Here is a 285,271-nt window from a genome sequence, read left to right on the forward strand (position 1 = left end):
TTGAAACATTTTTTTTTCAATTCATTGTATATCATTTCCCAATAATTTCTAATCTTTTTGCATTCCCACCACATATAATGTATTGTACCATCTTTTTCTTTACATTTCCAACAAGTTTTTGATCCCTTTTTATACATTTTGACCACTTTCTCTGGTGTTATATACAATCTATACATCATTTTCATATAATTCTCTTTCAGTAAGATACAATCTGTAAATTTTAGATTCACCTTCCACATTTTTTCCCAATCTTCAAATTGTATATTATGACCTAAATCCTGAGCCTACTTTGTTTGTGCTGACTTTACCATTTCATCTAACGCTTCCCTATAAAGTAGGAGATTGTACATTTTTGAAAGTAATTTCGTGTCACTCTCGACTATCTCTTTTTGAAAGTTTGAAACTGTATAACTAAAACCTTTCCTATTGTCTTCCTTAAACTGTTCATTTAATTGTCTATGATGTAACCAGCTTTGTAAAAAGGTCTTCAATTCCTCATATCCTTTCAGCCTTAATCCTTTTTCCGCCTCTATTAATAATTCTCTATACGTCGACAAATTTCCTCCCTTACTAAGTGGTTTTAATGCTAATGCTTCCACCGGCGAGAGCCACCGTGGAGTTCTTGGTTCTAGAAAGTCTAAAAATTTATTCTAAACTTTTATAAGTTTTTTTCTTATTATATGATTATGAAAACCTTTATGTTTTTTTATCTTTCCCGTACCATAAATATGAATGCCAACCAAAACTATTATCATGTCCTTCTAAGTCCAGTATTTCATCTCTTTCTAATTTAATCCAATCCCGAATCCATGTGATTTAGTATAATTTCAAGCCTGGAAGGGAAAAGCCTCCTCTATCTTTTGTATCTATAAGTATTTTATATTTTATTCTAGGCTTTTTCCCATTCCAGACAAACATAGAAGTATCTTTTTGCCAGTTTCTGAAGCAGACAAGATTGCTTATTATTGGTATTGACTGGAATAAAAATAACATCTTTGGTAGTGCATTCATTTTTATTGCTGCTATCCTTCCCATCAAGGAGAGATTCATTCTATTCCAAATTTCCAAATCTTTCTTAATCTCATTCCAAACTTTCTAATGGTTGTCTTATATAAATTTAAGTTTTTATTGGTAAGCCAGATTCCTAAATATTGCTATATGGAATTGGTCAGAGGCTGGATTCAGGTAAATAAACTGCAGCTGAAGCTTCGTGACAAGTTGGTATGGGGGCTCCCTTTGGAACTGGTGTGGGGAACATTTGGTCCTCCAGCTGTTGCTCCCATCAGCCTTAGCTACCGGTAGCATGGCCAACGGCTAGGTCGCTGTGATAAAGGGGAAATCTCCATTAGAGGTCACATCCACCCAATACACTTAACTGCACATTTAGAGCAAACACTCCCATCAAGTATCATGGGACCTGTAGCGCCACCCTCGCAAAGCTACAGGCCCTCAGCAACCTGGACAAACTACAGTTCCCAGGATTCTTTGCTGGGTGAGATGGTGGAAGCCAAGAGCTTCAGAGGTTTATAGCGTGGATGTACGATCCAAGTCTGCGAGGTGAAATGGGCGGGTCGGAACCCTCCGCTCGTAGCCTTATTTTCTGGGAGGGGAGGGGAGAAAGACACGTCATTCGGATTCTCTAGGAAAGGAGAGAAGACCGGCTGCCGGAAGTGACGCTGAGATTTGTTGACCGCGGCTGGTGCTGCTGCTGCTTGCGGCGGGGTGGAGAGAGCGATCGAGAGAGAGAGAATTGGGAGAGAAAGAGAGGGGACCCGGGTGGGAACTAGGGACTCCCTCCGCAGCCTTTCTTTCTCTTGATCTCTATCCCGCCCCCCCCCCGCCCCTTCTCTCTTATCCCTACCGGAAACGGAACCAACTCCAACCCGGACACTCGTCCAGGGAGCCGGGGAGCCAGGTGAGTGCGCGTGTGACTGATGGGGAAGGTGAAGTGATACCCTGGGAGCAATTCGTGCATTGCTGGGAGGGGCGGAGGCTGGGATCCACCCTGCTGCAACGTGGCGGGGGTGGAGATTATGGGCAGCACACCCCCACCCCACCCCACCCCAATTGCCTAGGAGCCACTCGCTGCAAAGGCGGAGTCGGTGGGCCCAATGGGTGGGTTGGCGAAACCTCGAAATCCCGCCACTGAAAGGATATCAAGCCCGCCCCTTGAGACCCACCTGTTGAGAGGAGGGGTGACAGCTGATCCATTTGGGATCTGCCCATGGCAAGGGTACCAATATGTGCACATTCTTCAGAAAGCCAGTAATCCATATCTCACCACAACCTTGAAATTTCATCACTAGAAAATCTCAGCCTTGAGGCCCACTTGTTGAGAGGATGGGTTGACAATTGACGTATTGTCAAAAATCCACCTGTGCTTTGCCTTTGGCATATGTGCCAAGGCAGATATCTGTGCAGGTTCCTTTGCTAGGAATGGGGGAGACTCACAGGGAAAGTGGCGCACAGCACCTTTCAGACAGCTTTACTTCAGGATCCTCTTGGGGTGAGTGAGTGGTCATAGGGCAGTAGTAGGGACCTACAGCCCTCCAGATCCTATCAACCCCAAATGGCATGGCCAATGATCAGGGATGATGGGATTCGAAATCCAGATGCATCTGGAAACCAAAGGGCTTTCCACCTCTGGTGCAGGATATAGTAATGCTGCTCCTAAATTACAGGTAGCATGTAACAGCAGTATATAAGATGAATAAATAAATACTCCTTAAAACGAAAGGAAGCCTCAGGAATCCACTTGCCCCATAGGAAGATGTGGTGTCTACCCACTATAATCTGGTGCTGTGGGCTCTGTGTCAGCTGAGATGCCTCAAAATATAATGCATAGAAAGGACTCTCCTGGTTAATCCATTTCCCCAATACTCCCTCCTGCAGATAAATATACTTACTGATCAGTTGCAGAAAATACTGTTTTAGTTTTAAAAAGTTGTATTGGAAGGCACTATGTGTATGCAGAATGGCAGGATTGTTGAGGGTGGAGAACGAAAACACAGAGGATGGTGTGGAGTGCCTAATGGCTGCTGAATGGTTATAAAAAGTCCCAATGCCCCAAAAGCCCACTGTGAATTGAGGAAGACCAAAAAAAAGTACCGTAGATGTTAGTGGAGGATCAAACAGTTACCTTTGCCCAGAGCAACTCTTTGGGACTTAAATTGCTGTTTTTGAAATGTATTTCTTATTGTATTTCTATTCCTGCCTTTTCTACACAGAGTTCTCCTTTTCTCCTCACAACAATCCCGTGAGGTTGGTTGGGCTAAGAGATTTGTGATAGACCCCAAGTCACCCAGTGAACTTCATGGCAGTGTGTGGGGACTCAAACCTGACATTCTAATTACTACCCTCTGTGTACGCTTGATCTGCAGAAATTAGCACCATGAGGCTCTTCACAGCCTGGAGATAAACCTTATGCCACCTGCTAATTTGCTGCAGATGAATAGCTGATGAACGTCAGTTACAGAGGATGCTTGTAAAGTTGGCAGCTCTACGTGTTGTTAAACAGAGTGTTCAACAATGCTTGTGTATGAAACTGATGTAGCATCCCATTTAAATCAATTACAATGGTACATGCCGATCTCAAGTTATGTGGGATAAAGGCTTGAAGAATACTAGTGCATCAGGTTTAAATCTGATGTTGCAGGGTCAGTCTCATCCTCTTCCTCTGGTATCTGATATCTACATCATTTGGAAAGAACACACATAGATTTGAGTGGAAAATTGATTTCTAGCACACATGCACTAAGTATCATATTCTGAAATAACTGCAGACTTTCATGCAAAGGGAAGGTGAAGAGGCAGGTTGCCTTTGATTTGTTCCAAGATTTTTGTTTGTGGAGATCCATGGGAACATCAGCAGGAAGGTTAAAGCACTTTCCTCTTCAAAACTGTAGGCTCTGCTGGAATCTAATGGTCTAGTTTAGTCCACACTGGATGTTGGTCTGTGTTGCTGTCTTCTTTCACCTCACCTCCCTTCTTGACTGCAACTGCAGCATTGGCTGCAGCGATGACTTATGATCATGCAATTCTGTCGCCCTGGCTAGGAAGGTTATGCAGTTTATAAAAGAGTGCTAGATTGTCAGAAGGCTATAAAAGGGATTTACTCAGGTGCAGAGTTTACTTGAGGTTGGCACAGCCTTTCTTGAGAAGCGGGAGTAGCACTAGACTTCAAATCTTTGGGCAAGTAGTAGAGCTGCAACCTTTAATCAGTTACAAGGCCATAAGAAGAGAAGTGCTGGATCAGGCCACTGATTCACCTGGTCCAGCATCCTGTTCTTACAGTGGTCAATCAGATGCTCCAATGAGAAGCTCACAATCAGGACCTGAGCACAAGAGCTCTCTGCTCACCTGCAATTGCCAGCAAGTGGTATATTTCCTCTAACAGTGGAGGTCAAACATAGTTATTATGGATAATAGCCACCACTCAGTTAAAAACATTTTTCCTTAACTAAAAATGCACACACAGTTAATTAAGCAGTGCATTTTTAGGAAGGTTACTTCTTTTTAAAATTAGTATTTAGTGCATGCCATCTGCCATTTTTTTATATCTTGGAAGAGAATCCAGTGTGCTATGGGGTGCAGTTCAGTGTTTTGCTTCTTGCAGTTTGGGATTAGATTACCTAAAAGAAATTGCCTCACCCCCATATCCTTGCTGGTCAACTATGTTGCTCAGGCGGGACATTGCTGAGAGTACTGCATGCCCCAGAGGTGTGCTATGTATGCAGTAAAGGCTAAGCTTTTAATGTTACAGCTCCAGCCATCTGGAATGAGTTCCCACCTGAAATTAGAAAAGTGCTTAATGTCTTGATATTTAGGTGCTGGGTGAAAATGGTCTGTTTTTTTAAAAAGTTTTTATTAAAGATTTTCTTGGGTTACAAAAGTACTGCATTGTCTCTATTTTCAGGTTGCAAAGTATTTTCTATGGATAAGTTACATTTCATGTGAGCCATTAATGTTGTATACAATATAAGGTTGGGAGAGAAGAGAGGTGGGGAGAGAGATTGAGGGGAGGGGTGGTAGTAAACTTGCATTCTTTTACTTAGTGTGTGTGTGAGAGAGAGATTTTTGTGTCAGCGTCACTTGGGTAGGTTCTCTTTCTTTTCATTTACTGTATTAGTTTTCATTGGCAGTGAGAAAGTTTTTTTGGGGGGGGGGAGCCCAGGGCATGTTTGGTTACCTTCAGTTGACTGCAGAGATTTGTTTGTCCTCTTTTATTTGTCCCTTTGTCAGTTTCAGTCTGTTGGTTAGCTTTTCTAGGAAGGCTGTTTTCCATACAATTTGGTACCAGTGGTCCATGTTCACTCGTGACAGGTCTCTCCAGTGTCTGGCTACGATGCTTCTTGCTGCTGAGAGTAGGTGGGTTATAAGCTCTTTATAATGTGTGTGCTATTGTCTTGGAAAATATTCAATAGGACCAGTTCTGGGGTGGCTTCTGTTTAGTTATTTTGCATATTTTTTTGTAGGACAAGAAGGGTTGGATTTTGGGGCAATACCACATGTGGAGGTATGTGCCTGTAGAGGTTTAGCCTCTCCAGCATTTTGGTGAGGTTACTGGTTCTGGCTGAAAATGGTTTTGTTTAAAAAGGCTTTTCGTGAAAGGGAGCCCATTTGTTTTGGAAATGGTTGTATTGGTTTTAGTTTGCTGAGTTTGTAATGTTGTGCATATTTTTCCTTTTTCCTTTTATTAACACTGCTTTTTAATGCACTCTTTCTTCTCTCTCTCTCTCTCTCTCTCTCTCTCTCTCTCTCTCTCTCTCTCTCTCTCTCTCGGCTACTAAGGTAGTCACACATTATTGAAAAAGACAGATGTGGGGACACATTTGCATAAAATGTGCATAAGCTGATCTATACATGTATATGCAAATTTAGAAATAATGACTATAATTTGAATAGAAAGAAAGGTACAGCTCACCACGTGAGCAGCCTGCTTGCTTACTCTACTGCCCAGCTGTTTGCTGCTGATGCTCCTCTGCTTCCTGGGATTCTTCCCCTTTAAGCCAAAATTGGACTTCAGGCAGCTCTTTAAAATAGGAGCCTTCCAATAGAGGCCTCTTCTCTGTAAAGCAGGATACACTGTCTCCTTCCTGCTCTTCATCAAACTACCTCTCAGGTTGTGAGATTAAAATTGAGTTGAGGGGGAACAATGTATGATAGCCTATGTTCCTTGGGGAGCAGTGGAATAACAATGTAATAAAATAAAGTTGTGTGTGTGTAATTTTCACATTGCTTGAATGGACTGGAGGCTCCTTCCCCAACCTGCTGCATTCCAGACTTTGCTGGACTACAGTTCCCGTTAGCCAAAGTCGAGGAGTAGGGGAGTTGTAGTTAAGGTCATCTGGAGCGCACCATGTTGTCTACCCCTCCTTTGTGTCCCTTAAAATACCCCATAAAGTCCCCTTTGCCCCCCGTTTCATTAGACCTTTAGCAAAGGTTGAGTTTTGGTATCCAAGACCACCACACACCCATCCCTGTTTGGTCTGCCTTCAGGCCACTGAAACTGAATCTTTCTTTGGCTTGAGGGTGGGAAAATATTGCAAGGGCTTCTGTGCTTTCTGGTGGAAAATATCCCACTCCACTCTCTGATTTATCTTCTTCTCTCCACCCCGCCGTCATCGGCCTGCAGCATTCCCGCAAAGTCCAGTGGGGAGTATCCCTAAAACAAAGGAACAGGAACTCCAGGTGGGGACGAAGAAGCACTTTTTTGCCCCACATTTGCCCCTTCTCCCTCATTCCCCTGGTCCTCCCCTGTCCACTGCCACAAGATGGCATCCGACAGCCCAGACCCTCTGATGACCCTCTGCACAGATTATTGTCTTTACAACTTGGAGGGGACTCTTTGCTACTTGCTGGACAACGAGACACTCCGCCTCCACCCAGACATCTTCTTGCCGAGTGAGATTTGTGACAGACTTGTCAATGAGTAAGTTTCTTTATTTATTGTATTTGGGAGCACCTATCTTCGATATCCCTGCCTGGTGACTTCAGTCCTCGGCAGAGTGACGCTTCTATAAGAACCTGCCTTACACAGAGTCAGACCCTTGCTCCATCCAGCTCTGCATTATATGACTGGCAATGGCTCTCTGGAGTTTCAGGCAGGAGTCTTTTTCACTTGAGATGCTGGAGGTTGAACCTGGATTCTTGTGCATGCAAACCATATGCTTTGCTGCTGAATTTCTTAGTAGTGCTGCTCATTACTGAGGTTCATGGTAAAGTCTTGAGCACAGTGGCACATGCTTCAGAAAACAGACTTTAGTCACAGCTGTGCTGCACATTACTTCCCTCAAAGAATCCTGGGAACTGTAGTTTGTTAAACGTAGTGGGAATATAGCTCTTTGAGTTTAACGCCCACAAAGCTACAATTTCCCACACCTTTAACAAATTACAATTCCCATGATTATTGGTTGAAGCTATGTGCCTTAAATGTATGGTCTGGATGTGACCATTGTATTTAAATTTCTTAAGTGCCCTAATGTATAAGGCTTAAGGATGAGTAGCAATGTATCCTTTTTTGTATTTAATCTTCATGACTTAACCTGTGAGGTAGTCTAGGTCAGGCATCCCCAAACTGCGGCCCTCCAGATGTTTTGGCCTACAACTCCCATGATCCCTAGCTAACAGGACCAGTGGTCAGGGAAGATGGGAATTGTAGTCCAAAACATCTGGAGGGCCAAAGTTTGGGGATGCCTGGTCTAGGTAGAAAAATTCTATTAGTCCAGGAAGGAGCCATGAAGGGACCTTACAGGCTGAGTAAGGATTTTGATCCTTATTTCTGGTGGCTAAACCCAAGACCCTCTGTCTGCTGATGTTTGATTAATGAAGAATGTTCAAAACCTTTCCCCACCTTGATCTCTGTCTCTAAACGTAGGTATGTGGAGCTGGTAAACGCCGACACTATCTTTGAGCACAATGAGAACTTCTTCACACTCTTCTCAAATCCACGGAGTACCAGGCTGGCAAGAATCCATTTGCGGGAGGACATTGTGCAAGATCAAGACCTGGAAGCCATCCGAAAACAGGTAGGAACAAAAAAAAGCCAATTTGTAGCATTGAACCATTGGTCCCTCAAACTCAGCATTGTCTACACTCACTGGCCGTGAATATTGCTGGTTCAGGTAGGGGTCTCTCCCAGCCCCACCTGGAGAAGCCATGGGGGATTGGACCTAGGACATCCTGCATGCAAAGCAGATGCTCTGCTGCTGAGCTGTAGGTCCTTTCCCTAAAAAATAAAATTAGATTCTAGTCCTCATGATTCTGAATAAAGAGCTGAATTAAATAGGACTAGAAGTCTTTTCCCAGCCCTACCTAGAGATGCAGTGGTGGATTGAACCTAGGACCTTCTGCATGCAAAATAGTTGTTTTATGACTGAGCAACAGACCTTCCCTCTGTTTGGTGTCTTCCACAAAAGGCACCACTCTCCAGGGCACAGGATCGTTCACAAACCTAATATTTCATAGGGACATGAGAAACTGCCTGAAACCAAGTCAGGCAAACTTTTCTAACTTTTCACTCTACCTTTATGTCCCGTAGGACCTGGTCGAATTATTCCTGACAAACTGCGAGAAACTGACAGCCAAGAGCCTCCAAACCCTGGGCAGCTTCAGCCCCACCCTTGTCTCCCTCAGCCTCTTCGGCTGCACCAACATTTTCTATGAGGAGGAGAATCCAGGGGGCTGCGAGGACGACTTAAACCCAACCCGCCAGGTCTTGGTCAAGGACTTCACATTTGAGGGTTTCAGCCGCCTGCGGTTCCTCAACTTGGGCCAGATGACCAAAGGGGTGAATGTGGAGAGCCTGCTCCGACCTCTGGCTTCACTGACTGCACTGGACCTCTCTGGGATCCAGCTCAATGATATCCTTTTCCTCACCCAATGGAAGGATAGCTTGGCTTCCCTGGTGCTTTACAACATGGACCTCTGCGAGGAGCATGTTCAGGCCATCGCCCAACTGCGCAAGCTCAGGTCAGCTGGTGGTGCTGTTGACCCACTTGGTTTTGCAACCACTTTGCCCCGCCTTTATTAGCCTGGCTGGTATAGCACCCCCATCAGTCCCCAAATTGCATGTTTTTTTTTATCACAACTGCCACCAACCCCCAGCCTGCATGGAGTCTGGAGAGCACTGAGTTCACAAAGGCTGGGTTGACCTGATAGTTAGATTCTCCATACAGGATAGAGCCAACTAGTGGAACTCACCGCCGCAAGATAATGTCTTTCTAATTGATTGAATTTCTACCCCAATGATGTGACTGTTTTTGCAGGCATTTAGCCCGGGCTCCTCCACCCTGCTGTCCTCCAGGTGCTTTGGACTGCAAAGAGCCCCCAGGCAGCATGTGCTTAAATGCTTTCCTTGTTGTAAACCAGAGCTTAAGGTCATCCCTAGAATAGAGCCATTGAAACCAACAGCACTTATTTGACTATTACCCTATAAAACCCATAAAAACCCAATATTTACTCACAGTAAGAACCTTATAAAAATAACTGTAGCAGAACTGCAGAAGGAATGAGCTAAAATAGATATATTTAGGTGCCAGGTGAAAACCTTCCTCTTCAACCAGGCCTTTGGCTGATTAACATCTGATACCCTTTCAAATGTGTTATGGGAGGGGGGGGGTATTGGTTTGTTTTTGTTCTTATTTTTATTACGTAGTTTGTGTTTTTATATTGTATTTTTATGTTGTGAACTGACTAATTAACTAAATATCATTTCCCAATATATGTGGCAATGGAAGGGGTTGGGCACACTCTGCAATATGCGTAGCTGCCAAGAAGCAGCCATTGCAAATGCAGTGTGAGGGATAGCAGGCCAGCTCATGCAAACTGTTTAATGGAGGGGGTAGGCGTTGCGGGGGGGGGGATGTTGGTCAGGTGTGGGTGAATGGCAAAGAGGTAGAGGGATTGGTGAGCAGGAGCCACAGCCCCTATTAATAAATATTATTATCACAAGAACATAAGAAGAGTCCTGCTGGATCAAGCCCCTGGTCCGTCTAGTTCAGCATCCAACTGCATGTCTCTGGGAAGTGCACAAGCAGGACCTGAGCACAACAGCAACTGCTCCCACTTGTGATTCCCAGCAACTGGTATTCAGAAGCATTTCTGCTTCCCAGCCATGGGAGCGGAGGATAACCACTGTGGCTGGTAGCCATTGATAGCCTTGTCTCCCTCCATGAATTAGTCTAACCCTCTTTGAAAGCTAGCCAAGTTACTGGGCATCATTTCCTCCTGTGGGAGAGAGTTCCATAGCTGAACCATGCATCGCCCTGAACCTTCAACATTCATCATCATGCCTTCCAGTATTCAGTTTCATTAGATCCCCCCCAAGTTCAAGGGAGAGGGAGAACGACTCCTTTCTAGCCTCTTTCTCCTTGCCATGCATAGTTTTACATGTATTTTAATGTTTCTGTTGTAAGCCGCCCAGAGTGGCTGGGGAAACCCGGCTAGATGGGCGGGGTATAAATAATAAATTATTATATTATTATTACTTCTATCTTGCCGTCATGCTTCTGTTCTTCCTTGTTCCCAGGCACTTGGACATCTCCAGGGACCGCCTCTCCAGTTATTACAAATTCAAATTGACCCAGCGGGTCCTGAACCTCTTTGTGGAGAACCTGGTCAACCTCACCTCTCTGGACATCTCCGGCCACATCATGTTGGAGAGTTGCTCCTCTTCTAGTGAGGACGAGAAAGTGGGCCAGACAAGGTGAGTCAGACGGGAGCCATCTTGGTGGCTTCAAACAGGGGTAGGGGAACCTGGGAACCTCCCAGATCTTACTGGACTCCCAACAGCCTCCAGCAGCTAGTTTGGCCAGTAGGTCAGGGATGATGGGACTTGTAGTCCAGCAATGGTTGGAAGGCCACAGGTTTGCCATCCCTGATTTAAGAAGGAGCATTCCATACTGCGTGCAAGAAATGGAGGAATGCCACTGTTTAGAAGACGCATTCCTCATGAGGGAACCTCAGAAGTGGGGAACCAGTGGGTGTTCACATATTACTGTACTCCAACTCCCATCAGCCCCAGCCAGCATGGGCAATGCTCCAGGGTTTATGGGAGTTGGATTCCTACCATGTTTGGAGGGTAACAGGGTGCCCATCCCTGCTGAAGACAGCTAAAGGGACACTTGGTCTGACTCTGGTTGATGTGCACAGAAGACTGGAATGAGCCACAACTCAACCCACATGTTCCTTTTTTTGAGTGCTAAAGGTCCCAGGCTCAACCCTGAGCCTCTCCCAGTTAAAAGGTTCTCGAGGGAGCTGAGCGGCCTGCTTCTCTTGGGTGAGGTTTTCATGTCTTTCCTATGTTCCCCCCAGCATCAGCCCTGAAATGAGCAGCATCACCCCTTTCAGGAACCTGAAGCAGCCTCTCCAGTTTCTGGGCCTCTTTGAGACCGCCCTTTGCCATCTCTCACACATCCCAGCCTACAAGGTAAAGCAAGAATAGATGGCAAAAAGTATTCATAATAACTGTATCTGCTACTGAGGCATCTTTTTAGCTGAGAAAAAAAAATATTTTAATCGTTTGGCGGAATAACACAACTTATAGATGCATATAAGGTCTGCTTGAGGAATAAGATCTTCATGGATTCTGAAATGGATCTGATTTGTGCCGATGTGTGCAGAAAACATAGCTCTCAATCAGATTTCACACCCACACTCACACATAGGCTACACTGGGAGATCATTATATTATTCACGTAGCGCCATCCATAATTTGGTAACATAAACAAATTACTGACCCCACAATCTAATTGCTCCCAGCAGCGATTTCAGTGATCTTAAGTAGAAAATACCTGAAAGCTTCTCACCCTTTATATACTCATTTGAACACTGCGCTCTGCAGGTGAGGGCCTCCTGCAGATACTGTCTTCTCAGGAGATCCATTAGCCACAATTTATGAATTGGGCTTTCAGTATAGCAGCACCTGCACTATGGAATTCTGTCCCATTAAAATGTTAGACAGGTGCATTTTTTATTGCCTTTTCAGTGCCCGCTGAAGACCTTCCTATTTCAACCAGCACTTTTAAGTTGAGATCTTTTTGTCAGTCTGTATCTGCACTGAAGTTGTTTTTAAAAGATATTTTAAAGATGTTAAAGCTGCTTTATTGCTTGTTGTTTGCAGCTCTGGACTCCTTTGGGATCCAAAATATATAACATGTGCGGCTGGTTGGGGATTTGAAGCCAAGTCTTCCCCATCCCAAAAGTCAATGCTCTACCCACTGCCCCACACTTCACACCTCCTGTACCACCTCTGAACTGTTCCCATTCTCCATGCCAGGTTACTGGGGTCAAGAGTGAAGAGCGAGTGCTCAACGCCATTGAGGCATATACCGAGCATCGTCCTGAGATCACGTCACGAGCCATCAACCACCTTTTTGACATCACTCGTACTGAGCACTGCAACCAACACCTGAGAGCCCTCAAGGTGAGCGAGTTGTAGTCTTTTATTCTGAACCATGGGGACTAGGAGACTAAGAGGAGATACAATAGCCATCTTCAGATAGCTAAAGGGTGTTAAATGGAATATGGAGCAAGCTGGTTTTCTCCTGCTCTGGAGGGTAGGATCCAAAGCAATGGATTCAAGTTACAAGAAAGGAGATTCCAACTAAACAAAAGGAGCAACTTTCTGACAGTGAGAGCTGTTTAATAGTGGAATGGACTCCTTCAGAAAGTGTGGGAACTCCCCTTCCTTGGAGGTTTTTACGCAGAGTTTGGGTGGCCGTCTGTCATGGATGCTTTATTTGAGATTCCTGCGTTGCAATTGCAATTGCAATTCTGTGATTCTTTTATTCTCTTTTTTGGGAAAGGGCCATAGCTCGGTAGTACAGCATCTGCTTTGATGCAGAAGGCCCCAGGTTCAATCCCCAGTGGAATATCCAAGTAGTGGTGAGGGTGGGGGTGGGAATGCTCTCTCCAAGAGCCTGGAGAGCTGCTGTCATTCAGCACACTGGGACTAATGGTGTGATCTCGTATAAGGCAGCTTCCTATGTTTTAAGAGAAGGGCAATACCTCAGTGATAGAGCATCCGCCTTGCACACAGAAGGTCCAAAGTTAAATCCCCAGCAGCAGCACCGGGTAGGCTTTGGAAATAAATCTCCCTGTAAAAATCCTGTAGAGCTGCTGCTGGTCAGTGAAGACAGCACTGAAGTTGATTGGTATAAGACAGCTTCCAATGTTCTTATTTAATTCAGCCCTCTATTCAGACCCAGGAGGACTAGAACCTTACTTTATTTAGAAGGAAAGGTAGATCATCTGCTTTGCATGCAGATGGTCCTGGGTTCAGTCCTCCGACTGAAAGCAGCAGCAACAGCGGATACTTATTATATTCACTGGATTGGTCTCCATTCTGAATATGGGATGAACAGCCGAATGGCGGCAATTTCTGTTGCTGTTTTCTGAGATCCCCACTGGCAGCAGCAGCAGGTAATCTTCAAAGCTTATACAAAGAGTAATTACACCTCAGTGGAAAACAGCCCCAAGTTGAACACTGGACCACTTATTCTGGAACAGAGCTATAATGGAGAAAATTGTGCAGAATTTGAGATTCTGGCATTCATTGACAACATAGACAACGGAACCATAGTTTTCAAGACAGCTCTAGTCACAAGCTGGGTAAATCTGGAACTAGACTTGATAATATTCTTTACATATACTTGGTTATCTTAAACCAAGTTCAGTTATGCTTATTCTACATGCTTATGTTACAGTTTTGTTTTTCATCTGTTGTTACAGCTGTTTTATATGAGTTTTTAAATGAAATATAAAAATCCTTATTTTTTAGGACCCCAGGGCGTTGCATAAAAGATAACTTTTTCTCTGATCCGCCGGGGCTCTTACATTCTCATGGAGGAGAATCATAGACTTCTAGAATTGTATTTATTTCATAAAATGTATACCCTGCTTGTTTGTTTGTTTTTTAAAAAAATACCCTCTAAAAGTGGTTTGCAAAAAAGCTAAAAATAAAATCAATAAAAAATTGATTTTATTCAATAAAAAATTGAATTACAATGGCATTTTCCTGCTCCGTTTCCACAGCTAGTTATAACAGCTCTGAAGTGCCACAAATACGATAAGAATATCCAGGTGACAGGAAGCGCCACTCTGTTCTACCTCACCCATGCAGAATACCGCTCGGAGCAGAACATAAAGTTGCGGCGCCAGGTTGTCCAGGTGGTGTTGAGTGGCATGGAGTCTTACCAGGAAGTCACTGTAAGTGGTCACTGCCAAATTTATAATTTCACTGACATAATTGTGGGTCCTGGGTGGCCAGGTCTGCTGGGGTCCCCGAGAGTCAAGGGGTAGAGTCAGGGAGGGGGGTAGTGTGTCTTGCATCAGGGGTAGAGCCTGTTGGGGTGGAGTCTAGCAAGGGGAAGCATCTGATTGGCTGCTTCTGGTTGCTCAGAGGCGGAGCCTGATGGATGCCGAGGCAAAGCTGAGAGCAAAAGTTCTCAACTTCCTTGTGAAAAACGCACCAGGATCAAAATGGGCAACAAATTAACTTGCATTTCTGCTGACTTAAAATCCCCATGCCCAGTCTTCCGAACAATTCAGAGTTCTGCGCTTAACAAAACTGCCTACCACCATGTCAGAATACAGTGGTGCCTCGCTAGACAAATTTAATTCGTCCCGCGAGTCGCTTTGTCTAGCGAAAAATTCGTTTTGCAAAGCAGCTCCCATAGGAACGCATTGAAGTGCGGTTTCCCATAGGGTGCCTCGTAAGACATGGAAAGTACCATGGTTTGGTAGGCAGAGCATCTGCACTGCAAACAGAAGGTCCCATGTTCAATCAGAATCACCATGTAGGAATGTGGGAATGTTCTCTGCCTGAAACCTGGAGAGCCACTGCCAGTCAGTATAGACAGTGCTGAGCTCAGTGGGGTAACAGTCTGACTTGGTTAAAGGCAGCTTCCTTCTGGGAATTGGGGAGACGGAGTTGCCCAAAGTTCACCTAAAGCAGGACAGCCCTTTCTGGCTGCCTGGCCACCACCACGTCCTCCCTTCTTCCCTCCCCCAGGTGCAGCGCAACTGCTGCCTGACTCTGTGCAACTTCAGCATCCCTGAGGAGGTGGAGTTCCAGTACCGGCGGGTCAATGAGCTGCTCCTGAATATCCTAAACCAAACGCGGCAGGACGAGTCGATCCAGCGCATCGCGGTGCACCTTTGCAATGCCCTGGTGTGCCAGGTGGACAACGACCACAAGGAGGCTGTGGGCAAGATGGGGTTTGTCATGGTAGGTTTTCATGAACGTCTGCTCAATGCGTCTGCTCAATGCTAACGGATGCTGAGGCGAAATTTCTTTCCAGGGCCCTTTCTAGATTCTTTTCCCACTTAACCCATCTAGATTCCCTTATAGGCAACCTTTGGGGGCTGGCATGCCAGGGAAGCCAAAAGTGGTCAGGACCAGAGGCTGGAAGTGGGTGGGGCCAGGGGATAAAAGAGGGCATGCCAAGTGAATGATGGGCAGGGTCAACAGAGACATGGCCTGGTGAGGGAGATACAGCCTTGGCCAGGTTCTGGGGGCCACATTGGGTTGGGGGAGAGAAGAAACTGATGGACAGCATTTGGCCCCCGTGCCTGCTTTATCCAGTGACCACCCCTTGGCCTCAATTATCCTAAACATTTACATAGCTTCTTTTTCCCACCAACAGACCATGCTGAAACTGATTCAGAAGAAGCTGGTGGATAAAACGGTATGACTCAGATCTGGTTTTCTGTCCTGTCCCCCTCCCCCTTCCCCCGCAAACCCCACAAGGGCGCCAGAGCCAGGAACAGATCAAATCAAATAGTTTTAATCAATCTACAAAAGGCCAGTAAAGTGAGGTAAATACCCCAGTCTAAAACCATGGAGAACAGTTGCTAGTTAGGGTAGACCAGGCACGTCCAACAGGTAGATCGTGATCTACCGGTAGATCACTGGACATCTGTGGTAGATCACTGGCTCCCCCCAAAGAAGCTCAACAAGTTTGGCTCCCCTAGAAAAAGCCCAACATTTTTGCCCTGCACCCCAAAAAGCATGGCTTTCCCCCCTCCCTGGAAAAAGCTCACTAACTTTGACCTGAACCCCCCAAAAGGGGGTAGATCACTGCCAGCTTTTAACTCTGTGAGTAGATCGCAGTCTATTGGGAGTTGGCCACCCCTGATGTAGACCGTACTAATACTGATGGACCTTAATGGTCTGAATCAGAAGAAGGCACCTTTCTATGTTCATGTGACTTACAGATCACCCTGAGGATCTCCCAGGTAGCTCCAGATTTTACCTTCTTCCCCAAAGAACACATCTTTAAAACATATTACATTTTCATTCCTGCCCCCTTCTTCCAAGAAAATGTTTTGACTTCTCTCCAGCTTTCACCATCACAGCGCCCCTGCAAAGTAGGATAAGGGGGGTGGGGACTGTCCCAAGACTACCCAGTGACCTTCAGGGGGCAGCATCGGGATTTGAACCCTGGTGGTGCTGATCACACACACACACACGCTGCTGCTGCTGCTGCTTTTGAGGGGGATGCCTCACTTTTTCCATTATTCCAAAGTGCTGCCTCCAAAACCATGCTGTCCGTTGTCCCTGCCCACCACACTCCTATTGGTGGTGAGGACAGAAAGAAGGATTTCCAGCCAAACAGAAACCAGAGGCAGAAGCCCCTTAGAGACCCCAATAGATTGAAGCTTTTTTTCCTTTTCCATTACTCCGGCAGTGTGATCAGGTGATGGAGTTCTCCTGGAGCGCCTTGTGGAACATCACAGATGAGACCCCAAACAATTGTGAAATGTTCCTCAACTACAGTGGCATGAAACTCTTATTGGAGTGCTTGAAGGTATGCAGAATTTCAAGCGCTATTAGTTATATGAACTACAGAAACAGAATAATCACATTTGAATGCCTGTCACTGGGAATCCCAAGTGTGGGGGAGTTGCTGGTGTGCTCAGGTCATGTTTATAGGCTTCCCATTGGGGCATGAGTACAACAAAAGGCTTGGTTGCCCATATTCTCCCGAGGTGAGGGGAAGTGACATCGGCCGAGCCTGGCAGGACAACCTACTTCATCCGTTAATTAACCCCTTCATGCATTATTACCCTACAATCTTTCATTTCCCTCCATTGTCTCTGCATGCCAGTTGCTGGGAATCAGAGCAGGGGCAGGGGGATGAGTGCTGTTGCACTCAACAACCTGCTTGTAGTATTCCATCTGATTGCCCACTGGGGGAACAGAATACTGGACTAGATTGGCTTGTGGTCTGATCCTGCAGGACCCTTACATTCAACCTCCACTGTCAAAGGCAGTAGCTGGGAGTCATGAGTAGGATGAGTGCTGTTGTGCTCAGGTCCTGCTTTTGAGCTTCCCAAAGGTGTGATGTGCCTAAACCTCTCCCACCCAAACTGAAACCTTCTCTCATGCATTCAGTAAATATATGGGGGTGGGATCACTGGAGCACTCCCGTGAATGGTAAGCTTTGAAGCAAAGTACCAGACGTGTGCACTGTGTCTGTGTGTGCGTGGATATCTGTTGCCAAGAACGTTTTCTACCTCGGGTGGTGAAGTGTCTCACGTTGGCCCCAAGTGAGAAGTATCTGTGGGCAGAGGTGGGCAACCTGCGGGGCCCTCCAAACGTTCCTGGACTCCAGCTCCCACCAGCCTCCAACAAGCATGGCCAAGAGCCAGGGATGGTGGGAGTTGGAGTCTAATCATATCTGGAAGGCAACAAGTCTCTCATCCCTGATCTAAAAAGCAGCTTGCAAGCAATGCAGAAGTGCTTCTTTCTGCTTCAGATTCCCCACTGCTGATCTAAGAAGAGGCATTTCCTTCTTAAGAGATGCAACAATGCCTCTGCTGAAGCTTCCCCTTATGAGAAAGTGAAACGCCTCTTCTTAGATCGGGGTGGGGAGCCTGTGGCCTTCCATATACTACTAGACTCAAACTCCCATCAGCCCCAGCCAGCAGGCATGATGGGAGCTGTAGTTCAGGAACATCTAGGGGGGGTCATAGGGTGACTTGCTGTAGGCTGGGAGGTTGGCATGATGGTCGTTTTTAATCCCTCTCCCTCTTCTGTTATAATCTTTGTTCCTCACACCTGCCTTCCTTGCAGGAATTTCCCGACAAGCAAGAACTGCATCGCAACATGCTGGGCCTCCTGGGAAACGTGGCAGAGGTGGAAGAGCTCCGCCCACAACTGATGACCTCCCAGTTCATCAGTGTATTCAGGTGGGTGCACCTTTTAGGGCTAAGCACCACCATCCTCTTCTGCTCTGATAAAAGAGAATATATGCAGGGAATGGCTGCTGGAATGGACCAAAGTCACTTAGTCCAGCCCCCTGTTCTCACAGTGGCCAGCTAGATGTCCCAACAGGAAACCCACAAGCAGAACCCGAGTGAAACAACAGCACCTCTGATTCCCAGCCACTAGCATTCAGAGGCATCCTGCCTCCAGCAATGAGTGAATACATAGAACACAAGAGGAGCCCTGCTGAATCAGACTATTGGTCATTTAGTCCAGTACCTGGTCCTCACAGTGGTCAAACAGATGCACCAATTGGTAGCTCACAAGCAGGGCCCTCACTGTGAAGGTACTCTCCCCACCAACTGGTATAGCAATGAAAAGCCATCAGATCAGGTGTGTGATTGGCCTCCCTTGCTGGGAATGTTTAGGTCTACCCAACGAGGTGAGGCCCTTTCCCATGTCCCAACCACAGACAACTCAGATGTTGGTGGATCGCAGAGGAGAAAATCCTTTGGGAGAGGGTGGCTTTTTAGGGTCCCAGGGCTTTACAGGTTGATGCAGTTCGGCTTATACGTCTATTTTATACATGGCAGCAACCTTTTGGACAGTGAAGCTGATGGCATTGAAGTATCCTACAATGCCTGTGGAGTCCTCTCCCACATCATGTTTGACGGCCCGGAAGCCTGGATGATCAGTGAGCCGCGCAGGGAGGAGGTAGTTAACCGGATGTGGGCAGCTATCCAGCGGTGGGATGTCAATTCCAGGAGGAACATCAACTACAGGTAGGCAGGGACTGGGCTGGGGAATCTCAGGCCCATGGACCAAATGTGACCCTCTGGCCTCTCAGTTCTGGCCCTCAGGACTCTCCCCTGGACACCACCCTCAGGGGTACTGCTCCTCCCCCCCTTGAATGCTTTTGCCAGGTTGGGTTGTATCCTTAAACTGCGATTCCCTTCTCCTATCCCCATTGGCCTGGAAAACCCTGTATTTTTTATTAGTTTTATAATCTTTTCCTTTACCATTTTTAAATGGTTATTATTGTCATTGTTGTTGTTTGACCTCCACAAAATACCTGCAGACGTTGGGTTTCTCATTCTTTCTCCTGATCACTTTTTTACCCTGCTTTCTTTGTCATCTTTCCAGGTCATTTGAGCCAATCCTCAGGCTCATCCCTCAAGGAATCTCTCCAGTGAGCCAGCACTGGGCTACATGGGCCCTTTACAACCTTGTGTCTGTCTACCGTAAGTCTCTTCTGAGAAGCCTCTGCTGCAGCAGCTGAGGTTTAGGCTAGGTAGTTAAGAATGTGCCTCTAAGGAAATATCTGCACCAGATGTTAGAATCATAGAATTGTTAAGAGTTGGTACCACGAGGGTCATCTAGTCCAACCCCCTGCAATGCAGGAATCTTTTTGTCGAAAGTGGGGCTTCAACCTATGACCCTGAGATTAAGAGTCTCGCACTGTATTGACTGAACTACTCCCCAGGCTTCACTCCCATCATCCCTTGCCATTGCTAGGGGCGTTGCTGGGAGTTGTTTCAGCAAGCAGTAGTTAAAATTAGCCACAGTTTAGGGTGTGAGAATGCATCACTGATGTATTTTCTTTGAAGCATTGCTAGCAGCCCCATAGGCATAATTTCAGTATTTCTGTTCCCATGTTTTCCTAGACTCTTCCTGTGTTTGATGCTATATACTGACTTTTTGTATGTGATTGCAAATTGTGCAGACCACCTAGAGAGTTTGTTATATTAAGTGGTATATGAACTATTAAAATGAATAAAATGACTGAATGAAGAATTGCGAGACTGTAAATTCCCATTCCTGCTCTAAGAAGCAGTGTTCCTTCCTGAATGGGAGGGAAGGAGGGCCAGAATGCATTCTATTTAGAAGAGGCATTCCATCTCAAGAGAGGTGGTTTATCTTAGAGCGGGGGCAGCAGGGATTTTTTACCTCCCAGGTGTTGCTGGACCCCCAACTCCCATCATCTCAAGGGAAGATGGGAGTTGTGGTCCGGAAACAGCTGGAGGGTCACAGGTTCCCCAACTCTGATGTGGCATCTTATTTTAATCTCTGTTTATTTAATCTCTTATTTTAATCTTGTTTACTTCTTGCTCTTCAATTCCCTTCCCCTGCAAACATTCAGTTAAAAATAATGTGATAAAAATGGGAGGACAGGGAACCTCCAATGAAAAATAATGCTTTGAACTTACAGGAAAACTGCTATAGATGTATCCTAACATTTTTTAGGATCATCAAGTAGGATGATATTTCTCTTCCTTCTACCTTGTTTTTATATCTCTTCCTGGGTAGAGGTCCCTCTGCCATCAATGAAGTCAAACCCAGCGTCTGGAAGTGTAGACAGCCCCTCTTTTAAGATCACTTTTCCTTTTATAATTCAGTGGAGTTGGGAGTAAACCCATCTTTTCCCCTTCCCATTCACAGCAGACAAATACTGCCCTCTACTGATCAAAGAAGGTGGCCTCCTTCTTCTGAGCAACATGATCAAAATGGCTTCAGCCCGGCCAGAAACGAAAGAAATGGGAAGGTAAGTCCTCTCCTCTGGAGTAATAGGCCCCATCTGCACTATACATTTATATTGGTATCATACCACTTTTAAACAGTTGCTGCCTCTGAAGAATACTATGCTACTAGCTTGTTAAAGGTGCTGGGAGTTCTTAGGAGATCTTCTGTTCCCTTCAGAAGAGCTACAATTCACAGAGATCCTTGGGAAGAGAGATCCGGTACTGAACCACCCTGGAACCTGTAGCTCCTTGAAGGGATAGAGGGATCTCCTAACCACTCTGGGCACCCTGAACAAGCCTTAGCTCCCATTATTCTTTGGGGGAAGGCACGGTTGTTTAAGCTGGTGTGATACTGCTTTAAGCTATAATGCAGATGCAGCCACGGAGCAGTGTGTCAGTAGTGACTGACGACCACCTCCTTCCCTACAGACCCTCCCAGGTGTTAAGATCAGCAGAGGGGGCCCTCTTGGTAGTTCTACCTCCTTCAGATATTTGGGGCTGGCCTAGGAGAGGGCCTTCTCTGTGCCAGCCCCCTAAGTTGTGGAGCTCCCTCCCTGCAGAGATGTGTCTGATACTTCCACTATACAGCTTCCGGCAGCGGATGCTGAAGGTGCCTCTCTTTACCCTGGCCTTTGACACCTGAGATGTGTGTTTTGGAGGCCCACTCTATTCCTGTGACTGTCATCTGTTTTTAATTATGAACTTTAAATTGTTGCAACCAGTCCTCAGACCCACTGGTGAAGAGCAGGTAATAAATTTAATAGTAATGGCGTAAGAAGAGCCCTGGGCCCATCTGGTCCAGCATCGTGTTCTCACAGCAGCTAACTCCAGGTGAAACTCGGAAAATTAGAATATCATCGAAAAGTGCATTTATTTCAGTAATGCAACTTATTATTTTTTATTTTTATTTTTATTTTTACAAATGCTTTCTTTTGGAAATTCCACAGTAATAAAACAAATAGCTACAATAATACAAAAGTAAACAAAAAATAAACATCGCTAGTACATTTCATTAATTACATTCCATTTATAATTGACCCACCTAACGACAAATAATTACAGTTACAACAAATAAAAGGCTTGACATACCTTGCTTTGCATGTCATGCATCTATCTCATATATTGGTGTCACCTTTTAAGTTGCATTACTGAATTAAATGCACTTTTCGACGATATTCTAATTTTCCGAGTTTCACCTGTAAATGCTGCAGTGGGAAATCCACAAGCAACATCTGAGCACAAAAGCACTGTCCCCTCCTGCCATTTCCAGCAACTGGTTTTCAGAGGTATTATTGCCTCCCACTGTGGAGGCAGAGCATAGCTATTGTGGCTAGTAGCCATTGATCGCCTTCTCCTCCTCCATGAATGTGTCCAATCCTCTTTTTATTTTTTTTATTTTTTAATTTATTTTTAATTTTAAAATTTAACTTTATTAATTTAAATTAAAATACATTCACAAACAAAAAACAAACAAATAAAGATGATAATATACAAAATCATATGTAAAAAATAATACCATACAGCTTCAACTACAAATAATAATAATCATAATATAGTGTAGATGATAATAATCATAATAATCATAAACATAAAGAAAGAAAATACAAACAATCAACAAACAAAAAAAACATACGTTCAGTTATTCATTCCTACCCAAAATCACAAGATCAGCATACGTTTCAGCTATATTCCTAATTCCTTTTTTACCATACATCTTAATTTTAATCTTTCCCCTATATCTCCTCCTCCCATGTTAGACTTCCACTTATCTCCATCTCAGGTTCTTTAATTACTATTCTCTAATACTGCTACCCCTCAATTCTATATAATTATATAAATATATCCTATAATCCTCAAATAATATCTAGACTCAAATAATATCTAAACTCAGAAAAAAGAAGAAAATTCACCATCGTTCAGCTTTATCCGTTTAAATTAACTCAAATTGGCTCAATACGAGGTATTAGAAGTAAACCCAAGATTTTACCGTGGGGCACTGTCCCTTCATGTACTCTCCAAACTTTTCCTTATTCTGATGAAATTTTTTATTAGTATACCCTCTAATTGAATTGGTCAGGTTATCCAAATCTAAATAGCTAAATAGCTTCTCCTGCCATTCCAAAATATTGGGTATTTCTTTCTTTTTCCAATAGGATGCAATCAGGGTTCTTGCAGCTGTTACGGCATACAAGAACAGTGTCGCATCCTGTTTTTTTTATTGTATTATCCATTATCCCCAATAGAAAGGATTCAGGGGTTTTATTTATATTATATTTGAGTATTTTTTTAATTTCTTCAAATACTTGGTTCCAAAAACTCTTTATTTCCCACAGTACCACCACGCATGCATATATGTCCCCATTTCCCCCTGACATTTCCAACATAGATTATCCTTGGTCTTATACATTTTATGAATTTTCACCGGGGTTATATGCCTCCTATAAAACATCTTAATCATATTCTCCCTAATTCCCTCCGAGGCTGCAAATTTCCAGGTTTGTTTCCATAATTGTTCCCATTGGTCCATTTGTATATTTTTCCCCATGTCAATAGCCCATTTTGTCATCGTCTCTTTCACTATCTCATCCTTGGTCTCCCATTCAAGCAGCACGTTATACATTTTAGATATTAATTTTGGGTTGTATTAATTTTTTTTCCAATAAAGAAGATTCCTCCAGAAATCCTAATCTTTGTTTATGTTCATTAAATTTGCTATGGATTTGATGGTATTGGATCCATCCAGTTAATTGGTATTTTAATTTATCATATTCTTTTAATTTCATTGTCCCCTCCTTTTCCTCTAATAAATCTTTATAGCTCCCCCAATTTTTTTCTGAATTTACTTTCTTAACTGTAATTATTTCTATGGGTGATGCCCATCTGGGAGTTTTGAGTTCCAGCAATCTTCTGTATTTGTTCCAAATCTTTAAAAGAGATTGTTTGATAACATGATTGTTGAATTCTTCGTGTGCTTTCACCTTACCGTCTACCAGATAGGTGTGCCATCCAAATTTATTTTCAAAACCTTCCAGATCTAATAATTCACTATTCTCTAACATCATCCATTCTTTTAGTCACACAAATCCTGCTGCATCATGGTATAGTTTGAGGTCTGGCAAAACCAGGCCCCCCCTTTCTTTAACATCAATTAGTAATTTATATTTTATCCTAGCAGGTTTGTGATTCCAAATAAATTTCATAAGATCTTTTTTCCATTGTTTGAAAACATTATTCCCCGTTCCCAATATTGGTATCATTTGAAAGAGGAATATAATTTCATTTCATTCCAATCCTCTTTTTAAAGCCATCCTAAGTTGGTGGCCATCACTGCTTCTTGTGGCAGCGAGTTCCACAGTTTATGTGCTGTGTGAATAAGTCCCTTTTATCTGTCTTGATACTCCCAACACTTTCCTTCAGGGGATGTCCACAGGTTCTGTTGTTACAAGAGTGGGAGGAAAGGTTTTATAATAGTAATATCTCAGGCTGCGTTCCTTGCCATTTCCTAAATCACGAACCTCTGTTTCCTTTCCAGGAAAGTCATAGAACACGGCAATAACTTTATGGACAAGAACATGGACACGTCTAGATAGAGGCACCCCTGGCTTTCCATCACCTGCCAGCATTGCATTCAACATCTCTCCCATTCATTGTACATAGGTTGGACTTTCTCACCAGCTTAGCAGTTGGAACGAGCTTTTATGAATTTGTGTGTGTGTCCGTCTTTTTAAAAAGATCCCCAGCAAACAAAAGTGCTTTCGAGTAGCACCAGCTGTGGGGGCCATTTTGCACAGCAGCAATCCCCTTCCTTTAAATAATGAATTTCTTCCTTAATCCCTTCTACCACTACAACTTTCTCTTTTTTTGGTCTTGTTTTGTTTCAAACGGTTCAGATTGGAGTTTGTGTGTATGTTTATGATTTCTGTATATATATAAAAAAAGAAAAATGAAGCAATGACCACATCCTGTGTCTGTTTGGCATTTTCTGGAGAATATGAAAAGCTTCAAATGAATGTAAACCCAATCATCTAGCTGTGTGATGGCTATAATAAAAATTTCCCTCTTTGTTTTAGGGGTGTTTTAGCTTAGGGAAAAGTCAAGTAAGAAGCAACATGATAGAAGTTTCTAAAATTATGCATGGTATGGAGAAAGCAGAGAGAGAAATGTTTTTCTCCCTCTGGATGCTAGAACCCATGGATATCCAATGCAGCTGAATGTTGGAAAGTTCAGGACAGATAAAAAGAATCACAGAATCATCATCCTTCATGCAGTGCAGAGTCAAAATGGTTTACATTTCTTATCCAGTAAGAGCTGTTGTGACAGTGGAATGGACTTCCTCTGGAGGTGGTGGGCTCTCTTTCCTTCAAGGTTTTAAAGCCAAGGTTGGATGGCCATCTGTAATGGATGCTTTAGTAGAGATTCCTGCATTGCAGGGGTTGGACTAGATGGTCCTTGGGGTCCCTTCCAACTCCACGATTCTTTGATTCTGTGAGGAAAGACATCCCTGTTTAAAGTGGTATCATGGTGCTTTAAATGTACGGGTTTAAATGTACGGGGTGTATGTAGCCTAAATCCCACTCAGATTGGACCTACAGGTGAAACTCGGAAAATTAGAATATCGTCGAAAAGTGCATTTATTTCAGTAATGCAACTTAAAAGGTGAAACCAATATATGAGATAGATGCATGACATGCAAAGGTATGTCAAGCCTTTATTTGTTGTAATTGTAATTATTTGTCGTTAGGCGGGTCAATTATAAATGGAATGTAATTAATGAAAACGTAATAGCGATGTTTATTTTTTGTTTACTTTTGTATTATTGTAACTATTTGTTTTATAACTGTGGAATTTCCAAAAGAAAGCATTTGTAAAAATTAAAAGAAAAAGAAAAAAATAATAAGTTGCATTACTGAAATAAATGCACTTTTTGACGATATTCTAATTTTCCGAGTTTCACCTGTATTAAATGATTGGCACCATGTCCATTAATTTGACCTAAGAACAAAAGCAGAGCCCTGTTGGCCTTGGTCCATCTAGTCCAGCCTCCTGTCCCCACAGTGGCCAACCAGATGCCTCTGGGAAACCCACAACCACCCCTCCATCTCAGCAAGCAAGAGGCCTCAAGAAGGAAGTGCAACTTAGGAGAGTGACCTGGGGACAGGCCTGGGAGTTAAGAGGCTTGGACAACTGCATTTGGTACATGCCTGGGGTTCTCCACTGCTTGCCCAGGGCCCAGCTGCTCATATGAAGAACTTTGGCCAGATTCAGCAACAGATTCATACAGTGGAACCTTCTTGGTCGCTCTGTGCCACCTGCCCCTGTTGAGCTGGTTGCTACACTTCCATCCAGAGTTGCAGCAGCCAGGAACAAGCAATCTCCAGACCACATGAACTCTGCACTCTCACCTCTGGGACTTCCCTCTGAAGAAAGGTGGTGGAAAGAGAAAAGTTTCTCTCCCTCTCTCCTAACACTGCAACTTGTGGGCATCCACTGAAGCTGAACATTCAGGACAGATCAAAGGAAGAACTTATTCATGCAGCACAAACTGTGGGACTCCCTCTCACAGGAGGCAGTGGTGACCAACTTGGATAGATAGAAGAGAGGATTAGACAACTCCATGGAGGAGAGGGCTATCAAGGGTACCAGACATGATGGTTGTGTTCTGCCTCCACGGTTATAGGCAGCAATGTTCCTGAAGACCAGCTGCTGCAAGCCATGGGAGGGGCAGGTGCCTTTGTTCTTGGGTGCTTCTTGCAGGTTTCCCACAGGCATCTGGTTGGCTGTGGCAAGAAGAGGATGCTGGTCTAGACTGGCCATTGGCCTGATCCGCCAGGTTCTTATGTTCACTGCCTCAGCACACAATACCTATGCAGGATGAATGGATGCGAACGAGACGGCGTCCTTCCTAATGCTGTTTCACAAAGGCCTTTTCCCTCGCCGCATTTTACTTAAGGTATCTGTATACGAACAAATTAAACGGGAACTTGCAGATCGAGCAGGTGTGCTCGTAAGTGAACTGGAATTGCCTCCACCACTCTCGTGGGCGTAGCCAGGGTTTTTGTTTGTGGGGAGGCTATTGTTAGGGGGGAACAGAAGCTTAGATTTGTATTGATTGGGGGGCAGCTGCCCCCATGCTCCCCTTTGGCTATGCCTATGACCACTTATCCAGTGTCCATACCACAAAACTGTAGCAAATGGGTTGCACCAAGCTCACAATAAAAATGATGAAATTCATCATGAAAGCAATTCAGAGCCTGAATGCTGGAAGGTTCAAAGCAGACAACAGAAAATACTTCTTCACTCAGTGCATCAGTGGCTACCATTAAAAACGTGTTGAGATCACCATTTGGTCCCCTCCTCCGTGACTGAAACTCTGAGGAACAAAAGTCTCCTCCTAACGCAGGAGTGTGGAGAGTCATTTCCACCCTGAAAGCTAGGTGTCACTTGGGGCAACTCAAAGCCGGAAGAGGGGAGGGGGAGCAGAGCAGACTTCATGGCCATGGAGGAAGTCACTGGCAGAGCACGAAAGGCAGGGAAAAGCCAATTTTCTGAGTTTCTGGTCAGAAACTCCCAGATTCAGAAACGGCTCCTTGCAAAGAGTGCAGGGGAGGGAAGCCTAGGTACGTCTCTGATTGCACGCTGGACACTTTACAAAACAAAATAACAAAAAACTGAAAGGTGCTCTGGCTCACCTGGAGATTCAAGACCGCCCCCCCCATCACCAGGCAAAGCTGGAGATTGCAGGCCAACCCTGGAAGTCTGGCAGCCTTAGTGTGCCCTGAAAGAGATGGAGGGCTGGGGAGCAAGCAGGTGTCCAGCAGGGCTGGTTGGGTGCACCTCTGTCATATATTAATGATGGCGTCAGAAGCTTTCTGCATTTGATGAAGGGGCTCCTGTCCACGATATTATTATTATTATTATTATATATTATATATAATATACATCACCAGTAGTAATGTATGTAAGTGAGAGCTGGACCATAAAGAAGGCTGATCCCCGAATAATGGATACTTTTGAATTATGGTGCTGGAGGAGACTCTTGAGAGTCCCATAGACTGCAAGAAGATCAAACCTATCCATTCTTGAGGAAATCAGCCCTGAGTGCTCACTGGAAGGACAGATCCTGAGGCTCCAATACTTTGGCGACCTCATGAGAAGACTCCCTGGAAAAGACCCTGATGTTGGGAAAGATGGAGGGCACTAGGAGAAGGGGACGACAGAGGACGAGATGGTTGGACACGGACAGTGTTCTCAAAGCTACCAACATGAGTCTGACCTGGCGTGCTCTGGTCCATGGGGTCATGAAGAGTCGGGCACGACTGAACAACAGCAGCAGCAATACAGTATAATATTTTATTATTATATTATATGCATCGCAGGGGGTTGGACTAGATGATCCCTGGGGTCCTTTCCAATTCCACAGTTCTATAGTTCTAACGATAACCTCAATACTTCAGTGCTACTGTTACTGTTACTGTATTTAAACCATTATTCAAAAACGACTGATACCACAGTCACAACGCTCCTCAGCGGCCTTTCACGGCCCCATCGGACTCCGCCCCGCCCCTCCATTCCAGACTTCGGATCCAATTCGCTACATTCCGCTTCTGACTCTAGCCAATCGCCACGCTACTTCCAGGAGACACGCCCCGCCCCCTTCTCGCCAGGGAAGTCTCTTTCCGCCCCTTTCCGCAACTTTGTGGCCGCCTCGGTTGCGGAGCTCCGTTGCTCCCGGCAGGTAGCGAGAATGGTGTGGAGAGGGGCGCGGGGCAGCGGTTGCATGGTACGGGCAGTGTACGTGGGGCTCAACTGCGGTGTCCTGCTGGGGCTCTTCCTCTACCCTACAGGTGAGGCAGTCTCTCCCTCTCCCCCCTCTCCAAAAAAGTGAGGCGGTAGGATCAGGACCCCTAGGGTTCAAATCTGCACTCAGGCTACAGAGGAGGCATTCTGGCACCCCAAAAAGTCTTGGTTTGGTTTAAAAAGGGGGGATATTAAGTTTTGTATTTTTTTTCTATAAACCTTAATTAAATTTTTATTTTTTAAATAAAATAAAACCATGGGTAATTGGGGGAGGTTTGTAGGTTCAGTGGTGTATAGGATCTCCAGAGCTGGGAATCTCCTTTGCCTGAAACCCTGGAGAGCAGCTGCTGCCTGTCAGTGTAGAGTAGACAATACTAAGCTAGACTATACCAGTGGGTCTGACTCTGTATGAAGGTACCTTTCTGTGTAGCATCCTGAGTCGCCTTAGCCTAGCCCAGGGTGGTCCAGCTGGGCAGGAGCATCAAATTTTGTCCTGCCCCCCCTCCCCCAGCACACAACAAGGCAATGTGGGGCTTGTGGGTTCTGTGTCGAAACACTTTTGTGGACCACTTGATATTAAAATTTGGCCCACCCTAGTCTACACCCTTCTCAACCCAACCTACTCCACAGAAATGCGGGTGAGAACCATCTGCCCCAAGAGGAAGGCATAGAGGGCGCTATAAAAGGGCACTATAAAAATAACAAATTTAAAGACGTAAGAACCTAAAAGAGGGTACAATTTCTTTTTCTCCTTACATGCCCAGGCTGCAGTTGGTTTTTTTAATTCCAAAATAAATATACACAAGGGGACATAATGCAGAAAGCTGGAGTTCTGCTAATTGCAAGATAGTCTGTGGGTTGGGTTGTGACATGGCAGTGGGGTTAAGGGTGGGGGGGAGCACTTCGTACGTGGTCAAAGGTAATACAGGTTTTCTTCTTCTTCCTCTATTTTTTTTCCCTTTACCAAAAGAAGAAAAAGGGGGATATGAAATGCACAAATGGATAGATTTTACAGCAATGATGAAAACATGGGACTGTTCCCCCCCCCAATAAAATAAGTATTTGCCTGGCACTCAAAGGACAATCATATTGGAGATGGGGAGCCCCCACAGCAAGGCTCTGTTTGTCTCTCTTTCTGCAGCTGCTACCTGTCTTACCTTGGATGGTGGAGGCTGATCAGTGGTCCAGGAGGTGCAGGGCTGGCCAACCAGGACACTTCCTTGCATCTCTGGGAGCTTAGTGCACAGTCCCAGGAGATGCTGGGTTGTTAATGGCAAGAGCCCCCAAAACAAAATCATGTACAGTACATTTCCTCCATGATAATTTCCCTTCTTTTTCAGACCTGCAAAGGCAGGAAGAGCAGGGAGACCTCCTCCAGCCCTTCTTGTTCCTCACACTGGTTCTCTGCTCCATCCTGCTGTACTTTGTTGTCTCTCTCATGGATCCAGGATATGTTGAGCATGACGAAGAGGAGAAGGTATGTCATGGGAATGGCGTTCTACTGAGTCACTCCATTAGCCCACCTGTCTCACTCAGTATTGTCTATACAGTGGTACCTCTGGTTATGAACTTAATTCGTTCCGGAGGTCCATTCTTAAATTGAAACCGTTCTTATCCTGAGGCGCACTTTCGCTAATGGGGCCTCCCACTGCACGCGCGCCTCTGGCACACGATTTCCGTTCACATCCTGGGGCAAAGTTCGCAACCAGGAGCAGCTACTTCTGGGTTAGGGGAGCTTTTGACCTAAAGCAGGGCCGTCTTAAGCATACCCGGCACCCTGGTGTGAAGATCCCTCCGCCCCCCCCATTTCCCAGAGTTGGAAACCCCCCCCAGTCCTTCCAGCTTCCTTTGGGCTCTTACCTCTCCAGTCCCAGTCCTCTCCAGTCCTGGCCTTGCACAGAGTGCACCGGTCGAGAGGCAGCAGCGGCGGGAGCTGCTTGGGGCTCGGCGGGGATGTCTTTGTGGCCTTGCGCTGCTGGCCGAGCTGCTGGGTGAGGCGCTAGCGGCACCCGGCAGCTCGGCGGTGCCCGTGGCCTCGCTGCTGGCGCAGGGCATCTCACTCATGGGGCTCTACTGCGGCACCAACAGCAGCGCAGGCATCGGACCAAGCAGTAGCAGCGGCAAGCGGCAAGCGCTGGAAGGTGGGCGATGCAGAGCGGAAAAGGGAGGCCACCATGCAGCTCCCCCACTTGCTGGGGCGCCCCTCTGTGCCCCCTCAGCGCTCAGGCGCCCTGGCACCCCGCGCCACTAGAATCAATGGGCGAGCTGGCCCTGACCTGAAGCGTTCATAACCAGAAGTGTTTGTAACCAGAGGTACCACTGTGCTGACTGACAGCAGCTCTCTGCAGGGTTTCAGTCAGAGTTCTTCTCCCCCTCCTCCGCCCCCAGCCCAGCCTAGAGAGCTGTTGGGGATGGAACCTAGAACCCTTTGGGGGCAAGGTCTACCAGGAAGCTACAGCCCTGTGCCCTAAGAATGAAGTAAGATTCTAGCCCTCATCGTCCAGAATAAAGAGTGGAATTAAATAGGAATGCAGGAAACTGCCATAAACAGTGTCACCTAACTCATCATTGTGTACACTGACTGGCAGCCATGGCTCTCCAGGGGTTTGGGGAGGGGGTCCTCTCCCACCCTAGCAAGAAATGCCATTGGATACATTTAAAGCACATGTCTTCTCCTCAAGAATCCTGGTTACAGTCATTTGTTAAAGGTGCTAGGAATCATAACTTTCTGTAGGGTAAACCAGAATCCTTAGGGGGAGGCCATGGGTTTAAAATGTGGAGTGTGTGTGACATTAAATGCTTTAGACCCTCCTCCATCCCAATCCCTAAATGCTTATATTCTTTTTCCCCCTTTTCCTTCATCTGGACTCTCTTTTGTTTCTGGTAGGAACCTGTAAACGATGAGAAGGAAGCAATGAGCTCCCAGCAAGCTCTAAACCTCCGGCTCCGGCGCTGTGGCTACTGCCTGCTGAAGGTAGATATTCATTGAAAAAGAGTCTGGGGCCCCAGCAAAGGCCACTCTGGGGGGTGTATCCCTGTTCCAGTCAGTCCCAGATCTCTCTTTTTAAGGCTGTCCCCAACTGCTGCTGAAAGGAACCTCTGAAGACTTCCCACCATTTATAATTGCATATTGCATCCATCTCAGTCTGCTAGGGCCTTATTGGAGAAATTTTTCTCTTTTTTTGTTAACTATTTATTGATTTTCCAAAAAGAACATCAAAAAGTAAACATAACAACAACAATATATAAAGGGGGGGAAAGCGGGAAAAACCATAACAACAACAACAACAACAACAACAACAACAACAACAACAACAACAACAACATAATTTTTGCTTGACTTCCCTCCCCTCCCCCTCTTGGTTTCATTGTTTAATGCTTGTTCGCGAATGTCCTTAAAACTTTTTAATCTTAATAATCCTATTTTTAAACCTTGTTCATCTTAATACAAGTGAGTTTTAAAAGTTATGCCAACGTAAAAGTCTATACACGAAGCTTAAAAGATAAGCATCAAACCTTCACCCCTTTTTTCATATTCAAAGTCCTCTTTCTGTCTTGATTTCTGCATTGACTAAATTAACCCATATAGTTCAATAGTTTAATTTGCCAGTCTTCTTCATCTTCTTTTCCGGAGGCTTCTTCCTTCTGTAGGGGCTGGCTGGTCTTGGCCTGGCGTCCACTCTAATGTACAGGGGCAAAGTCTTTTGTTCAATAAGTCCAACAAATCCTGTACAACTCAATGTCATAACTTCAGTTTTTTTTAAAAAAACAACAACAACAATCATTTTCCAGGTTCAGGTAGGTAGCCGTGTTGGTGTGACACAGTCAAAATATATTAAAAAATTAAAAAATTGTCCAGTAGCACCTTAGAGACCAACTAAGCTTTCATGTGCATGGGTATCTGAAGAAGTGTGCATGCACACAAAAGCTTGTACCCAGAACAAACTTAGTTGGTCTCTAAGGTGCTACTGGACAATCATTTTCCACATTGCTTTCAGATCTTTATATGTCTTATCCCAGGCCTTTTTAATAATTTTACATTGCCACCACATATAATAACCTTTTAGGCTTTTTACTCTCCATTTCTGTTTTTTCTCTATCACAGTCAGAGCCTCCCAAATCCTTTTACCTAAAATATCATTTTTGTCTGTCAAAGACTCCCATATCATTTCACATGAATTACCATTTTTGTTTTGCACCACTCTTGCTTTCCCTTGTATTTTCTTCAAACCTCATCTCTCTATCATTCCTACCTCAGTGGTTTGTGCCTTCACCTTCAGTTGTCTCAAAGCCTCTGAAGTTAAATTGATATTTTCCTGAATTTTAACAGCTGCCTTATTGACATATTCCTTTAGCTGATCAAACAATTCTCTTTTCAAATCTAAAAGCCAATCATACAAACTCTTCCATTGTGGCCTGGCTGGTTTGTTTTGACATTAAAAAATTTCCTTCTTCCATTTCTGATTTAAACAGAGAGGGCTGATCTCTCCATGTTTCCCGGCTTCCTCTATAGAATTATATTTCATAACAAAATATCCTTTCCCACAACCAGGAGTGTTATTTTTAACCTTATCAGTACTTTGTCAAGGACACTCCACTGAGCTCGATAGAAAAAAACAGTACTTCCAACCTACTCCCTCTCCCACATTTCTAACAATTAGATTTTTGAAATTATATATTCAGATCTTTACAACCATGAACATCAGAAAAAATTTAATTTCCAGAGCAGTAGATTAATATCGTTACTTTTCTTTTGAGTACTATTTAGTCCAATATTAACAATAAATAGTCCTCTTCTTTTCATCTTAATTTTTGACCAGCTGATGCCTTTTAGTGAAATAATGCACAATTATAATTCCCTTGGGTTAGATGTCTTCAACAGTTAAATAAATGGGTGTATCCCAGTTCCAGTCAGTCCCAGATCTCTATTTTAAGGCTGCCCCCAGCTGCTGCTGAAAGGAATGTCTGAAGACCTCCCACCATTAATAATTGCATATTGCATCCGTCTGCTAAGGCCTTATTTGGAGGAAATTTCCTGATCCTACCGTATGTCAGACCCTTGGCCCAGCTAAGCTCAGTACTGTTGACACACCAGCAGCAGCTCTTCAAGGTTTCAAGCCAAGAGGTCTTTCCCAGGTCCTTACCTGGAGATGATGATTTATTAAATTAAATATATCGGGGCAGTTCACAACATAGAAATGCAGTATAAAAACACAAAATACATTATAAAAACACGAACAACTCCCCCCCCCAAACCAATACCCCCTCAACACATTCAAAATGGATATTAGATGTTAATCAGCCAAAGGCCTGGTTAAAGAGAAACATTTCCACCTGGTGTCCAATAATGTGTAATGAAGGTACCAGACGAGCTTTCCTGGGGAGAGCATTCTGCAAGCAAGGAACCTCCACTAAAAAAGGCCTGTTCGTGTGTTGCCATCCTCTGGACCTCTTGTGGGGGAGGCACACATAGAAGGGCCTCAGAGGATGATCTCAGGATCTGGGTAGAATCGTATGAAGAGAGGTGGTCCTTGACATATTGTGGCCCTGAGACATTTAAGTCAAAACCAGCACATTGAATTGGGCTGGGAAACTAATTGGCAACCAGTGCAGTTGAGCCATGATTGGGTGTAATATGCTCACACTGTCTTGCCCTGGTGAGCAACCTGGCCACCAAATTCTGCACCAGCTGAAGTTTGTGAACCATCTTCAGAGGCAGCCCTATGTATAACACTGGGGATTGAACCTGGGAACTTCTGCATGCTAGGTAGATGCTCTGCCGCTGAGCTGTGTCTCTTTCCCTAAATATGAACCAATATCCCAGTCCCAATGGTTCTGAAATAAAGGGTGATTTATATAGGGATATAGAGAGCTGCCTTCTCTTGAAGACTGACCATAGCTCAGTCTTGTGTTCACTGTCCATGGTTCTCCACAGTTTCAGGCAGGGGACTTCCTTAGCGTTACCTGGAGATGCCATTGGGCATTGAACCAGGGGTCTTCTACATGCAAAGCATATGGTCCAGCACTGAGCTGTGACCCCCTCTCCCCTAAATATAATCCAAGTCCTCATTGTTCAGATGAATGGGATGCATTAAAATGGGACCTAGGAAGCAATGCCTTATGCAGAGTTAGATCCTTGGACCCATCTAGCTCAGTCTTGTCAACACTGGCCAGCAGCAGCTGCCTCCTTGGTTTCAGGTGGGGTGTCTCTTTCCCAGACCCACGTAGAGATGAAAATGTAAGGAAGCACCAAAAACACATCCTGTTCTTTGCTATCTCACAGCAGCCAATGAGGGCCAGGCACTGCCAGGCATGCCAGCACTGCGTCCGGCGCTATGACCATCACTGCCCCTGGATTGACAACTGCATTGGGGAGAGGAATCACCCATTCTTCATCACCTATTTGGCTGTCCAGCTTGTGGTTCTCCTGTGGGCCCTGCCAGTGGCTTGGTAAGCAAAGCTTATGGCGGGACACCCCCAGACATTAATTTTTTTTTAGTGTGTGTGTTTGTGTGTGTGAAAAGGAAGGTGTTCAGCCCCCTTCCCCAACCATAGAATCATAGAACCGTAAAGTTGGAAGGGATCCTGAGGGTCATCTAGTTCAGCCCCCTGCAGTGCAGGAATCTCAACTAAAGCGTCTCTGGCAGATGGCCATCCAACCTATGCATAAAAAGCTCCAATGAGGGAGAGTCCACCATCTCCAGAGGGAGTCCGTTCGACTGTCAAACAGCTTTTGCCATCAGAAAGCTCTTCCTGATGTTTAGTCGTAATTTCCTTTCTCGTAACCAGGGATGAAAGAATAGCCATTCATTCATTCATCCATTCATGGGAACCTCACACAACTTTAACTGTCCCAGGCCACTCCCCTTTCCTCAAATCACACCCCATTGCTACCCTGTTCCACCCACTTATAGGACTGAGAATTCTCCCTTGATTGTCTTGAATGTCAGAGGTGTATGTATACGAAACTCTTGAGCAGTACATGGCTTAATCAATGGAACCTACACTATGGAGGTAAATCTTTTGTCCTGCCCCCTTTGGGCCCCTGGCCATCTCAAACCCAAGGGTGCATCCCCTGGAAGGATGCCTGCAAGGAAATGTGGGCCTCCAGCTGGAAAAAAAGGTTTTCTGCCCCTGATGAAAGGAGCGCAGCTAGGTCATCTGTGTGGAACACGTTGAACACAAAACAGAATTTAAGTACAGTGGTGCCTCGCTAGACGAAATTAATTCATTCCACGGGTCTTTTCTTATAGTGAAAAATCCGTCTTGCGAATCCCATAGGAATGCCTTGAATTTTTTTTGAAATTTTTTTTGCCCATAGGAACGCATTAATTGAATTTCAATGCATTCCTATGGGAAACCGCGATTCGCTAGACAAATTTTTCATAAAACGCATTCGTCAAGCGAGGCAACCTCCGCTCGCAAAATCCTTTCGTTAAGCGGAAATTTCGTTAAGCAGGGCATTCGTGAAGCGAGGCACCACTGAACTGCTATTATTGATTGATTTAATAAAATTCATACACTACAGGGAGAATAAAACCATAAAATAACTCTTTAAAACATTCACCAAGAAACAAACGAACAGCAATTAAGACTTGCCTATAACTTTCTAGATACCTGGGTGGCCTCGTTGAAACAAAAATGTTTTAGGCCGGCACCAAAAAGAGGACAGTGAGAGCATCTGCCTGGTGTCACTAGACAGAGAGTTTCAAAGTGTGTTGACAGTGCCAGTTCTTCAGATTGAAGCGGTTGAGTGGGCATATATGAGGCAAGACACTCTCACAATCTTGTAGTAACTCTTTTTATTTTATTTATTTTTTTGCTTTTCTGTTTTATCATATCATCAACACATACTGTGTTACAGTCAGACACATGATAATAGGAAAGAAAGAAAAATAACATAAATATACAACGTGTATATATATGAGTAATAATGATAACATAACTTATTCCTCCAATTTATTTGATTCTTATAAACCTTAGCTTTTACTCCCCTTCCAGTTTCCCTGGCTTCCTATCTGCTATCTTTTCAACTGCATTTTCTTACCCTAGGAAGTTGTTTTCAATACCTTACATTATCCCTCGTTATAACACGCTGAGTATTTTTTTTTGTCAGCCTGTTCCAATTATTTTCTTGTTATAATATTTTTCCATATAATCTATATATAATGACCTGTCTTATTTTCAATTCTTATCATCTTTATTTCTTAATCTATTTGTCATGCTGGCAAGTTCTATATATTTTATGTTTTATCCAAGGTTTCTTCCCCCACCAAATAAGCTTAGACAAATCTTTTTGCTGATTTTTCAGACGTCATGTATCGTTAAGTATTGGGATTGGTTGGAATAGAAATAACATTTTGGGGAGAATATTCATTTTTATCGCCAAGATTCTCCCCACTAATGATAATTGCATTCTGCCCCATATATCTAAGTCCTTTTTAAATTTCTTTCCAAGTCCTCACATAATTATCTTTATAGATGTTATAATTGGTTACCAATAGCCACACTCCTAAGTACTTAACTGTTTTCTCAATTTTCCAGCTGGTAATTTCCCCTAATTTCTTTTTGGCTTGATTATCCATGTTCTTAACTAACATTTTAGTTTTGTCTTTATTTATTTGAAACCCGCCAATTTTCCAAATTCAGTTATCTCCTTTAATAACTGTTAAGGCACTTTCTAAAGGTTGTTCCAAAGTTAATACAATATCACCCGCGAAAGCTTTAGTTTTATAATTTTGTTAATCTTGTAATAACTGTGATGTTGCTCTTTTTTCTTTTCCCCTCCAAAAAAAAAAAAGGTCTGGGCTTAATTTTGAGCATCCCTCATGGGCATGGCTTCACTATAACCTGCTCCTCATCCTCTCCTTCCTCGTGGTTGCCATTTTCACTGTGGTGATGATTCTGCTCCTGGGCTGCCACCTCTACCTTGTCTCCCACAACACCACTACCTGGGAGTTCATGTCCCGTCACCGCATCTCCTACCTGAGGGAGTGTGAAGTGGAAAACCCCTTCGACCGAGGAATCTTCCTCAACCTCTGGCAGTTCTTCTGCGCCTGCCACCTCATCGCCTGGGAAACCCTGTACGCCGATGTGGGAGGCCACACCGTGTGACCATGGGTTCGGTGACAGAGAGCTGTTAGCCAGGTGGAAGCAGATGTTTGTGTATTCTGCCAGCAGCTATGGAACTGAGGGGAGAGGCTCACTTTTGCCAGTGGCTTTCCTACATATTTCAGCAACTGGAGGAAAGGCCTTTCCCCATAAGCCAAGACGGAGTGAGCTGTTCTGAGGTGTGTCCTTTGAGAAAGTGAGGCCTGCAGACTCTGCTTTCAGACCTTGCTGCTCAAACTGCTTTTTGGGGAGAGAGATGGGCAGGGGAGCTAGGAAGCCAGGGCCACTTGGGAGAGTTGGCTGCTGCCCAACCAGCATCAGTCCCCCCCCCGCCCCCCACGAACCTTCCTTAAACCCCGGCAAGGAGTGGCTCTGCCTGTCCTTGGCTTTGGTTGCCTGCCTTCTGCCTCAATGGACCCCAGCCACCACGGATGGACCAAGAGGAGGAGGCCATATATTGAAGACCTAAAGTCTTGTTGGGGTGGTGCTTGGGGTTTTGTTTGGGGTAGGGCAGGGTGTGCCTTCTGTCAAGGCTGGGCTCACTCTTTTTTTAAAACAAAGAGCTATGTTCCAATTATTCCTCCAGCATTTCACAGTGTGCCTTCAAGAAGTAGATCTCAGGGACTAAAGCTTTGTTTCATAATTCTTGAGGTCCTCTTGGGAGCCTCTCCTCAGGAGAGGAGTTTAAACCTGTTTCTGCTTCTTCAATAGGAGGAACAATTTCTACATGCTCCATTTCTACATTCTGTTTCTGTAACCTAATAAAATTTAACATTATTAAAAGCTTAAACCTTGGTTCTTGCTTCTGGTCTCCCCACCTCCAGTGCAACTTTCCCTAAAAAACCATCAGCCTAATATATCTACCTCAGTTTCTAGACAGGTTTTGTTTTTAAAAGAGCAAGCCTAAATTCATCTTTCACCTGAAGATTAATTTGAGAGTTCTTAAACTGTGGTTTTCTATTTTATGGTGGACCTGTTTGGGCCTGAACCTAGTGCATGTCATGGTGGGTTGAATTTTTCTCAACTTTTCTCAAGGGAAAAAAGAAAGCTGCCTAATTATCGAGTCCAGTCCATTTGTCCCTCTAGCTCAGTATTGTCTACACTGACTGGCAGCAGCTCTCCAAGGTTTCAGGCAGGGGACATTCCCAGTCCTACTGGAAGATGTCCTGCCATGGAACATAGAATCATAGAATTGTAGGGTTGAAAGGGACCCCGAGGGTCATCTAATCCAACCCCCTGCAATGCAGGAATCTCAACTAGACTATACATGACATATGACCATCCAGCCTTTGCTTTAAAAAAAAGAAGAAGATTCCAGTCCTTATGGTCATGAATAAAGAGTGGATTTAAATTCCAGAAAGAAGCTCCATACCAGGCACCCCAAACTGCGGCCCTCCAGATGTTTTGGCCTACAACTCCCATGATCCCTACCGTAGCTAACAGGACCAGTGGTCAGGGATGATGGGAATTGTAGTCCAAAACATCTGGAGGGCCAAAGTTTGGGGATGCCTGCTCCATACCCTGGTTCCACATTCAAAAGTTACATCATCATCACAACATTCCTCAAAAGGAACAAATCTATTCTGACCCAGTGAGAATGAATCTGAGCTCTAGCCGGGTGTCTGAAGACAAAGTTAAATCTTTGAACCTCTGCCCCTTTGAGGTAAGAGGGTGGAGATGATCCAGAAGAGTTAGGACCTTGACAAAGTGGCCAAAATCAATTACCCCTCTCAATGTGGGTACAAAGGGTGTTTTCACAGGCCTGGCAAATATGGGATCCCAATTGATCTCTCAGGAAACAGAGAGGGAATAAAAAAACATAGGCTGGTAGCCAAAGCTGCTGCTGCTCAGTGTAGAGTAGACGCAGGGAAGTCAATGGAGAGGATTAAGGCCCCAACTGCACTACAGTGTTACCTCGGGTTACAAACACTTCGGGTTACAGACATTGCTAACCCAGAAGTAGTACCTCAGGTTAAGAACTTTGCCCCAGGATGAGAACAGAAATTGCGTGCTGGTGGCGTGGCGGCAGCGGGAAGCTCCATTAGCTAAAGTGGTACCTCAGGTTAAGAACGGTTTCAGGTTAAGAATGGATCTCCGGAACGAATTAAGTTCGTAACCAGAGGTACCACTGTATACATTTCAGGCAGTATCATACTATTGTAAACCGTTGTGCCTACCCCAAAAGCATCCTGGGAGTTTCTGAAGTTTGTTCTTGGAGCTGAAAATAGTTAGGAGACCCCTATTCCCTACGCAGGGCTACCGTTTCCTGGGAAGAGGGATTGATTTGTTAATCCATGTGGGGAATTGCAGCTCTGAACACCACTCGCAAACTACAGTTCCCAGGATGCTTTGGGGGATGCTTTTTTTCCTCCTGTCTTGGTTGCAATCATATCAACACTCACCAGCTGGGTTTGCTATTAGCGGGAGTAAAGAATAAGAACCACCAACATAGCCATCATCTTATCATTTATGTGGCCTGTTTAATGTGTTCAGTGTGCGCCATAGTTATATATTTTTGTCATGTCCACTCCACACAGACTTAAGCACATGAACCTTTGCCAATCTGGTGCATTTCAGCCCCCGCCAACATGGGGGAAAATAAATACTGGATTTCCCAGGAAAGCCACAACTAAATCCAGCAGTACTGGTTCAGCAGTCCTGGGCCAGTGACTCATTCACCCTCAGACTAACCTATCTCAGAATCCTAGAACCACACAGGCTGAGTAGAGCCTACAGAAAGGTTTTTTTTTCCATAGACAAGCAGTGTTGTATAGTGGTTTGGGCAATAGCTGTATGTTCTGGATAATTCCCAAGCTCCTTTGCTCTGCTTTAGCTCCTACAAATGCCCTGTATGGGTGTGAAATATGTCTAAACCACCTTCATTCACGCTCAGAGAAACAGTGTGGTGTAACAGTTCTAGTGTCAGATTATGACTGAAGGAGATCAGGGTTCAACTCCCCATTCAGTCACGAAGCTCACTGGGTGACCTTGGGGCCAGTCACTGCCTCTCAGCCTGACCTACCTCACAGGGCTGTTGTGAAGATGGAAGGTGTGAAGAGAAGGCACAGGTACCAGTGTTGGGTAGGCGTGGGCACCTGTGGAGTTAGCCACTTTGAAATATGCACTTCTTGCAAATCACGCTACTGAGCATATGTGAGGAGAAAACATCTGAAGGCACCAGAACCTTTCACTAAACAGGGGAAAACACATGCAGGGAACCCCCCCCCTCACCCCTATCATCTACTGGACATACCCTGAACATTGCAGTCGGCAGCAGTGTCTGGGCGGAAATTGTTTGAATGTCTGGGGAAATCCGAACTCAACAACTTTTCTGCCTGGATTTTCATTGTTTGAAATATGGCAACACTAATTTCTCCCTAGAACCATGAGGGCTAAGAACCAGCTCCTCTTTAAAAATAAAATAAAATGGAAAAGTCAGCCTTCCCAAATGCCATACATAGCTAATCTTGAAATACCAAAACAATGAAGGGCTTTCACCTTGACCCATTGTCAGGCATTCCCTTCAGCAGTTCAGGAAGGCCATTATAGGAAGATACCATATGAGGAGAGGCAATGCCCATGTGGCTCTGGGCAGAAGGAAACAACGGAGCATGCCCTTCTTCATTGCCAGTATTACATATACCAGGTATCCCCAACCTGCGGCCCTCCAGATGTTTTGGCCCATGATCCCTAGCTAACAGGACAAGTGGTCAAGGATGATGGGAATTGTAGTCCAAAACATCTGGAGGGCTGAAGGTTGGGGATGCCTGACATAGACAATCAAGCTAGATTTATCCAGCCCATCCTATATATGTTTCTTTAGGCGTTCAGAACAACACGCCTCCCTATTACTACAGGACGAAAGCCCAGAAGTCACATATCTAGTCACCAAATTTTGCGCTGCCATGGTAGATATTCATCGAAGGATGGTCTATGCCAGGCACGCCCAACAGGTAGAACGTGATCTACCGGTAGATCACTGGACATCTGTGGTAGATCACTGGTAGATCACTAGCTCCCCCCAAAGAAGCTCAACTATTTTGGCTCCCCTAAAGCTCAACACTTTTGCCCTGCACCCTCCAAAATGTGGCTTTCCTCCTTCCTAAAAAGCTCAACAACTTTGACCTGAACCCCCCCAAAAACCAGGGCTTTCCTTCCTGAAAAAAAGCTCAACAACCTAGACCTGGACCCCAAAAGGGGGGGGGTAGATCACTGCCAGTTTTTAACTCTGTGAGTAGATCACAGTCTCTTGGGAGTTGGCCACCCCTGGTCTATGCTGCAAATCAGTCCTAAATAGAAGGCCCATATTGTTAGATTCACACTTCTGAAGCCCCACCCCATACAGCTGTTGTTTTTAACTGATCTCCTTAAAAAATTATTCATCCATTACCTATGCTTAATCAAGTATTCTAAGTAGATGTTTTAATCTACGTTTGGTTCTTGTTCCCAATTAATTTAATAATCATCCGCTTAGAGATACTGTTATGCTATTTATTTAGATGTTTTGCTTATGCTGGTTCTGTGACCGTAATAAAGTAAATTCATTCATAAATTAATTCATGAAAAGTCAGCATCAGAATGGCAAGAGAGATTCCTCATTCTGGGCCAAGTTGAAAACACGCTGGGTTGTCTCCCCAGTGTTCATCCTACTCAGAGCAGACACATTGAAATTAATAAACATGATAAGCTTAGGTTCAGTCATCTCAATGAGTTCTACTCTGAGTAGAACTTAGCTGGTTACCCTGTAATGTTTACTTTGCATAGTCTGTCTGATATCCTCCCCTCATTACGATGCTGTCAGGCAAGGAATGTCCAGAGTAAGGAATTAAATCTTTATTGTAAAAAGTATGCTTGCCAGTTAGGGAAGGGTATATGTCCTATACGGTACCTCTTAGCTACTCCTTGTTGTGCATCCAATGAGCCAGTTGCCACAACAGAGAGGCCCTGCCCTTGACCTTGGTTTATAATCTCTCATATAGAGCTGAGTGCAAGCAGGCGAAATCTCTGCCCATGCATAACCTCTTTTTGCTTCAATCCTCTTTTGCTCCTAGGAGACCCTGGAGCAGGAAGGGGCAGGAAGAGGAGGTGTGGAAGTCCTTGACTCTTCACCAGCCTTACCTCTCTGATTCCTCCTGCACCTGTTCTTCACTCTCCTGGCACCCCTCCCCCCTGCAAAAAAAGTATGAAAGGGCCAGTAAAATGTTTTAAACCATTTTTTTCCAAAGTGGGTGGTGGCACCCCCTGGGAGATGGGATTCCCTATTGGGGGGCGCTGGATGTGTGCATGACTGTCAATACTTCAAAGCACTGATATCACTGGGTCAAGTTCATCTATTATGCTAAATTAATTACATTGGCTCCCAGTGCGTTTCCAAGCACAATGCGAAGTGTTGGTGTTGACCTTTAAAGTCCTAAACGGCCTCGGCCCAGTGCCAGTGTACCTTGTTATGGACAAAATCTAGGTGTGAGGCTACTCAGCTACCTAGCTCGTCAGGCATGGGTGGGAAATATGTCTATGTCTGAACTGTAGTTAAGTGCGGAGAAAGGATTTGCTGTTCAGAACTGTGTCACAAATCTATCTCCGAATGGGGGAATGTTATGGAAATCACCGGGGGGGGGCACATCTTTATTATAAATATTATGCATAAATGTATCCTTTTGACTTGACAGCTCAGGGAAGTTACCTATTTTTAAAATCATATAAAATCAACTCCAGTTTTCCCCATTCCAACACTATTTTGCCCTTGAAAAGGGACTCCAGGTAGTGCCCAGTGGCACTTTGCTGAGCTGATTGTTGGCCAAGCCTAATCCCATAATCAGACCCACCCAGGTGACAGCCGATGCAAAGCCAGGACCTTATTGTTCTTTTCCTGTTAATACTCAATAAGTTCCTCCCGGTACTTATCATACATTTACTTTTGCCCTGAACCATTACCCTTATGTTAATCTTGTTTACCAGTACTGTATGTTAATATTGTATGTACCTCCCCTTTTCTGACGTTTAGCTATGTAACAGTGATGTAGGAATGACGCTTTTGAAATGCATTATGGGATTCAGGTGGAAAGTTTTAAAAGTTCTTGTAACCCTGTTCTCAGTGTTCAGTCTTGGCTTGAACCTGCTGCGCAGTAATAAAATTTGCTGTTTTGCTCCGGATGGTGGCTGGACTGCTTCCTTTATGTCTGCAGTGAACCGCAGGCACTTGCCTGATGAGCTAGGTGGCTGAGTAGCCTCACACCTATATTTTTTCCGTAACAACCTGAAGGAGCATCTCCACCCTCATCGTTCTGCCCAGACACTCAGGTCCAGCACTGAGGGCCTTCCTCACTGTGAGAAGTGAGGTTGCAGGGAACCAGGCAGAGGGCCTTTGCGATAGTGGCACCTGCCATGTGGAATGCTCTCCCATCAGATGTCAAGGATGTCAACTATCTGACATTTAGAAGACATCTGAAGGCAGCCCTTCTTAGGAGTTTTTAATGTTTGATATTTTATTGTGTTTTTAATATTCTGTTGGAAGCTGTGTTTTTAATATTTTAATATTCTGTTGGGAGCTGCCCAGTGTCTGGGGAGCCCCGTCCAGATGGGTGAGTTATAAGTAATATTACTATGTTGTTGTTGTTATTAAACAAAAAGTTTTAACTGGATTCTAAATAAATGTGCAATTAACTGTTACTTGTTTGAAGTTTATTAAACTATTATGTTCCTTGGTGGGTTGTGCAAAATTATATTCTGTAGGCTTGGAGGCACTGGGAAACCAAGGGGGATGCTGAGCCAGCAAAACCTGAAAGACAATTGATCAGTGATTTCTCCAAATTGAAAGTCCTTTAGGGTGAAGGATGGTAGCTCAGTGGTAAAGCACCTGTTCTGCACGCCAAAGGTCCCAGGTTCAAGCATCAGCTTGCAAGGGAGGTTAAAAATGTTGTGACGTGGGGTTTGTGATTTCAGCTCTCTTGACATAACATGCTGGAGACAGTTCTCTAGTAACAGCTCTTTATTAAAGTGAACAAGACTGAAGACTGAGGAGAGGAAAGCTACATTTATAGGGACAGGGGACTAGCTAGGAAGGGATACATTTTGGAGGGAACAATATCAAGCAATCACAGTGCTGCCTTTTGGAGGAAACCAATAAGACAGAGGATCCAAATACAGCAGCTTAAATGAACCAATAGTAGCTGTACCCTCTGGAACCAAAAGGCAGTTACTTTATCCTAATGCAAATACAGACAATAATAATACAGATATAAAATCCTTTGACTCAATACACAACACCCCTCCCCCCCTAGTGAGCACAGCAGATGTAATCCCTCAGGTACTGTGGGGTCCTACAACTTCTACCTGATCTCCTGACAACAGGTGTTGCAGGTTCTGGATTGGGTGTTACCTGTGGTGGAGGGGCTGCTCTAGGGGTTTCGTCAGGAACAGATGGAGTCCCAGACATCTCAGGGTCCCCGACCTGTACCTCGTCATCCTGAGGACTAGCAGACCCTGGTTCATTTGCTGAAGCCCCTGGTGACTGCACCTCTGGGCCATCTTCACTCTGGTCTCGCAGCTGTGCGTCATTAGCCAGGGATGAATTATCTGACTCCTCCCTGCTGAGCGCCCGGCGCCTCAGCTGATCTATATGTCTCTTCCAAACTTGCCCATTTTCCAAGGTCACATAATAGGACACAGGTCCACTAGCCCGGGTGATCACACCGGCCACCCACCGCGGACCTCGTGAATAGTTCCTCACCCAGACCAGATCTTCAGGGGCGAGATACCTTGTTGTGTCAGTCTCAGCCTGGGGGGTTGCTCTTGAATTACGGTTTGGCATTTTATCTGGGTGGACATAATCCAGCACCGTTACCAGTCTTCTACCTAAGAGCAGCTCGGCTGGCAACTTGCCCGTCGCAGTACACGGCGTCGCATGCTGCAAAAATAACATTCGCGCAATGCGAGCCGACCAGTTACCCTCCATTAAGCGCGCAATGGATTCTTTGGCTGTTCTTACCATGCGCTCAGCCTGCCCATTGGAGGATGGGTGAAAGGGCGCGGATGTGACCCCTCTTATAAAGTTATCAGCCAAGAATGCCCTGAATTCTTGGGATACAAAAGCTGCCCCATTATCTGATACAATGGTCTCAGGTAACCCGTGGGTAGCAAACAGCTGCCTCAACACCTTGATTACGGCAGCTGATGCCATGCTAGGGACCATCGCCACTTCTAACCATTTGGAATATGCATCAACGATAACCAAAAAGACCTTCCCTTGGAATGGCCCCGCAAAATCTATGTGCAGCCGGCTCCAGGGAGTCCTGGACTGCTCCCACCAGTGGACTGGTGCTCTGGCCACTTCTGGCCGCACCTCTTGGCATGCCTTGCATGTTCGTACCCATTGTTCTATGTTCTGGTCCATTCCAGGCCACCACACATAACATCGGGCTAGCGACTTCATCCTGACCATTCCCGGGTGTCCCATGTGAAGCGTCTCAAGAACCCTGTTTCTCAGTGGTGCTGGGATGATCACCCTATCTCCCCATAGGAGACAACCCTTATGCATGGACAATTCGTGCTGCCTTGTCGCATAAGGCCTGAATTTTTCTTCATGCGGACCACCTGGCCACCCCCTCCCCACCCAAGTGAGCACACGGGAGAGAACAGCATCTTTCCTAGTTTTCTCAGCTATATCCGTAGCTGTTACAGGAGCCCCCGGAAGTGTTTCTAGCATCATAATGTGCTCCGCCGGAGCAGGATCCTCATTGCTCCCGCCAGGAAGGGGCAATCGACTCAGCGCATCAGCATGGCACAACTGTTTCCCCGGCACATGGGTCAAGGTGTACTGGAACCCATTCAGGAATATTGACCAACGCAACATTCTGGGGGAGAGAATTTGTGGCGTTTGTTTGTTTGGGTTGAACAACCCTAACAGTGGTTTGTGGTCCGTTTCAATGGAGAAATGGCGACCGTACAAATAATCATAGAACCTTTTGATTCCGGACACAATAGCCAGTGCCTCTTTATCAATTTGAGCATAGTTGCGCTCTGTGGGCGACAACGTACGGGAATAGAAAGAGATGGGCTTTTCCGACCCATCCGGTTCCCTATGACTCAGCACAGCCCCCAGACCGTATTGAGAGGCATCACATGCCAGGACCAGCGGCTTTGACTCATCATAATGAGCAAGGACGCTCCTGCTACTCAGCATTCCTCGCAAGGAGTCAAAAGCCTTCTGCTGCTCCCGCCCCCATCGCCACACATTCTTTTTCTGCAATAGTCTATGTAATGGTTCAGCTACCGAAGCTTTCTGGGGTAAGAACGAATGATAAAAGTTAATAAGTCCCAGGAATGACTGCAACTCCGTCTTGTTCTGTGGTCGTGGTGCCTCGATGATGGCCTTAATCTTAGCATCTGTGGGGTGGATGCCTGATGCATCAATTTTAAACCCCAAGAAATCCACAGTTGGCACCCCAAAACTGCATTTTTCTTTTTTCAGTTGCAACCCCACCTCCTTGAACTTGAGCAACACTGCACGGACACGCGCAACCAGTTCCTGTGGGTCTTTTCCAGCAATCAAAACGTCATCAAAAAATGGCAAGACCCCCGGCAGACCTCTTAACAGGCGTTCCATGAGCCCTTGAAAAATCCCTGGGGCCACACAAACTCCGAACTGTAATCTGTTAACTCTGAACGCCCCTTTATGTGTGACAATAGTCTGTGCTTCCGCTGATTGTGGGGTTACTGGCAGCTGTTGGTAAGCTTGTGCCAGGTCAATTTTGGCGAACACCTTGCCCCCAGCCAGTTTAGCCAACAGATGTGATACAACTGGAATGGGGTATGAGTTTCCCCTGAGTGCCTTATTGATAGTACATTTGTAATCTGCACATATCCTGACTTCCCCATTTGCTTTAAGGGGCGTGACGATTGGAGTCTCCCACTTAGCAGAGTCCACGGGTGAGAGAACTCCCTGCTTGACCAATTTATCCAGCTCTGCCTCGATCTTGGGTTGCAGTGCAAATGGCACTCGCCTTGGTTTGAGTCGGATTGGGGCCACACCGGGGTCCAACTCGAAGTCAACTGGGGGCCCTTTATAACAACCCAGTTTTCCATTAAAGAGACCAGCAAATTCCTTGCATAATGCCTCGCTCATCTCAGGGCAGGTTTGGATTGAATTAAGCCCTGAGATACTCAGTCCCAGGGCGGGGAACCAGTCAGTGCCCAGGAGACTGGGGCGACTGCCCTTCGCAATCACCAGTTTGAGTACAGCCTGTTTGTCCCGGAACTGTACTCTCACGGCACACATTCCCATAACATGGATGCGGCCTGCTGAGTACGACTGCAAGGTTGCCGGGAAGGGCTCCAGAGGGGGCAACTTACCCCTGGGGAAGAATGTCTTCGCGGTCTGGTCCGACACGATGGTGAATGCAGATCCGGAGTCCACCTCCATGTCGCACTGCTGACCCTCAATCTTCACCTTGACGTGTGCCTTGCCTTGCGCTGGAAACTGCACGGCCCTCCCGTTGATCTCCGTTACGTAGTGGCAGTCCTTTAGAAAACGAGTTGCTGTGGGCGGTCTGCGATGCTCCAGTCTAGGTGCTCCTGTTGCTCCCGACGCCGCCGATCTACAGACCCTGGCGATGTGACCCGTCTTTCCGCACGTCCGGCACATAGCATCCCTGAAACGACAACTCTTCCGCTCATGGTTTCCGCCACAACCTGGGCAACTGCCTCGGCGATCTCTGTGCACTGTGCAGGCCTGACGCACCGACTCGACCCCACGGACTGGGCTCTGGCTCGGAGTAGCCTCTAGCTCGTCCATGGCATGCGCAACTTCTATCTGTGGCTTAGTGGCCTTGCGACTGGCATCAAGCTCCTCTCTTTCATAATTCTCCGTGGCGGTGGCCTCTTTCAAGGCTGAAGCAAGGGTAACCTCTTCTTTAGCCACGATGCGTCTTCTGGCTTTCTTGCTGCTCAGACCACCAATAAACCGATCCAGGAGAGTCTCTTCCAGATTTTGGAAGCCGCAGTGCTGAGCGAGCTTCCGGAGTTCAGCCAGAAATGTGGATACAGACTCCCCAGCATGCTGCTGCCTCTTATGGAACTCCATCCGCCGGGCCATCTTGGTCTCAGTAGGCGCCAAGTGGCTTGTTAGGCAGGCAAGAATATCTTTGAGAGATGTCTCACTCAGCTTCGCTGGAGCAAGTAATGCCTTGGCCAGCTTGAAGGTCTCGGGCCCACAGTAGCTCAGGAATGTGGCCCTTCTTTTGCTGGCATCGGTGATCCCTTGAGCCACTGCAAAGAACTCGAAGCGTTCGACGTAGTCTTCCCATGTGTGGGGCTCTGATGGCTGGAAGGGCTCCAATACCCTTGGACTCTCCATTGTCCTAGCGGGCAGGGTCGTCTTCTCAGCTGGCCAGTGAGTCTTGTTCTAAGCTGCAATCCGGACTCTGAGGCAGGGCTGTGTTTAACCGCTCCTCAGCATTCCGGATCCCATCCTCGTCGCCAGTTGTTGTGACGTGGGGTTTGTGATTTCAGCTCTCTTGACATAACATGCTGGAGACAGTTCTCTAGTAACAGCTCTTTATTAAAGTGAACAAGACTGAAGACTGAGGAGAGGAAAGCTACATTTATAGGGACAGGGGACTAGCTAGGAAGGGATACATTTTGGAGGGAACAATATCAAGCAATCACAGTGCTGCCTTTTGGAGGAAACCAATAAGACAGAGGATCCAAATACAGCAGCTTAAATGAACCAATAGTAGCTGTACCCTCTGGAACCAAAAGGCAGTTACTTTATCCTAATGCAAATACAGACAATAATAATACAGATATAAAATCCTTTGACTCAATACACAACAAAAAATAATAAAAATGTTTCTTCAACTATGTTTGAAGCAAGAGGTAGAACAAGCAAGTAGTAGGTCCCTTGCATGAAAAAGAGGGGAAAACAACAGACAGAAGGTGGAACTGCTCAACATCTATTTTGCCTCTATTGTCACTGTAGTGAAGTTGGGGAAATTTTTTATGTATGTTTACATACACTCCCTTTTACTTTCCCAAGCACTTTTGACACGCTGGGCCTTTAATCACCTAGGGCTGATAGCCTCCTGAGCCCATTACACATCCCTTCACAGGCAGCAGATCAGATAAAGATTTTCTTCCTGGTTTGACACAGGAGGCAATTAAACTGACAGGAGAAGGACACTCATCTTAAGGGGCAAAAAGGCACATTCCCAGGATTTTGGGAGCTTTGCTCATCCCAGAATGCATTGCGTTAAGAAGCAAGGTTTTTAAACATACATAATTTTTCCCCCAACTTCACTACAGTCACCCAAAAGGAAAGCAGTGCCCAACCTGCTGATAACAGAATAAAGGATGCCAGGAGGAAGTTGCAGCCCAATATAAGAAACGAGGTGGTCAGGGAACACCTAGCTAATTTAAATGAATTCAAATCTCCAGAGCCTGGTGTCATGGTCCTGCCTGGACCTGTACAGCACCAGTGGATGTTTTCAAGATCGATTGGTGCTGCACCAATGACACGTAGTATCCCAGGCTGCAGCTCCCCTAGACTGCCAGCTGGATACTTGCTATTTCCCTTCTCAGATGACACAGACCAGGATATGATTTAAAAACAACAAGTTTAGTTTATTTATTGGTACATATGCGTGCGGTTACTGGATTGATAATATTGTACATGAACTTAAAACGTTGCCTATACCGGCCTATACCTTCTAAGTTATACAACACAACTAGTTTTATATCACACTGCTATCCTGTCTGTATGTTCCTACCCCCCAATACTCCACCTAGCTCTCTGACTCTCACTACCCAACCAACTCTGACTTCACTAGCTCAACTCCAACTCCAACTGCAACTGAACTCCAACTCTCCCAACTGCCACTCGGGAGGGGGTTTTTATCCCTTGACTGAGCCCGCTCCTGTGGGTTCTAACTGTTCCAAGCTTAACCCCATACACGATGGGTCCTGACTCAGGGCGATTCACCACACCTGGTGAGCTGCGTCCAAGGAAACTAAAGGAGCTTGCAAATGTAATCTTAGCCTGTTTATAATATTTGAAAATTCTTGAAGAGCAGGTGAGGTCCTTGAAGACTGGAGGTGGGCAAATGTTGTTTCCATCTTCAAAAAGGGGAAAGTAGAAGACCCAGGTAACTACTGACCAGTCAGCTTGATGTAAATACCAGGAACGTCCCAAAACAGATAAACAGTCTGTGAGCACTTAGAAACTGATGTTTTTATTACTAAGACCCAGGATGGGTTTCTCAAAAGCAAGTCATGCCAGACAAATAATTTCTTTTTTTTTTATAGAGTCGCAAGCTTGGTGAATAACGGGAATGCTGTGGATGTAGTGTGTATTGATTTCAGTAAGGCTTTTGACACATTCCCCATGATATTCTTGTGAAAAAGCTGGCAAAATGTGGTCTAGGGTGAGGTAATGGTTGGGTGGACTTGTAGCTGATTGATCAACCAAACCCTAATGGCTCCTCAACATCCTGGGAAAAAGTCACAAGTGGGGTACCAAATGGTTCTGTGCTGGGGCCCATAGCTGTCAACCCTCCCTTTTTTTGCGGGAAACTCCCTTATTCCAAGCCACACCTTTCAGCCTTCCTTTTTTTTTTGCTGGAGATTCCCTTATTCCTGCGCCGTTTCCTGCTGCTATCCCAGATGGTTAGATATACCAGACTGTCCCCGGGTCAGGTGAGGCTGCTGCTGATCCCTTATTTTCAAATCTGAAAGTTGACAGCTATGCCTGGGCCCACTGTAGTTCAACATCTTAACTAATGACTTGGATAAAGGAATTGAGGGGATGTTCATCCAATCTGCAGATGACATCAAACTGGGATGGGTAGCCAATGTCACTGAGGACAGAATTGAGTTAAGATGACCTTACCAGATTGGAGACCTGGGCCAAAACTAACAAAATGAATTTCAGCAAGGACAAATGTAGGGTTGTACACTTAGACAGCAAGAACCAGCTACACAAATATAACATGGGGGACACCTGGATTGCCAGCAGTACATGTGAAAAGGATCTCATAGACCACAAGCTTAAGATGAGTCAACAGTGTGATGCAGCAACAATTTTTTAAATGCTATTCTAGGTTGCATCAACATAATGGTACCTCGGGTTAAGAACTTAATTTGTTCTGGAGGTCCGTTCTTAACCTGAAATTGTTCTTAACCTGAGGTACCACTTTAGCTAATGGGGCCTCCCGCTGCTGCTGCGACGCTGCTGCTGCACGATTTCTATTCTCATCCTGAAGCAAAGCTAACCCAAGGTACTATTTCTGGGTTAGCGGAGTCTGAAACCTGAAGCGTCTGTAACCCGAGGTACCACTGTATAGTTTCTTGATCAAGGGAAGTAATAGTCCTGCTGTAATCTCCTTTGGTCAGACCTTAGCTGGAGTAACCTGTCCAGTTCTGGACATCACAATTTAAGGATATTGTCAAGCTAGAATGTGTGCAGAGGAAGATGACCAAGATGATCAAGGGTCTGGAAACAGCCTTATGAGGAATGGTTGAGAGTTGGATATGTTTAGCCTGGAAGAGAGACTGATATAGCAATCTTCCGGTATTTAAAGGGCTATCACATGTAGCAAGCTTGTTCAGCGCCGTCTTAAGCGCCCCTGTCGCCATGGTGCGCCGGATCTCTCCGGCGCCCTATGGCGCCCCTGTCGCCCTTCCGCCCAGTTTCCCAGCGCGGTGGGCGGGTGGGCGCGGCGCTGCTGCGCAGCGGGCGGGCAAGCACAGCGCGATCTCTCCGGCGCCCTCCCGCCCCGTTTCCCAGCGCGGTGGGCAGGTGGGCGCCGCGCACAGCTGCGCAGCAGACCGGTCGGCCAGCGGGTGGGCGCAGCTCGCGGCGCCCTCCTGACAGGCCAGCGCCATGGTGCCCTGCGCCACCGGGGGTCTACGACGAGCCAGCCCTGAGCTTGTTTTCTCCTGCTCTGGAGGGACCCAAACCAATGGCTTCAAGTTACAAGGACAATTCTGACTAAACACCAGGAAGTACTTTCTGATGGAAAGAGCTGTTTGACTGTGGAACAGACTCCCTCAGGTGGACGACTCTCCTTGCTTCCTTGCAGGTTTTTAAGCAGAGGGGTGGATGGCCACCTGCCCTGGGTACTTTAGTTGAGATTCCTGATTTGCAGGGAGGTGGACTAGATGCCCATCAGGGTCCCTTCCAATCCTACCATTCTATCATGCTATGTGGTCCCATGCTTCTGCGATGTTGCATCATTCAAAGCAATTTTAGAGCATCCCTTTTTTGTAAAACCATGAGAACTGGCCAGGAAGCAGCATTGTGTCAAGTAGCAAAGGCATTCACACTGGGTTGTATCCAATGAGTCCTACTCAAAGTAGACCTACTGAAAATAAAAAACCTAACATGCCCATTTATTTCAGTGGATCTGTGTATAAAACTTCAAGTTGAATATACAATTATTTTGATGACATACTTGGGGACTGCCAAGTTGTTTGTGAGGCTATGTAGCTCAGTGGCTGAATCAATTATCATAGGCTGAAAGTACCTTCTTCAGTCTCCCATTAGTTATCTCAGCTGACTGGAAAGTCCTCTTAACAGTCCAAACAGGCAATACTAAAGTAGTCAGGCTTGCTATATATACAGAACTCTATATTCATAAAATGCTTGTGGTTTGTTTTTCTGTGCAAAAACAACAGAGCAGTTCAGCATTTCAATGTGCACAAGCAGCAGCCAGCTCTCCAGTCCTCCTGCTTATGCAGCCCTTCCCCTAGTGAAAATGTTACCTTTTACCCTAGGCTATTTTCTACACATGCTCTTCTACTCTCTATCCAGGCAAACAAGAAGCATTAGCAGATTCTGCACATTCTGGCTGTGTAGCTTTATAATGCATTTGTTATCTGCCCTCTCAGGCTTCAAAAAGCAGTTGTGAGGAGCCTATGGCCCTCCAAACTCCCAGAAGGAAAGATGTGGGGCTTGTCATGGACACAATGACATGTGATTAATGATAGCCAAGACATCAATCTTGATTGTTGCACCATTTGAAGAGAGATCAAGGGATTAAGTTCAAATGCTCTGAAGAAAGCTGTTATGGAGAGAAGTTATCAGATGCAGGGAGAATCTTGCAGCGAGGAACCACCATCAGAGAGCCAGCATAAACCGGTACTCTTAATCTGGGGAACCTGCACATGCAGCTGCTGGGTGACCTTGGGCTAGTCACACTTCTGTGAAGTCTCTCAGCCTCACTCACCTCAAAGAGTGTTTGTTGTGGGGGAGGAAGTGAAAGAATGTTAGCCGCTTTGAGACTCCTCAGGTAGTGATAAAGCGGGATATCAAATCCAAACTCTTTCTTCTAACAGCCTTGAAGGTTAGCCTTCAGGACAGCTAAACCTCCCTTCTTTTAATTACTTTTGAGATCCGATGAATTACGACTGGGGTGATTGCAAATTCATTTTATCCAGAATGTGAACTGAAGGCCGGCATAAGAAGGCATTAACTAACAGGCTGGGGGGGGGGGGAGAGAAGCATGTCTTATTTGTGGTTAAGAAAGATTATAAATGGTTAAGAATGTGGGAGGCAGATGATGGAGAAAACCTCCACATAGGTGCCTGGAGTGAAACAAACAATTGAGTTATGCTGCTGGTGTAGAATGAAACCACTGACACATTAAGAAACATATTGAGATGGCAGAGAAAGGATCCTGTGTGCAAGTTGAACTCAGCAGAAAAAGCTACCAAGACTCTGGCAATTCTTCTATAAGAATGGAAGTAGAAATGGAAGGAAATTAAGCTGGGAAATGGGATTGGAAGATATTTAACTGGGTACAAATTAATGAACATACAATAAATTAATTAAATATGGATTATTCTATTAATGGGTGTTGGAATTTCTTTGGAGATAAAATTCATCATACAGTACCAGCGGAAGGACTGTTCTTGACATATAGCAACATCAACATTTTAACTTTTTGTGTGGAAAGAAAACGAACTTGAGATGTCACGAGGTTGAGGTTTGGGGAAACGCTGCCTAGTAGATTGAGGAACAGCTGCATATCATCCTGGAGTGAACACTTTTAATAATCTTTATATACATAATTGACAGACGGAGAATTGAAAGTCCTTTCTGTTTACTGTTTTCTATTTTTCTTTCTTCTTCTACCCACTTTACTCTTTGTCCTCTACTGTGGGTTAATGAGCGTACGCACAGGAAGATAATGGATGGAAGGTTAAAGACAGAGAGGGGCAGGAACGGAAGATCAGATGATCTTTCAGAAAGCCTCTTCTGAAGCATCATGTTTTCAAAAGTCTGCACGAGGGGCTTGTTTCAAAAAAGGAAAACTGCTATGTTGCTAATCACATAACTTACTTTTTAAGAGTTTTCTTCCCATCAATGTAATATTGATTAGTCCTAATGGTACTAACTCCCATACTGAGAAAGCAAACTAAAGTGGTGGGGTCGGACATGTTTTTATTTCATTTTTCCAGTGAAGACTATCAGCCCCCTTGTGTACACATTAAGTTTTATTGTAACAAAGCAACTTGTACACTTTTTAACATTCAGAACTGAGCAACTTTCTTTTTCCAGTAAAACAAAATTCTTTTGAAAAAACAAAACAAAGAACAAAATTACAATAGAGAATGTAAATTCCAAATAAAGTTCTACAGGTTCTGCTGATTCTCCATCAAGTGGCAGGGCTCAACTGTGATTAAAAAAAATCTCCTAAGTGTCATATTTTAAACTGCAAGGATGTTTATTGGGATTAAACATGCCAAAGGAGACGTATTGTTTTGTTCAAATCCCCCTTTAACCCACCCCAACATCTGAACCCCACCCTTGCTTACATTGTCTATAGAAGTAGACAGATACATGTTGGTAAATGCTGTCCATATTCACATAGAGACACAGTGTAATCTCTGAGCCCAATATACAGAGAAAGGAGGAAAAAGCTAGATTCTATGCACTACTACACTGGGGCCTAGCACTCTTCAGCTTCCAGCAGAGTGAAGGGAGGAGAAGGCTCTTCCCCACAGAACAGTGTGTTGATTTTATTAAAGTTTTTGTTTTGTTTTGTTTAAAAAGAGGAAGTGGGCAGGGTAACAAAATGAGTAAAGATTTAATTTCCACCAAATGCTGCTTGATATTTTCTGCAAAATTATTTGTGAACCATGGTGAAGAAGAGAGGAAAAAAAGACCTCAGGAGAACAAGGCGACTGAGCACGAAAGGGATGGGGGGGAATAGACAGCAACTTGCTCCCAGGGACTGGAGATGGGGGAAATTGGGAGGAAAGAGGGTGGTTGGAATCTGTCAGTGTTCAGTCATCTTCTCCTTCATCCTCCTGTTGAAAGAAATGAAACATTTAAACACACTGCTAAGTAATCATCACAAGAATCCAAATTTCATACCATCCATTCCCTCCCCACTTTTACTTTTCAGGAGAGGCTCTACCACACTCTTTTCTGCTCTACTTAAGACACCACAAAGCAAAGCTGTTATCCCTGACAATGCTTGCTAAGGGGCCTGTCCCAATAAACATAGCTGGACATAGCTTCTGCTCCTGTACTGTTCAAAACACTGATCTTCCACATGATCCTTCAAATTACACAGCTACTTAACCCAAGTCACTCAAGACTACGGCATGCAGAGAAGATGCCATGGCAAAGATGACTGGTTTTACTCTTCCTAAGCCTATTTACAAGCCATTGCTAAATGGCAAGTGTCATTCCAACCTCTCCTTCTTCTCCCTCGTCATCATCTTCATCTTCTTCGCCCTCATCTTCGTCACCTTCCTCATCAATGTCCTCCAAGCCTTCTTCCTCATCATCGTCATCTTCCTCTCCCTCACCTTCTTCATCATCCATATCAGGAACCTTATTTGAAGAACAATAAAACTTTAGCATGTTTATCTTAAATTACTCAACTTCCCCCACTCCTAGAAGCATGATGCAAACTCATTTAAAGACTCTTACCAAGTAGTACTGTAATGGGTTCGGCCAGATGTCATCTTTAATGACCTCGCCTAGTTCATCGGCACCAGCATCAGAATGGTCAGTGAACCAGGTGAAGAAGCTCTCCGGTTCTTCATGCTGCCTCTTTCTGCTGGCCTTGTTTTGTGACTGACTTGAGCGCTTTGTGAGATCCTTACACACAAAAAAGCCAACAGAAACATCAAAACTTCATTCTGAAAGTGAGTCTTTCCATTGAAAAGATATTCAGTTTAATTTAGGAGTTTGCTAATCCATCATCTTTATTCAGAAACTGTAAAGCACTGGGCCACTTACTGAACAAGATTATGGAGCAGCAGCATCAAACTGCTTTTGATATTCCTCACCAAATTCAGAGAAAACATCATTTAGGAGCACAAGATTAAGGGCCCTCAGATGGTACAGATGAACTGTCCATTCTGAAGTAGTTCTACTTGCACAGCACTTTAACAGTCAAGGCTTCCTCATAAAGAACCCTGAGAACTGTAGTTTGTTAAGGATCTCCCATCTCTCAGTACCCTTAAGGGTTCTTTACATGGTGTAGATATGAGGCAACACTCTCACATGGCAGAGAATTCCAGATTGTTGAATGAAACACAGCTTTTCATTAGGAATATCCCATGGCCACAACTGTACTTTTTCAGCAGGCCACATACCAGCAACACAAAATTAGAGGTTTCTACAAACACACCTCCCTTTCCATTCAGGCAAGCAAGTGGAATCATCCTAGCTCAGGGAAACATCCCAGGCAAGAGGGGCCCACATGTTCCTGATACCTGCCATACTAAAGAAGGTGGTGAACGAGGCCATTCCAGTTTCTTTGTTATTTCTGGTTCTCTCCATTAAAACACTGGCTGGGTGTGGAGGGGAGAGAGGAAAGATGCGAACAGATTTGCATCTAATATGAATCTTCAGACAATTTTAGGCCACAGAAGACATAACAACTGAGTTACTAAAATCCGACTTCTAAGCCTCCTCTATTATTTTTATGGGGTTGCTCAGAGCCAACCTGATTACATTCAGGTTCAGATACTCAGTCATGACACTGAATGGGTGACCTTAGGTCAGTCACTCTCACAGCCTAACCTTCTTCACAAGATTGTTGTGAGGACACAAGGGAGGAACTATGTATGTCACTGTGCTCCCAGGAGGAAGAGCAGGATAAAGATTGAATAAATTGATAAATAAACTAAAACAATTAGTTTTTAATATCTTTATATGTTTGTCCCTTTTCCATCTCCCAGCAGTACCATACTGTTTTGCAAACCACCTCCCTTCACACTATACAAAAGGGTTGTGCCCAACTAAGTTGTACTCACAGTAGACAAATGGAATGCACCTAAATGAATAGTGTTCATTCATTTCAATGGTTCTACTTAAAGTATAACTACGGTAATACTGGATATAACCCATAGGTTGGCATCCACATGTATTATTTGCTTCCAAAAGTTCTCACAGCAATCTCAGGAGCTCATGAATTCCATCCCCTGAAACACCGGATCACCTAAAATCCATCAGATGCAACCATGCTTTCTTTCACCCATGCAAGGAGGAAAGCGAGTCTGGGATCAACTATCCCACAAAACCAACAGGGATTCAAAGAAATCTGCAGCTACATACCTTTCCAGATTTCCATTTGATTTCACTTGATTTTGATGATGGGTCCCCAGTCTCATTCAGATGAAACTCTTTGGAGAGCATCTTGTTTTCAAAATATGGATTCTCATCAAAATACTGCAGTCAAGAGAACGTAAGAACGTCAGTACCACTACATGGCATAGATATTTCAAAGAACGGCCTCAGGGAGCACCAGGCTGTTCTTCCAGCCATCCACAAACGTGGTAACGAAGGTGCAGCACACCTTTACTTACAAAATCTATTCTGTAACCTGATTTGATGTCTTCAAACTCCGTCACCTCCACCCTGGTCAAATAATGCAGCGCTTCTTCATCTTCTTCTCCCAACAGTGCAGATACTATCAGAGAATTACAAAGTTTCCATCACATGTGTGTTTTACGTATTCATCAGCAGAAGCACCACCACCCTACAGAATTTCATTTCCTAACCTGCTCTGAAACATATATTGCTGTCGGGTTCTCCAACTTCATCCACATACTGTACAGGAAATCAACTAATATAAACTCAGTTCTAATAAATTATTTCTGACTTGTTTTTATAGAATGCTGAGGCCTGAAGCTAAAGTGAAGTGGGCTGCATCCGACAACAAACCCCTCCCTGCCACAGTCTCCTCCCCACCAGGAACTTTTTCAGAAATTCCACTGATGGAAGCTGTGCTTTCACCTCAACAACACTGCTCAATATAGCCAAATAATACAAAAGAAAGCCAATGTTTAGGAATTTGAATAACAGGTTTTGCATTAAAGAAAGAGTTCTTCTGCATTGTTTTTCATAGGCTGTCATCTTGTTGTTACTGTTATTATCTTTTGTTATATCTGCCTTTTTCCCAGTCCAGGTGGCTTACAAAGATAAAACAGAACAAGCTAAAAACATAGAAAAGATAATTAATAAAATCTAAGTAAACATCAATCAGTATCGCAAGTCACTTTGAGAAATTAGTACAAATTAATTTATAAAATAAATATTTAGAATGTATAGCACTTTAACATACCTTGTGGGTGGTTGACAAATGTTGTTACCCAAAAGTTCGGGATTTTGGCGATCAATTCTGACCTCTTCTGGAAGAATGGTTGGCGGAGTTTATTGTACTTTTGTTCTACTTTCAAAATTTCCTCACTGGCTTGTTCATTCAGTCTATAGCAAAGACAAGATCCAAACAAAATGGGAGATCCAAAGTGTAGGGCTAAGTATCAAAACAGCATGACATATAGAACACTAAATAGCAGGATTAGTTTATTTCAATCTCGAACAACCTGAAAATTTAATCTGAAACCAATGGGACCAGGTCTTTGACACACTGTTAAATAAGGGTGATGTTTTTTGCCCAAATAAGCAACAATCTATCTATCCTTCCAGATCAGAGCCCAATACAGAACCTCATGTTACAAGGAGGACGTCCTTTGAATAGCTTTGGGTAATGAGCTCCACTAACCCAAAAGTAGATACCACCCCTAGTTGCAAACTTTGCCCTGGGATGTGATTGAAGTTGTGCGCAGCAGCAGCAGCGGGAGGCCCCATTAGCGAATGTGTACCTCATGTTAAGAATGGTTTCGGATTAAGAACAGACCTCCAGAACAAATTAAGTTTGTAACCAGAGGTACCACTGTATCTGAATGATGATGAATTCAGTCCTAATTGTATAGCAGTAAACATTCTCAAGTGGCATTGATTGAATCAAATCACCTATTACCATATTGCACAGCATCTCCTATATAGATCTCAATTTTAACATTGGTTCTAAATTCTCTGCTTCAGCCTCTCAACCTTGGGTCCATAGATGTGGTTGGACTACAACCCCCATCATTCCTAGCCATCTCGACCTGTGAGCAAGGATGATAGGAGTTGTAGTTCATTAACATCTGGGGACCCAAGGCTGAGAAAGGCCACTCAGAAAACTCAGTTTGCCCCACATGTGATTGCTGACAGTAGGTATGCATGCAAGGAATGAAAAATGAAACAAATTAACCTCCATTCATTTTCCAACCCCTATGAACCAGGTGCATTGTTTCACACTTAAGAAATACCATGAATACTCTTTGTAAAATCCAGAAAGGAGGAGAATGTGTGCAATTTGCAGGTTGCATCTCTCGGTACTGGGGGTGAGCGGGGGGCTTGATTTCCTTCCCCTTCCACACCCATGGCTGGCATTTTATTAAGCAGCACTGACTCACATCACTTAGGAAAATCTCTGTCCAAAATATACAAACTTCTTACTGCTACCAGCAGTTTCGTTTTCAACTTTTGTATTTAATAGATGAAATCAAATAAGCACAGCTCATGTTTTCAAGTTCTGAAGTACATTCCAGCTGCCCTATATTACAACTCTTTATAAGCAAATTATTAAATAGAAGACAAAAAGCTTTTATCAGCTACAGTACATTGTTTGGTAAACCTACATTATTATATTACATACGGGTTAAGGTGCTTGTTAATGTATTCTGAATAAACATATAACACCATCTGAGTTACCTGTCTATTTCATTCTGTACTTCATCAATATGTTCAATTGCTTCCTGTTGCTCTTTGTCTGGAAAAAAAGTGCCTCAAGTCAGATTCTAATTAGCAACACAATAAACACATGTAATGCTTGTTCTCAATACTGTGGATGGAATTTTGATCTGTATTGTTTCTTGATCTGCTTTGCTTTTGACTGTGTATTCATTTGCGCACACTTTCTCCCCCATACACTGAACATGCATTTTAACAAGAAAACATTCCATTTACGTTCTTACGCTCCAAATTTATGCACATTGAAATAGACAAACTTATTCCTAAGTATAAATTCACACACTACTGTCCTGGAAGAATTTGATCCAAAATCTGAGCCCCACAGGGTCTGTGGGTGAAAAGAACTGCTCCCAAGTATTCACAAGATTGTTTTTAATCTATACTTCTAATCTTGCAACTATTCTCACCTAGTGTGACCCATGAGACGGACTTTGCTTCTACATCTCTCATCTGGCCCATCATAATGCCAGTATACTTTAAGAATGTTCATGGCACTTTATATAGATCCACAAGTTGTTGAACTATACAACCCATCAGTTTTATTTAACTGAAAAAAAGCTATGTAATAAAGAGCACACCTGAGAACACATTAATTTCCTGGATTACCATTTTTAAGGCAATAAAAACCCCTGTTGAGCAAGTGAACACGCCACACGATGTTTCCTTAGAAGAAACAATGCTTATTTCTAGTGTGCTTTCAGATAGCTGAAAGAGTGGGAAGTAGTCTATTTAAAAACCCAGAAGGCGGGATTCCACGGACCTCTTAGTCTAGCCTGCATTATTTGGAGACAAATGGGCTTTCCAAAACCTGGGATGAGGGGAATCCCCTCCTCCCTTTGGCATAAGGAAGCCTGCTATTCCAGGCCCCATTCCTTTGGAACATGGCACAATGAATTCTGCACATGCTCTATGTGCAGCGTGGCTTGCTGGCGTGCAACTGCAGGCAACGAAAGCAGGATCACCTTAAAACTCATTCCAGCAAGAAAATCTTTTTTTTAAAAAAGGCGGCTACAGACGGCGGTAGAAGCAACACGTGCGGCAGAGTAACGGACGCTGGGCACTCTTTTGAAGGTTGGTCCCTGCCAGACAATTGTGGGTTTCCTTTTTCCAACAGCATCGTTTAAAAGGGGAGTGCCCCGTTTCTCTCCAATACAATGAAAACATGAATTCATTTTTTAAAGAAATCTGGCGTTGGGCATCTGTAGGTGCGTATTTACATATACAGTATAAACGATTCGGGGGCGGAGATCAAGCCACGGCTTTCGGGGTTTGATCTGAGCCGCCGAAGCCACCATGGCACAGCTGCACGTGGTGGGAAGTTGCGACCCCTCAAACTGCAGGAGGGAAGCCGCCGCTTTGTAGTAAAAAGGACACCCACAAAACGCGCCCCAATCCTCCTCCGCCTATGAAGTACAAAACCTATTTCCGAGCTGCTGCAAGGCATAAGCCATGCGTTGCAGGGAAGGCAATCATGGCGGCAAGCAAAAGCGGGGGGCGGGAAAGAAAGAAAGAAAGCACAGTTGGAGCGCGGCCGGGGAAGATATATTCTCTGTGTGCGAGGAAGCGACATAAAAGGGATTGGAAGCGAAGAACGAGGCCTTCTGATGTTGTTGCCGCCGCCAGAGAGGCGAGAAGAAGAAGAAAGCAGCCAAGGGCGCAAGGAGAGCGAGCGGGCGAGAGCGCGCCGCGCGGGAGACAAAAGGGGCGCTTTAACATGGCCTCCCTCCCTCGCTTGGACGCAGCCGCCGCCGCGGCCTGCACATCCGGCCCACACGAGCGAGCCCCCCCCCACGCTTCGAAGGCGCGCTTCCCTTCGCGCCTCCGGTGGCGGCTGCTGCTGCTGGAGAAGATGGCGGCTGCGGAGGGGGTAAAGGAGAAGAGATTCGGCGTGTGCATCTCTTCCCTCCCACCTCCGGGTCCCGCCCGCCATTCCCGCGCGCCACACAAGCCCCCCTTTCACCCCCGTCTCCGGCACACGCACCTGAGATCTCGTCGGCCCCGTCGTGGTTGGAGTTGAGCTCCTTCTTGCTGACTTTGGCCGGCGGCGCCGACATGTTGGGAGCGAGAAGAGGCGGGGAAATAGAGGGGAGAGATAGGTAGGCAAGGACTGAGCAGAGCAGCCGCGCAGCCTCGCCTCAGACCGGGCTTAGCTGGAGCTGCCGCTGCTCCTCCTTCTCCTAGGTCTTCCTATGCGTGGGAGAAGACGGGGTGGCGGCAGAGCCTGGGCTCCCCTCACGCTATCTCCACACAGCGAGAGCCTCCGCCTCCTCCTCTGCCGCCGCCTCCTCCTGGTTCTGGCGAGGGGAAAGCTGGTTGGGCGCAGGCGCGCATTGGTTTTTATCTCCTTTCCCGCGGCCACCACCAGAGGGATAGTAGAATCGAATTACGCATGCGCACTGGGGACTTTTTCTTCCTCCCGCCCCCTCGCCTACTCCTGTGCGCGTGTGTGAGTGGCCGCGCAAGCGCAGACTCGTCCCTGCGCCTAGAGAACGCGGGTGAGCCAAAGGCACATGCGCAGAAGCTCCAATGTTGCTTTCCCCCAACGGGTGCGAGAAAACCGAGCTTACTGCGCAGGCGCCTTTACTCTTCTCCCCACCTCCATCATGAATGTAAGGCTGTAGCTCCCTGCCCACTGTACCCAGAGAATTCTCTTGCGCAAGCGCATACGTTCTCTGTGCATGGGAAGTACAGTACAGAGGATAATACTGTAACTGCCCGCGGAGGGGCTACAGATAGCGGGAGAGGGATGACAAAGCGCAGGCGCAGAAATATCCTCTATAGGCACAGGTTTTAAAAGATGGGCAACAACTTAAACGCAGGGGCGGATGTGTCGGCTTTAAACCCGCCTCCTCTTCGGATGCTGCTTGGTCGCCATGGATGTGCGTCTATAAGTTAATATTTGCATGTGTATAAATAGGAGTGGGCGCAGCCTTGAATGGAAATACGCTGGGGAAGTGAAAATAGAACGGTGGTCCCTGCGCATGCACAGACATATCACATAAAGATTTTATTTTTCCAAGCACTGACTGGCGCCCAAAAGAGAGCCATGCGCTCTCCAATGAATTCCCCTGTTGTTGTTTAGTCGCGTCCGACCCTTCGTGACCCCATGGACCACAGCACGCCAGGCACTCCTGTCCTCCCGCAGTTTTGTCAAACTCATGTTCGTAGCTTCGAGAACACTGTCCAACCATCTCGTCCTCTGTCGTCCCCTTCTCCTAGTGCCCTCCATCTTTCCCAACATCAAGGTCTTTTCCAAGGATTCTTCTCTTCTCATGAGGTGGCCAAAGTATTGGAGCCTCAGCTTCACGATCTGTCCTTCCAGTGAGCACTCAGGGCTGATTTCCTTCAGAATGGATAGGTTTGATCTTCTTGCAGTCCATGGGACTCTTAAGAGTCTCCTCCAGCACCATAATTCAAAAGCATCAATTCTTCGGCGATCGGCCTTCTTTATGGTCCAGCTCTCACTTCCATACATCACTGCTGGGAAAACCATAGCTTTAACTATACGGACCTTTGTAGGCAAGGTGATGTCTCTGCTTTTTAAGATGCTGTCTAGGTTTGTCATTGCTTTTCTCCCAAGAAGCAGGCGTCTCTTAATTTCGTGACTGCTGTCACCATCTGCAGTGATCAAGGAGCCCAAGAAAGTAAAATCTCTCACTGCCTCCATTTCTTCCCCTTCTATTTGCCAGGAGGTGATGGGACCAGTGGCCATGATCTTGGTTTTTTTGATGTTGGGCTTCAGACCATATTTTGCGCTCTCCTCTTTCACCCTCATTAAAAGGTTCTTTAATTCCTCCTCACTTTCTGCCATCAAGGTTGTGTCATCTGCATATCTGAGGTTGTTGATATTTCTGAGGGGCCAAAGTATTGGACCTGAGGGGCTCATCTTCCAGCGTCATAACTTTTATATGCATGTTGTCTTTGTCCATAGAGTTTTCTTGGCAGGGATACTGGAGTGGCTTGCCAATTCCTTCTCCAGGTGGATCACGTTTGGTCAAAACATAACTTCTCTAAGTTATTTAAGCCCCTTCGCCACGACAAGGCAGTGATCCATGAAGGGGATGAATTCCCCTATCAGTGCAATAATACTGTACTGTATAGACTATATTGCAACTACTTTTTTGTTTGCCGTCCCCACCTTATACTGAAATCCTGCCTTTTCTCCCAGAAGCTCAACTTTATTTATTTAAAAGCGTTTTAATAGGGTTGCCATATTTCCAAAAGTGAAAATGCCTGAAGTTGTTTAGTTTGTTTTTTTAGAGGAACCAAAGTTGTTGAGCTACTTTTATTAAAAGCTAAAAGAATTTTTTTAGTTTTGGAGCTTTTTAAAAGCGTTTTCGGCATGATTTAACCCTCATTGCCAATATTCCAGGGCATTTGCCCAATTTCTGAAAAATAATCCAAGACATATGGCAGCTCTTGTTTAAAGCATATTTCACTAGACAAACACTATTCAGACATACATAATGTGAGGAATGTGATTTAATGGGGGGGTTAGCTTATCATTGAATTTAATTATTATTTGAGTGCTTCCAATAGTTTTAAACTTTTTGCTGATTATCTTACTGTTTTATTCTTTTTCTAAACTGCTTTGAGGTTTTAGTAACCATCGAGCAGCATATAAATCTTTTGAACTAAATAAATATACTGCTTAACATTTCAAAAATCTCTTAAGTGGCATACTGTCTGAAACAAAACAATACATCCTGAAAATGAAAACACTGCCTAAAACCAATAAATCAATAAATATACAACTTGTTTCAATAAATCTCTAAAGTTGTGTACTGTAAACAAGCTGTCATTAAAATAAAAAGACACTAAAACCTAATATACAGTAATACTTTTTTAAAAATCTAAAAGTACATAAAACAAATTCAGAGATTTCAAGCATGCAGAAACAGGCAGGGAAAGACTGAGGACCGCTTGCGCTAAATGTTTTACAAATTGGCATTTTCCAGCCTGTGGGTCACAACCTGCAAGTGGGTCCTGTACAACTGGTCTTAGGCTTTACAATTTATGCTTTTGATTCCTCATGTAATAGTAAAACTTGCAGTTAAAGTGCACGAAACTGATGGCAGCCAAATCCATGTGACAATAAATCAATTAATCACTATGCCAAGATGATTTAGACTTGAGAAACACTATTATAATTGTTATGAGAATTATAAGGTCTAAGATATAAAATAAATGTTCATAAATGTCCAGGCAAACACATACATAAATATAGAAACCACATGTCTGAAACAGTACAGGAAAACGGTCCTAAAGCCATTTTTAGTCTTTCAGTGACCTCAAATATTCCCCTGCAGTTTGGATGGAAGGAAATAGGAAAAGCCTCCCCATTGTCTCTGTGCTCACAAATCCTGCCTTGAGGGCACATTTGTGTATGAATAGGGTGAGCCTGTGACCTGGACTCAGGAATTAAGTATTTATCATCACAAAAGAATGGCCAGGCTGTCCAGGTAAATCCTTCTGATTGGCAAGCCCTAGGCTCTGTGGTTTAACCAACAGCCCCACCCGCGTCCCTTATGTTCTTATGGTATGTTACATCTAAATCTGATATCTAAAATCACTTTCTCAAACATCATCAAAATGTGTGGTGTAGTGCTTCAAGTGTTGGACTGGGACCTTGGGAGACCAGGGTTCAAATTTCTACTCAGCCATGAAGTTCACTGGATCATTTACTATCTCTCTGCCTCACCTGTCTCACAGAGTTGTTGTGAGGATGAGGAAATGAGAAGTTTGCATGCTACCATGAGCTCCTTGGAGGACAGGTGGGATATTAAATGGTAAACAAATAATAAAAAATAAATATTATATAAATCCAACCCCCCAAGCAAACAAATGAAAGAGTGTCAGATAAACCAATCCTCAACACAGACCCCCTTCTTGGTGTAGCAAAAGTCTGCATAAATAGAAAAATATTCACTAACCCCAAACGGGCACAGAAGAATAGCTGTTTGAACCCCAAGTGTTGCAGAATGTGCACAGCCAACTGAATGTTATTTTTTTCATTTCATTTTATTTAACAACATGTAAATACTGATTAATTGTAGTAAAGCCTCTAGGTGGTGTATTAAAAATATAAAAATGATCAATTAAAACAGCTAAAAACAATAAAAAACAAGGTTAGTTAAAATTAACATTGAAAAAGATTGTGGTAAAAATATACTCTCAGCTATGCTGCAAACTACCCTGTGATCTTTCTGTATATAAATTTTAATAATAATACTAATAATAATAATAATATTTTGTGCACCTGTTGAAGACCTTATAGTCCTACTCATGGTTGACCCATTGAAATGGATGGACATGGGTAACCTAGGTGCAATGATTCCAGTGAGTCTACCTGGAGTAGAACTTACATTCAAAATATTTTATTGTTGATGTTCCTATTGTTAACTCTCATTGGCATGTTTTATGAAGAAAGTGGGGCACAAATTAAATAAATAAAGACAACAGGTTGCAGTCTATGTTAGACCTACTCAGAGTAGACCAACTGAATTTAATGGACATGACTAAAGTAGGTCCATTAATTTAAGCAGGTTTACTCTAAGTGGAAAAAAAACACATAAAACTAGCAACCCAACAGTGAAGGTGAAAAACATTTATTTTGTATATTAATGGCAAGCTTTTACAATTGTCTTTCATGGTCATTTTTGTAAGTAATTCAGGTGTTGTAATAGTGATGATGTCTTCTCATCACTACAGAGGAAGCTCACCAATCATTTACCTCAGGTACTTGGGCCTAAAATGTCTCCCTCAGTGCTAACTACTGCAATGCGCTCTAAGTGGAGCTACCTTTGAAGGTGACCCGGAAACTACATCTAATCCAGAATGCGGCAGCTAGACTGGTGACTGGGAGTGGCCGCCGGGACCATATAACACTGGTCCTAAAGGATCTAAACTGGATCTCAGTATGTTTCTCAGCACAATTCAAAGTGTTGGTGCTGACCTTTAAACCCTAAATGGCCTCGGTCCAGTATATAAATGGCGTCTCTACCTCCATCGTTCTGAGATCCAGCACCGACCAGGCAGAGGGCCTTCTTGGTAGTGGCACCCGCCCTGTGGAACACCCTCCCACCAGATGTCAAAGAGAAAAACAACTACTGCACCTGGCTTTTAGAGAACATCTGAAGGCAGCCCTGTTTAGGGAAGCTTTTAATGTTTAATAGATTATTGTATTTTAATACTTCTGTTGGAAGCCGCCCAGAGTGGCTGGGGAAACCCAGCCAGATGGGCAGGGTATAAATAATAAATTTTTATAACTGTGACAGGGAACTTTTGGATAAACAGGGTTAAAATTTACTTAAAAGTAGGATTAAGACGGTGTTTTCAGCATCACTTAAACATAAAGTAATTAATGAAATACTAATATCAGTGTTGGCAAGCCAAGTAGCTGAGGTAGAATGTGAAGTGGCAGAGGTTCACAAAATGGCCACCAATTTGAAAGACAAGTTGGAAACTACTAACAGGAAAGAAAATAAGGGAGGAAGAGAGATGTTCAGGGTTTGCACAAGGAAATCACACAGTTTTCCCAGGTGTAATAAGGAAAACAATCTTAAAAAATAAATATTTTTTAAATGACTAGTCACATTGTTCCCCCTGCATGCATGATGGCTGATAGCTGGCAGTCTGAAAACGGATAGGTGTAATGTCTTGCTGGACTTTAGCAGGGAAAATTGAGGGCAACTGAATTGAAAGCTCTACAATGGCTGTTTTTAATCTAGCCGAGACCAACAGAACAACTAATAGAGCTTGTTACACAAATTTTAAGGTGCACACATAGCAGACACATGCTCCACAGAAAACCAATCCTTCACCCTTCAAAAAAAATTTCCCTTAAAATAAAATCAATTTTGCGTTCCCAGGGTAATTCTGAAGCCCATCTTGACTCTCTTCATGTGACCAAAGATTTTCTCTGCTGTAGAAGGACATATATTGGAAAAACCTTTCCCAACAGTTATTTTCATTTGCAAACTCCTCCAAATACATGAATAGGGGAGGTCTGTAACAATAGATTCAAGAACTGAGGTATTACCATTTCCAAATAATGGCCCAGACTGTCCAGAATAAGGCAATCAGCAAGCACTATCAGGTGTATTGACAAACAGGAGACAGGTCACACTGTCAGGCTTGGGAATTCTTCTCCCCACCCCACCCCACCCCGTGGCAGCAAGAATGAACAGTGCCCCGTGCCCCAATGAACAGTGTGGACTACAATGGTGATCTTGATATTACAGTATATTTTAAAAATGCATTTTATGAACTACAGTTCATACAGTTGCATTGTACAGGTATCTGAAGAAGACACGAAAGCTCATACCAATGAGAAACTTAGTTGGTCTCTAAGGTGCTACTGGACACATTTTTTTTTTTTTTTGTTTCGACTACATCAGACCAACACAGCTACCTACCGGTACCTGTAATTGTACAGGTTATAACACTTAATTTCATATGAATAAAGCTATTTATGAGTCTTTTGCATCACATATTTACACCTATCATTATTTCATGTTATAACAAGTTTCTAGAGACTAGATGATGAGTCTTTGTAAATTGTGTTCCTAAAGGATTTTTGTTCTTGCCCAATGCCAATGTGTTTGCAGTATTAAGTTTCTGAATGAAAAATAATTTCAAGTTAGAGCTGAATAATTATTTCACTATGAATATACTTCTTCTTAATTGTATTTCAGTTCAACAATGACTTTGATAAAATACATCTTTTATGATGTGCAAATGACTTGAGATACCTATGAGGTCCATCAATTACCATAGAGCATATATTCAACACACACAAAAACCAGCGACAATTTGTTGTTGACAAAGAACAGCTGGACATATAAAGGGCCCCATTACCTTCAGTAGCTGAGGGCCACATCAAACCTAAATCCGGCCCTGCGCACCGCCTCACCTCCTCCTACCAAGAGTCCCAGGGCAGGTGAGTTTCTGACAGTGGGCAACTCCAGAGTTGTCTGGCTCCTTGCCCCAGCTTGGGTGGTATCACTTTGGGGGCATCTGGTCAGCTATGGATGTCAGGGGTCCTCAAGGAGGAAGACCTTTTTGACTTCCCAAGGAGGGAAGGGCTATTTGGCAGGGCTGGAGCAGCTGTTTGGCTGGCGAGGGGGGCAAGAGGGGCATCTTGCAGTCAGGACTGGCAGGACTGAACGAGATGAATCTGAGGTCTGACTTGCTGCAATGCAGCCTCCTCTGGTCCCCTGTCCAGTCCCCTTGGCCCTCGGGGAGAAGCTTGCATTCTTTTGCAGGCTGCAATTTTAAGAGAAGCAAATAAGCTAAAATATGTTTGAAGATTGCTTGTTCGCAAGCAGCCTTTAAATCCTCCTTGGACGAAGCAAAACAAAAGTCACTATTTATGGGTGAATTTTGGCAGTATTTAATTATTATCACCACCATAATTTCACAAAGCTATTGCAAAAGAACAAGAGTGCAGGCATTCTGGGTGACATTCCTAGCGAGGTCAATGGATCTTTGTAGAAGACGACATTAAAGTGCAACATGTATTCTAAAGAGGCACAAAGAGCGAAAACAAATGATACAATTATAATATTCTAATACCGTATTGTCCTGAATATAAGACACATCCGCAAATAAGCTGCACCTTTTAAATTGAAGGCTTGTTTGCGGGTGCAGCCCGCCTCCTGGTACTACTGCCCTGGAAGGTGGGGTGTGGGGCGCTTGACACTGGTGCTTGGTTCTGAGCACACGGCGCACCCACCTCCTGGCACTACCGTCTCCTGGCACTACCTCCCCAAGCCGGAGCTGGCTGCCCCACGTCCCCCATTCAGGGCGGTAGTGTCGGGAGGTGGGTGCACAGTGCTCGGTTCTGAATATAAGCCACACTTTAACTTTTCACAGCTGGAATTTGGAAAAAGTGAGGTTTATATTCGGGCCAGTACAGTATAATGGTACCTCGGTTTGCGACCACAATCTGTTCCGTGCAGCCGGTTGCTCCCCAAATCAGTCGGTCGCTGAAGGCATGCCTCTGCACGTGCGTGAAGTGCCGATAAAGTGCTTCTGCGCACGTGCATGCTGCGCACATCCGAGCACCGCAGAACCCGGATGTAAACAATTCTGGGTCCGCGGTGGTCAGAAATCGAAGCAGTTGCAAACGGAGGTGGTCGCAAACCGAGGTTTGACTGTAATACCTCTGGTGGGGGACACGCCATGCTCCTTCTGGAATCGTTTGTCGCTTTTGGTCCCCACCATGCACTCCGCTCTCACCTGTGGCTCCTAGGAGCTTTCAGCATGTGACAGTGGCCACACCTGGAAACCACTTCAGCTGGCTGGCTAAGCCAGGTGAGAGCAGCTGATGGGTCTCTAACCCTCAGTGAGTTAGAGACTTTCCCTGCATGCAAATAGAGGCTCAGGTGGACTGAGCGGATGAGACCAATAGCAGATCCACTGGTCAAGATGACAGTATCTGCATGTGCTGTTGAGATATATAGAGAACTAGCTGGCCCTGCCACGCATTGCAGTGGCTTTTTGTGTTAAATGGACCTTTTCCTGTTAAATGGACCTTCAAAGTCTCCCTTCAGAGTCCCCTCACCTTCAGAGTCTCCCTTCATTTTGCCCACAATCATTCCCCCCAATACGCGTGTTCTGTAAATTTTTGCCCTGTCCCAACCCAGACCCCCCTACCCACGCATGTTATGTGAAATCCCTCCACCCCGCCCCGACACATTTATCCTACCCAAAGGCACGGCCCTGTAAAAGGCCCATATTCAGTTGGTTGTTGCCTGCGGCCTAGTCAGTTTTCCCAGCTGGGCAATGCTGCAGCCTAGTCAGTTCTCCCAGCTGGGCAATGCTGCGGCCTATTCAGTCTGCTGGGCAATGCTGGGCCTTGATGCTGCAAAAGGCCTGTTTTCAATTGGTTGCTATGGAATTTTGTGATGTCACCGATTGTCTGCAGCCAATGGAGCTGCTGCTTCTCCGTTCTATTTTCCAGCATGCACTTTTATCTGTTTGGTGTGTTCTGAAACACTTTGTTTTTGGGGTTTTGCATTGCACAGGTGTGACATCTGTCTTAGCAAACTTTATAAGATCCTTCGGACATTTGCATTGGACATTGTGTCAAGTGGTTCCGGAGAAAAGTGGATAACCCACATGCCCAGTTTACATTTTATATTTACATTTTATATATATATATATATATATATATATATATATATATATATATATATACACACACATACACACACACACACACACAAACACACAAACACACACACACACACATATATATATATACATATACATACATACATACATACATACATACATACATATATATATCCTTTTCTACCCTCTTCACTCACTAAAAACCACTCACTATAAACCCTTCCTCCTCACCACACTGAATGTTTGGAAAACATTTAAAAAATAGGCTCTTCCAGTATCTCTCCTTATTCCTCTCTGCTTCCACCAATCCTTTTAAAAAGCTGGAGAATGATTAGACTGGAATGGTTGGGAACAGGTGGACTTTTAGAGACTAAAAGACTTTTATGAAAATGGTATTTCTCTACAAAAAGAACTATTCATAGCTGACATACCAAACCTTAAATGGCCATGGCACCATTTCAACCAGCTGTTAAAATGCTTGTTAAACCCACATACCAAATAAAAAATGGATGGCTTTGTGGTCCAAGCGACTGTTGAAACTTTTAAGAGTACTGTCTTCAAAGAAATAAGCTTGATATATGACAAAACCATTGAAATATCTCTTGCACTAGCACTACTTAGGCTAAGATTACCCTAGTTATGAACTCTTAGCTTTTCTATTGACAGTTGCCTGTATGGAGGTAGCCAGATGCTGGAAAACTAGTATTGGGCTGAACATTGATTCTTGGAATACCAGAGTGTGGCCAGAGAAGAAAAGGGCAAGCAAAATTCCTATTCCTTTTATAACATATGGCAAATGTTTATTGAATACATAAACTGTTCAGACTGTAGCAGGAATCCACCCAACATTCATGGGAAAATCCTTCACTAGGTATTATAGATATTTTGGGGGCCTACTGCAGAATTTCCTCTTTCAACAAGCCTTTTGAGATCTTTCCCAGTGTGGATCTGCATTGGACAGTTCAATATGTTTTAGTGTTTTATTACTTCATTGTTACATAGGGTTTATACAGGAGGAAGGGTGGCAATATAAATCAAATAATTAAATCAGGACCATTATTTTCTATTAGTCTGCTCAGTATAAAATTTATGCAATCCAAAGATTTTGGCGCTTATGTAGGAGGACAGTTCATGTGGCAGCTTGATAGAATGCAGCTCCTGGGTGGCAGAGCTGATGGTCTGGAATGCTTGGGTTGTTGTGCAAATAAATTTTGAGGGGAGAGAATCATCCTCATCTTCCTCATTTAATGTACACCACCTTGAGTTCATTCAAGGAAAGGTGGAATTCCTTTCTATAAACGTAAGAATGTATACGTAAGAGTGATCCTTCATGGATCACTGCCTTGAATAACTCAGGGGGCTTGAATAACTCAGAGAAGCTATGAGCTATGCTGTGCAGGGCCACCCAAGATGGACAGGTCATAGTGGAGAGTTTTGACTAAACACGATCCACCTGGAGCAGGAACCGGCAAGCCACTCCCTGCCAAGAAAACTCCATGGACAAAAACAACAGGTATATAAAAGTTATGATGCTGGAAGATGAGCCCCTCAGGTTGGAAGGTGTCCAACATGCTACTGAGGAAGAGCAGAGGACAAGTACAAGTAGATTCAGAGCTGATGAAGTGGCTGGGCAAAAGCCGAAAGGTCGCTCAGTTGCGGATATGCCTGGAAGCGAAAGGAAAGTCCAATGCTGTAAAGAAAAATATTGCACAGGAACCTGGAATTAAGAACCATGAACCTTAGTAAGCTGGATGTGGTCAAAAATGAAATGGAAAGAATAAATATTGACATCCTTGGCATCAGTGAACTAAAATGGACGGGAATGGGCAAACTCAGTTCAGATGACCATCATATCTACTACTGTGGGCAAGAATCCCATAAAAGAAATGGAGTGGTCCTCATAGTCAACAAAAGCGTGGTGAAAGCTGTACTGGGATGCAATCTCAAAAATGATAGAATACGAATTCTCGATACGAATTCAAGGCAGACTTTTAACATCACAGTAATTCAAGTTTATGCACCAACTGCCGGTGCTGAAGAAACTGAAATTCTATGAAGACTTACACACCTTCTAGAAATGACACCAAAAAAGGATGTTCTTCTCATTATAGGGGATTGGAATGCTAAAGTAGAGAGTCAAGAGATAAAAGGAACAACTGGCAAGTTTGGCCTTGGAGTGCAAAACAAAACAGGGCAAAGGCTAATAGAATTCTGACAAAAGAACAAGTTGGTCATCACAAACACTCTTTTCGAACAACACAAGAGACAACTCTACTTTCTTGGGTTCCATGATCACTGCAGATGGTGACAGCAGTCACGAAATTAAAAGACGCCTGCTTCTTGGGACAAAAGCAATGACAAACCTAGACAGCATCTTAAAAAGCAGAGACAACACCTTGCCGACAAAGCTATGGTTTTCCCAGTAGTGATGTATGGAAGTGAGAGCTAGACCATAAAGAAGGCTGATCCCCGAAGAATGGATGCTTTTGAATTATGGTGCTGGAGGAGACTCTTGAGAGTCCCATGGACTGCAAGAAGATCAAACCTATCCATTCTGAAGGAAATCAGCCCTGAGTGCTCACTGGAAGGACAGATCGTGAAGCTGAGGCGCCAATACTTTGGCCACCTCATGAGAAGAGAAGACTCCCTGGAAAAGACCCTGATGTTGGGAAAGATTGAGGGCACAAGGAGAAGGGGACGACAGAGGATGAGGTGGTTGGACAGTGTTCTTGAAGCTAGGTACTAACATGAGTCTGACCAAACTGCAGGAGGCAGTGGAAGAAAGGAGTGCCTGGCGTGCTCTAGTCCATGGGGTCATGAAGAGTCGGACACAACTAAACGACTAAACAACAACAACAAGAATGTAAAGCTGTCATTGCATTTTATTGGAGGATTAGCAGTGCCACATTACAATTCTGGATTTGCATGAAGTCAAGGTGCAGGAGAGGAACAAAAGAGAAGGCAGGTTTTAAACAACAGCAGATAACTGAATAAAGCAGGGACAGAGGGACATGAGAGGACCTGTGTAGATATGGGTTTTTTGGGTGAGTTGTAAAGGGAGGAGGGTGGGGAACTGGAAATGGGGGTGGTGGGTTTGGGATACAATATGAATAGGGGCAGCAACCCGTTAAAAAGTAAAAATAGACACAAACTTCTGAATCTCCAGTTTCTGAGTGAAGCATTAAAAAGGCGGGAGGGAAATAAAGATACTCCAACTGTTTTAAAATAGAAAGTTTTATCATTGAAAACACACACACACATTATAAACATGAGAAGGACAAATCAGGAACTTCTGTACAAGCAGGCCTATGGAGGATGCTTAGGCAGAACTAACACCAGTGTGGTGTAGTGGTTAAGAGCGGTGGACTTGTAATCTGGTGAACTGGGTTCGTGTCTCCACTCCTCCACATGCAGCTGCTGGGTGACCTTGGGCTAGTCACACTTCTCTGAAGTCTCTCAGCCTCACTCACCTCAAAGAGTGTTTGTTGTGGGGGAGGAGGGGAAAGGAGAATGTTAGCCACTTTGAGACTCCTTAGGATAGTGATAAAGCGGGATATCAAATCCAAACTCTTCTACTCTTCTTCACTCAGAAATCATAAGGAATATTCACACTTGCAGAGAGCTATTTACACTTCTTCCTTTGGACAATGGAAGCTGCCAGCATCCAGACAATGTACTCTTTCAACAACTTTAATCAAGATTATGGGGTGTTGCTAAATGAGGGTAAGGGAGATCGGGCACATCCTATACACACACAAGTTGCATCTCAGATCTGTACCCTCAACTCCACCCCATGTGCTAGCTTGATATCAAACATTCCCATATTTAGCAGGGAGGGGGTATTTAAATGGGCTTAGGTCAGGGGTCAGCAAGCTTTATCAGCAGGTGGCCTGTCCAGTGTCCCTCAGACCTTGTGGGGGGGCCAAACTATATTTTGAAAAAAAAATGAATGAATTCCTATGCCCCACAATATAACCCAGAGATGCATTTGAAATAAAAGCACACATTCAACTCATGTAAAAACACCTGGCAGGCCCCACAGATAACCCCGAGATGCATTTGAAATAAAAGCACACATTCTACTCATGTAAAAACACGCCGATTCCCGGACCATCTGTGGGCCGGTTTTAGAAGGCAATTGGGCTGGATTTGGCCCCTGGGCCTTAGTTTGCCTACCCATGGCTTAGGTAAATGCACTTAGAATCTCCCCTTTGTTTGAGATGCCACAGTAATTATTATTATCATTTATTTATTTATTTATTTATTTATACCCCACCTTTTATCAAGAGTTGAATTTGTTTATTTTATTTCATGAAACACTGCTTGAGTGCAAAAAATAATTAAAAGAAACCAAAGCTGTTTACAAAAACAATTCCCAGTTGCAGGGATGATTCTAAGTGAACCCCCACCTTCTTTGCCCTTAATATCTGAAGAGGAATTTTTGTGTTCCATAAAAGCCAGCTTCAGTACCGCCGGTTCATCTTCTTGAACTTCTCATAGTGATAGTCGTCGGTTGCCTTCTCATTTGGGGGGCGTTTGCGATTTGGTGGGGACCCTATGTCATAAAGAAAGAGGGAACCTTAATTAAATCAACTTTTTATAAAGAGATGATAAGTGATGAGATTTAGATAAAGGCCTATGTGACACCAAGAGGTAGCCTTCAACCTTTCCAGACCTAATCCAGAATTAATCCCAAAATGTAATTTGTTGTTTGTTTCTTTTTTTAAAAAAGGGAAACATCATATACAGTGGTGCCTCGCTAGACGAAATTAATTCGTTCCAGGACTCAATTCGTCCTACGAAAATTTCGTATAGCGAGGCACCGTTTCCCATAGGAATGCATAAAAAGTCAATTAATGCGTTCCTATGGGCTCCGGGGGAACTGGTGGCGGCGGCGGCGCTTGCTCTCTTGGCTCGGGGAAGGCAGGCAGGCGCTTCCCCGAGCCAAGAGAGCAAGCGCCGCTGCTGCCAACGATAGAGCCGGATCGGGCGAAGCTTCAGAAGCTTCGTCGGATCCGGCTCTGTCGGGAGGGGTGGGGGAAAGGAAAAGGAACGATCCTGAGCCTTTCCCCCACCGCCGCCAAGCCAGTGCCAAAGTGTGGCACTGCGGCCGGGGGCTTTTCGCAGTTTGCCTCCCCCTTGGCTCGGGGAAGGCAAATGGCAAAAAGCCCCCCGCAGCGCCTGCCTCCCCCGACACGGAACGCAACTTCGGAGACGCCCGAAGTTGCGCTCTGTGCCGGGGGGTGCGGGGCGGGAGGCGGTGGGGGGGGAACACCTTCTCCCGCCACCTCCCGCCTGCCTCCCCCGACACTCGGCTTTCTCAGGGAACGCAAGTGGGTGGGCTAGGTGTCCCCCGCTTGCGTTCCCTGAGAAAGCCGTGCGCTTTCTCGGCGAAGACAAGCGGGCGGGATGGGTGTCCCCCGCTTGCCTTCACTGAGAAAGCCAGGTGCCTTCTCAGGGAACGCAAGCGGGGGACACCTAGCTCGCCCGCTTGCGTTCCAGACTCTGAACTTGCCTTCCGTGTCGGGGGAGGCAGGTGGGAGGCGGCGAGGGAGACCGCCGCCGCCTCCCGCCTGCCTCCCCCAACACGGAAGGCAACTTCGGACGTCTCCGAACTTGCCTTCCTTGTCGGGGGAGGCAGGCGGGAGGCGGCGGTGTTCCCCTTTCGCTAGATGAATGCCCCGATTTTCTGATCGGAGGTTTTTATGGCCACTTTCGCAAGACGAAGCGGTGGCCATAGAAAACCTCGTCGTATAGCGAGGCAACCTCCGATCAGAAAATCCTTTCGTTAAGCGGAATTTTCGTCTAGCAGGGCATTCGTCTAGCGAGGCACCACTGTATGCCTATTTTTTTCTTTTCTTTTTTGCCTTTAGGGTGCCCACAAGCAAAAAAGAGGCAGGGACTCTATATATTTTTAAACAGTTGTATAGAGGAAGAAATTTCAACTTGTCATTCAGGAGTGAAATAGACAAAGCTAACAAAAAAAAATTGCTCATGCTGCTATGAACGATTCCATTTTCCTTGGTGGAGGATATATCTATCAGTAGTAGGAAAGGCTATCAAATTAGCCAGGATAGCTAAAGAGAATCTCCAGGTTCTATTTCTGAATCCCCAGCACTACAAGCAATTATTATGCTGGGAACTGAATATGATGATGATGAAAGAGAGTATAAGAACATCTTTTCTGGAGCAGGAGAACAGCAGCTGTGTAGGCATGGAGAAGGGCCGCAGCTCAGTGGCAGAGCACCTGCATGAAGGCCATACTGTATATAGTTAAGTCTCTGAATTGTATTTAAATAACTTTTGTTCAGATTAGATCCACTGAAATTTGTCATGGTCGTTAATTTTTAATGGATCCATCCACTGTGAATAAAACCTAAGACCCTCTAAGATTCATGCCCCACCTGCATGTTAACCGCATCATAAGCAAAGGCAGCTTATGTATGCAAGCTGTGGACACACATAGGCATTCCAGATATCCACACACTGATGTTTTGCAGGAACTTACTCTCAGGTTCTGGTTTCTCGGTATCTCCCACCCTGAGGGGACGGGCTTTGGGTTCTTCTTTGTTCCTCCGTACTGGTGCATTCAGCTCTTCATGATAAACTGGAAGGATTCAGAATATTACAATAATGCAGGGCAGCAGAGCTTAAGACAATGGTCCAATTCAGATCCAGCACCAAATCATGGTATTGGGCTTTGTGAATGAGCCTTTTATGTCTTTGGGGTTCCAAGGTTCCTTCTCTTCTCCGCATATGGTTTGCTTCAATTCAGATTTTTATCCTGGTTTCATCAAACCACAGTTTGCCATGGCATCTGAACCAGCAACTATGGCTTGCCTTGTTCTTGAAACCATGGTTTCCAATCCTGGTGTGATGGGTAAGTGCAAACCTAGTTCAGCCAGAGCAGCACACTACAGTTTCGAAACCAGGAAGGGAGGGAATCATGACGCATGGAGGAAGGAAGAATGAGGAAAGGGTAGCTGGCAGACCATAAGGTCCTTAAAGGCTCATTTACATAGCTCCAAGCCAGGGTCTAGCATTATGTCTGAACCAGTACTTTCGTCTACATCAGGGATGAAAGCATTTCCAGAAACACCTAAACATCTGTTCTGAGAATACAGTGCTCTCTGTGATTTGAGCCAATATTTTTTACTAAGTTCTGAAAATGTTTAAAACACTGAATATGAAGCTATATAGAAATGACGGTGGTGATGCTGATGATAATACCATTTGTAAGTTTATTTATTAATAGGTTATCTACCACTTCAAAGGGGATGCAGGTGGCGCTGTGGTCTAAACCACAGAGCCTAGGGCTTGCCGATCAGAAGGTCGGTGGTTTGAATCAAGCGACGGGGTGAGCTCCCGTTGTTCGGTCCCAGCTCCTGCCAAGTTAGCAGTTTGAAAGCATGTCAAAGTGCAATTAGATAAATAGGTACAGCTCCAACGGGAATGTAAACAGCACTTTAGGGAAGTTTTTAATGTTTGATGCTGTACTGTTTTTAATATTCGGTTGGAAGCCGCCCAGAGTGGCTGGGAAGGCCCAGCCAGATGGGCGGGGTATAAATAATAAATTATTATTATTATTATTATTATTATTATTATTATTATTATTACTATTATTATTATTCCATGCGCTGCTCTGGTTCACCAAAAGCGGCTTAGTCATGCTGGCCACATGACCCGGAAGCTGTACACCGGCTCCCTCGGCCAGTAAAGTGAGATGAGCGCCGCAACCCCAGAGGCCGCAACCCCCGTGACTGGACCTAATGGTCAGGGGTCCCTTTACCACTTCAAAACAATGCTCTCAAGGCATCTTACAAAAATTATAACAGTGCAAGTTACATAAGTGGGACCTACAGCACAATGTTTCAGTGTCTACCCAATCAGTTCAGGATTCCAGCTAATCTGGTAGTTGTATTCAGATCCCTAGAAAATAGGCCAGAGTTTACCCAACATCTAGAAGACAGTAACCACAGTACCAGGAGTAGAATTTGCAAGATTACAAATGAGCCACTGTGACTGGATTAGAAGGAACCAGGTTTACTTAGCAATGTGCTGCTACCAAATTCTACACAAAACCAAAAACTAGTCAGGCCTTCTTAGCTTCCTTTCCCTACTAGGGCTACTCAGAACTGATTCACCCATACAACAATTTCTTAATCAATTTAATTTCTGTTCACATCACAGCAGGCATGTTTGTGTGTGGTTTCTCTTCTCTCTGGCAATACCTATGCTCTGCAGTCCCTCAAAAAGAACAGGTTGTCCAAAGCACAGGCAAAGAGGACTAGACCACTGTTTGGATCAGCGTCTGCCCAACTAGGGCAACACAGCCATGCCCGAGACTCACATCTGTTGTGCTGGACGTAGTTGACGGCCATGTTCGTTGGGACAAAGGAGGTTTCGCTGTCTTTCTTTTTGTTCTGCTGCTCAGCCAGCAATCGCGCTTTGGCGTCCTCAGTGGAAATGATGTTTTTGATCTTAGCTCTGAAAGGAAAAAAAATATGTATATGAGGTCCTCTTCATACAAAGTAGAGACGATCACCCCAGATTTGGTGGGGAAAGGCAACCCAAGCATCATCAGCACTATACACATAATGCACTATCATACCCCTTTAAGGAGACATGGCTTTCCCAAAGAACCCTGGGAGCTGTAGTTTGTTCAGGGTGCTGAAAATTTGTTAGGAGACCCCTCTCCAGCTAGGAAACAAAACCTGGCTTATTAATGGGTGAAGGCCACTGGGAATTCTCTTTCAGGCCTTTGAAGCAGTGGAACCTCCAGATAGACTACATGCCTAAAACTTCTCACCAGCTTGTAGTTTTGCATGAAGTTCCTAAATCAGGCAAGTCCATTTGATGGGTATTTTGTTGAGGTTATGGATTGCTCTGAGACTGTCTTGTTACCAATATTTGCAGGCCGCTCTGAGAGCCTTTTTTAAGTTTAAAAATGCTTGAAATAAACAAGCACCACCCAAGTCACCTACTCAATTCCGAGGTCCACCTCTGGAATGCCGCTCAGCATCTGATTGGACAGCATCTCCTCAGTCTTCTTAGCTGAAGAGACCCGAATGCTCTCAGGCAGCTCATACAGACAGTCTTCGGCATTCTTCTGCTTCACTTTCTGTTCCTCATTTTCCACAATTCCCTTCCTTTTCTTCAGCTCGGTTTCAATGTACTTCATCCTGAACAGGGAGTCAGAAGAGCAGGAGTCAAGAACACACTCTATGTGGGGCTGCACACCCCTGCTAAGTTTCAGGTGTCAGAACACCAGGCATGGAGGTGGCAGGCTGCGGTCACCATTTTTGGTTGGCAGCAGCATAGGTAGTAGGGCTTGCTGACTGCCCAATGTGACTGGGCTGGCTCTGGGCCTAGATTGATTTTCGGCAGTATTTTATTGCAGATCCTACTTGTACCACTGAAGACCAATTGCTGGGGTGGGGTGGAGGGACAATGACAAAAAATATATATGGGTGGTCTTTTGCCCTTCTTGTGGGCTTCCGGCAGGTATCTGATTGGCCATTGTACAAAACAAGATGTTGTATGAGGTGGGCTTTGCAATCATCCAGCAGTCAAGCTCTTCTTATGTTCTTAAGCACAGAACAATAGGAAGTGCCAATAGGAACATTTGGAGGGTAGGAATGATAAGTGGGCACTGTGGACAAATTAGCCAAATTAGTCTACTAAACAGGATGTGACAAGATTCTTACATATCAGCATCTTCATCCCTCCTGTTGGTCTCTGCGGAAAAAGAAGTCCCAAGGTTGAGGTCCTCTTCTTCGCTGATCCTGGAAAAAAGAGACAGGGAGGTGGGGAGCTATTTTAACCAGTAACAAATAATTTGTTAAAATGTCAATGTCTCATTTGAGATATTAAGCCAAACCATGGTTTGCTCTAAACTACAGCTTGAGCTAGCAAACGTATACCACACCATGATTCTGATGTAGTCAAAGATAAGCATTTTAAAGTTTCATTGATTTTGACAGATAGAGAACTGTTTCACCTTCTCCAGTAATACTAGAATTTGGGGCCATCCAGTGAAGCTGAATGCTGGAAGATGGACGAAAGAATGTACTTATTTACATAGTGCATAATTAAACTGTGAAATTCACCCCCACAAGATGTTGTGATGGCCAACACCACCAGCAGCAGGAGAGCAGTAGCTAGGGCTGGGTGATGTTGGGTTTTCAACATCGCAGTACCAGCCAAACATAGTGGTTTGGCGATAAATTGTGATGTTGTAAAAAGCTGCACGGGCCCCTGTCGGTGAGGCACTAGGTGAAACTGCTGCAGTTCTCACCATTGGTGCATTGTGGGCTGTGGCTAATACAGCTGGTTCCAGCCCGCTGCTCTGCTGAGGGTGCGGAAAGGCTCCTGCCCCCAGCTAAGTGAGCCCCGAGTCCCCTGCTGCTTATGCATGACTAGCAGGGGAATTGGGGCTCCCTGGCTAGGCTCTGCTGGGGGTGGGAGGGGGCCTACCCCCCCGAGGAGCCAGCTCCCTGGCACTTGTGCCTGAGCAGCAAGGACCCTGGGGCTCCTTGGCCAGGCTCCCTCCGCCTTTGCTGGTGTGTGGGGGGGAAGGGGGTTTCAAGTTTTGTGCTTTTGACTGCCTTAGCCTTAGCCTGTGTGGGCGTACTGCCTCTTTCCTCTGGGGGTTGTTCACCCCAGGAGGGAAGATGCAGTCCACCCTCCTGGGTGAAGTCTGCAAGGTGCAAGGTACGAAGCCACCCTATCTGCGACTTGGGAGAGGGGCTGCTGGCAAGTGCTGGGCCTGCCAGCAGCATCCAAGAGTGCTTCCCCGGGAGGGTGGGCTCTGTCTTTCTGGGAGGAAAGGTGCAGCACCCCCTCCCAGATGAAGGCAGCCTGGCGGTAGCCAAGCCAAGGCTGCAGCCCCAATTCCGTTCCTACTTGAGCACAAGCAGGAGCAGAGTAGGGGCTCTCTCAACTGTAGAGGGGGAGAACTTTAACGGAGCCCCCATCCCACCGCTGGCTCCTGCGAGCTGGTGGTGGGTTGGGGGCTCCATAGAACTGCTTTGCTGAGGGGACGGCAGCAGCATGTTTATCAGCCAAGCAGTTTAAAGATGCGGAGGGAAGAACAAGCTGTATCGGCGATGCAGCTTGTTTCTCCCTTTGCCAGGTCAGAGTGCAATGGAAGTTTCACCTGCGGTATATCACTGGTGAAACTGCTGCCGCTGGAGTCCCTTTGCCTCTGGCTCCTGGTTAGTTTTTTTTTCTTTCTCAGCATGCTGGGCACTGGAGGCAGAGGGACTCAAGAGTGGTGATGGTATCACCAGTGATATACCGCTGAGTGAAGCTGTCATTGTGGTCTCCCCCAGCCCGCCATACCCCATACCTGCACTATGCAGTAGCCATGCCAACAGCAAAGTAGGTAAAACTTTTGCTAAAGTCTTCCTGCTTTTCCTTCCCCCAGGGAGAGGAGAGATGCCAGACCATCCCTGGAGGAGGACCCACTCACCAATGATTTGCAACAGCTAGTCTGATAGCAGATTTTTGGGTGGGGTGGGGTGGTTAAAGGGGGGGATAGTTGTTTATCTGCTAATTATTGGGTGGGAGTATTCTTTGTTTATTATCTGAGTATGGAATGTTCCTCCATACCTGTCCTTGCCCCGTTCTTTCAGTTTCTTCATGTCCACCATTCCACCGGTCTTTATATTAAAGGGATCATCCTGGTGGGAAGAGGAAGGAGACAGTCAATGATCTGATCCTACTTATTGCAGTATAACAGAAGTGGGTTGTTTTTTTTTAGTCGGAGGACTGTATCCCTTCATGGGGGACACATTCCAGTGGTGGGAGGGGCCAGAGGAATACGTCATTGGGCTACATTTCCATCACGCAAATGTCATAAGGCATGTTTTCCAAGAAGTTAGTCTTGCTGTGCTCGATAGGTCTCATTCTCAGATGGGTGTACACAGGATGGCTGCAATCGTACATATTCACTTCCCTTGGATTAAGTCCCACTGAATTCAGTGGAACTTACTTCTGCGTAAACCCAGTCAGGATTGCAATGTAAGGCTGTACTTTTATGAATGCTTATTTAAGGGTAAAGAATTCTGTAGCAGTTCTGCACTTACTAGGGGTCGAGCTGATAACAACACACATATTTAACTTACCTTACTTTCTTTCATATGGTATCCATCTATCGCACACAACAGAAGCGGAATAAAAGTGATCAAGTTTAATACAGTGGTACTTTGGTTCTCAAACTTAATCTGTTCCGGGATTCCGTTCAACACCCGAAACCGTTCGAAAACCAAGGCGTAGCTTCCAATTGGCTGCAGGAGCTTCCTGCACTCAAGTGGAAGCTGCGTCAGTCATATGGCTTCGGAAAAACATTTGCAAACCGGAACACTTACTTCCGGGTTTGTGGCGTTGGGGAGCCGATTTGTTTGGCAACTAGGCCGTTTGAGCACCAAGGTTCCACTGTATAAGATCACATTCATATCTAAAACAACATTTAAGGCAATCTATTTGTAAGTACCCCTTCATGGATCAATGCCTTGTCGTGGCGAAGGGGCTTGAATAACTCAGAGAAGCTATGAGCTATGCCATGCAGGGCCACCCAAGATGGACAGGTCATAGTGGAGAGTTTTGACTAAACGTGATCCACCTGGAGAAGGAACTGGCAAGCCACTCCAGTATCCCTGCCAAGAAAACTCCATGGACAAAGACAACAGGCATATAAAAGTTATGACGCTGGAAGATGAGCCCCTCAGGTCGGAAGGCGTCCAACATGCTACTGAGGAAGAGCGGAGGACAAGTACAAGTAGATTCAGAGCTGATGAAGCGGCTGGGCCAAAGCCGAAAGGACGCTCAGTTGCGGATATGCCTGGAAGCGAAAGGAAAGTCCGATGCTGTAAAGAAAAATATTGCATAGGAACCTGGAATGTAAGAACCATGAGTGGAGGTAAGCTGGATGTGGTCAAAAATGAGATGACAAGAATAAATATAGACATCCTGGGCATCAGTGAACTAAAATGGAAGGGAATGGGCGAATTCAGTTCGGGTGACTATCGTATCTACTACTGTGGGCAAGAATCCTGTAGTAGAAATGGAGTGGCCCTCATAGTCAACAAAAGAGTGGCAAAAGCTGTAATGGGATGCAATCTCAAAAATGACAGAATGATCTCGATACGAATCCAAGGCAGACCTTTTAACATCACAGTAATCCAAGTTTATGCACCAACTACCGGAGCTGAAGAAAGTGAAATTGACCAATTCTATGAAGACCTACAACACCTTCTAGAAATGACACCAAAGAAGGATGTTCTTCTCATTACAGGGGATTGGAATGCTAAAGTAGGGAATCAAGAGATAAAAGGAACAACTGGCAAGTTTGGCCTTGGAGTTCAAAATGAAGCAGGGCAAAGGCTAATAGAGTTCTGTCAAGAGAACAAGCTGGTCATCACAAACACTCTCTTCCAACAACACAAGAGACGACTCTACACATGGATATCACCAAATGGGCAGCATCGAAATCAGATTGATTATATTCTCTGCAGCCAAAGATGGAGAAGCTCTATACAATCAGCAAAAACAAGACCTGGAGCTGACTGTAACTCAGATCATCAGCTTCTTATAGCAAAATTCCAGCTTAAACTGAAGAAAGTAGGAAAAACCACTGGGCCAGTAAGATACAATCTGAATCAAATCCCTTATGAATACACAGTGGAAGTGAGGAACAGGTTTAAGGATTTAGATTTGGTGGACAGAGTGCCTGAAGAACTATGGATGGAGGCTCGTAACATTATACAGGAGGCAGCAACGAAAACCATCCCAAGGAAAAGGAAATGCAAGAAAGCAAAATGGCTGTCCAACGAGGCCTTACAAATAGCGGAGGAGAGGAGGCAAGCAAAATGCAAGGGAGATAGGGAAAGATACAGGAAACTGAATGCAGATTTCCAAAAAACAGCAAGGAGAGACAAGAGGGTCTTCTTAAATGAGCAATGCAAAGAAATAGAGGAAAACAATAGAATGGGGAAAACCAGAGATCTGTTCAAGAAAATTGGAGATATGAAAGGAACATTTCGTACAAAGATTACCATAATCAAGGACAAAAGTGGTAAGGACCTAACAGAAGCAGAAGACATCAAGAAGAGGTGGCAAGAATACACAGAGGAATTATACCAGAAAGACATGGAGGTTTCGTACACCCCAGGTAGTGTGGTTGCTGACCTTGAGCCAGACATCTTGGAGAGTGAAGTCAAATGGGCCTTAGAAAGCACTGCTAATAACAAGGCCAGTGGAAGTGATGATATTCCAGCTGAACTATTTAAAATTTTAAAAGATGATGCTGTTAAGGTGCTACACCCAATATGCCAGCAAGTTTGGAAAACTCAGCAATGGCCAGAGGATTGGAGAAGATCAGTCTACATCCCAATTCCAAAGAAGGGCAGTGCCAAAGAATGCTCCAACTACCGCACAATTGCGCTCATTTCACACGCTAGCAAGGTTATGCTTAAAATTCTACAAGGCAGGCTTAGGCAGTATGTGGACCGAGAACTCCCAGAAGTGCAAGCTGGATTTCGAAAGGGCAGAGGAACCAGAGACCAAATAGCAAACATGCGCTGGATTATGGAGAAAGCTAGAGAGTTCCAGAAAAACATCTACTTCTGCTTCATTGACTATGCAAAAGCCTTTGACTGTGTCGACCACAGCAAACTATGGCAAGTTCTTAAAGAAATGGGAGTGCCTGATCACCTCATCTGTCTCCTGAGAAATCTCTATGTGGGACAAGAAGCTACAGTTAGAACTGGATATGGAACAACTGAGTGGTTCAAAATTGGGAAAGGAGTACGACAAGGTTGTATATTGTCTCCCTGCTTATTTAACTTATATGCAGAATTCATCATGCGAAAGGCTGGACTAGATGAATCCCAAGCCGGAATTAAGATTGCCGGAAGAAATATCAACAACCTCAGATATGCAGATGACACAACCTTGATGGCAGAAAGCGAGGAGGAATTAAAGACCCTTTTAATGAGGGTGAAAGAGGAGAGCGCAAATTATGGTCTGAAGCTCAACATAAAAAAAAACCAAGATCATGGCCACTGGTCCAATCACCTCCTGGCAAATAGAAGGGGAAGAAATGGAGGCAGTGAGAGATTTTACCTTCTTGGGCTCCTTGATCACTGCAGATGGTGACAGCAGTCACGAAATTAAAAGACGCCTGCTTCTTGGGAGAAAAGCAATGACAAACCTAGACAGCATCTTAAAAAGCAGAGACATCACCTTGCCGACAAAGGTCCGTATAGTTAAAGCTATGGTTTTCCCAGTAGTGATGTATGGAAGTGAGAGCTGGACCATAAAGAAGGCTGATCGCCGAAGAATTGATGCTTTTGAATTATGGTGCTGGAGGAGACTCTTGAGAGTCCCATGGACTGCAAGAAGATCAAACCTATCCATTCTTAAGGAAATCAGCCCTGAGTGCTCCCTGGAAGGACAGATCGTGAAGCTGAGGCTCCAATACTTTGGCCACCTCATGAGAAGAATCCTTGGAAAAGACCCTGATGTTGGGAAAGATGGAGGGCACTAGGAGAAGGGGACGACAGAGGACGAGATGGTTGGACAGTGTTCTCGAAGCTACCAACATGAGTTTGACCAAACTGCGGGAGGCAGTGCAAGACAGGAGTGCCTGGCGTGCTATGGTCCATGGGGTCACGAAGAGTCGGACACGACTAAACAACAACAACAACAATTTGTAAGTAATGAAGTCCTAAATTTTCTGAGGTCAACCGGATCCCATAAGAATGGCTAAAGCAGATCAAACAGAGCCCTTGTCAATATTGTGCAGAGAAAACATAACACCATTAGCTAGGAATCTGAAACGTTTCTGTCAGCCTTGTTTAGGAACTGTGCCTAAGGATCTTGAATTCTTTTTTTTATGGTTCTATCTAGATAAGATAAATGACAAAAGTTCAATCTTACCGCCAGGGTCGTTTCTTCTTGTAATTTCTCCCCCACAAGCAGAGCAGCCGCACTTCAAATACACAAAAGAAATTCAAGTCATTCAACCGCAATGCTCCCAATGCGCTCTCAGGTTTGACAATGCATGGCAATCTGCATCAACCAGTGGCACCTGAACGAACAGTATTCAGAGCCAGTGTGGTGTAGGAGTGCTGGTTAGAGTAACTTTCCTTAACCTGGTGACCTCCAGATGTTTTTGGACTACAACTTCCACAAGCCGTAGTCAACACAATCCTATGATGTTGGAGCTGATGAGATCTGTAGTCCAAAACATCTGCAGGGTACCAGGTTGGGTAAAGGCTTGGGTTCCAATCCTCACGCAGCCATGAAACTGACTGGGTGACCTCAGGCCGGTCACTCTTTCTCTGTCCAATCTATGCTGCAGAGTTGTTGTGAGAGAATATGTAAGCTACTTCCTCCAGACAACTCCCATCAGCGCCAGCAAGCATGGCCAAAACCCATGCAATCATAGGTACTTGAAACTTTTCAAAAGCAAATGAATCCCCAGGGGAAAAAAGCTGAGCTTCTTGGGAAGTCAATATCCCACAACAGATCAAAGACATCTGTGGCAACCGTGTCTCTGAAGTCTGAGGATCTTTACAGTTAGAAGACCTCCTAGACACCACTTACCTCACTCCATTTGGCCTCCTCCTTAGACTCTGCACTTCTTTTGCTTCCTCTAGTTTTAGCCTGGGGTGGGGGGGAAGAGACACAACACATAAACACACAATGGTATGGGAAACCATTTTCAAGTGGTGTGGTGGTTGCGGGAGTCTGCCTGCCACATCCCCCTCAGCTGAAGGGCGGCTGAGGAGGAGGCGGCAGGCGGCCACGAGCCTCACACTACCCTTTCAGGTGGTGTGGTTACTGCAGGCACCAGAGCCACATTGTCACTCCTAGGAGAGATGCGTGGCTCGGGTGCACTGCAGACCCCACCCCCTCTAGATACACTGCTACTGGAAAAAGCAAATAAATATTAAATCAAAATGAAATAAATTATTCCTTGGGAATCATCAACATTTTTGGGCCTATGGGCACATTTGAGTTGTCTCTTCCAGACAAGCCCCCACCCTCACGAGAGACAGAAAATGTGTACTCATGCACACATCACTTTCCCAAGGGGTCTGGATAAAAGTTAAGATCCAGTAGAATTAAACATGAGCCTGGAAAAGCACACAGAGCTGAAAGAGGAAGTGGGAAAGTGTCACTCTTCCCCCTTTAGCTCTATTTCTCTTCCTTACTTCTGCCCTCCACTCCCATATCATGGGAGAGGTGTTTCCAGTTGCTCCACCCTTTGCCCTTGGAAATCTTATAAGAAGCTGTTGCAGGAGAGGGGACTGTGAGCAACATCATGGGAAGGGTGGTTCTAGGACTAAGGTGAAACTGTGAAGCTGCCTTGTTATTGTTGCTATTGTATGCTGCATGTTGTTTTAAGTAATCTTATTATATTTATAGTACTGAAATGTGAGTTTTGGTATATTAATATATTTTGGTTTTGATTTTTTTTCAGGATTACCAATTTTAATTCCATTTCAAATTCCAAAAACACTTTGAAAGGCTCACGTTCCTCCTCAAATCTCTTTGCATTTACCAAATAATTTATTCAGTATAATAAATAGGCAGTCTTGAATAAATCGGTAATATGGAATAATATGTTGCCCAGAGGCAATCTGAAACAGCGACAAAGTTCAATCAGCATAACACGTGAATATTGCAAATCTACAACTAAGTCTACCACTGTGGAAGTTAAAAAGCATTAAACTGGGCAACTTACCCCTTGTAGCCTGAACCTATGGCCTATGCCTGTCTTTCAATTCATATATTGCCATACCTAAGTCCGTCAGTGATAGTACAGAACACAGTCTGGGTTTTCTCTGCATGTCGCATCAGATCTGTATGCAGTATCATACATGACCATCAAGCTGCTGCTAGAATGCTAACACCTGTTACTGCGCAGGGCAGACCCTAGAAAGGAGGGTGCTAGGTTTTCATCTAGAAATAAACAGTAAATTGCAAGAACTCGGGCCAGGAGGAAGATGAATTTCAAGTAAGTCTTCAAAAGGTTTTATTTATGTAATGATGAATTCAAATAGGAACCAATTCCAGAATGATAAGTGAGGCAAATAAAAATAAATTCCAGTGAAAAAATCCCAGGACAAGGCCCTGTTTTGACAATTCTTCATCAGCAATGTTTTAATGGTCAGAGTGTACCAAGTATGTATGCAGTATCATACATGACCATCACACCTGTTACTGCGCAGGGCAGACCCTAGAAAGGAGGGTGCCAGGTTTTCATCTAGGGCAAAGACAGGCTAGCTGGTACAAGGCAGGACCACAGCAGGCCCAGCTACACAGCAACCATTTCCCAGCCCAAGGTTTTGGTATGTTATTATGAAATTGTTTTTGTACTGTATGTTTGAAATGCACCCCTATTTCTTTGTTGTAAGTCACAGTGAGCATGCTTTTTTGTTGTTTGTGGGTGGAAAAGAGGCATACAAATAATACAAAGGGGAAAAGGTAACCACCCGCACCAGCTCATGCCCAAGGAAGCTGGAGGGGCAGACTCAGAAGCTTCACAGGTACCAGGAGAAGATTTCAAGGACATGTTGCCCCCTGCTGTAGAAAAATATATCTCTTCTACTAAGAGTCAGAGTGATGTAGTGGCTAATTAAACCAGGGACGGCGTTTCTATGTGCTGCTCTGGTTTGCCAGAAGTGGCTTTGTCATGCTGGCCACATGACCTGGAAGCTATATGCCGGCTCCCTCGGCCAATAATGTGAGATGAGCGCGCAACCCCAGAGTCGGTCACGACTGGACCTAATGGTCAGGGGTCCTTTACCTTTACTAGGGACCCAGGTGGCACTGTGGGTTAAACCACTGAGCCTAGGGCTTGCTGATCAGAAGGTCGGTGGTTCGAATCCCTGTGACGGGGTGAGCTCCCGTTGCTTGGTCCCAGCTCCTGCCAACCTATCAGTTCAAAAGCATGTCAAAATGCAATTAGATAAATAGGAACCGCTACAGTGGGAAGGTAAACGGCGTTTCTGTGTGCTGCTCTGGTTTGCCAGAAGCGGCTTTGTCATGCTGGCCACATGACCTGGAAGCTGTACGCCGGCTCCCTCGGCCAATAATGCGAGATGAGCACGCAACCCCAGAGTCGGTCACGACTGGACCTAATGGTCAGGGGTCCTTTACCTTTACTAAGGGTCAGAGTGATGTAGTAGTTAATTAAACCAGGGACGTCTGATAACAGATCCTGCTCAGCCTATGAAGGGCTTACTTTATGAAGCTGGGGCCGGGCCAATCTCTCGGCCTAACCTACCTTACAAAGCTGCTGTGAAGGTACAATACAGCACGGTTCAAGGAAAGTGAACCATGAACCTTTCTTGGAGCTTTTTGGAGGACGACAATAACAACAACAACAGTGGTCATTAAAAGAAACGTACCAACCACTTTGCAAGAGAACCCGACCCCCAAACCACTTTCTAACCGCACCCCCCCCCCCGAAGTTTAACTAAGGTGCGGTGTGGGTGTCGTGCACTCCCCCAGCACCCACCGGACCTCCTCGGTGACCTGCGCATCCTCGTCATCCTCGTCAGAGTCCACCTTCCTCCGGCGGAAAGCTTTCCCCGCAGGCATGTCCCTGGCTGCGCTGGCGGCGGATCTTCTTCCCCTGTCGCTTGCGGAAGGAACAATGGCTGCTCCCGTGTCTCCGCCTTGCTCCTCGCGCCGTTAGAGTGACACGCCGAAGCCGCTTCCGCGTCGCTTTGCCCTTAGAATGTGTGGGCAGGAGTGCAGCGCTCTCCAGTGGTTTGGGAGGTCGGCAGGGTTGATGTTAGTTCTGATTCCCCTACGTGCAAACGCGCGGTAGGGAGCGCGCATGGGAGCGCAGAAGAGAGGGGTGACCTTGGCTGAGAGTGCGTGAGTGTCTCTGTGTTTGTTCCGCTAGAAAGCAGTTGGAGTTTTTGCAGGAAACTTGTATGTTCTTCAAAACATCCATCATCATCATCATCATCATCTATTTATTTATTTACATAGCGACATCAGTGTGCATGGCTCTATACAGATTAATATACACAGTATAACCAAATATCTTAACTTTTATTCCCAAGCTTCTGAAATATCATTCATAACCCCTCATCCCTCACTAGTGGTTTAGTACTCAATTTGTGTTCCACCTTTTCCTCCAAGGGGCTCAACGTGTTGCACATAGAATCACAGAATTGTGAAGTTGGAAGGGACCCTGAGTATCATCTAGTCCAGGCATAGGCAACCTTGGCTCTCCAGATGTTTTGGAACTACAACTCCCATGATCCCTGACCATTGGCCCTGTTAGCTAGGGATCATGGGAGTTGTAGTTCCAAAACATCTGGAGAGCCAAGGTTGCCTGTGCCTGATCTAGTCCAACCCCCTGTAATGCAGGAGTCTCAATTAAATAATCTATGACAGATGGCCACCCAACCTCTGCTTAAAAGCCTCCATATAAAAGAAGACAAGATTCATCTGGCAAGATTTGTTTTTGAGAAACCCATGCTGGGTCTTAGTAATCACGGCATCCTTTTCTGTTTAGTTTTCTGTTCTAAGACCTTTCCTGGTTTGATATCAAGCTGACCCTTCTGAAGCTACCTGGGCCTTATTCTTTCCCCCCCTTTTGAAGATGGGGACAACAGCCTCTAATCTGCAGGGGCAACAACCGCTGTCAAGGAAGTGGAGACCATATTCCAAGAAGCCATAGAATCATAGAGTTGGAAGAGACCACAAGGGCCATCCAGTCCAACCCCCTGCCAAGCTTGAAACACCATCAAAGCATTCTTGACATGTGCCTGTCAAGCCTCTGCTTAAAGACCTCCAAAGAAGGAGACTCCACCACACTCCTTGGTAGCAAATTCCACTGCCGAACAGCTCTCACTGTCAGGAAGTTCTTCCTAATGTTTAGGTGGAATCTTCTTTCTTGTAGTTTGAATCCATTGCTCCATGTCCGTTTCTCTGGAGCAGAAGAAAACAACCTTTCTCCCTCCTCTATATGACATCCTTTTATATATTTGAACATGGCTATCATATCACCCCTTAACCTTCTCTTCTCCAGGCTAAACATACCCAGCTCCCTAAGCCGTTCCTCATAAGGCATCGTTTCCAGGCCTTTGGCCATTTTGGTTGCCATCTTCTGAACACATTCCAGCTTGTCAGTATCCTTCTTGAACTGTGGTGCCCAAAATTGGACACAGTACTTCAGGTGAGGCCTGACCAGAGCAGAATACAGTGGTACTATTACTTCCCTTGATCTAGGTGCTATACTCCTATTGATGCAGCCCAGAATTGCATTGGCTTTTTTAGCTGCTGCATCACACTGTTGACTCATGTCAAGTTTGTGGTCTACCAAGACTCCTAGATCTTTTTCACATGTACTGCTCTCAAGCCAGGTGTCTCCCATCCTGTATTTGTGCCTTTCATCATCATCATTATTGTTATTATTATTATTATTATTATTATTATTATTATTATTATTATTATTATTATGCCCAAGTGTAGAACTTTACATTTCTCCTTGTTAAAATTCATCTTGTTTGCTTTGGCCCAGTTGTCTAATCTGTTGTTTAAGATAAGATAAGATATCTTTATTGTCATTGTCCCCTTGCGGGAACAAGGAAATTACTTTCATTTTGAAGGTCATTTTGAAGTGTGATCCTGTCCTCTGGGGTATTAGCCACCCCTCCCAATTTGGTGTATCTGCAAACTTGCTCAGGATGCCCTCAAGCCCATCATCCAAGTCATAGTTATTGCTGACAGATTTTTTGGGGTGTGTGTGTGCTGGAGGAAGGGGACACATATTCTGAGCAGGAGGCTCTTTCCTTTAAACCCTATACTTTTGGGGCACACATTTTCTCTTCTGGTGACATAGGGGTAGATACTATTCTTATTATTTTTTGTGGGGGGTGGGGACACACGATGCTTAACAATTGTATGAGAGAAGCTGCTCAAACGCCTCCTCCCCAAGAGAGGGGAGCCTCCCTGCATAATTCAGCACAATGTTTTCCCGCCTTTCTAGAACTCCTTTAGCTTCTGTTTCAGTGCAAGAAGCTATTGCAACCAATTAAAAACCATGGTGCCTCGGTTGTCAAACGTTTCGGAAGTCGAATGGTCTTCCGGAACTGATTCCGTTCGACAACTGAGGTTTGGCTGTAATGGCAATGGCGTCCACCTGAGAGGTGCAGGAACTGAGTTCCAGCTGAAAAAATGCCTTGAGAACATCGATAAGAACATAATAGAAACATACTGACAGACAGCCTAATAAAAAAATAGTCACAACAGCCCTCCCACATTTTAACAGGCCATAGATTATTTAATAGCCATAGGACTGGGTAATGAGGAATGTTTTTGGACACACAGATCAGATAAAAGTTCATGCTGGGAAATAGAACTGTTCCAATAAAAAAGGCTTCTGGTTTTTCAATAAATGTGTTTTTCAACACCTTTTTCATTTCGTTATAAATCTTTTCCCAGAAGTCTTTGACTTTGGGGCACGTCTACCACATATGGAAAAAGGTTCCTTCTTTCTCTTTACATTTCCAACACTTATTATCTGATGTACAATACATTTTTGCTAATTTTGCTGGTGTTATGTACCATCTGTACATAATTTTCATCATATTCTCTTTCAAAGCAATGCATGCTGTAAATTTAAGACCTTTTTTCCATAACCTCTCCCAATCATTCAACATAATATTGTGCCCCACATCTTTAGTCCAATCAATCATTACTGTTTTAACTTGCTCATCTTTTGTATGCCACTCCAGCACTGACTTGTAAAAATGGTATGAGAGACATTGCACATATTTTTGTAAATGAAGAAAATATTTAATAAAAAAAATCAAGAAAATCTTTAGTGAAGAAATATTTGTAAATCAAGAAAATCTTTAATAAAATAAAATAAAATGGGTTTACATACAGCAACTGTGGGGGGGGGGGAGTATGGTGTAAACCTCTAAGCTACTCCGTTCAGCGTAGACACAACAAACAACACAAATAATTCTTACTACTTCATAATTTTTCTTAAACACCATTTGGTGACTTCCCTGAATCCCTCTCATCTGAATTTCAATTCTAATCTTCTTTAGCAGTTCCATTATTAGAAAAAAAAAACAAAAAACTCCAATCTCAAATTTAACTATTTTCACATATTAACTATCTTTCTATACATCTATATCTACACACTAATCCTAACTCCTATTTCCACCCCGAAAGCCTATAACTCCTTCCCTAAGGCTTCTAAAATTTTAAATATTACAATATTTTTAAAGGTATATTTTAAACTTCTTCCCATCTTCTTCCACCGCCTCTTCTTCCTGGTCATGGAGTCTCCCAGTCAGTCCCCCAAGTTCCATAAAGTCCATCATTTTCATTTGCCAGTTGTCTATCGTTGGTATTTCTTGGGTCTTCCAATTCTTGGCAAGTAATAATCTAGCAGTTGTTGTGGCATACAGAAAGAATGTCACATCCTTCTTGGGGATTTCTTCCCCAAATGTTACAATAAAAAAGGCTTCTGGTTTTTCAAAAAATGTGTTTTAAACACCTTTTTCATTTCGTTATAAATCTTTTCTCAGAAGTCTTTGACTTTGGGGCACGTCTACCACATATGGAAAAAGGTTCCTTCTTTCTCTTTACATTTCCAGCACTTATTATCTGATGTACAATACATTTTTGCTAATTTTGCTGGTGTTATGCACCATCTGTACATAATTTTCATCATATTCTCTTTCAAAGCAGTGCGTGCTGTAAATTTAAGACCTTTTTTCCTCTCCTAATCATTCAACATAATATTGTGCCCCACATCTTTAGTCCAATCAATCATTACTGTTTTAACTTGTTCATCTTTTGTATGCCACTCCAGCACTGACTTGTAAAAATGGTATGAGAGACATTGCACATATTTTTGTAAATGAAGAAAATCTTTAATAAAATAAAAATAAAAATCAAGAAAATCTTTAATGAAGAAATATTTGTAAATCAAGAAAATCTTTAATAAAATAAAATAAAATGGGTTTACATACAGCAACTGTGGGGGGGGGAAGTATGGGGTAAAGCTCTAAGCTGAACGGAGTCTCCTTCTGCAGGTTGTTACTTTCATATACGTAGAGCACCATTTTGGTTGGAAGAAGCTTCCACAGATGCTCACCATCTTCTCTTGGCTACATTATGAAGCAGGTCCGACTTTCATTTCACTAGAGAGAGGGTGGGCAAGGAGGAAGGAAAGAGATGAACATGAAGCTAGGTCCAATTTGCTTGATAAGATGTGCCATGAGAATAGACCTAAAAACTGCAGTTCTGCTGCACATTCAAGCCCAGAAAACTCTTTTGAGAGTGCTAAGCGCTTCTCTCGCTAAATTGTCATGAGAGAAACCATGGTCAGAGAGGGGAGTTGGGAAATGACCCTGCCTATGTCCATGTTTATTTCCTATTTTGCATTTACTGTATATGTTAAAGGTAAAGGGACCCCTGACCATTGGGTCTAGTCGTTTCCGACTCTGGGGTTGCGCGCTCATCTCGCATCCTGTACTGTAAATAAATGAGCCAAAATCCGATATAAATGGAAAAGAGCTCAACACATTTTGTTTCAGCCCTCAAGTAAATTGACATCTCCATTCACACCACCCAAGATCTGAGAACATCCTACTTGCCTATGTTAATCCTCTCTTAACGCCATTTCTGAACCATTGATCTGTATGTGAATGATATACAGTATAACCAAAAGCCGTTCGGGGGTTCTCACTCCATCCTTCTTGTTACGTGAGTGAGCACCCTGTTGCAACAGCTTAATAAAAATCATGCTTACTAGCTGCTTTGCTTCTCAGTATTCTCTGGTTGGCCTCTGTTATTTTCTCCTACCGATGGAGAACCTACAAAGGACTCTACAAGGGCTCTTGTGTACCCCTTTAGGGAATAAGGGCAGGTTTTGTTTATTACACTAAGCTAGGTCAATGTTACAGCTAGGTTGGAGCGAAAGCAACAACCCTGGTTTTTTAATTATCTGCTAAAGTTTACAATATTGCCATCCCCAAAAACAGAATCTATTTTCCCCTTCTTAGGTGGCATGTCAGCAGAAAAAGTGCACTGTGGAGTTAACCATTACTGTGCTTTGCATCAACTGACTATTTAAAAATGCAGCAGCAACAGCTCAACTCAGCCAGATATGAATACAAGTATTTGGCATTTCTCAGTTTTGGAGTTCATGTAGGAAACCTGCCTGAGTAGGAAACTCCATTCCTTCTTCCCCAGCAGCCACCTCCATGTCTCCATCACCTCCTCTTTCATCTTCTCCATCACCTCCTCTTTCATCTTCTCTATCATCTCCTCTTTCATCTTCTCTATCGTCTCCTCTTTCTTCGTAAGTGAGCTTTCCTTCTACCACTTGCTGCAAAGTAATTTGTTTACAGAATTCATTAGGCACACAATAACTATCATTCTCTGGACACAAGAATAAAACACCAGCAAGCATCTGTATGAAGACCACATTAAATAACTATAAAAAAGGAAACGGAAAACTTACCAAGCTAGGGGAAATAACTATAAAATGTCAGAGAAACACATTAATACTCTTGTTTCTGCCACTTTTTTAAAGAAGAAAGAAATACTAAACGCTGTGCACTGCTGTTTTGTGTTTCTACTGTATAATTTTCAATGTAAGTTTTAATTTTGTCAAGTGTACACTTTTTGCAATCTGCTCTGGGACCATTTGGTGAAGGGCTGTCTATGTACAAATAAACACACAGATTGTAAAAAAGAGAATGAAAAGTTGTTTGCTTGATGGAGAAGGTAGAAGCCCTTCTCCATCAAACATGGCAAATTGTGCAAAACCAGAGATATATTTAAGCAGTTAAATAGCCATAGGCGACAAGGAATTGCAGGAAGATGAGTACGTGGGATTCTAGGCTGGTGTTTCATCCCTCCTCTGCACCCAGGACAGAAATGCCGCTGGAGGAACAGAGTTGTGTATCTCCTCTGCCAGCCAACAGTAGATTGGGGGGACGACGACCCAGACTACTAACTTGTGTGCTTATTTACAAGGCTGATATAAAACTCAAGAACAATGTCAAATTGTTGCAAGGACATGTTAGTATGGGACTTACATCTCCAGCAGAGTCAAGGAGTATAATCTTAATGCCCTCTCCACCTCTCATTGACTCGGGGGAATTCCAGACAAGCATACCAGGAGCTGGGCTTGAACTTTCTGGCACACCCCAGATCTTCAAAGAAAAAAGAAGAAGGTCTTCATATTTGAATGGTTAAATAGCACCTTTGCACAGGAAATTGTCCAATGCTTCCCCACCCACCAGTCAGATTCATTGGAACATCAACCCTAGGATGAGATTCTTCTAAGTTCTCTACAAACTTGGCTGTCTGTAAATTGCAAGTGATGTCATTGGAAGCATCAGCCTGTAACAAAAGGCAATTGTGGGGAGAAGTCTGTGGCATCAAATGCCAGGCAGAGATAATGGCATTCTGACAATATTGATTACAGCAACCATGTTCAAACTTTTTTGGGGGGGAGTAAATATTTTTTTATTAATTTTCAATTACATATATCCAATATAAATCACATTCTAACATTACCATATTACAATTACAATTCAAAAATAAACCAGTTGATAAGCCAGTTATACTTTTTAGGTGGCCTCCCGCGTGCTAGATTTCAAGGTAAGATAAATTTATTTAATTTTGCTTCCAAAAAACTTATTTAACCCAATTACATTTCAATCTTAATCATAACCCATTATACAAAACTACAATGTTTTTAACTTCCATTCATATTAGCACATTTACTAATTTGTATTTCTGCAAGCAAAGCTCTATATCCTTTTGTGATATTTATTTTGTATTTATAGTTATTTATTTTAGCAACTATGTTTGAACTTAACTGTGCATTGATATGGAACCAAACCACAGAAACACGCTAGTATAGTATAGACATACTTACCAGTACTGTAATCCGAAGTTATTTAAGAAAATGTATATTTTACTTGTTTGTACTAAAACCTCTAGCTATGTTGATCAAGTGGAATGGGGAAGATTGTTACAACAGGAATTCAATTTTACCTTTGTGGAAGCAAGTGTAAACACCATCATTGCTTCCCCCAAGGGGAAAGGATAGTACTTGAAATTTATATACATCTGGTCCCATTGAACTCGCTGTTGGAATTAGGATGAAGATATGGATAGGTATCTCCACTGGAGCCACTATTTGCATGCACCAGAACTGGATCAGGACCACAGAAATTAAAACAACTGGGTTTTGTGGTTTTCAACCTCCATCTCTAATGGATCAGCAGGCAATGAATGAATATATAACCAAACTACCAACACAAACATTTAATGCCTATAGAGTTAGAAGTGCAGGTGGATTCCCCCACCCCCTAGGAATTTGGTTCTGGGAGGTGTATCATCCAATACTGGCTCCCAAAACTTAAGGCTGGCAGAAGGAATTTAGAACAGTTTTGGCGAGCCTGCTTCTCCCCATATTACTTAGAAAGGCCTCACAGTTGTCCCTTGTTGACCATCCTTCAACTGCCTCCAGTCCCAGAACTTCTCCATGAGACCACCTCCCTTGCTTCTTTCAAATCCCTCCCTCTTCATAAGCCCCATAGGCCAAAGATCTGCCAGACCTGTTCTTCAGAAAAATGCCATGTACATAATGCCATGTACATAAATGGCACAGTACAATATTATTTTAAGCAAGTCCAAAACATTGTAGAGTCTACAAGCAGGTATTTTATCCCTCTTGGTTACTTAACCAGTTTCTGGGCCTTTATTAGGTGGTGTGTTCAATATTCTTACAAGGGGAAGCAAAGAAAAACACTGACATTTTAAAGTTTAGAGGAGAAGAAGAGAAGATTTTCACTCACTGTAAGTGATTGACCAGCACCAAGGGTACATTGAGCAGGAAACTCGTACATGACCGGTATGTCAGACTGGTTTCCATGCTGCCTTCTTGCGGTCCACCCACTTAGTGACTGCTCCTACAAGGAAAGCAGTGTTTAAAAGTTTAGACGGCTGGTTTTGAGTAACTTTTCACCTTTTAAGAGCCTCCAGTCTCATTATTTTCTGGGAGGAGTTCAAGCGTATACTGGGATATTGAGGTTTGTGCAATTAAAGCGGATTAAAGCGACCTGAGGAAGCTTATCTATCATCACCTCTCTTTTCTCTCAGGAGTCTTGGAAACTGCAAAGAAATGTTAGGAAGAGGCTGTTTGTAGGAGGGGACCATAACGCATGGTGTTTAATCTTTCCTGGGCAACTTCTATTCCACCATAGGGGGGGGGGGGTCCAGATCCATGTTCACATAAAGTACTAGTCTAAAACCAGGTGAAGGGTGGGGTGTGGGAGAGAAAATAAAAGTGGCTAGGAAGTTACAGGTGGGAAATGAAGAGGCAGGTTGGTGGTAGGGAGGGTCAAGCAAACTGCCAATCATTAACTCCCCCCCCCCGCAAAGCTCCAGAGTTGCTTTGTAGAGAAATGGCACCCAGGCCCGGCTCTAGGTGCACTCCCGGTGGCGCGGGGCGCCAGGGTGCCGGGCCAGCAGGGGGACGCAGCGCGGGAAAGCCGCGTGCTTTGAGGGCGGGGCCCGGAGTGATCTCCGCGCCTCAGCGCCAGGGCACCAGCCCTGATGGCACCCAGTTTTGGGAGAACACGAATTTGCCAGCTACACTAGAGCAAAGCCATGCATTCACCCCAAGGAGTTAATCATGTAAAAAATACCTCATCAGAATTGTTTCTGATTTTGACAAATTGTCCTTCTTTGTCAATATCTTCTATGGAAATACTTCCTGAATATGATGCATGCTGGACCATTTTGAAGCAAACGCTGCGGACTTGGCGTTCCGGTTCCTCCCCTGCCTGCATCCTTCTTCTCCTTCGCGGGAGGAGGGGGCTGTCCAGACTTGTGCTTGCAAGTGTTCCAACACTTTCTGAGCCGGGCCTGGGCACTCTTAACCTACAAAACAAAGTCACCTTTCAAATTAGGCAGCCACTGACGGCAGAACACCCCCCCTCTCAATCTCTTTGCTCTTGACATTGAGCCATTCCCATGGTGTATGCGCCATGAAGTCAAATCTGTGTCATCCAAGAGATAACGGGGAGGTTGCTAAGGATGAAGCTTACACATAACCTTTGGCACTTCCTCTCCGCAAAGTGTCATCTCCCTGTAAGTCACCTTTCTTCCTAAATTGAATAGCCCTTAAAGCAGGCATAGGCAAACTCGGCCCGCCAGATGTTTTGAGACTACAATTCCCATAATCCCTGACCACTGGTCCTGTTAGCTAGGGATGATGGGAGTTGTAGGCCCAAAACAGGTGGAGGCCAGAGTTTGCCTATGCCTGCCTTAAAGTGTCGTGACCGTTCCTCATAAAGGAGTTCCCCTCCATCACCCCAATCGTTTTGGTTGCCCCTTCCTACATCTTTTCTACTGCTGCAATATCCTTTTCTTGGAAGTGCAGTGACCAGAACTGGACACAACATTCTTTTTATTCTTTTTAGATTTTAAAATTTACAATTAATCCAATATTTTACAATCTACATTCACATAGTTTTCAACTTCCCCTCCACTCTTCCCTGTGTTTATCTATTGCTGCTGTATGTTATAGTTAATTTATACATTCTTTCCTCCACCTTATTCTCAGTATAACTGTTACTGCTGTACTCACTCCACACCTGCTAGCATTTTAACATGTTTACAATAGGCTTTAATATATATTTTTTAAAAAATAATAATCTACAAACATTTTCCAATCCTCCTCGACGGCTGTCTCATCTTGCTCTCTGATTCTACTGTTAAACTTGCTATATGAAATATATAGAGAATGAATGAATCTTTATTTGCTTCAGTCATCGGCCATAGCAATAAAACAACAATACGATATACAAAGAATAGAACTAAAAGGTAAACTACAGTATATGAAATATATTAAATGGTGGCTTCTGAAGCCCCTCCCGACGTCATGCACCACAGTTGTTTTCAACCATGTGCATTGACATGGGCAAAGGGCTCTTTTAACCCCCTCCTCCCCAATGAGAAGACCAGCTCCCTTTTGAATAGCCCCTCCACTTACAATGGACATCAGTTTGCTTGTGTTTTTGGCAGCTGGCACATTAGAGGGTATTAAAGTGTGGCTGAAACATACAGTAAAAGGTGCAGAAAAGCTCCTCTTGCTGTTCACACTGGGTAGAAAGTGCCCTTTGCCCATGAGAGCCAATTCTGGTAAGATGTTCAGCTCCTGTTCTATGAAAAAGAAAGAAAGCCTCCTTTCAAGAACAGAATTCTATCACCAAGCTCACCGTTCTTCCTCTCTTTCTAGCATTGCCAAGGATGCCCTGATCTCCATATTCAGACTGAACCTCGGATCCAACTGTTGCATATACACTTCCTGCTGTACTTGCATACGCTGCTGCATTTCGGCAATCTCCCTGTTCTTGTCAGCTAGGAGTCTCTCTGATGAGCCTTGTTTGTCGAGAATGGTGTCCTCCAGCGTCCTTATTTTGGCCTGCAAATCTCCATTCCTGGCTTCCAACGCAGCAATCTTAGATTTCACAGAAAGGTCTTACTGTTAGGCACAGCGGAACAGAACCATACTAGCAGAGACCTCTATTTCACAAAGACCTTTTAGGAGCCTGTTCCCTCTCCAGGTAGATGTCATTTTACCTGGTTTCCAGCACATGTTTTACCTGTGACACCAGAGATTCAACTCTCATCTTTGCTTCTCTGAACTCCTCCTGAGCAACATTGGTCATCACACTACTCCTTGCCGCAGAAATCCGAAGCTCTTCCATCTGTGAAGATAGTACCGGTATTGGGTTAAAAAAGAAAATAAAAAGCTAACTAGGACTGCACATTTTAATTTGAATGAGTTTCTGTGCACACACATGAATAACAGTTCAGTTTAACACACGATTGCCACCCTGTGTTCCTTCGGGAGGAATAATGGGATATATTATATTTAATATATTGTATTATATTATATTATATTATATTCATTATTATTATTATTAGACAATTCAGATGACTTTTATTATTATTTATTAAATTTTCATACTGCAGGTCTCAGGGCAGTTACAACATAAAATCACAATATAAAAACACTAAATACGTAATAAAAACAAAAACAACTCAATAATGCCCCCCCTCCCCAACACATTTTAGGCAGTATGTTCTACGATATTGTTCCAGGTGTTCACTTAAGGTGAAGGTTAGGCAATATGTAAATTAGTATTAAAAATAAATGCATCTGGCTGCAACTGGTGTGTGCAGGAGAATTATCCAAGGTGGTCAAGAGGAGGACACACTAGGAAGGTAACATGCTAAGCTGGAGAAACTATTTTCACCAAAATACATCATCTCCTTAGAAACAGGTTGGGGAAAGCAGTGGCATAGTAATGGGGGGGGGCGTGCCGCTCCGGGCGGCAGGCTGAGCAGGGGGTAGCAGGCTGGACGGGAGTGACTACCTCCAACGACTGCTGCCGCTGCAAGCACCCCTCGCTGCCCACATGTGTTGCGGAAAGAGCTCCGGCAGCTCCTGAGCCCAGCTCCTCCATGGCGTCTCCTCCCTGCCGGAGGAGCCGCCCTCCGCCGGCAGCGCAGCCCTCGCCTGCCTCCATGATGGCCCTGAAGAAAGCCAGGTGGCGGGCATGTTGCGTTGATACATGGTGGGGTATCGCCACCCCCCTGCGCCTCCAAAGCCGCCCGCTGCACCTCCAGGCTAGCTGAGTGGGCTTTTTAGCTGGAGTTTTGTAGCTGGCCTGGAGGCGTGGCAGGCAGCTTTGGAGGCGGGGGGGGGGTACCCTCTCCAAAGCTGCACACCGCGCCTCCAGGCCAGCTACAAATCTCCAGGTAGAAAGCCCACTCAGCGGAGTTTTGTAGCTGGAGGCATGTGGCAGAGGTGAGGGGTGGGGCGCGGCCCCGGATGACACCCCCTCCAGGGCGGTGCCCAGGGCGTACCGCCCCCCTGCCCCCCGCTTGCTCCGCCCCTGGCCACCTGCCCATAGGAAACAAGAAGAGATCAGGTCTCTACTAAGAATGATGGGACAGCAAGGCATCCCAATCCAATGAGCAGTACAGACAGACAAACCACTCACTTTGGCACCTAAGTTTTGCTCCATCTGATTTTTATACGCCAAAATATCTTGTTCGTGTTCCTTTCTGAGCTCTTTGTAAGCATTCAACAGCTTATTCTCTTCCTGCTGATGTTGAGACTGCATTTCTCGAATCTTGTCCTCGTGGAACTTGTTCTTGTACTTTATTGCCTAGGAAGAGAAGGGAAATACAGCAGGGAGGAAGGATTTAAGAGGATTTAAGACGAAGTTTTCAATGGCTGCGCTTTGCAAGACAAATTTTTCAGCGCCCCCCCCCCGGGGCCACCCGCACTTCGCAAGACGAAATTATCGCTAGACGAAGCGACTCACGGCACGAATTGAATGGAATACAAGACACTATTTCAGTGGCTTAGCACATGGGTAGGCAAACTAAGGCCCGGGGGCAGGATGTGGCTCAATTTCCTTCTAAATCCGGCGATTGGTTGGTCCGGGAATCAGCGTGTTTTTACATGAGTAGAATGTGTCCTTTTAAATGCATCTCTGGGTTATTTGTGGGGCCTGCCTGGTGTTTTTACATGAGTAGAATGTGTGTTTTTATTTAAAATGTATCTCTGGGTTATTTGTGGGGCATTGGAATTTGTCCCCCCCCCAATAATAGTCCTGAGAACAGGGGTCCCCAGATACGGCCCTGAGGCTCTTTTATGTGGCCCCTGGGGACGCCTGCCGCCCACTACCGCCGCCCGCTCTTACCGGCGCGGTGTGGCACAGCTGCCGACTTCCAACCCGGAAAAGGGACGGAAATAGCTTGTGCGCATGCGCAAGCGTCATTTCCAGTGTACTTCTGGGTTGGAGGAGGCTTCCGCCCATGTGCACAAGCTATTTCTGGCGCTTTCCAGGTCGGGAGTATGCCAGAAATAGCGTTTGCGCATGCGCATGGGCGCGCACGGCCACGCGCTCCTGCGCCTCCGCGCGCTTCCCCACCCTCCGGCTCACCATGCAATTGGCGCGGCGCACATCCAGCCCAAAGCCGGGTAAGTTTGCGGACCCCTGCCTTAGAACAACCGTGGGCTCCCAGAGACGAGACTGTGCCCACTTTGTTTCTCCTCTGGTCCTGCTAAACTGCTGCCAGCTAAGCCATAGTGTGGCTTAGCACGTCATCCAAACCATAGCTGCCAAGTATCCCGTTTTCGCCGGGAAACCTCCTTTTTTTCTACCATTTCCCGGTGGTCTCCCGTATAGGTTTTTATCCTGTTATTCTCCCTTAAATTCGCTTCTGTCGGCGGTCATTTTTCTGGTGCTGCTTTGCCCTTCTATGGGCATCAGAAAATGGCGCCGCCGATGCCAGAAGTCACTTTTACGCATTTCCGGTCATGCGTAGAAGCGACTTCCGGCACTGGCGCCGCCATTTTCTGGTGCCCATAGAAGGGCAAAACGCCACCACAAGTTGCATCTACGCAACTTTCGGTGTTGCGGGCTGCCGGTCCCGGATTTTTCCATCCAGGACTTCGCAGGTATGATCCAAACCCAAGTTTGTGGCTTGTTTCTCTAGAGTTACTGATCAAGGCTTATTAGAAAGCAACAAACCTTGAACCTTGGTCCAGCTCTACAGCCCTTTAAATACTACCCCAAATGGAGCCCTGGGTGGGAGGTGGGTGAGAGGAGGATCCCAAATAGGTCATGGGCTGACGTAGGGTGGGGGGGTAGATTACCCACAGCAACACACTTGGGGGCACGGCAAGGGGTTTTTACTTTACAATTTAGCACCACTACCCCCCAAAATCCACAAAACAAAAATAAATACCATCCTTCAAAACGTTTTGAGATACACCGGTCATGGAGGGGACGATGGCAAACAGAATAGATCATGGATCGGGACACATGGGGGCAGTCACAGGGATTAGCCACAACAACACGCCACACCCACAAACCCCGCCTCTGCCACGAGATCCTGTAAAACAGGAGGCCATGCAACCACGAAAACAGCCATTCCACCCCAAGCCCAAAGCCTCTCCCGGCGGCTGCATTAATAAACGCCTGGGAGCATTAGGCAGTCGTTCATAATTTCTCCTAACACGCACTTGGGGGCACAGCAAGGGGTTTTCGCTTTATAATTTAGTGGCCGTTGTGTCACATGCGAGGCTCCGGCGGCCATTTTAAGTAAGGGCAGTCGTGCCCCTTTTAACCTAGGCTTTACCGTGTTTCTCCAAAAATAAGACACCGTCTTATATTTATTATTCCTAAAAAAAAACCCACATTGGCTTATTTTCAGGGGATGTCTTATTTTTTATTACGCGTCCAGCCTTGCCTCTTCCTTGGGGCCCTCCAGAACTGCGCCTATAACTATTTCTTATTTTTGGGGTATGGCTTATATTGCACAAATGCTTAGAAATCCTGCTATGGCTTATTTTATGGCTATGTCTTATTGATTGCAAGCCTCTGTGTCTTCTTTAAAAAACAACAACAACCATTCACTTTCTCTCCCCAGTTTAAGTCCTCAGATATTTGCAGTGGCCACCCCCACCCCATTTTCAATCCCCTACCTTCCCCTTGCCACTTCCTGGGTTTTTTATGGAACTGAACAACTCGGGTGCTTCAGAACGCGCCTTCTGTTGCCAGGCCCTTACAGGGCCCGTTCCAGGTAGATAATGTGGCCCTGTTTTTAAACCTTTTGTTACTTTTTTCATTTTACTGATTGTATGCTGGGAAATAGAAACTAGAAGCTAACAGTTCCTTCTCCAAGGGTGGGGGCCAAGGTATGGAGATACATGGGGGAGGGGCCAACATTCCCCAGGGACAACAAAGGGATAGGTATCCTACCGAAACACAGGGATGAGCAAGGGTGGAGGGAGGAGGGGCAGGATACGTCATGGATCGGGACAGGGTGTGTGGGGGATCACAGGAAAGAACTACAGCAATGCGTGGCCACTGGCCGGGTCAGCTAGTTTTAAATAAAAGGACACATTCTACCCATGTAAAAACACCAGGCAGGCCCCACAAATAACCCAGAGATGCATTTTAAATAAAAGGACACATTCTACTCATGTAAAAACATGCTGATTCCTGGACCGTTTGTGGGCGGGATTTAGAAGGCGATTGGGCTATATCCGGCCCCCGGGCCTTCTTAGTTTGGGGACCTCTGGATTATCCTATTCATGCTAGGAGAGGGGCAAAATAGGAACAATAAAACACAGTAACCCAGGGTTATCATCATTTTTGGCCCTCCACTAATAGAGTCACAAAAATCAAACTATTTCACCAAGTTATTGATCTTAATTTTAGTGTTTTAAGTTAAACAGCAGCTGGAATTAAGGAAGTCTAAGATTGCAGAAGTACGTACCTCTTCATGGAGGGTCTTTTGAAATGCCACTTTTTTCTGCAGGGTTTCCACTTTCATTTCTGCATATTTTCTATTCAACATCTCATTGTGAAGTTGGCTTTTGGAATCATTCACCATTACCTTGAGCTAGGAAAGGAGAAAGTTAGCAAATGATTTGTGCTTCCCTTAAATACTTCCTAGACTCCTGTTCAGCTACAGTGCTTAATAAGCCAAAAGGAGAACCTTGGGAAACCAACATGTTTTAACAGAACTCGAATAGACCGGTGTAGACACAGAGAGCAAAATACATTAATGGATCAGTTGTGCATCTGTGTACGTCTGCCTTTCTTTTTTGGATTTCTGCTAGTGCAGACTTTGTGTTAGGCCCAGTACTATTTTTCTAGGAAAAACAGGTGCTGAAACTCGCCATGGACACATCCCTTGTTCTCTTATAATGGCAATGTTGCCCACCTGAGAGGTGCCAGAACTGATTTTTGGTGAGTTCCGGCTGGGGGAAAAAAAAGCACTGGTTAGTTAGGCCATAGCTTTCAGACTATGTCCTAGAAAATGTGAGGCTACATATATATATGTAGGTCCCAACTCCTGCCAACCTAGCAGTTCAAAAGCAAGTCAAAGTGCAAGTAGATAAATAGGTACTGCTACAGTGGGAAGGTAAACGGCGTTTCCGTGTGCTGCTCATAGCTGCCAAGTTATCCCTTTTTAAAAGGGATTTTCCCTTATGCTGAATAGGCTTCCTCGCGAGAAAAGGGAAAACTTGGCAGCTATGGTGCTGCTCTGGTTCGCCAGAAGCAGCTTTGTCATGCTGGCCACATGACCTGGAAGCTGTACGCCGGCTCCCTTGGCCAATAACTCGAGGTGAGCGCTGCAATCCCAGAGTTGGTCATAACTGGGCCTAATGGTCAGGGGTCCCTTTACCATATATATATATATATATATTGCTTATTCATCATACAAACAAGCATTGAATAAAATGAACAAATAATACAAAACCAGAAGAAAATACAAAAACAAATTTACAAGGATATAAACATAATAACATAAACTACAATAAAAAATGTAAAACATATTCTCCTTTAAAAAAAGAAAAAGGAACAAAAAATAATACCCCCGGAATAAGAAAAATAAGAAGAATAAAAAAGTGACTTCCAACTAACTCCATGTGGATCTTTACTCCTCATATTGTTGTCTGTAATGATTAAATATTCCAATTACCTGTGAGATTTTTTTATTCTACGGTAAGCTAAACCAAGTATGGATCTGGGAATCAGTTCTCTTCATATAATTTATAATGGCTTCCCACTCTCTCCTTATTTTCTCATTAGAATAATTTCTTATTAAAACTGTAAGTTTGGTCAGTTTAAGATATTCTGACAATTTAAGAGTCTTAGGATGAATTCAGACTATATACTTGCCCCACCACTCAAAAAATCCTGGTTTAACCCTCACAGAGCTACCATTCTCAGCACCCTTAAAGTATAATTCCCAAGGTTCTTTGGGTGCAGGGAGGAACTGTGCTTTAAATGCATGTTCTGTACCCAGCCAAAGTGTACATTTTTAGATGTGCCATTGCAGGGCTGTAACTTTGCAATAAAACCATGGCGAGAGCCCCTTCCCCATCCAAGTTTGGAAACTACTATCGGACTCAGGAGCAACTTCACTTCTGGGGGGGGGGAGGGAGCAGCTTCCAGGGGGCAAATTTAATTGGGACCACAGTATGGGAGGAGGTAAAAACAAAGGTAAAAAAGGAGGAGGTAAAAACAAAGCTCCTATCAGTTGTGGAGGGGAAATCAGGTGAGTGCGACTGCAGTGCCCAGACAGGGGCACAAGGAGGCCTTAGATATCAAAAGGCTCCATAAGCCCCCAGTGACCTTCCAAATCCAGGTAAGCTCTGCTGCCCCTGGAACTTCTCACCTCTCAAAATGCACAGAACATTTTACTTGTGACCTGAATATCTATTAACAACCTTTGTCATTTCAGCAGGACAGTTTTTAGACTTTACAAAACAAACCCTTACAGAGGCAATTTCATGCTCCGACTCTTGAAGATCATTCTGCAGGCTTTGCTCTCTACTCAAGGATGTCATCAGTTCGCCCTCTTTGTAGTGAAGCTGAGCATTGAGGCCGTTCACACGAGCGTCTGCCAGGCTTAATTCATTCTCATTTTTAGAATTCCTGAGAACAAGCAGGTTGCAAATGTAAACAGAAGGCTTTGCGTCTCAACAGGTATGGCTTTTAGCATTTTTAAATCAAATTCGGATATCACAAGCCATGGGTGTAGACAGGGGGGGGCAGGGGGGCAGCTGCCCCCCCCCAGAAGCAAAAAATTATTGTATTTTACAGACCATAACCAATACTTTGCCCCTCCAAAAACTGAAGTGGAAAGGGCTTTGCTTTAGCAAGAGCAGCTCTCCACTTGCTGGGGGCGGGAACACAGCTGTAACAAAAACACATCAAATAAATAAAGCAAAGTGGCTACCGGTACTTAAGCAGTTAAGACAATGGAGCAGAATATCCCTTCAGGCAAGGTTCACCCTATTCACCCTATTGTTATTCAGTGGGAGGAGTTAATGGGCATTCAGGGATCGCATTAACAGTTCTATTGGCGATTTAATGAGGGTGCAGAGGATTCAATTTGACTAAGGTGGCCCTGCAAGGCTAAAAGGAAGTGAATAAGAAGGGGGGGGGGGCTGTAGCTTTGACAGACACAGTGATGTTTATAAAAAGCATTGGTGTTCCAGTCTGCCCCTCCTCCTGCATCTGTATACTGTAAATCAGGGGTGGCCACCTCCCAAGAGACTCTGATCTACTCACAGAGTTAAAAACTGGGAGTGATCTACCCCCTTTTGGGGGGTTCAGGTCAAAGCTGTTGAGTTTTTTTAAGGAAGGGAAGCCCTGTTTTGGGGGGTTTAGGTCAAACTTGTTGAGCTTCTTTTAGGAGGGAGGGAGGCCCATTTTTGTTTAGGGCTTCAGGTCATAGTTCAGCTTTTTTTAGGGAGGAGGAAAAATTTGGGTGAGCTTTTTTTAGGGGTGCCAGTGATCTAGCAGTGATCTACCACAGACATCCAGTGATCTACTGGTAGATCACAATCTACCTGTTGGACGTGCCTGCTGTAAATCAAGCAGAGAGAAAGCTGCTTACAAGGCTCCTGTACAGGTGTACCGGTATCTTCCTCTTGCTGCAGAGTTCTAGCATCACAGCGTCACCCAGAGGCACCCACAAATGTGAGTTATCCCTCTCTCTATTTCTTCCTTCCTTTCCTCCCTCTTCCATCCTCAATAAAATACTGGGGGGGGGCAGATAAGCCCCACATAGAAAGCCTATCAACATGGGGGGGGGAGGACTCTTTAAAATACAGTATTTACCAGTAATTTCTTTTGGGGGGGGGAGGCACCTAGGCCTCTAGGAGTTGGCTGCTATGCCTAGGACAATTCAAGAAAGCAGAATCATGCATATGCTATGGTAATATATCAATAGAATCATGGAATTGTAGGCGGAAGGGACCACAAGGGTCATCTAGTCCAACCCCCTGCAATGCAGGAATTTTTCCCCAATGTGGGGCTTGAACCCACAACATGGTTGAAATATTATGCTGATATGCAGCAACGCCTCGGAGCCATCGAGACTGCGGCCCTGTCTTGCCTCGCCCTCGCCTGCCCTGCCACCCCCTCTCCCCTGCCCGACCCTCCCATCCTCTTGCTGCAGAGTTCCAGCTTCACAGCATCACCCAGAGGCACCCACAAATATGAGGTATCCCTCTCTCTATTATTCCTTCCTTCCCTCCCTCTTCCATCCTTAATAAAATACTGGGGGGGGGCAGATAAGCCCCACATAGAAAGCCCATCAAAATGGGGGGGGTGACTCTTTCAAATACGGTATTTACCAGTAATTGGGGGGGGGAGAGGCACCTAGGCCTCTAGGATTTGGCTGCTATGCCTAGGAGTAGGACAATTCAAGAAAGCAGAATGATGCATATGCTATGGTAATATATCAATGGAATCATAGAATTGTAGTCGGAAGGGACCACAAGGGTCATCTAGTCCAACCCCCTGCAATACAGGATTTTTCCCCCAAGGTGGGGCTTGAACCCACAACATGGTTGAAATATTATGCTGATATGCAGCAACGCCTCGGAGCTGTCATGACTGCGGCCGTGCCTTCCCTCGCCCTCACCCGCCCTGCCACCCCCTCTCGCCTGCCCGACCCTCCCGTCCTCTTGCTGCAGAGTTCCAGCATCACAGCGTCACCCAGAGACACCCACAAATATGAGTTATCCCTCTCTCTATTTCTTCCTTCCTTCCCTCCCTCTTCCATTCTTAATAAAATATGGGGGGGCAGATAAGCCCCACATAGAAAGCCCATCAACATGGGGGGGGATGACTCTTTCACATACGGTATTTACTAGTATTTGGGGGGGGGAGGCACCTAGGCCTCTAGGAGTTGGCTGCTATGCCTAGGAGTAGGACAATTCAAGAAAGCAGAATGATGCATATGCTATGGCAATATATCAATAGAATCATAGAATTGTAGTCGGAAGGGACCACAAGGGTCATCTAGTCCAACCCCCTGCAATGCAGGAATTTTTTCCTAAGGTGGGGCTTGAACCCACAACATGGTTGAAATATTATGCTGATATGCAGCAACGCCTCGGAGCCGTCATGACTGCGGCCGTGCCTTGCCTTGCCCTCGCCCACCCTGTCACCCCCTCTTGCCTGCCCGACCCTCCCGTCCTCTCCAGCCAAGCAGGGTAGCCGCCGCCGTTGCCAGCCCCAGAAGCACAAGGTGGCCGCTGCCGCCGCTGCCACCACCACGATGTCGTCAGGCCAGCTGGCCCTGTAGCCCCGCCCACGTTCCCACTTTGTGGCCCCGCCCCTGAATGATCATGGCTTGCCCCCCCCTAGTTTTGATCCTGGCTACGCCCTTGTCACAAGCTCTGTCGTTGAAGCATAAAAACTGCAGTTAGCTCTTGAAGAAGAAGACGATGTGGGGAATAAGGGGAGGAGAAGTGGGGAGAGGGAGATGGGGAGGGAGCACAGAGGTGAGTGGGGAGAGAGAGAGAGAGAGAGAGAGAGAGAGAGAGAGAGAGAGAGAGAGGCTGCCGCTTTATTTCCATGCATGAAGGAGGGATGAAAGCCCCCCACAACTGCCCCCTCACCGACTCCACCCATGGACACCTTTAACTTCAGAAAACTTGAAATCTAAGAGCCATTGTTTTAAGAAGAAAAGAGAGCGAGATGAAGGAAGGCACTCACCTGGAGACCAGCAGGCTGTGCTCCTTCTGCAGGCTCTCCAGCTCGACTTGCAGAGTTGCCCTTTGCAATACTTGCCTGTTGAGGTTCTCGCGCTCCGCGGCCAGCTCTTTCGCATAGTCGCTACGTACTCTACTCAGCTGAGCCCGACTGTCTTCTTCACACCAGCGAAGCAATCTGTTGCTTGCTTCCAGGCTGCGGACACGCTCGAGGTAGATGGCTAGGCGCTCATTGAATTGCCGCAGCAGCTCCTGCTGCTGCTGCACGGTAGGAATACTCTCCGACATTGTACCGTAGCTGCTGGCTGCAATGGTAAACTGGCTGGAGAGAAATTGCAGGAAGTTACGTATCCTGAGAAAGTGGCCTTGACAAACTGATAACGTACTGGCTGTTTTGAGAACCAGGGAAGGCAGAGTGAATTGTCCCTGAGACAAAGACAATTTTTTGTCACCCTCCCATTGAAATTATTAAAAGAAGGAAAAATAAGATACTTAACAGTTGCAAGTGTTATTTTCTTTTTCTTTTTGAAAATAAATTTTTATTCATCCTATATAATAATGAATTGTTTTGCCAGCTCCCTTTCGTCCAGTATTTGACTGGGGATTGCAAAGTCCTGGCACGGACTCGCCACTGACTATGAACTGGAGCTACCTCCAGCCTTCACCTCTTCCTCCAATCTCCACCCCCTCTCTTTCTCTTTCTCTGTCTTCTACCCACCCCTGGGCTCAGCTAATCATATAAACATATTATCATGTATCGAAGCGGCAGCAGCTTGGGGGGGCGGGGACATATATATTCTTCTCTTCACCCCCCCCTGCTTTTCTTATCTCCTTGACGCTGCTGCTGCTGCTGCCCCATGAATGGAGATCAAGAGCAAAGCTGGTCGCGCTGAAAGCAATGGGGAGAGAAAGGAAGAGAGACAGGGGGAAAGGAGGGCCCCCCCCCCCGCGCGTAAAATCGCCCTTAAAAGAAAAAAAAGGAAAACCCCAGTGAATTGTATTGCCAGCTCCCTTTCGTCCAGTGTATGACTGGGGATTGTGAAGTCCTGGCACGGACTCTCCACTGACTATGAACTGGAGCTACCTCCACCCTCCACCTCTTTCTCCTCTTCTCAACCACCCTGCTTCTTCTGTCTCCTTGCAACTGTACTGCTTTGGGGAGGAGAGGATGAGGGATGGTGGGGGGAGGTGGGCTGGGGAGAAAAAGAGAAAGAAGCGGTGCGGGGTGTGCGTGTTCGTGCAAAAGCTTTGGGCTCGATCTGGCTGCGGCAGGGAGCTCTGGATCACTTCAGCTGGCGGTGGCTGGAAGTTTTGGGGCAGCTCCGCAGCGAGAGCAGGAAGCTCGGCGGTATCTCGGGGTCCCCACTTGGTGCCGTCCGCCCACTCGCAGAGAGGACCTACTTCTGCACCACATAGCTTTTATCTAAACATACCCACCATATAATGATTATAAGACACCTGTAGCGAAACTGTCAAGCAAATAAGGCTTTCTGAAATCACAAGCAACATTATTTTAACACCTCAGGACATGATGTGTTTTGTTTTTTAAAGTAGATATTAAAATTGCTGATTGGATATTTGCTATGTAGCAGAATTTGTTAGATTATGTATGTTACTGAAGGAGAAACTGCCCTGGCTGTACTATGCATTTCAGGAAAGTTAGGTATTGGAACCATCACAAAGCAGCATGCAAAATTGAAGGAAAAAAAACTTCACCATTTGTTGCCTGTATTTTTCAATTGGCTCTTTTGGAGCTGTATTTGTTACACTTTGCATACAATGCTGCTTTGCCCTGGATTCTATCCAGTATTTGCAGATTTCAAAACCAATGTTAGGCTAGCCTTTAAATGGGGGTGGGGTGGGGTGGGAGAGAAGCAGTTTAGGAATATTTCTGAGAGGAAATTTTCCTCTTTGGAAAACATACACATGGCATTGCATGACCATAGCTTTTTAGAGGAAGAGCAGTAAACAACATAGAATAAAACTTAAAATGAATAGGATTGGCATAAAATACTGGCCTAAAACTTCCCTGTTCTATTAGAAATGGCATTGGTTCTCTTGGATGTGCCACAGTTGATCAGTTCACTTTTTCCTTTATCGTCTGTGATGCACTGATTCTTTTACAAATTTTACACCACATATGTGCCCCACGGACACAGGGATTGGACACAGAGACTGGACGCAGACGCACACACACACACACTCCCCACCCCCACCCCCCTGAACGGTGTTGAGAGAACATAATGGAAGGCACCAGTGGGGATTCCCCCCTCAAGAAAAAATAAAGAAAGGTGGAGTTATGAGAAGGTGGAGTTATGAGAAGGGGGAGTAGTGTCCGAAGAGGAAAGGAGACAAAATTGTGAGGAAAATTGGCAATGGTTTGGGGAGGGGGGGGAGAGTCCGACTCTGAGGGGAAGGGGAAGTTGCCCCATGTCAGACCTCCTACCTGCCTCCTTCCCTCCCTCACCCTCCCACCCTTCAAGCTCTGGCCGCCACTCCCCGCTCGACTGGAGGGAAGCGCAGCCGCAACTTTCCCCTCTCACGGCTGCTTCTTTTCCCCTTAGCTCCCGCAAGCAGCGCATCCCAGAGAAGCCCCGCTCGCTTCTCTCTCTCTCTCTCTCTCTCTCTCTCTCACACACACACACACACACACACGCTCACACACAAACCGCCCGCCCGCTGCCACAGCAAACCACCCAGGGGGAGCCTGGGGCCCTCGACGCACATCCCCGCCAGTGGAGGCGGCGACGGAGGCGACACCTGCGCGGTCCAAGGGTTTCCCCTCCGTTCCCGCCTGGCTAGCGCCCGTTTACTTAACGGGCTGAATGACACTAGTCCTATATAATAATGCCCATGTTGTCCCTGCGTCCAGTTGTCCCGTGTGTCCCTGGGTCACTGCGCATGTCCCCCAGAGACACAGGGATTGGACAGCAGAGACTGCACGTGGCCATTTGCAGTTGGTTGCATCTCAAAGGCTTACAGGCTGAGGCAGCTCTCTCTGCTCCTCTTCCTGATCAGTTCCCAGCGTCTCTCCGCCTCTCCCCCCCCCCCAAGGCTACCGCCGTCTCACCACTTCTCTGTGTGCCTCCTCCAGCCACCCACAGTTGAGCAGGACGCGCTCCTGGCCCGCCACGGCCCGGCCCCTGGCAACAGCCGTCTCTAATAACACAGTGAGAGGAGGGGAAGGGAAAGGGAAAAAAACCACGGCAAACAGCTGCAAACGGCAGTCTCTAACGACGTTGGGAGGAGGGGAAGGGGAAGGGAAACTACAACGCCCACAAAGCAAGGAGGGACTTGCAAGGGCTCAGAACGCGGAAGCTACCGCTTGGCATGCTGGGAGTTGTAGTTTTTAGCAGGAGGTTTCCCTCCAAATCGCTGTTCCAGGCTGCTTTCAAAAACTTTGTAGCAGGTGAGAGGGAGGGAGGGAGGGAGGGGAAGAAATAGATATGAGGTATCATCCCACGACCCTTCGTGGGGAGGGGAAAGGACTCGAGGGGAGGGGAAACTGAAGCAGGTCGGGGAAGGAGGGTAGTGGGTTTGTGTGTGGGGAGATATTGAGGGGAAACTGAGGCGGGAAAAGGGGTGGTGTGTGTGTGTGTGTGTGTGTGTCAAGCTGCGACTATTAAGGTGGGGGTGGGGAGGGATGCTGTGGCTGCTGAGATTGATATTGGGGGCGGGGAGGGTTGGGGAAATTAATTGTCATTCTGAGGGGGGGAAGGGTGGATAGGGTGGCTCTGGAGAGAGGAAACTTGAGGTGCTGCAGCAGAGGGGGAGGGAGGGAATATCGTATGGGCTGTTGAGGGTTGGGCTGGATGACCCCTGGGGTTCCCTTCCAACTACCAACTACACAATTCTATGATAATTGGGGGGATTTGGGGGGGGGAGAGAAGTGAAGCAGAGATAGGTTAATGTTGGAGGTTTCCAAGCAGAGGTTGGATGGGGTCATCTGTCAGGGATGCTTTGGCTGAGACTCCTGCATTGCAGGGGGTTGGACTGGATGACCCCTGGGGGTAACTTTCAACTCTATACAATTCTGTGATCACTGCACACCCATTTTCTCTAGCCACTGGCTCTGCAAGGATTCAGAGGGGAAACTTGAGGCGCTGCAGCAAGGAAGGAGGAACAGGGAAATACCTTATGGGTGGGCTGCAAGGGGATTGGACTGGATGACCCCTAGGGTTCCCTTCCAACTATATACAATCCTATATAATAATATGCAAGTTGTCCCTGCGTCCAAGCTGTCCCGTGTGTCCCTGGGCTACTGCGCATGTCCCCCAGAGACACAGGGATTGGACAGCAGAGACTGCACGTGGCCATTTGCAGTTGGTTGCATCTCAAAGGCTTACAGGCTGAGGCAGCTCTCTCTGCTCCTCTTCCTGATCAGTTCCCAGCGTCTCTCCGCCTCTCCCCCCCCCCCAAGGCTACCGCTGTCTCACCACTTCTCTGTGCACCTCCTCCAGCCACCCACAGTTGAGCAGGACGCGCTCCTGGCCCGCCGCGGCCCGGCCCCTGGCAACAGCCGTCTCTAATAACACAGTGAGAGGAGGGGAAGGGAAAGGGAAAAAAACCACGGCAAACAGCTGCAAACGGCAGTCTCTAACGACGTTGGGAGGAGGGGAAGGGGAAGGGAAACTACAACGCCCACAAAGCAAGGAGGGACTTGCAAGGGCTCAGAACGCGGAAGCTACCGCTTGGCATGCTGGGAGTTGTAGTTTTTAGCAGGAGGTTTCCCTCCAAATCGCTGTTCCAGGCTGCTTTCAAAAACTTTGTAGCAGGTGAGAGAGAGGGAGGGAGGGAGGGGAAGAAATAGATATGAGGTATCATCCCACGACCCTTCGTGGGGAGGGGAAAGGACTCGAGGGGAGGGGAAACTGAAGCAGGTCGGGGAAGGAGGGTAGTGGGTTTGTGTGTGGGGAGACATTGAGGGGAAACTGAGGCGGGAAAAGGGGTGGTGTGTGTGTGTGTGTGTGTGTGTGTGTGTGTGTGAAGCTGCGACTATTAAGGTGGGGGTGGGGAGGGATGCTGTGGCTGCTGAGATTGATATTGGGGGCGGGGAGGGTTGGGGAAATTAATTGTCATTCTGAGGGGGGGAAGGGTGGATAGGGTGGCTCTGGAGAGAGGAAACTTGAGGTGCTGCAGCAGAGGGGGAGGGAGGGAATATCGTATGGGCTGTTGAGGGTTGGGCTGGATGACCCCTGGGGTTCCCTTCCAACTACCAACTACACAATTCTATGATAATTGGGGGGATTTGGGGGGGGGAGAGAAGTGAAGCAGAGATAGGTTAATGTTGGAGGTTTCCAAGCAGAGGTTGGATGGGGTCATCTGTCAGGGATGCTTTGGCTGAGACTCCTGCATTGCAGGGGGTTGGACTGGATGACCCCTGGGGGTAACTTTCAACTCTATACAATTCTGTGATCACTGCACACCCATGTTCTCTAGCCACTGGCTCTGCAAGGATTCAGAGGGGAAACTTGAGGCGCTGCAGCAAGGAAGGAGGAACAGGGAAATACCTTATGGGTGGGCTGCAAGGGGATTGGACTGGATGACCCCTAGGGTTCCCTTCCAACTATATACAATTCTATGATAATTGCACACCCATGTTCTCTAACCACTGGGATGTTCTAGCGCCCGTTTACTCAATGGGCTGAATTACACTAGTTTTTCATAAAGATATTAACAGTCATTCACATTACAAGTAGTTCAACCTGTTTGACTTCCTTCCATCCCAGCCCCAGAAACAATGCCATTCTAGCAGTCACTATGTGCTCCATCAGCAGAAACAGTGAGTTGAGGTTACAGTACTGCCTTAAAGGTAAAGGGACCCCTGACCATTAGGTCCAGTCGTGACCAACTCTGGGGTTGCAGCGCTCATTTTGCATTATTGGCCAAGGGAGCCGGTATACAGCTTCCAGGTCATGTGGCCAGCATGACAAAGCCGCTTCTGGCGAACCAGAGCAGCGCACGTAAACACCGTTTACCATCCCACTGTAGCGGTACCTACGGTATTTATCTACTTGCACTTTGATGTGCTTTTGAACTGCTGGGTTAGAATGTGCTTTTGAACTGCTGCCCTAGGCTCAGTGGTTTAACCCACAACATAAAGTGTATTTTATCCCTGCAAGCAGCCTTTGTTCAACCTTACCAAAGATCCTTCCCGCATCCAGCCCAGATCCAGCGCCAGCTTCTGAATGCCAGTTGCTGGGAACTGCAGGAAGGGAAAGGCTGCTCCTGTGCTCAGATCCTGCTTGTAGGTTTCCCAAAAGGGGCATCTGGTCAGTCACTGTGAGAACAGGATGCTCAACTAGATGGGTCACTGTCCTGATCCAGCAGCAGGCTCTTCTGATATATGTATGGTATTTGGATTGCTATTTTCAGGTCCCCCCCGAAGCCTTTCCAGTTCTCACCCTATATATCTGGGATGGGGAAGGGCAGGGGCGTAGCCAGGATCAAAACTAGGGGGGGGGCGAGCCATGGTCGTTCAGGGGTGGGGCCAAGGCACAGAAGGGGAGGGGCCATAAGTGGGCGGGGCTAAAGGGCCAACGGGCCTGATGACATCGTGGCGGTGGCAGCAGCGGCCACCTTGTGCTTCTGGGGCTGGTAGCGTTGGCGGCTACCCTGCTTGGCTGGAGAGGACGGGAGGGTCGGGCAGGCGAGAGGGGTGGCAGGGCGGGCGAGGGCGAGGCAAGACACGGCCGCAGCCACGACGGCTCCGAGGCGTTGCTGCATATCAGCATAATATTTCAACCATGGTTCAAGCCCCACCTTAGGAAAAAAATCCTGCATTGCAGCGGGTTGGACTAGATGACCCTTGTGGTCCCTTCCGACTACAATTCTACGATTCTATTGATATATTACCATACCATATGCATCGTTCTGCTTTCTTGAATTGTCCTACTCCTAGGCATAGCAGCCAACTCCAACTGGCTGGAGAGAAATTGCAGGAAGTTACGTATCCTGAGAAAGTGGCCTTGACAAACTGATAACGTACTGGCTGTTTTGAGAACCAGGGAAGGCAGAGTGAATTGTCCCTGAGACAAAGACAATTTTTTGTCACCCTCCCATTGAAATTATTAAAAGAAGGAAAAATAAGATACTTAACAGTTGCAAGTGTTATTTTCTTTTTCTTTTTGAAAATAAATTTTTATTCATCCTATATAATAATGAATTGTTTTGCCAGCTCCCTTTCGTCCAGTATTTGACTGGGGATTGCAAAGTCCTGGCACGGACTCGCCACTGACTATGAACTGGAGCTACCTCCAGCCTTCACCTCTTCCTCCAATCTCCACCCCCTCTCTTTCTCTTTCTCTGTCTTCTACCCACCCCTGGGCTCAGCTAATCATATAAACATATTATCATGTATCGAAGCGGCAGCAGCTTGGGGGGGGGGGGCGGGGACATATATATTCTTCTCTTCACCCCCCCCCCCTGCTTTTCTTATCTCCTTGACGCTGCTGCTGCTGCCCCATGAATGGAGATCAAGAGCAAAGCTGGTCGCGCTGAAAGCAATGGGGAGAGAAAGGAAGAGAGACAGGGGGAAAGGAGGCCCCCCCCCCCGCGCGTAAAATCGCCCTTAAAAGAAAAAAAAGGAAAACCCCAGTGAATTGTATTGCCAGCTCCCTTTCGTCCAGTGTATGACTGGGGATTGTGAAGTCCTGGCACGGACTCTCCACTGACTATGAACTGGAGCTACCTCCACCCTCCACCTCTTTCTCCTCTTCTCAACCACCCTGCTTCTTCTGTCTCCTTGCAACTGTACTGCTTTGGGGAGGAGAGGATGAGGGATGGTGGGGGGAGGTGGGCTGGGGAGAAAAAGAGAAAGAAGCGGTGCGGGGTGTGCGTGTTCGTGCAAAAGCTTTGGGCTCGATCTGGCTGCGGCAGGGAGCTCTGGATCACTTCAGCTGGCGGTGGCTGGAAGTTTTGGGGCAGCTCCGCAGCGAGAGCAGGAAGCTCGGCGGTATCTCGGGGTCCCCACTTGGTGCCGTCCGCCCACTCGCAGAGAGGACCTACTTCTGCACCACATAGCTTTTATCTAAACATACCCACCATATAATGATTATAAGACACCTGTAGCGAAACAGTCAAGCAAATAAGGCTTTCTGAAATCACAAGCAACATTATTTTAACACCTCAGGACATGATGTGTTTTGTTTTTTAAAGTAGATATTAAAATTGCTGATTGGATATTTGCTATGTAGCAGAATTTGTTAGATTATGTATGTTACTGAAGGAGAAACTGCCCTGGCTGTACTATGCATTTCAGGAAAGTTAGGTATTGGAACCATCACAAAGCAGCATGCAAAATTGAAGGAAAAAAAACTTCACCATTTGTTGCCTGTATTTTTCAATTGGCTCTTTTGGAGCTGTATTTGTTACACTTTGCATACAATGCTGCTTTGCCCTGGATTCTATCCAGTATTTGCAGATTTCAAAACCAATGTTAGGCTAGCCTTTAAATGGGGGTGGGGTGGGGTGGGAGAGAAGCAGTTTAGGAATATTTCTGAGAGGAAATTTTCCTCTTTGGAAAACATACACATGGCATTGCATGACCATAGCTTTTTAGAGGAAGAGCAGTAAACAACATAGAATAAAACTTAAAATGAATAGGATTGGCATAAAATACTGGCCTAAAACTTCCCTGTTCTATTAGAAATGGCATTGGTTCTCTTGGATGTGCCACAGTTGATCAGTTCACTTTTTCCTTTATCGTCTGTGATGCACTGATTCTTTTACAAATTTTACACCACATATGTGCCCCACGGACACAGGGATTGGACACAGAGACTGGACGCAGACGCACACACACACACACTCCCCACCCCCACCCCCCTGAACGGTGTTGAGAGAACATAATGGAAGGCACCAGTGGGGATTCCCCCCTCAAGAAAAAATAAAGAAAGGTGGAGTTATGAGAAGGTGGAGTTATGAGAAGGGGGAGTAGTGTCCGAAGAGGAAAGGAGACAAAATTGTGAGGAAAATTGGCAATGGTTTGGGGAGGGGGGGGAGAGTCCGACTCTGAGGGGAAGGGGAAGTTGCCCCATGTCAGACCTCCTACCTGCCTCCTTCCCTCCCTCACCCTCCCACCCTTCAAGCTCTGGCCGCCACTCCCCGCTCGACTGGAGGGAAGCGCAGCCGCAACTTTCCCCTCTCACGGCTGCTTCTTTTCCCCTTAGCTCCCGCAAGCAGCGCATCCCAGAGAAGCCCCGCTCGCTTCTCTCTCTCTCTCTCTCTCTCTCTCTCTCTCTCACACACACACACACACACACACACGCTCACACACAAACCGCCCGCCCGCTGCCACAGCAAACCACCCAGGGGGAGCCTGGGGCCCTCGACGCACATCCCCGCCAGTGGAGGCGGCGACGGAGGCGACACCTGCGCGGTCCAAGGGTTTCCCCTCCGTTCCCGCCTGGCTAGCGCCCGTTTACTTAACGGGCTGAATGACACTAGTCCTATATAATAATGCCCATGTTGTCCCTGCGTCCAGTTGTCCCGTGTGTCCCTGGGTCACTGCGCATGTCCCCCAGAGACACAGGGATTGGACAGCAGAGACTGCACGTGGCCATTTGCAGTTGGTTGCATCTCAAAGGCTTACAGGCTGAGGCAGCTCTCTCTGCTCCTCTTCCTGATCAGTTCCCAGCGTCTCTCCGCCTCTCCCCCCCCCCAAGGCTACCGCCGTCTCACCACTTCTCTGTGTGCCTCCTCCAGCCACCCACAGTTGAGCAGGACGCGCTCCTGGCCCGCCACGGCCCGGCCCCTGGCAACAGCCGTCTCTAATAACACAGTGAGAGGAGGGGAAGGGAAAGGGAAAAAAACCACGGCAAACAGCTGCAAACGGCAGTCTCTAACGACGTTGGGAGGAGGGGAAGGGGAAGGGAAACTACAACGCCCACAAAGCAAGGAGGGACTTGCAAGGGCTCAGAACGCGGAAGCTACCGCTTGGCATGCTGGGAGTTGTAGTTTTTAGCAGGAGGTTTCCCTCCAAATCGCTGTTCCAGGCTGCTTTCAAAAACTTTGTAGCAGGTGAGAGGGAGGGAGGGAGGGAGGGGAAGAAATAGATATGAGGTATCATCCCACGACCCTTCGTGGGGAGGGGAAAGGACTCGAGGGGAGGGGAAACTGAAGCAGGTCGGGGAAGGAGGGTAGTGGGTTTGTGTGTGGGGAGATATTGAGGGGAAACTGAGGCGGGAAAAGGGGTGGTGTGTGTGTGTGTGTGTGTGTGTGTCAAGCTGCGACTATTAAGGTGGGGGTGGGGAGGGATGCTGTGGCTGCTGAGATTGATATTGGGGGCGGGGAGGGTTGGGGGAAATTAATTGTCATTCTGAGGGGGGGAAGGGTGGATAGGGTGGCTCTGGAGAGAGGAAACTTGAGGTGCTGCAGCAGAGGGGGAGGGAGGGAATATCGTATGGGCTGTTGAGGGTTGGGCTGGATGACCCCTGGGGTTCCCTTCCAACTACCAACTACACAATTCTATGATAATTGGGGGGATTTGGGGGGGGGGAGAGAAGTGAAGCAGAGATAGGTTAATGTTGGAGGTTTCCAAGCAGAGGTTGGATGGGGTCATCTGTCAGGGATGCTTTGGCTGAGACTCCTGCATTGCAGGGGGTTGGACTGGATGACCCCTGGGGGTAACTTTCAACTCTATACAATTCTGTGATCACTGCACACCCATGTTCTCTAGCCACTGGCTCTGCAAGGATTCAGAGGGGAAACTTGAGGCGCTGCAGCAAGGAAGGAGGAACAGGGAAATACCTTATGGGTGGGCTGCAAGGGGATTGGACTGGATGACCCCTAGGGTTCCCTTCCAACTATATACAATTCTATGATAATTGCACACCCATGTTCTCTAACCACTGGGATGTTCTAGCGCCCGTTTACTCAACGGGCTGAATTACACTAGTTTTTCATAAAGATATTAACAGTCATTCACATTACAAGTAGTTCAACCTGTTTGACTTCCTTCCATCCCAGCCCCAGAAACAATGCCATTCTAGCAGTCACTATGTGCTCCATCAGCAGAAACAGTGAGTTGAGGTTACAGTACTGCCTTAAAGGTAAAGGGACCCCTGACCATTAGGTCCAGTCGTGACCAACTCTGGGGTTGCAGCGCTCATTTTGCATTATTGGCCAAGGGAGCCGGTATACAGCTTCCAGGTCATGTGGCCAGCATGACAAAGCCGCTTCTGGCGAACCAGAGCAGCGCACGTAAACACCGTTTACCATCCCACTGTAGCGGTACCTACGGTATTTATCTACTTGCACTTTGATGTGCTTTTGAACTGCTGGGTTAGAATGTGCTTTTGAACTGCTGCCCTAGGCTCAGTGGTTTAACCCACAACATAAAGTGTATTTTATCCCTGCAAGCAGCCTTTGTTCAACCTTACCAAAGATCCTTCCCGCATCCAGCCCAGATCCAGCGCCAGCTTCTGAATGCCAGTTGCTGGGAACTGCAGGAAGGGAAAGGCTGCTCCTGTGCTCAGATCCTGCTTGCAGGTTTCCCAAAAGGGGCATCTGGTCAGTCACTGTGAGAACAGGATGCTCAACTAGATGGGTCACTGTCCTGATCCAGCAGCAGGCTCTTCTGATATATGTATGGTATTTGGATTGCTATTTTCAGGTCCCCCCCGAAGCCTTTCCAGTTCTCACCCTATATATCTGGGATGGGGAAGGGCAGGGGCGTAGCCAGGATCAAAACTAGGGGGGGGGCAAGCCATGGTCGTTCAGGGGCGGGGCCAAGGCACAGAAGGGGAGGGGCCATAAGTGGGCGGGGCTAAAGGGCCAACGGGCCTGATGACATCGTGGCGGTGGCAGCAGCGGCCACCTTGTGCTTCTGGGGCTGGTAGCGTTGGCGGCTACCCTGCTTGGCTGGAGAGGACGGGAGGGTCGGGCAGGCGAGAGGGGGTGGCAGGGCGGGCGAGGGCGAGGCAAGACACGGCCGCAGCCACGACGGCTCCGAGGCGTTGCTGCATATCAGCATAATATTTCAACCATGGTTCAAGCCCCACCTTAGGAAAAAAATCCTGCATTGCAGCGGGTTGGACTAGATGACCCTTGTGGTCCCTTCCGACTACAATTCTACGATTCTATTGATATATTACCATACCATATGCATCGTTCTGCTTTCTTGAATTGTCCTACTCCTAGGCATAGCAGCCAACTCCTAGAGGCCTAGGTGCCCCCCCCCAATTACTGGTAAATACCGTATTTGAAAGAGTCATCCCCCCATGTTGATGGGCTTTCTATGTGGGGCTTATCTGCCCCCCCCCGTATTTTATTAAGGATGGAAGAGGGAGGGAAGGAAGGAAGAAATAGAGAGAGGGATAACTCATATTTGTGGGTGCCTCTGGGTGACGCTGTGATGCTGGAACTCTGCATGTACAGGAGCCTTGTAAGCAGCTTTCTCTCTGCTTGATTTACAGCAGGCACGTCCAACAGGTAGATTGTGATCTACCAGTAGATCACTGGATGTCTGTGGTAGATCACTGGTAGGTCACTGGCACCCCTAAAAAAGCTCACCCAAAATTTCCTCCCTCAAAAAAATTGAACTATGACCTGAAGCCCTAAACAAAAATGGGCCTCCCTCCCTCCTAAAAGAAGCTCAACAAGTTTGACCTAAACCCCAAAAAACAGGGCTTCCCTTCCTTTAAAAAAAACTCAACAGCTTTGACCTGAACCCCCCAAAAGGGGGTAGATCACCCCCAGTTTTAAACTCTGAGTAGATCAGAGTCTCTTGGGAGGTGGCCACCCCTGATTTACAGTATACAGATGCAGGAGGAGGGGCAGACTGGAACACCAATGCTTTTTATAAACATCACTGTGTCTGTCAAAGCTACCCTTTCTTATTCACTTCCTTTTAGCCTTGCAGAGCCACCTTAGTCAAATTGAATCCTCTGAGTCTGCACCCTCATTAAATCGCCAATAGAACTCTTAATGCTCCTGAATGCTCATTAACAACTCCCACTTAAGAACAATAGGGTGAAATGGTCAGCTATCGAATCTTGCCTGGGGATATATGCTCCATTGTCTTAACTGCTTAACTACTGGTAGCCACTTTGCTTTATTTATTTGATGTGTTTTTGTTACTACTGTGTCCCCCCCCCCCCAGAAAGCGGAGACTTAGCTGCTCTTGCTAAAGCAAAGCCCTTTCCACTTCAGTTTTTGGAGGGGAAAAGTGCTGGTTATGGTCTGTAAAATACATTAATTTTTTTGCTTCTAGGGGGGGCAGCTGCCCCCTCCTGCCCCCCCTGCCTATGCCCATGGGGAAGGGGCTCAGAGGTCTGCTAGTCCTGGGGGCCATCTCCCCATGGCCTGAGCGAATACCAGGGACCCCACCACTCGCCAAGCTGAGACCCTCAAAGAAGAAGAAGCTGCCACCGCCGCCTCCCCATCGCGAGGGAGCAAAAGATGGGAAAGGTGGGGTGGCGTAGCGCAGGCGAGTGAGCCCCCCCAGCTGCAATCCTACAGCGGCAGCGGCGGCTCCCCCGCCCTCAACGCCCCTCTCTCGGCAGGGGCAGCAAGGGAGAGCGGCTGGGGGGGGCGCATTGGAAAGAAGGAAACAGCAGCCAATGCCCGGAGAGGGCAATGCACGCGGGGGAGCGGAGAGCTGTGCCGCTCCCCAAGGCGGCTCCTTTCCTATTGCCCGGGGTGGGGGCGGCGAGGAAGGGCCGCTGCTGCTGGGCTACTCCTGCCACCGGCAATCTGGCGCAAACGCCCCCACGCAGCTTCCTTTCAGCAGCCGTGACCACCGCCTTCGGGCGCCGCCCCCCACTCCTCCTTTGCGGGCTTCTGCTGCTTCTGCCCGCAATTTGACATGCACTTTGCACTTTGACATGCTTTTGAACTGCTGGGTTGACAGGAGCTGGGACCGAGCAATGGGGGCTCACCCCGTTGCGGGGATTCGAACTGCCGACCTTCTGATTGGCAAGCCCTAGGCTCAGTGGTTTAACCCACAGCATAAAGTTCATTTTATCCCTGCAGCAGCAGTATAATTCATACTTCATCCATTGTTATTTTCCTAATTTTACCGGAATCTCTACTGATTGCAAGTGTATTGTCCAAGCTTGCTAATATATCGATTTATTTACATTATTTTACATATGTAACACAAATATTTCCCATTCTTTTTTGTAATTTTGGCATACTTATATTTCACCAGAAGGTGATTATCAAGTGACTCATGATTAAGATCGTGCTCACTTTCCTCACAGGCTCCTTTTTGTCTCAGAGATTGTATTTTCAACCTCTTTTTAAATATCCAGGCATCCTCAAGTGCTGCCTGCTTCCCCACCGCTACCATCCATATCTACCCTACATGTCTCCTGAATTTTTTTCATATTAGTCACTCTCATCCATTTTTCCTCCCTCCCTTGCTTCAAGACATTCACCGCTTCTGTTACCAATGGCTCTATCTTAGGAGTCGATTCTGACACCATTTCAATATTTTCATCCATTCGGGCTCAAATCTCGTCTGCTAAATTATCCCAAATTTCCTTCATCTCTTTAATCAATTCTTCTTTCCACGCAGAGAAAAGTCCCCCCCAATTCCAAGCAAACATTGTCCCTTGACACGTTTTAAACTACTCAAAATACTAAGAGCCGAGCGAAATTAACGCAATTCACTCTGCCTTCCCTGGTTCTCAAAACAGTCAGTTTTACAACAGTGCCTTATCACTTTGTCAAGGCCACTTTGCACCATAAGCTTAAGGCGGCCCTGTTTATGGAGAGTCACAAACTGACCAGGAGGCTCTTCACATCAGATCCCATACTAGTGGGGCACCAGGGGTGTAACCCCGGATTTATGTTAAGGGAGGCAGGCTTCATGTTAGGGAGGAGGCAGAACCTCAGTTAGGGTTTGTTTTTTTTAAAATTGATTTACTTGATTTGTGGGGCAGTTGCCCCACTGTCGTCCCCTGCCCTCGCACCGGCTACCCCATTTGGGGAACACGTATCACCACCACCGCTTTTTCTCTTGGGGGGGGGCATTGACAGAACAGGATGTGCTCGCTCGAGCGCGCCCAACGTTCCTCAGAAAACACGGACATTCTATTCTACATGAGTAGAACGTCCCTGGTTTCTGAGGAATTCGCATTTCCATGCTACTGTTCGGTAGTGGCGACGGCTTCCTTCGCTCCCTATCCCCGCCTCCAGGCCGGCCTCTTTTCCCTCCCAGCCCGGCTGCTGGTGCCTCCTCCTCCTCCGCCTGCTTCTTCTCCTGTCAAAGCCCGAGCTGCTGTCAGGCAGCCGCCTCTCCTCCTCCCGAGGAGGCCTGAGCAGGTAAACAGCGGCCTGCCTGAGAAAGGGAGACCCTTCCCCGCATTTGGCCTTGGTCACCCCGAGCCTCTTAGGCTTGCAGAGAGGACGATGAGCGCGGGGCGGGGGCAGCCTTGGGCCTAGTTGGGGGGCCCGAAGCACCGGCCTCGCCTGGCCCGCCGCCCCGGAGAAGTACGTTCCAGGAGGGAACGGGGAGGTAGGTGGCCGTCTTGGAGCTGGGCCGATGCAAATTGTACCCCCACCCCCACCCCCCAAAAAATCGGTACGGCGGAGCCATCAGCCACTTGAAAGTTGGGGTTTTCTGATGTTGACCCAAGGAGCGAATGAGGGGAGGGGGCAGCCCTTTTAATGCACACCCCCGTTAACTTGAGTGGTGGGAAGAGGAGGTCCAAGTTGATTTTTCTTTAAAAGCACTCATTAATGTATCAACCCACCCACCCCCATTATTATGGGGAACAACTGCTGTTTTTATTCCTATGGGGGGCATTATTAATGCATCAGTCTATGTGGAGATACTGGGAGAGGTGGATGCCTTTATAATTTTATTAATACTATTACATTTGGGTTTGTGTGGGGAGAACCTGTCACATGTGCTTAATTTGGGGTGGGGCAGCCAGCTGTGCACATTCATTATTTTTAATGGAAAATCTAATTGGGGGGAACAGCTCCATACAGGTTCTTGATCCTCTCGGTCTCACCCACTTTTGTAATGTGACATTACTTTTTGGGAAGTGGGGTATGAAGATGGATTTAAAAATATTTTCTTCAGATGTTTCCTCTTGAAAGGTGGATTTCTTTGGTTGTGGATTTGTGTTTGCATTGTTGTTTAATGAGTTACTCTGAAAGGAAGAGTTTGTTTCAAAGTTCTGATCGCTTAATATTGGTTAGTTACTGTTTAACATGGTTTTGATGTCCCTTTTCTGTGGAGTGGTCTGAAATTTATACCCTTCAATTGTCTATAATTATGTACATTGAATCTGACTGCCAGCATGGAACTGGGATAGTGATGGTATTTCAGCATTAAATTATAATGTAGATATAATATGTCCTATAGTAATAATAATAATGATGATGATGATGATGATGATGACACTGACACAAGGGCAATCATAGGAACATGTCTGGGTCACATATAAGAAGAGCCTGGCAGTGGGATAAGGCTGAAGGCCCATCTAGTTGAGCATCCTGTTCTCTCAGTGGCCAACCAGATGCCTTTGACAGTGATGGGGACCCTGTGACCCTCCATATGTTGTTGGGACTCCAACTCCCATCAGCACATGTGGGTTGTAGCTTAGTAACATCTGGAGGGCCACAGGCACCCCACCCTTGGTCTATAGGAAGCCTGCCATGCAACAGTACTCTTCCTATTTGTGATTCCCAGCAAATAGGCATTGTCACTAGTACCCAGTGATGTAGCCTTATCCTCCAGGAGTTTGTCTAACCTTATTTTAAATATAGGAAACTTGATGGTGGAAAGCATTGGTTTGGGATAATACTCAAGAGTGTTAATGTGACAGCTGGACCATGTGGTCGAGGTGGACTTGATGTTTCTTAATTAGGGCAGAATATGCCCTTACAGGATGTCAATTATGCCCTTTGGGTGGCAACAGAGGGCTTGTGTTGGGAGTTGCCCCACTCTTTGCTTGGAAATCTCAAGGATGCAAAAATTCAATGGAAACTGGATTTCTGATGCTGTATCTTTTTGTTTTAAATTTGGGTAGTTTGAGGGAACACTGGAAAAACTGTGGCTTTGTGTTGCGTAGGCAGACTTGTGTACCTGCACCCAGATAAAGCTAAATAAAAAATTCCTTCAGTAGCACCTTAAAGACCAACTAAGTTTATATTTTGGTATGAGCTTTCGTGTGCATGCACACTTCTTCAGATACTGTGAGGTTCATTTGTTTTTGCCCTCTTCTGCCAGTACTCAGAATAACGATCTGTTCCCTTCCCACAGTAGCTGGGAATCGCTGCCTAGGGGAAAATTAATCCCTACAGTAACAACCATTTTTGGTTGATTTAGCAGAGCCTAAAGGATTTTGTCTGCTTGCTAGTGTTAGCACCCTCAAGTGGCAGAGATACCAGCTGCACATACACATTTAAAGCACATGGCTTCCACCACCACCCCACAAAAAAAGAAAGAATTCCAGGAATTATATTGCTAAGGGTGCATTCATACCAAAGTGGCAGTTGGTTCAAGACTAGGATATATCTATGCAATATAATATGGACTTCCAAGTCATTAGAAGTCATGGTTCCACTTTATTATTCACTCTATTGCAGCTTTCCTCCACAAACTAGTCTCTTCCGGCTGGTTTTGACTACAACTCCCCAAATATCCCTAATGTTGTGTGCAGTTTTTCCAGTTTCTGAGTGCTTTGTTTCATGGGTCATCAGACATGTACTAAACCATCCTTTGAATCTAGGATATAGAAGTGTGTTTCAATACCTGCTCTCCTGCAACAGGAGATTGTGTCAATCCATACAAGTTTTCAAGTTCAGGTAGATTCCTTGGTAGATTACCATTTTTCTCCCTCCAGTGACCTGAAGTCAGCTCCAGGTTATGCCAAGCTAGGGCCATGCTAGCTAGAGGTCAACTCTGCACTGGAATGTGACAGGCTGATACATATATGAAGCTCATTGGGTGACCTTCATTCAGCTTTCCACTGCCTCTCAGCCTAACCTTCCTCACAGGGTTGTTGTGGGGATTAAACAACAAAGGGGAGAACCATGTATACTACATTGAGCTCCTTGGAGAAAAATGTGGGATATGAATGCAACAAACAAACAAACAAACAAAACAAGATGGGCTTGTGGTTCAGCTCCTCTCATTTTAAACAAAAACAGATGAGCAAGCTGAATGTGAAAACAATCTGACCTGTTTTGCTGGAAGAATGGCAAACCTTTTCATTGCCTTTGCTAGCTTGGAGTGATATGATTCCGGACTTTCAGTTTATTTTACATATGTAACACAAACCCGCTACTCACTGCTCCGGTGATAAGGAACGCAGACTATCCGTGCACTTCCTCCCCTGGAACGCAGGAACCGGTGACTCCCAAGCAGGCGAAATTCCTCAGGATCAGCTGCTGCAGATTGAGGCCTGTTTAGGTGCCTGTTGGAATATTGGGGTGTAAATCACCAATATTCTTACTATTGCCACTGGCTTCGGTAAAGAAGACAGCAAACAATCGTAGGTGCTAATCTACGTTTATTCAGAGAGTGTGTGTTCAGCCATCACTCTCCAGTTCAGAAGAAAGTGAAAGTAGAAACAGAACAAAGAACATCACATGACAGGAGATCAGGTTACAGCTTGAGCTCCTGTGTGGGAAAGTTACAGCAATCATATAATGTAAACATTCATCCACATGCAGCATCTGTGCCATGCAGAGGATTTATGCTAACAGGAACTGCAGGAAGGGAAAGGCTGCTCCTGTGCTCAGATCCTGCTTGCAGGTTTCCCAAAAGGGGCATCTGGTCAGTCACTGTGAGAACAGGATGCTCAACTAGATGGGTCACTGTCCTGATCCAGCAGCAGGCTCTTCTGATATATGTATGGTATTTGGATTGCTATTTTCAGGTCCCCCCCGAAGCCTTTCCAGTTCTCACCCTTCTCAACCATCCTTTGAATCTAGGATATAGAAGTGTGTTTCAATACCTGCTCTCCTGCAACAGGAGATTGTGTCAATCCATACAAGTTTTCAAGTTCAGGTAGATTCCTTGGTAGATTACCATTTTTCTCCCTCCAGTGACCTGAAGTCAGCTCCAGGTTATGCCAAGCTAGGGCCATGCTAGCTAGAGGTCAACTCTGCACTGGAATGTGACAGGCTGATACATATATGAAGCTCATTGGGTGACCTTCATTCAGCTTTCCACTGCCTCTCAGCCTAACCTTCCTCACAGGGTTGTTGTGGGGATTAAACAACAAAGGGGAGAACCATGTATACTACATTGAGCTCCTTGGAGAAAAATGTGGGATATGAATGCAACAAACAAACAAACAAACAAAACAAGATGGGCTTGTGGTTCAGCTCCTCTCATTTTAAACAAAAACAGATGAGCAAGCTGAATGTGAAAACAATCTGACCTGTTTTGCTGTCCCTCTCTCTCTTGATCCACACAGGTGAACCCAAGTGCAAAATGGGTGATCCCAGAGACATTTGTCCTCACCTGGATTCCATAGGTGAAGTCACTAAGGATGATCTGCTTCTTAAATCCAAAGTAAGGAAAAATTCATTTGCAAAAAAATTACCCAATCCATAAACAAACTAATACATTTTCAGACTGGGGTTGAGGAGATCCCCAGTACCATGAGAATATCCTTGGGGAGAAGATATGACTACTAAACCAGTGCAAGTCTGACTTAAGTACGCCCTACATGTCTGAAGCTCATTCCTAAGAGGAAAAGTTATACATAGCATCAGGGTGGGGAAGCTTTGGCCATCCATATGCTTGCTGGACTGCAACTTCCATCATCCCTGACCATTGACCATGCTGGCTGAGGCTGATGTTAGTTGGAGCCCTGCAAACTCCAGACGACACCAAGTTGTATTGTTGGACTTCAGCTCCCATCATCCCAGACTACTGGGCATGCAGGTTGGGGCTGATGGGAGATGAAGTCCAACAATTTAGGGAGGGTCATAGTTTCCCCACACTTGATTGAAGAAGAGGCACTTCTTCTTTCATGAGGGAATTCATCTTTTGAACAGAGGCATTCTCTCATCTTTTTGCATGCCATAAGGAATCAGGGATGGAGGGGCCTGTGGCCCTCCAGATATTGCTGGACTTCCATCATCCAAGCTTCATTGGCCACACTGGCTGGAGCTGATATGAGTGTATATCATATCAGTATCAGCAAGTCCACGATTTCCTCACTCCTTTGTCTGATGATGGGTCTGTCTCTGAGGACGATAGGCCACTGATAATTATTTCTCCTCCTCATATGAAAACAGGGTACTTGCCAGTCTTGTGGAGCAGGGGGACCAAACCTGTGGGCTTGTCTTCAGGTAAAGACATTCTTTTCAAATACATTTTCCTGCATGCATGACTTTTATTCTTCCTGTTGTAAAATGTCATTCACAGCTAGTTACTGAGCTGTACCAGGTAGACTTTTCACTTTTGGGGTGTGAAGTAGCACTATTTTCTGTGCATTGTGTGTGTATCCACAGACACACCCCTACCTTTCTATTGCTCTGAATTTCTTTTGCCATGTTTCCACTGTGACTGTCAATTGGCTTTGTTTCACTTCAGGTTTCCTGCTCTTATGTTGGTTGCGGGGAATCCTTTGCTGACCACAGCACCCTTCATGCACAGGTAAGAGATCTAGTTTCCCCAGAAAGCAAGTGAGCAGCCAGGAAAATTTCCTTGGAACTTAATTGTAACACCCCCCCCCCCGAATGTTTAGCATTCAACACTTCTCTCAGCCATGTTGCTTTGAAAACACACAAGTATTGTCTAGAGCTGAGGTCCTCTAATTTTTTGTACTAGTTGAAGGACATATTTTGGAAATGCAACACACTGTTGTGGCCAATCCTTGTGCCTATCTTTTCTCTGCACTGTTGGAGGCAATATGCCTCTGAATACCAGTTGCTCAGAATCACAAGTGGGGAGAGTTGCTGTTTCACTCAGGTCCTTCTTTTGGGCTTCCTGTTGAGGCATAAGAAGAGGCCTGCTGGATCAGGCTGATAGCCCACCTAGTCCAGCATCTTCTTCTCACAGTGGCCAACCAGATACCTGTGGGATACCTGCAAGCAAGATTCCAGCACAAGAGCACTCCCCACTCCTGCGGTTTCCAGCAACTGGCATTCAGAAGCATTACAACTCCAAGTAGCATTAAATTTCTGCCTCCAATCAGAAATATAAAAATGTTAGTCAGAATTACTGCTACCTGGAGAGCATAGCCATTATGACTTGTAGTCGTAGATAGCCTTCTCCTACATTAATTTGTCTGCTCCTCTTTTAAAACCATCTATATTTGTGGCCATCACTTTGTCCTGTGGGGGTGAGTTCTATAGCTTAACTATGCACTGCCTGTCCTAAATCTTCTGACATCCAGCTTTGTTGAAGAGAGGGAGAAAAATATCTTTCTATTCACTTTCTTCACATCATGCATAATTTCATAAACTTCTAGAATGTCACTTCTTTCTCATCTTTTCTCTAAACTAAAAAGTCCCAAATGCTGCAACCTTCCCTCATGTTATACCACACCTCTACTATCAAAGGTGATATGTGTCTCAATATCAGGTGTTCTGAATTGCATGCGAGGAGAATTGCTGTTGCCCTCAGGTGCTGCTTTTGGGTTTCCCATTGGGGCATCTGCTTAGCCGCTAGGAAAGCAGGATGCTGGACTCCCTAGCACTCCTTTGGCCTCATCCAGCAGAGCTATGCTATTGCTTACATTCTTATTGAACTTGAGGCTCTATCTTCTGCTTCTGCTCTGACTGCATTGCAGTAGAATTCAAGATCAGTTGGATCTTGCCTCTGCAATTTCACAGTCCCACTTCTTGGGTACCATAGATCAGAAAAACAAGTTTGTTAGTCAGTATTACTGCTACCTAGAGCAGCATCCCATGATTGAAACTGATAGACATGACTGACTTTGGCCCATTAATTTTGATGGGTCTGCACTGCGTAGCTGGACACAACCCATATTAATTGGTGTGCTCTCTGTGTTTGTGTGTTTTTAAATTGGTAGGCCAAAAAGCACAACCTGACAGTAAACCTGACAACGTTCCGGGTATGGTGCTATGCCTGCGAGAAGGAGGTTTTCTTGGACCAGCGGTTGTACTCCCACACACCAGTCCCTCCATCAAAATTCATGGACCAGGTGAGTGTTTTGTGGCAAAGCTGGATGCTTTGAGTTACTCTTTTTCTTAGTTCAAGTGGTCAATGTGTAAGACTATCCCAACTTGGAATGTAGCAGGGAAGTCTCAGGACCAGTGGGATCTACAAGACAGTATGGTGCCTTCATTACATATCTTTAGGCTAAAACATTTCTCTTCAACCAGACATTCGGCTGATTAACATTCTGTGGCTTTTAAAATGTGTTTGTGGGAGGATATCTATTGGTTTGTTTTTGCTTTTGTTTTATTATGTTTTTATAATCTCATTTTGTATTTCTCTGTTTGGATGGACAGTGGTATACACCTTTAATAAATAATAATAAAATCTCTCTCTTTTTTTACTTATTAAAAGCATTTTAACCTCGTTATTTGGCCCCAAAATGACTGGAAGCTTACAAATGTCAGTGATGAGACAGTCCTTGCCCCTAGGCCTAACAGTCTAAAATACATGGCATGAAAAGAAAAGGGATTAGGAGACAGGAGGAAAAAAGAAAACTCAGCTGCTGTTTCTTAGTTTGGAGAATTATACTGTGTGGCAAAGCAGACTTGCCTCTGATATTTACTCCCCAACTTTCACTTCCAGAATTCTCCTCCACCCATCCATTCCCTAAAAGCTGTACCCATCGCAGTTGCTGATGAAGGGGAGTCCGAGTCGGAAGATGATGACCTGAAACCGAGAGGTAAATCCAAAGGTCTTAGAGTATGAAAATACCCCTTTCCTTTTTCCTTGAACACAGACAATAAAAATGTAGCAGTGGGCATAATGAACAAGCCTCCATTCCCCTCTCCTTTTTCATTCCTTTTCTAGGCCTTACAGGAATGAAAAATCTTGGGAACTCCTGCTACATGAACGCTGCACTCCAGGCTCTCTCAAACTGGTAGGTTTTCAGAGTCATTTTCAGATAACTGCTATTTACTGACTGCCAGGTTGGTGCCTTCCAGATGTTTCAGACCACTACCTTCATCACCCTCCAGCCACTATGTTTGGCACTACAATTCCCATTATCCCCCAGCCAGCATATATGTCAATATAACACCCATCAACCTCCAACCAGTATGTGTTGCACTATAACTCCCATCAGACCCCAATTAGTATGTTTGGCACAAAAACTCCCATCAACCCCCAAGCCAGCACGTTGTAGTCCAAAGCACCTGGATGTTGCACCAGCTTGGCAAAGGCTGCTTGTAGGCCAGATCTGGTGGCTTCATTGGGGCCAGGCAGATTTTTTTTTAGCCCCTTGGTCTCTTCCACTTTTTATTGAAGGCATCAATGTTTTCCCTTTCTCTCTGCTCCCAATTGAAGTTGTTGGATAAATCATAACCCACCTTTCTTTCTTGTCTTCCTATCAGTCCCCCACTCACTCAATTTTTCCTTGAATGTGGCGGTCTCGTGCGCACTGACAAGAAGCCAGCACTTTGCAAAAGTTACCATAAGCTGATTTCCGAAGTGTGGCATAAGAAGCGGTGAGTAAATCTAGGACACTGAGGCTGTAGGGACCTCAGCTCACCGGTAGAGCACTTGCTTTGCATGCAGAAGGTCCTAGTGTTTTTTTTTAAAAAATAAGATTTTATTAAAGGTTTTTCACGATACAGTAAAATAAGAGAAACTAATCTAAATTAAAACAAAAGCAAAGAGAGAAAGAAAAAGGAAACAACAAAGGAAAACAAAAAATAGAAAAAAGAAAAAGATTTTCCTTCTGTCAGTTACATAAAAGACATTATTCAGAATATTCACTATAGAATGACACCCAACTGATCTACATTCTGTTAGGCAATACTTTCCCAATCTTCTGACTCGGGTTCAGTTCCCAGTGGCATTCTAATTTTATGAAATATAGTATCTAGAGAGGGCTGAGAAAAGACTTCCTGCCTTAAACCCTGGAGAGCTGATGCTAGTCTATAGACAATACTGAACTAGATACACCAATGGTTTTTAAAGTAATTTCGTTTGTTTATTTACATAAACTCATCAGGCCCCCAAGCTATTAAGGGCTCTATGTACCACCTGTAACACCTTGAACTAGAAATTTACCTTGCACATCTCCAGAGATTCTATATATTCATTTTTGACTTTGCTTTTTCTTCCCTAAAACCAGCCCAAGTTATGTCGTCCCCAGCAGCCTGTCACATGGAATCAAGCTGGTCAACCCCATGTTTCGAGGGTATGCACAACAGGTGAGGCGGATGGCAAAGGGGCAATCCCAGATGTTTCTGATTCCCTCTTCCTGCTGCAGTAAGAAAATTATATTCTCCTGGGCTGTGAGAAGTTAAACAGCATCTGTTTCAGTTAGGGAGCCAAGGCAGAGACTGAGTTACTGATACAACATGTAGCCTTCCAGCAAGGAGGGGATTCCATTTGCCATGAAATGTAATAGGGCAGGGGTGGGGAATCTTTTTAAGCTTGAGGGCCATATTACTTTCTGGGAAATCTTCTGGGGGCCACATGCAATTTTGTCGCCCCCCCCTCCACCAGCAATCACAAAACTTTTTCTGGGAGGATTGTACAGCATCTACTTTGCCTGAAGAAAAGGCCCCAGGCTCAGTCCCTGGCATCTCCAAGTACAGATGCGATAGATCCTTGGAGAGCTACTGCCAGTCAGTGTAGGCAATACTGAGCTTGATGGACTAACAGTTCAACTCAGTATAGGCAGTTTTTTATTTAGTTCTTCCTTTTATTCAGAACCATGGGGACTAGAATCGTACCTTTTTTAAAAAAGGAAAAAGGGCCCCAACACATTGGTAAAGTACTTGCTTTGCATGCACAAGGTCTCTTGCTCAATCCCCACCACCTTCAGGTACAGCTTGAAGAAGCCTCTGTCTGAAATACTGGAGATCTGCTACCTGTAGAGTCAGAGTGGGGAATCTTTTTCAGCCTGAGTGTTGCATTTTCACGTGGGGACCTTCTGGGGGCATATGCCAGTGGTGGGCAAAGCAACAGGTCTGATCCTTACTTTTGTTCAGTAGGTTACACTCCAACCACAGATACAGGCCAAATCTTTCTACACTACTCCTCTCTCCCCACATCTTCCATCCATATTCCAAACAGGGGGAAGCACAAGAAGAGGGGGCAGAGCAGGGCTGTTGGAAGGCAAGTCCTGGGGAGAGGGAGGGGGGTGACCTAGAAAGAGGCTGAATAGAGAGCCCTAGGCCTGAAGTGCCCCATACAATATTTTCTTCTCTGCGTACCCACCCCAGGACACCCAAGAATTCCTACGCTGCTTGATGGATCAGCTCCACGAAGAGCTGAAGGAGCCAGTCATGGCCGAGACCCGGGACTCCGACTTGAGCGACATGGAAGACAAGCAGGAGCATGACCGCAGCCCCTCGGAGGACGAGTTCCTCTCCTGTGACTCGAGCAGCGACCGGGGCGAAGGGGATGGGCAGAGCAAAACTGGGTGCTCCCTGGCAGAGGCTGAGCTGCTGATCCAGGACGAGGCTGGGCGGGGGATTTCTGAAAAGGAGCGGATGAAGGACCGGAAGTTCTCGTGTAGCCATCGGCGGAGCAACTCGGAGCAAGTGGATGAAGATGCTGATGTTGACACCTCTGTGACAGCAGTGGATGGCAGGGCTTCCCCAGAAGTGCTCCCTCCTTCCACACCTCATCCAGCCAGCCCCTCTAGGACTCCAGGTACTCCACAACAGGTTCAGTGTGCAATGCTCTTGGCACCTGTGTCTGAACCTTGGAAGCTGCATATCATACACACCTTCGTTCATATTTTTTTACTAGTTTTAAGGGAAGGGCCATAGCTCACTGGTAGAGTATCTCTCATTGAAAGGGGGTCTAACTTCCCTAGGAGAACTTTACTCCTGAGGAGGAGTTGTGTGTAGTAGGACACTGGATTTTGCGTTTGAAGCATCTGATTTCCCTTGGACTTGGGACTTGATTGGCCTTGACACCCGAGGCTGAACTAACTCTGGGTGCAGAGAGCCCCCCCCTGCTTTGGCCTCGTTGTAGGATCTCTGCTCCTTACCTCCATATGGCTCAGGGCTAGGATTAAGGCTGTGGCCTCCTGGTCCTCCCTTGATGAGGAATCTCACAGCTGAAGCAGACAGTGGCTACATTTGGAAATTTGTTTGTTTGTTTGTTGTTTGTTTGTTGCACTTGCATCCTGCCATTTTCTCCAAAGAGTTCAAGGTGGCATACATGCTTCTCCCCCTCCTTCTTTAAACCCTACAACAAACATTGTGACATAGGTTAGGCTGGGTGGAAGTGCCTAGTTCTAGGTCAGGCATCCCCAACCTGTGGCCCTCCAGATGTCTTGGCCTACAACTCCCATGATCCTTAGCTAACAAGACCAGTGGTCGGGGAAGATGGGAATTGTAGTCCAAAACATCTGGAGGGCCGAAGTTTGGGGATGCCTGCTCTAGGTCATCCAGTGTGTTTCTTGGCCAAGTGGGGATTTGTACTCTGGTCTCCCAGGTGCTAGGCTGACACTCTTAACCACTACACCCCAGCATGAGCACCATGGCCATTACTCTTTCTAGTTGCTTCTCACTCCTTGCACGCAAATCAGTCCCTAACCCCAGAGGAAGAGGGAAAATGCATGCACCTTTTCCCAGGGATCTGGTTGAAAGTTAGATCTGGAAGAGTTAATCTGAGCCTTTGAAAGCTCATAGAGCTGAAATAGGAAGTGGGAAAGAGTGTCACTCTCCCCCATTTCTTCCTTCAGCTCTATATATTTTCCCAGGGAGAAGAAGGTTAACTGTCCCACCGCTCCATTCCCCAATGGGCAGTGAATGGGGAAGCACAGAGGCCTTTTACGGTAGACACTAGGGAAGGACCTCAACAATACCATGGCACCCAGAGGCACCACATGGTGACCCATCTTGCTAAAGCCATAATATCCCCACCTTCTGCCATGAGAAGAAGGTGCTCAAGTGCTTGGTAGCCAATCTGAGAACTAAATTAAATAAAAAACAATTGGGGCCAAGTTGGTGCCCAGAGATGAGGGATTGGCTGGCTGAGCTTGTCAGACAAAACTTGTGTTCCAGTCCTCTCTACAGGCAATTCACTTCCTTTCCTTGCAACAGAACCAGACAATGATGCCTACACACGCTGCTCCTCTCGGCCCTGCAGCCCCGTTCATCACGAAGTGCATTCCAAGCTCTCTAGCAGCCCCCCACGCTCGAGCCCTGTGCGCCTGGGATCCTCCTCCTATGTGCTGAAAAAGGGTAAGTCCAGGAAGCATCTGGGTTGAGCTGCTTCTGTGGTAGTTGTTTTCTGTATAAGGACATAAGAAGATCCCTACTGGACCAGACCAGTGGGCCCACATAGTCTAGCATCCTTTACTCCCTGTGGCCAAGCAGATGCCTGTGGGACTCCCTCAGGCAGGAACCCAGCACAAAAGCCCTCACCTAGAGCATTACTGCCTCTGAACATGGAGGCAAAGCATAGCCATTGCTAGTCTCCTTCTCCATCTCCTCCATGAATTTGTCCAGTCCTCTTTCAAAGCCATCTAATTTGGTAGCCACCACTGCCTCCTATGGGAGGGAGTTACACGTTTAACTACGTGTTTTGCATTTCCTGAGGGCATCCTACTTGTTCTTTATGTGGACCCCACCTCCCATTCAATCCCCTCCATCTGTGCAGAGTTTCTATGATAGTCTTCCACAGAGAGAACTGGTGAGGCGATTACCAAACAACACCCAAACCTATAAATGTATGAATAAATCTTTATTTGCGTCAGAAATATACTAGGTTTAGTACGTTCGCATAAGTTTAAAAATACATTAGAGATTGGCAGGAAGGAGAATACGAAAGGAAAAGGAAAAAAAAACAACACAAACCCTTTGTTTTTCTTTCAACATTTTTAGTTTTAATGACTTCTATTGAATTCTCTCTCCAGGCTTTAGAGTTGTTATATATAATTGGCATATATAATGTATAATATGAAAAAAGGAACGAGGGTTACAGGAGGGAGGGAGAGAAGACGGTAGGGAAAATGGTAGGAAAGAAGGATGGAGAGGGGTGGGAGCAGGGAGGGTGGGAGGGGGGAAGGGGGCTTTTATCTGCATAGATATAGGAAATGGGTATGACTTGTAAGATTTGAAGTATTTGAGTTGTACCGTTACCTTATGTGCTTTTGTTTTATGTAAAGTTTTAAATTGATCAATAAACTTGTTTTTTAAAGGTTAAAAAAAAATCTTTATTTGCGTCAGCCACAACAATAAAACAACAATACAATATACAAAGAATAGAAATAAAAAGTCAATTATATAAAATACATTTTAGGGCTTTGAATCAATAGTCAAATTGTGGATCTTATTCTGATTGTTGTTGTTGTTGTTGTTGTTGTTGTTGTTTAGTCGTTTAGTCGTGTCCGACTCTTCGTGACCCCATGGACCATAGCACGCCAGGGACTCCTGTCTTCCACTGCCTCCCGCAGTTTGGTCAAACTCATGTTGGTAGCTTCGATAACACTGTACAACCATCTTGTCCTCTGTCATCCTCTTCTCCTTGTGCCCTCAGTCTTTCCCAGCATCAGGGTCTTTTCCAGGCAATATTCTCTTCTCTGGAGGTGGCCAAAGTATTGGAGCCTCAGCTTCACGACCTGTCCTTCCAGTGAGCACTCAGGGCTGATTTCCTTCAGAATGGATACACACATGCTGTTGCTTCTCACTCCTATTCTGATTGCCCCAGCTAAAAACCTTGCAACCTTTGCTGTCACGTGCTCATCTTGATCTGCCTAGAGAAAGGAGACTGTGGCAGTGGTTGGGTGACCCGGAATGGACAATAAAAGAGGTGTGATAATCTCATTCCTCAAGTCTTTATAAAGAGTGCAAGCCAGAAGGGCATGCGCCACTGATTCGGTACTGCCATCTCCACAGGGACATAAGCGTTTGTTGTTTGGAATCTGTTGGAATCGTCCCTCAAGTGCAGCCGAGGGCAATACATTCAATCTTGCGAGAGTAAAAATGTGACTATATTTTAGAATTGCTAGGTTATGCAGATAGGGTGCCACGTGTTGCACATAGAATCACAGAATTGTGAAGTTGGAAGGGACCCTGAGTATCATCTAGTCCAACCCCCTGCAATGCAGGAGTCTCAATTAAATAATCTATGACAGATGGCCACCCAACCTCTGCTTAAAAGCCTCCATATAAAAGAAGACAAGATTCATCTGGCAAGATTTGTTTTTGAGAAACCCATGCTGGGTCTTAGTAATCACGGCATCCTTTTCTGTTTAGTTTTCTGTTCTAAGACCTTTCCTGGTTTGATATCAAGCTGACCCTTCTGAAGCTACCTGGGCCTTATTCTTTCCCCCCCTTTTGAAGATGGGGACAACAGCCTCTAATCTGCAGGGGCAACAACCGCTGTCAAGGAAGTGGAGACCATATTCCAAGAAGCCATAGAATCATAGAGTTGGAAGAGACCACAAGGGCCATCCAGTCCAACCCCCTGCCAAGCTTGAAACACCATCAAAGCATTCTTGACATGTGCCTGTCAAGCCTCTGCTTAAAGACCTCCAAAGAAGGAGACTCCACCACACTCCTTGGTAGCAAATTCCACTGCCGAACAGCTCTCACTGTCAGGAAGTTCTTCCTAATGTTTAGGTGGAATCTTCTTTCTTGTAGTTTGAATCCATTGCTCCATGTCCGTTTCTCTGGAGCAGAAGAAAACAACCTTTCTCCCTCCTCTATATGACATCCTTTTATATATTTGAACATGGCTATCATATCACCCCTTAACCTTCTCTTCTCCAGGCTAAACATACCCAGCTCCCTAAGCCGTTCCTCATAAGGCATCGTTTCCAGGCCTTTGGCCATTTTGGTTGCCATCTTCTGAACACATTCCAGCTTGTCAGTATCCTTCTTGAACTGTGGTGCCCAAAATTGGACACAGTACTTCAGGTGAGGCCTGACCAGAGCAGAATACAGTGGTACTATTACTTCCCTTGATCTAGGTGCTATACTCCTATTGATGCAGCCCAGAATTGCATTGGCTTTTTTAGCTGCTGCATCACACTGTTGACTCATGTCAAGTTTGTGGTCTACCAAGACTCCTAGATCTTTTTCACATGTACTGCTCTCAAGCCAGGTGTCTCCCATCCTGTATTTGTGCCTTTTATTATTATTATTATTATTATTATTATTATTATTATTATTATTATTATGCCCAAGTGTAGAACTTTACATTTCTCCTTGTTAAAATTCATCTTGTTTGCTTTGGCCCAGTTGTCTAATCTGTTGTTTAAGATAAGATAAGATATCTTTATTGTCATTGTCCCCTTGCGGGAACAAGGAAATTACTTTCATTTTGAAGGTCATTTTGAAGTGTGATCCTGTCCTCTGGGGTATTAGCCACCCCTCCCAATTTGGTGTATCTGCAAACTTGCTCAGGATGCCCTCAAGCCCATCATCCAAGTCATAGTTATTGCTGACAGATTTTTTGGGGTGTGTGTGTGCTGGAGGAAAGGGACACATATTCTGAGCAGGAGGCTCTTTCCTTTAAACCCTATACTTTTGGGGCACACATTTTCTCTTCTGGTGACATAGGGGTAGATACTATTCTTATTATTTTTTGTGGGGGGTGGGGACACACGATGCTTAACAATTGTATGAGAGAAGCTGCTCAAACGCCTCCTCCCCAAGAGAGGGGAGCCTCCCTGCATAATTCAGCACAATGTTTTCCCGCCTTTCTAGAACTCCTTTAGCTTCTGTTTCAGTGCAAGAAGCTATTGCAACCAATTAAAAACCATGGTGCCTCGGTTGTCAAACGTTTCGGAAGTCGAATGGTCTTCCGGAACTGATTCCGTTCGACAACTGAGGTTTGGCTGTAATGGCAATGGCGTCCACCTGAGAGGTGCAGGAACTGAGTTCCAGCTGAAAAAATGCCTTGAGAACATCGATAAGAACATAATAGAAACATACTGACAGACAGCCTAATAAAAAAATAGTCACAACAGCCCTCCCACATTTTAACAGGCCATAGATTATTTAATAGCCATAGGACTGTAATGAGGAATGTTTTTGGGTAATGAGGAATGTTTTTGGACACACAGATCAGATAAAAGTTCATGCTGGGAAATAGAACTGTTCCAATAAAAAAGGCTTCTGGTTTTTCAATAAATGTGTTTTTCAACACCTTTTTCATTTCGTTATAAATCTTTTCCCAGAAGTCTTTGACTTTGGGGCACGTCTACCACATATGGAAAAAGGTTCCTTCTTTCTCTTTACATTTCCAACACTTATTATCTGATGTACAATACATTTTTGCTAATTTTGCTGGTGTTATGCACCATCTGTACATAATTTTCATCATATTCTCTTTCAAAGCAATGCATGCTGTAAATTTAAGACCTTTTTTCCATAACCTCTCCCAATCATTCAACATAATATTGTGCCCCACATCTTTAGTCCAATCAATCATTACTGTTTTAACTTGCTCATCTTTTGTATGCCACTCCAGCACTGACTTGTAAAAATGGTATGAGAGACATTGCACATATTTTTGTAAATGAAGAAAATATTTAATAAAAAAAATCAAGAAAATCTTTAGTGAAGAAATATTTGTAAATCAAGAAAATCTTTAATAAAATAAAATAAAATGGGTTTACATACAGCAACTGTGGGGGGGGGGGAGTATGGTGTAAACCTCTAAGCTACTCCGTTCAGCGTAGACACAACAAACAACACAAATAATTCTTACTACTTCATAATTTTTCTTAAACACCATTTGGTGACTTCCCTGAATCCCTCTCATCTGAATTTCAATTCTAATCTTCTTTAGCAGTTCCATTATTAGAAAAAAAAAACAAAAAAATTCCAATCTCAAATTTAACTATTTTCACATATTAACTATCTTTCTATACATCTATATCTACACACTAAACCTAACTCCTATTTCCACCCCGAAAGCCTATAACTCCTTCCCTAAGGCTTCTAAAATTTTAAATATTACAATATTTTTAAAGGTATATTTTAAACTTCTTCCCATCTTCTTCCACCGCCTCTTCTTCCTGGTCATGGAGTCTCCCAGTCAGTCCCCCAAGTTCCATAAAGTCCATCATTTTCATTTGCCAGTTGTCTATCGTTGGTATTTCTTGGGTCTTCCAATTCTTGGCAAGTAATAATCTAGCAGTTGTTGTGGCATACAGAAAGAATGTCACATCCTTCTTGGGGATTTCTTCCCCAAATGTTACAATAAAAAAGGCTTCTGGTTTTTCAATAAATGTGTTTTAAACACCTTTTTCATTTCGTTATAAATCTTTTCTCAGAAGTCTTTGACTTTGGGGCACGTCTACCACATATGGAAAAAGGTCCCTTCTTTCTCTTTACATTTCCAGCACTTATTATCTGATGTACAATACATTTTTGCTAATTTTGCTGGTGTTATGCACCATCTGTACATAATTTTCATCATATTCTCTTTCAAAGCAGTGCGTGCTGTAAATTTAAGACCTTTTTTCCATAACCTCTCCTAATCATTCAACATAATATTGTGCCCCACATCTTTAGTCCAATCAATCATTACTGTTTTAACTTGTTCATCTTTTGTATGCCACTCCACCACTGACTTGTAAAAATGGTATGAGAGACATTGCACATATTTTTGTAAATGAAGAAAATCTTTAATAAAATAAAAATAAAAATCAAGAAAATCTTTAATGAAGAAATATTTGTAAATCAAGAAAATCTTTAATAAAATAAAATAAAATGGGTTTACATACAGCAACTGTGGGGGGGGGAAGTATGGGGTAAAGCTCTAAGCTGAACGGAGTCTCCTTCTGCAGGTTGTTACTTTCATATACGTAGAGCACCATTTTGGTTGGAAGAAGCTTCCACAGATGCTCACCATCTTCTCTTGGCTACATTATGAAGCAGGTCCGACTTTCATTTCACTAGAGAGAGGGTGGGCAAGGAGGAAGGAAAGAGATGAACATGAAGCTAGGTCCAATTTGCTTGATAAGATGTGCCATGAGAATAGACCTAAAAACTGCAGTTCTGCTGCACATTCAAGCCCAGAAAACTCTTTTGAGAGTGCTAAGCGCTTCTCTCGCTAAATTGTCATGAGAGAAACCATGGTCAGAGAGGGGAGTTGGGAAATGACCCTGCCTATGTCCATGTTTATTTCCTATTTTGCATTTACTGTATATGTTAAAGGTAAAGGGACCCCTGACCATTGGGTCCAGTCGTGACCGACTCTGGGGTTGCACGCTCATCTCGCATTATTGGCCGAGGGAGCCGGCGTACAGCTTCCAGGTCATGTGGCCAGAATGACAAAGCTGCTTCTAGCGAACCAGAGCAGCACATGGAAACGCCTGTTTCCTTTACTGTATTTATTTATTCCTGTACTGTAAATAAATGAGCCAAAATCCGATATAAATGGAAAAGAGCTCAACACATTTTGTTTCAGCCCTCAAGTAAATTGACATCTCCATTCACACCACCCAAGATCTGAGAACATCCTACTTGCCTATGTTAATCCTCTCTTAACGCCATTTCTGAACCATTGATCTGTATGTGAATGATATACAGTATAACCAAAAGCCGTTCGGGGGTTCTCACTCCATCCTTCTTGTTACGTGAGTGAGCACCCTGTTGCAACAGCTTAATAAAAATCATGCTTACTAGCTGCTTTGCTTCTCAGTATTCTCTGGTTGGCCTCTGTTATTTTCTCCTACCGATGGAGAACCTACAAAGGACTCTACAAGGGCTCTTGTGTACCCCTTTAGGGAATAAGGGCAGGTTTTGTTTATTACACTAAGCTAGGTCAATGTTACAGCTAGGTTGGAGCGAAAGCAACAACCCTGGTTTTTTAATTATCTGCTAAAGTTTACAATATTGCCATCCCCAAAAACAGAATCTATTTTCCCCTTCTTAGGTGGCATGTCAGCAGAAAAAGTGCACTGTGGAGTTAACCATTACTGTGCTTTGCATCAACTGACTATTTAAAAATGCAGCAGCAACAGCTCAACTCAGCCAGATATGAATACAAGTATTTGGCATTTCTCAGTTTTGGAGTTCATGTAGGAAACCTGCCTGAGTAGGAAACTCCATTCCTTCTTCCCCAGCAGCCACCTCCATGTCTCCATCACCTCCTCTTTCATCTTCTCCATCACCTCCTCTTTCATCTTCTCTACCGTGTTTCCCACATTTTAAGACACCGTCTTATATTTATTTTACCCAAGAAAACAAGCCTATGGCTTATTTTCGGGGGGTGTCTTTTTTTAAAAAAAAAAATACTGTACACGTTGCTGCTGCTGGGTCCCACGGACTCAGGGCTCAGGACGTGCAGCAAGCCTCCTTCTCCTTCTGCCACGTTGCTGCTGCTGGAGGCGGCCTGCCGGGTTGGCGCCCAGCTGCGCTGGCACTGGGCATCGGAGAGAGCAGGAGACTGATCAGCCACTGCGGCATCGCGCTGCCAGAGACTCGCAGCCACTGAGGAGCTCGCGGCACTGGGGCTTGAGGGCGGCTCTCGCCTTGCCGCCCTTTCTCCCGCTCCAGGGGGAGACACGGCTTCCATCCCCCGTTGCCAAGGAAATGGCCCAGGGGAGAGACGCCAGAGCGGAGGGGCCGCCCGGCTGTTGCCACCGCCGAAAACGGCAATGCTTAGGGCCGCCTCCTCCTCGCGCGAGATGAAGTAAGGCCCCTCGAGCGGTCCAGGGCTCGCTTCCGAATGCGCAGGGATAGGGCTGCGCCATTAAACTGCTTGCAAACTCCTTGGAAAAAAGAAACGTGTCCTGCAGAGCCCAGATCAAGGAGGTGGCCTGCGGGGTTGTCGCCGCTCAGCACCGCGCAGAGCGCCGGATTAAGGAGCTGGTCTGCAGAGTCGGTGCCCAGCAGCGCGGCGCTGGATTGGGGAGGCGGTGCTTCGTGCGGAGCTGCTGGGCGCCGACCCTGCAGACCGGCTCCTCGATCCGGTGGCCTGCCGGGTCGGCGCCCAGAAGCACCGCCCAGAGCACCGGATCGAGGAGCCGGTCTGCAGGGTCGGTGCCCAGCAGCTCCGCACGAAGCACCGCCTCCCCAATCCAGCGCCGCGCTGCTGGGCGCCGACTCTGCAGACCGGCTCCTTAATCCGGCGCTCTGCGCGGTGCTGAGCGGCGACAACCCCGCAGGCCACCTCCTTGATCTGGGCTCTGCAGGACACGTTTCTTTTTTCCAAGGAGTTTGCAAGCAGTTTAATGGCGCAGCCCTATCCCTGCGCATTCGGAAGCGAGCCCTGGACCGCTCGAGGGGCCTTACTTCATCTCGCGCGAGGAGGAGGCGGCCCTAAGCATTGCCGTTTTCGGCGGTGGCAACAGCCGGGCGGCACCTCCGCTCTGGCGTCTCTCCCCTGGGCCATTTCCTTGGCAACGGGGGATGGAAGCCGCGTCTCCCCCGGGAGCGGGAGAAAGGGCGGCAAGGCGAGAGCCGCCCTCAAGCCCCAGTGCCGCGAGCTCCTCAGTGGCTGCGAGTCTCTGGCAGCGCGATGCCGCAGTGGCTGATCAGTCTCCTGCTCTCTCCCATGCCCAGCGCTGGCAGGCGGCGGCATGGCTTATTTTCAGGGTATGGCTTAAATTTTACAAAAGCTTTCAAATCCTGCCATGGCTTATATTATGACTACGTCTTAAAAAGGGGGAAACACGGTATCATCTCCTCTTTCATCTTCTCTATCGTCTCCTCTTTCTTCGTAAGTGAGCTTTCCTTCTACCATTTGCTGCAAAGTAATTTGTTTACAGAATTCATTAGGCACACAATAACTATCATTCTCTGGACACAAGAATAAAACACCAGCAAGCATCTGTATGAAGACCACATTAAATAACTATAAAAAAGGAAACGGAAAACTTACGAAGCTAGGGGAAATAACTATAAAATGTCAGAGAAACACATTAATACTCTTGTTTCTGCCACTTTTTTAAAGAAGAAAGAAATACTAAACGCTGTGCACTGCTGTTTTGTGTTTCTACTGTATAATTTTCAATGTAAGTTTTAATTTTGTCAAGTGTACACTTTTTGCAATCTGCTCTGGGACCATTTGGTGAAGGGCTGTCTATGTACAAATAAACACACAGATTGTAAAAAAGAGAATGAAAAGTTGTTTGCTTGATGGAGAAGGTAGAAGCCCTTCTCCATCAAACATGGCAAATTGTGCAAAACCAGAGATATATTTAAGCAGTTAAATAGCCATAGGCGACAAGGAATTGCAGGAAGATGAGTACGTGGGATTCTAGGCTGGTGTTTCATCCCTCCTCTGCACCCAGGACAGAAATGCCGCTGGAGGAACAGAGTTGTGTATCTCCTCTGCCAGCCAACAGTAGATTGGGGGGACGACGACCCAGACTACTAACTTGTGTGCTTATTTACAAGGCTGATATAAAACTCAAGAACAATGTCAAATTGTTGCAAGGACATGTTAGTATGGGACTTACATCTCCAGCAGAGTCAAGGAGTATAATCTTAATGCCCTCTCCACCTCTCATTGACTCGGGGGAATTCCAGACAAGCATACCAGGAGCTGGGCTTGAACTTTCTGGCACACCCCAGATCTTCAAAGAAAAAAGAAGAAGGTCTTCATATTTGAATGGTTAAATAGCACCTTTGCACAGGAAATTGTCCAATGCTTCCCCACCCACCAGTCAGATTCATTGGAACATCAACCCTAGGATGAGATTCTTCTAAGTTCTCTACAAACTTGGCTGTCTGTAAATTGCAAGTGATGTCATTGGAAGCATCAGCCTGTAACAAAAGGCAATTGTGGGGAGAAGTCTGTGGCATCAAATGCCAGGCAGAGATAATGGCATTCTGACAATATTGATTACAGCAACCATGTTCAAACTTTTTTGGGGGGGAGTAAATATTTTTTAATTAATTTTCAATTACATATATCCAATATAAATCACATTCTAACATTACCATATTACAATTACAATTCAAAAATAAACCAGTTGATAAGCCAGTTATACTTTTTAGGTGGCCTCCCGCGTGCTAGATTTCAAGGTAAGATAAATTCATTTAATTTTGCTTCCAAAAAACTTATTTAACCCAATTACATTTCAATCTTAATCATAACCCATTATACAAAACTACAATGTTTTTAACTTCCATTCATATTAGCACATTTACTAATTTGTATTTCTGCAAGCAAAGCTCTATATCCTTTTGTGATATTTATTTTGTATTTATAGTTATTTATTTTAGCAACTATGTTTGAACTTAACTGTGCATTGATATGGAACCAAACCACAGAAACACGCTAGTATAGTATAGACATACTTACCAGTACTGTAATCCGAAGTTATTTAAGAAAATGTATATTTTACTTGTTTGTACTAAAACCTCTAGCTATGTTGATCAAGTGGAATGGGGAAGATTGTTACAACAGGAATTCAATTTTACCTTTGTGGAAGCAAGTGTAAACACCATCATTGCTTCCCCCAAGGGGAAAGGATAGTACTTGAAATTTATATACATCTGGTCCCATTGAACTCGCTGTTGGAATTAGGATGAAGATATGGATAGGTATCTCCACTGGAGCCACTATTTGCATGCACCAGAACTGGATCAGGACCACAGAAATTAAAACAACTGGGTTTTGTGGTTTTCAACCTCCATCTCTAATGGATCAGCAGGCAATGAATGAATATATAACCAAACTACCAACACAAACATTTAATGCCTATAGAGTTAGAAGTGCAGGTGGATTCCCCCACCCCCTAGGAATTTGGTTCTGGGAGGTGTATCATCCAATACTGGCTCCCAAAACTTAAGGCTGGCAGAAGGAATTTAGAACAGTTTTGGCGAGCCTGCTTCTCCCCATATTACTTAGAAAGGCCTCACAGTTGTCCCTTGTTGACCATCCTTCAACTGCCTCCAGTCCCAGAACTTCTCCATGAGACCACCTCCCTTGCTTCTTTCAAATCCCTCCCTCTTCATAAGCCCCATAGGCCAAAGATCTGCCAGACCTGTTCTTCAGAAAAATGCCATGTACATAATGCCATGTACATAAATGGCACAGTACAATATTATTTTAAGCAAGTCCAAAACATTGTAGAGTCTACAAGCAGGTATTTTATCCCTCTTGGTTACTTAACCAGTTTCTGGGCCTTTATTAGGTGGTGTGTTCAATATTCTTACAAGGGGAAGCAAAGAAAAACACTGACATTTTAAAGTTTAGAGGAGAAGAAGAGAAGATTTTCACTCACTGTAAGTGATTGACCAGCACCAAGGGTACATTGAGCAGGAAACTCGTACATGACCGGTATGTCAGACTGGTTTCCATGCTGCCTTCTTGCGGTCCACCCACTTAGTGACTGCTCCTACAAGGAAAGCAGTGTTTAAAAGTTTAGACGGCTGGTTTTGAGTAACTTTTCACCTTTTAAGAGCCTCCAGTCTCATTATTTTCTGGGAGGAGTTCAAGCGTATACTGGGATATTGAGGTTTGTGCAATTAAAGCGGATTAAAGCGACCTGAGGAAGCTTATCTATCATCACCTCTCTTTTCTCTCAGGAGTCTTGGAAACTGCAAAGAAATGTTAGGAAGAGGCTGTTTGTAGGAGGGGACCATAACGCATGGTGTTTAATCTTTCCTGGGCAACTTCTATTCCACCATAGGGGGGGGGGGTCCAGATCCATGTTCACATAAAGTACTAGTCTAAAACCAGGTGAAGGGTGGGGTGGGGGAGAGAAAATAAAAGTGGCTAGGAAGTTACAGGTGGGAAATGAAGAGGCAGGTTGGTGGTGGGGAGGGTCAAGCAAACTGCCAATCATTTACCCCCCCCCCCGCAAAGCTCCAGAGCTGCTTTGTAGAGAAATGGCACCCAGGCCCGGCTCTAGGTGCACTCCCGGTGGCGCGGGGCGCCAGGGTGCCGGGCCAGCAGGGGGACGCAGCGTGGGAAAGCCGCGTGCTTTGAGGGCGGGGCCCGGAGTGATCTCCGCGCCTCAGCGCCAGGGCACCAGCCCTGATGGCACCCAGTTTTGGGAGAACACGAATTTGCCAGCTACACTAGAGCAAAGCCATGCATTCACCCCAAGGAGTTAATCATGTAAAAAATACCTCATCAGAATTGTTTCTGATTTTGACAAATTGTCCTTCTTTGTCAATATCTTCTATGGAAATACTTCCTGAATATGATGCATGCTGGACCATTTTGAAGCAAACGCTGCGGACTTGGCGTTCCGGTTCCTCCCCTGCCTGCATCCTTCTTCTCCTTCGCGGGAGGAGGGGGCTGTCCAGATTTGTGCTTGCAAGTGTTCCAACACTTTCTGAGCCGGGCCTGGGCACTCTTAACCTACAAAACAAAGTCACCTTTCAAATTAGGCAGCCACTGACGGCAGAACACCCCCCCCTCTCAATCTCTTTGCTCTTGACATTGAGCCATTCCCATGGTGTATGCGCCATGAAGTCAAATCTGTGTCATCCAAGAGATAACGGGGAGGTTGCTAAGGATGAAGCTTACACATAACCTTTGGCACTTCCTCTCCGCAAAGTGTCATCTCCCTGTAAGTCACCTTTCTTCCTAAATTGAATAGCCCTTAAAGCAGGCATAGGCAAACTCGGCCCGCCAGATGTTTTGAGACTACAATTCCCATAATCCCTGACCACTGGTCCTGTTAGCTAGGGATGATGGGAGTTGTAGGCCCAAAACAGGTGGAGGCCAGAGTTTGCCTATGCCTGCCTTAAAGTGTCGTGACCGTTCCTCATAAAGGAGTTCCCCTCCATCACCCCAATCGTTTTGGTTGCCCCTTCCTACATCTTTTCTACTGCTGCAATATCCTTTTCTTGGAAGTGCAGTGACCAGAACTGGACACAACATTCTTTTTATTCTTTTTAGATTTTAAAATTTACAATTAATCCAATATTTTACAATCTACATTCACATAGTTTTCAACTTCCCCTCCACTCTTCCCTGTGTTTATCTATTGCTGCTGTATGTTATAGTTAATTTATACATTCTTTCCTCCACCTTATTCTCAGTATAACTGTTACTGCTGTACTCACTCCACACCTGCTAGCATTTTAACATGTTTACAATAGGCTTTAATATATATTTTTTAAAAAATAATAATCTACAAACATTTTCCAATCCTCCTCGACGGCTGTCTCATCTTGCTCTCTGATTCTACTGTTAAACTTGCTATATGAAATATATAGAGAATGAATGAATCTTTATTTGCTTCAGTCATCGGCCATAGCAATAAAACAACAATACGATATACAAAGAATAGAACTAAAAGGTAAACTACAGTATATGAAATATATTAAATGGTGGCTTCTGAAGCCCCTCCCGACGTCATGCACCACAGTTGTTTTCAACCATGTGCATTGACATGGGCAAAGGGCTCTTTTAACCCCCTCCTCCCCAATGAGAAGACCAGCTCCCTTTTGAATAGCCCCTCCACTTACAATGGACATCAGTTTGCTTGTGTTTTTGGCAGCTGGCACATTAGAGGGTATTAAAGTGTGGCTGAAACATACAGTAAAAGGTGCAGAAAAGCTCCTCTTGCTGTTCACACTGGGTAGAAAGTGCCCTTTGCCCATGAGAGCCAATTCTGGTAAGATGTTCAGCTCCTGTTCTATGAAAAAGAAAGAAAGCCTCCTTTCAAGAACAGAATTCTATCACCAAGCTCACCGTTCTTCCTCTCTTTCTAGCATTGCCAAGGATGCCCTGATCTCCATATTCAGACCGAACCTCGGATCCAACTGTTGCATATACACTTCCTGCTGTACTTGCATACGCTGCTGCATTTCGGCAATCTCCCTGTTCTTGTCAGCTAGGAGTCTCTCTGATGAGCCTTGTTTGTCGAGAATGGTGTCCTCCAGCGTCCTTATTTTGGCCTGCAAATCTCCATTCCTGGCTTCCAACGCAGCAATCTTAGATTTCACAGAAAGGTCTTACTGTTAGGCACAGCGGAACAGAACCATACTAGCAGAGACCTCTATTTCACAAAGACCTTTTAGGAGCCTGTTCCCTCTCCAGGTAGATGTCATTTTACCTGGTTTCCAGCACATGTTTTACCTGTGACACCAGAGATTCAACTCTCATCTTTGCTTCTCTGAACTCCTCCTGAGCAACATTGGTCATCACACTACTCCTTGCCGCAGAAATCCGAAGCTCTTCCATCTGTGAAGATAGTACCGGTATTGGGTTAAAAAAGAAAATAAAAAGCTAACTAGGACTGCACATTTTAATTTGAATGAGTTTCTGTGCACACACATGAATAACAGTTCAGTTTAACACAGGATTGCCACCCTGTGTTCCTTCGGGAGGAATAATGGGATATATTATATTTAATATATTGTATTATATTATATTATATTATATTCATTATTATTATTATTAGACAATTCAGATGACTTTTATTATTATTTATTAAATTTTCATACTGCAGGTCTCAGGGCAGTTACAACATAAAATCACAATATAAAAACACTAAATACGTAATAAAAACAAAAACAACTCAATAATGCCCCCCCTCCCCAACACATTTTAGGCAGTATGTTCTACGATATTGTTCCAGGTGTTCACTTAAGGTGAAGGTTAGGCAATATGTAAATTAGTATTAAAAATAAATGCATCTGGCTGCAACTGGTGTGTGCAGGAGAATTATCCAAGGCGGTCAAGAGGAGGACACACTAGGAAGGTAACATGCTAAGCTGGAGAAACTATTTTCACCAAAATACATCATCTCCTTAGAAACAGGTTGGGGAAAGCAGTGGCATAGTAATGGGGGGGGGCGTGCCGCTCCGGGCGGCAGGCTGAGCAGGGGGTAGCAGGCTGGACGGGAGTGACTACCTCCAACGACTGCTGCCGCTGCAAGCACCCCTCGCTGCCCACGTGTGTTGCGGAAAGAGCTCCGGCAGCTCCTGAGCCCAGCTCCTCCATGGCGTCTCCTCCCTGCCGGAGGAGCCGCCCTCCGCCGGCAGCGCAGCCCTCGCCTGCCTCCATGATGGCCCTGAAGAAAGCCAGGTGGCGGGCATGTTGCGTTGTTACATGGTGGGGTATCGCCACCCCCCTGCGCCTCCAAAGCCGCCCGCTGCACCTCCAGGCTAGCTGAGTGGGCTTTTTGCTGGAGTTTTGTAGCTGGCCTGGAGGCGTGGCAGGCAGCTTTGGAGGCGGGGGGGGGTACCCTCTCCAAAGCTGCACACCGCGCCTCCAGGCCAGCTACAAATCTCCAGGTAGAAAGCCCACTCAGCGGAGTTTTGTAGCTGGAGGCGTGTGGCAGAGGTGAGGGGTGGGGCGCGGCCCCGGATGACACCCCCTCCAGGGCGGTGCCCAGGGCGTACCGCCCCCCTGCCCCCCGCTTGCTCCGCCCCTGGCCACCTGCCCATAGGAAACAAGAAGAGATCAGGTCTCTACTAAGAATGATGGGACAGCAAGGCATCCCAATCCAATGAGCAGTACAGACAGACAAACCACTCACTTTGGCACCTAAGTTTTGCTCCATCTGATTTTTATACGCCAAAATATCTTGTTCGTGTTCCTTTCTGAGCTCTTTGTAAGCATTCAACAGCTTATTCTCTTCCTGCTGATGTTGAGACTGCATTTCTCGAATCTTGTCCTCGTGGAACTTGTTCTTGTACTTTATTGCCTAGGAAGAGAAGGGAAATACAGCAGGGAGGAAGGATTTAAGAGGATTTAAGACGAAGTTTTCAATGGCTGCGCTTTGCAAGACAAATTTTTCAGCGCCCCCCCCCCCCGGGCCACCCGCACTTCGCAAGACGAAATTATCGCTAGACGAAGCGACTCACGGCACGAATTGAATGGAATACAAGACACTATTTCAGTGGCTTAGCACATGGGTAGGCAAACTAAGGCCCGGGGGCAGGATGTGGCCCAATTTCCTTCTAAATCCGGCGATTGGTTGGTCCGGGAATCAGCGTGTTTTTACATGAGTAGAATGTGTCCTTTTAAATGCATCTCTGGGTTATTTGTGGGGCCTGCCTGGTGTTTTTACATGAGTAGAATGTGTGTTTTTATTTAAAATGTATCTCTGGGTTATTTGTGGGGCATTGGAATTTGTCCCCCCCCAATAATAGTCCTGAGAACAGGGGTCCCCAGATACGGCCCTGAGGATCTTTTATGTGGCCCCTGGGGACGCCCGCCGCCCACTGCCGCCGCCCGCTCTTACCGGCGCGGTGTGGCACAGCTGCCGACTTCCAACCCGGAAAAGGGACGGAAATAGCTTGTGCGCATGCGCAAGCGTCATTTCCAGTGTACTTCTGGGTTGGAGGAGGCTTCCGCCCATGTGCACAAGCTATTTCTGGCGCTTTCCAGGTCGGGAGTATGCCAGAAATAGCGTTTGCGCATGCGCATGGGCGCGCACGGCCACGCGCTCCCGCGCCTCCGCGCGCGCTCCCCCACCCTCTGGCTCACCATGCAATTGGCGCGGCGCACATCCAGCCCAAAGCCGGGTAAGTTTGCGGACCCCTGCCTTAGAACAACCGTGGGCTCCCAGAGACGAGACTGTGCCCACTTTGTTTCTCCTCTGGTCCTGCTAAACTGCTGCCAGCTAAGCCATAGTGTAGCCTAGCACGTCATCCAAACCATAGCTGCCAAGTATCCCGTTTTCGCCGGGAAACCTCCTTTTTTTCTACCATTTCCCGGTGGTCTCCCGTATAGGTTTTTATCCTGTTATTCTCCCTTAAATTCGCTTCTGTCGGCGGTCATTTTTCTGGTGCTGCTTTGCCCTTCTATGGGCATCAGAAAATGGCGCCGCCGATGCCAGAAGTCACTTTTACGCATTTCCGGTCATGCGTAGAAGCGACTTCCGGCACTGGCGCCGCCATTTTCTGGTGCCCATAGAAGGGCAAAACGCCACCAGAAGTTGCATCTACGCAACTTTCGGTGTTGCGGGCTGCCGGCCCCGGATTTTTCCATCCAGGACTTCGCAGGTATGATCCAAACCCAAGTTTGTGGCTTGTTTCTCTAGAGTTACTGATCAAGGCTTATTAGAAAGCAACAAACCTTGAACCTTGGTCCAGCTCTGCAGCCCTTTAAATACTACCCCAAATGGAGCCCTGGGTGGGAGGTGGGGGGGAGGAGGATCCCAAATAGGTCATGGGCTGACGTAGGGTGGGGGGGGTAGATTACCCACAGCAACACACTTGGGGGCACGGCAAGGGGTTTTCGCTTTATAATTTAGTGGCCGTTGTGTCACATGCGAGGCTCCGACGGCCATTTTAAGTAAGGGCAGTCGTGCCCCTTTTAACCTAGGCTTTACCGTGTTTCTCCAAAAATAAGACACCGTCTTATATTTATTATTCCTAAAAAAACCCCCACATTGGCTTATTTTCAGGGGATGTCTTATTTTTTATTACGCGTCCAGCCTTGCCTCTTCCTTGGGGCCCTCCAGAACTGCGCCTATAACTATTTCTTATTTTTGGGGTATGGCTTATATTGCACAAATGCTTAGAAATCCTGCTATGGCTTATTTTATGGCTATGTCTTATTGATTGCAAGCCTCTGTGTCTTCTTTAAAAAAACCCAACAACCATTCACTTTCTCTCCCCAGTTTAAGTCCTCAGATATTTGCAGTGGCCACCCCCACCCCATTTTCAATCCCCTACCTTCCCCTTGCCACTTCCTGGGTTTTTTATGGAACTGAACAACTCGGGTGCTTCAGAACGCGCCTTCTGTTGCCAGGCCCTTACAGGGCCCGGTCCAGGTAGATAATGTGGCCCTGTTTTTAAACCTTTTGTTACTTTTTTCATTTTACTGATTGCATGCTGGGAAATAGAAACTAGAAGCTAACAGTTCCTTCTCCAAGGGTGGGGGCCAAGGTATGGAGATACATGGGGGAGGGGCCAACATTCCCCAGGGACAACAAAGGGATAGGTATCCTACCGAAACACAGGGATGAGCCAGGGTGGAGGGAGGAGGGGCAGGATACGTCATGGATCGGGACGGTGTGGGGGGGATCACAGGAAAGAACTACAGCAATACGTGGCCACTGGCCGGGTCAGCTAGTTTTAAATAAAAGGACACATTCTACCCATGTAAAAACACCAGGCAGGCCCCACAAATAACCCAGAGGTGCATTTTAAATAAAAGGACACATTCTACTCATGTAAAAACATGCTGATTCCTGGACCGTTTGTGGGCGGGATTTGGAAGGCGATTGGGCTATATCCGGCCCCCGGGCCTTCTTAGTTTGGGGACCCCTGGTTTATCCTATTCATGCTAGGAGAGGGGCAAAATAGGAACAATAAAACACAGTAACCCAGGGTTATCATCATTTTTGGCCCTCCACTAATAGAGTCACAAAAATCAAACTATTTCACCAAGTTATTGATCTTAATTTTAGTGTTTTAAGTTAAACAGCAGCTGGAATTAAGGAAGTCTAAGATTGCAGAAGTACGTACCTCTTCATGGAGGGTCTTTAGAAATGCCACTTTTTTCTGCAGGGTTTCCACTTTCATTTCTGCATATTTTCTATTCAACATCTCATTGTGAAGTTGGCTTTTGGAATCATTCACCATTACCTTGAGCTAGGAAAGGAGAAAGTTAGCAAATGATTTGTGCTTCCCTTAAATACTTCCTAGACTCCTGTTCAGCTACAGTGCTTAATAAGCCAAAAGGAGAACCTTGGGAAACCAACATGTTTTAACAGAACTCGAATAGACCGGTGTAGACACAGAGAGCAAAATACATTAATGGATCAGTTGTGCATCTGTGTACGTCTGCCTTTCTTTTTTGGATTTCTGCTAGTGCAGACTTTGTGTTAGGCCCAGTACTATTTTTCTAGGAAAAACAGGTGCTGAAACTCGCCATGGACACATCCCTTGTTCTCTTATAATGGCAATGTTGCCCACCTGAGAGGTGCCAGAACTGATTTTTGGTGAGTTCCGGCTGGGGGAAAAAAAAGCACTGGTTAGTTAGGCCATAGCTTTCAGACTATGTCCCAGAAAATGTGAGGCTACATATATATATGTAGGTCCCAACTCCTGCCAACCTAGCAGTTCAAAAGCAAGTCAAAGTGCAAGTAGATAAATAGGTACTGCTACAGTGGGAAGGTAAACGGCGTTTCCGTGTGCTGCTCATAGCTGCCAAGTTATCCCTTTTTAAAAGGGATTTTCCCTTATGCTGAATAGGCTTCCTCGCGAGAAAAGGGAAAACTTGGCAGCTATGGTGCTGCTCTGGTTCGCCAGAAGCAGCTTTGTCATGCTGGCCACATGACCTGGAAGCTGTACGCCGGCTCCCTTGGCCAATAACTCGAGGTGAGCGCTGCAATCCCAGAGTTGGTCATAACTGGGCCTAATGGTCAGGGGTCCCTTTACCATATATATATATATATTGCTTATTCATCATACAAACAAGCATTGAATAAAATGAACAAATAATACAAAACCAGAAGAAAATACAAAAACAAATTTACAAGGATATAAACATAATAACATAAACTACAATCAAAAATGTAAAACATATTCTCCTTTAAAAAAGGAAAAAGGAACAAAAAATAATACCCCCGGAATAAGAAAAATAAGAAGAATAAAAAAGTGACTTCCAACTAACTCCATGTGGATCTTTACTCCTCATATCACTGGTTGTCTGTAATGATTAAATTTTTGGAGAAATATTCCAATTACCTGTGAGATTTTTTTATTCTAAGCTAAACCAAGTATGGATCTGGGAATCAGTTCTCTTCATATAATTTATAATGGCTTCCCACTCTCTCCTTATTTTCTCATTAGAATAATTTCTTATTAAAACTGTAAGTTTGGTCAGTTTAAGATATTCTGACAATTTAAGAGTCTTAGGATGAATTCAGACCATATACTTGCCCCACCACTCAAAAAATCCTGGTTTAACCCTCACAGAGCTACCATTCTCAGCACCCTTAAAGTATAATTCCCAAGGTTCTTTGGGTGCAGGGAGGAACTGTGCTTTAAATGCATGTTCTGTACCCAGCCAAAGTGTACATTTTTAGATGTGCCATTGCAGGGCTGTAACTTTGCAATAAAACCATGGCGAGAGCCCCTTCCCCATCCAAGTTTGGAAACTACTATCGGACTCAGGAGCAACTTCACTTCTGGGGGGGGGAGGGAGCAGCTTCCAGGGGGCAAATTTAATTGGGACCACAGTATGGGAGGAGGTAAAAACAAAGGTAAAAAAGGAGGAGGTAAAAACAAAGCTCCTATCAGTTGTGGAGGGGAAATCAGGTGAGTGCGACTGCAGTGCCCAGACAGGGGCACAAGGAGGCCTTAGATATCAAAAGGCTCCATAAGCCCCCAGTGACCTTCCAAATCCAGGTAAGCTCTGCTGCCCCTGGAACTTCTCACCTCTCAAAATGCACAGAACATTTTACTTGTGACCTGAATATCTATTAACAACCTTTGTCATTTCAGCAGGACAGTTTTTAGACTTTACAAAACAAACCCTTACAGAGGCAATTTCATGCTCCGACTCCTGAAGATCATTCTGCAGGCTTTGCTGTCTACTCAAGGATGTCATCAATTCGCCCTCTTTGTAGTGCAGCTGAGTAGTGAGACCTTTCACACGAGCGTCTGCCAGGCTTAATTCATTCTCATTTTTAGAATTCCTGAGAACAAGCAGGTTGCAAATGTAAACAGAAGGCTTTGCGTCTCAACAGGTATGGCTTTTAGCATTTTTAAATCAAATTCGGATATCACAAGCTCTGTCGTTAGGAGGGAGAGTGAAGGATGGATAGGATGGACCCAAAACTAACTGCACTTTCCTGAGAGTAAGCCCTGCTGAATCTAATAGGACCTTACTTCTGAGTGGACAATAGGACTGCAGCAAGAAACACAGTTGGGAATTAGGGCTTTCTCTTTTACCATATATCCCTGCTTTTCAAATACCGGTAAATGAAGCCAAAAGAGAGACAACAGTGCTTAAATGCACAGATGTTTAAATGCACTTACTTGCAGGCATGCTAAAAACCATGGTAGCATTTTGAACCACAGTATATTTCATTCGCATAGCTGCCAAGTTTTCGCTTTTCTCGCGAGGAAGCCTATTCAGCATGAGGGAAAATCCCTGTAAAAAAGGGATAACTTGGCAGCTATGCATTCGGAGGGAGGGAAGGAGCTGAAGCATAAAAACTGCAGTTAGCTCTTGAAGAAGAAGACGATGTGGGGAATAAGGGGAGGAGAAGTGGGGAGAGGGAGATGGGGAGGGAGCACAGAGGTGAGTGGGGAGAGACAGAGAGAGAGAGAGAGAGAGAGGCTGCCGCTTTATTTCCATGCATGAAGGAGGGATGAAAGCCCCCCACAACTGCCCCCTCACCGACTCCACCCATGGACACCTTTAACTTCAGAAAACTTGAAATCTAAGAGCCATTGTTTTAAGAAGAAAAGAGAGCGAGATGAAGGAAGGCACTCACCTGGAGAGCAGCTGGCTGTGCTCCTTTTGCAGGCTCTCCAGCTCCACTTGCAGAGTTGCCCTTTGCAATACTTGCCTGTTGAGGTTCTCGCGCACCGCGGCCAGCTCTTTCGCATAGTCGCTACGTAGTTTACTCAGCTGAGCCCGACTGTCTTCTTCACACCAGCGAAGTAATCTATTTCTTGCTTCCAGGCTGCGGACACGCTCGAGGTAGATGGCTAGGCGCTCATTGAATTGCCGCAGCAGCTCCTGCTGCTGCTGCACTATAGGTATGCTGTCTGACATTGTTGCTGCTGGCTGCAATGGTAAACTGGCTGGAGAGAAATTGCAGGAAGTTACGTATCCTGAGAAAGTGGCCTTGACAAACTGATAACGTACTGGCTGTTTTGAGAACCAGGGAAGGCAGAGTGAATTGTCCCTGAGACAAAGACAATTTTTTGTCACAGTTGCAAGTGTTATTTTCTTTTTCTTTTTGAAAATAAATTTTTATTCATTTTTCATAAAGATATTAACAGTCATTCACATTACAAGTAGTTCAACCTGTTTGACTTCCTTCCATCCCAGCCCCAGAAACAATGCCATTCTAGCAGTCACTATGTGCTCCATCAGCAGAAACAGTGAGTTGAGGTTACAGTACTGCCTTAAAGGTAAAGGGACCCCTGACCATTAGGTCCAGTCGTGACCAACTCTGGGGTTGCGGCGCTCATTTTGCATTATTGGCCAAGGGAGCCGGTATACAGCTTCCAGGTCATGTGGCCAGCATGACAAAGCCGCTTCTGGCGAACCAGAGCAGCGCACGTAAACACCGTTTACCTTCCCACTGTAGCGGTACCTACGGTATTTATCTACTTGCACTTTGATGTGCTTTTGAACTGCTGGGTTAGAATGTGCTTTTGAACTGCTGCCCTAGGCTCAGTGGTTTAACCCACAGCATAAAGTGTATTTTATCCCTGCAAGCAGCCTTTGTTCAACCTTACCAAAGATCCTTCCCGCATGCAGCCCAGATCCAGTGCCAGCTTCTGAATGCCAGTTGCTGGGAACTGCAGGAAGGGAAAGGCTGCTCCTGTGCTCAGATCCTGCTTGCAGGTTTCCCAAAAGGGGCATCTGGTCAGTCACTGTGAGAACAGGATGCTCAACTAGATGGGTCACTGTACTGATCCAGCAGCAGGCTCTTCTGATATATGTATGGTATTTGGATTGCTATTTTCAGGTCCCCCCCCCCCGAAGCCTTTCCAGTTATCACCCTATATATCTGGGATGGGGAAGGGCAGGGGGCGTAGCCAGGATCAAAACTAGGGGGGGGGCAAGCCATGGTCGTTCAGGGGCGGGGCCAAGGCACAGAAGGGGAGGGGCCATAAGTGGGCGGGGCTAAAGGGCCAACGGGCCTGATGACATCGTGGCGGTGGCAGCAGCGGCCACCTTGTGCTTCTGGGGCTGGTAGCGTTGGCGGCTACCCTGCTTGGCTGGAGAGGACGGGAGGGTCGGGCAGGCGAGAGGGGGTGGCAGGGCGGGCGAGGGCGAGGCAAGACACGGCCGCAGCCACGACGGCTCCGAGGCGTTGCTGCATATCAGCATAATATTTCAACCATGGTTCAAGCCCCACCTTAGGAAAAAAATCCTGCATTGCAGCGGGTTGGACTAGATGACCCTTGTGGTCCCTTCTGACTACAATTCTACGATTCTATTGATATATTACCATACCATATGCATCGTTCTGCTTTCTTGAATTGTCCTACTCCTAGGCATAGCAGCCAACTCCTAGAGGCCTAGGTGCCCCCCCCCAATTACTGGTAAATACCGTATTTGAAAGAGTCATCCCCCCATGTTGATGGGCTTTCTATGTGGGGCTTATCTGCCCCCCCCGTATTTTATTAAGGATGGAAGAGGGAGGGAAGGAAGGAAGAAATAGAGAGAGGGATAACTCATATTTGTGGGTGCCTCTGGGTGACGCTGTGATGCTGGAACTCTGCATGTACAGGAGCCTTGTAAGCAGCTTTCTCTCTGCTTGATTTACAGCAGGCACGTCCAACAGGTAGATTGTGATCTACCAGTAGATCACTGGATGTCTGTGGTAGATCACTGGTAGGTCACTGGCACCCCTAAAAAAGCTCACCCAAAATTTTCCTCCTCCCTCAAAAAAATTGAACTATGACCTGAAGCCCTAAACAAAAATGGGCCTCCCTCCCTCCTAAAAGAAGCTCAACAAGTTTGACCTAAACCCCAAAAAACAGGGCTTCCCTTCCTTTAAAAAAAACTCAACAGCTTTGACCTGAACCCCCCAAAAGGGGGTAGATCACCCCCAGTTTTAAACTCTGAGTAGATCAGAGTCTCTTGGGAGGTGGCCACCCCTGATTTACAGTATACAGATGCAGGAGGAGGGGCAGACTGGAACACCAATGCTTTTTATAAACATCACTGTGTCTGTCTTGCTAAAGCAAAGCCCTTTCCACTTCAGTTTTTGGAGGGGAAAAGTGCTGGTTATGGTCTGTAAAATACATTATTTTTTTTGCTTCTGGGGGGGCAGCTGCCCCCTCCTGCCCCCCCTGCCTATGCCCATGGGGAAGGGGCTCAGAGGTCTGCTAGTCCTGGGGGCCATCTCCCCATGGCCTGAGCGAATACCAGGGACCCCACCACTCGCCAAGCTGAGACCCTCAAAGAAGAAGAAGCTGCCACCGCCGCCTCCCCATCGCGAGGGAGCAAAAGATGGGAAAGGTGGGGTGGCGTAGCGCAGGCGAGTGAGCCCCCCCAGCTGCAATCCTACAGCGGCAGCGGCGGCTCCCCCGCCCTCAACGCCCCTCTCTCGGCAGGGGCAGCAAGGGAGAGCGGCTGGGGGGGGGCGCATTGGAAAGAAGGAAACAGCAGCCAATGCCCGGAGAGGGCAATGCACGCGGGGGAGCGGAGAGCTGTGCCGCTCCCCAAGGCGGCTCCTTTCCTATTGCCCGGGGTGGGGGCGGCGAGGAAGGGCCGCTGCTGCTGGGCTACTCCTGCCACCGGCAATCTGGCGCAAACGCCCCCACGCAGCTTCCTTTCAGCAGCCGTGACCACCGCCTTCGGGCGCCGCCCCCCACTCCTCCTTTGCGGGCTTCTGCTGCTTCTGCCCGCAATTTGACATGCACTTTGCACTTTGACATGCTTTTGAACTGCTGGGTTGACAGGAGCTGGGACCGAGCAATGGGGGCTCACCCCGTTGCGGGGATTCGAACTGCCGACCTTCTGATTGGCAAGCCCTAGGCTCAGTGGTTTAACCCACAGCATAAAGTTCATTTTATCCCTGCAGCAGCAGTATAATTCATACTTCATCCATTGTTATTTTCCTAATTTTACCGGAATCTCTACTGATTGCAAGTGTATTGTCCAAGCTTGCTAATATATCGATTTATTTACATTATTTTACATATGTAACACAAATATTTCCCATTCTTTTTTGTAATTTTGGCATACTTATATTTCACCAGAAGGTGATTATCAAGTGACTCATGATTAAGATCGTGCTCACTTTCCTCACAGGCTCCTTTTTGTCTCAGAGATTGTATTTTCAACCTCTTTTTAAATATCCAGGCATCCTCAAGTGCTGCCTGCTTCCCCACCGCTACCATCCATATCTACCCTACATGTCTCCTGAATTTTTTTCATATTAGTCACTCTCATCCATTTTTCCTCCCTCCCTTGCTTCAAGACATTCACCGCTTCTGTTACCAATGGCTCTATCTTAGGAGTCGATTCTGACACCATTTCAATATTTTCATCCATTCGGGCTCAAATCTCGTCTGCTAAATTATCCCAAATTTCCTTCATCTCTTTAATCAATTCTTCTTTCCACGCAGAGAAAAGTCCCCCCCAATTCCAAGCAAACATTGTCCCTTGACACGTTTTAAACTACTCAAAATACTAAGAGCCGAGCGAAATTAACGCAATTCACTCTGCCTTCCCTGGTTCTCAAAACAGTCAGTTTTACAACAGTGCCTTATCACTTTGTCAAGGCCACTTTGCACCATAAGCTTAAGGCGGCCCTGTTTATGGAGAGTCACAAACTGACCAGGAGGCTCTTCACATCAGATCCCATACTAGTGGGGCACCAGGGGTGTAACCCCGGATTTATGTTAAGGGAGGCAGGCTTCATGTTAGGGAGGAGGCAGAACCTCAGTTAGGGTTTGTTTTTTTAAAAATTGATTTACTTGATTTGTGGGGCAGTTGCCCCACTGTCGTCCCCTGCCCTCGCACCGGCTACCCCATTTGGGGAACACGTATCACCACCACCGCTTTTTCTCTTGGGGGGGGGGCATTGACAGAACAGGATGTGCTCGCTCGAGCGCGCCCAACGTTCCTCAGAAAACACGGACATTCTATTCTACATGAGTAGAACGTCCCTGGTTTCTGAGGAATTCGCATTTCCATGCTACTGTTCGGTAGTGGCGACGGCTTCCTTCGCTCCCTATCCCCGCCTCCCTATCCCCGCCTCCTCTTTTCCCTCCCAGCCCGGCTGCTGGTGCCTCCTCCTCCTCCGCCTGCTTCTTCTCCTGTCAAAGCCCGAGCTGCTGTCAGGCAGCCGCCTCTCCTCCTCCCGAGGAGGCCTGAGCAGGTAAACAGCGGCCTGCCTGAGAAAGGGAGACCCTTCCCCGCATTTGGCCTTGGTCACCCCGAGCCTCTTAGGCTTGCAGAGAGGACGATGAGCGCGGGGCGGGGGCAGCCTTGGGCCTAGTTGGGGGGCCCGAAGCACCGGCCTCGCCTGGCCCGCCGCCCCGGAGAAGTACGTTCCAGGAGGGAACGGGGAGGTAGGTGGCCGTCTTGGAGCTGGGCCGATGCAAATTGTACCCCCACCCCCACCCCCCAAAAAATCGGTACGGCGGAGCCATCAGCCACTTGAAAGTTGGGGTTTTCTGATGTTGACCCAAGGAGCGAATGAGGGGAGGGGGCAGCCCTTTTAATGCACACCCCCGTTAACTTGAGTGGTGGGAAGAGGAGGTCCAAGTTGATTTTTCTTTAAAAGCACTCATTAATGTATCAACCCACCCACCCCCATTATTATGGGGAACAACTGCTGTTTTTATTCCTATGGGGGGCATTATTAATGCATCAGTCTATGTGGAGATACTGGGAGAGGTGGATGCCTTTATAATTTTATTAATACTATTACATTTGGGTTTGTGTGGGGAGAACCTGTCACATGTGCTTAATTTGGGGTGGGGCAGCCAGCTGTGCACATTCATTATTTTTAATGGAAAATCTAATTGGGGGGAACAGCTCCATACAGGTTCTTGATCCTCTCGGTCTCACCCACTTTTGTAATGTGACATTACTTTTTGGGAAGTGGGGTATGAAGATGGATTTAAAAATATTTTCTTCAGATGTTTCCTCTTGAAAGGTGGATTTCTTTGGTTGTGGATTTGTGTTTGCATTGTTGTTTAATGAGTTACTCTGAAAGGAAGAGTTTGTTTCAAAGTTCTGATCGCTTAATATTGGTTAGTTACTGTTTAACATGGTTTTGATGTCCCTTTTCTGTGGAGTGGTCTGAAATTTATACCCTTCAATTGTCTATAATTATGTACATTGAATCTGACTGCCAGCATGGAACTGGGATAGTGATGGTATTTCAGCATTAAATTATAATGTAGATATAATATGTCCTATAGTAATAATAATAATGATGATGATGATGATGATGATGACACTGACACAAGGGCAATCATAGGAACATGTCTGGGTCACATATAAGAAGAGCCTGGCAGTGGGATAAGGCTGAAGGCCCATCTAGTTGAGCATCCTGTTCTCTCAGTGGCCAACCAGATGCCTTTGACAGTGATGGGGACCCTGTGACCCTCCATATGTTGTTGGGACTCCAACTCCCATCAGCACATGTGGGTTGTAGCTTAGTAACATCTGGAGGGCCACAGGCACCCCACCCTTGGTCTATAGGAAGCCTGCCATGCAACAGTACTCTTCCTATTTGTGATTCCCAGCAAATAGGCATTGTCACTAGTACCCAGTGATGTAGCCTTATCCTCCAGGAGTTTGTCTAACCTTATTTTAAATATAGGAAACTTGATGGTGGAAAGCATTGGTTTGGGATAATACTCAAGAGTGTTAATGTGACAGCTGGACCATGTGGTCGAGGTGGACTTGATGTTTCTTAATTAGGGCAGAATATGCCCTTACAGGATGTCAATTATGCCCTTTGGGTGGCAACAGAGGGCTTGTGTTGGGAGTTGCCCCACTCTTTGCTTGGAAATCTCAAGGATGCAAAAATTCAATGGAAACTGGATTTCTGATGCTGTATCTTTTTGTTTTAAATTTGGGTAGTTTGAGGGAACACTGGAAAAACTGTGGCTTTGTGTTGCGTAGGCAGACTTGTGTACCTGCACCCAGATAAAGCTAAATAAAAAATTCCTTCAGTAGCACCTTAAAGACCAACTAAGTTTATATTTTGGTATGAGCTTTCGTGTGCATGCACACTTCTTCAGATACTGTGAGGTTCATTTGTTTTTGCCCTCTTCTGCCAGTACTCAGAATAACGATCTGTTCCCTTCCCACAGTAGCTGGGAATCGCTGCCTAGGGGAAAATTAATCCCTACAGTAACAACCATTTTTGGTTGATTTAGCAGAGCCTAAAGGATTTTGTCTGCTTGCTAGTGTTAGCACCCTCAAGTGGCAGAGATACCAGCTGCACATACACATTTAAAGCACATGGCTTCCACCACCACCCCACAAAAAAAGAAAGAATTCCAGGAATTATATTGCTAAGGGTGCATTCATACCAAAGTGGCAGTTGGTTCAAGACTAGGATATATCTATGCAATATAATATGGACTTCCAAGTCATTAGAAGTCATGGTTCCACTTTATTATTCACTCTATTGCAGCTTTCCTCCACAAACTAGTCTCTTCCGGCTGGTTTTGACTACAACTCCCCAAATATCCCTAATGTTGTGTGCAGTTTTTCCAGTTTCTGAGTGCTTTGTTTCATGGGTCATCAGACATGTACTAAACCATCCTTTGAATCTAGGATATAGAAGTGTGTTTCAATACCTGCTCTCCTGCAACAGGAGATTGTGTCAATCCATACAAGTTTTCAAGTTCAGGTAGATTCCTTGGTAGATTACCATTTTTCTCCCTCCAGTGACCTGAAGTCAGCTCCAGGTTATGCCAAGCTAGGGCCATGCTAGCTAGAGGTCAACTCTGCACTGGAATGTGACAGGCTGATACATATATGAAGCTCATTGGGTGACCTTCATTCAGCTTTCCACTGCCTCTCAGCCTAACCTTCCTCACAGGGTTGTTGTGGGGATTAAACAACAAAGGGGAGAACCATGTATACTACATTGAGCTCCTTGGAGAAAAATGTGGGATATGAATGCAACAAACAAACAAACAAACAAAACAAGATGGGCTTGTGGTTCAGCTCCTCTCATTTTAAACAAAAACAGATGAGCAAGCTGAATGTGAAAACAATCTGACCTGTTTTGCTGGAAGAATGGCAAACCTTTTCATTGCCTTTGCTAGCTTGGAGTGATATGATTCCGGACTTTCAGTTTATTTTACATATGTAACACAAACCCGCTACTCACTGCTCCGGTGATAAGGAACGCAGACTATCCGTGCACTTCCTCCCCTGGAACGCAGGAACCGGTGACTCCCAAGCAGGCGAAATTCCTCAGGATCAGCTGCTGCAGATTGAGGCCTGTTTAGGTGCCTGTTGGAATATTGGGGTGTAAATCACCAATATTCTTACTATTGCCACTGGCTTCGGTAAAGAAGACAGCAAACAATCGTAGGTGCTAATCTACGTTTATTCAGAGAGTGTGTGTTCAGCCATCACTCTCCAGTTCAGAAGAAAGTGAAAGTAGAAACAGAACAAAGAACATCACATGACAGGAGATCAGGTTACAGCTTGAGCTCCTGTGTGGGAAAGTTACAGCAATCATATAATGTAAACATTCATCCACATGCAGCATCTGTGCCATGCAGAGGATTTATGCTAACAGGAACTGCAGGAAGGGAAAGGCTGCTCCTGTGCTCAGATCCTGCTTGCAGGTTTCCCAAAAGGGGCATCTGGTCAGTCACTGTGAGAACAGGATGCTCAACTAGATGGGTCACTGTCCTGATCCAGCAGCAGGCTCTTCTGATATATGTATGGTATTTGGATTGCTATTTTCAGGTCCCCCCCGAAGCCTTTCCAGTTCTCACCCTTCTCAACCATCCTTTGAATCTAGGATATAGAAGTGTGTTTCAATACCTGCTCTCCTGCAACAGGAGATTGTGTCAATCCATACAAGTTTTCAAGTTCAGGTAGATTCCTTGGTAGATTACCATTTTTCTCCCTCCAGTGACCTGAAGTCAGCTCCAGGTTATGCCAAGCTAGGGCCATGCTAGCTAGAGGTCAACTCTGCACTGGAATGTGACAGGCTGATACATATATGAAGCTCATTGGGTGACCTTCATTCAGCTTTCCACTGCCTCTCAGCCTAACCTTCCTCACAGGGTTGTTGTGGGGATTAAACAACAAAGGGGAGAACCATGTATACTACATTGAGCTCCTTGGAGAAAAATGTGGGATATGAATGCAACAAACAAACAAACAAACAAAACAAGATGGGCTTGTGGTTCAGCTCCTCTCATTTTAAACAAAAACAGATGAGCAAGCTGAATGTGAAAACAATCTGACCTGTTTTGCTGTCCCTCTCTCTCTTGATCCACACAGGTGAACCCAAGTGCAAAATGGGTGATCCCAGAGACATTTGTCCTCACCTGGATTCCATAGGTGAAGTCACTAAGGATGATCTGCTTCTTAAATCCAAAGTAAGGAAAAATTCATTTGCAAAAAAATTACCCAATCCATAAACAAACTAATACATTTTCAGACTGGGGTTGAGGAGATCCCCAGTACCATGAGAATATCCTTGGGGAGAAGATATGACTACTAAACCAGTGCAAGTCTGACTTAAGTACGCCCTACATGTCTGAAGCTCATTCCTAAGAGGAAAAGTTATACATAGCATCAGGGTGGGGAAGCTTTGGCCATCCATATGCTTGCTGGACTGCAACTTCCATCATCCCTGACCATTGACCATGCTGGCTGAGGCTGATGTTAGTTGGAGCCCTGCAAACTCCAGACGACACCAAGTTGTATTGTTGGACTTCAGCTCCCATCATCCCAGACTACTGGGCATGCAGGTTGGGGCTGATGGGAGATGAAGTCCAACAATTTAGGGAGGGTCATAGTTTCCCCACACTTGATTGAAGAAGAGGCACTTCTTCTTTCATGAGGGAATTCATCTTTTGAACAGAGGCATTCTCTCATCTTTTTGCATGCCATAAGGAATCAGGGATGGAGGGGCCTGTGGCCCTCCAGATATTGCTGGACTTCCATCATCCAAGCTTCATTGGCCACACTGGCTGGAGCTGATATGAGTGTATATCATATCAGTATCAGCAAGTCCACGATTTCCTCACTCCTTTGTCTGATGATGGGTCTGTCTCTGAGGACGATAGGCCACTGATAATTATTTCTCCTCCTCATATGAAAACAGGGTACTTGCCAGTCTTGTGGAGCAGGGGGACCAAACCTGTGGGCTTGTCTTCAGGTAAAGACATTCTTTTCAAATACATTTTCCTGCATGCATGACTTTTATTCTTCCTGTTGTAAAATGTCATTCACAGCTAGTTACTGAGCTGTACCAGGTAGACTTTTCACTTTTGGGGTGTGAAGTAGCACTATTTTCTGTGCATTGTGTGTGTATCCACAGACACACCCCTACCTTTCTATTGCTCTGAATTTCTTTTGCCATGTTTCCACTGTGACTGTCAATTGGCTTTGTTTCACTTCAGGTTTCCTGCTCTTATGTTGGTTGCGGGGAATCCTTTGCTGACCACAGCACCCTTCATGCACAGGTAAGAGATCTAGTTTCCCCAGAAAGCAAGTGAGCAGCCAGGAAAATTTCCTTGGAACTTAATTGTAACACCCCCCCCCCCGAATGTTTAGCATTCAACACTTCTCTCAGCCATGTTGCTTTGAAAACACACAAGTATTGTCTAGAGCTGAGGTCCTCTAATTTTTTGTACTAGTTGAAGGACATATTTTGGAAATGCAACACACTGTTGTGGCCAATCCTTGTGCCTATCTTTTCTCTGCACTGTTGGAGGCAATATGCCTCTGAATACCAGTTGCTCAGAATCACAAGTGGGGAGAGTTGCTGTTTCACTCAGGTCCTTCTTTTGGGCTTCCTGTTGAGGCATAAGAAGAGGCCTGCTGGATCAGGCTGATAGCCCACCTAGTCCAGCATCTTCTTCTCACAGTGGCCAACCAGATACCTGTGGGATACCTGCAAGCAAGATTCCAGCACAAGAGCACTCCCCACTCCTGCGGTTTCCAGCAACTGGCATTCAGAAGCATTACAACTCCAAGTAGCATTAAATTTCTGCCTCCAATCAGAAATATAAAAATGTTAGTCAGAATTACTGCTACCTGGAGAGCATAGCCATTATGACTTGTAGTCGTAGATAGCCTTCTCCTACATTAATTTGTCTGCTCCTCTTTTAAAACCATCTATATTTGTGGCCATCACTTTGTCCTGTGGGGGTGAGTTCTATAGCTTAACTATGCACTGCCTGTCCTAAATCTTCTGACATCCAGCTTTGTTGAAGAGAGGGAGAAAAATATCTTTCTATTCACTTTCTTCACATCATGCATAATTTCATAAACTTCTAGAATGTCACTTCTTTCTCATCTTTTCTCTAAACTAAAAAGTCCCAAATGCTGCAACCTTCCCTCATGTTATACCACACCTCTACTATCAAAGGTGATATGTGTCTCAATATCAGGTGTTCTGAATTGCATGCGAGGAGAATTGCTGTTGCCCTCAGGTGCTGCTTTTGGGTTTCCCATTGGGGCATCTGCTTAGCCGCTAGGAAAGCAGGATGCTGGACTCCCTAGCACTCCTTTGGCCTCATCCAGCAGAGCTATGCTATTGCTTACATTCTTATTGAACTTGAGGCTCTATCTTCTGCTTCTGCTCTGACTGCATTGCAGTAGAATTCAAGATCAGTTGGATCTTGCCTCTGCAATTTCACAGTCCCACTTCTTGGGTACCATAGATCAGAAAAACAAGTTTGTTAGTCAGTATTACTGCTACCTAGAGCAGCATCCCATGATTGAAACTGATAGACATGACTGACTTTGGCCCATTAATTTTGATGGGTCTGCACTGCGTAGCTGGACACAACCCATATTAATTGGTGTGCTCTCTGTGTTTGTGTGTTTTTAAATTGGTAGGCCAAAAAGCACAACCTGACAGTAAACCTGACAACGTTCCGGGTATGGTGCTATGCCTGCGAGAAGGAGGTTTTCTTGGACCAGCGGTTGTACTCCCACACACCAGTCCCTCCATCAAAATTCATGGACCAGGTGAGTGTTTTGTGGCAAAGCTGGATGCTTTGAGTTACTCTTTTTCTTAGTTCAAGTGGTCAATGTGTAAGACTATCCCAACTTGGAATGTAGCAGGGAAGTCTCAGGACCAGTGGGATCTACAAGACAGTATGGTGCCTTCATTACATATCTTTAGGCTAAAACATTTCTCTTCAACCAGACATTCGGCTGATTAACATTCTGTGGCTTTTAAAATGTGTTTGTGGGAGGATATCTATTGGTTTGTTTTTGCTTTTGTTTTATTATGTTTTTATAATCTCATTTTGTATTTCTCTGTTTGGATGGACAGTGGTATACACCTTTAATAAATAATAATAAAATCTCTCTCTTTTTTTACTTATTAAAAGCATTTTAACCTCGTTATTTGGCCCCAAAATGACTGGAAGCTTACAAATGTCAGTGATGAGACAGTCCTTGCCCCTAGGCCTAACAGTCTAAAATACATGGCATGAAAAGAAAAGGGATTAGGAGACAGGAGGAAAAAAGAAAACTCAGCTGCTGTTTCTTAGTTTGGAGAATTATACTGTGTGGCAAAGCAGACTTGCCTCTGATATTTACTCCCCAACTTTCACTTCCAGAATTCTCCTCCACCCATCCATTCCCTAAAAGCTGTACCCATCGCAGTTGCTGATGAAGGGGAGTCCGAGTCGGAAGATGATGACCTGAAACCGAGAGGTAAATCCAAAGGTCTTAGAGTATGAAAATACCCCTTTCCTTTTTCCTTGAACACAGACAATAAAAATGTAGCAGTGGGCATAATGAACAAGCCTCCATTCCCCTCTCCTTTTTCATTCCTTTTCTAGGCCTTACAGGAATGAAAAATCTTGGGAACTCCTGCTACATGAACGCTGCACTCCAGGCTCTCTCAAACTGGTAGGTTTTCAGAGTCATTTTCAGATAACTGCTATTTACTGACTGCCAGGTTGGTGCCTTCCAGATGTTTCAGACCACTACCTTCATCACCCTCCAGCCACTATGTTTGGCACTACAATTCCCATTATCCCCCAGCCAGCATATATGTCAATATAACACCCATCAACCTCCAACCAGTATGTGTTGCACTATAACTCCCATCAGACCCCAATTAGTATGTTTGGCACAAAAACTCCCATCAACCCCCAAGCCAGCACGTTGTAGTCCAAAGCACCTGGATGTTGCACCAGCTTGGCAAAGGCTGCTTGTAGGCCAGATCTGGTGGCTTCATTGGGGCCAGGCAGATTTTTTTTTAGCCCCTTGGTCTCTTCCACTTTTTATTGAAGGCATCAATGTTTTCCCTTTCTCTCTGCTCCCAATTGAAGTTGTTGGATAAATCATAACCCACCTTTCTTTCTTGTCTTCCTATCAGTCCCCCACTCACTCAATTTTTCCTTGAATGTGGCGGTCTCGTGCGCACTGACAAGAAGCCAGCACTTTGCAAAAGTTACCATAAGCTGATTTCCGAAGTGTGGCATAAGAAGCGGTGAGTAAATCTAGGACACTGAGGCTGTAGGGACCTCAGCTCACCGGTAGAGCACTTGCTTTGTATGCAGAAGGTCCTAGTGTTTTTTTTTAAAAAATAAGATTTTATTAAAGGTTTTTCACGATACAGTAAAATAAGAGAAACTAATCTAAATTAAAACAAAAGCAAAGAGAGAAAGAAAAAGGAAACAACAAAGGAAAACAAAAAATAGAAAAAAGAAAAAGATTTTCCTTCTGTCAGTTACATAAAAGACATTATTCAGAATATTCACTATAGAATGACACCCAACTGATCTACATTCTGTTAGGCAATACTTTCCCAATCTTCTGACTCGGGTTCAGTTCCCAGTGGCATTCTAATTTTATGAAATATAGTATCTAGAGAGGGCTGAGAAAAGACTTCCTGCCTTAAACCCTGGAGAGCTGATGCTAGTCTATAGACAATACTGAACTAGATACACCAATGGTTTTTAAAGTAATTTCGTTTGTTTATTTACATAAACTCATCAGGCCCCCAAGCTATTAAGGGCTCTATGTACCACCTGTAACACCTTGAACTTGAAATTTACCTTGCACATCTCCAGAGATTCTATATATTCATTTTTGACTTTGCTTTTTCTTCCCTAAAACCAGCCCAAGTTATGTCGTCCCCAGCAGCCTGTCACATGGAATCAAGCTGGTCAACCCCATGTTTCGAGGGTATGCACAACAGGTGAGGCGGATGGCAAAGGGGCAATCCCAGATGTTTCTGATTCCCTCTTCCTGCTGCAGTAAGAAAATTATATTCTCCTGGGCTGTGAGAAGTTAAACAGCATCTGTTTCAGTTAGGGAGCCAAGGCAGAGACTGAGTTACTGATACAACATGTAGCCTTCCAGCAAGGAGGGGATTCCATTTGCCATGAAATGTAATAGGGCAGGGGTGGGGAATCTTTTTAAGCTTGAGGGCCATATTACTTTCTGGGAAATCTTCTGGGGGCCACATGCAATTTTGTCGCCCCCCCCTCCACCAGCAATCACAAAACTTTTTCTGGGAGGATTGTACAGCATCTACTTTGCCTGAAGAAAAGGCCCCAGGCTCAGTCCCTGGCATCTCCAAGTACAGATGCGATAGATCCTTGGAGAGCTACTGCCAGTCAGTGTAGGCAATACTGAGCTTGATGGACTAACAGTTCAACTCAGTATAGGCAGTTTTTTATTTAGTTCTTCCTTTTATTCAGAACCATGGGGACTAGAATCGTACCTTTTTTAAAAAAGGAAAAAGGGCCCCAACACATTGGTAAAGTACTTGCTTTGCATGCACAAGGTCTCTTGCTCAATCCCCACCACCTTCAGGTACAGCTTGAAGAAGCCTCTGTCTGAAATACTGGAGATCTGCTACCTGTAGAGTCAGAGTGGGGAATCTTTTTCAGCCTGAGTGTTGCATTTTCACGTGGGGACCTTCTGGGGGCATATGCCAGTGGTGGGCAAAGCAACAGGTCTGATCCTTACTTTTGTTCAGTAGGTTACACTCCAACCACAGATACAGGCCAAATCTTTCTACACTACTCCTCTCTCCCCACATCTTCCATCCATATTCCAAACAGGGGGAAGCACAAGAAGAGGGGGCAGAGCAGGGCTGTTGGAAGGCAAGTCCTGGGGAGAGGGAGGGGGGTGACCTAGAAAGAGGCTGAATAGAGAGCCCTAGGCCTGAAGTGCCCCATACAATATTTTCTTCTCTGCGTACCCACCCCAGGACACCCAAGAATTCCTACGCTGCTTGATGGATCAGCTCCACGAAGAGCTGAAGGAGCCAGTCATGGCCGAGACCCGGGACTCCGACTTGAGCGACATGGAAGACAAGCAGGAGCATGACCGCAGCCCCTCGGAGGACGAGTTCCTCTCCTGTGACTCGAGCAGCGACCGGGGCGAAGGGGATGGGCAGAGCAAAACTGGGTGCTCCCTGGCAGAGGCTGAGCTGCTGATCCAGGACGAGGCTGGGCGGGGGATTTCTGAAAAGGAGCGGATGAAGGACCGGAAGTTCTCGTGTAGCCATCGGCGGAGCAACTCGGAGCAAGTGGATGAAGATGCTGATGTTGACACCTCTGTGACAGCAGTGGATGGCAGGGCTTCCCCAGAAGTGCTCCCTCCTTCCACACCTCATCCAGCCAGCCCCTCTAGGACTCCAGGTACTCCACAACAGGTTCAGTGTGCAATGCTCTTGGCACCTGTGTCTGAACCTTGGAAGCTGCATATCATACACACCTTCGTTCATATTTTTTTACTAGTTTTAAGGGAAGGGCCATAGCTCACTGGTAGAGTATCTCTCATTGAAAGGGGGTCTAACTTCCCTAGGAGAACTTTACTCCTGAGGAGGAGTTGTGTGTAGTAGGACACTGGATTTTGCGTTTGAAGCATCTGATTTCCCTTGGACTTGGGACTTGATTGGCCTTGACACCCGAGGCTGAACTAACTCTGGGTGCAGAGAGCCCCCCCTGCTTTGGCCTCGTTGTAGGATCTCTGCTCCTTACCTCCATATGGCTCAGGGCTAGGATTAAGGCTGTGGCCTCCTGGTCCTCCCTTGATGAGGAATCTCACAGCTGAAGCAGACAGTGGCTACATTTGGAAATTTGTTTGTTTGTTTGTTGTTTGTTTGTTGCACTTGCATCCTGCCATTTTCTCCAAAGAGTTCAAGGTGGCATACATGCTTCTCCCCCTCCTTCTTTAAACCCTACAACAAACATTGTGACATAGGTTAGGCTGGGTGGAAGTGCCTAGTTCTAGGTCAGGCATCCCCAACCTGTGGCCCTCCAGATGTCTTGGCCTACAACTCCCATGATCCTTAGCTAACAAGACCAGTGGTCGGGGAAGATGGGAATTGTAGTCCAAAACATCTGGAGGGCCGAAGTTTGGGGATGCCTGCTCTAGGTCATCCAGTGTGTTTCTTGGCCAAGTGGGGATTTGTACTCTGGTCTCCCAGGTGCTAGGCTGACACTCTTAACCACTACACCCCAGCATGAGCACCATGGCCATTACTCTTTCTAGTTGCTTCTCACTCCTTGCACGCAAATCAGTCCCTAACCCCAGAGGAAGAGGGAAAATGCATGCACCTTTTCCCAGGGATCTGGTTGAAAGTTAGATCTGGAAGAGTTAATCTGAGCCTTTGAAAGCTCATAGAGCTGAAATAGGAAGTGGGAAAGAGTGTCACTCTCCCCCATTTCTTCCTTCAGCTCTATATATTTTCCCAGGGAGAAGAAGGTTAACTGTCCCACCGCTCCATTCCCCAATGGGCAGTGAATGGGGAAGCACAGAGGCCTTTTACGGTAGACACTAGGGAAGGACCTCAACAATACCATGGCACCCAGAGGCACCACATGGTGACCCATCTTGCTAAAGCCATAATATCCCCACCTTCTGCCATGAGAAGAAGGTGCTCAAGTGCTTGGTAGCCAATCTGAGAACTAAATTAAATAAAAAACAATTGGGGCCAAGTTGGTGCCCAGAGATGAGGGATTGGCTGGCTGAGCTTGTCAGACAAAACTTGTGTTCCAGTCCTCTCTACAGGCAATTCACTTCCTTTCCTTGCAACAGAACCAGACAATGATGCCTACACACGCTGCTCCTCTCGGCCCTGCAGCCCCGTTCATCACGAAGTGCATTCCAAGCTCTCTAGCAGCCCCCCACGCTCGAGCCCTGTGCGCCTGGGATCCTCCTCCTATGTGCTGAAAAAGGGTAAGTCCAGGAAGCATCTGGGTTGAGCTGCTTCTGTGGTAGTTGTTTTCTGTATAAGGACATAAGAAGATCCCTACTGGACCAGACCAGTGGGCCCACATAGTCTAGCATCCTTTACTCCCTGTGGCCAAGCAGATGCCTGTGGGACTCCCTCAGGCAGGAACCCAGCACAAAAGCCCTCACCTAGAGCATTACTGCCTCTGAACATGGAGGCAAAGCATAGCCATTGCTAGTCTCCTTCTCCATCTCCTCCATGAATTTGTCCAGTCCTCTTTCAAAGCCATCTAATTTGGTAGCCACCACTGCCTCCTATGGGAGGGAGTTACACGTTTAACTACGTGTTTTGCATTTCCTGAGGGCATCCTACTTGTTCTTTATGTGGACCCCACCTCCCATTCAATCCCCTCCATCTGTGCAGAGTTTCTATGATAGTCTTCCACAGAGAGAACTGGTGAGGCGATTACCAAACAACACCCAAACCTATAAATGTATGAATAAATCTTTATTTGCGTCAGAAATATACTAGGTTTAGTACGTTCGCATAAGTTTAAAAATACATTAGAGATTGGCAGGAAGGAGAATACGAAAGGAAAAGGAAAAAAAAACAACACAAACCCTTTGTTTTTCTTTCAACATTTTTAGTTTTAATGACTTCTATTGAATTCTCTCTCCAGGCTTTAGAGTTGTTATATATAATTGGCATATATAATGTATAATATGAAAAAAGGAACGAGGGTTACAGGAGGGAGGGAGAGAAGACGGTAGGGAAAATGGTAGGAAAGAAGGGTGGAGAGGGGTGGGAGCAGGGAGGGTGGGAGGGGGGAAGGGGGCTTTTATCTGCATAGATATAGGAAATGGGTATGACTTGTAAGATTTGAAGTATTTGAGTTGTACCGTTACCTTATGTGCTTTTGTTTTATGTAAAGTTTTAAATTGATCAATAAACTTGTTTTTTAAAGGTTAAAAAAAAATCTTTATTTGCGTCAGCCATTGGCCACAACAATAAAACAACAATACAATATACAAAGAATAGAAATAAAAAGTCAATTATATAAAATACATTTTAGGGCTTTGAATCAATAGTCAAATTGTGGATCTTATTCTGATTGTTGTTGTTGTTGTTGTTGTTGTTGTTTAGTCGTTTAGTCGTGTCCGACTCTTCGTGACCCCATGGACCATAGCACGCCAGGGACTCCTGTCTTCCACTGCCTCCCGCAGTTTGGTCAAACTCATGTTGGTAGCTTCGATAACACTGTACAACCATCTTGTCCTCTGTCATCCTCTTCTCCTTGTGCCCTCAGTCTTTCCCAGCATCAGGGTCTTTTCCAGGGAGTCTTCTCTTCTCTGGAGGTGGCCAAAGTATTGGAGCCTCAGCTTCACGACCTGTCCTTCCAGTGAGCACTCAGGGCTGATTTCCTTCAGAATGGATACACACATGCTGTTGCTTCTCACTCCTATTCTGATTGCCCCAGCTAAAAACCTTGCAACCTTTGCTGTCACGTGCTCATCTTGATCTGCCTAGAGAAAGGAGACTGTGGCAGTGGTTGGGTGACCCGGAATGGACAATAAAAGAGGTGTGATAATCTCATTCCTCAAGTCTTTATAAAGAGTGCAAGCCAGAAGGGCATGCGCCACTGATTCGGTACTGCCATCTCCACAGGGACATAAGCGTTTGTTGTTTGGAATCTGTTGGAATCGTCCCTCAAGTGCAGCCGAGGGCAATACATTCAATCTTGCGAGAGTAAAAATGTGACTATATTTTAGAATTGCTAGGTTATGCAGATAGGGTGCCACGTGTTGCACATAGAATCACAGAATTGTGAAGTTGGAAGGGACCCTGAGTATCATCTAGTCCAACCCCCTGCAATGCAGGAGTCTCAATTAAATAATCTATGACAGATGGCCACCCAACCTCTGCTTAAAAGCCTCCATATAAAAGAAGACAAGATTCATCTGGCAAGATTTGTTTTTGAGAAACCCATGCTGGGTCTTAGTAATCACGGCATCCTTTTCTGTTTAGTTTTCTGTTCTAAGACCTTTCCTGGTTTGATATCAAGCTGACCCTTCTGAAGCTACCTGGGCCTTACTCTTTCCCCCCTTTTGAAGATGGGGACAACAGCCTCTAATCTGCAGGGGCAACAACCGCTGTCAAGGAAGTGGAGACCATATTCCAAGAAGCCATAGAATCATAGAGTTGGAAGAGACCACAAGGGCCATCCAGTCCAACCCCCTGCCAAGCTTGAAACACCATCAAAGCATTCTTGACATGTGCCTGTCAAGCCTCTGCTTAAAGACCTCCAAAGAAGGAGACTCCACCACACTCCTTGGTAGCAAATTCCACTGCCGAACAGCTCTCACTGTCAGGAAGTTCTTCCTAATGTTTAGGTGGAATCTTCTTTCTTGTAGTTTGAATCCATTGCTCCATGTCCGTTTCTCTGGAGCAGAAGAAAACAACCTTTCTCCCTCCTCTATATGACATCCTTTTATATATTTGAACATGGCTATCATATCACCCCTTAACCTTCTCTTCTCCAGGCTAAACATACCCAGCTCCCTAAGCCGTTCCTCATAAGGCATCGTTTCCAGGCCTTTGGCCATTTTGGTTGCCATCTTCTGAACACATTCCAGCTTGTCAGTATCCTTCTTGAACTGTGGTGCCCAAAATTGGACACAGTACTTCAGGTGAGGCCTGACCAGAGCAGAATACAGTGGTACTATTACTTCCCTTGATCTAGGTGCTATACTCCTATTGATGCAGCCCAGAATTGCATTGGCTTTTTTAGCTGCTGCATCACACTGTTGACTCATGTCAAGTTTGTGGTCTACCAAGACTCCTAGATCTTTTTCACATGTACTGCTCTCAAGCCAGGTGTCTCCCATCCTGTATTTGTGCCTTTCATTATTATTATTATTATTATTATTATTATTATTATTATTATTATTATGCCCAAGTGTAGAACTTTACATTTCTCCTTGTTAAAATTCATCTTGTTTGCTTTGGCCCAGTTGTCTAATCTGTTGTTTAAGATAAGATAAGATATCTTTATTGTCATTGTCCCCTTGCGGGAACAAGGAAATTACTTTCATTTTGAAGGTCATTTTGAAGTGTGATCCTGTCCTCTGGGGTATTAGCCACCCCTCCCAATTTGGTGTATCTGCAAACTTGCTCAGGATGCCCTCAAGCCCATCATCCAAGTCATAGTTATTGCTGACAGATTTTTTGGGGTGTGTGTGTGCTGGAGGAAGGGGACACATATTCTGAGCAGGAGGCTCTTTCCTTTAAACCCTATACTTTTGGGGCACACATTTTCTCTTCTGGTGACATAGGGGTAGATACTATTCTTATTATTTTTTGTGGGGGGTGGGGACACACGATGCTTAACAATTGTATGAGAGAAGCTGCTCAAACGCCTCCTCCCCAAGAGAGGGGAGCCTCCCTGCATAATTCAGCACAATGTTTTCCCGCCTTTCTAGAACTCCTTTAGCTTCTGTTTCAGTGCAAGAAGCTATTGCAACCAATTAAAAACCATGGTGCCTCGGTTGTCAAACGTTTCGGAAGTCGAATGGTCTTCCGGAACTGATTCCGTTCGACAACTGAGGTTTGGCTGTAATGGCAATGGCGTCCACCTGAGAGGTGCAGGAACTGAGTTCCAGCTGAAAAAATGCCTTGAGAACATCGATAAGAACATAATAGAAACATACTGACAGACAGCCTAATAAAAAAATAGTCACAACAGCCCTCCCACATTTTAACAGGCCATAGATTATTTAATAGCCATAGGACTGGGTAATGAGGAATGTTTTTGGACACACAGATCAGATAAAAGTTCATGCTGGGAAATAGAACTGTTCCAATTAAAAAGGCTTCTGGTTTTTCAATAAATGTGTTTTTCAACACCTTTTTCATTTCGTTATAAATCTTTTCCCAGAAGTCTTTGACTTTGGGGCACGTCTACCACATATGGAAAAAGGTTCCTTCTTTCTCTTTACATTTCCAACACTTATTATCTGATGTACAATACATTTTTGCTAATTTTGCTGGTGTTATGCACCATCTGTACATAATTTTCATCATATTCTCTTTCAAAGCAATGCATGCTGTAAATTTAAGACCTTTTTTCCATAACCTCTCCCAATCATTCAACATAATATTGTGCCCCACATCTTTAGTCCAATCAATCATTACTGTTTTAACTTGCTCATCTTTTGTATGCCACTCCAGCACTGACTTGTAAAAATGGTATGAGAGACATTGCACATATTTTTGTAAATGAAGAAAATCTTTAATAAAAAAAATCAAGAAAATCTTTAGTGAAGAAATATTTGTAAATCAAGAAAATCTTTAATAAAATAAAATTAAATGGGTTTACATACAGCAACTGTGGGGGGGGGGGAGTAAGGTGTAAACCTCTAAGCTACTCCGTTCAGCGTAGACACAACAAACAACACAAATAATTCTTACTACTTCATAATTTTTCTTAAACACCATTTGGTGACTTCCCTGAATCCCTCTCATCTGAATTTCAATTCTAATCTTCTTTAGCAGTTCCATTATTAGAAAAAAAAACAAAAAAATTCCAATCTCAAATTTAACTATTTTCACATATTAACTATCTTTCTATACATCTATATCTACACACTAATCCTAACTCCTATTTCCACCCCGAAAGCCTATAACTCCTTCCCTAAGGCTTCTAAAATTTTAAATATTACAATATTTTTAAAGGTATATTTTAAACTTCTTCCCATCTTCTTCCACCGCCTCTTCTTCCTGGTCATGGAGTCTCCCAGTCAGTCCCCCAAGTTCCATAAAGTCCATCATTTTCATTTGCCAGTTGTCTATCGTTGGTATTTCTTGGGTCTTCCAATTCTTGGCAAGTAATAATCTAGCAGTTGTTGTGGCATACAGAAAGAATGTCACATCCTTCTTGGGGATTTCTTCCCCAAATGTTACAATAAAAAAGGCTTCTGGTTTTTCAATAAATGTGTTTTAAACACCTTTTTCATTTCGTTATAAATCTTTTCTCAGAAGTCTTTGACTTTGGGGCACGTCTACCACATATGGAAAAAGGTTCCTTCTTTCTCTTTACATTTCCAGCACTTATTATCTGATGTACAATACATTTTTGCTAATTTTGCTGGTGTTATGCACCATCTGTACATAATTTTCATCATATTCTCTTTCAAAGCAGTGCGTGCTGTAAATTTAAGACCTTTTTTCCATAACCTCTCCTAATCATTCAACATAATATTGTGCCCCACATCTTTAGTCCAATCAATCATTACTGTTTTAACTTGTTCATCTTTTGTATGCCACTCCAGCACTGACTTGTAAAAATGGTATGAGAGACATTGCACATATTTTTGTAAATGAAGAAAATCTTTAATAAAATAAAAATAAAAATCAAGAAAATCTTTAATGAAGAAATATTTGTAAATCAAGAAAATCTTTAATAAAATAAAATAAAATGGGTTTACATACAGCAACTGTGGGGGGGGGAAGTATGGGGTAAAGCTCTAAGCTGAACGGAGTCTCCTTCTGCAGGTTGTTACTTTCATATACGTAGAGCACCATTTTGGTTGGAAGAAGCTTCCACAGATGCTCACCATCTTCTCTTGGCTACATTATGAAGCAGGTCCGACTTTCATTTCACTAGAGAGAGGGTGGGCAAGGAGGAAGGAAAGAGATGAACATGAAGCTAGGTCCAATTTGCTTGATAAGATGTGCCATGAGAATAGACCTAAAAACTGCAGTTCTGCTGCACATTCAAGCCCAGAAAACTCTTTTGAGAGTGCTAAGCGCTTCTCTCGCTAAATTGTCATGAGAGAAACCATGGTCAGAGAGGGGAGTTGGGAAATGACCCTGCCTATGTCCATGTTTATTTCCTATTTTGCATTTACTGTATATGTTAAAGGTAAAGGGACCCCTGACCATTGGGTCCAGTCGTGACCGACTCTGGGGTTGCGCGCTCATCTCGCATTATTGGCCGAGGGAGCCGGCGTACAGCTTCCAGGTCATGTGGCCAGAATGACAAAGCTGCTTCTAGCGAACCAGAGCAGCACATGGAAACGCCTGTTTCCTTTACTGTATTTATTTATTCCTGTACTGTAAATAAATGAGCCAAAATCCGATATAAATGGAAAAGAGCTCAACACATTTTGTTTCAGCCCTCAAGTAAATTGACATCTCCATTCACACCACCCAAGATCTGAGAACATCCTACTTGCCTATGTTAATCCTCTCTTAACGCCATTTCTGAACCATTGATCTGTATGTGAATGATATACAGTATAACCAAAAGCCGTTCGGGGGTTCTCACTCCATCCTTCTTGTTACGTGAGTGAGCACCCTGTTGCAACAGCTTAATAAAAATCATGCTTACTAGCTGCTTTGCTTCTCAGTATTCTCTGGTTGGCCTCTGTTATTTTCTCCTACCGATGGAGAACCTACAAAGGACTCTACAAGGGCTCTTGTGTACCCCTTTAGGGAATAAGGGCAGGTTTTGTTTATTACACTAAGCTAGGTCAATGTTACAGCTAGGTTGGAGCGAAAGCAACAACCCTGGTTTTTTAATTATCTGCTAAAGTTTACAATATTGCCATCCCCAAAAACAGAATCTATTTTCCCCTTCTTAGGTGGCATGTCAGCAGAAAAAGTGCACTGTGGAGTTAACCATTACTGTGCTTTGCATCAACTGACTATTTAAAAATGCAGCAGCAACAGCTCAACTCAGCCAGATATGAATACAAGTATTTGGCATTTCTCAGTTTTGGAGTTCATGTAGGAAACCTGCCTGAGTAGGAAACTCCATTCCTTCTTCCCCAGCAGCCACCTCCATGTCTCCATCACCTCCTCTTTCATCTTCTCCATCACCTCCTCTTTCATCTTCTCTATCATCTCCTCTTTCATCTTCTCTATCGTCTCCTCTTTCTTCGTAAGTGAGCTTTCCTTCTACCATTCGCTGCAAAGTAATTTGTTTACAGAATTCATTAGGCACACAATAACTATCATTCTCTGGACACAAGAATAAAACACCAGCAAGCATCTGTATGAAGACCACATTAAATAACTATAAAAAAGGAAACGGAAAACTTACCAAGCTAGGGGAAATAACTATAAAATGTCAGAGAAACACATTAATACTCTTGTTTCTGCCACTTTTTTAAAGAAGAAAGAAATACTAAACGCTGTGCACTGCTGTTTTGTGTTTCTACTGTATAATTTTCAATGTAAGTTTTAATTTTGTCAAGTGTACACTTTTTGCAATCTGCTCTGGGACCATTTGGTGAAGGGCTGTCTATGTACAAATAAACACACAGATTGTAAAAAAGAGAATGAAAAGTTGTTTGCTTGATGGAGAAGGTAGAAGCCCTTCTCCATCAAACATGGCAAATTGTGCAAAACCAGAGATATATTTAAGCAGTTAAATAGCCATAGGCGACAAGGAATTGCAGGAAGATGAGTACGTGGGATTCTAGGCTGGTGTTTCATCCCTCCTCTGCACCCAGGACAGAAATGCCGCTGGAGGAACAGAGTTGTGTATCTCCTCTGCCAGCCAACAGTAGATTGGGGGGACGACGACCCAGACTACTAACTTGTGTGCTTATTTACAAGGCTGATATAAAACTCAAGAACAATGTCAAATTGTTGCAAGGACATGTTAGTATGGGACTTACATCTCCAGCAGAGTCAAGGAGTATAATCTTAATGCCCTCTCCACCGCTCATTGACTCGGGGGAATTCCAGACAAGCATACCAGGAGCTGGGCTTGAACTTTCTGGCACACCCCAGATCTTCAAAGAAAAAAGAAGAAGGTCTTCATATTTGAATGGTTAAATAGCACCTTTGCACAGGAAATTGTCCAATGCTTCCCCACCCACCAGTCAGATTCATTGGAACATCAACCCTAGGATGAGATTCTTCTAAGTTCTCTACAAACTTGGCTGTCTGTAAATTGCAAGTGATGTCATTGGAAGCATCAGCCTGTAACAAAAGGCAATTGTGGGGAGAAGTCTGTGGCATCAAATGCCAGGCAGAGATAATGGCATTCTGACAATATTGATTACAGCAACCATGTTCAAACTTTTTTGGGGGGGAGTAAATATTTTTTTATTAATTTTCAATTACATATATCCAATATAAATCACATTCTAACATTACCATATTACAATTACAATTCAAAAATAAACCAGTTGATAAGCCAGTTATACTTTTTAGGTGGCCTCCCGCGTGCTAGATTTCAAGGTAAGATAAATTCATTTAATTTTGCTTCCAAAAAACTTATTTAACCCAATTACATTTCAATCTTAATCATAACCCATTATACAAAACTACAATGTTTTTAACTTCCATTCATATTAGCACATTTACTAATTTGTATTTCTGCAAGCAAAGCTCTATATCCTTTTGTGATATTTATTTTGTATTTATAGTTATTTATTTTAGCAACTATGTTTGAACTTAACTGTGCATTGATATGGAACCAAACCACAGAAACACGCTAGTATAGTATAGACATACTTACCAGTACTGTAATCCGAAGTTATTTAAGAAAATGTATATTTTACTTGTTTGTACTAAAACCTCTAGCTATGTTGATCAAGTGGAATGGGGAAGATTGTTACAACAGGAATTCAATTTTACCTTTGTGGAAGCAAGTGTAAACACCATCATTGCTTCCCCCAAGGGGAAAGGATAGTACTTGAAATTTATATACATCTGGTCCCATTGAACTCGCTGTTGGAATTAGGATGAAGATATGGATAGGTATCTCCACTGGAGCCACTATTTGCATGCACCAGAACTGGATCAGGACCACAGAAATTAAAACAACTGGGTTTTGTGGTTTTCAACCTCCATCTCTAATGGATCAGCAGGCAATGAATGAATATATAACCAAACTACCAACACAAACATTTAATGCCTATAGAGTTAGAAGTGCAGGTGGATTCCCCCACCCCCTAGGAATTTGGTTCTGGGAGGTGTATCATCCAATACTGGCTCCCAAAACTTAAGGCTGGCAGAAGGAATTTAGAACAGTTTTGGCGAGCCTGCTTCTCCCCATATTACTTAGAAAGGCTTCACAGTTGTCCCTTGTTGACCATCCTTCAACTGCCTCCAGTCCCAGAACTTCTCCATGAGACCACCTCCCTTGCTTCTTTCAAATCCCTCCCTCTTCATAAGCCCCATAGGCCAAAGATCTGCCAGACCTGTTCTTCAGAAAAATGCCATGTACATAATGCCATGTACATAAATGGCACAGTACAATATTATTTTAAGCAAGTCCAAAACATTGCAGAGTCTACAAGCAGGTATTTTATCCCTCTTGGTTACTTAACCAGTTTCTGGGCCTTTATTAGGTGGTGTGTTCAATATTCTTACAAGGGGAAGCAAAGAAAAACACTGACATTTTAAAGTTTAGAGGAGAAGAAGAGAAGATTTTCACTCACTGTAAGTGATTGACCAGCACCAAGGGTACATTGAGCAGGAAACTCGTACATGACCGGTATGTCAGACTGGTTTCCATGCTGCCTTCTTGCGGTCCACCCACTTAGTGACTGCTCCTACAAGGAAAGCAGTGTTTAAAAGTTTAGACGGCTGGTTTTGAGTAACTTTTCACCTTTTAAGAGCCTCCAGTCTCATTATTTTCTGGGAGGAGTTCAAGCGTATACTGGGATATTGAGGTTTGTGCAATTAAAGCGGATTAAAGCGACCTGAGGAAGCTTATCTATCATCACCTCTCTTTTCTCTCAGGAGTCTTGGAAACTGCAAAGAAATGTTAGGAAGAGGCTGTTTGTAGGAGGGGACCATAACGCATGGTGTTTAATCTTTCCTGGGCAACTTCTATTCCACCATAGGGGGGGGGTCCAGATCCATGTTCACATAAAGTACTAGTCTAAAACCAGGTGAAGGGTGGGGTGGGGGAGAGAAAATAAAAGTGGCTAGGAAGTTACAGGTGGGAAATGAAGAGGCAGATTGGTGGTAGGGAGGGTCAAGCAAACTCCCAATCATTAACTCCCTCCCCCCCCCCCCGCAAAGCTCCAGAGCTGCTTTGTAGAGAAATGGCACCCAGGCCCGGCTCTAGGTGCACTCCCGGTGGTGCGGGGCGCCAGGGTGCCGGGCCAGCAGGGGGACGCAGCACGGGAAAGCCGCGTGCTTTGAGGGCGGGGCCCGGAGTGATCTCCGCGCCTCAGCGCCAGGGCACCAGCCCTGATGGCACCCAGTTTTGGGAGAACACGAATTTGCCAGCTACACTAGAGCAAAGCCATGCATTCACCCCAAGGAGTTAATCATGTAAAAAATACCTCATCAGAATTGTTTCTGATTTTGACAAATTGTCCTTCTTTGTCAATATCTTCTATGGAAATACTTCCTGAATATGATGCATGCTGGACCATTTTGAAGCAAACGCTGCGGACTTGGCGTTCCGGTTCCTCCCCTGCCTGCATCCTTCTTCTCCTTCGCGGGAGGAGGGGGCTGTCCAGACTTGTGCTTGCAAGTGTTCCAACACTTTCTGAGCCGGGCCTGGGCACTCTTAACCTACAAAACAAAGTCACCTTTCAAATTAGGCAGCCACTGACGGCAGAACACCCCCCCTCTCAATCTCTTTGCTCTTGACATTGAGCCATTCCCATGGTGTATGCGCCATGAAGTCAAATCTGTGTCATCCAAGAGATAACGGGGAGGTTGCTAAGGATGAAGCTTACACATAACCTTTGGCACTTCCTCTCCGCAAAGTGTCATCTCCCTGTAAGTCACCTTTCTTCCTAAATTGAATAGCCCTTAAAGCAGGCATAGGCAAACTCGGCCCGCCAGATGTTTTGAGACTACAATTCCCATAATCCCTGACCACTGGTCCTGTTAGCTAGGGATGATGGGAGTTGTAGGCCCAAAACAGGTGGAGGCCAGAGTTTGCCTATGCCTGCCTTAAAGTGTCGTGACCGTTCCTCATAAAGGAGTTCCCCTCCATCACCCCAATCGTTTTGGTTGCCCCTTCCTACATCTTTTCTACTGCTGCAATATCCTTTTCTTGGAAGTGCAGTGACCAGAACTGGACACAACATTCTTTTTATTCTTTTTAGATTTTAAAATTTACAATTAATCCAATATTTTACAATCTACATTCACATAGTTTTCAACTTCCCCTCCACTCTTCCCTGTGTTTATCTATTGCTGCTGTATGTTATAGTTAATTTATACATTCTTTCCTCCACCTTATTCTCAGTATAACTGTTACTGCTGTACTCACTCCACACCTGCTAGCATTTTAACATGTTTACAATAGGCTTTAATATATATTTTTTAAAAAATAATAATCTACAAACATTTTCCAATCCTCCTCGACGGCTGTCTCATCTTGGTCTCTGATTCTACTGTTAAACTTGCTATATGAAATATATAGAGAATGAATGAATCTTTATTTGCTTCAGTCATCGGCCATAGCAATAAAACAACAATACGATATACAAAGAATAGAACTAAAAGGTAAACTACAGTATATGAAATATATTAAATGGTGGCTTCTGAAGCCCCTCCCGACGCCATGCACCACAGTTGTTTTCAACCATGTGCATTGACATGGGCAAAGGGCTCTTTTAACCCCCTCCTCCCCAATGAGAAGACCCGCTCCCTTTTGAATAGCCCCTCCACTTACAATGGACATCAGTTTGCTTGTGTTTTTGGCAGCTGGCACATTAGAGGGTATTAAAGTGTGGCTGAAACATACAGTAAAAGGTGCAGAAAAGCTCCTCTTGCTGTTCACACTGGGTAGAAAGTGCCCTTTGCCCATGAGAGCCAATTCTGGTAAGATGTTCAGCTCCTGTTCTATTAAAAAGAAAGAAAGCCTCCTTTCAAGAACAGAATTCTATCACCAAGCTCACCGTTCTTCCTCTCTTTCTAGCATTGCCAAGGATGCCCTGATCTCCATATTCAGACCGAACCTCGGATCCAACTGTTGCATATACACTTCCTGCTGTACTTGCATACGTTGCTGCATTTCGGCAATCTCCCTGTTCTTGTCAGCTAGGAGTCTCTCTGATGAGCCTTGTTTGTCGAGAATGGTGTCCTCCAGCGTCCTTATTTTGGCCTGCAAATCTCCATTCCTGGCTTCCAACGCAGCAATCTTAGATTTCACAGAAAGGTCTTACTGTTAGGCACAGCGGAACAGAACCATACTAGCAGAGACCTCTATTTCACAAAGACCTTTTAGGAGCCTGTTCCCTCTCCAGGTAGATGTCATTTTACCTGGTTTCCAGCACATGTTTTACCTGTGACACCAGAGATTCAACTCTCATCTTTGCTTCTCTGAACTCCTCCTGAGCAACATTGGTCATCACACTACTCCTTGCCGCAGAAATCCGAAGCTCTTCCATCTGTGAAGATAGTACCGGTATTGGGTTAAAAAAGAAAATAAAAAGCTAACTAGGACTGCACATTTTAATTTGAATGAGTTTCTGTGCACACACATGAATAACAGTTCAGTTTAACACAGGATTGCCACCCTGTGTTCCTTCGGGAGGAATAATGGGATATATTATATTTATTATATTATATTATATTATATTCATTATTATTATTATTAGACAATTCTAGGGCTTCTTCCAATTCAGATGACTTTTATTATTATTTATTAAATTTTCATACTGCAGGTCTCAGGGCAGTTACAACATAAAATCACAATATAAAAACACTAAATACGTAATAAAAACAAAAACAACTCAATAATGCCCCCCCTCCCCAACACATTTTAGGGAGTATGTTCTACGATATTGTTCCAGGTGTTCACTTAAGGTGAAGGTTAGGCAATATGTAAATTAGTATTAAAAATAAATGCATCTGGCTGCAACTGGTGTGTGCAGGAGAATTATCCAAGGCGGTCAAGAGGAGGACACACTAGGAAGGTAACATGCTAAGCTGGAGAAACTATTTTCACCAAAATACATCATCTCCTTAGAAACAGGTTGGGGAAAGAAGTGGCATAGTAATGGGGGGGGCGTGCCGCTCTGGGCGGCAGGCTGAGCAGGGGGTAGCAGGCTGGACGGGAGTGACTACCTCCAACGACTGCTGCCGCTGCAAGCACCCCTCGCTGCCCACGTGTGTTGCGGAAAGAGCTCCGGCAGCTCCTGAGCCCAGCTCCTCCATGGCGTCTCCTCCCTGCCGGAGGAGCCGCCCTCCGCCGGCAGCGCAGCCCTCGCCTGCCTCCATGATGGCCCTGAAGAAAGCCAGGTGGCGGGCATGTTGCGTTGTTACATGGTGGGGTATCGCCACCCCCCTGCGCCTCCAAAGCCGCCCGCTGCACCTCCAGGCTAGCTGAGTGGGCTTTTTAGCTGGAGTTTTGTAGCTGGCCTGGAGGCGTGGCAGGCAGCTTTGGAGGCGGGGGGGGGTACCCTCTCCAAAGCTGCACACCGCGCCTCCAGGCCAGCTACAAATCTCCAGGTAGAAAGCCCACTCAGCGGAGTTTTGTAGCTGGAGGCGTGTGGCAGAGGTGAGGGGTGGGGCGCGGCCCCGGATGACACCCCCTCCAGGGCGGTGCCCAGGGCGTACCGCCCCCCTGCCCCCCGCTTGCTCCGCCCCTGGCCACCTGCCCATAGGAAACAAGAAGAGATCAGGTCTCTACTAAGAATGATGGGACAGCAAGGCATCCCAATCCAATGAGCAGTACAGACAGACAAACCACTCACTTTGGCACCTAAGTTTTGCTCCATCTGATTTTTATACGCCAAAATATCTTGTTCGTGTTCCTTTCTGAGCTCTTTGTAAGCATTCAACAGCTTATTCTCTTCCTGCTGATGTTGAGACTGCATTTCTCGAATCTTGTCCTCGTGGAACTTGTTCTTGTACTTTATTGCCTAGGAAGAGAAGGGAAATACAGCAGGGAGGAAGGATTTAAGAGGATTTAAGACGAAGTTTTCAATGGCTGCGCTTTGCAAGACAAATTTTTCAGCGCCCCCCCCCCCGGGGCCACCCGCACTTCGCAAGACGAAATTATCGCTAGACGAAGCGACTCACGGCACGAATTGAATGGAATACAAGACACTATTTCAGTGGCTTAGCACATGGGTAGGCAAACTAAGGCCCGGGGGCAGGATGTGGCCCAATTTCCTTCTAAATCCGGCGATTGGTTGGTCCGGGAATCAGCGTGTTTTTACATGAGTAGAATGTGTCCTTTTAAATGCATCTCTGGGTTATTTGTGGGGCCTGCCTGGTGTTTTTACATGAGTAGAATGTGTGTTTTTATTTAAAATGTATCTCTGGGTTATTTGTGGGGCATTGGAATTTGTCCCCCCCCAATAATAGTCCTGAGAACAGGGGTCCCCAGATACGGCCCTGAGGCTCTTTTATGTGGCCCCTGGGGACGCCCGCCGCCCACTGCCGCCGCCCGCTCTTACCGGCGCGGTGTGGCACAGCTGCCGACTTCCAACCCGGAAAAGGGACGGAAATAGCTTGTGCGCATGCGCAAGCGTCATTTCCAGTGTACTTCTGGGTTGGAGGAGGCTTCCGCCCATGTGCACAAGCTATTTCTGGCGCTTTCCAGGTCGGGAGTATGCCAGAAATAGCGTTTGCGCATGCGCATGGGCGCGCACGGCCACACGCTCCCGCGCCTCCGCGCGCGCTCCCCCAATCTCTGGCTCACCATGCAATTGGCGCGGCGCACATCCAGCCCAAAGCCGGGTAAGTTTGCGGACCCCTGCCTTAGAACAACCGTGGGCTCCCAGAGACGAGACTGTGCCCACTTTGTTTCTCCTCTGGTCCTGCTAAACTGCTGCCAGCTAAGCCATAGTGTGGCCTAGCACGTCATCCAAACCATAGCTGCCAAGTATCCCTTTTTCGCCGGGAAACCTCCTTTTTTTCTACCATTTCCCGGTGGTCTCCCGTATAGGTTTTTATCCTGTTATTCTCCCTTAAATTCGCTTCTGTCGGCGGTCATTTTTCTGGTGCTGCTTTGCCCTTCTATGGGCATCAGAAAATGGCGCCGCCGATGCCAGAAGTCACTTTTACGCATTTCCGGTCATGCGTAGAAGCGACTTCCGGCACTGGCGCCGCCATTTTCTGGTGCCCATAGAAGGGCAAAACGCCACCAGAAGTTGCATCTACGCAACTTTCGGTGTTGCGGGCTGCCGGCCCCGGATTTTTCCATCCAGGACTTCGCAGGTATGGTCCAAACCCAAGTTTGTGGCTTGTTTCTCTAGAGTTACTGATCAAGGCTTATTAGAAAGCAACAAACCTTGAACCTTGGTCCAGCTCTACAGCCCTTTAAATACTACCCCAAATGGAGCCCTGGGTGGGAGGTGGGGGAGAGGAGGATCCCAAATAGGTCATGGGCTGACGTAGGGTGGGGGGGTAGATTACCCACAGCAACACACTTGGGGGCACGGCAAGGGGTTTTTACTTTACAATTTAGCACCACTACCCCCCAAAATCCACAAAACAAAAATAAATACCATCCTTCAAAACGTCTTGAGATACACCGGTCATGGAGGGGACGATGACAAACAGAATAGATCATGGATCGGGACACATGGGGGCAGTCACAGGGATTAGCCACAACAACACGCCACACCCACAAACCCCGCCTCTGCCACGAGATCCTGTAAAACAGGAGGCCATGCAACCACGAAAACAGCCATTCCACCCCAAGCCCAAAGCCTCTCCCGGCGGCTGCATTAATAAACGCCTGGGAGCATTAGGCAGTCATTCATCATTTCTCCTAACACACACTTGGGGGCACAGCAAGGGGTTTTCGCTTTATAATTTAGTGGCCGTTGTGTCACATGCGAGGCTCCGACGGCCATTTTAAGTAAGGGCAGTCGTGCCCCTTTTAACCTAGGCTTTACCGTGTTTCTCCAAAAATAAGACACCGTCTTATATTTATTATTCCTAAAAAAAACCCCACATTGGCTTATTTTCAGGGGATGTCTTATTTTTTATTACGCGTCCAGCCTTGCCTCTTCCTTGGGGCCCTCCAGAACTGCGCCTATAACTATTTCTTATTTTTGGGGTATGGCTTATATTGCACAAATGCTTAGAAATCCTGCTATGGCTTATTTTATGGCTATGCCTTATTGATTGCAAGCCTCTGTGTCTTCTTTAAAAAAAACCAACAACCATTCACTTTCTCTCCCCAATTTAAGTCCTCAGATATTTGCAGTGGCCACCCCCACCCCATTTTCAATCCCCTACCTTCCCCTTGCCACTTCCTGGGTTTTTTATGGAACTGAACAACTCGGGTGCTTCAGAACGCGCCTTCTGTTGCCAGGCCCTTACAGGGCCCGGTCCAGGTAGATAATGTGGCCCTGTTTTTAAACCTTTTGTTACTTTTTTCATTTTACTGATTGCATGCTGGGAAATAGAAACTAGAAGCTAACAGTTCCTTCTCCAAGGGTGGGGGCCAAGGTATGGAGATACATGGGGGAGGGGCCAACATTCCCCAGGGACAACAAAGGGATAGGTATCCTACCGAAACACAGGGATGAGCCAGGGTGGAGGGAGGAGGGGCAGGATACGTCATGGATCGGGACAGGGTGTGTGGGGGATCACAGGAAAGAACTACGGCAATGCGTGGCCACTGGCCGGGTCAGCTAGTTTTAAATAAAAGGACACATTCTACCCATGTAAAAACACCAGGCAGGCCCCACAAATAACCCAGAGATGCATTTTAAATAAAAGGACACATTCTACTCATGTAAAAACATGCTGATTCCTGGACCGTTTGTGGGCGGGATTTAGAAGGCAATTGGGCTATATCCGGCCCCCGGGCCTTCTTAGTTTGGGGACCCCTGGTTTATCCTATTCATGCTAGGAGAGGGGCAAAATAGGAACAATAAAACACAGTAACCCAGGGTTATCATCATTTTTGGCCCTCCACTAATAGAGTCACAAAAATCAAACTATTTCACCAAGTTATTGATCTTAATTTTAGTGTTTTAAGTTAAACAGCAGCTGGAATTAAGGAAGTCTAAGATTGCAGAAGTACGTACCTCTTCATGGAGGGTCTTTAGAAATGCCACTTTTTTCTGCAGGGTTTCCACTTTCATTTCTGCATATTTTCTATTCAACATCTCATTGTGAAGTTGGCTTTTGGAATCATTCACCATTACCTTGAGCTAGGAAAGGAGAAAGTTAGCAAATGATTTGTGCTTCCCTTAAATACTTCCTAGACTCCTGTTCAGCTACAGTGCTTAATAAGCCAAAAGGAGAACCTTGGGAAACCAACATGTTTTAACAGAACTCGAATAGACCGGTGTAGACACAGAGAGCAAAATACATTAATGGATCAGTTGTGCATCTGTGTACGTCTGCCTTTCTTTTTTGGATTTCTGCTAGTGCAGACTTTGTGTTAGGCCCAGTACTATTTTTCTAGGAAAAACAGGTGCTGAAACTCGCCATGGACACATCCCTTGTTCTCTTATAATGGCAATGTTGCCCACCTGAGAGGTGCCAGAACTGATTTTTGGTGAGTTCCGGCTGGGGGGAAAAAAAGCACTGGTTAGTTAGGCCATAGCTTTCAGACTATGTCCCAGAAAATGTGAGGCTACATATATATATGTAGGTCCCAACTCCTGCCAACCTAGCAGTTCAAAAGCAAGTCAAAGTAAACGGCGTTTCCGTGTGCTGCTCATAGCTGCCAAGTTATCCCTTTTTAAAAGGGATTTTCCCTTATGCTGAATAGGCTTCCTCGCGAGAAAAGGGAAAACTTGGCAGCTATGGTGCTGCTCTGGTTCGCCAGAAGCAGCTTTGTCATGCTGGCCACATGACCTGGAAGCTGTACGCCGGCTCCCTTGGCCAATAACTCGAGGTGAGCGCTGCAATCCCAGAGTTGGTCATAACTGGGCCTAATGGTCAGGGGTCCCTTTACCATATATATATTGCTTATTCATCATACAAACAAGCATTGAATAAAATGAACAAATAATACAAAACCAGAAGAAAATACAAAAACAAATTTACAAGGATATAAACATAATAACATAAACTACAATCAAAAATGTAAAACATATTCTCCTTTAAAAAAAGAAAAAGGAACAAAAAATAATACCCCCGGAATAAGAAAAATAAGAAGAATAAAAAAGTGACTTCCAACTAACTCCATGTGGATCTTTACTCCTCATATCACTGGTTGTCTGTAATGATTAAATTTTTGGAGAAATATTCCAATTACCTGTGAGATTTTTTTATTCTAAGCTAAACCAAGTATGGATCTGGGAATCAGTTCTCTTCATATAATTTATAATGGCTTCCCACTCTCTCCTTATTTTCTCATTAGAATAATTTCTTATTAAAACTGTAAGTTTGGTCAGTTTAAGATATTCTGACAATTTAAGAGTCTTAGGATGAATTCAGACCATATACTTGCCCCACCACTCAAAAAATCCTGGTTTACCCCTCACAGAGCTACCATTCTCAGCACCCTTAAAGTATAATTCCCAAGGTTCTTTGGGTGCAGGGAGGAACTGTCCTTTAAATGCATGTTCTGTACCCAGCCAAAGTGTACATTTTTAGATGTGCCATTGCAGGGCTGTAACTTTGCAATAAAACCATGGCGAGAGCCCCTTCCCCATCCAAGTTTGGAAACTACTATCGGACTCAGGAGCAACTTCACTTCTGGGGGGGGGAGGGAGCAGCTTCCAGGGGGCAAATTTAATTGGGACCACAGTATGGGAGGAGGTAAAAACAAAGGTAAAAAAGGAGGAGGTAAAAACAAAGCTCCTATCAGTTGTGGAGGGGAAATCAGGTGAGTGCGACTGCAGTGCCCAGACAGGGGCACAAGGAGGCCTTAGATATCAAAAGGCTCCATAAGCCCCCAGTGACCTTCCAAATCCAGGTAAGCTCTGCTGCCCCTGGAACTTCTCACCTCTCAAAATGCACAGAACATTTTACTTGTGACCTGAATATCTATTAACAACCTTTGTCATTTCAGCAGGACAGTTTTTAGACTTTACAAAACAAACCCTTACAGAGGCAATTTCATGCTCCGACTCCTGAAGATCATTCTGCAGGCTTTGCTGTCTACTCAAGGATGTCATCAATTCGCCCTCTTTGTAGTGCAGCTGAGTAGTGAGGCCTTTCACACGAGCGTCTGCCAGGCTTAATTCATTCTCATTTTTAGAATTCCTGAGAACAAGCAGGTTGCAAATGTAAACAGAAGGCTTTGCGTCTCAACAGGTATGGCTTTTAGCATTTTTAAATCAAATTCGGATATCACAAGCTCTGTCGTTAGGAGGGAGAGTGAAGGATGGATAGGATGGACCCAAAACTAACTGCACTTTCCTGAGAGTAAGCCCTGCTGAATCTAATAGGACCTTACTTCTGAGTGGACAATAGGACTGCAGCAAGAAACACAGTTGGGAATTAGGGCTTTCTCTTTTACCATATATCCCCGCTTTTCAAATACCGGTAAATGAAGCCAAAAGAGAGACAACAGTGCTTAAATGCACAGATGTTTAAATGCACTTACTTGCAGGCATGCTAAAAACCATGGTAGCATTTTGAACCACAGTATATTTCATTCGCATAGCTGCCAAGTTTTCGCTTTTCTCGCGAGGAAGCCTATTCAGCATGAGGGAAAATCCCTGTAAAAAAGGGATAACTTGGCAGCTATGCATTCGGAGGGAGGGAAGGAGCTGAAGCATAAAAACTGCAGTTAGCTCTTGAAGAAGAAGACGATGTGGGGAATAAGGGGAGGAGAAGTGGGGAGAGGGAGATGGGGAGGGAGCACAGAGGTGAGTGGGGAGAGACAGAGAGAGAGAGAGAGAGAGAGAGAGAGAGAGGCTGCCGCTTTATTTCCATGCATGAAGGAGGGATGAAAGCCCCCCACAACTGCCCCCTCACCGACTCCACCCATGGACACCTTTAACTTCAGAAAATTTGAAATCTAAGAGCCATTGTTTTAAGAAGAAAAGAGAGCGAGATGAAGGAAGGCACTCACCTGGAGAGCAGCTGGCTGTGCTCCTTTTGCAGGCTCTCCAGCTCCACTTGCAGAGTTGCCCTTTGCAATACTTGCCTGTTGAGGTTCTCGCGCACCGCGGCCAGCTCTTTCGCATAGTCGCTACGTAGTTTACTCAGCTGAGCCCGACTGTCTTCTTCACACCAGCGAAGTAATCTATTTCTTGCTTCCAGGCTGCGGACACGCTCGAGGTAGATGGCTAGGCGCTCATTGAATTGCCGCAGCAGCTCCTGCTGCTGCTGCACTATAGGTATGCTGTCTGACATTGTTGCTGCTGGCTGCAATGGTAAACTGGCTGGAGAGAAATTGCAGGAAGTTACGTATCCTGAGAAAGTGGCCTTGACAAACTGATAACGTACTGGCTGTTTTGAGAACCAGGGAAGGCAGAGTGAATTGTCCCTGAGACAAAGACAATTTTTTGTCACCCTCCCATTGAAATTATTAAAAGAAGGAAAAATAAGATACTTAACAGTTTCAAGTGTTATTTTCTTTTTCTTTTTGAAAATAAATTTTTATTCATTTTTCATAAAGATATTAACAGTCATTCACATTACAAGTAGTTCAACCTGTTTGACTTCCTTCCATCCCAGCCCCAGAAACAATGCCATTCTAGCAGTCACTATGTGCTCCATCAGCAGAAACAGTGAGTTGAGGTTACAGTACTGCCTTAAAGGTAAAGGGACCCCTGACCATTAGGTCCAGTCGTGACCAACTCTGGGGTTGCGGCGCTCATTTTGCATTATTGGCCAAGGGAGCCGGTATACAGCTTCCAGGTCATGTGGCCAGCATGACAAAGCCGCTTCTGGCGAACCAGAGCAGCGCACGTAAACACCGTTTACCTTCCCACTGTAGCGGTACCTACGGTATTTATCTACTTGCACTTTGATGTGCTTTTGAACTGCTGGGTTAGAATGTGCTTTTGAACTGCTGCCCTAGGCTCAGTGGTTTAACCCACAGCATAAAGTGTATTTTATCCCTGCAAGCAGCCTTTGTTCAACCTTACCAAAGATCCTTCCCGCATGCAGCCCAGATCCAGCGCCAGCTTCTGAATGCCAGTTGCTGGGAACTGCAGGAAGGGAAAGGCTGCTCCTGTGCTCAGATCCTGCTTGCAGGTTTCCCAAAAGGGGCATCTGGTCAGTCACTGTGAGAACAGGATGCTCAACTAGATGGGTCACTGTACTGATCCAGCAGCAGGCTCTTCTGATATATGTATGGTATTTGGATTGCTATTTTCAGGTCCCCCCCCCCCGAAGCCTTTCCAGTTATCACCCTATATATCTGGGATGGGGAAGGGCAGGGGGCGTAGCCAGGATCAAAACTAGGGGGGGGGCAAGCCATGGTCGTTCAGGGGCGGGGCCAAGGCACAGAAGGGGAGGGGCCATAAGTGGGCGGGGCTAAAGGGCCAACGGGCCTGATGACATCGTGGCGGTGGCAGCAGCGGCCACCTTGTGCTTCTGGGGCTGGTAGCGTTGGCGGCTACCCTGCTTGGCTGGAGAGGACGGGAGGGTCGGGCAGGCGAGAGGGGGTGGCAGGGCGGGCGAGGGCGAGGCAAGACACGGCCGCAGCCACGACGGCTCCGAGGCGTTGCTGCATATCAGCATAATATTTCAACCATGGTTCAAGCCCCACCTTAGGAAAAAAATCCTGCATTGCAGCGGGTTGGACTAGATGACCCTTGTGGTCCCTTCTGACTACAATTCTACGATTCTATTGATATATTACCATGCCATATGCATCGTTCTGCTTTCTTGAATTGTCCTACTCCTAGGCATAGCAGCCAACTCCTAGAGGCCTAGGTGCCCCCCCCCCCAATTACTGGTAAATACCGTATTTGAAAGAGTCATCCCCCCATGTTGATGGGCTTTCTATGTGGGGCTTATCTGCCCCCCCCGTATTTTATTAAGGATGGAAGAGGGAGGGAAGGAAGGAAGAAATAGAGAGAGGGATAACTCATATTTGTGGGTGCCTCTGGGTGACGCTGTGATGCTGGAACTCTGCATGTACAGGAGCCTTGTAAGCAGCTTTCTCTCTGCTTGATTTACAGCAGGCACGTCCAACAGGTAGATTGTGATCTACCAGTAGATCACTGGATGTCTGTGGTAGATCACTGGTAGGTCACTGGCACCCCTAAAAAAGCTCACCCAAAATTTCCTCCCTCAAAAAAATTGAACTATGACCTGAAGCCCTAAACAAAAATGGGCCTCCCTCCCTCCTAAAAGAAGCTCAACAAGTTTGACCTAAACCCCAAAAAACAGGGCTTCCCTTCCTTTAAAAAAAACTCAACAGCTTTGACCTGAACCCCCCAAAAGGGGGTAGATCACCCCCAGTTTTAAACTCTGAGTAGATCAGAGTCTCTTGGGAGGTGGCCACCCCTGATTTACAGTATACAGATGCAGGAGGAGGGGCAGACTGGAACACCAATGCTTTTTATAAACATCACTGTGTCTGTCAAAGCTACCCTTTCTTATTCACTTCCTTTTAGCCTTGCAGAGCCACCTTAGTCAAATTGAATCCTCTGAGTCTGCACCCTCATTAAATCGCCAATAGAACTCTTAATGCTCCTGAATGCTCATTAACAACTCCCACTTAAGAACAATAGGGTGAAATGGTCAGCTATCGAATCTTGCCTGGGGATATATGCTCCATTGTCTTAACTGCTTAACTACTGGTAGCCACTTTGCTTTATTTATTTGATGTGTTTTTGTTACTGCTGTGTCCCCCCCCCCCCAGAAAGCGGAGACTTAGCTGCTCTTGCTAAAGCAAAGCCCTTTCCACTTCAGTTTTTGGAGGGGAAAAGTGCTGGTTATGGTCTGTAAAATACATTAATTTTTTTGCTTCTAGGGGGGGCAGCTGCCCCCTCCTGCCCCCCCTGCCTATGCCCATGGGGAAGGGGCTCAGAGGTCTGCTAGTCCTGGGGGCCATCTCCCCATGGCCTGAGCGAATACCAGGGACCCCACCACTCGCCAAGCTGAGACCCTCAAAGAAGAAGAAGCTGCCACCGCCGCCTCCCCATCGCGAGGGAGCAAAAGATGGGAAAGGTGGGGTGGCGTAGCGCAGGCGAGTGAGCCCCCCCAGCTGCAATCCTACAGCGGCAGCGGCGGCTCCCCCGCCCTCAACGCCCCTCTCTCGGCAGGGGCAGCAAGGGAGAGCGGCTGGGGGGGGCGCATTGGAAAGAAGGAAACAGCAGCCAATGCCCGGAGAGGGCAATGCACGCGGGGGAGCGGAGAGCTGTGCCGCTCCCCAAGGCGGCTCCTTTCCTATTGCCCGGGGTGGGGGCGGCGAGGAAGGGCCGCTGCTGCTGGGCTACTCCTGCCACCGGCAATCTGGCGCAAACGCCCCCACGCAGCTTCCTTTCAGCAGCCGTGACCACCGCCTTCGGGCGCCGCCCCCCACTCCTCCTTTGCGGGCTTCTGCTGCTTCTGCCCGCAATTTGACATGCACTTTGCACTTTGACATGCTTTCGAACTGCTGGGTTGACAGGAGCTGGGACCGAGCAATGGGGGCTCACCCCGTTGCGGGGATTCGAACTGCCGACCTTCTGATTGGCAAGCCCTAGGCTCAGTGGTTTAACCCACAGCATAAAGTTCATTTTATCCCTGCAGCAGCAGTATAATTCATACTTCATCCATTGTTATTTTCCTAATTTTACCGGAATCTCTACTGATTGCAAGTGTATTGTCCAAGCTTGCTAATATATCGATTTATTTACATTATTTTACATATGTAACACAAATATTTCCCATTCTTTTTTGTAATTTTGGCATACTTATATTTCACCAGAAGGTGATTATCAAGTGACTCATGATTAAGATCGTGCTCACTTTCCTCACAGGCTCCTTTTTGTCTCAGAGATTGTATTTTCAACCTCTTTTTAAATATCCAGGCATCCTCAAGTGCTGCCTGCTTCCCCACCGCTACCATCCATATCTACCCTACATGTCTCCTGAATTTTTTTCATATTAGTCACTCTCATCCATTTTTCCTCCCTCCCTTGCTTCAAGACATTCACCGCTTCTGTTACCAATGGCTCTATCTTAGGAGTCGATTCTGACACCATTTCAATATTTTCATCCATTCGGGCTCAAATCTCGTCTGCTAAATTATCCCAAATTTCCTTCATCTCTTTAATCAATTCTTCTTTCCACGCAGAGAAAAGTCCCCCCCAATTCCAAGCAAACATTGTCCCTTGACACGTTTTAAACTACTCAAAATACTAAGAGCCGAGCGAAATTAACGCAATTCACTCTGCCTTCCCTGGTTCTCAAAACAGTCAGTTTTACAACAGTGCCTTATCACTTTGTCAAGGCCACTTTGCACCATAAGCTTAAGGCGGCCCTGTTTATGGAGAGTCACAAACTGACCAGGAGGCTCTTCACATCAGATCCCATACTAGTGGGGCACCAGGGGTGTAACCCCGGATTTATGTTAAGGGAGGCAGGCTTCATGTTAGGGAGGAGGCAGAACCTCAGTTAGGGTTTGTTTTTTTTAAAATTGATTTACTTGATTTGTGGGGCAGTTGCCCCACTGTCGTCCCCTGCCCTCGCACCGGCTACCCCATTTGGGGAACACGTATCACCACCACCGCTTTTTCTCTTGGGGGGGGGGCATTGACAGAACAGGATGTGCTCGCTCGAGCGCGCCCAACGTTCCTCAGAAAACACGGACATTCTATTCTACATGAGTAGAACGTCCCTGGTTTCTGAGGAATTCGCATTTCCATGCTACTGTTCGGTAGTGGCGACGGCTTCCTTCGCTCCCTATCCCCGCCTCCAGGCCGGCCTCTTTTCCCTCCCAGCCCGGCTGCTGGTGCCTCCTCCTCCGCCGCCTGCTTCTTCTCCTGTCAAAGCCCGAGCTGCTGTCAGGCAGCCGCCTCTCCTCCTCCCGAGGAGGCCTGAGCAGGTAAACAGCGGCCTGCCTGAGAAAGGGAGACCCTTCCCCGCATTTGGCCTTGGTCACCCCGAGCCTCTTAGGCTTGCAGAGAGGACGATGAGCGCGGGGCGGGGGCAGCCTTGGGCCTAGTTGGGGGGCCCGAAGCACCGGCCTCGCCTGGCCCGCCGCCCCGGAGAAGTACGTTCCAGGAGGGAACGGGGAGGTAGGTGGCCGTCTTGGAGCTGGGCCGATGCAAATTGTACCCCCACCCCCACCCCCCAAAAAATCGGTACGGCGGAGCCATCAGCCACTTGAAAGTTGGGGTTTTCTGATGTTGACCCAAGGAGCGAATGAGGGGAGGGGGCAGCCCTTTTAATGCACACCGCCGTTAACTTGAGTGGTGGGAAGAGGAGGTCCAAGTTGATTTTTCTTTAAAAGCACTCATTAATGTATCAACCCACCCACCCCCATTATTATGGGGAACAACTGCTGTTTTTATTCCTATGGGGGGCATTATTAATGCATCAGTCTATGTGGAGATACTGGGAGAGGTGGATGCCTTTATAATTTTATTAATACTATTACATTTGGGTTTGTGTGGGGAGAACCTGTCACATGTGCTTAATTTGGGGTGGGGCAGCCAGCTGTGCACATTCATTATTTTTAATGGAAAATCTAATTGGGGGGAACAGCTCCATACAGGTTCTTGATCCTCTCGGTCTCACCCACTTTTGTAATGTGACATTACTTTTTGGGAAGTGGGGTATGAAGATGGATTTAAAAATATTTTCTTCAGATGTTTCCTCTTGAAAGGTGGATTTCTTTGGTTGTGGATTTGTGTTTGCATTGTTGTTTAATGAGTTACTCTGAAAGGAAGAGTTTGTTTCAAAGTTCTGATCGCTTAATATTGGTTAGTTACTGTTTAACATGGTTTTGATGTCCCTTTTCTGTGGAGTGGTCTGAAATTTATACCCTTCAATTGTCTATAATTATGTACATTGAATCTGACTGCCAGCATGGAACTGGGATAGTGATGGTATTTCAGCATTAAATTATAATGTAGATATAATATGTCCTATAGTAATAATAATAATGATGATGATGATGATGATGATGACACTGACACAAGGGCAATCATAGGAACATGTCTGGGTCACATATAAGAAGAGCCTGGCAGTGGGATAAGGCTGAAGGCCCATCTAGTTGAGCATCCTGTTCTCTCAGTGGCCAACCAGATGCCTTTGACAGTGATGGGGACCCTGTGACCCTCCATATGTTGTTGGGACTCCAACTCCCATCAGCACATGTGGGTTGTAGCTTAGTAACATCTGGAGGGCCACAGGCACCCCACCCTTGGTCTATAGGAAGCCTGCCATGCAACAGTACTCTTCCTATTTGTGATTCCCAGCAAATAGGCATTGTCACTAGTACCCAGTGATGTAGCCTTATCCTCCAGGAGTTTGTCTAACCTTATTTTAAATATAGGAAACTTGATGGTGGAAAGCATTGGTTTGGGATAATACTCAAGAGTGTTAATGTGACAGCTGGACCATGTGGTCGAGGTGGACTTGATGTTTCTTAATTAGGGCAGAATATGCCCTTACAGGATGTCAATTATGCCCTTTGGGTGGCAACAGAGGGCTTGTGTTGGGAGTTGCCCCACTCTTTGCTTGGAAATCTCAAGGATGCAAAAATTCAATGGAAACTGGATTTCTGATGCTGTATCTTTTTGTTTTAAATTTGGGTAGTTTGAGGGAACACTGGAAAAACTGTGGCTTTGTGTTGCGTAGGCAGACTTGTGTACCTGCACCCAGATAAAGCTAAATAAAAAATTCCTTCAGTAGCACCTTAAAGACCAACTAAGTTTATATTTTGGTATGAGCTTTCGTGTGCATGCACACTTCTTCAGATACTGTGAGGTTCATTTGTTTTTGCCCTCTTCTGCCAGTACTCAGAATAACGATCTGTTCCCTTCCCACAGTAGCTGGGAATCGCTGCCTAGGGGAAAATTAATCCCTACAGTAACAACCATTTTTGGTTGATTTAGCAGAGCCTAAAGGATTTTGTCTGCTTGCTAGTGTTAGCACCCTCAAGTGGCAGAGATACCAGCTGCACATACACATTTAAAGCACATGGCTTCCACCACCACCCCACAAAAAAAGAAAGAATTCCAGGAATTATATTGCTAAGGGTGCATTCATACCAAAGTGGCAGTTGGTTCAAGACTAGGATATATCTATGCAATATAATATGGACTTCCAAGTCATTAGAAGTCATGGTTCCACTTTATTATTCACTCTATTGCAGCTTTCCTCCACAAACTAGTCTCTTCCGGCTGGTTTTGACTACAACTCCCCAAATATCCCTAATGTTGTGTGCAGTTTTTCCAGTTTCTGAGTGCTTTGTTTCATGGGTCATCAGACATGTACTAAACCATCCTTTGAATCTAGGATATAGAAGTGTGTTTCAATACCTGCTCTCCTGCAACAGGAGATTGTGTCAATCCATACAAGTTTTCAAGTTCAGGTAGATTCCTTGGTAGATTACCATTTTTCTCCCTCCAGTGACCTGAAGTCAGCTCCAGGTTATGCCAAGCTAGGGCCATGCTAGCTAGAGGTCAACTCTGCACTGGAATGTGACAGGCTGATACATATATGAAGCTCATTGGGTGACCTTCATTCAGCTTTCCACTGCCTCTCAGCCTAACCTTCCTCACAGGGTTGTTGTGGGGATTAAACAACAAAGGGGAGAACCATGTATACTACATTGAGCTCCTTGGAGAAAAATGTGGGATATGAATGCAACAAACAAACAAACAAACAAAACAAGATGGGCTTGTGGTTCAGCTCCTCTCATTTTAAACAAAAACAGATGAGCAAGCTGAATGTGAAAACAATCTGACCTGTTTTGCTGGAAGAATGGCAAACCTTTTCATTGCCTTTGCTAGCTTGGAGTGATATGATTCCGGACTTTCAGTTTATTTTACATATGTAACACAAACCCGCTACTCACTGCTCCGGTGATAAGGAACGCAGACTATCCGTGCACTTCCTCCCCTGGAACGCAGGAACCGGTGACTCCCAAGCAGGCGAAATTCCTCAGGATCAGCTGCTGCAGATTGAGGCCTGTTTAGGTGCCTGTTGGAATATTGGGGTGTAAATCACCAATATTCTTACTATTGCCACTGGCTTCGGTAAAGAAGACAGCAAACAATCGTAGGTGCTAATCTACGTTTATTCAGAGAGTGTGTGTTCAGCCATCACTCTCCAGTTCAGAAGAAAGTGAAAGTAGAAACAGAACAAAGAACATCACATGACAGGAGATCAGGTTACAGCTTGAGCTCCTGTGTGGGAAAGTTACAGCAATCATATAATGTAAACATTCATCCACATGCAGCATCTGTGCCATGCAGAGGATTTATGCTAACAGGAACTGCAGGAAGGGAAAGGCTGCTCCTGTGCTCAGATCCTGCTTGCAGGTTTCCCAAAAGGGGCATCTGGTCAGTCACTGTGAGAACAGGATGCTCAACTAGATGGGTCACTGTCCTGATCCAGCAGCAGGCTCTTCTGATATATGTATGGTATTTGGATTGCTATTTTCAGGTCCCCCCCGAAGCCTTTCCAGTTCTCACCCTTCTCAACCATCCTTTGAATCTAGGATATAGAAGTGTGTTTCAATACCTGCTCTCCTGCAACAGGAGATTGTGTCAATCCATACAAGTTTTCAAGTTCAGGTAGATTCCTTGGTAGATTACCATTTTTCTCCCTCCAGTGACCTGAAGTCAGCTCCAGGTTATGCCAAGCTAGGGCCATGCTAGCTAGAGGTCAACTCTGCACTGGAATGTGACAGGCTGATACATATATGAAGCTCATTGGGTGACCTTCATTCAGCTTTCCACTGCCTCTCAGCCTAACCTTCCTCACAGGGTTGTTGTGGGGATTAAACAACAAAGGGGAGAACCATGTATACTACATTGAGCTCCTTGGAGAAAAATGTGGGATATGAATGCAACAAACAAACAAACAAACAAAACAAGATGGGCTTGTGGTTCAGCTCCTCTCATTTTAAACAAAAACAGATGAGCAAGCTGAATGTGAAAACAATCTGACCTGTTTTGCTGTCCCTCTCTCTCTTGATCCACACAGGTGAACCCAAGTGCAAAATGGGTGATCCCAGAGACATTTGTCCTCACCTGGATTCCATAGGTGAAGTCACTAAGGATGATCTGCTTCTTAAATCCAAAGTAAGGAAAAATTCATTTGCAAAAAAATTACCCAATCCATAAACAAACTAATACATTTTCAGACTGGGGTTGAGGAGATCCCCAGTACCATGAGAATATCCTTGGGGAGAAGATATGACTACTAAACCAGTGCAAGTCTGACTTAAGTACGCCCTACATGTCTGAAGCTCATTCCTAAGAGGAAAAGTTATACATAGCATCAGGGTGGGGAAGCTTTGGCCATCCATATGCTTGCTGGACTGCAACTTCCATCATCCCTGACCATTGACCATGCTGGCTGAGGCTGATGTTAGTTGGAGCCCTGCAAACTCCAGACGACACCAAGTTGTATTGTTGGACTTCAGCTCCCATCATCCCAGACTACTGGGCATGCAGGTTGGGGCTGATGGGAGATGAAGTCCAACAATTTAGGGAGGGTCATAGTTTCCCCACACTTGATTGAAGAAGAGGCACTTCTTCTTTCATGAGGGAATTCATCTTTTGAACAGAGGCATTCTCTCATCTTTTTGCATGCCATAAGGAATCAGGGATGGAGGGGCCTGTGGCCCTCCAGATATTGCTGGACTTCCATCATCCAAGCTTCATTGGCCACACTGGCTGGAGCTGATATGAGTGTATATCATATCAGTATCAGCAAGTCCACGATTTCCTCACTCCTTTGTCTGATGATGGGTCTGTCTCTGAGGACGATAGGCCACTGATAATTATTTCTCCTCCTCATATGAAAACAGGGTACTTGCCAGTCTTGTGGAGCAGGGGGACCAAACCTGTGGGCTTGTCTTCAGGTAAAGACATTCTTTTCAAATACATTTTCCTGCATGCATGACTTTTATTCTTCCTGTTGTAAAATGTCATTCACAGCTAGTTACTGAGCTGTACCAGGTAGACTTTTCACTTTTGGGGTGTGAAGTAGCACTATTTTCTGTGCATTGTGTGTGTATCCACAGACACACCCCTACCTTTCTATTGCTCTGAATTTCTTTTGCCATGTTTCCACTGTGACTGTCAATTGGCTTTGTTTCACTTCAGGTTTCCTGCTCTTATGTTGGTTGCGGGGAATCCTTTGCTGACCACAGCACCCTTCATGCACAGGTAAGAGATCTAGTTTCCCCAGAAAGCAAGTGAGCAGCCAGGAAAATTTCCTTGGAACTTAATTGTAACACCCCCCCCCCCGAATGTTTAGCATTCAACACTTCTCTCAGCCATGTTGCTTTGAAAACACACAAGTATTGTCTAGAGCTGAGGTCCTCTAATTTTTTGTACTAGTTGAAGGACATATTTTGGAAATGCAACACACTGTTGTGGCCAATCCTTGTGCCTATCTTTTCTCTGCACTGTTGGAGGCAATATGCCTCTGAATACCAGTTGCTCAGAATCACAAGTGGGGAGAGTTGCTGTTTCACTCAGGTCCTTCTTTTGGGCTTCCTGTTGAGGCATAAGAAGAGGCCTGCTGGATCAGGCTGATAGCCCACCTAGTCCAGCATCTTCTTCTCACAGTGGCCAACCAGATACCTGTGGGATACCTGCAAGCAAGATTCCAGCACAAGAGCACTCCCCACTCCTGCGGTTTCCAGCAACTGGCATTCAGAAGCATTACAACTCCAAGTAGCATTAAATTTCTGCCTCCAATCAGAAATATAAAAATGTTAGTCAGAATTACTGCTACCTGGAGAGCATAGCCATTATGACTTGTAGTCGTAGATAGCCTTCTCCTACATTAATTTGTCTGCTCCTCTTTTAAAACCATCTATATTTGTGGCCATCACTTTGTCCTGTGGGGGTGAGTTCTATAGCTTAACTATGCACTGCCTGTCCTAAATCTTCTGACATCCAGCTTTGTTGAAGAGAGGGAGAAAAATATCTTTCTATTCACTTTCTTCACATCATGCATAATTTCATAAACTTCTAGAATGTCACTTCTTTCTCATCTTTTCTCTAAACTAAAAAGTCCCAAATGCTGCAACCTTCCCTCATGTTATACCACACCTCTACTATCAAAGGTGATATGTGTCTCAATATCAGGTGTTCTGAATTGCATGCGAGGAGAATTGCTGTTGCCCTCAGGTGCTGCTTTTGGGTTTCCCATTGGGGCATCTGCTTAGCCGCTAGGAAAGCAGGATGCTGGACTCCCTAGCACTCCTTTGGCCTCATCCAGCAGAGCTATGCTATTGCTTACATTCTTATTGAACTTGAGGCTCTATCTTCTGCTTCTGCTCTGACTGCATTGCAGTAGAATTCAAGATCAGTTGGATCTTGCCTCTGCAATTTCACAGTCCCACTTCTTGGGTACCATAGATCAGAAAAACAAGTTTGTTAGTCAGTATTACTGCTACCTAGAGCAGCATCCCATGATTGAAACTGATAGACATGACTGACTTTGGCCCATTAATTTTGATGGGTCTGCACTGCGTAGCTGGACACAACCCATATTAATTGGTGTGCTCTCTGTGTTTGTGTGTTTTTAAATTGGTAGGCCAAAAAGCACAACCTGACAGTAAACCTGACAACGTTCCGGGTATGGTGCTATGCCTGCGAGAAGGAGGTTTTCTTGGACCAGCGGTTGTACTCCCACACACCAGTCCCTCCATCAAAATTCATGGACCAGGTGAGTGTTTTGTGGCAAAGCTGGATGCTTTGAGTTACTCTTTTTCTTAGTTCAAGTGGTCAATGTGTAAGACTATCCCAACTTGGAATGTAGCAGGGAAGTCTCAGGACCAGTGGGATCTACAAGACAGTATGGTGCCTTCATTACATATCTTTAGGCTAAAACATTTCTCTTCAACCAGACATTCGGCTGATTAACATTCTGTGGCTTTTAAAATGTGTTTGTGGGAGGATATCTATTGGTTTGTTTTTGCTTTTGTTTTATTATGTTTTTATAATCTCATTTTGTATTTCTCTGTTTGGATGGACAGTGGTATACACCTTTAATAAATAATAATAAAATCTCTCTCTTTTTTTACTTATTAAAAGCATTTTAACCTCGTTATTTGGCCCCAAAATGACTGGAAGCTTACAAATGTCAGTGATGAGACAGTCCTTGCCCCTAGGCCTAACAGTCTAAAATACATGGCATGAAAAGAAAAGGGATTAGGAGACAGGAGGAAAAAAGAAAACTCAGCTGCTGTTTCTTAGTTTGGAGAATTATACTGTGTGGCAAAGCAGACTTGCCTCTGATATTTACTCCCCAACTTTCACTTCCAGAATTCTCCTCCACCCATCCATTCCCTAAAAGCTGTACCCATCGCAGTTGCTGATGAAGGGGAGTCCGAGTCGGAAGATGATGACCTGAAACCGAGAGGTAAATCCAAAGGTCTTAGAGTATGAAAATACCCCTTTCCTTTTTCCTTGAACACAGACAATAAAAATGTAGCAGTGGGCATAATGAACAAGCCTCCATTCCCCTCTCCTTTTTCATTCCTTTTCTAGGCCTTACAGGAATGAAAAATCTTGGGAACTCCTGCTACATGAACGCTGCACTCCAGGCTCTCTCAAACTGGTAGGTTTTCAGAGTCATTTTCAGATAACTGCTATTTACTGACTGCCAGGTTGGTGCCTTCCAGATGTTTCAGACCACTACCTTCATCACCCTCCAGCCACTATGTTTGGCACTACAATTCCCATTATCCCCCAGCCAGCATATATGTCAATATAACACCCATCAACCTCCAACCAGTATGTGTTGCACTATAACTCCCATCAGACCCCAATTAGTATGTTTGGCACAAAAACTCCCATCAACCCCCAAGCCAGCATGTTGTAGTCCAAAGCACCTGGATGTTGCACCAGCTTGGCAAAGGCTGCTTGTAGGCCAGATCTGGTGGCTTCATTGGGGCCAGGCAGATTTTTTTTTAGCCCCTTGGTCTCTTCCACTTTTTATTGAAGGCATCAATGTTTTCCCTTTCTCTCTGCTCCCAATTGAAGTTGTTGGATAAATCATAACCCACCTTTCTTTCTTGTCTTCCTATCAGTCCCCCACTCACTCAATTTTTCCTTGAATGTGGCGGTCTCGTGCGCACTGACAAGAAGCCAGCACTTTGCAAAAGTTACCATAAGCTGATTTCCGAAGTGTGGCATAAGAAGCGGTGAGTAAATCTAGGACACTGAGGCTGTAGGGACCTCAGCTCACCGGTAGAGCACTTGCTTTGCATGCAGAAGGTCCTAGTGTTTTTTTAAAAAAATAAGATTTTATTAAAGGTTTTTCACGATACAGTAAAATAAGAGAAACTAATCTAAATTAAAACAAAAGCAAAGAGAGAAAGAAAAAGGAAACAACAAAGGAAAACAAAAAATAGAAAAAAGAAAAAGATTTTCCTTCTGTCAGTTACATAAAAGACATTATTCAGAATATTCACTATAGAATGACACCCAACTGATCTACATTCTGTTAGGCAATACTTTCCCAATCTTCTGACTCGGGTTCAGTTCCCAGTGGCATTCTAATTTTATGAAATATAGTATCTAGAGAGGGCTGAGAAAAGACTTCCTGCCTTAAACCCTGGAGAGCTGATGCTAGTCTATAGACAATACTGAACTAGATACACCAATGGTTTTTAAAGTAATTTCGTTTGTTTATTTACATAAACTCATCAGGCCCCCAAGCTATTAAGGGCTCTATGTACCACCTGTAACACCTTGAACTTGAAATTTACCTTGCACATCTCCAGAGATTCTATATATTCATTTTTGACTTTGCTTTTTCTTCCCTAAAACCAGCCCAAGTTATGTCGTCCCCAGCAGCCTGTCACATGGAATCAAGCTGGTCAACCCCATGTTTCGAGGGTATGCACAACAGGTGAGGCGGATGGCAAAGGGGCAATCCCAGATGTTTCTGATTCCCTCTTCCTGCTGCAGTAAGAAAATTATATTCTCCTGGGCTGTGAGAAGTTAAACAGCATCTGTTTCAGTTAGGGAGCCAAGGCAGAGACTGAGTTACTGATACAACATGTAGCCTTCCAGCAAGGAGGGGATTCCATTTGCCATGAAATGTAATAGGGCAGGGGTGGGGAATCTTTTTAAGCTTGAGGGCCATATTACTTTCTGGGAAATCTTCTGGGGGCCACATGCAATTTTGTCGCCCCCCCCTCCACCAGCAATCACAAAACTTTTTCTGGGAGGATTGTACAGCATCTACTTTGCCTGAAGAAAAGGCCCCAGGCTCAGTCCCTGGCATCTCCAAGTACAGATGCGATAGATCCTTGGAGAGCTACTGCCAGTCAGTGTAGGCAATACTGAGCTTGATGGACTAACAGTTCAACTCAGTATAGGCAGTTTTTTATTTAGTTCTTCCTTTTATTCAGAACCATGGGGACTAGAATCGTACCTTTTTTAAAAAAGGAAAAAGGGCCCCAACACATTGGTAAAGTACTTGCTTTGCATGCACAAGGTCTCTTGCTCAATCCCCACCACCTTCAGGTACAGCTTGAAGAAGCCTCTGTCTGAAATACTGGAGATCTGCTACCTGTAGAGTCAGAGTGGGGAATCTTTTTCAGCCTGAGTGTTGCATTTTCACGTGGGGACCTTCTGGGGGCATATGCCAGTGGTGGGCAAAGCAACAGGTCTGATCCTTACTTTTGTTCAGTAGGTTACACTCCAACCACAGATACAGGCCAAATCTTTCTACACTACTCCTCTCTCCCCACATCTTCCATCCATATTCCAAACAGGGGGAAGCACAAGAAGAGGGGGCAGAGCAGGGCTGTTGGAAGGCAAGTCCTGGGGAGAGGGAGGGGGGTGACCTAGAAAGAGGCTGAATAGAGAGCCCTAGGCCTGAAGTGCCCCATACAATATTTTCTTCTCTGCGTACCCACCCCAGGACACCCAAGAATTCCTACGCTGCTTGATGGATCAGCTCCACGAAGAGCTGAAGGAGCCAGTCATGGCCGAGACCCGGGACTCCGACTTGAGCGACATGGAAGACAAGCAGGAGCATGACCGCAGCCCCTCGGAGGACGAGTTCCTCTCCTGTGACTCGAGCAGCGACCGGGGCGAAGGGGATGGGCAGAGCAAAACTGGGTGCTCCCTGGCAGAGGCTGAGCTGCTGATCCAGGACGAGGCTGGGCGGGGGATTTCTGAAAAGGAGCGGATGAAGGACCGGAAGTTCTCGTGTAGCCATCGGCGGAGCAACTCGGAGCAAGTGGATGAAGATGCTGATGTTGACACCTCTGTGACAGCAGTGGATGGCAGGGCTTCCCCAGAAGTGCTCCCTCCTTCCACACCTCATCCAGCCAGCCCCTCTAGGACTCCAGGTACTCCACAACAGGTTCAGTGTGCAATGCTCTTGGCACCTGTGTCTGAACCTTGGAAGCTGCATATCATACACACCTTCGTTCATATTTTTTTACTAGTTTTAAGGGAAGGGCCATAGCTCACTGGTAGAGTATCTCTCATTGAAAGGGGGTCTAACTTCCCTAGGAGAACTTTACTCCTGAGGAGGAGTTGTGTGTAGTAGGACACTGGATTTTGCGTTTGAAGCATCTGATTTCCCTTGGACTTGGGACTTGATTGGCCTTGACACCCGAGGCTGAACTAACTCTGGGTGCAGAGAGCCCCCCCTGCTTTGGCCTCGTTGTAGGATCTCTGCTCCTTACCTCCATATGGCTCAGGGCTAGGATTAAGGCTGTGGCCTCCTGGTCCTCCCTTGATGAGGAATCTCACAGCTGAAGCAGACAGTGGCTACATTTGGAAATTTGTTTGTTTGTTTGTTGTTTGTTTGTTGCACTTGCATCCTGCCATTTTCTCCAAAGAGTTCAAGGTGGCATACATGCTTCTCCCCCTCCTTCTTTAAACCCTACAACAAACATTGTGACATAGGTTAGGCTGGGTGGAAGTGCCTAGTTCTAGGTCAGGCATCCCCAACCTGTGGCCCTCCAGATGTCTTGGCCTACAACTCCCATGATCCTTAGCTAACAAGACCAGTGGTCGGGGAAGATGGGAATTGTAGTCCAAAACATCTGGAGGGCCGAAGTTTGGGGATGCCTGCTCTAGGTCATCCAGTGTGTTTCTTGGCCAAGTGGGGATTTGTACTCTGGTCTCCCAGGTGCTAGGCTGACACTCTTAACCACTACACCCCAGCATGAGCACCATGGCCATTACTCTTTCTAGTTGCTTCTCACTCCTTGCACGCAAATCAGTCCCTAACCCCAGAGGAAGAGGGAAAATGCATGCACCTTTTCCCAGGGATCTGGTTGAAAGTTAGATCTGGAAGAGTTAATCTGAGCCTTTGAAAGCTCATAGAGCTGAAATAGGAAGTGGGAAAGAGTGTCACTCTCCCCCATTTCTTCCTTCAGCTCTATATATTTTCCCAGGGAGAAGAAGGTTAACTGTCCCACCGCTCCATTCCCCAATGGGCAGTGAATGGGGAAGCACAGAGGCCTTTTACGGTAGACACTAGGGAAGGACCTCAACAATACCATGGCACCCAGAGGCACCACATGGTGACCCATCTTGCTAAAGCCATAATATCCCCACCTTCTGCCATGAGAAGAAGGTGCTCAAGTGCTTGGTAGCCAATCTGAGAACTAAATTAAATAAAAAACAATTGGGGCCAAGTTGGTGCCCAGAGATGAGGGATTGGCTGGCTGAGCTTGTCAGACAAAACTTGTGTTCCAGTCCTCTCTACAGGCAATTCACTTCCTTTCCTTGCAACAGAACCAGACAATGATGCCTACACACGCTGCTCCTCTCGGCCCTGCAGCCCCGTTCATCACGAAGTGCATTCCAAGCTCTCTAGCAGCCCCCCACGCTCGAGCCCTGTGCGCCTGGGATCCTCCTCCTATGTGCTGAAAAAGGGTAAGTCCAGGAAGCATCTGGGTTGAGCTGCTTCTGTGGTAGTTGTTTTCTGTATAAGGACATAAGAAGATCCCTACTGGACCAGACCAGTGGGCCCACATAGTCTAGCATCCTTTACTCCCTGTGGCCAAGCAGATGCCTGTGGGACTCCCTCAGGCAGGAACCCAGCACAAAAGCCCTCACCTAGAGCATTACTGCCTCTGAACATGGAGGCAAAGCATAGCCATTGCTAGTCTCCTTCTCCATCTCCTCCATGAATTTGTCCAGTCCTCTTTCAAAGCCATCTAATTTGGTAGCCACCACTGCCTCCTATGGGAGGGAGTTACACGTTTAACTACGTGTTTTGCATTTCCTGAGGGCATCCTACTTGTTCTTTATGTGGACCCCACCTCCCATTCAATCCCCTCCATCTGTGCAGAGTTTCTATGATAGTCTTCCACAGAGAGAACTGGTGAGGCGATTACCAAACAACACCCAAACCTATAAATGTATGAATAAATCTTTATTTGCGTCAGAAATATACTAGGTTTAGTACGTTCGCATAAGTTTAAAAATACATTAGAGATTGGCAGGAAGGAGAATACGAAAGGAAAAGGAAAAAAAAACAACACAAACCCTTTGTTTTTCTTTCAACATTTTTAGTTTTAATGACTTCTATTGAATTCTCTCTCCAGGCTTTAGAGTTGTTATATATAATTGGCATATATAATGTATAATATGAAAAAAGGAACGAGGGTTACAGGAGGGAGGGAGAGAAGACAGTAGGGAAAATGGTAGGAAAGAAGGGTGGAGAGGGGTGGGAGCAGGGAGGGTGGGAGGGGGGAAGGGGGCTTTTATCTGCATAGATATAGGAAATGGGTATGACTTGTAAGATTTGAAGTATTTGAGTTGTACCGTTACCTTATGTGCTTTTGTTTTATGTAAAGTTTTAAATTGATCAATAAACTTGTTTTTTAAAGGTTAAAAAAAATCTTTATTTGCGTCAGCCATTGGCCACAACAATAAAACAACAATACAATATACAAAGAATAGAAATAAAAAGTCAATTATATAAAATACATTTTAGGGCTTTGAATCAATAGTCAAATTGTGGATCTTATTCTGATTGTTGTTGTTGTTGTTGTTGTTGTTTAGTCGTTTAGTCGTGTCCGACTCTTCGTGACCCCATGGACCATAGCACGCCAGGGACTCCTGTCTTCCACTGCCTCCCGCAGTTTGGTCAAACTCATGTTGGTAGCTTCGATAACACTGTACAACCATCTTGTCCTCTGTCATCCTCTTCCCCTTGTGCCCTCAGTCTTTCCCAGCATCAGGGTCTTTTCCAGGCAATATTCTCTTCTCTGGAGGTGGCCAAAGTATTGGAGCCTCAGCTTCACGACCTGTCCTTCCAGTGAGCACTCAGGGCTGATTTCCTTCAGAATGGATACACACATGCTGTTGCTTCTCACTCCTATTCTGATTGCCCCAGCTAAAAACCTTGCAACCTTTGCTGTCACGTGCTCATCTTGATCTGCCTAGAGAAAGGAGACTGTGGCAGTGGTTGGGTGACCCGGAATGGACAATAAAAGAGGTGTGATAATCTCATTCCTCAAGTCTTTATAAAGAGTGCAAGCCAGAAGGGCATGCGCCACTGATTCGGTACTGCCATCTCCACAGGGACATAAGCGTTTGTTGTTTGGAATCTGTTGGAATCGTCCCTCAAGTGCAGCCGAGGGCAATACATTCAATCTTGCGAGAGTAAAAATGTGACTATATTTTAGAATTGCTAGGTTATGCAGATAGGGTGCCAGAGAGTTGAAATGGGAAAGTCATACCATGGGCAAAATTTCCTTATTGTGGCCAAGTTGTTCTGATGCTCGATATTATTTAGGCACTGACAAATTAGACTGACTGCTTTACTAAAATCCAAAGTGAGTAGCTGTTGTCGTGATAAACCACAAGAGTGAAGTTTTTGATAGACAATTTTAGTCCAGGTGCTCTTGTGATAATCTTGCAGCACAAGAGATATTAGACTGGGGTGGGTGGGTTGAATTTAGGCGAAGCCCATAGTTAAGTGTCCTACACCAGATCCGTAATTTTACCGAGGGAAGATTAGCAAACCTATAAAACTGTTTGGCTGCCAGTTCATTTCTGGGTACAATTCAAAGTACTCACTCCAGTGTTCAAAGTTCTAAAATACTCAGGCCCATATTATCTGAGACATCGCCTCCTTTCCTTACAGAACCTCCTGGGGGCCCTTTCATCTTCCATCAGAAAGAACTTTCTGACAGTAATAGCAGTTTGACAGTAGAACAGACTCCCTCAGGAGGTTGTGGACTCTCCTTCATTGGAGGCTTTTAGTGAAAGTTTGGATGGTCATCTATAATGGATGCTTTAGCTGAAATCCTTGCAAGGGGTTGGACTAGATGACTCTTGAGGTCCCAGCTCTACAGTTCTCTAATTCTGTGATTCTTGGTAGCTCCACCTCCCTCAGAAGTTTGGGGTAGTAGTGGCAGCCTGGGTGAGGGCCTTCTTTGTGGCAGCCCCTAAATTGAGGAATTCCTTCTGCACAGAGGTGGGTCCGGCTTCTTCACTATACAGCTGTCAGCAAAGACACACCTCTTTACCCTGGCTTTTGACACCCAAGATGTGTGTTTTCAGGACCCACCCTGTTTCTGTGAATGTGATGTGTTTTAACCGTTCTCAATTCTGAATTTTAAGTTATAACCAGTCCTGGGACCTGCTGGTGAAAGGGTGTGTATGTGTGATATAAATTTGTTGTTGATTATGATAAATTATAATTGGCATCACACTGTCCTTAACAAACCCAACTTCCCTCTGAGAGGGATCACTTCATCCTGGCAAACAGCAGAGCTGGCCCTGAATCAGGGATGTGAGGTCCATTAAGACACATTTGAGATGTGTTTTTTCGGGACCCACTCTGTTCCTCTGTATTGTAATCTCTTTTAACTGTTCTCAATCCTGAATTTTAAATTGTTGTAACCTGCCCTGGGACCTGCTGGTAAAGGGTGGGCAGTAAATGTAATAATAATAGTAGTAAAAATGCAATCTCCTTCCTCAGCTCAGATGTTGACTTCCAGCAAGAAGAAGAAGGAGGTCCGTTACCGCAGCGTCATCTCTGACATCTTTGACGGCTCCATCCTCAGCCTGGTCCAGTGCCTCACCTGTGACCGAGTGCGTTCCCTTACTGCTGCTGATCCAGGGAAAATGGCAAGAGGCCCACACTTTCCAAATCCCCTCCTCCTCCTCTGGTGGGGTGGGGGAGCCTTTGGTTTGAACATCTATGCCAAGTCAGATCATTGGCCCCTTTTAGCAAAGCTGTGCCTGCTCCAGGAGTGGGGAGGCTCAGGCCCAGGGGCCCCGTGTGCCCCCCCCACCTGTCCACCTTGCTCTCAAGACTCACCTCCGGCCACACACCCTTAGGCCATTCCTCCTTTCATTAGCCTCCTTGAGTTCTTTTGCATGTCTGAGACAAAGAGAGAGATGTGTGTAGAAATCTCTGACTTTTTCTGATGTGGCCTGCTCCACAAGGCAGAACTATGAAATCCCCTTTTCTCCCAGAGGTTCCTTCAATATGTTAGCCTGGTTATGTTTTGAAGGCTCTCCTGCAACTCCTTTTATACAGCCCTGACCACATAAGGAGGAGATGGATTGCAGCTAATCGGTCCAGCTCACATGTTGTTCTCCAGCTAAAAGACCATGGGCAGTGGCTTCTGTCCCTTTAGTTGCTTTTGCATCTGGCCCTCCCCACTGCTGGCATGTGGCCCTCGGAAGGTTGCCCATGAGAGTATATAGCCCCCGTGCTGAAAAAGGCTCCTCACTCCTAGGGTGGATCTAAACACAGGGGAAAAAGCCCTATAAATGTCAGAAATTAGATCATTATAACAAAAGAAAGAAATCCCTATGGAAAACCACATTTTAAAATTTCCTGTTCTCTGGCGTCATCTGGTGTTGCACATTTCTAACACATTCAAATTGCTGTTTCTTTACTAATGTAGCTGAGTCCCTAGTCTGCTCATTTGTGTATTCTCCACAACCCCTGGAAATGTCCCAGTCTTGCTATCCACAATCTTTTAGGAATCACATGTGGGAAGAGAGCTTTCCCACCCATTCCCAGCTTGCTGTCTTCGCAGAGGCATCTGGTTGGCTGCTGTTAGAATGGAATGCTGGAATAGATGAGCTGTTGGCCTGATCCAGCAGAGTTCAAGTTTTCTCCCTTCACTGTCAATGTCTGTATGCCTCTGAATACCAGTTGCTTGGAATTGCAAGTGGGGAGAGCTCTGCTGTTGCACTTAGATCCTGTTTGCAGGCTTTGCATTGGGGCACCTGGTTGGCCCCTGTGAGAACAGGATGCTGGACTAGGTGGGCCATTGGTCTGATCCAGCAGGGCTCTTCCGATGCTGTTCTGTTTAAGGTTTTTAGCAAAGCCTGCAAACAGAACATAAGCCCAACCACATCTCCAAACTTGCAGTTACACCAGCAGCTGGTTTTCAGGAGGATACTGCCTCTGAGATAGTGGCCACCAGCCACTGACATCCTCCGTTTTCCTCCTGTGGTGCCTCCAGGTATCCACCACTGTGGAGACATTCCAGGACTTGTCGCTTCCCATCCCTGGGAAGGAGGACTTGGCCAAGCTGCACTCTGCCATTTACCAGAATGTGCCAGCCAAGACAGGAGCCTGTGGGGATAACTATGCTGCCTCGCAGGGCTGGATCGCCTTCATCATGGAGTATATCCGGAGGTGAGCAGGCTGCAGAAGCAACTTTTCAGGTATTGGAGTTGTGGGAGGACAAAGTTCAGCCAGGTGCGTTCAAGATGAAAATGAGGGGAAAGCATGTCTCATTTATTTCATAAAATTTATACACTGCTTGATTGTTAAAAAAAACAACAACCCTCAAAGCATTTTACCAAAGATAAAACCTGAAAAATTTACAATCCTTCCTTAAAACATACAAGAGCTAAAATACTAAAACAGATTAAAATCCACACCAGCTTCCTAAGCATCTGGGTAGGCTTGTCTAAACAGGCACCAAAAAGAATACAGCAGCAAAGGTGCCTGCTTGATCTCAATAGGCAGGGAGTTCCAAAGTGTAGGTGGCACTAAATGACCGAGTTCTTACAAATGTGGAGTGGGTGTATGTGGCAACTGAAGTATTGCCAATTCCACCAATTGAACCAGTTGAGTGGGGACATGTGAGGCAAGGAGATTTCGTAGGTAAACTGGTCTCAGGCTGTTAAGAGCTTTATATGCTAATTTTAACACCTTGAATTTGGCCCGCTGGCAAATTGGCAACCAGTGCAGATCTCTGAGCACATAATGCTGACAAGGCCTCACTCCTATTGGCAATCATGCTGCAGCACTCTGCACTAACTGCAGCTTCTGGATCATGCGTGAGAGAAGCTCCACACATAGTGCACTGCAGTAATCTAGCCTTGAAGTGACCAGCCCATGAACTACTGTGGCAAGACTTTTCCAGACCAGGAATGGCCATAGCTGTTGAACCAGCTGCAGTTGGTATAATGTACTTCTAGTCACTGAGGCTACCTGAGCCTCCAGTGACAGAGCTGTATCCAGAACATCTCCAAACTGCAAACTTGCTCATTCGAGGGGCGTGCAACTCCATCCAGGGTAGGCAACTGACCCATTTCTTGACATGGGAGCTACTCACCTAAAGTGCCTCCGTCTTGTCAGAATTCAAGCTCAGCTTGTTGTTCCTTGTCCATTCCACCACTGCATTTAGGAAATGGCCCAGGGACCACACAGCCCCTCCTGATTCAGATCTTATGGAGAATGAGAGTTGAGTGTTGTCAGCACACCGATAGCACCTCACCCCTAAAACTCCTGAAAACCGCTTCCAACAGCTTCATGTAGATATTAAATAGCACAGGAGATAAGATAGTCCACTACCACTCCATAACACAGCCAGGGGCTGAAATACGCTCTCCCAATGCTGCTTTCTGGACTCAATATTGAAGGTAGGATTGGAACCACTGTAATACAGTGCCCCAAATTCCCATTCCCGGAGCTGGTCCAGCAGAATACAGTGGTTGATGGTGTCAAAAGTCAATGAAAGATCAAGAAGCAGGAGCAAAGTCATACTCCCCCTGTCCTGCTCTTTACAAAGGTCATCCATTCAGGGCAACCAAGATCGCCTCAGTTCTGACTGCCAGGTTTGAACCCACATTGGAATGGATCTAAATAATCTGTGTCCTCCAAAAATGCCTGGGGTGAAGCCAGATGCAAAATGCTTGCTTGGGGAAAGGGCCAAATGCTGACAGCAACCCCATGAGCCACACACTGGAATGTCCTGCAGGTAACGAGCCAATCTGCATCTGACTTCCTTGATGTAGGGACATAGGAAGCTGCCTTGGGCAGGGTCCAAACCATCAGTTCCCCCAGTTCACTGGGGGAATGGCAGCAGCACTCCAGGGTTTTCTGACAGGGGTTTTTCTCAGTCCTACCTGAAGGTGCCAGGAATTGAACCTGGGACCTTCTGCATGTGCAACATATGCTCTACAACTAAGCTGTTGTATTTCACTTAAAGGTAAAAGTAAGATCGTTGCCCTCGTCATTCTGTATGGGTTGACTAAGAACCTTATCCCAAGTTAGATCCTTGGCCCACCTAGCTCAGTTTCATCCACACAGACTGGCAGTGGCTACCCAAATTGTTGTTGTTTAATTATTTCTATTGGGTTTTATAGTTTTACAAGTCAGAAAATTCAAAAATAGTAAGAAAAGTATAATAATAAATAATTGATAACAAATAAGGCTTTCCAGCCTATTTTCAGGTGTGTGTTAGTTACAGGTAGGTAGCCGTGTTGGTCTGACGTAGTCGGGGGGGGGGGAATTCCTTCCAGCACCTTAGAGACCAACTAAGTTTGTCATAGGTATGAGCTTTTGTGTGTATCTGAAGAAGTGTGCATGCACACGAAAGCTCATACCTATGACAAACTTAGTTGGTCTCTAAGGTGCTACTGGAAGGATTTTTTAAAATTTTTGTTCAGGGGTGTGTGTGTGTGTGTGTGTGATCTCTCCGGGCCCTAACTGCAGGTGCCAGGTATCCTTCTGCATGCAAAGTGTTTGCTCTGCTACTGAGCTTTGGCCCACTCCATGATAGAACTGGCTAGAAGAGCCAGTAATTGTAATGCCCATGTTTTACAAGTGAACAGTATAAAGGCTGAGAGAGAAGCAAATAGTACCGGTATGAGGCTCACCACTATAGAGACATGTAACTATTTTATCTGTTAAGCTTTTTGGAGTCAAGAACTCCCTGTGAGTCAGTCCTGAGTAATACCCTCCTTGCTCCTCCTACAGGTTTGTGGTGTCTTGCATCCCCAGCTGGTTTTGGGGCCCGGTGGTCACCCTGGAGGACTGTCTTGCTGCCTTCTTTGCTGCAGACGAGCTGAAAGGTGTGTCGGCCAGAAAGGAGGCCAATATGTTTGTTTCTTTTTATTAAATGTCTTGCCCTTTACCCCTAAGACTGTTAACAACTGCAAAACAAGAAAAAGTATAAAAGCCATTAAAGTCAGTTCCACGTATTAAAAAAAAGAAAGAAAAACAGTTCTGTATATGAGTGCAAATGCAGCTCCCATATAGAATGAATGTAGATTCTACTTAAAGTGCTTCTTGAAAAGAGGAAGGCCTTCTACAGCTGTTGAAAACAACAACAGTGATGGTGCCTCTAATGGGAAGGAATTCCAAAGAGTGGTGCCTCGGATGAATTCATTCAGAACCTTCTTCATCTTGCCTTTTCTTGGTCTCTAAGGACTAGCAAAGGGAGTTTCCTTATGGGCCGGGCTGATCAGCTGATCAGCTGAATGAAGGGAATTCCAGGTCTAAAGTGGTGCTGGGTGGGTGGGTGAAGGGCAGAGGGAGATTTCAGGTTCAAATCCTGTTTGGATGTGAGGCTGTCTAAATCAGGCATCCCCAAACTGTGGCCCTCCAGATGTTTTGGCCTACAACTCCCATGATCCCTAGCTAACAGGACCAGTGGTCGGGGAAGATGGGAATTGTAGTCCAAAACATCTGGATGGCCACAGTTTGGGGATGCCTGGTCTAAATGGTTATTTTATTTTATATCACTTTGTTGTTTAGTCGTTTGGTCATGTCTGACTCTTTGTGACCCCATGGACCAGAGCACGCCAGGCACTCCTGTTTTCCACTGCCTCCCACAGTTTGGTCAAACTCATGTTCGTAGCTTCGAGAACACTGTCCAACCATCTCATCCTCTGTCGTCCCCTTCTCCTTGTGCCCTCCATCTTTCCCAACATCAGGGTCTTTTCCAGGGAGTCTTCTCTTCTCATGAGGTGGCCAAAGTATTGGAGCCTCAGCTTCAGGATCTGTCCTTCCAGTGAGCACTCAGGGCTGATTTCCTTAAGAATGGATAAGGTTTGATCTTCTTGCAGTCCATGGGACTCTCAAGAGTCTCCTCCAACACCATAATTCAAAAGCATCAATTCTTCGGCAAGCAGCCTTCTTTATGGTCCAGCTCTCACTTCCATACATCTCTACTGGGAAAACCATAGCTTTAACTATATGGCCCTTTGTTGGCAAGGTGATGTCTCTGCTTTTTAAGATGCTGTCTAGGTTTGTCATTGCTTTTCTCCCAAGAAGCAGGCGTCTTTTAATTTCGTGACTGCTGTCACCATCTGCAGTGATCAAGGAGCCCAAGAAAGTAAAATCTCTCACTGCCTCCATTTCTTCCCCTTCTATTTGCCAGGAGGTGGTTGGACCAGTGGCCATGATCTTGGTTTTTTTGATGTTGAGCTTCAGACCATATTTTGCGCTCTCCTCTTTCACCCTCATTAAAAGGTTCTTTAATTCCTTCTATATCACTTACTAGTTGTCTAACACAGCAGTCTTTAGCTGACTAATAATCAAGCTTAAGGGTATGTGAAATTGTTTAAAATAGCCATCAAAATTTTAAACCACAACTCCCATCAGTCTCAGCCAGCAGCCGGGGATTAGGGGAGTAGTTGTCCAATTTGGAGGGCACTGCATTTGGCTGTCCCTGAGGCAGGCAATACTGTGCTAGATGGGCCAGTAGTCTTACGTAGATCAGTGGTAGAGTATCTGCTTTGCATGCAGAAGGGGCCCTGGTGATGGGAGTTGGTAAGAGGATATATTAATTATAGTTAATCCTCTACTAACAGATCCACATGCGTGGGTTAACGAACAAAGGAAAAAACGGCTGGTGCTTGTTTTTTTAAAACACAGGGCCAGCAAACAAGAGTATTAAATCCAATTATTAGGCAGATTAATGAAGCATAGGAATAGGAAGCATAGGAAACCTTCTTTCCTTCTGTTCAGCTGTGTAACAGCTGACCCCCATTTACCCCCTTTTCAGTGAAACAGCCAATGGACGCCAAAGGAAGTTTAAAAAGCTTTACTAGGCCTCTGACATGCATCTTTCCTTATGCAAGAACAATAAGATAACTCAGCTAATGATATTCATAGTGTTATAGGAATTCTAAGGTCTCATATATATATAAAACATATGTTCATAAATCTACAAGGCAAATACACACATAAGTACCGGTATATAAACTACATGTCTGAAATAGTACAGGAGAGCAATCCTGAAGCCATTTTGACTCTTCCAGTGACCTCATATATTCTCTGCAAAGAGGAAGGAAATGGGGAAAGCCTCCCCATTGTCTCTTTGTTCACAAATCCTGTCTTAAGGGTGTATTTGTGCATGAATAGGGTGAGCCTGTGACCTGGATTCAGGAACAAAGTATTTAGCATCTCAAAAGGAATGGCCAGGTTGGGCAGGTAAAGCAATCAAGTGACCATTGTCAGTATCTTGCCAGACAGAATTTCTGTTGTAGACGGGCCCCAGTGATGTATTTCTGCTGTAGACCACCACCACCTGTGATGTATGTATGATGTTTTGGGGGGTGGTCTTGAGCTAGGGTGGGCAATTTCAAGAATCTATATAAGGGCTTGTGCACCATTGTTCTGGGTTCCTCCTCCCTCCTGTGTGTGGGGGGAGTGAGCACCCTGTTGCAACAGTTTAATAAAAATCATGCTTACTAGCTGCTTTGCTTCTCAATATTCTCTGGTTGGCCTTTGTTATTTTCTCCTACCAATAGAGAACCTACATAAGGACTCTATGTAGGCTCTTGGATACCCCATAAGGGATAAAAGAGCAGGTTTTTTTTTCTTACCCTGTTTCTCATATTTTAAGACATACCCATAAAATAAGCCATAGCAGGATTTTTAAGCATTCAAGGAATATAAGCCATACCCCGAAAATAAGACATAGTGATAGGCGCAGCAGCAATGCCGGCCGCAGCAGGAGGAGGAGGAAAAAAATAAGACATCCCTTGAAAATAAGCCATAGTGTGTTTTTTTGAGGAAAAAATAAATATAAGACATGTCTTATAATATGAGAAACACGGTACATTAGAAATGCAGCAAAGCAGCTTCAGAAATGTGCCTGAGGCTGGGAGCTAAGCTGAGGTATGTCTGCCTTCATTGCACACAGAGAGAGCAAGGAACAAGAAACAGGCTTTCCTTCGTCTCAGGAGACGAGGGTGCCTGACTCACTGAGCCTGCTCTAGAAATTAGAACTCTGTGGTCCTTAACCCCTTTATATACTAATAGAATCATTAGGTTTGAGTGCAAATCTCCCACACCTGGTTCATTCCCACTCTGGAACCCTGGCCTGGAGGGGCTGTTGCTAGTCAGTGTAGATAATACTCAGTTAGATGGACCAATTGCCAGAGTCAGCATAAGGCAGCTTCCTATATTCATATCTGCTTCCCTGCTCTGTGCAACAGATTGGATAAAAGTGCTTCCCTTCACCCCCCTTTCATTTTTCTTTCTGTAGGTGACAACATGTACAGTTGTGAACGATGTAAAAAGTAAGTCTCTGGCTCCTTTTTTAGTGTTTTGAGTACCACCCTAAAGTTTTACCTCTGCCTTTTATTTTATTTATTTATTAAATTCCTGTACTGCCCTTCATCTGAAGATCACAAGGTGGTTCAAACCTAAAAATACGAATGTAGAACACAAAATACATAAGCAAAAACAAAAACCAACCAATAACGCCCCCCCCCCCCCATACATAAAAGGGCAATAGACTGTTAATCAGCCAAAGGCCTGGTTATAGATAGAGGGTTGGTTCATATGGGAAGAGGTGGTCCTTGTTGGGATTTGCAGTTTTAAAAACATTCCAGATAGCCAATCCACTCTTCATTCCTTCTCCCCCAGGTTGCGAAATGGAGTCAAGTACTGCAAAGTTCTCCGGCTCCCTGAGGTAAGCAGATAAAGCCATGTTGGTTTATATCCTGAGACAGCGACCTCTTCATTCTGCCCAGTGAGCAAATTGGAGATGAAACGCATTCTAATACGGTCCTTATTTTTCACTTTTGAAAAGAGAGAATAGTCCATTATTCACTTCTTCATCCAGCATAGATGAACTCATAAAGTGAGTTATCTAATTGGTAGAGTGTACACACATTGAATGCAGAAGCTCCTGGTTTTTTAATAAAAGGAATCATGTTAACATTCAATGGCTTTTTAAATGTATTTGTGAGAGGGGATTTATTGGTTTGCTTTTGCTTTTGCTCTGTTATTATGCATTTTGTATTCTCGTTTAGTTTTTTTCCGTTGTGAACCACCCTGGTATCTTCGGATGAAGGGCGGTATACAACTTTAATAAATAATCATAATAATATAGCTGGAGGATAGGAAATTTGGAGGTAATAAGCCTCTGAGTGCCAGTAGCTGAGAATCACAGGTGGGGAAATTGCTGTTGCATTTGGGTCCTGCTTGTGTGTTTCCCATTGGGACATCTGGTTGGCCACTGTTCAAGTTCAGTTCGATTTATTGTGTTTAGCAAGCAGCCATTACACACATAAAAATAATAATAACAAGAATCCTGCCAATAATAGCGGTTTACATTTCTTCAGCCTGACGTTTATAGGATAAATCATTTCCCATTCCCTCTTTAAATTTTATTACACAAATTTGTAAAGCCTTTTGGCAAGAATTCTGGATGTTATACCTCTCTACATCAGTCAACAAAAAGCAGGTCTTTGCAAGAGACGCCCTTCCCTTCTGCGTTCTTAACAATGGGTGGATGTAATTGTTTCTAAGATCGTTATAAAAAGAGCATCAGTTATATCTTCAATTGACACAGTGTTGCATCTGCAAGCTCTTTCCTTAGGAACTCCTTTATGTTAGCCCATCCAATCTTCTAACAGAAGGGACATTTAGTTTTGCCTGTACAGTACTGTATAAAGGCTACCCTCATTTTAATATTTGATAAGTCTACCAGATACCTTGGCAGGGATGGATGCAATGGGGGAAAAGCATACAATCTGTTGGATTGACAGATCTTGATCTCAGCAGTTTGTGATAGCATCTCGGTGTCTCTAAGCCTTTGAAGTATTAATTCTTTAGCTATCTCAAAACACAAAAAAGGAGGCAGAGAGTCCCAATCTCATGGCAGCAGATTGCATTTCATGTTTCCATGACTTTGTGGGTGGTTGGCAACTGTGAATACAGGATGGTGAATTAGATGGCAGAGGGCCTTCTTGGTGGTGGCGCCCGCCCTGTGGAACGCCCTCCCATCAGATGTCAAAGAAATAAACTATCGGACTTTTAGAAGACATCTGAATGCAGCCTGTTTAGGGAAGCTTTTAATATTTAATGAATCATTGTATTTTAGTATCCTGCTGGAAGCCACCCAGGGTAACTTGGGAAACCCAGCCAGATGGGCAGGGTAATAATAATAATAATAATAATAATAATAATAATAATAATAATAATAATAATAATAATGGAGCACTGGCCTGATCCAGCAGGACTTTTTTTTTATCTTCTTAGGCTTTTTACCCCAGGGTTTTAGTTTATGATGGCTTTATAATGCCATGCACACACAGCCCTGGCTGAATGTGTCTTAGGATAAGCCCAGTTGATTGTTTTACCTACGAGGGCAGTCTGGAGGGGTTTGAACTTGCCCATCTGCAAGTCCCTTTCTGAGCTCTGATGCCTTTTCTCCTAGATCTTGTGCATTCACCTGAAGCGTTTCCGACATGAGGTCATGTACTCCTTCAAAATCAACAGTCACGTCTCTTTCCCTTTGGAGGGGCTGGACCTCCGGCCTTTCCTAGCCAAGGAGAGCATCTCGCAGATCACCACCTATGACCTCCTCTCTGTGATTTGCCACCATGGCACAGCTGGCAGTGAGTTGTCTGTCCCTCCTCCCATTCTTCTTTGCCTGGAGGGAGCTTGCAGCCTGGAATGACTTATGTGTTGTGTGTGATAGCAATCAATGGCTGCTAGCCAATATGGCTATGCTCTGCCTCCACAGTTGGAGGCAGCAGTGCTTCTGAAAGCCAGTTGCTAGAAACTACAGTAGAGGAGAAGGCTCTTGGGCTCTGGTTCAGCTTGCAGGTTTCCTATTGGGGAATCTGTTTGGCCATTGTAAGAACAGGTTGCTGGACTAGATGGGTGATTGGTTTGATCTATCAGGGCTCTTATGTGCTTGTGAGTTAATCTCCCTTCCCCCCCCCCAATAATAATATTTATAAATTGAAAATGTGAAAATGAGCCATTTCAATCAGTACAAAACAATTTACAAAACATAAAGCCAGGTCAAGGATCATTGCAAATAAATCACCTTCTATTGTATAATCAGCTGGAAGAACTGAGCAGGCAGATAAAATAAAGCCTTAACTTGTTGACAATTTCAAATTCATAAGCGTCTTCCTAGCAGGTTCCAGGCTACCCTTCTCCCAAACCAAAAGTTATGACTGTAACCATAGACGAAAATTTGCTGCAGGTGTGGGGCAGCTATTTCCACTGACTCTTGTATCCTCAATAAAACAATGCCTATGTAGCTACAGACTTGCCCTGTATGCTTTTGATCCCTGGCCATTCCCCCTTGTTTGCGAGGTTTTCTAGTAAAACAATGTGCCACTATTATTATTATTGGGGGGGGGGGCAGAGAATATTTTCTATTTCATTTTATAATGTATATAAAGTAAATAGAACAGTAATGACAACCCGCTATTCCAACATGCAACCTCCAGATAAAAACCAAGCAAACCAAAGGCCTCCACTGCCTAGCAGACTTCTACCAAAATAACAAACTCATATTGACACAAGAAATACAAATACAAGACAAATACCCTGGCTAATCACCAACTACATGCCTTCTTAAACAATTCATAGACTCAGCAGCCACTAGGCCCTTGTCCACCTTTGAAAACCTTCTTTGGCCAGCAGAAGAACACAGCAAGGGGATGGTATCCACAATATTCAAAATACTGCTCCAAAATCCCACAACTCCCCTTGATGCAATCAAAGAACAATGGGAGCACAACAACGAAATTAACCCCACCCAATGGACTAGAATGTGGTCTACACCTCCCTTTGAATCCATCTCAGCCAAAAGAAAAGAACTCACTCTGAAACTTACCTACAGGTAGTACCTAACGCGCTGTGGGTTAAACCACAGAGCCTAGGGCTTGCTGATCAGAAGGTCAGCAGTTCGAATCCCTGTGACAGGGTGAGCTCCCGTTGCTCGGTCCCAGCTCCTGCCAACCTAGCAATCTGAAAGCACCTCAAAGTGCAAGTAGATAAATACTGTAGGTACCACTACAGTGGGAAGGTAAATGGTGTTTCCGTGCACTGCTCTGGTTCGCCAGAAGCGGCTTAGTCATGCTGGCTACATAACCCGGAAGCTGTACTCCGGCTCCATTGGCCAGTAAAGCGAGATGAGCGCCGCAACCCCAGAGTGGTCCACGACTGGACCTAATGGTCAGGGGTCCCTTTACCTTTAACACCATGGAACCTCACAAAAAAGCTGGAGAGGCTGGAGAGGCTGTGCTTCTACAGACACATACCTCCACATGTGGTGAGAATGCCCCCAAATCCTACCCTTTGGGGCAGCAGTCATACAAGAAATATGCAAAATAACCAAACTGGTATTAGAAGTCACCCCAGAACTGGCCCTACTGATAATAATGTCCACTCACATTATAAAAAGCTTATAACCCACCTACTCTCAGCAGCCAGAAGCATCATAGCCAGACAGTGGAGAGACCTGTCACGAGTGAACATGGACCACTCGCACCAAATCGTATGGGAAATAGCCTTACTAGAAAAGCTAACCAACAGACTGAAACTGACATGATCACATACACAGCCCAACAAGACAACAAGAACCCACCGACAGAATACAAATGAACATTACTTACTCAACAATCCTTCCCCCACTCACAAATGCAAACAAAACTCACTGCAGCCAACTACAGACAACCAACCACACCCTGGGCCCTCCCAATCCCTCTTACTACCAAGGAAATGTAATAAATGAATAGAAAGAGAATCTACCCAGTTGATGCTGACACAAAACCCTCGTACACTATATAAAAGAATACAAGTTTCACCACCCCACCCCACCCCACCTCTCCTCTCCCCTCCTCTTCTTCCCCGACCTTATACTGTATACAACACTAACGTCTCATATCAAATGTAACCGATCTGTAGAAAAGACTTTACAACCTGAAAAAGAGACAATGCACATATTTTTGTAAATCAAGAAAATCTTTAATAAGAATTGTTTTTTTAAAAAACAGATGAGTTAAAAGATGAAAAACGAAACTAAAATAGGCGCACATGCGTTTACACATGGGTTAAAATAACAAAGTTCAAGTTATGAAACAAAAAAAGTGAGAATAAAAGTTGCCTTCACCTAAAGAATATTACCGTTCTCTGATTATCAAGTATAGTTCCAGATTTGCCAGGCTTCTTCTGAAGGTTGTCTAGAAAATGCTTTTGTTGTATATGTAATAACAGAATGCTAAATTATATGAAAAGTGTCTGGAGGTTCTAGTTGAAATCTCAAATTGTGCAAAAATAAAAATATTACAGTTATAGCAGTAAGTAGTACATATTACATCCAATGTAAAATTTGGAACTGTTTTCACATGCATGATTTTTTGATACTAATATTCAAGGTCATTCACTTGGGGACTCTTTCCAATCTTGCTTTCTTAAAAGGTGGACACTACATTGCATATTGCCAGAATGTAATCAATGGCCAATGGTACGAATTTGATGATCAGTACGTCACGGAGGTCCATGAAACAGTTGTACAGAATGCAGAGGCCTATGTTTTGTTCTACAGGTAAGATGTTCGAAAGTAATTGGCCCTTGCTGGGGAAACTAGTATTTTTTAAAATGTCTGAAGAGCTTGAGGAGGAAGTGTTTCCCTGGGAGGAAGATTCAGATTTATTTATTTCTAGTCCTTAGACACTTACAAAACAAAGTTTAACAATGCAAAAGTAGAACAAGGTACCGTAGCAGAAATAGAAATTAACTTGGATGCAAATGAACTGCAATGAAAACCAACTTAGAAGTTTGAATTTCCTTGGTGAATTCCACTGTCCCCTTAAAGTGGAGTGACAAAAAGGCAGAGTACCTGTCCTGCATGCAGAAGGCTCCAGGTTCAGTCCCGACGTCTCCAGGTAGGCCTGGAGTCTCCCTTCCTGTCTGAAATCCTGAAGAGCTGCTTCCAGCCACTGTAGATAACCATGAGTTAGGTGAATCAATGGCCTGACTTGGTACAATGCAGCTTCCTGTTTAAATCAGCTCTTTATTTAGAACCATGAAGACTAGAATCTTAACTTTATTTATAGGGGAAGGACCATAGTTCACTGGCAGAGCATCTACTTTGCATGCAGTCCCAGGTTCAATTCCCAGTGGCCTCTCTTGTAGGACCGAGAAGAACTTCCTGTTTGAAAACCTGGAGAGCTGCTGCTGGTCATGGTGGACAATACTGAGCTAGATGAACCAACACTCTGGCTCAGTTTCTAGGATCCAGCTTATTTCTATGATTGCCAGCTGTTTTTAATACAGTATTTTAATTGTTGCAACCCACCCTTGGACCCTAGTATGCAGGACAGGTAATTAAATAATAGTAATAATTATAATTAGGCAGCATCATAGGAAAGAACCCCTGTTATTTGCAATTAAACATGGAACAGCCCCATCATCTGCATGGTGGTGGCTCCTGCTGCTTCATACTGACACCTCCACCCTCTGCGCTTTCCTCATAATCTTCCTCCAGGAAGAGCAGCGAGGAGGCTGTGCGGGAACGGCAGAAAGTGGTCTCGCTGGCGACCATGAAGGAACCTGGGCTGCTCCAGTTCTACATCTCTCGGGAGTGGCTCAACAAATTCAACACTTTTGCCGAGCCAGGCCCCATCACCAACCATACCTTCCTCTGCTCCCATGGAGGTGAGGGGGGAGGGAGGGTTGCCGCTGCCCCTGCACTTGAGGGAAGGTTTCTTGGTGCTGTGCTGAGAGGCAGCGATATGCTTGGCTTCTGCTTGTAGCTAGCCAGCTTTCCTCTCGGAAGTCACGCGATTTAAGCGTCTGGTGGCAGACATGCACAGCCCAGGTGGTTCCTTGTGTCCTGCCGGTGTGTTAGCAACTACCCAGAAGGTACCTTGTTTTTAATTCCCTCTTCTCTGTTTCATTTACTCGCAGGCATCCCTCCAAATAAATATCATTATATTGATGACCTGGTGGTGATTCTTCCCCAGAACGTCTGGGAGTATCTCTACAACAGGTAAGGGGAGTCAGTTTGGGGGGTGGGGTGTCTTGTTTCATTTTGTTTTAGTAAAAGCAAGTACCTAATCCCTAGGGTAAGTGGAGAGCGAGTTGAAAACTTAGTTGGGGCACGAGCACAAGCACAATGCTGGCTTTCTGTCCCTTCAAATTCCTTCTCAGTGCCCATTTTTTCTGTGAAGCTTTTTGCACCTGGTTTCTATTTTTCTCCCTTTTGCCTTTGTCTCCCCTTCCTCCAATATAATCTCTCATACGTTGAACTGCTTATTGTATTCCAGCTAGGGCAGGTACCTGGTCTTTTCCCCTCTGGGAAGTGCCACTAAAAGGTGCAACGTAAGAGAAATAAAGCTTTCGTGTGCCTGCACACTTCTTCAGATACACGACCATGCACACGAAAGCTCATACCAATGATAAACTTACTAGTTGGTCTCTAAGGTGCCACTGGAAGGAATTTTTTAATTTTGTTTTGACTACAGCAGACCAACACGGCTACCTACAGTACCTATAACTACACCTGCATAGTAGTTCTGTAGCTGATGGCCTCAGAATTGATTGTCAGCAATGGGGAAACTTCCAGGTGTTGCTGGCCTTCCAGATGTTGCTGGACTATAGTTCCCATCAAACCAGATCATTGGCTATACTGGTTGGGGTTGATGGGAGTTGTAGTCCACCCACTTCTAGGGACTCAACACTGCTCTAGAAGGCACCGGCTCCCCTGACCCCTGACCATTGGATTGTGCTGGCTGGGGCTGGTAGTAATTGGAGTCCAACAACCTCTGGAGATCCACACATTCCACCAAACCTGGATGATACCAAAGGAATGTCTCCTTATTTTTTTTTTAAGGCTGTCTGCACCCCGCAAATACTTGGAGTATATGGGCATGTGGTGCTGGTGTGCGAGGTCTTTCTCCCCCATTGCCTCTGTGGTTATGCTTCAGTCTCCTTTTGTGTTCAGGTTCGGTGGGGGCCCAGCTGTCAACCACCTCTATGTGTGTTCAGTGTGCCAGGTGGAGATCGAAGCCCTGGCCAAGAGGAGGAAGATTGAAATCGACACTTTCATCAAGGTACCCCCAAGGCAGATAGGCTTGCTGGGGTGAGGAAGCATAGGTGTAGTACAAAGTAGTACCACTAGCTGTCAGTGTCATTCCGTCTACTGCACCTTATGTGGGGCTTCCCTTATGCTTGATCTGGAAGCTGCCACATAAGACCTATTCTGCATTTGTAACAACTAAATCCTTTAGTGTGGCAGCACCTAAACTTTAGAACTCAACTGCTTATTGATATCAAGCAGACGCCTTCACTGTGCTCTTCTATGCTAAAAGCCCGCCCAGATATTTAGAAAGTTGATGTGAGTCTTAAATCTGTTTCTAGTCTATTGATATTTTAATTTTTCCAATTATTGTTGTAATTTTTTCTTTGTGATAACTTTATCGTTTTATATTTTTTGTGAGCTGCTTTGAGGGGTTTTTTTGTTGTAGTCAGGCAGTAAATAAATTTTATTAAATAAACAAACGAAACAGTGCTCCAGCCCAGTTATGGATTCTGCTGACTGGCAGTGGACACAGTCTCTTTTTATGTCATTCAGAATCAGCACGTTAATTTGCTGCAAGCAACGGTTTCCTTCCTCTGCCCAAAGGTGTCTGCAGCTTTGATTTCATGTTTTTGCTTGGTAGATTTATACCCCACTTTTTGACAAATTGAAAATGAGTGGCCAGGCAGCTGGTGTCAGAATCTCCTTCCACCCGGGCTTCTTTGGTGGTTGGGGAGGGACCAGTCCGACTCTAACTACGGCCACCCTTGACGCTGTCTTTGTCTGCATCCACCTCTTGACAGAGCAAATGATCTGCTCCCTATCTCTGCAAGCTTAGTAAAATACAATCCATAAAATGCAGGAGACATACCCACAAACCTTAGAAACCTTTCAGCTCCAGAGGCTTGCAAGGAAGCTTATGCCAGCTCTTAAAAATACAGTTCAGCATAAAAGGAAGATTTGAAAACTAGCCTGCAAAAGCTGGTGGCTGGTGGCGGTGTTGCTGTTTTCTACCCCCCACTGCCTTTAGCTGCCATCATAAAACAAATGACGATAGCAGTAATCCCCTCTCTGCCCTCTGCCCATCAGCTGAACAAGGCCTTCCAGGCCGAAGAGTCTCCTGGAGTCATCTATTGCATAAGCATGCAGTGGTTCCGCGAGTGGGAGGCGTTCGTCAAAGGAAAGGACAACGGTAAAGTCTTGATGGGGAAGGAAGTTGGCAGTGGAAAAGGAGGGATGGGGAGAGAACAGAGTTGTCACCAAGTGCCTTGGAAGTAACTCAGAAGGGGAGGGGGTTTCCCTCATTCAGTAGGGATGGCCAGCTGGCATGCGGCAAGCCCGTCTGCCCCTGGCCCAAGTATGGTGGTTCTGGCAAAGTCACAGTACGATAAAACTTTTAGATAAATGTAAGGTGATGGAAATGGTTTCCCCCATTTTACCCTCACAGCAGAGAGTTTGGCAGACTAGGCCCAAGGTCCTCCGTGAGCTTCATGGCGTGAGTGGGCACTTGAGTCCCGGTCTGCCATATCCTAGCCTGGCAGTCTAAACCTGCCTCTGCCTCTCTCTTTCAGCCTAACCTACTCCGCAGGGTTGTTGTGAGGGGAGAGGGGGAGAACTGTGTATACAACACCTTGAGCTACTTGGAGGAAAAGTGGGCTATGAATAAATAAATGGGACTATTGCAGGAGGCAGTGGAAGACAGGAGTGCCTGGCATGCTATGGTCCATGGGGTTACGAAGAGCCGGACACGACTAAACGACTAAACAACAACAAATGGTGAATTTAATTCTGAACTGTACTACCTGCTAACTAGTATTCCTTCTTTTCCCGTAGAACCGCCTGGACCTATCGACAACAGCAAGATTGCTGTGGCAAAAGGCAGTGGTCACATGCAGGTCAAGCAGGGTAAGGCTCCTCACAGCAGCTATTTCAGCCTCGCCCCCCCTTCCTTTCTTGTTTTCCATTCTGTCTGCCTCCCTCAAGAGACAGGATCTTAGTGAAGCTGAAGCAAAGGAGAAAATTCTGGGGCTTGGGAGAGGACCTTGAGTGGCTTTAGAAAGAGGACTAAACAAATTCACGGAGGGGTAAGGCTATCAGTGTCTATTAGCCAGGATGGGTGTGTTCAACCCTCCAAGATGTTCCTGGATACCAGTTGCTGGGGAGCACATGTGGTAAGTGTTGCACTGAGGTCCTACATACGGGCATCTGGTTGACTTCTGTGAGAGCAGGATGCTGGACTAGATGGGCCACTTATCTGATCCAGCAGTGAGGCTGGATGCAGGGTGCCTCTGAATGCCAGGTGCTGGGAACCACAAGTGGGCAGAGTTGGTGTTGCAGTCGGATCCTGTCTACAGGCTTCCCATGCGGGCATCTGCCTGGTCGCTGTGCTTCACTAGATGGGCCTTTGGCCTTATCTAGCAGCCAGGCTCTTCTTGTCTTCTGAGTTCCCGCTGGGCTTCTCTTCTGCAACTTGCAGCGTGGAAAGAGTAGCAGCCTACCTCACAAGGCTCCTGTACAGCACTATAACCACTCTTTTGCAATGCTCTTAAATTGTCTGTTAACAATAGCAATAATTCCCCTCACCATTTAATAATGCTTTTACTGCTTGGAGCCGTTTGGAGCTGCTCTCCCCACCCCAGCTTTTTCTCTACCGCTACCTATGCTCTTTTGGCAGGAGCCGATTACGGGCAGATTTCCGAGGAGACGTGGACTTACTTAAGCACAATCTACAGCGGAGGTCCTGAGATTGCCATCCGGCAGAATGTGGCCCAGGTGCAGGAGGTGGAGAACATGCACGGGGAGCAGAAGATTGAGGCTGAGACCCGGGCGGCCTGAGAGACAATGGACCATGTGGGGAAGGTACACTGGAGAGGCACAGGGGCACCCAGAGCCCCTGAGGTTAGGCTCATGTGGATAGCTGCTTTACCTTCTGTCGCACCATTTCCCCATCTAGCCCATTACAGTCTAATCCAGGGATGGGGAAACTGTGCCCCCCCCAAAAAAATAACTGTTGAACTACAACTCCCATCAGCCCCAGCTAGCATGCTCCAGTGGTCAGTGGATGATGAGAGTTAAGAAGCTGCCTTTAGAGCAGGCATCCCCAAACTGCGGCCCTCTAGATGTTTTGGCCTACAACTCCCATGATCCCTAGCTAACAGGACTAGTGGTCAGGGTTGATGGGAATTGTAGTCCAAAACGTCTGGAGGGCCGAAGTTTGGGGATGCCTGCTTTAGAGTGTTTCTGAATCCTGAAGAGTTTCTTTAAACAAACCCCTCTGTTCCAAAACCTTTAAACAGTTTTTTTAAACAGCATAGAAAGCTGCCTTATACTGAGTCAGACCATGGTTCTATCTAGCTCCTTATCGTCTACACTGACTGGCAGGGACTCTCTAGGGGTTTCAGGCAGGATCTCTTTCCCAGCCATATTTGGAGATGCTGCTGGGGATTGAACCTGGGACCTTCTGCAAAGCAGATCTGGTGCTCTGCCACTGAGCTGCACCCCTCTCCCCCCCCCAAATAAAGATTCTACTCCCAATTGTTCAGCATGAAATAATTAAGTGGGAAGATAGAAAGTTTTCTATATATCGAGCCAGACCATTGGTCCGTTTAGCTCAGTATGATCTACAATGATGGGCAGTGGCTCTCGGGAATTTCAGGCAGGGAGTCTAGGAGAGACTTACATGGAGAAGCTGGGAACTGAACCTGAGACCTGTGTACAAAGCAGATGCTCTACCACAGAGCTATTGTATTTCACCTAAAAATAAAAGAAAGACCCTAGTCCTCATGGTTCTGTATGGGTTGAACTGAATAAGAACTTAGGAAGATTACTTATAACACTTCAGACCATAGGTCTATCTAGCTCAGTAGAGCCTACACTGACTGGCAGTGGGTCTCCAGGTTTTCAGGCAGGGGACATTCCTAGCTCTACTTGGAGATGCCATTGGGGAATGAAGCTGGGACCTTCGGCACACAAAATGGATTCTGTACTGCTGAGCTACATTCTACGAGTCTTGTTGGGCTACCAAGTTCCATGACCCATTCTTCTGGCTCAAGCTGCTCAGCCCTGCTACCTAATACCGTTTTGTTCATCTCAGGTACCAGGAATTGAACCTGGGACTGTGAGCATGCAAAGTGTATTCTCTACCATGGATCAATACTCTCTACGTCCCCTCAACATACAGCACATCAAGCCATATTGGTACAACACTGCCTGACCATGCTTTTTTGCTTGCCTGCACAGAGGACAGAGAGAGGTGTGTGAGCATTTGTAGAAATTAGCCTACTGTGCAAAGGTAAAATTTGCACCCATTGCTCCACCCACTTTTAACAGAATCGTAGAATTGTAGACTTGGAAAGTACCCAAGGGTCATCTAGTCCAACCCACTGCAATGCAGGAATCACAGCTGATGAATCCCAGACAGGTGACCATCCAACCTGTTTAAAAACATCTAACAAAGGAAGAGTCCACCACCTTCCAAGGTAGTCCATTCCACCATCAAACAACTCTCACCTTCAAAAAGTTCTTCCTAATGTTTTGCCTCACCCATCTCTGGGAAGTGGCTGCCAGAAGGATGCCCAGAAGGAAACTTGGCCCCCAGGCTGAAAAAGGTTCCCCAGCTGTGTTCTAAAAAGAAGCAGAGCTCTGATCTATTTCCTATGCTATTGACAGGTTGGGCTGGCCCTGACTTCCCCTTGGGGAGTGGACAACCTTGGGAGTGAGTCCAAACACTCTCTGCATTTCTTTGTTTCCCTTTGTTTCCCTTTCTCTCATGTTTTGGAATTGAAAAAAGCATACAACGCAGCAGCCACCACTGTCACCTTGTCCTGTTCACAGTGAGTAACACTTGTAGGAAGCGATGTTAATTTTGTGGGGAAAATAGATATAGATCACCTGTGTGGAGTAATTAATAAAAGACTTGGCTGGGTCCCTAGATCCAAAGCACAGGACTTAACACACTCTTTAGCAAGAGAAACACCTCCCTGGGTTTAAAATCACAGAATCATGCAGCACAGCGAAGCATGAGGAACGTAAGTTTTTAGACCTTTTAAATATCCTGTTATAGCAGTGTACAGCACTTCCCCTTCTCTTCCCCTCTTGCAACGGACAAAAACAGCATTACTAAGTTTTAAATGCTTTACTTACAAAACACCAAAGGTTAGATTCATGTGTTATTCCATGCAGCAGCAAGAACACAGGGTGTTTACAAAATACAGAAATAGCTTAAAGCACACAGCCTGAGCTTGTAGCAAGCTCAGGCATGTCCTATTTCTGTTCATTCTCTTTCACCTTGTGAACTCACAAAGGAGGAAACTTAACTTACTTCCAGGTGAGGGGTGTGACCTAGCTGAGTCTAGGAACAAAGTTGTACGATAATAACCCCTTCATGCATTAACTAGGCCTATGTTTTTCTAGTTATATTTGACTGTCCTCCCAGTTGAACGACATGGCCCAGGGAGAGAGGGAAAAATAGGGGAAGTGAACAACTGGCTTCGCAAATGGTGCAAACAAGAACGGTTTGGATTCCTAGATCACGGTCTGCAGTTTCTTGATGATGGACTTCTGGCAAGTGATGGACTGCACCTCACAAAAGTTGGGAGGAATGTTTTTGCCACAAAACTCAAAAACCTCATCAGGAGGGCTTTAAACTGACTTATGTGGGGGAGGGAGACAGTGGTCCTGAAGGTAGGAGTCTATCAAATGCTGAAGATGATCATCCAAATGTCAAGGACCAAATGGAGCAAGCAGCATGCAGACCTAGTGGTGGGACGAAAATATCCTTAAATAAGAGACATGGGGGAATGATCAACGGTCTTCAATGTCTGTATACTAATGCACAGAGCATGGGAAATAAACAAGATGAACTTGAGCTCTTGGTACAGCAAACTAAATATGACATAATAGGCATCACTGAAACCTGGTGGGATGAGTCTCATGACTGGAATGTAGTAATAGAGGGATACAATCTATTTAAGAGAAATAGACCAAACAGGAAAGGAGGAGGAGTAGCTTTATATGTTAGGGATATGTATACCTGTGAAGAGATCCAGGATTTAAAACTTCAAAGCCAAATTGAGAGTATCTGGGTCAAAATTAAGGGAGAGAAAAACAACAGTGATCTCATTGTGGGAGTTTACTATAGATCCCCAAGCCAAACTGAGGACACAGATGATGCCTTCCTGGAACAGATGGCCAAGCATTCCAAAGGAAGTGAGATAGTAGTAATGGGGGATTTCAACTATCCTGATATTTGTTGGATGTCAAACTCAGCCAAGAGCATAAGGTCGAACAGATTCCTCACTGGCCTTGCAGACAACTTCATTGTCCAGAAAGTGGGAGAAGCAACAAGAGGATCAGCCATTTTAGATCTGGTCCTAACCAATAGTGATGACTTGGTTAGTGGGGTAGAAGTGGCAGGATCATTAGGTGGGAGTGACCATGCTCTTCTGGAGTTTATTATCCAGCGGAAAGGAGCAACCAAGCATACTAAGGTCCAAATTCTAGACTTTAAGAAAGCCGACTTCAGAAAACTTAGGGAAACGCTGGGTGAAATCCCATGGACAGTAATACTAAAAGGGAAGGGAGTTCATGATGGTTGGGAGTTTGTTAAAAGGGAGATATTAAAAGCACAACTTCAGGCAATACCAATGAGACGGAAACATGGAAGGTGCCTAAAGAAGCCAGGCTGGCTATCTAAAGAACTTTTGACTGAGTTAAGATTTAAAAGGGATATGTACAAAAAATGGAAAAGGGGGGAAATCTCCAGAGAGGAATTCAAACATATAGCCAGCACGTGTAGAGACAAAGTCAGAAAAGCTAAAGCACAGAATGAACTCAGGCTCGCCAGAGAGGTTAAAAGCAACAAAAAGGGCTTTTATGGGTATGTCCGTAGCAAAAGGAAAAACAAGGAAACAGTGGGGTCACTCAGAGGAGAAGATGGTGAAATGCAAACAGGGGACAGAGAAAGGGCAGAACTCCTCAATGCCTTCTTTGCCTCAGTCTTCTCCAAGAAAGAAAACAACGCCCGACCTGAAGAATATGGAGCAGATGATTCAGCAGGGGAAACACAGCCCAGAATAAGTAAGGAGGTAGTACAAGAATACTTGGCTAGTTTAGATGTATTCAAGTCTCCAGGGCCAGATGAACTACATCCAAGAGTATTAAAAGAACTGGCAGAGGTGATTTCAGAACCACTGGCAATAATCTTTGAAAATTCCTGGAGAACAGGCGAAGTTCCAGCAGACTGGAGGAGGGCAAATGTTGTCCCTATTTTCAAAAAGGGGAAAAGAGAGGACCCAAACAATTACCGCCCAGTCAGCCTGACATCAATACCAGGAAAGATTCTAGAGCAGATCATTAAGCAAACAGTCTGTGAGCACCTAGAAAGAAACTCTGTGATCACTAAAAGTCAGCATGGGTTCCTGAAAAATAAGTCATGTCAGACTAATCTGATCTCATTTTTTGACAGAATTACAAGCCTGGTAGATGAAGGGAACGCTGTGGATGTAGCCTATCTTGATTTCAGCAAGGCCTTTGACAAGGTGCCCCATGATATTCTTGTAAAGAAGCTGGTAAAATGTGGGCTAGACAATGCTACCATTCAGTGGATTTGTAGCTGGATTACTGACCGAACCCAAAGGGTGCTCATCAATGGCTCCTCCTCATCCTGGAGAGTAGTGACTAGTGGGGTGCCACAGGGTTCTGTCTTGGGCCCAGTCTTGTTCAACATCTTTATCAATGACTTGGATGATGGGCTTGAGGGAATCCTGAGCAAGTTTGCAGATGACACCAAGTTGGGAGGGGTGGCTAACACCCCAGAGGACAGGATCACACTTCAGAATGACCTTAACAGATTAGACAACTGGGCCAAAGCAAACAAGATGAATTTTAACAAGGAGAAATGTAAAGTGCTACACTTGGGCAAAAAAAATGAAAGGCACAGATACAGGATGGGAGACACCTGGCTTGAGAGCAGTACATGTGAAAAGGATCTAGGAGTTTTGGTTGACCACAAACTTGACATGAGTCAGCAGTGTGATGCAGCAGCTAAAAAAGCCAATGCAATTCTGGGCTGCATCAATAGGAGTATAGCATCTAGATCAAGGGAAGTAATAGTACCACTGTATTCTGCTCTGGTCAGACCTCACCTGGAGTATTGTGTCCAGTTCTGGGCACCACAGTTCAAGAAGGATACTGATAAGCTGGAACGTGTCCAGAAGAGGGCAACCAAAATGGTCAAAGGCCTGGAAACGATGCCTTATGAGGAACGGCTTAGGGAGCTGGGTATGTTTAGCCTGGAGAAGAGAAGGTTAAGGGGTGATATGATAACCATGTTCAAATATATAAAAGGATGTCATATAAAGGAGGGAGAAAGGTTGTTTTCTGCTGCTCCAGAGAAGCGGACACGGAGCAACGGATTCAAACTACAAGAAAGAAAATTCCACCTAAACATTAGGAAGAACTTCCTGACAGTAAGAGCTGTTCGGCAGTGGAATTTGCTGCCAAGGAGTGTGGTGGAGTCTCCTTCTTTGGAGGTCTTTAAGCAGAGGCTTGACAGCCATCTGTCAGGAATGCTTTGATGGTGTTTCCTGCTTGGCAGGGGGTTGGACTGGATGGCCCTTGTGGTCTCTTCCAACTCTATGATTCTATGATTCTATGATTCTATGATTCTATGACTGCAATTCCCCACAAATTTTATGCCTAGCCTAGCACCAATGAGCTCTCGCGGGTGTCCACTTGCAGCTTCACCGGCCAGAGAGTGCCCTGCAAGTCTTGCCTTTGCCCAGGTGAGAGAGAGGAGGACACCTTTGCCAGAGTTGCATTTGTCTGGTTTTTGCTTCCTTCCTTCCTAGTACCTGACTGGATAGGTCTGCATTCTGCTTGGTGTGACCCCGGAGGAAGCTTGGAGAACTACGGTAGTTTTCCTGTTTCTGCTGGCCTTCCCATTTGTGCTTTTCCCTTTGGCGATCCTTGTGGCCTTTCAACAGCCCTGACCTCGGGTAGCACCTTGGGCACTAAGCATAGCCACGCACCCCTTCTTGTTAATTTGCCCACCTCCCTCCTCTTGGATTTCTACCAGTTCAGTAGTTGATGTAGCAGTTCTGCTGGAGCCAGACACAGAAGATGTTTGTGGGGTGGTGGGTGACCTTTCAAAGTAATGTCAGGATTTGCTCATGTTCTCTTTCAGCCAGAGGCATTAGAGTGAAAAAAATCCTACCTTACTATTGCACATAATTTCCCCCCTTTCTCCTGTTCTGTTGTCAAATCACGAAGTGGATCCCAATCATTGTGATTTATTTATTTATTTGTAAGGATGCAAAACTCCACCTTCTGATTCAGGATGCCTGCCCCCCACCCCTTCCTTGAACACAACCCCATTCACATAAAGAACAAGTGCAGCTGATCAGCTTCTTGCCATCCCATTGACTGAAAATGGGTGTGTGGAGGGAAGGAATTTTGAGGAAATGGGTACCCATGAATTAGCCCCTGAGGACTGCATAATAAGCTTGTCGCACCCACACAACAGCACAACCCACTCCTGATTGCATGTGCAGCCAGGAACATTGGAAGCATCCTCCTAGGGAGGTGGGCAATACTTGATGTTTGGGTGCAGCTGCCTGTGAGACCAAGGAAGATGTTTGGGTGCAGCTACCTGTGAGACCAAGGCAGCCCCACTCTCCTCCTTTTTTGTCTTTGGGATAACAGGGGTGTGTGTCTGTCTTTCTGAAATGCCTCCTGCATCCAGACTGCTGGAGGACCAGCATTAGAACAGTCCCGATCTGTGGTGACAGATTGGACAGTTTCTCTGAGGGAAAACCATGTTGCCCAACATGTCTGGCACAGTTGTGAAGATAAGAGGCCACCCCCCCCCCCTTCCAGGATCCACTGCTGCATTTTTCTGCTCGACAGCTGACCAGAGATACCTTTTTGAGGGAGGTCCGGTCCCATGTTGCTTTGCAGAGTGTCTGTTTCTGTCCAGCCACATGAACCCTCAACATAGTTGTGTGTTGGTAATGGGTCTAGTGCAGTCTCCCCTCCCCACACCTTTGCCTCTCTGGCCACTCCCAGGCTTTAATGGGGTTCCGCCAAACCAAGCTTTTTTGTTTTGTTTTGTTTTGTTCATGGGGGTGGATAAGAGCTGATAACGGAGGGAGAAGCATGAAGATCTCTTTAGTGAGATGTGGCCTTCTGGAAGCACGAAATCCTCTGCTGCAAACAGCAACCACTTCCGCCTCTCTCTTTTTTTTAAAGAGAACTCTCTTGCAGAAGTTTCTCCATCTTTTTGTTGCTGCTTTCCCTGTTGACCTGGATCTGTAAATGCCTAAAAGAGCATCCTCCTAGGCACCTGAGGATCGTGTGGGAAGATGACTTGCTGTGGGGTTTTTATTCCTGGTCTTACCATGGAATGCCCTTTTCGAGGGCAGCCTCTGTTTGTGCTCTGTGGGTGGTGCCTTAAAAGAGACCGAGTACGTTATGGAGTGTCAAACTCTTGTGCTCAAATTCCTTTCTTTTGTGCTAAGACTGTTGAGCCAATAAAAAACGCTTGCATTCAGAAGCTGTGTAAATATTGCTTTGCTTGTCCATGTGTTTATTCTCCATCACAGTGCCCATCCCCCCAAATGCTGAGGTTGGCCCCAGAAGGGACACTCTGGTTTTGCTTTATCCTCTGCCTGGATAGGTGCTGAACATCAGGCTCTAATGACCAAACGTACCCCGACCCAAGGCCTTGCCACCTGGACTTTGGGACCCCCTCCCCCAAGGCCAAACCCCTCACCGGCATTTAAACAAACTTCTGAACTGCATCCTGCCTGATGGGGCAAGCAAGCATTCACCTGGAAAGGGAGGGGAAAGAGTTTAAGTGGGGGCCATCAGATACGTGGTTTCTGTTATTGCCTCTCTTCCCTTTCTCCCTTCACTTTTAACTGCCTATATCTGCATGCCCAGTTGGCATCATTTCCTGTCATGGAATTTTGCTGCAAGCAGTGGCGTAGCAAGCAGGGGGCGATGGGGGCGGGTCGCCCCGGGTGCCACCCTGGAGGGGGGGTGACACTCGGCGCCCCCCCACTGGGGAACATTTTTTTTCCTGTTGCATGAAATTTTTCATCTGATCTTATATGTTCTTTCAATGCTGATTTCATATCTGAAGTTGGTTTTGTTCTGTAATCTCTACTTTTTTTGCAGTTCATGTTTTTCATTTTTCACCAGAGCCGGTTTGGGGGGGGGTGACAAAAAAACAACCCGCACCGGGTACCACCTGGGCTTGCTACGCCTCTGGCTGCAAGCTGCCAGTTACAAACCTTGCTAGGCTGGCTGCAGCTGAGTAGCCTGTTCTCAGTGGTCAACCAGATGCCCCAATGAAAAGCCTACAAGCAGGACCCAGGCACAAGAGTCCTCTCCCCTCCTGAGGTTTCCAGCAACTGGCATTCAGAAGAATGGCTGCCTTTGATCAGGGAGGCAGAGCCGAGCCGCCATGGCTAGCCTTATCTCCTGCATGAATTGGCCACCACTGTCTCTTTCGGGAAGTTCAGTTCAACTATAATGCAGTGTGAAGGTATTAATTCCTTTTGTCTGGCCTTCACCTTTCAGTATTCAGAGTGTGGTGTATCATCATCCCCTTTGATGGCTGAGAAGAACTTCCTCCTTGTGAGTTTGAAATGGGGGCTGTGCTTAACTAAAAGCTAGAGATAATCTCGATGGCATTTCAGGACCTAGAGCTAAACATTGAAAGTGTTTTGTTTCCCCAAATCACAGTTAACAAGTCCTGTGTTTGCTCTCAGATGGAAGCACTTTATTTGATAGAATTCTCTCATCAAGAAACAAATGGGTCAAACACCAGAACCTTTTGTTGGGTTGTTGTTTTTTTACACACTTTTGGGGGTTATGAGACAACACACACACATACATTAAGATGCTGTTGAAACCTACGCAAAATAATCCAGTGGCTAAAACTCACACAGAAATCATTTCTTTTTTAATAATAAAAAAGTGCTTGACATTATATGTTAAAATATAATTTGGCTTACTTTTTTAAAAAAATCTTTTTTTTTTGACACTTCAAGCATGAGGGGGCAGAGAGCAATGGAGTCAATATGCAGCAGGAAACTTTGAAAAATATTCAGCATTAAAACACAACTTTTCAGTAAATATGTTTCTTTTCTCTTTGTATATTTACAGGTGTTAAGGGGGAGTGTAAGAGAGATGGGGGCAGAGGGCGGAGAAAGCTGATTTGTTTTCTTAGAGGCAAGGATCATAACTTTTCCTCTTCAATAGGATCATGAGACGGTCACATGTTTCTTGCAAACTAGATGCTTTATTAATCTGCTTCAGGTTAAATTTGGAGGCTCTGCCTCAGAGCTCTGTACGTGCTCCAGAGTGCTTTTTGAACTCCTTAAGTGTGTGTGGAGCACCAATACACTCATTTCATCTGAGCAAAGTGTCTCAATCCTTTTCTGTGCAAAGCTGTTCTGGCTACTGAAGCTCATATTCTTTGGGGTTTCCAGGAGCCCAGGGCCGTTCTGGATCTGGGATACATCTAAGGCCTGCATGTCTCTGCATTTATTTTATTATTTTTGCTACATAAAAGTCACAAAGTGACCCACGTGGCGGCCTGCAGCATGGACCAGAAGTCTTGACATGGATGTACAGAAGACATAAGCACTTTTTGGAATGATTTTAAGAGCAGCTCCTTGCAAGTACATCACCCCCTGCCTTTGCAACTTGCTTTATGGATATGATCTGAAATTAATCAAAGGGTGGAACAGTTGTCCCTTTGAGAACTATCAACTTTTTTTTTTTTTAACAAAGTGTCCCATCCACTTCTTTGTGTGCTGTGCTTCCATTTTTATCTCTCTCTCTCTCTCTCACCCACAATTTCTCTAGCAAGGTGTTGAGGCAGGAGATATGGTAGTGATGCTACAGGTGCTAGCCAATAGGTGACCTCCCCCTAGGTGATGTTCCCTTACTTTAAAATGGTTGGTGCTGTATCAAACCACCTCAAATTTCCCAGTTGGATTGGGGGGGGGGGGAAGTGACACTTCATGGAACAGGGTCACGGTGCTTACAAACTAGTGCTGCTGTCTGAAAAATCTTAACCCACATGGGTGCTCTCTTGACTTCCAATTCTGTGCCTAGGCAAAGAGGAGAAAAGTGCCTCTGTTAAATTCTTTCCTGAAATGTCCATCTAGTAGAACAGAGAGAGAACCCTTTAGTCAAAGGTGGCGCGATGTTTTCTTTCTCTACCTGTTTGGTTCTTAAGAGTACCAAAGATTTGCCAAGAAGCTGCCAACTTTGTAGAAACTCAAGGAAACCCTATTTTCACAGCCTAATTATAAAGGCAGAAATGATTCTCCCCCCTAGCTTGTGATGTAGCCACATGAACACAGCAATCATTTGGGCATTGTTGGTACAGGGTGACAATAATATACTGTCCACCTAACATATATCTATCTATATCTAATGTCTGTTTATTGAAAAGCAGACTTTCTCTTACATTAGTGGCACCATAAATTGGGAAGAAGATCCCTTCATCTTATTTACATGTTGGGACGATACAGGGATGTTATAAACTTTGCCAACAGAAATAGCTGTAGGTGCTGTAAGTTTCATATCTACTTTGTCTTCCTGCAGATCTCGGGAAGGAGGAGCATTAAGGATTCTTTAGTTGTGATTCCTGCAATGCAGGGAGTCAGACTAGATGACCCTTTGGGTGTCTTCCAACTCTACAATTTTTTTTTATTTCATGAGTGAATGGCACAGCTTGGCTGCTTTTCAGGCTGCTGGCCTCTGGATAAATATATAATTGAAGCAGATGCTACGGCAGCTGAGAACTGTATTTTGTGTCCCTCCTGAATAGGAACGGTGGTGCTCGAGGGCATTCCTCACCCAGAAATTCAGCCTAGTGAACAGGGTCGCCCCCTCCTTTAAAAAAAACCTTTCTGGACTCTCTTTGCCTCCTGCTCCCCTCTGAAGACAGGTCTAACTCACTGTGAGGAAAGCACCGACTATCCCACAGTAGTGGGCAGCTGACAATATTGGAAGTAAGAAAGGTTCTGGGTGTCACTTAGTGTGGCCCATCCTATACATTACTCCAGAAACATGACACACTTTCCTGTGGCTTTTGCCCCCATGCTATGACAATGTTCAAATGGCCAGCTATGCACACACATGGACCACAAATGGATCTTTCCAACACACCAGCCCTTCCACTGCCATGAAAGGAGTAGATAAGAGCTTTATCCCCTTCAGACTTGCTTCATCCTTTCCGCTGGTGACCCAGTGCTGGGTGAACGCATACGACAGTTTGCCAGGGGGTGGGGAACCTTTGGCCCTTCAGATGTTGGTCTTCTCATTGTCCTTGCTCATTGTCCATGCTGGGACTGGTGGTAGCTGGAGACCCAGGTTCTCTAGCCCTGCTCTTTCTTACATTGACTGCCAGTGGATCTCCAGGGTGTCAAACCGAAATCTTTCCCAGCCTTACCTGGAGATTCTGGGGATTGAGCTAGGACCATCCTGCATACAAAGCAGATGCCCTGCTACTGAGCCGAAGACCCTTTCCCATTTGGCAGGTGACCAGCTGTAATACAACCAACAATAGGTTGCTTTTGAATCTGTCCCCTAATCCCAGTCTGAAACCTCCTCTTTGAGCTACCTGGAACGGACCACACTTCGTTTGTGTCTCGAACTGCCTCTATCGATGAGCACCATATTGCGGAAGTTCCAGCGCTGACGATATTAACTGCAACGATCCATTCATATGTATGGCAGACACTCTGTAACAAGTGTGTGCATGTGGGTCTTTTAAATGAGAACTGGGACAGGCTCTTTCAGTGCGATCTGTGATCTGTCGCCCGCTGTCAAAATGCAGGTTTTTGGGAGAGGAAGGCATGAGCTCAAAACCCAAAGTATTTTATCTTTCACGCAGCAGGGAAGCCACTTCCAGTCAGCCGCCCATGATGAAGGTGTGCTGTCCAGCGTGAACACAGATGAGACTACTGCTAAGTTAATCAACCCGGTCACATTGCCAAAAAGGGAATTGAAGACAGAACATCTACATTGCCAAAGTGCTGGGCTATGACGTTCCCGTACGGGTTGGGGTGGCAGGGAAGGATAATTCAAGAGTGCAATTTTGTTTCGACATGGTATGGGAATAAAAGCAGAATAAAGGCAAGAGCAGGCAGAGACAGCATGCAGAAGGGAAGAAAGGAAGGTCTTGAGATGCTAAGGACCAAATAAATTAAGAACAGCAGCAGAGAGTTTAAATCTGGGCACCTTAAAAAAAGGCAGGCAGGTGCAGGCAAGGCAGCAGGGGGCGAGCATGCGGGCCCAGAGGCAGTGGAAACGGAGGTCTGCAGAAAACTGGCTGGAAGCGTGCACGGGGTGGGCGTTGGTTTTGGGTGCACAGGTAGGTGGGTGTTTTGCAAAGGGGGCATGGCGAGGTTTCCAGCGTCAGCTGAGCAAGAGCACACTCCGGCCCCTCCCAACAAGCACCTATCAGGGCTCTCCAGCAAATCCTTGACAGTGGGGAAAACCACAATGTGGACAGAATTTAAACTTGGGATGAAAGGAAATGGGCTACTCACTGTGGATGCACTTGGGGTGTGTGGAATGTAGTCCCTAAGGGCAAAAACTAAGGAAAGAGGCTAGACCTCAGGGAGGCCTTCAGAACAAGGGCTGACTTCTCTTGAACTCTGTGAAGATGCCAGGAAGTGTTAAGTCTCTCCACCGCCCCCCCCAAAAAGATATCTGAACAATTGGCACATATCAACTCAACCCATCTATTGCTTATTTGTTTCTTGGTGGGTGGGGGTTTCCCTTCACACATTACGTTCTTTCCTAGGTGTATTTTCATGTACGCTTCATGAAACACAACACCTGGATAGGACAAGTGAGCACAGCATAATGGGGAAAATAGTTGTCAGAACAATGCTGTGCTTGCTGCTGTGTTTCGTCAGTGCGCTGCAGTGTTAACATGCAGGATTTGGCACTTATTTGCAGCAGCCTGGAGTTGGTTGCAGGACCAGGGTCACAACCCTGGACATATCAGCTAGAAGAAAAGCCTCACTAAACACAATGGGACTTGCTTCCACATAAACATCTACAACAGGGGTCGGCAATGTGCGGCCCATGGGCCGGACGCGGCCCACGAAGACCGTTTTACTGTTTTACCACGAGCCGCCTCCAAACCGAGCTGCCCGCTTGGTGAGTTCCCTGCGAGCTGTGCTAAACCAGCGCAGTGGGGTGCGGTGTGAGGACTCGCTGAGTGGCGCCGGAAATCGCGTCTGTGCATGTCCAGATGCTGAAAATCGCTTCTGCGCAGGCGTGTTCCAGTGTCTGGGCATGTGCAGATGTGATTTCCTGCATTGTGCTGCAACAGTCTGGCCCATGGACGATCTCTATGGGAGTGATCCAGCCCATGGCCGGTAAACCTTGCCAACCCCTGATCCACAGCAAGTATGGCTAGCTAGTGACCCTCTGGATGTCACTGGACTCCAACTCCCACCATGCTTGGCTGGGGCTGATGGGAATTGGAGTCCAACAGATATGTGGAGGACCACAATTTCCTTGCTCCTGATCTAAGAACAGGCATCCTCCCCCCTCTCTCTTTCAACAGAGACATCCTTCCATCCCCCACATGCACTAGGGAATGCTGATGCTTAGATCACGGAAGGGGAGACTTGTGACCTTCCAGACGCTATTGGACTCCACCTCCCATCATTCCTATCGGCCATGGTGGCTGCAGGGACTGATGGGAGCTGGAGTCCAATTGCAATGTATTGCCAATCCAATCCTAAAATTAGAGAAATAAGTGAGTGGCACTAAATATTATTCAAATAAGTTCTATTTAAAAAAATATGAAAATACTATTGTGTGGTACCTCTGCAGTCCTTTTCTCATAGGCACTTTGTAGACCTTCCAAACTTGCCCTAAGGAAGCACTTATTGTTCCCATTCTGCAGAAGGCAGGCTGAGTCAGAGAAGGCAGCTAGCCTAAACGGCTGCCTCCTGAGTTCCTAGCTGAGGTCAGGTTATGAAGCAGTAATAGCATAAGAAGCGCTTGCTGGGTCAGGCGCAAGGGGACCCCATCTAGTATCCAGGGCCATTTTGTTAGATCCTCCACGCTGAAATGAATAGATCCAAGTTAGCCGTGCTCATTAATTTCAATGTATCTACTCCGAGCAGAGCAGACATTGGATACAACCCTTAATGTTACTGCTGGGTTTCAATTGAACTACTCCAGTGTTTAGGCCTGATTAAAATCAGCAATCTATGTACCAAGCTCCCTAACCAGAACTGAATGCAAGACTTGTAAACTGGTTTTGATTCACTATTTAGCTCTGATCACCGCTGTCTAGAGCAGGCGTGCTGGAAATCTTTGGCCCTCCAGATGTTGCTGAATGATGGCACAATGCCTATCAGGCCCCCAGCAAGCACTGTCAGTAGCTAGGGATGATGGGAATCGTAGTTCAACAAAATCCAAAGGTTGTCCCACACCTGGTTTAGAAGTCATGTGCTTAAGTGGGTTTGCCTGCGTGCCACTGCAAGGAAAGCAGAACCTCGGTGTTTTCTCAGCCTCGGTTTCTCATCTACAAAATGGGAACAAAGGCAGCTTGCATTGCAAACCTCCTTTTAGAAACTATCAGCAATGGAGTTGGGGTGGATGAGCAAAGGAGGTACATGATGGCGGTCAGCTAGCCAAAGCAAATTTCTGTTGCCTCTATCAGAGGGCAACACGGACATGATGGAAGCTTTTTGGTTACGTTCTCCATTTAAATGAGACTCTGGTGGAAACTCCACATGGTGTAACAGGAAGAGGAGGGATGGGTTAGTTTGATGCAGCAGGTGGCATGCTGGAGAGTTTTAGCAAGCAACGGGGTGATGATGTTGAGAGTCATGGAATGCACCCACTATTGGGGCAAGATTTTTATTCCTCCCTCTGCAAATGATAGCTCCGTTTCAAGGGAGGGGAGCCTAACATGAGGGAGGGTTGTTGCTGTTGTTAAAAAAAAGGAGGGGAACCCACAAAAAACCCTGGTGCAAACAGGGTGCTTAAAAAAAATCAGACCATTTGTTTCTCCTGTGCCCCTGCTCGCCCCGATGCTCTTGTTACCAGCAGCCAACACATTTAGGAATCTAAACAGAGAGAGAGAAAGAAAAGAGAGATTTCGTTAGATACACACAAGTTGGGAGAGGTTTGGGGGAAGGAGGTGTTCAAAAAGCAAAGGCCCAGGGGCACTGTACCTTGAAGAGCTAAAGCAGAAACAGATTAAGAAAACAAATACATTATTATTATTATTATTATTATTATTATTATTATTATTATTAGCTCCCTAGGGATCCTTTTTTAGGAAGATTCTCATGAAGGCACAGATGTGCAGTCCTAACTCAATTGATTATAAATTGGGTATTACTCTTATTTATTACAGAACCTCATATTATCATTCCAACACTGATGCAAATGATAGATCAGTGGTGGGGTAGTCTAAATGGACAGGTGTAGATGCAGGCAACAATCGTGCTATCGTTCGTCCTAGGTCACATCTACTAGTGCTCTTATACCACTTTAACAGCCATGGCTTTCCCCAAAGAATTTTGGGTGATTAAGAGTTGTAAGGAGACCTCTTACCGAGCTACAAGTCCCAGCACCCTTAGAAAATTTACAATTCTCAGGTTTTCTTTGGAGGAAAGCCATGACTGTCCAAGTGATACGAGTGCTTTAAACATGGTAAACATGGTATGGATGTGACCTTAGATTTTGATCTTGATTTTGATTTTGATTTGCTGATTCTGGTGCAATGTGTTACATCTGCAGAGGAGCCAGCCTCTCTGTGGGCAATTCCTAAAAAAGCCCTCTTGCCCAGGCAAATGCAGGAAGTTGCCTTGAAATGAGTCAGATCATCGGTCCATCCAGTTCAGTGGTGTCCAAAATGCTAGCTAGCAGCAGTTCTCTGGGGTTCCAGGCAGGGGACATTTGTGACAAGAACCAGACTCTTATAATCAACAGATCATATTCTGGATGTGTGAAATGAAGACACACACACACACACACACACACCCCAGAATAAAATGACTGTCTTAAAGCAAGCACTGAAGGGCAAATTATTCTGAATTCAATAAGGTGGCATGCACAAATAACATTTGTTTTAAATAAAAAAAAGAAAGCAATCCATGGTTTCTGCACCAGCAGATAGAAGCTAATGGAGAACTCTTAAGGCAGATGAAAAGCGACTTTTAAGAGGAAGCAACTGTCAACTGTCTATGAAGAGCTTTATGGAGGAACAAGCAGTGATGTGATCTAGCGTCATGCCATGGTTTCCAGCAGCTATTGGCAAAGTAAACAAATTATTTCTGTGGCCAGATAACGTAAAGAAAATCTCACGAGTCTGAGAAAAAACAAGGTTCTTTTTCTTTTATTGCTGGAAATGATAGCGAAATAACTAAGAGAAGGAACTCAATAGAATAATGATAATTATAATAATAAAAAAACAGTTCTAGATTTAACAAACCTCAGAAGGTGGACTTTCCTATAATGCTGATTCTGAAGGAGGAAGTATGGAAAAACACAGAAAAGAAGGAAAGAAACTTCAACATCATAAACAGGTTTTGTTTTTTATCTGTTTAAGTTACATCATATACTGTACACACTATGGCTTATCTACTTAATGGCCCTTGTTGCTTTTTACATAACTGCCATTGAGTTGCTCTCAGGAACATCTAAAAAAATAATTTGGCAAACATGAAAATAATCACTTTTTAAAAAAATCATCCTAGATTCGAAAGTGCATTGGTGTCCTTTAAACAGTGGGAGAGGCTGACTTGTTTGGAAAATGCCTGCAAACTGTGATGGTTATATTACAAGGTCTCTGGGCTTCTTCCTGGGAAGATTTATCTACATTCCAGGAGACCCAAAGCGGACGGCATTTCCTTGAGAAAAAACTTGCCCCAGCCAGGATAATACCTTGGGCAAAGATGCATTTCCAAATCTGTGTCTGCCTTGCAAGAATAATACTATTTCAGCAGGTGAATGGGTTTGCACAAGACATAATCTGCAGGCAGACTGAAGTACCCTTCCCCTGAATGTTTCCCCTGGGATGAAAGCAACCCCCCCCCTCGCCCCTAAAATGTTGAAGATGAGGCAATGCAACACTCTTCTCCAGCCAATTCCACTTGCCTGCCTTACGGCGGGCTGGAATAAAGCCTTTTTGCTGTAGCAGGAGGATCTCCTTTCCCCACTACCTGGCCATATAATGCTGCCCCACTAACAAGCAGATAGGGCTCAGACAGATGTCCCCTCTTTAGGTGAGCAAGTGTAATACTTCTTGGTTATTATGGCAAGGGGGGCAGGTGTCCATGGGGGGGGGGGTTACAGTATGGCACAATGATGCTTGATGCATGAGCACCACTCTGGAGTTGACATGTGTTAGCAGTGAATCATGGGGCTGGGTGCCCTCCGTGGCAAAACTGAAGAACTTCCCCAGCCAGCTCAAGTGCCGGAGACAGCACCTGTGTGCTGTTCTAGCACTTCTGATCTCCAACAGAGAAGGTTGCAAGCGTCCTCCTAAAATAAAACAAAAGGTCTGCTTCCCCCCCCCAAATACCCTCTGATCTTGCACTAAATTGCAAATACCCGTTTGTTTTCCCTGTTTTGTTCTGCTTCCAGCTAGGAACAACAGAGGGTTCAAAACGCCTATGTGGGACACACAATGCCCAACCTGCTGGAAATCTCCCCTCCTGCTATTTCCTCTGCAGTCTTAAGGGCTAGAAGCTAACGTCTGGTTTCAAAACAGTGGCAGCTGAGGTGGCAGAGGAAGCTGGTGCCTGGTGCCAATTCCTGCAGGTGCACAGAGCCAACTTACGGGGATTAGTGTGGGTTCAGGAACTTTGCCTTCAGGCCCAGGGACCTCCTTCCGTTCGGTGAGTGTGTGTGTGAGGAACCCCATGACAGGTGGAATGCCACATGCCATAGAAGGTTCCTGGGGCACACATCCCTTTCACACAGAGCACCAGCGAGGCTTCCCAGGCCTTGCCACCCCCTCACATCAACCGAAAAGACAGGCTGGCGTTCTCTTACAAGCCGCTTAGCGGTGTGATTAAGCTTGTCTTCCTGGGACCCCTAGTCTTACCATTTGGGAACTGCTGTATAAACTTCTGAGAAACCCCATGATTTTCCACAGCAACACAAAAATAAAAATAAAATAAAATAAAAACACACATCCGGGTCACCGTTAAAGAAGGACACACATCTTTGTGTGTGCGTTGAACAATGAAAACAGCAACAACCCTACATTCAGACTTTATATGCAGTATGCTGCTGCTAGGGCATATCATTTTTCCATATCTTTGAGCAGCTCCCAGACAAAAAGCCAGCGAAGCTCACAATTTGCTAGTGGTGGAGAAACGAAGGGGTCCAGCCCCAGCCCACCACCCCTCTGTCTAGCAGCAGCAATCTACTTCTGCATTTCTCCTAAGACACCATTCCCTTGCTTTCAAATGCATCCCCCGTGCTCACGAGGGCTAGAAACTGTGTTTCAAAAAAAATGGAAAAAGTGAGATCCTCAGATGTTGCACACTTGAATGGCAGGATTGCAAGGTGAACAGAAGATGTATGACCTTGAATCTAAGGCTTCTTCCCCCCCCCCCAAAGCAAAAATAATAATAATTTAAAAAAGAAAATAGGCCACATTTTGCTAGCCTAGACGAGAGCCTACAAGTTGTACGTCAGTTGTGTCCAAGACGGTACTATGAAATCAACAAATACATGTCACTTTCCTACCTGCAGAAGATAGGAACGGAAATATTCATTAAGGCCGCAACCCTAAACATGCCTACTAGGGAGTAAGCCCCGATAAACAGACAATGATGCATACTCTCAAGTAGTAGCGCAAGGGACTGTCTTCCATAATTAGCTGTGCATTCTGTGCCTTGAGGGAGTGAAACTCTGAGCAATTTCAACTCTTTGTCAGGAAAGGAAAGTTTTGAGGGGAGGCCCATATTCCACAATTATCGCCCATACTTTCTCTCTCTCTCTCCACCCTCTCCCTGTGACACCCTCTCATTTGACCAAGCTTTCGAGGTTCTTGGAGAAGCACAAGTCTGCTCCTTTTGGAATAAGGAGTAATGCACTTTCCTGGTGCAGAAAGGCTTTCGTCACAGCAGCGGAGGAAAAGCGCCCATGGCAGCCCCTGCGGAAGCAAAGAAAGCGACCCAGGCAGGCGAGCTAAATGTAAGTCATTGCACCTTTGGCATTCTTTTCCAAATAGACTTCGACGTAGGAGGTTGGGACGTAACCTTCCTCATCCTCGTTCCTCCGGATCCGCGTCCAGCCATCGCCTTTGTCCTCCTCAATGACGAACAGCGTTTCTCCTTCAGAGACTGAGATCGTCCCTTCGTTCTGACCTGAGAGACAGGGGATAAAAAAAACAAAGCAAAACCCCTGACAGATTAGGACTAGTGTTTCCCGCGGATTTTCTCTTTCTTTCTTTCTTTCTTTCTTTCTTTCTTTCTTTCTTTCTTTCTTTCTTTCTTTCTTTCTTTCTCTCTCCTTCCTCTCCTTCCTTCCTTCCTTCCTTCCTTCCTTCCTTCTTTCCTTCTTTTAAAATGATAAAAGCACCCACAACATTTATCTACCTACCTACCTACCTACCATCTATTTCATTTCTACCCCACCTTTCCCTCCAAGGAGCTCAAGGTGGCACACATGGTCCTCTCCCTCCTCATTTAATCCCCACAACAGCCCTGTGAGGTGGGGCAGTGACTCACCCAAGGTCATCCAGCAAGCTTCATGCCCAAGTGGGGTTTTGAACCTTGGTCTCCCAGGTCCTGATCCAACACTCTAACTACTACACCACACTTCCTGTGAAGCATCTGGAAGCCATTTTGCAATGGCACATGTGTGTAAAAGGTGGATGAGGATGACTTGGGGGCTGCGCGCCAAAGACCCTCAAATATAAAGGTATGGGTGGTAGTCCCTGGGTTCCCCCCTCCCATCTGTTTGCACGTGCCACGGTGCAACCCCTTGGCCACATTCTGGAACTGCACCTGGCCACAAACTGCACCTGGCCCTGAGGGATCTGGGACGTACCTTCAAAGGTATAAAGAGCTTTGCACGTCCCAATCGTGGGAAGCGGTTCCTCATCGTCAAACTCATCGTCAAACTCTGCTGCCGGCACTTTCACCTCACTTTCCTGGCTCGGCTCCTCTGTGTAACTGCCATCTGGACTGCTCAACACAGGAAAAGAAACACAACAACTATAGCGACAGGCTTGGAGGGAGGGAGGGAAGAGGAGACGCTGGTCCGCCAGCATCATTATATAGCAGTCTTGGAAGCTGCCTTACACCAAGAAGGACGGCGCAGGCCCATCCGTCTCAGCATTGTTTGACACTGACTAGCAGTGGCTCTTCAGATTTCAGCCCAAAGTAATCCCTGGCGGTATCTGAAGACCCCAGGGATTGAACCTGGAATCTTTTGCATGCAAAGCAGTTGCACTACCACTGAGCTACAGCGAGGCAAGATTCTTGTCCTCATAGTTCAGAATAAAAGGCCAAATTGTACTGGGAGCTGCCTTGCACTAAGTGAGACTATTGATCCAGCCATCTGGCTCACGGCTGCCTAACTCTGATTGGCAGCGTTTATCCATGGTTTCAGAAAAGAGTCTCTCCCCTGTTCTTCCTGGGGATCCTTCTGGAGATCCAGGACCCTCCACAAGCAAGGCTGATGCTCTGCCATGTGTGTGATCGACCTTTCCTAAATCGTATTTTGCAGGTACATCGTTTAGCAGAGCAGATAAAAGCTACACACAAAAATGTAATTCGCCAGGGAAAGTCGCTTGCAAAAAAACACGTGTACTGGTTGAAACGACATGCAAAAATATGATTCATTAAGAAAAAACCCCACAAAAATACTGATCCAATTTACGAAGAGCTTTTTTTTCTTTTAAAAAAAAGAATCCAGAAATTGTTGCAGAATGAAAAACTTGGGAGGGCTGGTAATGGCAGATTTATCTGTCCACCCATCCCTCATATAAAGATTGACCAAGAAGCTCTTGCACTCTGCTGCTGCTTTGCCATCTAGAGCCAGAAGGGGGAGCTGTGTAGTGAGAAGCAGCACTGGCTGAAGGTAGAAGCCAGAGAGGAAAGGGAATTGTCTTAGGCAACAGATTCAGGGCAGAGCGTGTGGGGAGAGAAAAAAAGAGGCCCAGAGTTCTCCTCCAAGGGCCACTAGCTGCTGAGAAGTTTTCCTGGGAGCTGTGAGAGCGAGCTGCTGTGCTCAGGATCATGTCTGCTTGATAACCGCTGGAAGTGCAGTTGAATGGACACTGTGTAATACAGATACTGTACCTCTCGCGATCCTGGGCGCAGTTGTTGACAGTCAAGGTGTTCTGAGGCTCATACATCCCGCTCTGGCGGCGTGCTGGCTCAGTACGTGCAGGCAACCGGCCTTCTACCTCAGCTAGCCAGCCCTGTGGTGGGAAAGGAGTGAAACTAGATCTCAGTCCGCAAAGGGTTGGGGCCAACTTATCCTTCATAATCCTGACACTCGGGTTAAGGGTAAAATGTAAAATGTAAGTAATATAGCTGCTTTATAAGGTTAAGAAAATAACATTGTGGAAGGGTGGATGGGAAGACAACGGAGATAAGAGATTTGTTCTGGTGGTTGTTTAAAAGAATTTGTAAAATTTGAAAAGTTAATATAAAAAATGTTTTTTTAAAAAAGCCATCTACCTCTTTCCCCCTTTTCTTCCCAATGTCTCAACAAATGAAACTGATTTGTAAAAATGTTATGAGAGACATTGCACAGATCTCTGTAAACCAAGAAAACCTTTAATAATAATAAAGCCTGACACTCAGTTAAGATCTTTTTCTAGCAGGGCAGGTCAGAGATTGAAAGGGGAAGCGGCCTTTTTGATGGTAGTATCTAGGCTGGATTCTGACCTCACTCATGGGCCAGGTGGGTGGGACTGACAGCAAGCACTGCTTTGCCATTTGCAAGAGCAGTTTGGACACTTGTGAATGGACATTTCCCTTATGCAGACACCCCAAAGCTTTCCATTTGCAAATGCCTGTTTGCAGGTGCAGTTTGAATCCAAGCACCAACTAGAAACAGGCAGCTTCAAACAGGCTTCCTGACAGTGGACTGTTCCTTGGCATGCTGGTTTGGCATGCAGCTGAATTAAAAACTCTTCCCAACAACACAGGAAAATAGCAAACTGCCTTATACTCAGTCAGACCATTTGTGCTTCTAGCTCAGTATTGTCCATATTGACTCTCCTGGGTTTCTGACAGATGCTGTAGCCACTGAGCTAGGGCCCTCTCTCCAGTGGAAATCCCGCTTCTTGGAACGTGGTTCCCCACTTCAAGAGATGGGAATGCAAGGGGTGGAAGAATGCCAGTCCCTAACCAGGCATTCCATTATGAGAGAGGAGGATGCCTCTTCTTGGATCAGGGGTCTGGTTGTCCCTATACATTTGTTGGACTCCATCTCTCATCAGCCCCTGCAGCCAACATAGCCCAATAGTCCAGGGATGATGGGAGATGTAGTTTCCCCATCACTGTCCTAAAGTATCATTGTTCCCTTTGCTGTCTTCAGATTAAAAGCTGTTTCTCATACCTCGAATTTCTGGGCTTCCAGACGCAGCTTCTCCAGGTTCTGGGCCAGCTCGGCCAGCTTAAGATCCACACTGGCTGCGTCTCCCATCTGCGGGTTCTTGATGTAGACGTCTTTCATTTTCGTTAAGGCATCTCTGCAAGGAAAAAGGAAAGCATATCAGGGATTGGGAGGCTAGAGTGCGCCCCCCCCCTCAAAAAAACCCAAAAAAATTAAAGAGCATATCTGCATGAGAGCCAGGGTGATGTGGCGATTAAAGGAGTGTCAGACTAGGACCTGGAAGACAAGGGTTCAAATCCTGCCCCCACTTGGTCATGAAGCTCACTGGGTGACTTTGGGTCATAGTTACTGCCTCTCAGCCTAGCCCACCTCACAGGGTTGTTGTGGGGATTAAATGAGGAGGGAGAGAACCATGTAGGCCACCTTGAACTCCTTGAAGAAAAAGGTGGGATGGAGATGCAATAAAATTGCATGTAAGGAAATAATTAAATTGCACACTCCCCCACACCCCAACACTACCAAAAGCTGGGATCATGAGGAGTTGTGAGATCCAGTCTGCTCAAGATATGCCCCAAAGGTACATCTTCGCTAGCAGGTCATTTCCTATCTTATATCCCTTGCTTTCCTCCACACAACAGGTGCTCTGATCACTGAATAATGGCTCTTTCTCTTAAAAATAAAGATAGATGCTAGTCCTCATGGTTCTGAATAAAAGGCTTAAAGAAACAGGAACATAGGAAGGTAACCTATACCAAGTCAGTCAGACCACTGGAGGTCTATCCAGCTTAGCATTGTCTACACTGGCTGGCAGTTGAGGCTCTCCTAGTTTTCAGGAAGGGGACATTCCTGGGCATACGGGGAGATTCTGAATGCAAAGCAGAATCAGAGATGTATTTGGCTGGTCCCTCTCCTTCAACAACCTAGGGAGGTAGGTTAGGGTAAATGATAGCGACTGGCCTGGCTTTCTGTTTAAGTATGGCGACCTATCACCTTTCTGAAATCTCCCAGCTTGCTCCTGGCTTGCTCGGGTGCAGAAATCCTGCTTGCACATTTCTACAGGGTGTGGGCTAGTGGCCAGGGTGAAGGATGGGCATCTGAAGAAGGGAAGTTCCTGGAACAGAAGACCAAGCTGCCCAGACAGCCATGGTCTTGCCTTTTGCTTGCCAAGTGAACCACTCCTGGGCTGAAACGGTTTTGCTCCCCTGATCTGGGGTCCAAGAAATGGGAGGTTCAAGGACAGCCCTTAGCACTTTTTCCTGGGAGCTCCTGAATGCAAGGCAAGTGCCACTGAGCCACAAGTGCTTCCTTCCGTGTTCCTGCCAATCATACCTTTGATCCATTTCCTTTTGGATGTCCCTGTTCAGCTCATCCACCTTTTGCTGCAGCTTCTTCCTTCTTTGCTCAGGGGGCAGATTGCTGAAGTCCTCTGGTCCGCCACCCTAGACATGCCAGGGTAGCCGTCAAAGAGGAGGGAGCAAGGTGTGGGGAGGGAGAGGGAGAAAGAGAGGCCTGTCAATTTCAGCCCATCAAGGAATATCCCAGTTTTTGGAGACCCAGAGGGTCCTCACTAGTCTAAGGGGTGAAGGACAGCCCCTTGCAAGGGTTTCGTCAAGGATGGAAGTGACCAGGCATGTTCTTGCTATAGCCTAGCCTGAAATTGATTTAAATGGTGGTTCTGTTTAGGGCAAGAAAACAGAAACCCTCTCATGATGAGGCGCTGCTCTAGTTTGGCATCAGAACAACAGCCCACTTAGCCCTGCCACTGGCTGGAGGCAGACAATTGTTGTTGTTTTGTTTCAGAGAACGAAGGCGGTGTGACAGGGGCATTGTTCCCCACGGGGAACGCGAAGGGTAAGGAATCTCTGGTGCGTGGGCCGAATCTCTGGCCCTATGGTCGTCTCCAACTGGCCCACGGGAGTCCTTGCAGGCCGTGCCTCTCACTGCCCCTGTGCCACCCTTCTGCTGGACTGGAGCAGGCCCCTGACTTGTAGGAATGCCTCTTGCAGGGGTGTGAGGGGGTGATAACACCTCTTCGATTTTACATACTTGCTTTTGCCTTCCTCAGCCTGGCACCCTCTGGATGTTTTGGATTATAACTCCCAGTTCGTTTGGATGTACTTTTATTTAGCTGTAAATAATCCACCAGGTCCTTTTCGACTAATTTGCCTGTCTATCCAGAGATAATCCAGGACAATATAGTTTTAAAAGATTTTTGTTCTTCTTCTTTTTTGGAGGGTGCGTATGGAAACACTAGGGGATTCCCCTGAGCCGCCTGAAGGCCTGTTTTGGCTCCCGTCCTGTCATCCCTCACCACTTAAGTCTGCTATTAGAAGGACAGAGAGAAAGAAAATAATAATACTGGAAAGAGTAATCAGCTTCTTGAGAGGCAATCAGCAGCGGGAGCCTCTTCTGAGGTGATGCCATCGACGGCAGACACATGGACCAGGGAAGCATGCTTTGCCTCAGAACTATTGGTTCACATCCTATTTTAGTTCTCCTCAGAGTAAACCCACTGAAATTAATAAACACGGCAAACTCGGCTCCATTCATTTTAGTGGGTCTGCTCTAATTAATGCATAGCTGGCAATACTCCATCGGTTTCATTCATAAGCAAATTTAATTGCTTAATTGCTTAATCATACAAGTTTCAGTTGAGACCAATTTATTGGCAACTAACGCTCATGGGATTAATCCACTAAGATGCCTTTATTCCAATTAATATTATTAAATGACCAGACTCTGGCCAAGCTGAAAAGGTCGTGAACAAGGTTAAAACCAGGGCATAAAATCCAATGAACAACCTCATAAATAGTTTGGTGATCAGCACCGTTCTCCAGCACCGTATCTTGAAGCAAACCCCACCCTTTGTTATCTGATTCAGGGTTTCAGATTAATATCTGTAAGAAACTTCATTCCACTATCACTACTAGTTTTGAAATTAAATGGAGTTAACGTTTTTAGTTGGGATTGATGGGGATCTGATTACAAGGCGTTAGTTGTTCTGAGGTACTATTGCATAAAGGCTGAAAAACGTAGTTTGCCACTGACCAATGAATATCAACACTCAGACATGGAAATGCTTTGTGGCCAGTCATTGGAATTATCGGAGCAGTGGTTGAAGCTGATCTCAGTAAAAAAACAGACAAGGATCCCAAAAAATTCAGTATCAGGGCTGGCTGACCATTCCGCGTACAATGGCCTGGGAGGCTAGAAATACATGTTGGGATCAGGATCCGTATGTGCTGCGTGTTCTTGAATCTAGACCAGTGCTTCCTGAAGTGTTCATTACTGCCCCTGGTTGGGATTATCTAGGGCAGGCATGTCCAACAGGTAGATTATGATCTACCGGTAGATCACTGGACGTCTGCGGTAGATCACTGGTAGATCACTGGCTCCCCTCAAAGAAGCTGAACAACTGTGGCTCCCCTAAAAAGCAGCTCAACATTTTACCTCCTCCCTGAAAAAACTCAACAACTTTGACCTGAACCCCCAAAAAGGGGGTAGATCATTGCCAGTTGTTAACTCTGTGAGTAGATCGCAGTCTCTTGGGAGATGGCCACCCCTGATCTAGGGGATGTGAATAGGCAAAGTGGCAAGGGGCAGCTGGAGCTGGTGATTTAAGACTCCTGCTAAGCAACTTGCAACCAGACATTGGGAAACTGGTATCACTTCATCAAGCCCACTCATTGTGTTAAGAATTTACTAAAAAGTGAAATACTTTAGTTAAATAATGGTTGTACCTAAGACCCTTGCTAAATTACCAGACTTCGAAAAGCTGTTATCATTGAAAAAAAGTTCACCTACTGCATTGAATTAATTAAACCAAACAGTTTTAATTGGATTTTGAATAAATGTGCAATTAATTATTATTGTATGTTGTGCCAACCACTATTCTGAATAATGCTTTTTATAGGGTAGGGGGCATGGGAATGAGGGCATGGAACCAAGGGAGGAGGGATGAAAAAGTATGGGATCCATTGATCTAGACTTTGAATTATCTGGGTTCCTGTCTGTAAGTTACTGAAGCACCAACACTTTCTCTTTTCACTTTTACTGATAACAAATATCTTTGCAACCAAGGATAAATGAATATTTCATGCATTATATCAGATGCAGCAACAGATCAAAGCAGGAATCAACTTTACTTCATTTGATTTTATCATGGATACATAATTATAATGCCACGTGATTGCTTGTTATACTGAAAATCATTCTATTTTGATAACCTAATGAAAAGTATGTTTTTTTAAAAAAATCCTACTACATTTTTACAACCTCAGATTGCATTTTTTAAAACCGCACACCTAATAATTAAGGTACTAAACTACTAAAATTAAAGAGTTATTCGTTTTTAGCAGCTCAGTATAAGCATTAAAACCGGATCACCTCCATTAGGTTCCAGACCTGCATATTCAGAGTTATCTGATAAAATATCAAAACAAAACAAAAAAAATACACACACACAGAAAAGAGACAACAGAAAATCTGAGTTAATTTCAGGGGTGCTCGCTCAAGACAGGCTGCAACTGACGCAGACAAAAATTTGTGATTGCAAAACACAGGCGCGAAAGAACATTTGCTGCGGTTGTGCTTACCAGCTTGAGAGAAAGCTTCATGTAAGAACGGAGAAGTAGAGGAGGAGAAAGAGAAAGAGGGGGAAAAAACACAAAGGTATATCAGAAGGTGTGGAACTTCAACCTGTTCCAACGTTATAATAAAATGATGCACGTCTATACACACAGTCACACGCACTCCTCACACGGCTTGTGAAAATGGGACACTGCGTTTGTTGCACATCTGTGCAAAAGTTCACGAGAGCTGGGTAAGAAACGTTACCAACGGCCTGCTGTTTTGTCTGCAGGCGCGGATAAGTAAATTTTATTGTATTTTTAAAAGTGCTTGACCTTTGGCTGCGCACAGTGAAAACGTGACTACATCTTGCTTTTAGCTGTTTTGATGAGAACAAGGGAAACGTCTATTGCCCGTTTCTAAAAGTGGTTGCCTCTTATTCTGGAGTTGATTGCTAAGCAATTCCTGCATTGCAGAGAGTTGGACTAGATGGCCCTTGAGGTCCCTTCCAATTTTATGATTCTAAGTGCATTATCAGAGGGTGGAGTGGGAGCATAGGGAAGTGTCTCAAGTGAGGATGGGCAAATTAATGATTTTTAGGATCTCTTTGTTTCTTGTTTTTACAAACTTAGGTTCAATGCTCCACAATTCTAGACCAGTTTGCAATTTAAAAAAATGCCCTCAAGAAAATTAGTCTGCAAATTTCTCCTAATATATGGTTTTGGGAAAACAAACTCTCCTAATATACGCCTTTTCAAAGGGCAGCTTTTCCCAACATGATGCATTTAAAATGTTTCTGCTTCTTCAGTTATTAGAGGAGGGCTGTAGTTCAGTGGAAGAGCAGCTGCTTGGCATGCAGAAGGTCCCAGGTTTAATTTCTGGAACTTGCAGGTAGCTTCCTATGTTCCTGTTTAAATCAGCCCTTAATTCAGAACCATGAGGACTAGAATCTTGTTTCATTTTAGGGGAATTGCTGTTGTGCATGCTTTGCATGCAGAAGGTCCCAGATTCAATCCCTGATACCTGCAGGTAAAAGGATCAGTTAGTATAGAAACCTGCCTTAAACTGATTACAGGTAGGTAGCCGTGTTGGTCTGGGTCGAAGTAAAATAAAAAAATTCCTTCAGTAGCACCTTAAAGACCAACTAAGTTTATATTTTGGTATGAGCTTTCGTGTGCATGCACACTTCTTCAGATACACTTCTTCTGTTTCTAGTGTATCTGAAGAAGTGTGCATGCACACGAAAGCTCATACCAAAATAAAAACTTAGTTGGTCTTTAAGGTGCTACTGAAGGAATTTTTTTAATTTGCCTTAAACTGAGTTAGACCATTGGTCCATTTAGCTCAATATCGTCTAAACTGACCAGTAGTGACTCCCTTGGTTTTCAGACAAGAGCCTCTCCAAGATTTACCTGGAGATGTGCTTATTTCAGTACCTTCTGCATGCAAAGCATGTATCTACCACTGCACAACAGTGGCTTCCCTAAAACCAAATAATATTCTTGTTCTCACTGAGCTACGGCCCTGTCCCTCAAAACCAGGCATCCCCAAATTGTAGCCCTCCAGATGTTTTGGCCTACAACTCCCATGATGCCTAGCTAACAGGACCAGTGGTTGGGGAAGATGGGAATTGTAGTCCAAAATACCTGGAGGGCAGAAGTTTGGGGTTGCCTGCTCAAAACCATAGATACAGAAGCATGGGGCAGGCTTAGACAGAGGACAAATCCACCAGTCTAGGAATTAGAACTTGGGTGGACCAAGAAAGGGCCATCAAGTTGATTCAACACACACAAAAGAACCAAACCCACCCCCTGTAATCATGGGGAGACAATGCCATTTTGATGCCCTGTGCTGGAAACAATCCAGGGCCCTGTTTGCAGGAGCAGGGAGTGTCCCGATCCCATCCCACCTGCTTGCTTCCTCCCTCTATTCCACCCCTGCCCCATAAAATTTTGGCAGCCCTTTTAACACCCCACCCACCCAGCCAGAATGCTAGCACCCCTGTGAACTTCAGCAGAGCCACATATGACACAAGTTGAGAGGATTTTCGTACACATTTTACAGACGGCAGTGGTGGTAACGAGAGAGGGGAGAAAACCGGCTTGCCTACAAAAAAAAGCAGTCTACGTCAGATATAAGGCACAGGGATGCCAATGATACGTGCGCCAACGGAAGAACGAGTTTCTAGAGGCAAGACTACCACAAGGCCAGACAATGGCCAGCCAACCAAACACTATCTATCATTTTGCTGTAAATCCAGCAAATGGGAAGCCAAACAGCACAAAGCATGCCTACAGCTTTTTTAGGAACGGGAGGGATCAAGGTGAGGAGCTTTTCGACTGGGTCTGTTTCTAGATACTACAGCGCCTAATGGAAAGCTCAACCAAGACTTGTCAAATGGCCACAGAAGCAGCATGATTCGCTAACTGGTGAAAACGTGGGTTCCCCCCCCTCTCCCTAAACGGGCAGCGAGGTAAACGTATTAAACCTCAAATGGCTCAGGGGGATGTTTTTTTTGTTTTGTTTTCTGATCTTCTGAATCTATGGCATGTTTTAAAAACCAAAACTAGATTGCATAGAGCTTTTAAGTGTTCCCCACACATTATCTTGTTGTGAATCTTTATGGAAACTCTGAAAGGGAATGGAGAATGATTATGCCCATATCGCAGATGGGGAAATTGATGCTACAGAGAGAGCGGCTTGCAAGTTTTAATCTGTTTCTAGTCTACTGTTATTTTAACTTTTCCAAAGACTTAAAATTATGGTTGTCAATTTTTCTTAGCGATAATTTTATTGTTTTATCCTTTTTTTGTAAACCGCTGAAGTTGTGTGTTTTTTTAAGAAAACAACAACAATCAATTGGTATATAGATTTTATGAAATAAATAAATAATAAGCTCTCAGTGAGATTTGACCAAGGGGACTTTCAGATTTGGAAGTCAGTCTCTTAGTTGTTATGATTCACCAATTCCCAGGTTAAAAACAAAACTGTTCTACATATCAGGGCTCAATACAGTATAGAGACCAGTGTTCTTTGAACTGAGGCTCCTAGTTGTTGGACTCCACCTCCCATCATTCCTAGCCATTGGGCTAAGGTAGTGGTGGATGATGGAAGTTGTAGTCTTACAATTTCTGGGAGCCCAAGTTCAAAGGACACTGGTCTAGACAGAGCAGTGACTACTGAAATATATGGCAGAATGTTGCGATTCCTTGAAAGATCAACAGGAACCCACAGCTTAGACCTACAACTCCCATCATCCCTAACCATTGGTCATAGTGACTGGAGCTGCAGGGAGTTGGGGTTCCAACATCTGAATAGAGAATATAATACTGGATCTTCAGAGTTCTGGGTTCAAATCACCAGCCAGCCTAGACTCTTGCCCTGTGGAAAAAAGCTACTATGTACTCCTTGTTTCAGGTTATCCCTCTTGATAAAATAGGCACAATGGTGGCCTAGTTACAATGTTGTGTATCCTTCAAATTAAACAACATATATAGTATTGGGCTGAGTATAGCCCACCCACCCACCCCAAAAATCTGGCTTGTATAAAACCTGAGTGTGGCCTATAATCACACTCCCATCAGTAAAGAAGATGAGATTTAAAGAGATCTCATTTTAAGGATGCAGCTTATATGGGGGGGGGGCAGCTTATATTCAGACCAATATGGCATGTAGTAATTTATGAGGTCTCGTTAAAAGGCTGTGCTATAGAAGTAACATGTGTCAATTTCATCTGTTCCTAATTTTCTGCTGCATTGGGTGGGCTTTGTTAATTAATCAGTTAAGCATACGTCCTTCCTTTCAACTCTGCCTTCCGACCAGTAGGCCCTACAACATTATTTAGGATGTCATTTTTAAAAAAATCTTTGAGATATTCACTCAGCCAATTCTGGAGACTCTGGGGCGCAGGGGAGCTGATGAGGTGGTGATTACTAGTTAATTACATTTCTAGGAAATGTTAAGAAAAAAAGAACAGAAGAGGGGGGAAAGGAGTCAGTCTTTTTCAGGCGCGCATCCTCGAGATGATTCTAAGGTAGCCATTTGCGGTGAGCAGATGGAGAAAGCCTAAGAGCCACAAGCGTCAATAACACACAAGAGCGCATGAACAAGCCAGCAAGTTCTATGTGTTATTGGATAAGTCACAAACGATGACTCTCACTTACAACGGGCAAAACAGGCCTTAAAACCACCACCCCAACTCCCAAGTCTCTGGTTTTGCCAATGCAACAGTTCCCTTTGAGAGCCTCGGACAGATCTCTCTGAACCTTTTCCAAGTTTAATGTGTAGCTCAAGGAAATGAGGCCCATTGATATTATAATAATAACAACAACAATAATAATACAGAATGTTCTTAGCTTTATAAAGTTTGTCCTTATCCTTCTGTGAAGCATCTCCAGTTGCAAATATATTGGCAGTTTGCAACAGGAACCCACAAGGACCTACCAACCACATTGGAACCCTCTTCATTGTCACAACTTTTTTGGGTTTTTTTTTGTCAGTTTGGATGATATTTGTGGGTCCCTTGCAGGCCTGCGATTACATATCCAGCAAGATTAGAACCTAGCAGTAGAAGCTGATGAAGTGGCCAGATTAATTTGTTTGCAAGAATCTTTGCAAGTTGTTTTTAAACTGATTTAGAATGTTGTTTTAATTGTTGTAACACACCCTGGGACCTTAGGGTCAGGGGAGGGTAATAAATCACTAATAGTAGAGCCAGCGTGGTTGTAGTGGTTAAGAGCGGTAGAGACTCGTAATCTGGGGAACTGGGTTCGAGTCTCCGCTCCTCCACCTGCAGCTGCTGGGTGACCGTCACACTTCTCTGAAGTCTCTCAGCCCCACTCACCTCACAGAGTGTTTGTTGTGGTGGAGGAAGGGAAAGGAGAATGTTAGCCGCTTTGAGACTCCTTTGGGCAGTGATAAAGTGGGATATCAAATCCAAAACTCTTCTCTTCTTCTCTTAATAATAATGGCCTTAGCTGCTAAGTACTGCTGTGTACATGTCCAAAGAAGCTGAACCAGACTGACACCCACCAATAACAATAAAGTTGCTTTCTCTAGGAGCAATCTTCTTTGGAACAATATTTTAAAACTTTAGCTAAAGGTTAATTTTTTAAAAAATAATAATGACAAGGATATGTTGTCTTTTAATGGAATAAACCCAAGGCATGTCTACTCAGAAGTAAACAAGGAAGGAAAGATATGCCACCTTCAACTTGCCAAGTGAAAATTAAAGACTAATTGGGTAGGAATAATAATAAAAAAAACAACGTAAAAGGTTTCGAAACATTATTGGAAAATGAAGTACAATTTTAATCCAAAGTAAAAAAGAAAGAAAATGTGATCAAAATGGATAAAATTACAAAGATAATACTGTCTAGTGTTGGAGCATTCACAATGCTTCTGAATGCCAATTGCTGGAAACTGCAGGAGGAGGGAGTTGCTGTTATGCCTGGGTCCTGCTTGTAGGTTTCCCTTTGGGACACCCAATTGGCTACTAAGATGCTGGTCTAGGTGGGCTATTGGCTTGAACCAGCTGCAGGGCTGCTCTTGTTCTACTTGCACTGCTGGAGGCATACCAATTTGCTGGGAATCGCGGCCAAGGAGAGTGTTGCTGCTTCAATGAGGTCCTGCTTGTGGGCTTCCCACTGGGGAATCTCACTGGTTTATCTATTCAGGTCAAAGCCTGACCAAAATCCTTACAGAGCTTACAGATAACAACAAAATTGGCCAAAGACTGGTTGTCAAAATAGATAAAATTGCAACCATGATATAATAACAAACCGACTTGCCTATTCAGGTCAAAGCTTGGCCAAATCCTCAACCGATTTGTGTTATCTCTGCAGTTTAGTTCATTTTCCTATAAAATTTAGAAATTTTAGAAATATAAAATTTAGAAATATTATATTTCTAAATAAAAATTTAGAATTTAGAAATATAATTTCTAATTTAGAAATATAGAAATTTAGAAATATAGAATAGAATTTAGAAATATAGAATTATAGAATTTAGAAATATAGAAATTTAGAAATATAGAAATTTAGAAATATAAAATTTAGAAGCATTTTACATTTTTGTATTCCCATCTGACTGGGTCTTTTGAGTCTACTGAGAAGTAAACCCAATGAATGCTGAACCACAGTTTAGCGCTACTGGAATACACTTCACAGTCAGGAATGGATGGCTGTTGGGTCGAATACGGCCCTCTATGCTTTTCTATTTGGCCCTTGGAACTGTCCTCAGGCCACATGCCTTACTGGCCCTGGCCTGCTTTTGCCTGCCTGGAATGTGTCCTTGAAAGGATGGAGAAGGCACAGGTGCGTGGAAACCCTCTGATACAGCTGACTGCGTTAAGTTATGCATCACATCTGTTGCTCCACCTACTTTTGCATCTGGCCCCCACCCACCACTGGCATGCAGCTCGCAGCCACTAGCCCATGAGGGAATGCAGCCCCTGGGCTGAAAAAGCATTCTTAGCTCCTAGGTCTAAATGGCATCGTCTTCATGACCTTCCAACACCATAAATTTGCAAACTTGATTTGCAGTCCACGCCTTATCCTCCCAGCTTGTCCTCTCCCACACCTGAAGAGAGTTCCACTGTCAACGCAATTTTTGCCTGCCTGGTTTTCCAGCCCCACTTCTGGCATCCAATTCTTGCTCCCGTTTTGTTCAAACAAAGGGAGCTGCTTCTGACCCTAAAAATAAAAAAACAAGCCTTCTTTCATGTGGTCCCTGCAACGTCTGCGAAAAGGCTTTGTTATTTTGGAGGGGTTTTTTTTTTTTTGAGTTAAAAATTTGATTCTGTACATGCCAGCCTTCCGCAAAGTGACAGCCCGCCTTTTCTACCCGCCTCTTGCAATGTTGTAAATGAGGTCGGTGACTGGAGCAGCGACTGTACAGCCCGGCCACACTGTCAACACAGACTTACAACATATTCCCTAGCCTCAAGCGCATAGGTGGGTTTGCCTAAAGTCCTCTTCATGAGCTCTTTGTGAAAATACAAAGACTGTGACTGTTGCTGAGTCAGCAAGAGAAAAACACATGGATTAAAAGGGGTTGAGGGGAAAGGGGGGAAAATAGACTTCTGCATTTACTGCTTCTACAGCAAAAATAAACAGATAGCTCTGCTTAGGTCTGACGTCCACATTATCATCTAACACAGCAGAGGTACCCAATGTGCTGCCCTCCAGATGTTTGAACTACAGCTCCCATCAGCCCCCAGCTGTCAGGTGGAACCCAACTTGTGCACCCCAAAAACGCAAGGATTCCCACCCCCAGCAAAAAAAAAAAAACCAGAATCAGTTTCAGAGTGTGTGCAGAGGGAGACCAGTTGAGTCAGCGGGAATTGTTCTGTTGGTGGGAGGCTGACTTAGCACCGCTTTCATTACAATCCACTATGACCAGTGGTTACACCACAGGGACATTTGGAAGGCACCACATTGGTTACCCTGGATCTGACCCCACAGAGGGACACCCAGAAAGCCACACCTGTTATTGGAAAAGATAAAGCAGGAAATTCAGGTGCCTGGAGATGGACAGATCAGAGGATCATCTTGCTAAGCTGTGAGGATGTCTCTGCCTGGGCCCTCACAGCGCTTTATCTTTGTGGAAAATGGGTAAGCTGTAGAGCCAAACCAAACTTTTATTTTTTGCGGGCGAGGAATCTGATGCGTTTTTGCATTTTGGTGATTTGGATTTCCAAAAATCGACACTGAAAACCTAACCACTCAGCTCTAACCCCTTCCTGATGGGTGAAACGAAAGCCTCGTTAGTGCAAAATCCCCAAAACACCTCTCCAGCCTCAGAGTTGTCAAATAACTTGGGTGGGTGGGTTAATAAACAAATAATCAGAACTCCACTGTGGATATAGAATATCAAATCTTCCCTGCATGGTCACATGCAGGATTTTTTTATTATTATTTTTGGTCATCAAACCAAAGAAAACTGTGGTGGTGGGGGGTTTCTGCTCTAGTTAAGAGACTTTGCTGCAAGCAGATCCTGAAATTATGCATGCGGATGAAAGCATATTCAAGTGTTCAACCATCCAGGTTCTGCTTGGAGCAAAAGAGTCTGATGACCCACGATGTATGGATGCAGCCAATGTTAGTCCTACTCAGAGCAGACCAATAAACCCTCAGCTCTGTGCTGAAGAGGGTTTTTTGGGGGGTGGGGTGGGGTGAGGTGGGGTATAGAGAACAGTCAGGGATATGTTCCCCAGTCAGCTCTAAGCAGCTTTGATGTACTGTGACATGTTAATAAAGTCGTGGTGGGTTCCCTTTCTGCTACTCTGTTCTGAAGCCGCCCTCTGCACATGCTCCACAGCTCATCTGTTCATAAGGTTCCTAAGAAAAAGCAAGCCATAAATTGGGAGCTGGTCTGAGACATCAGAGTACATTCAGCTCACCATTTGGCTTTTCAAGAAGAACTCTGAGACACAGAAGGGGGAAGTAAATAAATATTTTTTTAAATACAAAAAACTCCACGCATCTATCATGCCAGCATAAGACTATAAAAAACGTCCTCCTTGCTAGCTTTCTACAGGCAGGGAGTCTTTGATGCAGTAGGACATTCAATTATAGGTTTGTGGTCTGAAGTAGAATGACCACATGATTTTCCAGATGGAACATGATTTCCAGGATATATTTTCCAGCATGAATGAGACTCGAGTGTGCGCTGTGGAGTTGTTAGATCACAACATGGAAAGTCAACCCTTTAAACCCAGTTAGCCCCGTGAACCAGCAAAAGCATTCCATTTACAAGAACAGTGAGTATGTACACAATATGAAGGGCAACCCCTCCCCCACTGAAATTTAACTGCAATAATTTAAACCAGGACATAAAATAAAATTTCACAGGCTAAACACTTTGATTTATATATCTTATATACCAACTGTAAACAAACACAGATGAAAGAATCTCTACAGCTGGATTGCAAGAGTACTAAGGTGGAATATCTACACAACCTGAGGGCTACTATTGGCTATATGCACACACACACACACACATATATAAAATGAAACAAGGTGATGATCAAGTAACATTCCTGGTGTGAAGTGGAGAGTTAATTACACAGTGAGAAGGAAAGGGAAATCACATCAAGAACTTCCACGGAATGAAAACCACAAAAATTCAAATGAAGAGTCAATTTTGTTCACTGGCAGAGTCTGGCTCATGGCAATTTGCTTTCATGGTGGCAAAGGAATCCACCCACTCAATACAGGAATGATCTGACTCAACTCAGGTCAAAAGGAGGGAGGAAAGTCCATCAGGTGTAAACAAAATAATTAAGTGGCGCATTAAAGCAAGCACATTTAAAGCATTACCATACCACTTTAAACAGCCATGGCTTCTCCCAAAGGATGCTGGGAACCATAGGTACCAACTCCTAGACGCCCAGGTCCCTTTGCCCCCCCCTAAAAAAACTGAGGGAGCAGGCCCCCCTCCCCATGATGGGTATTGCTGCTTTTATTTCTTTTCCACAGTTGGACTTTGTTTCCCAACTTGTAAACTTGTGAAAGGGTTGCTGGATGCCAAGGGAACTGGGACTGGGCAAAACCCTCTGACATCATTTCTTATGGCCCTTGTGAATGGAGCAGAGAGGGAAAGAGAGAATGCAAACTGAATGAGTGAGGAAGCAGCTATAGCTGATCATTAAAAAAACAAAAAACCTAGAAGCACCTAATTCAGATGAGTAGGAGAGAAAAGCTCCCCTGTTGTTGTTGTTGTTGTTGTTGTTGTTGTTGTTGTTGTTGTTGTTGATCTGCCCTTTACACCAAGGCTCCCAGGGCAGGCTTGAGTAGAGTTGGGTTCAAGTCCCTTTTTAACTTTAAGAATTCAGAGTATCCCAGGACCAGTTGTTGTTTCTGAGACCAATCTCACAAAGCTGTTTTGGGGATAAAATGTGGGGTGGGGGGGAACCTCCACCAGCACTAGGTACATCTGTTGCTAGGATTGGGGGCAGGGCTCATCTGAGCCCCCAAAATGTTTTATTCAAGGTGGTGTCTCTGCTGTGACCTGAAGTCTATTAAGGGTGCTGAGAGTTGTTAGAAGACCCCTATCCCCCCCGCTACATTTCCCAGAGTTCCCAGTGGGATTGTTAAACCACTCTGGGAATTGTAGCTTTTGGGAGGGGAATAGGAGCTTCCTAACGAATCGCAGCACCCTTAACAAACTACAGTTCTCAGGATCCTTTAGTGGAAGAGCCATGATATAAAGTTGCCGTGTATAAGACTAGGCTTGTTTTTTTTAATACTAAAAATAATGTTAAGGGGGGGAGAGATAGTCTTATACACAGGGGCAATCTCCCCCCATTTTCTTAATTTTGAGTCCCCAGAAATAGGGGGCGTCTTATACACCGGGGGCGTGTTATACACGGAAAAAATACAGTAGTTTGCAGTGCTCTAAATGCCTGGCTTAAGACGTGGCCTTAAAGTCATGCAAACTCTTCTCTGGGGAATTTTCTGCGGCAGAGTCCTGCCATCAAAAGTTCAGGGTGTTACAAGGAATAAAAAATGCTCCTGGACATGCAAAGGCTGCATCACTGCATGGCGCCATGCCTTCTGTTGTCTCTCCAAATTGGCTGCACTTGGATAGTTGATTCCACTGCAGTCCAGAGCCACATGTTTGTATTGTGGTTTCATTGTGGGGGTTTTTGACAGCAGCTTTAAAAAATTTCTTAGAGGTCACATCCACTCCGTACATATAATGCACACTTCCCCGCAAAGAATCATGGGAATTGTAGTTTGTTGAGGGTGCTGGGCCCCTGTTGAAGGGGAAAGTACAGTTCCCAGGATTCTCAAGAGGGGGTGAGCCATGTGCTTTAAATGTGCAGGTTGTGTGTGACGAGAACTTGTATGGTATGCGTTAAAAACATATAGACAGACGCACGGGAAAGAAAAAGGGGTGGATGGATGCAGTAGGAAAAAGAGATTCAGTTACTCAAAGAAGTCATGATTGGATGTGCAATTTAGGCGCCCAAGAAAGAGACAGACAAGAGACACACCCAGAGGCAAACTTACCCCGCGTTTTAGGCTCCGGAAGCAGTGGATTTTGGGTTTGGAGGTCATGAACTCGTTGAAGCGGTGGGAGAGGGGCTCCTTTTGCTGCTTGGGAGACTGGGGGCCATTAGGAACAGCGGAAGGTGAGGCAGAAGAAGAAGGGGGCGGAGGAGGGGGCTGATGGGGGGATGTTAAAAGGGACATAAACTACGTATAAGAGATGGAGAAGTGATAGAATTAAAAAAAGGGGAAAAAACGGTTACAAAACAAACCCAGGAAAAGAAAGCACGTCCGCAAAAGAAAACCGAACAGAAATGAACCCAAAAGTGCAAAAAAGCAACGTTTCAAAAGCATATTTTTTTAAAAAAAGAAAAGCCATGGTTTCCCCGCCCCCAAATAAAATTTATATATATATATATATATATTATAAAGGGAAGGATCAAGGGTTGGGAAGGTGATTGTTTTTAACAATAAAAAAAAGATTTGTGTTATTAAAGGAGCATGTCATAAGGGGAGAAAATGAGTTTTAGTAAGTGGTCAATGCAAAGAGTTAATGCACGGCATTCCCTACCCCCACCCTGCGCTGCCAGAAATTCTCATCATGCCACATGCAAACAAGATGAGCGGGTGAAGTGAAGAAAATTAGGAGATTTCCTTCCACAGCCCAGTTCCCTAGACCTGATTATATAACTGGATTCATTAGGAATTTGTTGTCTCCGAGTACAAGCGAATCCCCACTATGGAAAAGACGATGCGTCATATGGCAAAGCTACCAGAGCCCCCACTTTCAAATCTCTAACCAAGCTATGAAGTTCACCGTGAGGCCTTGGCAAGTCACACACACACCCTCTCTCTTGGCCCTCTCTACCTCACAGGGCTGTTGTAAAAAGTTACAAACGGGATAAACCCACACGCCATTACAAGACCCTGAGATTCTTAGATGGTGGGCAAGATGAAACTTCATATTTTATTTTATTTAATTTATTTAATTCATTTAATTCATTTGTTATTTGAGAGCCAGTGTGTCGCAGTGGTTAAGAGTGCTAGACTGGGACCTGTGTTGACCATGGTTCGGATCCTACACCTGGCTAAGAAGCTCACTGGGCGTGACCATGGGCCAGTCACTGCCTCTGAGCCCAGGCTACCCAACAGGGTTGTTATGGGGATTAAACAAGGAGGGGGAGGACCATGTAAGAGCACCCTTGAGCTTCTGGGAGGAAAAGAGGTGCGAGAAAAATGCAATGCAATGCATTCAATTTATACACCACCCTTCCTCTCAAGGATTAAAAAAAAATCTCAGTGCACTTCTGTACATCAAATTCTGGCAGGCAGATGAGGATGGGGCAAGCAGCGATGGGTGGATCTGTCAATTCTGGTTGTTTTGGGTTTCTCTTTTCTCTCTCTCTCTTTTTTTTGGGGGGGGGGGCTATTTTTTCATTTCTGTAGCTTTCCAAATCAGTTTGTCACTTTTTTTCTTTCTTTTGAATAGTACAAAAAGAGTCATCATGACAATTTATCAGTATTTTAGTTTGAATTTATCCTAACATACATGGTTTTTAAGGCAATTTTCTCTGACAATATATATGGCAAAGCAATTTGCCCTAATCTGCCAGGGATCCTATAGCTGTGATTCCTGCATTGCAGGGGGTTGGAGTAGATGACCCTTACAACTCTACAACTTTATGATTCTAATATAATGCATCTTTGCATGTTACTTTCACCAACTGATGCATTTTCATGCACACTTTACCACTGCACACACATTTTTACACATGTTACTTGAGCCAGAGAACTGCATCACAAAATCTGGAGGCATGAATTTCGAAGGACGGCTGCATTTGGGTTTACATATTGCTTTAGAAAGCTCAATTTTTGAAAGTTTGCACTTAGAATGAGGACTGAATTCACCCCCCATTCCTTGGCTCACGTTTCCATGTGGGTGTGGAGGGAGTTGTCTGCCAGCTGGATCAGTCGACATCAGGAAACCCAGGTGGTTCTTAGAAGCTTATTAGGGATTCCTAAATGAAATATCACATACTTCTTCGCTGGAAGAGATCTGGGTGGAAGGAGAGGGGCTGGATGGGTTCTGGAGGCTGTGATCTCCATCCACACAGGCCTGGGCAGGGCTTTGTGTGAACGGTGTGCCTTAGACTACTTCCCAGACTCTCTAGTGGGAGTTCTGTGACATATGCCCACAAGTTCACCAATATAAGAAGAGCCTAAAGGGAACCCATCTAGCCCAGCCTCCTGTTCTCACAGCGGTCAACCAGATTCCCATGGGAAACCTCTTTTAAAGCCATCTAAGTTGGCCATTACTGCCTCCAGTGGCAGGGAGTTCCGCAGTTTAACACCGTGCGGCCTGAAGGAGGGCTTTCTTCCATCTGTTCTGAATCTTCCAGCATTCAGCTTCATTGGATGCCCGCAAGTTCTAGTGTTAGGAGAAGGGGAGGGGGGAAAAAAACTTTTCTTCCCTCCATTTTCTCTGTGCCATGCCTAATTTTATTAATTTCCGCATCATGTTACCTCTTACTTGCCTTTTCTCTAAACCAGGCACCCCCAAACTGCGGCCCTCCAGTTGTTTTGGCCTACAACTCCCATGATCCCTAGCTAACAGGACCAGTGGTCAAGGATGATGGGAACTGTAGTCCAAAACATCTGGAGGGCCGAAGTTTGGGAATGCCTGCTCTAAACAGACACCCTGGCATGGGGAAAGGTTCCCTGAAGACTGGGAGTTTGAAATAGCACTGTTTGCGACTAATAGCCTAGAGCTGGGAGGATCAAGGACACAGAAATGCCTACTCTCTAACCCACTGTTGAACTTCAGGGGACTTGGTAGGAGGAAAGGAATCCAATCAAACAGAAGGATCCTGTTAGTCACACACACACACCCCTGAATACAATGGGACTTCAAGACCGCATGCCTTCATGCATCGATGGGAAAAAAGAGAAACAGTAAATACAAATGGGGAGAAAGTTACGCAGGCCGGCTGGAAATGTAAATGAATGGGAAATGAGTTACAAAGGGTAATCCAAAACATTTGCTGCCCAGGCCACAAATGGAGGGGCCTGATGCACTTGTGTGCCAACACTTATTGCCCAAGTCAACTGCCATGAGCAAGGGAGACGTGGCTATTTAGGAAAGCTCTGGCAAACTAGCACTTACGTGGAACCAATGAGTTAACAGAAGCACATGGGCAGATGAGCTAAGAACAGATTATAGACCAGTAACTTTCGTATCTGACTGTGTAGCATGGCAAAATGTGAGCGGCCTAACAGCAACACATGGCCATTGTTGGTACATACGTTGGAGCAGATGTTTGGAATAATAAGACCTGATCAAGCGGGTTTTTAAAAAGGAAAAAGGAGGTTGCATCCCATGAGTTCAGTTATGTTGTGGAAAAGCAACAGGGAGACAGGCACCAGGGATGCAGTAAAGGAGACAGGCATGTTGTTAATTAGCTGGAATGGGATGAGCGATGCGATCAGAGGGCAACAGGCAAGCATGAGACAATGAAAGCAGTGAGCAACTCTTTGGGATTGAACGGGAAACTAAAAACCACCATGGCAAAGACATGACAACTCAAACAAAACTGAGCTGAAGAAAACAGCTTTAAAAACAATAAAAAGCAACACAATATTTTTTTTAAAAGTACATAGAAATCATAAAAAACTTTACAAATTAAAGCAAAATCCAATAAATTAAAAATATTACAATAAATTACAAGACATCAGCTATTAGTTCTTAGAAACTAATTTCTAATGAAAAAGAAAGAGAAAAGAGAGAAGAAAAAAGTCTTCACTGCTGGGATTACAAAGTAACACACAAGTAGCAAACGACAAAGCTACTGACACAACTAAGCCGAAATCTGGAAAATAATAATCCGGTACCTTGTTTTTCTTGATGAACGGCCACAACTTGCCCTTGGACTTGCCGCTGAATCTGGACTCTGGCTTCCCATCTTTGGAGTTTGAAAGGCTGGAGTCAGAGACGGTCCGCTTGATTGGCTGGGTGAAGTCCTCGAAATCGACATCGCCTGGAGGCTCGAACCCAGATTTGAAGGCTTCTACCACCAACTGGGAATCCTGAAACGATCAGGACAACACAAAAACAATGCTAATAATTTGTTTTTTGTTTTTTTTAAATGCCATTGATAAGTGGTGTACCAGACAGAACTAGCAAGTACACTGTACACAGTCAATATGGAGGCAGAACTGGGCAGTAGGTTCACAGACTGAAAGCGGGTCAGCCTTCATAAAAACTCAAAGTGAGGACCCAATCTGAGTGCTTATGTACATCCAGGTGGAGTCCTATTGGTCTACTACTGTATATTCCTGCGTATAAGATGACTGGGCGTATAAGACGACCCCCAACTTTTGAGAAGATTTTCCTGGGTTAAAAAGTAGTCTTATACGCAGGAATATACAGTACAGTGGTACCTCAGTTTAAGTACACAATTGGTTCCGGAAGTCTGTACTTAACCTGAAGCGCACTTTCCCATTGAAAGTAATGGAAAGTGGATTAATCCGCTCCAGACGGGACCCCGGAGTACTTAAACTGAAGCGCACTTAACCTGAAGCAAACTTTCCCATTGAAAGTAATCGAAAGTGGGTTAATCCGTTTCAGACAGGTCCGTGGAGTACTTAAACTGAAAGTACTCAAACCGAGGCGTACTTAAACCGAGGTATGACTGTACTTGTGTCATGATGGCTGCTGAACTAAAAGATGCAGTACCAAACTCCAGCCACTAGTGGTGCTCAAGCAGAGAAGACCAGCTCAGCAGCAGCACTTTCTGGCAAACCAGCCCAATGATGTACAGAGGATTGTAGTAGTCAGAATGCAGTATCACAGACCTTTTTTGGGAAAAGATTTGTGACATGGAACTCCTCTGATGGAAACTCAAAGCTCCTGGGATTGTCTGTCTTGGAAATCTCACAGCCCTTGAATTCCCCAGAAAGATGAGTTTCAGTAAAAGGGCTTCGTGGCTTAGTGGCATTTTTGAATTATTTCTGCAATTTACATACCAATTAGTTACAGACATCTCTAAGTGAAGTAAAAGAACACTCAATACAATGGAAGTCTAAAATGAGTGAAAACATTAGAATTCCATTAAAATGTCTGCAGGAATAAAAAAAGAGAGAATAATATTCAGTAGGGAGGCTTCCTCATTTCAGCTGGGAGTTCCACAAAATTGGGCGCAGTACGGCTCCTGGTGAATACCAGCTGTGAGTCTGAACCACAAAAACTCTCCAAAAGACCTCAGGGACCAGGCAGGGATATAAGGGATCAGGTGGAGATATTCTGGACCCAAACTGTTAGATATGCTTTGCGTGATCCTCAGGTAGATGGACCTGAAGGCCTCTGCCTGAGATTCCAAAAAGCTGCTTGACACTGGTTTGATTACTAGGGATGGGTGAATCTGTCATTTTCAGTTTCTTTCAGTTTTTCCAATCTTATTCTCCATATTTCCACATCTGTTTCCTTAAAGCCCTTGTGAAAATTCTTCATGCAACCTGGTCCTGAATTGAATTTCTCCCCACTCCACCCCAACCACAGGTGTTGTAATTTCCCGGAAAGGCTAGGAATGGCACAACCATTTTCCTGCTAAGCACACACCCCCACCCCCACGGAAAGCAGGGATATCTTATTTCTTCCTTCATCCTGTTCCCAGTAGGATGTGGAGGGCAGAGCTACAGCCACACACATGCTAGTTGTGGCACCCACGTGTGACACCCATGGGGGGGAGGAAGAGGTGGAAAGAGGAAGAAAGAAAGCCAGAGATAAAAACTGAAATAGTAAACATGCCAAACGATAATCACATTCTGGGGCTTGGGGGGCAGTGGCATCTTCCTTCTCTGATTCCCCAACCTTTAGAACTCCTTTTTAATTGCTCTCCCCACCCCCTTAAATCCATATTACATACTTCCCTCAACAATCCAAACATCCTTCCACTACAATGGAGCTAAAAATAGCCAGTCCCTTTTCTGCAGCAGAAAGGGATAGATGTCAAAAACAGGAAGTCAGAAACCCAGAACAAATTCATCTTCGTCTGCCCCTGGCATAGCGGGAAGGATGGGGGCAGATCCCACACAGGTTCAATTGGTGGTCACTGCTGGGAGGGGCGTCATCAGCTGTGTCATTCTCTCCATCTTGCTGGAGATGCTACAAGGGGGGGAAGCAGAGGCCAGAAAGGGGGGTGGGGTAGGGGGGTAGTATTTGACTTAAGTAGTATAAGGCTAGAGGCAAGTGATCAAATTTGGTGGCAGACCTATTTTCCATTTGGGAATAGGGCAAAGCACCAATTTTAAGCTGGTCATACCTTACCGCTGCTGTGTTTTTATTTCAAAATGTAAGTAATAGGGGAAAACTAAAGAGAAAACCAAGCAGGTCCAATCACCTTTCTCCACCAAGCATCCCTGAATACCAATTTGGCAGAGAATTCAGCAGCTGTGTTTCTTAAAAAAGAAACATTGAACATTGAACTCACATGCTTCTGATCAATGGATTCAGCTGCTTTTGTTATCTCATCCAGGCATTTTCCAATGATAGGGATCACCTGCCGGTCCACCTCCGCAAAGGTCTTCATGGATTCGCCTATCCTGATTATCCTCCGCTCCTCCATTTCTTGAATTTTCTGTAAGTGTAAGAATCGGCATTCATACAGTGCTTCAACACATGAAAAGCATTTCATACACATTATCTTGCTTGCAACCCTCCGAACAACCCTGCAATGTTGTCATCGCTCCCTCAAAACAGCAAACTCAAGTGATGAGTGCCGATAGGATTGGAGGCAAAAAGGAGAAACAAGGGTGATACCTTTTGCAGGACAATAAAAAACAAAAAAGGGTTAACCCCTCAGCAAAACAGGATGCAGAACAAGCATGGGGACGGGTATGAATCAAAGCCACATATTTCCATGACTTTGACCTGCAGCCTGATAGGACACTGAGTTGCTTAGAGGACCGGCTTAGGGAGCTGGGTATGTTTAGCCTGGAGAAGAGAAGGTTAAGGGGTGATATGATAGCCATGTTCAAATATATAAAAGGATGTCATATGGAGGAGGGAGAAAGGTTGTTTTCTGCTGCTCCAAGTGGACACGGAGCAATGGATTCAAACTACAAGAAAGAAGATTCCACCTACTCTAAACATTAGGAAGAACTTCCTGACAGTAAGAGCTGTTCGGCAGTGGAATTTGCTGCCAAGGAGTGTGGTGGAGTCTCCTTCTTTGGAGGTCTTTAAGCAGAGGCTTGACAGCCATATGTCAGGAAAGGCTTGATGGTGTTTCCTGCTTGGCAGGGGGTTGGACTGGATGGCCCTTGTGGTCTCTTCCAACTCTATGATTCTAACTCCAAGTGACATATTTCTTTTTGAACTTCAACCCACCAGAGGGTTGGGTTCAGGGCAATGACATAACAATTCCCAGAAGGACCCACAGGTAGATTTTCTGTATAGAATTTCTAGATTTCCAATAATAATAATAATAATAATAATAATAATAATAATAATAATAATAAAAGCTCACTCAATGTTTTTCGTCTGGTTGTCAAAAGAATAAGCTGGAGAAATAGCTGCACCAGGCCTCCTCTCCCTCAGCCACCCCATCAGCTAACCTCAGAAGTGCTCATTTCGTTAGCCAAGCCCAGCTCCACTTCCCGCCCCTTATTAATATGCCACCTTTTGGCCAAAACAGGCATCCCAACACAAATACAGACACAAACATAGCCATGCAAATACAATACAATACAATACAAATAGAACTAATGTTTCAAAAGTATTAAAAAGCATACAATTTCCTCCCCTAAAGGCAACAAATTGTTCTGCACAAAAATGTTAAGAGAGAGCAAGAATAAGTACTTAAATAGCAGCTCCTCCTTTTAAAGGTCCCAGGCAGGAGGTGAGGCAGCTTGCTCACATTACAGCCTGTGCCAAGTGATTATTGTTAGGACAGGTGTTTAAGAACTGGTGCCTTCGTGTGATCTTCTCCTCTGACCTCCCTGCCTGTTCCCTTCTGTGTCATTTTTTGTTTTGTTTTTATACATTATAAGCCTGAGGAAAGGGGCTGTCTTGTTTTAATTGGCTGTGCATAAGCCACTCCTGGGAGCCCTTTTGGCTGAAGAGGGGGTACAAATGCTCTAAATAATTAATCAAATGAATAAATAATAAATATGCCTGGCTCTTGCAGAGGTGAAGGAAATGCTGCTGAAACCGAATAGATGTTAAAGCTGACTAGCAATCGTGCCTTGCTAGGGAGAAGCAAGCCAGGGGCTCATCCACACTTAACTTTCCTCTGCTCTTTTCAGGCAGTCTGCAATTTAAAGCACCGCTGTGTCCCAGTGCCTCCCCCATTTTTGGCTCCAGAGCTTTCCCCATACAAACCCACTCTTTAAAGCTCAATTGGAGCAAACATCAATCTCCTGGAAACTAGAATTGGTGTTTGCTCTGATTCAGCTTTAAAGAGTGGGTTTTCACAGGGAAAGCTCTGGGCAAACAAACACCTCTCTGGAAAAAAATGGGGCAAAAGGTAGGGCAAAATTATAAGCCCCAGGTTTCCATGCTCAGACATTACACTAAGCTAATCCTACACTACACTAAGCTAAGCTAAGTTTGTCTAAAACATTGCACAAAGTGGGCAATAATCAGGCTAACTAGGAGAATCTCTCAATTCAGTTTATCATTTTTCAATAAACAACAAAAGTTTCATTCATTCTTCCAATCTTAAGTTCATTCTTCCCCATTTTTGTATCAGTTTGCAATTAAAAAGAATAATAGAATCATAGAGTTGGAAGAGACCACAAGGGCCATCCAGTCCAACCCCATGCCAAGCAGGAAACACCATCAAACCATTCCTGACAGATGGCTCTCAAGCCTCTGCTTAAAGACCTCCAAAGAAGGAGACTCCACCACACTCCTTGGCAGCAAATTCCACTGCCGAACAGCTCTTACTGTCAGGAAGTTCTTCCTAATGTTTAGAGTAGGTGGAATCTTCTTTCTTGTAGTTTGAATCCATTGCTCCGTGTCCACTTGGAGCAGCAGAAAACAACCTTTCTCCCTCCTCCATATGACATCCTTTTATATATTTGAACATGGCTATCATATCACCCCTTAACCTTCTCTTCTCCAGGCTAAACATACCCAGCTCCCTAAGCCGTTCCTCATAAGCCATCGTTTCCAGGCCTTTGACCATTTTGCTTGCCCTCCTCTGGACACGTTCCAGCTTCTCAATATCCTTCTTGAACTGTGGTGCCTAGAACTGGACACAGTACTCCAGATGAGGTCTGACCAGAGCAGAATACAGTGGTACTATTACTTCCCTTGATTTAGAAAAGGTCCTCATAACAATTCATCCATATTTGAGGGTGATTGATCTGATTGATCTGTTCATCTTTAAGCGCAGAAAATACTTTTATTCTGAAGATTTCCATTCACCTGCTTGGTTCCCCCTTGCCCCTACTTTACATTTCTGCTGCCCTTAATCATTTCATGACACACTGTTGGGAAAACAAGCAAACAATCTATTTGTAAATGGGGAAAACAATTGCCCATTTCAGCTGCAACAAAGGCAGCTGGGCAGCCCAACCTCCTGAGGTGACTGCAAGGCATCCTCTCTGCACATGCCCAGAAGCATATTTCCTAGGCTAGGCACTGCAGCCTGCCCATTAGGTGGCACCCACAAATAGAATTAAGTCTGTGACATTAAAAACAACCACCAGCAGCGAACATTCAGCCTTGAAGGATAGTGCATCTGATGCAGTTCATACATTACTGAGACTTGCAAAATCACATTCGAACCCATGCTGTGGGGTGGGGGGTGGGGTGCTGTTCCAGTTTTCAGCTGACACCAGCCCACCCCATAACAATGCAATTTTTTTTTTGCTCATCTCACAGCTGCAGAACAGAGGTGGCAAGAGAATGAGAAATGGTGATGTCACCACCCAGCTCCCTTGAACAATAGCTATGGGCTCACCCGGCCACACTGAGATCTCCACCACCACCAAGGGGCTACTTGAGCCCTAGACAAGTGGAAGAGCAGCAGATATCCATGCCACTGTGGCCTTGGCTAGATGTTTCAAGGCAGTAGCATAGAATCATAGAATCATAGTTGGAAGAGACCACAAGGGCCATCCAGTCCAACCCCCTGCCAAGCAGGAAACACCATCAAAGCATTCTTGACATATGTCTGTCAAGCCTCTTAAACACCTCCAAAGAAGGAGACTCCACCACACTCCTTGGCACCAAATTCCACTGTCGAACAGCTCTTACTGTCAGGAAGTTCTTCCTAATGTTTAGGTGGAATCTTCCTTCCTGCAGTTTGAATCCATTGCTCCGTGTCCGCTTCTCCGGAGCAGCAGAAAACAACCTTTCACCCTCCTCCATATGACATCCTTTTATATATTTGAACATGGCTATCATATCACCCCTTAACCTTCTCTTCTCCAGGCTAAACATACCCAGCTCCCTAAGCCGTTCCTCATAAGCCATCGTTTCCAGGCCTTTGACCATTTTGCTTGCCCTCCTCTGGACACATTCCAGCTTGTCAGTATCCTTCTTGAACTGTGATGCCCAGAACTGGACACAGTACTCCAGGTGAGGTCTGACCAGAGCAGAATACAGTGGTACTATTACTTCCCTTGATCTAGAGTGGGCAAAGAAGGAACCAATAAGCAGCTCTTGTGGCTCCTGGACTCAGATGCTTCAGATGATTCAGTAGACACGGAACAATCAGAATGTCGCCTTTCCAGCACTGCCCCACCCCGCAGCTGACAGCCAATATTACAGAGTGCGGCAGGCAAAGCAACACATACAACTGAATATATAATGATAGCCAACATGGTCCCCGCTGGACACTGTTGGGCTACGACTCCCATCAGCCCTTGCAAGGACAATCCGTTCAATTAGGTTAGCCCATTTGCACTGGGATAGATCCAATGTTGATTCTCCTTAGAGTAAGCCTACTGGAACTAATGGGCATGGCTAGCTCCAGTTCATTTGTTTCAATGGGTATACTCTGAGTAGGGCTTAGCTGGATGCAGGCTTTCCCAGCTGGATAAATCGGGTTTTACCATAAGTGCCTGCTCATTAAAGTTTTAGTCTTGCTTTAAAATGTTTGTGTGTGTGTATGTGTTTTCAATTATCTTGGATATAAACTGCCTTGTTGAGGCGGTGGCTCAGAAGGCAATTAC

The 285,271-nt window shown here is 45.3% G+C and overlaps 9 protein-coding genes and 2 non-coding genes across 64 annotated transcripts in view; 3 read left to right on the forward strand and 8 right to left on the reverse strand.

Moving 5' to 3' along the window:
• Positions 1 to 1,490: 1,490 nt before the first annotated feature.
• ZER1 (zyg-11 related cell cycle regulator) lies at positions 1,491 to 24,690 on the forward strand. The gene is made up of 16 exons (XM_035113204.3): positions 1,491 to 1,915; positions 6,635 to 6,931; positions 7,877 to 8,027; positions 8,540 to 8,970; positions 10,529 to 10,705; positions 11,314 to 11,428; positions 12,278 to 12,424; positions 14,035 to 14,208; positions 15,014 to 15,229; positions 15,648 to 15,689; positions 16,692 to 16,811; positions 18,080 to 18,195; positions 18,805 to 18,993; positions 19,355 to 19,452; positions 20,651 to 20,753; positions 24,263 to 24,690. Exons 2-16 carry the CDS (start codon positions 6,774 to 6,776, stop codon positions 24,318 to 24,320), a joined length of 2,295 nt encoding a protein of 764 aa, XP_034969095.1. The 5' UTR covers positions 1,491 to 1,915; positions 6,635 to 6,773; the 3' UTR covers positions 24,321 to 24,690.
• A 3,519-nt stretch (positions 24,691 to 28,209) lies between these two features.
• On the forward strand, positions 28,210 to 38,428 carry ZDHHC12 (zDHHC palmitoyltransferase 12). Its single transcript, XM_035114157.3, has 5 exons — positions 28,210 to 28,574; positions 29,868 to 30,004; positions 31,415 to 31,501; positions 34,811 to 34,977; positions 37,329 to 38,428. Exons 1-5 carry the CDS (start codon positions 28,475 to 28,477, stop codon positions 37,639 to 37,641), a joined length of 804 nt encoding a protein of 267 aa, XP_034970048.1. The 5' UTR covers positions 28,210 to 28,474; the 3' UTR covers positions 37,642 to 38,428.
• A 16,682-nt stretch (positions 38,429 to 55,110) lies between these two features.
• Positions 55,111 to 63,032, reverse strand: SET (SET nuclear proto-oncogene). 2 transcript variants are annotated; one of them, XM_035113294.3, is made up of 8 exons: positions 62,718 to 63,032; positions 60,698 to 60,755; positions 59,220 to 59,362; positions 58,462 to 58,565; positions 58,211 to 58,324; positions 56,576 to 56,746; positions 56,392 to 56,476; positions 55,111 to 55,944 (listed from the first exon to the last, which is right to left on the reverse strand). In XM_035113294.3, exons 1-8 carry the CDS (start codon positions 62,788 to 62,790, stop codon positions 55,937 to 55,939), a joined length of 756 nt encoding a protein of 251 aa, XP_034969185.1. In that variant the 5' UTR covers positions 62,791 to 63,032; the 3' UTR covers positions 55,111 to 55,936. The 2 variants fall into 2 exon arrangements, with proteins under 2 accessions (XP_034969185.1, XP_034969184.1); XM_035113293.3 differs by having other exon boundaries at positions 56,336 to 56,476.
• An 11,707-nt stretch (positions 63,033 to 74,739) lies between these two features.
• CZ2H9orf78 (chromosome Z2 C9orf78 homolog) lies at positions 74,740 to 91,535 on the reverse strand. Its single transcript, XM_035113941.3, has 9 exons — positions 91,410 to 91,535; positions 88,487 to 88,546; positions 87,818 to 87,869; positions 83,489 to 83,559; positions 81,583 to 81,660; positions 80,860 to 81,057; positions 80,226 to 80,362; positions 78,384 to 78,482; positions 74,740 to 76,430 (listed from the first exon to the last, which is right to left on the reverse strand). Exons 1-9 carry the CDS (start codon positions 91,490 to 91,492, stop codon positions 76,339 to 76,341), a joined length of 870 nt encoding a protein of 289 aa, XP_034969832.1. The 5' UTR covers positions 91,493 to 91,535; the 3' UTR covers positions 74,740 to 76,338.
• LOC118084601 (small Cajal body-specific RNA 16) lies at positions 89,747 to 89,903 on the reverse strand. Its single transcript, XR_004692523.1, has one exon.
• Positions 90,071 to 90,230, reverse strand: LOC118084600 (small Cajal body-specific RNA 16). The gene has a single exon (XR_004692522.1).
• Positions 91,536 to 94,745: 3,210 nt separating the features above from the next.
• On the reverse strand, positions 94,746 to 130,902 carry LOC118083951 (lamin-A). Of its 8 annotated transcripts, none has more exons than XM_088665306.1 (12): positions 116,948 to 117,083; positions 112,516 to 112,833; positions 109,281 to 109,437; positions 107,267 to 107,392; positions 103,972 to 104,139; positions 102,565 to 102,669; positions 102,178 to 102,419; positions 100,603 to 100,837; positions 99,751 to 99,864; positions 97,978 to 98,094; positions 97,095 to 97,262; positions 94,746 to 96,072 (listed from the first exon to the last, which is right to left on the reverse strand). In XM_088665306.1, the coding sequence occupies exons 2-12, from the start codon at positions 112,797 to 112,799 to the stop codon at positions 96,070 to 96,072; spliced, it is 1,719 nt and encodes a 572-aa protein (XP_088521432.1). In that variant the 5' UTR covers positions 112,800 to 112,833; positions 116,948 to 117,083; the 3' UTR covers positions 94,746 to 96,069. The 8 variants fall into 8 exon arrangements, with proteins under 8 accessions (XP_088521432.1, XP_060126426.1, XP_088521429.1 ...); XM_060270443.2 differs by lacking the exon at positions 116,948 to 117,083 and adding an exon at positions 115,582 to 115,807; XM_088665303.1 differs by lacking the exon at positions 116,948 to 117,083 and adding an exon at positions 114,530 to 114,680.
• On the forward strand, positions 122,204 to 236,450 carry USP20 (ubiquitin specific peptidase 20). 16 transcript variants are annotated; one of them, XM_088665275.1, is made up of 44 exons: positions 122,204 to 122,292; positions 131,897 to 131,994; positions 132,726 to 132,779; positions 133,024 to 133,086; positions 134,468 to 134,599; positions 135,199 to 135,295; positions 135,424 to 135,493; positions 135,966 to 136,079; positions 136,712 to 136,790; positions 137,811 to 138,243; positions 139,647 to 139,787; positions 169,576 to 169,673; positions 170,405 to 170,458; positions 170,703 to 170,765; positions 172,147 to 172,278; positions 172,878 to 172,974; positions 173,103 to 173,172; positions 173,645 to 173,758; positions 174,391 to 174,469; positions 175,490 to 175,922; positions 177,325 to 177,465; positions 206,423 to 206,520; positions 207,252 to 207,305; positions 207,550 to 207,612; positions 208,994 to 209,125; positions 209,725 to 209,821; positions 209,950 to 210,019; positions 210,492 to 210,605; positions 211,237 to 211,315; positions 212,336 to 212,768; positions 214,171 to 214,311; positions 217,373 to 217,521; positions 218,877 to 219,052; positions 221,627 to 221,721; positions 225,147 to 225,180; positions 225,530 to 225,575; positions 227,328 to 227,508; positions 230,333 to 230,459; positions 231,402 to 231,571; positions 231,824 to 231,905; positions 232,860 to 232,968; positions 234,024 to 234,126; positions 234,768 to 234,839; positions 235,609 to 236,450. In XM_088665275.1, exons 2-44 carry the CDS (start codon positions 131,914 to 131,916, stop codon positions 235,767 to 235,769), a joined length of 5,331 nt encoding a protein of 1,776 aa, XP_088521401.1. In that variant the 5' UTR covers positions 122,204 to 122,292; positions 131,897 to 131,913; the 3' UTR covers positions 235,770 to 236,450. The 16 variants fall into 16 exon arrangements, with proteins under 16 accessions (XP_088521401.1, XP_088521399.1, XP_034968905.3 ...); XM_088665273.1 differs by lacking the exon at positions 122,204 to 122,292 and adding an exon at positions 122,360 to 122,531; XM_035113014.3 differs by lacking the exon at positions 122,204 to 122,292 and adding an exon at positions 127,665 to 127,781.
• On the reverse strand, positions 144,123 to 168,576 carry LOC148686626 (lamin-A-like). The gene is made up of 13 exons (XM_088665308.1): positions 168,443 to 168,576; positions 160,883 to 161,195; positions 159,922 to 160,078; positions 157,902 to 158,027; positions 154,961 to 155,128; positions 153,556 to 153,660; positions 153,169 to 153,410; positions 151,593 to 151,827; positions 150,743 to 150,856; positions 148,970 to 149,086; positions 148,185 to 148,254; positions 146,598 to 146,695; positions 144,123 to 145,456 (listed from the first exon to the last, which is right to left on the reverse strand). The coding sequence occupies exons 2-13, from the start codon at positions 161,164 to 161,166 to the stop codon at positions 145,454 to 145,456; spliced, it is 1,719 nt and encodes a 572-aa protein (XP_088521434.1). The 5' UTR covers positions 161,167 to 161,195; positions 168,443 to 168,576; the 3' UTR covers positions 144,123 to 145,453.
• Positions 181,786 to 205,565, reverse strand: LOC132591524 (lamin-A). 2 transcript variants are annotated; one of them, XM_060270447.2, is made up of 12 exons: positions 205,290 to 205,565; positions 197,391 to 197,703; positions 196,420 to 196,576; positions 194,443 to 194,568; positions 191,146 to 191,313; positions 189,733 to 189,837; positions 189,346 to 189,587; positions 187,771 to 188,005; positions 186,916 to 187,029; positions 185,143 to 185,259; positions 184,260 to 184,427; positions 181,786 to 183,118 (listed from the first exon to the last, which is right to left on the reverse strand). In XM_060270447.2, the coding sequence occupies exons 2-12, from the start codon at positions 197,672 to 197,674 to the stop codon at positions 183,116 to 183,118; spliced, it is 1,719 nt and encodes a 572-aa protein (XP_060126430.1). In that variant the 5' UTR covers positions 197,675 to 197,703; positions 205,290 to 205,565; the 3' UTR covers positions 181,786 to 183,115. The 2 variants fall into 2 exon arrangements, with proteins under 2 accessions (XP_060126430.1, XP_088521433.1); XM_088665307.1 differs by lacking the exon at positions 181,786 to 183,118 and having other exon boundaries at positions 184,078 to 184,427.
• A 9,922-nt stretch (positions 236,451 to 246,372) lies between the features above and the next one.
• The window catches only part of FNBP1 (formin binding protein 1), a 121,314-nt gene continuing 82,415 nt past the window's right edge, over positions 246,373 to 285,271 (reverse strand). For 2 of the 30 annotated variants that reach the window (XM_088665290.1, XM_088665289.1), the window contains exons 8-17: positions 280,579 to 280,725; positions 277,982 to 278,176; positions 274,115 to 274,270; positions 263,126 to 263,140; positions 262,917 to 262,952; positions 259,860 to 259,969; positions 258,534 to 258,666; positions 257,264 to 257,385; positions 256,008 to 256,147; positions 252,316 to 255,322 (exon numbers count right to left, since the gene is read on the reverse strand). In XM_088665290.1, the coding sequence (XP_088521416.1) occupies positions 255,144 to 255,322; positions 256,008 to 256,147; positions 257,264 to 257,385; positions 258,534 to 258,666; positions 259,860 to 259,969; positions 262,917 to 262,952; positions 263,126 to 263,140; positions 274,115 to 274,270; positions 277,982 to 278,176; positions 280,579 to 280,725 (1,233 nt within the window). In that variant the 3' untranslated portion in view covers positions 252,316 to 255,143. Of the gene's footprint in view, positions 251,060 to 252,315; positions 255,323 to 256,007; positions 256,148 to 257,263; positions 257,386 to 258,533; positions 258,667 to 259,859; positions 259,970 to 262,916; positions 262,953 to 263,125; positions 263,141 to 270,024; positions 270,115 to 274,114; positions 274,301 to 277,981; positions 278,177 to 280,578; positions 280,726 to 285,271 lie in introns of those variants that run through there. The other 28 variants (XM_060270440.2, XM_088665286.1, XM_088665295.1 and 25 more) reach the window with 25 other exon arrangements.

Source organism: Zootoca vivipara, chromosome Z2 (assembly GCF_965207765.1).
Source record: "Zootoca vivipara chromosome Z2, rZooViv2.hap1.1, whole genome shotgun sequence".
NCBI lineage: Eukaryota > Metazoa > Chordata > Lepidosauria > Squamata > Lacertidae > Zootoca > Zootoca vivipara.

Excerpts from the sequence above, each read along its gene's own strand:
- ZER1 (XM_035113204.3), top strand. The coding sequence starts at position 6,774 with ATGGCATCCGACAGCCCAGACCCTCTGATGACCCTCTGCACAGATTAT. Across the intron at positions 14,209-15,013 it reads AGTCTTACCAGGAAGTCACT|GTGCAGCGCAACTGCTGCCT; the intron begins GTAAGTGGTCAC and ends TCCCTCCCCCAG. Across the intron at positions 19,453-20,650 it reads CAACCTTGTGTCTGTCTACC|CAGACAAATACTGCCCTCTA; the intron begins GTAAGTCTCTTC and ends TCCCATTCACAG.
- ZDHHC12 (XM_035114157.3), top strand. The coding sequence starts at position 28,475 with ATGGTGTGGAGAGGGGCGCGGGGCAGCGGTTGCATGGTACGGGCAGTG. Across the intron at positions 31,502-34,810 it reads GTGGCTACTGCCTGCTGAAG|CAGCCAATGAGGGCCAGGCA; the intron begins GTAGATATTCAT and ends GCTATCTCACAG. Across the intron at positions 34,978-37,328 it reads TGGGCCCTGCCAGTGGCTTG|GTCTGGGCTTAATTTTGAGC; the intron begins GTAAGCAAAGCT and ends AAAAAAAAAAAG.
- SET (XM_035113293.3), bottom strand. The coding sequence starts at position 62,790 with ATGTCGGCGCCGCCGGCCAAAGTCAGCAAGAAGGAGCTCAACTCCAAC. Across the intron at positions 58,325-58,461 it reads CAGGTTACAGAATAGATTTT|TATTTTGATGAGAATCCATA; the intron begins GTAAGTAAAGGT and ends TCTTGACTGCAG. Across the intron at positions 56,477-56,575 it reads ACCCATTACAGTACTACTTG|GTTCCTGATATGGATGATGA; the intron begins GTAAGAGTCTTT and ends TCTTCAAATAAG.
- CZ2H9orf78 (XM_035113941.3), bottom strand. The coding sequence starts at position 91,492 with ATGCCTGCGGGGAAAGCTTTCCGCCGGAGGAAGGTGGACTCTGACGAG. Across the intron at positions 81,661-83,488 it reads AAAGAACGGGGCAAGGACAG|GATCAGCGAAGAAGAGGACC; the intron begins GTATGGAGGAAC and ends TCTTTTTTCCAG. Across the intron at positions 78,483-80,225 it reads CTACGTCCAGCACAACAGAT|TTTATCATGAAGAGCTGAAT; the intron begins GTGAGTCTCGGG and ends GAATCCTTCCAG.
- LOC118083951 (XM_088665302.1), bottom strand. The coding sequence starts at position 114,561 with ATGCCATTTCTAATAGAACAGGGAAGTTTTAG. Across the intron at positions 109,438-112,515 it reads CACAGCCTGCTGGTCTCCAG|GAATTCTAAAAATGAGAATG; the intron begins GTGAGTGCCTTC and ends GCTTGTTCTCAG. Across the intron at positions 102,420-102,564 it reads TTGAATCTCTGGTGTCACAG|ATTGCTGCGTTGGAAGCCAG; the intron begins GTAAAACATGTG and ends GTGAAATCTAAG.
- USP20 (XM_088665273.1), top strand. The coding sequence starts at position 122,453 with ATGCTGGGAGTTGTAGTTTTTAGCAGGAGGTTTCCCTCCAAATCGCTG. Across the intron at positions 133,087-134,467 it reads ACAGCACCCTTCATGCACAG|GCCAAAAAGCACAACCTGAC; the intron begins GTAAGAGATCTA and ends TTAAATTGGTAG. Across the intron at positions 221,722-225,146 it reads TGCTGCAGACGAGCTGAAAG|GTGACAACATGTACAGTTGT; the intron begins GTGTGTCGGCCA and ends TTCTTTCTGTAG.
- LOC148686626 (XM_088665308.1), bottom strand. The coding sequence starts at position 161,166 with ATGTCAGACAGCATACCTATAGTGCAGCAGCAGCAGGAGCTGCTGCGG. Across the intron at positions 151,828-153,168 it reads CTAGAAAGAGAGGAAGAACG|GTTAAGAGTGCCCAGGCCCG; the intron begins GTGAGCTTGGTG and ends TTTGTTTTGTAG. Across the intron at positions 148,255-148,969 it reads TCCTTGACTCTGCTGGAGAT|CAAATGGTAGAAGGAAAGCT; the intron begins GTAAGTCCCATA and ends ATTACTTTGCAG.
- LOC132591524 (XM_088665307.1), bottom strand. The coding sequence starts at position 197,674 with ATGTCAGACAGCATACCTATAGTGCAGCAGCAGCAGGAGCTGCTGCGG. Across the intron at positions 189,588-189,732 it reads TTGAATCTCTGGTGTCACAG|ATTGCTGCGTTGGAAGCCAG; the intron begins GTAAAACATGTG and ends GTGAAATCTAAG. Across the intron at positions 187,030-187,770 it reads TCAGAAACAATTCTGATGAG|GAGCAGTCACTAAGTGGGTG; the intron begins GTATTTTTTACA and ends CTTTCCTTGTAG.